General features: G+C 40.9%; 1 protein-coding gene across 1 annotated transcript; it reads left to right on the forward strand.

The window, feature by feature from the left end:
• The first annotated feature begins 49,882 nt into the window (after positions 1 to 49,882).
• gsg1l2b (gsg1-like 2b) lies at positions 49,883 to 237,108 on the forward strand. Its single transcript, XM_059948841.1, has 5 exons — positions 49,883 to 50,636; positions 51,907 to 51,954; positions 76,261 to 76,413; positions 207,013 to 207,124; positions 227,507 to 237,108. Exons 1-5 carry the CDS (start codon positions 50,336 to 50,338, stop codon positions 227,808 to 227,810), a joined length of 918 nt encoding a protein of 305 aa, XP_059804824.1. The 5' UTR covers positions 49,883 to 50,335; the 3' UTR covers positions 227,811 to 237,108.
• Positions 237,109 to 288,358: the final 51,250 nt, after the last annotated feature.

Genomic DNA, 288,358 nt, shown 5'->3' on the forward strand with positions numbered 1-288,358 from the left:
AATGCTTGTAATCTTCAACCAGAAAACAAAGAAAATTGGAAGTACTCAAGAAGTTATGCAGCATCTGTGGAGAAAGAAGAGTTAACTTTTTGGGGAACAAAGCTGACTTTTGGTCAGCTCTAGGAAAACAAGATAAAAGTTTTTTTTTTAAGTTACGGAAAGAGGGAAAAGTACAAAATGGATTGGTTGGGCTAAAGGTGACAATTACTTTTAAAACTCACAGTTGCAGACCGGAAAAGAAAAATAGGAAACAAAGTAAAATAGATACCAGTATGTCTGTGGAGAGAAAGAAAAAATGGCTGTCTAACTTGTTAAACTGAGGGTTGCAGCATACTGCAATGAGAGGTGAAGTGCTATTCCCCAAGCTTACTTTGGGCATTATTGGAACAATATAGGAGCCAATGTCAGACCAGGAGTAGGATAGAAAATTGGAGCGACAGGACAGTAGCAGCTCAGGGTCACCTTGCAATCTGATCATGCATATTCTAAACCACTTTCGACCAAACTGAATTTAGGTTCTCAGACATGGGGAGAATACAATGTGAACACCAAATGCAGTCCAGCAGGTTGGGAGATATTCAAGCGAATCATTGCTTCGCTCTGAAAGACTTTTTATTTGGTTCTCTTGCTGGGGGAAAGGGAAGAGAAATAGAGATATCAGTAACAAAAAGGGAAGAAACAGTTGGGACTTTATGGAAGAGGGAGCAGGACGGAAGTAGAAAGCAAGAGTAATGATATCTTTGGGTGTTGAAAAGGTGCCGTAAGCAGAGCCCATATAAGAGGGTTAGGTCTAAGTTGAACTGATTCAAGGACTGTTCCGTGCACCCAACAAGGAGTCTAACAGAGCTTGGGCCCATGAGAGTTCCTGTGGTAACCCTTGACTAGGAGAGAGTGGATGGGGTTGAAGAAGGAATTGCTCAATGTAAGACTGAATTCAGCAAGCCAAAAGAGCGTGGAGATAGAAGGGGATTGGTTGCAGATGTGTTCAAAGAAATAGTGAAGGTTCCTCAGATCACCTGGGTGAGGGGCAAAGGTGTAGGTGGACTGGATTGTAAAGATGGCATTTGGCATTTGGTGTTTGGAGATGATTAAAGTGATGAAGGGCAATACACATGTCATGGATGTAAGTGGGAAGGGATGGATAAGGGGAGAAAGAATAAATAGAAAGAGATAAGAACTTGAAAATATATAGATTGCAACAATGAGTCTGCTTGGACAGACCTTTTTGTTGTTCTTGGAGAGGAGGTAGAAGCATGCTATGTGGGGCTGGGAGACTTCAATCTGGAGGAAAGATCTCCTGAAGATAAGATCAGAGCCTGCCTGAAAGGCAATGGTTAGAGTGAACAAAAGAAGTTAGAAAATTGATATATATTGGTAACTTAGTTTATTATTGTCGCATGTTCCAAGGTACAGTGAAAAACCTTGTTTTGGTACACGATTAACTCATCATGATGCACAGATGTGATGACTGTGTTTCATCCTGTTGACCCAAACTGGAAAATCTAGCAGTCAAGTGTCATCCATTTTACCTGCTGAGGAAGTTTTCCATTAACATCCTGGTAGTAGAGTATGTTCCACCTCAGAAATATGGCAGGCAGGCATCAGAGGAGCTGAGCATTGTGATCTACAGTCACAAAACAACACACCCTGATGTCTTCCCAATCATTGCAAGGGACTTCAAACAGGCCAACATAAAGAAATCTCTGAACAACTACTACCAAGATATCACCTGTTGAACTAGAATCAACACACTTGACCTTTGCTACACCACCATCAAAAAAGCTTACAGTGCCATCCCACGCCCTCACTTTGGAAAGTCCGGTACGTGACTGTACTTCTACAATCAGCCTACATGCTGAGACTAGAGACCATAGCACCAGCAGTGAAGGCCAAAAAGCTATGGTCAAAGGAGGCAGACAAACACTTACAAGACTACTTTGAGTTGGTACTGGACAATATTCAGAGATTCATCCTTCCTTTTTGAATTAATACACTACATTTGTCATCAACTTCATCAAGACATGTGTGGATGAGTGCTTGGTTTTGAGAACAGACTGGACATACCCAAACCAGAAGTTGTGGATGAAGCTGGAGATTCATGGTTTTCTGAGGGGTTAGATTTATGGCATTGAAGACCGGTGATCTGGAACTATTCAAGAAGTCCAAGTACAACCTACGCAAGGCTACTTTAAGAGTGATAAAACAAATCTGATTGAATCGTATGCACATCAACTCTGGAAATTCTTTCAGGCCATTACTTCCGACAAGACGAAACCTAATATCATGAATGCCTATGATGCTTCACTCCCAAATGATTTTAATGCATGCTTTGAAAAGGAGAATACCTGTGAAAAGCCCTGCAGCATCTGGTAACACTGTGATCTCTGTCTCCGAAGCCAACGTCAGAACATCTTTTTGGAAGGTGAGCCCTTGCAAAGGATCAGGCCATGATGGTGTACCTGGTAGGGCACAGAAAACCTGTGTAAACCAGCTGTTCGGAGTGTTCAAGTACATCTTCAATCTTTCGCTGCAGTTGGAGGTTCCCACCTGCTTCAAAAATGCGACAGTCACACCAGTGCCCAAAAAGAGCAGGGTGAGCTGCCTCAATGACTATTGCTCAGTTGCACTCATATCTGTTGTGATGAAGTGCTTTGAGAGGTTGGTCATGGCTAGAACCAACTTTTGCCTAAATAAGGACTTCAAACCGCTGCAATTTGCCTAATACTACAATAGGTTTACGGGAGATGCAATCTCACTTATTCTCCACTTGGCCTTGGCCCATCTAGATGATAGCAATATCTCCATCAACTCAGTATTCAACAAGCTCCAAAACCTGGGCCTCTGTAATTCTCACTACACCTAGATCCTTGACTTCCCACCAGGAGACCACAGTCAGTGCAGATTGGAAATAACATCTCCTCCTTGCTGACAATCAATGCAGGGGCACCACGAGGATGTGTGCTTAGCCCACTGTTCCACTCACAATAAATCCATGACTGTGTGGGTAGGCTATTTATAAATTTGCCAATGACATAACTATTGTTGGCTGAATTTCAGATGGTGATGATTTGGTTTAGTGGTGTCGCAACAGCAACCTTGCACTCAATGTTGATAAGACCAAGGAATAATTCATTGTGAGCTCCAGGAAGATGAAGTTGAGGGAACACACACCAAATTCCTGGATGTTAACATCTCTGAAGATCTATCCTGAGCCCGACATATTGATGCAATTACAAAGCAGGCACTACAGTGGTTATATTTTATCAGGAGTTTGAGGATACTTGGTATAACAATAAAGACTCTCACAAATTTCTGCATTTGTGTTGTGGAGAGTTGCTTGCATCACTCTCTGGTATGGAGACGCCACTGCACAGGATCAGAAAAAGCTGCAGAAAGTTAAGAACTTAGCCAGCTTCATTATCGGCACTAACTTCCTGAGCATCGACGACACCTTCAAAAGTTGATGCCTCAGGAAGGTAGCATCCATCATTAGGAACACCACTACCTAGGACATGCTCTAGTCTCATTGCTACCATCGAGGAAGAGGTACTGGAGTCTGAAGCCACAGACTCAAAACTTTAAGAAAAGCCTTTTCCCCTCCACTATCAGATTTCTGACTGGACAATGAACACATGCATACTACCCCAATTTACTTCTCTATTGCTTTCTTATTTAATTTTTAATGCATTTCTTATTGGAATTTATAGTTTTGTTATTATTATGTATTGCCATGTACGGCTGCCACAAAACAATAAATGTCACAATATATGCCAGTGATTTTAAACCTGATTCTCATTCTGACATGATGTCTCCCATCTGTAACATTAAATCAGTTTTTCTTTCTCCTGATCTGCAAGTGATACTGTGGTGAACACGCCCCCTGCTGACTGCTCCTGTGGCCCTGCCCACTGACCGTGGCTCCTCCCACAGACCCCGGTATAATTACATAGAACATAGTACAGTACTGTGGAGAACTACATACACCTGTCTGGACACGCCCCCTGCTGACTGCCCCTGTGGCCCCGCCCACTGACAGTGGCTCCTCCCACAGACCCCGGAATAATTACATAGAACATAGTACAGTACTGTGGTGAACTACATATACCTGTCTGGACACACCCCCTGCTGACTGCTCCTGTGGCTCCTCCCACAGACCCCTGTATAAAGGTGATTGGAGGCACTGCTCCCCCCTCAATCTCCAGGATGTTGTGTGGTGGTCTCTTGCTGCTAATCGTGGTCTCTTGCAGCTAATAAAAGCCTATCATTCGCCTCCCATCTCCGAGAGTTATTGATGGTACATCAATTTTATTAGCTGCAATTTTAAAACATGGACAGCATTTTACGACAAGACAAATTGGACATTGATCCTCAAGCTCCCGAAGCAGCCATTGCCTTTGAACTCTGGCTTGCGTGCTTCCGATCGTACCTGGAAGAGATTCCCGTGACTGAGCCTGCTATCGTGCGCAGAGTTCTCCTCTCCAGAGTCAGTCTGTGGGTGTACTCCCTAATCAGGGACCTGCCGACCTACCAAGGGGCACTGGACACCCTCAAAAGACAGTACCTGTGGCCGGTGAACACCGTCTATGCAAGACATCTCTTAGCGACGCGGCGGCAGGGGACCGGAGAGTCGTGCGCTGAGTTTGTCTGGGCCCTACAGACACTCCTGCGGGCCTGTGACTGCGGGGGACTGACGGCGGAACAGCATGCGGAGCTCCTGGTATGAGACGTCTTTGTTACGGGGATCAGGTCAGTGTATGTGCGCCAGCTGGAAAATGCTGATCTTACCTTACAGTCGGCGATCGAGCCGACCAACACGCTGGAGGCTGCTTTGCAGAACGCTGACGCTGTCCAGCCGCACAATCTCCCGCCGGTTCCATGGACGCTGCAGACCCCATCACCTGCCAGCGAATCGACCACAGCTGCTAGCACTTGCGAGTCCGTGAACTCCCCACAACCCTCCGGGGAATCGACCACGGCTCCTGCCAGTCGCAAGTCTGCACAGTGTTACTTCTGCGGACTCAAAAAGCACCCCCGAAAATGCTGCCCGGCCCGAGAAGCGACCTACGCCAGCTGCGGAAAGAAGGGCCCTTCACCAAGGTCTGTAAGTCTAAACCACAAGCGGGGTCGAGCAGCGTTGTGTGCGAGGCATGGGGGCAGCCATCTTTGTCGGTGCCACCTAGCCCCGCCTCTGACCAATGGGTACTTACCGGGCACTAAGACGGCGATTCAACTCTGGCCTCCATAACCCTCGACCAAAGCGCTCCACACCAGCTTGCAAGGTCAATGATGGACATCCTGGTGGAGGGGCACAGGACTAGCTGCCTGTTTGACACGGGCAGCACTGAGAGTTTTATTCACCCAGACACGGTGCAACGCTGCGGACTCATGACACGGCTGGTAAGCCAGAGGGTCACCATGGCTTCTGGGTCACATTCAACAGACATCCGGGTGGGTTGTGTAGCGACATTGGTGGTGCAGGGCACAGAATATCTGGACTTTGCGTTACTGGTCATGCCTCAACTGTGTGCCCCTGTGCTATTGGGGCTCGACTTTCAGAACCACCTGAAAAGTGTGACAATGGAGTATGACATGCCTCTCCCACCAATCACTGGCAGAAATCCTCAGTTTTGTGGGACTTCGTCATATACCCCGCTGCTGACCACACACACACACACTCCGACCTACACATCCCACCCAGCACTATGCCAACAGCTGCGCTACTTGCAGCCTCTCCACCCTCAAGATCACTCCCCCACCGCTGTTTGCTAACCTGACCCCCGACTGTAAATCTGCGGCAACTAAAAGCAGGAGGTACAGCATGGGGGACAGGGCCTTCATTCAGTCAGAGGTGCAGTGGCTGCTCAGGGAGGGGATCATTGAGCCAAGCACAAGTCCTTGGAGGGCCCAGGTGGTTGTTGTTCGGACCAAGCAGAAAGATAGGATGATCGTGGACTATAGCCAGACCATCAATAGGTTCACGCAGCTTGACACGTACTCCCTACCCCGCATCGTGGATATGGTCAATCAGATAGCTCAGTACAAGGTGTACTCGACCATAGACCTGAAATCCACTTACCATCAGTTCCCCATTAGCCTGGAGGACCGCCCTTACACTACCTTCGAGGCGGGCGGAAGACTCTATCACTTCCTGCGCGTCCCCTTCGGTGTCACAAAGGGTGTCTCTGTCTTCCAGAGGGAAATGGACTGGATGGTGGACCAGTACCAACTGCAGGCCACATTTCCCTATCTGGATAACATCACCATCTGTGGTCACGACTGGCAGGATCATGACACTAACCTCCAACGATTTTTCCAAGCGGCCAAAGCTCTTAAACTTACCTATAATTGGGACAAGTGTGTGTTTGGAACCACACAACTTGCTATTCTTGGGTATGTTGTGGAGAACAGGGTCATTGGCCCTGACCCCGACCATATGTGCCCCCTGTTGGAACTCCCTCTTCCCACCATCCTCAGAGCCCTCAGACCGTGCCTGGGCTTCTTTTCCTATTATGCCCAGTGGGTCCCTCATTACGCAGACAAGACCAACCCCCTGGTCAAGTCCACCACATTTCCCTTCTCTGCTGAGGCCCGAGCGGCCTTCAGCCGCATTAAAGGGGACATTGCCAAAGCAACGATGCATGCGGTGGACGAGACAATTCCCTTCCAAGTAGAGAGTGGCGCCTCTGACTTAGCGCTGGCTGCTACCCTCAATCAGGCAGAAAGGCCGGTAGCATTCTTCTCTCGTACCCTTCAAGGCCCTGAAATTCGGCACTCTGCAATGCAGAAAGAATCCCAGGCCAAAGTGAAAGCTATTAGGCACTGGAGGCACTATCTCGCCGGCAAAAGGTTCACCTTGCTGACCGACCAGCGCTCGGTTGCATTCATGTTCAGCACCAACAGCAGGGCAAAATCAAAAATGATAAAATTTTGAGGTGGAGAATTGAACTCTCCACCTACAACTATGATATCCTGTACCGGCCTGGAAGGCTCAACAAGCCCCCTGCTGCCCTATCCCAGGGGAGCATGTGCCAGCGTGCAGCTCGACCGGTTATATACCCTCTATGCAGATCTTTGCCACCTGGGGGTCACCCGATTTTCCATTTCGTGAAAGCCCATAACCTGCCTTACTCCTTGAGGACATCAGGACGATGACCAGGGACTGCCAGATCTGCACTGAGTGAAAACCGCACTTCTACCGTCCTGAAAAGGTACAACTTATCAAGGCCACCCTCCCCTTTGAGTGACTGAGTGTCGACTTTAAGGGCCCCTTCCCTCCACCGACCACAATGTCTACTTCCTCAACATAATCGATGAGTACTCGCGGTTCCCCTTTGCCATTCCCTGCCCCGATACCACTGCCACATCTGTCATAAAAGCCCTGCGCCAGCTCTTCACTCTGTTCAGATATCCCTGCTATATCCACAGTGATAGAGGGTCCTCCTTTATGAGTGATGAGCTGCGCCAGTATCTGCTGGCTAGGGGTATTGCTGCTGGTAGGACCACAAGCTATAATCCCCAGGGAAATGGACAGGTGGAGAGGGAGAATGCCACAGTGTGGAAGGCCACACTTTTAGCCCTTAGGTCAAAGGGACTGTCGGTCTCTCGCTGGCAGGAGGTCCTCCCCGAGGCACTCCACTCCATCCACTCCCTGTTATGCACGTCCACCAATGCCACCCCTCATGAGCGACACTTTTCTTTTCCCAGGAAGTATGCCACCGGGACCACCCTACCGGCTTGGCTGAAGTCCCCGGGGCCAGTGCTGCTCTGGAAACATGTGAGGAGCAATAAATACTCCCCGATAGTTGAGAGGGTTCAGCTACTCCCAGTATGCCTACTTGGTCTTACCTGATGGGCAGGAGGACACAGTCTCCGTCTGCGACCTGGTGCCCGCAGGAGCACCAGACCTCTACCCCGAACACTCCACAGTGACTATGAACCCTATACCCACCGAAGTTTATACCCACCTGACACTGCGCACACCAAGCCCTACACAGACTCCTCACGACACTCCCATACTGGGCGCCTCGCACACACATGAGGGATCACTGATGCCTAATGGGCTGACACCTCAAGTCAGGCCGGAACCAGCACAACCACCGTCTCCGGTGCAATCACCACCAGCACCTGTGCAATCACCACTGGTGCTACGTAGATCACATTCGCTATGACAGATTCGACCACCAGATAGACTTAACCTGTGAATATACTTGTAAGAAACTTTGCCCCATGGGGACTCTCTTTTAAAACAGGGGGGGGGTGAATGTGGTGAACTACATACACCGGTCTGGACACGCCCCTCTGCTGACTGCTCCTGTGGCTTCTCCCACAGACCCCTGTATAAAGGCGATTGGAGGCACTGCTCCCCCCTCAGTCTCCAGGATGTTGTGTGGTAGTCTCTTGCTGCTAATCGTGGTCTCTTGCAGCTAATAAAAGCCTATCGTTCGCCTCCCATCTCCGAGAGTTATTGATGGTGCATCAGATACCCAGCGTCTCTTTTTTATTTCAGATTTCCAGGTGTTGTTGCATTCAGTGTTTGACATTTCCAGAACATTCTTTTGTTATTTTTTTCTTTTTAACCTCTGATGTTCAATTATTAACCAAACATCTCTGAAAGCACTGTGTAACCTGGACATTTTAGTCTCTATTCCAAAACAGGCATTACTTCTGTTATCTCACTTTTCCAGTTCCAGTGAAAAATCATTAACCTGAAACATCTGTTATTTTTGTTCTCTCCAAAGTCGTTGACTTTATACAGACAAACAGTGTAGGAGGGGGAAAGAGCAATGGAAAGATGAAGATACACTATATACAGGCAGACAGTAGATGACTTGTGTGCATGGGGCTGATGCCAACTGGGGACAATTGTCTGTGCAGTACTACTGTACAATTATTATTAAAGGCACAATGGAGTGCAAAGTAGTTTATTTATTCTTAGGGGCATGAAGACAACAATGTTGGACAGAGTTCTAGGAAACCTCTTTGTTCTTTGACAAACTTTGATAAAAGTTATTGCACGTCCATAGAAAACTCTGAGGTACAGAAGAGACTAGTCTAAACCTTGTTGGTAAGGCACCCTCAATCCCCTTCCCAAACCCCAATAAATTATTATGAAATGAATTCAAGTTCAAGCCTTTACTTGTTCGGAATCATAAGCTGGTGTCTGAATGGACAAATGCAATGGATGCTAAACATGTGCCTATTAATTGCTGGTCAAGAATGGTCTGGAGTCAGGCCACAAACAACAGGCGTTACTGGTACAAGATTCCTCGTAGGAGAAAGGAAGAGAGTGAGGAGCTGGATGAGGAAACCTTTAGATGACAGATATACACAAACAAATACTTGGTTTCCAGAAAGCCGGCATTCAATAACAAGATCCTGCTAGCGTTCGGCCTCATTTCTGCAGGGATCCTTACACATTGCAAACTTACCCAGCATGCTGGTAATGAGCAACTCAATACGAATGATCAAAGTGCTTGCTACTTCCTTTAAGTAGCACTAGCATTAGGGTCATCCCTCTCAGACATAACAGCATGAGGTGAAGGTAGCAACATTTGTGAAAATTGAAAAGAAACTACAAATACTCATAATGGAAGAAAATATCTAAAAGCTAAATACTGGAAATAGTCATCAGATCAGGCGGCCTCCATGGTCTTCACCCCGCAGGTGTGGTCTGACTGCTGAGAATCTCCTGCATTTTCTGTTGTTATTTCGAACTTGCATAGTTTTGGTAGCTGTGGTGTGGAAACAGAACATGATCATTCCCTGGCAAACTTTGGATGATGTATCAACATTCCTAACATTAAAGCAACCTGAATGAAGATTGCCACTAATGTGCACATATGCAGAGGTGCCAAACTGGAACCAGTAGCACCTAATTAACAGGTGGTGAGGATCAGATTTTTTGGATTGATTCATCCCATAATACATCACAAATTAAGCATGCAGAATAAAGGTCTATTTATATAGTATATCATCTGAAGGCAAAGACGAGAATAGGATAGATGCCAATTTGGTGCACAAAGTGTGTTTTAAAATAATATCCCAATGGAGAGGGGCAGAGCAGTTAAAGGATGAAATTCCAGAGCGTTGGAACTTGGCAGCCAAAAGCAATGATGTCAGTACAAAGTGATCATGCCCAAGAGGCTAGAAGTGGATGATTGGAGAAATTTCAGAGGATTAGTTGGCTGGCAGGGGTTGCAAAGGAGGGAAATAAACTGTTGCGCATCCTGCCTAGCTGAGGACAACATAATTTAGTCAGTTATCCACTGAGCCAACGAGAAACCCAAAATAAATCTCTAGAGGTTAGGGATAATCACATCACTTAATGGGAAATTCTAGTTACTGAGAACAAAACTCAAAGTGTTATTGCATAGAAATTGGATTTCTAGGTGCATGAAACCGAATAATTACCATCCCTTTCTGAATTAGTCTCCAGGCTTTTCAGTTGAGAGCCAAGCAATATAGTGGGACAGCTGTTAGAGCTGCTGCTTCACCACGCCAATGATATGAGTTCTGTCCTGGCCTTAGATATTGTTTGTGTGGAGCTTGCATGTTCTCCATTTGACTCCATGGGTTTCTTTTGGATACAACAGTTTCCTTCCATCTCTCGAAGATGAACCATTGCTTGGTTAATTAGATGCCTGGAGTGTGTAGGTAGGCTGTTGAATTTTGCAAGTGCTGATGGAAGTGTAGGTTGAATAAAACAGGATAAGGGCAGGATTAGTGCTCAATGTTCGAAGGAAATTGATTATCAAAGTACATATACGTCACCATACACAACCCCAAGATTCATTTTCTTGCAGTCACAGAATGCAAGAAACACAATAGAATCAATGAAATTATGTCCCTAACCCAATGTGAAAAAGAGAGAAAACTGTGCAAATACAAAAGAAAAGAAAATAAATAATAATAATAAATAAATAAACAATAAATATCAAGAACATGAGATGAAGTATCTGGGAACAGTTCAGCGATGGAATGAGTGAAGATAATTATAGCAATGAGACGAGAGCATGGCCTGGATGGTGGGTGTCCTTGATGTTTTCCTGCAACACCACTCTGTGTAGATGTGATCATTGGTGGGGAGGGCTTTACCTATGATGGACTGGGTTATACCTTTTTGTAGGCTCTTCCATTCAAAAGCATTGATTATTTCCAAACCAGGCCGTGATGCAACCAGTCAATATACTCTGCACTACACTGTGCTGGAGAGTTGATAGAAATGTAACTTGATAGTTAGCACAGGCTCAGTAGGCTGAAGGGCCAGTCTCACAGCTCTTTGACTCTTTATAAATATTGGCTTGTCACACAGTTCATGTTGTATTATATTGTGTTAAAGTCATCTCTCTCCCATTAGCCTCACAACTTAGTTGCTAGGACTTTATCATGGAATAAATCAGAAAATCTGCAGCACAAGAAGATAGCAATTAAACATACGTACCCCATGAGTGGAACCAGTTGCTGCTTCAATCTGCTTTCACAACATTTAAACTTTTGTCTAATAGGTCACTCACGCAGTGTGGAAAAATAATTAAACTGACATAAAGTATCTGGTGTTGATCTTGAAACATGTTGGGAAATCAGGAATCATTTACTTATTCTACAACACACTCTCCCAGTTTCTTGGAAAGAAGGTGAAAAACTCAAACTTTGCTCTAGGCAGCATAGGTAAGCAAAGATAGAAAAATTAATCTAGAAAACTGATGTGCGTTGCAGGAGAATGAATTTTTTAATGGAGAGTCTTTTACTGAAAAGATTTATAATTCATGAGACCCAGGATATCAGATGCAATAGATAGGTCATGACTCCTGCGAAGGTCAAAATGAGAGAAATGGCAAGTTTTAGCCATTATTTCAGAAGCTAGTGGAGTCATAACTTTCAGGATCTTGTCAGGTTGAGTACAGCTGACGTCACAATAATCTATTCGGAGAGGGTTGGTGTTATGATTGCTTGTGAGTATTGGGTTGGTGATCAGCTGCTGGGTGGAGTGAATATGTTAACTAAAGTCAATTTCAACCTTATCATCAGGTCTCCTTTAATCCAGGCTGAAGATTATTTCACTCTCTGAAGACTTTTACGTGAATTGTCCACACCATTTCTGTACTGCCTCTGTGTAAATGAAGAATGGGGCATCCAGACATGAGCTGTTCATCACTGGGTAACACTATACATAGCCACACATTGACAGTTCAAAGCCATGTGGTGGCCAGAAGGAAAGTAACAAATTTTGCAGAAAGGTTGGTAAGTATTCAATCATTCTTTGTCCTTGGATTTCCCAAGAATTTTTATTGTAAAGCACACATAAACATCACACTGCAAATAGAATTTATTAAACACATTCAATAAATGATTGATTGTCTATTGTATCCAATGATGACAGTTAGGGCCTGTGCAGGAGAGTTTTTAAAGTGAAAAGCTTTGCACTGGGGTAGTTCCACTCTCTTGACCTCAGAAGTCTGGTTTCAATGGTATAGGTAGTCTCGGGTCAGCCCACCCATGATAAGATACATAAAGTATAAAGGTCATTGGGAAAGAATGACTCCTGAAGTACTTTGATGGATGTGAGAACTGAGTTAAATTTTGCGTAAACCCTCAGAGACATTAACTACAACTTTCCACATCCATACATACCTGGTCCAGATATGCAGGCCTAGTCGCTTAGATCCATGAAATTCAACCAGTTATAAAATGTCAATTTGTCCTTTGGTTTCAGTGATGAAATGTTTCAGAGTTCTAAATGTCTTTCTATGGAGAAAGGGTTCCTGAAGGCAATGCTGAGCTGTTCAACTCTAATAAATCTCTTTTTTTCATATCTCAGTATATCATTCTTTGCCCTGTCAAATCCTCTAATCGCATTAAACACTACAGTAAAAGCCCCTTTTTAATCTTCTATGCTCAAAGGAATACATAACCTAATGTATGCAGTCTGTTCTTTTACACTGATGTAATTCTGGTGAATCTTAAAAGAGAGGGAGTAACCAAAGGAGAGCAACAAGGAGGTAGAAGGAACAAAGAAAGCAGAAGCTTCAGGTGATGGTAATGCTTCAGAAGCATCTGCCAGTAAGAGAAAACATGAAAATGCAAGGGAGATAAGCCTAACCAGAAGCTAGAACTCTCGAGTACAAAGGCAATCCAAGAATGAGGAGACCGCAAAAGCTAAAGACTTGGAAAATAATGCAAGCATTACATGATGGCACAAAAGCAGTAGCACCACAACTGCAGTACACACAGCTTGAAGACTAAAAGAAAACACATCTCCCATTGGAAGGCAGAAAGAAATAAATGAAGTAGAAAATTACAGTAAAGGCACAGTATTCTTGTTGTGGGATAATATCTATTGGCACATGTTAGAAATTCATGTCCCCTCTATTTTGGGAGAGATATGTTTTATGGTTCATTTCAACTCTTCAGCAATGCCATTTTGGAGTTCCATGAATTCAGTGAAAAACCAGGCAAGGGGAAAGAATTGTAGGAGAGCTGAATAAAAGGAAAGTGCGGTGGCACAGTGGTTAAGGGGCATTTATAATGTTAAAAAATACAAATCAATGCTAAGGAATTTCACTTCACAAACTCAATGGGTCCATCCCAACTGTGCTTATAATTCCTCAACAAGTCAAACAAGTTTATTTTCATGCTAGCATCATTCTTTCAAGCAGTGAGTTTAAGACCCACATTACTCTTTGGACGAAAAGAAAATCTTAACTCACCTCTAATTTTTCTGTCAGCTTTGACCAAGTTTTCAGACAATACAAATGCTGGTGAAGGGACAGGTAGTACTGAGGAAGCAGGGACTCTGGAGATTAACAGATGTAGGGAAGGACATAGTTATGCACATTGGTAGAATGAGTAAAGACAAACTATCTTCTAAATGTGTAGAAAAATCAGAGGTGCAAAGGGATTTGTGAATCCTCATGCAGGATCCCATAGCGGTTAATTTGCAGGGTGAATTGATGGTAAGGAAGGCAAATGTAATGTTAGTATTCATTTTGAGAGGACTAGAATATAAAAGCAAGGATTAAATGCTGAGGCTTATATAGCATTGACCAGATTGCACTTAGAGTATTTTGAGTAGCTTTCTGCCCCTTATCTAAGAATGGATGTGCTGGTATTGAAGAATGTAGAGGAGGTTCACAGAGAATGAAAGGTATGAGGAACATTTGATAGCTCTGGGCTGTGCACAGTGGAGTTCAGAAGGACAAGGGGTGATCTTATTGAAACTCATAAAATATTGAACGGCCAAAATAGTGCTGATGTGGAGTGGATATTTCATTTAGTTAGGGAGTCTAGGATCCAAGGGCACAGTGTCAGAATAGAGCAGAGATGAGGAAGAGTTCCTTTAGCCAGAGGATTGTGAATCTGTGGAACTTATTACTACAGGTGGCTGTGGAGGACAAATCATTGGGTATATTTAAAACAGAAGTTGATAGGCTCTTGCTTAATAAGGGTGTCAAAGGTTATGGAAAGAAGGCAGGATAATATATCAGCCATGATAGAATGGCAGAAAACACTCGATGGGCCAGATGTCTTAATTCTACTCTTATGCGTTATGATGTTATGGTCTTATTAAGTTAAGTTTCAAAGGTTCAAAGGTTCACTTTATTATCAAAGTATGTATGCAGAATACAAGTCTGAGATTTGTCTTCTCCAGATAGCAATGAAATATATGGAGGCTGTTAAAAGAAAAGACATCAACCTCCTCCCACCTCACATGAAAAAGAAAAAGAAACAAAAACTCACAAAGCACAAACTCCCCCCCACCACCCTTCTATTACACAAAAACTAACAGATAGTCCTGCAAAATGGCAGCTAGGACATCAAAACCCTAAACTTCCAACACTCTCTCTTGCAAAAAACTAACATAAAAGACAGCAACAATAACACCAAGCTCCCAACTCCCTCTCTCACACAAACAGATCTCATACGTGAAAAACCCCAAGAACATCAGACCCCAAATCCTCAAACACAGCCTCACACAAAAACTAACAAATCACCCTCAAGAATATCAAAAACCTAAATCCCAAACCCCAACTTGACAACAAGAAAACATAGAAAACTGAAGACCAATTTAAACTACAGTCCACACACCAATAATCACAAATCTCAGAATTTTGAAAACATCCTCCATTAGCATCAATGAGAGTGGCTGCTTGATCTCATTCCTTCCATAGAGAGCCTCTGCCACCCCATGGCCTCTGTGGAGAGTGACTGCTGACCTAGTCTCCTCCGCATTCAGCTCGATGTTTCATTCTTCCTTGATGCTTTGATTGGTGAGGAATGGAGTCGATTATGACCCTGCACCCCTTCTCTGGTTTTCTCCTCAAGGCATTTCTTGCTTGCAGTCCTCTCCTGGAATTTTCTTGTGGACAGCAGAGTGTTAGATCACTCGATCAAACATCAAATTGCAAGTCACAGTCTCCAACAGTTTCTGAAACACAATTAAGATAAAAAGAAAAAGTGAAATAATTGACTATCTGGAAGATGTTGCCCAATGAACTGTTGTTTGCTGGTGCCATCTTGACCAGGCTGATCGAAGTGCTTGTGTCATCTAGTTATCTGCCAAAGGAAACCTTTGCTCTAGAGCCTGGATAATCTCTTATCTGTCTTCCTCCAGAAGGCTAGGAGTCTGGTGTTCTCTGATAATTCCACAGAACTCAATAAGTAGGAGAGAGTAGACAGGAAATGCTATCTAGTCTTTAACAAAACCAGAATAGAAGATTTCCTCACCAAGAACAATTCTACCCTAGGGTAAAGTTCAACCAGGCACATTAAGCCTGTGCTTCCAGAATTAGGAACAGGTTGCATGTGGTTCACACTTTGACTCCTCCAAATAAACCTCCCCATAAGCTAGATAAATGTTTGATGTGTGATATATTTCTCAGCAGGTTTCCTGCAGCCTCAGCTACAAGAACGATCTGAAGCCTTAGCAAAGAGATCAATCAGTGATGGGCTGTTGCATTCAGAATGTGCACTCTTCAGTACTATTATATTTTCACTTGAGCCTACACCATTTACAAGGTATAATGAAACAATCATAAAGTTAATTTTACTGAATCAGCAGAATCAGGAACACTATTGATGCTATTTCACCAGTTTAGAATTAGGGTTACTTTCCTCCATATGGAAAAAGACAATTTGGCCTACTAAGTCTGTTTCGATTCTATTCCCATCAATATCATTCCGATTTTTTTCCACTGTAGCCTAGGTAGTGGGTAGTGTTAATCAGACTTATACAATCTGAGTGTCCAAGAGCTGGCATAATTTGTGGTCAAGCACAACAAAGTAAATTAGTCTAATTTATTATCATAATAGAAAGCACAAATAAAGCACACACAATGCTACGTACTAAGTAACAAAAATTTTAGGGCTCATGAGTCTTACTTACCACTTGATTGTTGTTGTTGTTGGGGCAACTCCAAAATCCAACTCATGAAATCGCCCCAGATCCTAGCACCAATCGTAATAGGGTCAAGGGCTGAAGTCCCAAAAACTGAGCGAAAGGTACCCAAAATGAAAGAGTTTTGGGGTACCTGAGCGAAAGAGTTCCACCAGTGTAGAGAGACATACAGAGACAGGCAACCCTTTGATCTTTTGTTCTAATGCCATTAACTCAGCAAGGTTTATTTCATTCAAACAACACGTCTGTTTGTTAACATAGTATTCAGCATAGCCTTTAACAGACAACCTCATGTTAATGGTACCCGAGACTAAGAAAGGGCCCATTTGTCTTCAGCAAACATTAGACATTAACAAACGTACGATGTTTAACTTGTACAGACACCCTACATGCTGCAAGTTCACAAAGAGTTAAATTGCCACATTGAACCATTCAGACTTCCATCGAGTATTCTATAAAATTTAATACAATGCAACCGGGTCTCACTTCCTCATCAATTCCACTCACATTCCAAGAATATATCTTATTCCAAGAAGGTTAAGTTACAGTGGCCAATTATCCAACTTTCCAACACATCTTTGATATGTGGGAGGAAACCAGAGCATCTGAAAATTTGCAGACAGAAGTGTGTGAACTTCACGAAGGCAGCCACAGAGGTCAGGATGGAACTTGAGCTGTTGGACCTGTGAGGGAACAGCATTACATGTCATGCCACTGTGACCACACACGCCCATGTACTCATCTCTCTGGTAGTACATCCAATTAATTTCAACAGAAGCATTTCCTTTTCTTTAGATCCTTGATCTTGGGGTTGCTTGAAACTGAAACAAAAAACCCTAAAAACACTCACCAGGCCGGACAGCATCTGAGGAACAAGAACAACAGAGTTAACATTTCAGGTCAACAGATCTTTCCAGGATAGCCCTGAGCAGCAAACTCCGTTCAGTCACTGCTCAGATTCAGTTGTTTTAATTATTTAATCGTTTAATTTTTGATTGTGTTTTAGGTTCATAAGGATGGATGGTTTGGGGGATGGAGAGGAGAGTTGGCAGTCAGGTTAGAATTTCAGAGCAGGTACATGGGAGATTTAGAATACAGGCTAAAGCTCCACTCCACATTCAAAGACCAGCAATGCAGTCATGGGACATCCGGGGTCGGATGTCAGGTGCTGAACGGCAAACAGGAGATGAGCGCACCACCACCACAATCCCCGCTGCCCCCTCAGCCAGGTTAGCAAGAAGGCCGTGTGTTCCATGCAGGCTGGGGGACAAATTCTGATGCACACCCCCCCCACACCCCCAGGTTTGCAAATCTGTGAGACCGGAAATCGAGACCTAGAGTTTGAGGCCTAGTGATCAGTGGTCATCATATCGATCGTGAGGAGTGTTGAATTGGAAGTATGGATTTTGAGGCCCATTGTGGCTGAGTCTATGAATCACTGTGACTCACTCAGGGAGGTCAAAGCCCACTTCCTGCAGACCCAAGACATGCCTGTTGTAGGCCTGTCGTGGGGTTAAAAGACTGTGTTATGTGCTTTGGTGGGAGGGAGGAACAGGGCTTGTTTTTGCGGTTGTTATCTCCTGCTTGTTGCATTCTGCCCTGGTATGCTGTGCGTTCTGGGTAAACTATGTTGACGTTGGAATGTGTGGCAACACCTGCAAGGCTATTCCCAGCACACCCTCGGCTGCATTCATTGTTAACACAAGTGATGCATTTCATTGTACATTTCCAAGTATATGTGATAAATAAACTTGAATCTGGAAAATGATGGAGTGAATATATTTAAGATGTAGAAGAGCAGCAAACAGTATGGAAGAATTATAAGAGAGTGAAGGTAGAGGAAGAGTGGAGTCTCAGCCTCAGGTGAGAGGAATGTCTCTTTAGAACTGAGATGAGGAGGAATTTCTTCAGCTAGAAAGCAATGAATCTGACAAATTTGTCACCACCAAGGACTGTGGAGGGAAAATCATTGGGCATATTTAAGGCAGAGATGGATAAGAGAGTTATGAGTTTGGAGGAGAATGCAGAAGAATGGGTTTGAAACAAAAAAATCAGCTATAATTCAATGAGAGGTTCAATAGAGTGAATGGTCTAATTCTGATTTAATAGTTTTATGGTAAATAGTAGGAAATATTAAATGGCAAAAAATTAATGACAGGGTGAGGACAGTGAGTGATAATGGGATAAGAATCTAAAGGATCAGTGCTTGGACTTCTGTCATTTGTGATATATACAAATGATCTGGATGAAATTGTAGGTGGTTTGATGGGTAAGTTTGTAGAAATTGCTAAAATTAGTGGAGCTCTGGATCATTAGGAACATTGTCAAAAGTCACAGCAGGATAGAAATCTGGGCAGAGAAATAGTGTTTAATCTTGACAAGAGTAAGGTGTTGCAATTTAGGAGGTCAAATGCAAGAAGAAAGTGGACAAAAATGACAGGAGCCTTCGAAGCATTAATGTACAAGGGGATCTTGGGGCTCAGGTCCATTAGGCCCTGTAGTGACTGCACAAGTAGGTAAGGTGATAAAGAAGGTGCTTAGCATATTTGTTTTTATTGGTTTGTATCCCTCCATTCCTTGCCCATTAATGTGTCTACCTAAATATACATATTTTATCTGTTTTCACCATTTCCCCAGACAACATGTTCAGGCAACTTCCATTTCCCCCATTAAGAAAAATAAATGCCTCATAACTCTGTGGTAAACCTTCCCTCTCTCACCTTAAACCCAGACAAGGAAAAGACCATTCAATGTTCATCAGTTGGCATAATTCCTGACAAATACTCTGAGCAAAATGTGTTCCTTGGTCAGAGTTGATAGAACATGACAATCATCATCCATGTAGGAATACAGTCTTTGATCAGAGCATTTGCTATTTGTGTGGCAGTGGTTTTCGTTGCTGGAATAACTTCCACACATGTGGAAAACTTGTCCACTATTACTAGTACGTCTGAGTACCCTTAATACTTTGGTAAAGAAATATAGTCCACTTGTAACATGTAAAGATGGATCAGGTGGGGAAGGACATTCAATTGTGGTAGCTTTTCCAATGCTCCCTGAATCATTTTCTGGCATGTCATGCATCTTTCATACATTTGCCAAGCTTGTGCCATGATCTCTGGATTTCACCAACACAGGGAGAATCTGTCAATCATCTTTTGCACTCCAAAGTGTGCTAGGGAGTGTATCCACTGAAGATATAGGGAAGAAACATAAATATAACTACTGTCTATGACTAGAGCCATAACTCCATACTCCAACACTGTCTGATCTCCCACCATTCTCTATTCAGAAACACTATCTGGTTTGAGGTTGCATCTCTTGAATATTTTGTATGTTCATCTGTGATGAAGAGTTCAACTCTGTTTCTATAATTCCAGTTGTCTGCATGTCTTCTTGGTACGTCTTTTATTTCGTTGACCTTTCATACTTCTTTTACCTGTTCCTCTGCCGCCCTTTTTGCAGTTTCATCCATAAGTGCATTTTCATGGCTTCCCTTTGTCATTTTAGAGCGGCTTTTACATTTTAGTACAACGACTGCTGACAGCAGTCAAATGATATCCACAAGCTCTTGTTGGGCATTCTTGATTGTGACTGCTATAGCTGTAATAAATCCCCTTTGTCTCCAGAAGTTTTCAAAATCATGAACAACTTCCAAAGCAGATCGAGATTCAGTAAAGATGTTAGTGATCTTCCTTCTGTGCACAGAGATGCCCAGAGCCTTGTTTCTTGATGCCAGCTCTTCAGGTTCAGAAACAAATACTCATCTAGCCATTCAAACTCTTCTCTTAATAGACGAGGAGCCTTCAGTGTACAGATTTAGATCTGGATTTGATAAAGGTGTTTCTTTGTAATAGTCTGCATCTTCATGGCATATTATTGTCCTTGCACAGTTGTGGGCATCATTGTCTTCCATGTCCAACGATAAGAGTGTAGCCGCATGCTCTGGACTTGCTTGTTGAATGCTGATATTAGGTATCTCAGGAACAGTAGATGATTTGAACCACCAAGTAGCTGTTACCTGAGGCTCTATTCATAGTCAATAAAGTGTGTCCTGAGAGTGAATATCAAACATTTACAATTTGATCAAGTATGATGCTATAAAAAGCCATGACTGCCAGATAGATTGCCTGCGCTGTTGACGGTTACAGACTCCATCTTATTGCTACATTATCCCTGTATTGGAGATTCCTAATGCAGCTGTAATACCTAAAATCAGCTTTAAACTTTGAAACACTTTCAGTGGTTCTTCATTAAGAGTTACAGGAATGTCTGATCACTTACTGCCTTTCTGCAGATTGCTAAGTGGTTGGGCAGCAGTTGATGGATCTGCCATTGGAAGGGTCAGGTTGCCAATACATTAATTAGCAATGGCTTCATCTTCAGTCCTGCTGTACGTCTTCACTTCCTTGGTCCTCACTTGGACTCTACAGCGACTCCTAGAGACACATGTCATGGCCATCCTGTAGTTCCACATACTTCAGATGTGTTACTGTGTTGGAGGACTGTCTGATGTTGGCTGTAGTTCTTCTGAGTTTGCATGGTGTCGTTGTGTCGGGGTACAGTCCAATGTAAGGAGTGTTTCCCAGGGTGAGGCTTCAGAAGCAGCGTCACTGGCATCATCACCAGAGGTGTCACTGGAAATACTGCCCGCAGGGCTGGCAGATCCTTCCACTTGAGGTCTCTGTTTGGCTCTTTGAAAGCGACTCAGCTGGCTCTGAAACTGCACATCGAGTTGATTATATTCATTGCATTCTTTTTTGCTTGTTCGGTTAATGCAGACATTTGGTTTAATTGTATGTACTTTTTTTTATTACTGTGACCGTGATCTTGAAATATTAACGGATTACAACCAAAACTTTAATAGGTTGTCCTGCAACCCAAAGTGTTCACACATACTCCACTGGCTTGTACATATTGTGCCTCCACTGTTTGTACATAGTTATATTTTTTTACCCCACGTTACACTAGCCTGCACCTTTTTAATGCTTTGTGTATTCCATTGGCTCAAATGTGGCTTCACCGCTTGCAAGCATTTAACTATTAACGCTCTACCAGCTTGTGTTTAAAATAACATTCTACTGGGTGCATTGGCTTGAGAATTTAACTTTTATATTCCTGTTTTATTAAAATAGCAATGTTGCAACTTCTCACTTCTAATTCCCATCCAATTATGTATTGAAGCCAAAATCAAGTTTTCTCAGACAATTTCATACCTCCTTTGTTCATGCACTAAAAACTTCCACTTCGTCTGCAATTCTTCCAAGTCCTTAAATCTACTCAACTAGACTTGCTACTACAGCAAATTGTTGGATTCTGAGGTTTTTAATCCAATGTTCTTTCGGAAGTCTGGAAAGAGGCACAAAACTTGATGCTTCGTGATCTTTTTAGAAAACAAAGTGTTAATAGAACAAAGAGTTGAAAAGCAGACAGTAACAGGAACAGAAGCAAGTGGCAAAGGCAGAACAAAGACCAAAAGGTAAAAATGATACTGCCCTGTAGTAAGCTTTTATACAGCAGGTAAGAAACATTCCATTCAGATTTGCAGGTAAGAGTCAGCCAATCAGAAAGCTACTGTTCAAATAATGCAGCACCTGGAGATTTTCCAGAGCTTTCCAGATTCGCAAGGGGAGACACTAAACAGCTGTGTGTATGTACACACACATACTTTTGGAATGTATATATTTATTTTTAATACACACACACACACACACACACACACACACAAATACGTACTGTGACCACTAAGAAACATACTAAATACAGAGAATTAATTGTTAAAATGCAAAGAAAATAACATTTAAACAATCAAATAGAAGAATAAAAGCATCTGATCGATCATAGGTGTGAAGAGAAGTGTCCGATCATTAGCCAAAATGACCAAAGAAAATAACATGCTTGTTGAGAATCAAAATGTAAACAGAAAATGCTGAGAGTACCTTTATCTGAAACTTTGGAACTTGGTTGGATGCAGAAAGCTATAAGGAGCAATGAACTGCTGTCATGATATCATCTCCAATTTACTGATGCCAAAACTAAGAGCTGCGAAACAATACCTTGAAAACCTGGTGGCAGAGCAAAGCCCCGATCATTTCACAGTTTTTGCCTCATTATAGGAAGCATGTGGAAGTATCAAACAGGGTGCAGAGGAGATTTACCAAAATAGAGAACATGTTGAGATGAAAGGTTGAGTTAGTTAAAGTTTTTCTCTTTGGAGCAAATGAGAATGAGAGGCAGCTTGACAGAGGTATACAAGATTACAAGAGGCATAAAAAGAGTGGATATCGACTGGCTTTTCTCCCATAGTGACAATAGCTATACCCGAGGTCATCCTATTGAGTGGAGGAAGGTTTAAGGGAGATGTCAGAGGTGTTTTTTTCTTATACAGAGAGTAAAATTTGGAATGCACTGCCAGGAATGGTGGCAGAGGCTGATATACTGGGATGTTTGAAAGACTCTTAGATGGGCATATGAATGTAAGAAAAATAGAGAATTATGGGCTATTCATGGTAGGTTAAAAGGTTGGCTGAAGTCAAGTCAAGGCAAGTTCATCGTCATTTAACTATATGCATACATATATATCCTCAAACAAGACAATGTTTCTCTGAACCAAGGTGTAAAGCACTGTAGTACACATAACACACATAACTGATGAAAGTAAGGATGATGTCCACAGATGAATTATGTATGAATAAACAAAGTAAAGTGCATAAATTAAATATTGTATGGTTTAGGTCGGGGGTCGGCAACCTGCGGCTCCCGAGCCATTTGTGGCTCTTTCACCTCTGTGCTGCGGCTCCCTGTGGCTTTGGGAAATAATTGGTCAGTATTTAATTAAAATGTATTTTATGTTAGTTTGTTAGCTTTTGAAATGTAATTCTAAATTTGAAGATTATGGTGATCTTGTACAATCTACACATTTCCTGCCACATCCGAAACGACTCACAATTAGCCAGCATTCCGGCTAAGGGAGATAGCCTACGGGGGTTTGTGAGTACGCGTCTTTTGCAGCATCTGCGTCCATGGGGGCTGGGTTGAGGGAGGCTTAAAAGCAAGGCTGTTTAGTTCGAATAAAGCTATCTTTGACTGCAGTTTACTGACACCGCTACAACGTGTTTTTATCGCTGGCTGTCCAGACGGAAGGTGCTGAAATGCTTTGTCGCGTGTCTGGAAGAAGTGAAAACTTTCCTGGGCAGTAAAGGGCTCACCTTTCCTGAGCTGGAACAGCCAGAGTGGCTGGAAAAGCTACACTTCATGGTAGACATGACAGCGCACCTGAACACGCTGAACACAGCTCTTCAGGGGTAAGGACGTACAGCCCTGCACATGTTGGAGGATGTTTTGGCATTCGAGCGCAAGTTGACAGTGCTTGCCAGAGATTTACAGAAAGGCACTTTGTCTCACTTCCCCAATTTGAGAGAGTTCAAACAAGGTCACGACATGATAATTTCGGAGTATTTACATTCTGCAATCATCGCATGCAAACATCGTTTGGGAAACGCTTCTGTGAGTTCAGAGAGGAAAAAAACACATTATCCTTCCCGGTCACTCCCTTAAGCATCGATCCTTCCCTACTGAATACGACTGCATTGGCAGGTGTGAGTCAACCTGATCTTGAGATGGAACTGGCCGACATAGCCGACAAAGACATATGGGTGTCCAAGTTTAGACGCTTGACAGCAGACCTTGAAGATGTTGCCCGTCAGAAGGCCGTTCTTGCTCAGAAACACAAATGGAGTGATATTGAAAACCTTCCAAAACCGGACAAACTTGTGTTCGAAACATGGAATGCTATGCCCGACATTTATGTAAACATTAAAACGTATGCGCTTTGAGTCCTGTCGATCTTTGGATCCACATATGTAAGTGAGCAGGTGTTCTCCAACATGAACTTTATTAAAAACAAACATCGCGCACGCCTCACAGATGACAGCTTGCGATCCTGTGTAAAGATGAAGGTGACGTCATACAGCCCTGATGTGCAGACGCTGTGCGCTGAGGTCCAGGAGCAGAAATCCCATTAACCAAGTATGATAAATATTTTAATTGCCTATTATTTTATGTATATTCATATTTTTTCATTGTTCAGTGAAATAGTCCTTTTATTTTTTGGGCTGACAGCTGGCTGATGTTATTTTTGGTTTGCTGCTGGCGGAAAATTTAAGTTCGGCGTTTTTCATAAATACAAGAAGGACTCAAATAGACATTGAGTATTTTACTTAAAAGTAACCTTCAACCCAACGTCTTTTTTTCGGAGTTCAAAATGTTTTTGTTGCATGCAGAAATGTAATTTCGTTTTCTCTGCAGGAGTTCATCAATTTCATAAATGCAACACATTATAGTTTGTTTATACATAGCATAAAGGCAAAAAAAACGTTGTATGCAGTGTTATTTCATTTTAAATGTCAAACGGGTTTTGCGGCTCCCAGTGTTTTCTTTTCTGTGGGAAACGGGTCCAAGTGGCTCTTTCAGTGGTAAAGGTTGCTGACCCCTGGTTTAGGTTAACCAGTGCCACTTTGAATGTGATGTGGCAAGGAGTTCAGAAGCCGAATGGCCTGGGGGAAGAAACTGTTTCTCATCCTGACCACTCTTGTTTTTATGCATCATAGTCACCTGCCAGTGGTAAACGGTCAAAGCGGATGCTGAATGGATGAGAGGGACCCTTAATAATACTAAGGGCCCTGCATATGCAGCACTCCTGATAAATGTCCCCAGTGGATGGTAGCGAGACCCCTATGATCCTCTCAGCCATTCTCACAGTCCTTTGTAGGGACTTCCCGTCCAATCCTCAGCTGGAGATGCAACTTGTCAGGTGCTCCTATAAAATTCAGGTAAGATGGGCAGAGAGGGAGCCCTACTTGTCTCGATCACCTTAGGAAGTGGAGGTGCTGCTGTGCCCACTTGTTCAGGGAGGTGATATTGAGGGACCAGGTGAGGTCACCTGTGATGTGAATTCCCAGGAACCTGTGCACTTAACTCTCTCTACAGAGGAGCCAATGCTCTGCCATGCAGTTCTATGTTCTAATGATGCAAAACATATTGTGTGATTCCAATAAGAGCCATTGAAATTAAATCTGAATAGATGATAGGACTTCAGCCTCAGTTAGAGAGCTGTGTCTGTTTTTGGATACAGCATTTTAGGATGGATGAAAAGACCTTGGAGAAGTCTCAAAGGAGACTTCACTAAAATGATGTGGTCTATTAGCCAAAGGGAGATGAAAAAAAACCTGAGCTTCTCCTTCTCAGGTAAAATAAGGCTGGTAGCAAAGTTCAGAAACAAAAGCAGTTTGTGGAATGTGTATGGAACTGAAAGGTCCCCACATTCACTGGCAGACTGAATTAATGAATGGAAGATGCAGGGATGAGACAAGGATAGCAATTTTATGACTGAGCTCTCATAACCTGAAGTTCACTGCATAAAATGGAAAATGCAGTCATGATTTTTGAAGAGAATTTCATAAGTGAGAAGAAAAAAATATTTATTTAATTTATTTATTGAGATAGAGCACAAAATAGTCTATTCCAGCTCTTCAAACCACACTGTCCAACAACCCTTGATTTAATCCCAGCCTAATCCCGGGACAATTAACTTACTAACTGATAGATACATTTTTGGACTGTGACTGTGGGAGGAAACTGAAGCACTCAGAAGAAACCCACGAGGTCATGGGGAGAACATACGAACCCCTTACAGACAGCGGCAGGAACTGAACTCAGTTAGCTGGTACTGTAAAGTGGTGTGATAACCTCCATGTTACCTTGCCACTGCAAATTTTCCTTGCGCTTGAGGAAAATGGGGATGCTATTTAGTTAACTCTTTCAGAGAGCCAGTGTGGGCTGAAGGGCCTCTCTTTCTCTAATGTGCTCGATAGGGTTTACAGCAGCTGCAATGCAACGCCATCGGACAGAAGACAAACAACTGGCCATCTAAGGGACATTTTTAACAAGAGTCGTTTGAGCTTTATGTTCTTACAGTAAATTTTTATCATCCTTTGTGTGCTAGCAGGATTCTGTTAATGTCTCAGTGGTAGGTCACAACAATGCAGAGACACTGGTAGAACTGACAGCACCCCTGTACCAGCAGCATAACAATATTCAAGTCGCTCAGAGGGAACCGATCAGGATGGGAAGGTTTATGATTTGATGGTGCAACTGCAGTTTTACTTTGCCACCATGACAATTGTTTTAATCGGTGATACAGCTTGTCAGAGGTGATCAGATGCATGAATATTAATTCATCATTAATCTGAATTTCACAATTATTGTTATTTTTAGAGGTATATTTTCACAAGAAGGCATTTTGATAAAGTAGGTGCTTATTAACATTTTACATGTCTAAAGGTAGCATCTGCCACAGGAGAAAACTCAAATTTCTTTCAGGCAGGTTTTAAATGGGATCACATTATCTGCCTTATATACTGTGAACATAATTGTTTTCACACAGACAAGGACACTATGTGTCTGATTCAATGTCACACTACAGTGTCTTTTGTAAGGTTGGGCTGTGGAAGATGTTATATTGAATTTTGCTGTTTTGCAATTTAATCCTGTTGCATCCCAGATTACTGAACTGATTTATGCTGAGTACATGGATTGATATTATATCTGCCCTGAATGCATCTCTGATCTATAAAGTATTTGAATAGATCGAGCACAGTCTAGTGCTGGAAACAAATCAGGCATCTTGTAAGCACAGTAAATTCCAACTACCAACAACCATATCACTTGACATTAGTGTGGTTGGTATGGTGCAAAATTCAGCATCAGGAGCTGTACTCCAAATAAATCAATGCAATTATAATTAACTAACCAAGAAACAAATAAAGTGGTATTTATAGCAGGATTATTTGAACCTTTTTCTCTAAGAACTACTTACAAAGATAAAGTATTGCTGGTGCTTCCTTCCATGTGATGTCTTTAAACACAGCCAATAAGATGTGGGAAAATTCCTGTCTAAGATAAAAACATAAGTTTATTCTAAAGACATGTTCAGTCAACTTCACCCATGCTAAGGAAGGTAGAGTGTGAATAATATTAAAATTAAAAGACAGGCATATAATGGACATAAACAAAACTTTACAGAGCAAGCAAGGCCTACAACAACATTGAGAGAATCCTTAACTAGATAATAAAGTCTAAAGCAAAAACAGTGTTCGAGGAACTCAGCACATCAGGCAACATCTGTGGAGACACAAGGGTAGTTGATGAAGACCCTGCATCAGTTCTGAAATGAAGACTAAGGCCTATCTGTCCATATTTTTGCAAAGAGGTGTTCTCTTTAATGCTTCATTACTATTTTCTTCCCAGTTTTATCTTCACTCATCTCACTGCTGACAATCCCCTAACACCCCACAAAGACTCAACATTTTTTCCTCCTTACACCCATCAAACTCATCACCCTCCCCAGAGATAGTGATCAAGGAATAGCTGTAGTTATTAAAATACCTCAAATGAGGATCTAATAACCAAAACCTTAAAATGTTGGACAGACTTCTCAACAACAGCACTGAAGGGACACTGCCTCTGTTGATACTATAGGTTAATGGGTGAACTCATCTCAAAGTAAATCTGGCATTGGGGCCTAAAATTATCATATACCTACATCAAGCATAAGTGCACCCAGGTTGAACTGTTTTCAATAATTCTTGCTTGTCACAATGTAACCAGATTGATCTAATTGAAGGCACACCTTAACTCATTGAATCAGTTGCCTAAACACCTACTAACACCTGAGAAAATAGTTTGCAGCTGCCGAGTCAGCACATTGTCCTGGCACAGAAATAACAAAGACACACAGCCCTATTTCCCCAGATGCACTGGGACTTGTAGATCCCATATGCTTGACCTCATCCCGACTGCATTCGGAGAAGCATTCTCACTAACTCAACATTCCAAAGTACAAAACAGAATAATGTGGGTCTGTCTCAGAGTCTTCCAAGGGTGTTGCCAGGACTTGAGAGACTGAGTTACAGGGAGAGGGTAGCAAGCTGTGACTTCAGTCCTTGGAACATAAGAGACTGAAGGGTGATCTTATAGGGCTGCATAAAATCACAAGGGCACGGGGAGAATGCACACATATTTTTCCCCCGAGGGCTGATATCAGGAAACTAAAGGGCATAGATTTAAAGTAAGAGGGGAAAGTTTTAATAGGAATCTAAGGTCTCAAACACTTTGAAAATAGCATTATTCGCAACAGTACAAGAATGATATCAATAACTGGGAAAATGCTTGAATCCATCATGAATGTAATGCTAACAGACCTCATGGAAATGAAGTAGAGTTCTGTGAAAAGATGACATGGATTTACAAAAGAGGAGGTGCAACAAAGGTTTTCCAGATAAATTCTTGTGATTTCTCACTTAAAGAGAGGCTAAGCAGACCAGGGCTGTCAAGTTCTGAAGAAAGAAAGGTGACCTGATTGGAATGTACAAATTTGTGATGGGGTTTGACAGGAAAAATTGGGTGCCTTTAGAATTTGAGTTGGGACCCATCCCTTGAGGGGCAGGCACTCTGTCTGGCTACAGATCCAAGGTCCAAGCAAGAAGAGTCAACATGTAAAGTTACGGGGCCTGATAACATGCCCGTTTGGGTGCTGAGGGACCGTGCAGCCTAGTTAACAGAATTTCGAACAGTCATCTGCAATGTCGCTCTGGAACAGTCCACTGTGATCTCAGGTTGCAACATGGCCACCATCATCTCAGTGCCTAAGAGAGTGACAGTAAACTGTCTAGTGGCACTGACATCAACAATGATGAATTATGTTCAGTGGCTGCTTATGGATCACATTAAATCCCACCTTCCTGCTCCATTGGACACTTTCCAGTTTGCTTGTCACTCAAATCAGTCATTGATGATGCTACAGCCTTTGCACTCCACTCCATCCTGTTCCACCTGGAAAATGGTGCCTCATACACCATGATATCAACCACCTTGGTGATTGATACAATCATCTTTCAGAAGTTGATGGATTACCTGTCCTCACCGAGTCACAAATCCTCTCTCTGTAACTGGATCTTGGATTTCAGGACAGAAAGGCTGTCATTAGACCACATTGTCAGAAACCACTCCAGCTCAACACCTCCTCTTTGGTCAAGAAAGCACAGTAATGTCTCTGCTTCCTGAGGAAATTGACATGAGTGAAGCTACAGCACCCCACTCTGACCAATCTAACCAACTTTTACAGGAGCACCATCCAGATTGTCCTGCATCACCATCTGCTATGAAAATTGCAAGACATCCAACCACTCGTCCATTCAACAGATTGCAAGGACTGTCGAGAGGATCATTGGGGTCTCTCTTCCACCTGTCAGAAATATTTATCAGGAGCACAGTGTATTCAAGGACCTTAGCGTTGTCAATGATTCCTCCTATCTGTCCAACAATCCCTTTGACTGCCTACCATCAAGCAGGAGGTGCCATGATATTCGAAGAAGAACTGTTTGGATGAGAAGCATCTTCCTTCAGGCCGTAAGACTACTGAGCTCTCTGATACCACCTGGCCTCATCGGGCTTAAGACGGCAGTAGCGTTATACTGCTTATTTTCTACCTTGTGCTCCTTAGTATTTGTAAATGTATGAGTGGTGATATTACTTTGTGTTATGTGTGAGTTGTATGGACTGTGTTGTGCACCTTGGTCCAAAGCAAAGTTGTTCCGTTCGGCAGTATACATGAACATGGTTGAATGACAAGAATCTGAACTCGAACTTGAATAAATACAGAGATGATGTTCCACCTGGCTGAAGAAATGAGAAACAGGGGTCGAAATTAATAAATAAGGGTATGGCCATTCAGAACAGAGATGGGAGAAATTCCTTTCACCCAGTAAGTTACTGTTAGATATGTGGGTTATGACCAAAGAAAAACAAAATAGATGGAGTCACTTAGCACTTTAGTGCAAGGGCATTTATTAGGTACATCAAAAATCAAACTTACAACTAAATCAAACTATTAACATAAATAGTGAAAAGAAAACAGTCCATAATTACAAAAAGATATCTATCAGAAAATACAATAATAGTTTCATTTTATTTTTTTCTGAATGAACACCTTGCAGACCCCATCTCTCTCACTGAGGGCAAGTTCCTTTTTATTCGGCGTTATGACATACCATCTTTAATCACTAACATAATTATCTTAAGACTACACATGAATTAGAATATGATGCACCACACAATGTGGTTACGATCATATTACAAAATAAACAGAAATATCTACCTAAATACAGGATAAAGACAACATACACGCATTTATACATCTCTATTACTAAAGAAATGGAATATTCCACCACGTACGGCAGGAAAGGCTCCATAAATCCAATTCGAGAGCATTGGCTTGATTTGGGATCCAGTTTGAGAATATACTGGGGAGTCATCGAAATGTGTGCTGTCAGCACAGTAACAGCAGAATGACGAGAGAGAGAGTGTGTGTGAGTCAGACAAGTGCTCTCCATCACAATTCTAAATGCTTGGAATTCTCTATCCAAAGAATTCATGGAAAATCATTCACTGGAACATGGGATTAGTGATGGCAGCAGCACTGAGGTAAAAATGTCAATAGTGGTCCATTGAATGTAGGAGCAGGAAGCTGGAGCTCAATAGCCCACTACTGCTCTTGTTTCTTATGTCCTTAACTCTTCTAATTCTGCACAGGAACGATTTAATCAGTCAATACTGGCTCCATGCCAATGCTGTTAAAGCTGGCTTATGAACAAGCTATCTCATTTGTCCTGTTGCTGGTGATTACAGAAACAGAGTTATGGCATATATACACTGCTTCATTACTCAATTTCAAAACGTGGGTCAAAGTAAGAAATTTAAAATAATAATTGGTTACCTCCAGCTCCTTATCATAACACCACTATTATAGGTGGAGGAAATATTAACACTGGAAGAACTCAGCAGGCCAGGCAGCATCCGTGAGAAAAGAGTAGCCAACGTTTTGGGCCGAGACCCTTCAACAGCAATGGGGGGGGGGGGGGGGGGAGAGAAGACAGGGCCGAAGCCCAGTAATAGAGATAGGACAGGGGGTAGGGCCTAGAGGCGCCAGGTGGAGAACCAATCAGAGGAAAGATAAGGGGGAGGAGGAGGGGATAAGCATGAAAGAACAGTAGAGATAAAGAAGCAGAAAGTTGAAAGAGGAGAGAGGCAGAGAGGGACCTGGAATAGGGGAAGGGGAAGGAGAAGGGTGAGGGAATTACCGGAAATTGGAGAATTCTATGTTCATACCACCAGGCTGGAGGCTCTTCAGATGGTAGACGAGGTGTTGCTCCTCCAACCTGAGTTTGGCCTCATTATGGCAGTAGAGGAAGCCATGTATGGACATATCTAGATGGGAATGAGAGGCAGAGTTGAAGTGGGTGGCGACTGGGAGGTCCTGTCTATTGTGACGGTGCTTGACGAAGCGGACCCCAATCTGCGTCGGGTCTCGCTCGGAACTCTCCTGCTCCGGACTCGGACCACAGATCTGGCACCACGGATATGTGCTCCAGCCCCCAGCGGGCCATGAACTCTCTCTCTCTCCGGACTTGATGCCCTGCGGGCTATAAGCTCCGGAGACCCTAGCTCCGGGTCCGGCTCAGATCGGAATCCTATGGCCGGGACCATCGGTGCTGCCTAGGGGTCCTGCTGCCCGTCCTATTCCCCTGCTACCTCCTGTTCTCATTGTGACACTCCTCTACGTCGGCGAGACCCGACGCAGATTGGGGGACCACTTCGTTGAGCACCTACGCTCCGTCCGTCACAATAGACAGGACCTCCCGGTTGCCACCCACTTCAACTCTGCCTCTCATTCCCATCTAGATATGTCCATACATGGCCTCCTCTACTGCCATGATGAGGCCAAACTCAGGTTGGAGAAGCAACACCTCGTCTACCATCTGAAGAGCCTCCAGCCTGGTGGTATGAACATCGAATTCTCCAATTTCCGGTAATTCCCTCACCCTTCTCCTTCCCCTTCCCCTATTCCAGGTCCCTCTCTGCCTCTCTCCCCTTTCAACATTCTGCTTCTTTATCTCTATAGTTCTTTCATGCTTATCCTCTCCCTCTCCCCCCTTTATCTTTCCTCTGATTAGTTTTCCACCTGGCACCTCTAGGCCCTACCCCCTCCCCTATCTCTATTACTGGGCTTCGGCCCTCTCTTCCCCCCCCATTCCTGATGAAGGGTCTTGGCCCGAGACTTTGGCTACTCTTTTCTCAGGGATGCTGCCTGGCCTGCTGAGTTCTTCCAGCGTTGTGTACATATTCCTTGATCCACAGCATTTGCAGTTGTATTTTTGTGTGTGAGGAAATATTAATGTAGATGCTTATAACTTATAGATCAAGGAGGAATGAAGTCTTTGGGTATGCTAATACATTTTCCCATTTTAATGTTGAAATATAATTCAAAATATCCCCACATATCAATTACTTGCAAGCCAATTGTTTCTAATGCATCTTGAGATATGGAAAAATGTTTATTTAACATATTTAAATTAAGCACCAGAGTAGGGGTCCCCAATCTTTTTTATGCAATGGGCCAAAAGGAGCTATGAAGCAAAAGGTCCATGGACCCCAGGTTGGGAACCCCTGCTCTGGAGTAATGCTGAACAATTATGAAAGGGATAGAGGGAGTTGAAGTGTATCTCCTTAGGGGAAGAAATCTACTTCCATTCTAAATCCTAGAAAGGCCTTATGTTGCAAGTCTGATGATAGCATCAGGTGGGAAAAAGTCCACTATTCCATCGGAAACATTGAATCATATTTATACTAATTTAAGACCAGGGTTATGCAAGCAAGAGAAGTACAGTAGTGTTTGCCTCCTGAAACCAGAAGTTGAGCATGTGTGCCCCACTTCCTAAGCCTGAGCTTATGTTTTCCACTGACCAGCCATGAAATACATTTGAGTAGCATTCTGCTTTTGAGTGTGAGTGATCAGACTGTGAGGTGAGAACACAGTCATTTGGTAGGATTTGTGAAATTCAGCCTTGCACTGTGGATGTGGTACAGGCAAGAAACCTGGGGAGGAGAACGCATGCAAGGTGCTCTCCTTTGCCATGCAGTTTGTACTTGGAGCACTTCCAGCTGAAATCAGTTGACATATTCCTTGCTTGGAAAAATTGTAGGACAGCCACTGGGAACCAACCTGACACAGAAGGACAGCACTTGGCTGGTCAAGTTCCTACCAGCATAATGTAAGAACAGTCCTGCTCACCCCATTGTTCCAGCTTCCTGACATTGTTCCTTTCCATTCAGTTACTACCCAGCTCTGACTTCAACACCACCATTGAACTTGCCTCTGTTAGCATCACAGTGGTGCCTCACCTGATTGTGGTGTCAAGGCTCCAGGAACTACAGTTCAAACCTACTTTCCAGTGTTATCAGTGAGAGCTTTGCAAGTTCATCTTGTGCTACGGTTTTTTCCCACATCCCAAAAATGCACTGGTTGGTCAATTAATTGGTCGCTGTAAATTACCCCTTGTGGAAGGGGGGGTGGTAGGAGAGTTCGCAGAAAGTTTATCAATATTGTATGAAAACAGGTCACAAGGGAACTAAATAGAGGAATTGCATAGGAGAGATTGATAATACAGTGACATAGATTAATGGGGTGGATGGGCTCTGTATCATTAAAAAATAAGAAAGGATCACTAATGGTGAATTCCAAACCTTAACCACATACCACGTAAAATACTTTTCCTCATGTTAGTTTTGGTTCTTTTGCAAATCAACTTCATTCCATGCCTCATAAATCTCGGTTTATCTGTTAATGGGAACTGTTTCTCTATCACCTCTGGCCATGACTTTCATGATTTAAACATCTCTAACTAATCCCTTCTCAACTCCCTCTGTTCCAAGGAGAACAACTCCAATTTATTCGCATAATAAAAATCCCTCAGATCCAAAATTATCTTCATAATTCTTTTATGCAACCTCTCTAAGATCTTACATCTGATGTTAAAATTTAACACTACAATTCGGTTGCACACGAACCAGGGATTTATAAAGGTATAGTATGACTTCCTGTGATCTCCTTTCTTTCTAAAGCCCATGATTCTGAAGGTTTTAACTATTTTCTCAACCTGCCCAGCCACTTTGAATTAATTGCTTTCCTATACCCAACATCTTGCTATTCATACAACACTTTTAGAATTGTACCCTTTAGTTTATCTTATGTTTTCTTAATTCTCTGCCAAAATATGACAATTATGATTTTTCAGCATTACATTTCATTTGTCATTTATCCACCCCTTCCACCAATCTATCTCTATTTCCATGAAGTCTATTGTTATCCTTGTCACCGATCACTATGCCTCCAAATTTTGTGTCTTAGGGTAATAGAGCTATACAGAAGGCCATTCGATCTAACTCAGCTATGCTGACCAAGTTGTCTACTTGATTCAGATCTATTTGCCTGCATTTGGTCAATACTCCTCAACACCAGAAGTTCCCAGCTGCGGTCCACTGACCCCTTGGTTAATGGTAGGGATTCATGGCATAAAAAAGTTATGAACCCATGCTCTTAGCCTTTCCTATCCATATACTTACCTCAATAGGTTTTAATAGGTACATTTAATGTTAGAGAAATGTATACAATATGCACCCTGAAATTCTTTTAAAAGTTTTCTAAATGCTTTAATTGTGTCCTGTTCTACCGTTTCCACTTCAGCTGTCCCCTCTACTTCTGAGTACATTCCCCTTTAGTTTATTTTTTTATTGGCCCACTTCTTCTCCTATCCTTTCACTAATCAAATGATTGCAGAACATTTTTGGTTCCCTATTTTAGTTGCCCGCTTGTCTTTTCTAACAATCTCTCTTTGCCTCGCTTATTTCCCTTCTTACTTCCTCGCTGAACAATTTTCAAGTTTATCATTCAACCATACATAACAGCGTTCCTCCAGTCTAGCTTGTGGTTCCACCAAGTGAACTCCAGGGGGCAGCACCAAGTGAATACTGGACAGCAGCACCATAGATGCTGTCTCACCTGCTGAGTTCTTCCAGCATTTTGTGTGTTCCACATTGTCATGTTTGCTTGAACAGTGCGTTACTTGAGTTAGAGTTATAATCCAGGCATTAGAAGCATGGAAGCCTTACTCTGAGATCTTGGAGGAGCAGGGAAAAGACTCATCTTTACAGTGTTATGGTATGCACCCGACCACGCCAGACTCTGGGGTTTAAATGCTCTGATTCTCCTGAGTATGATAGCTGGTGTGGCCCCTTTAAAGAGTCTGGCCTTCTCTGCTAATTGGCAAATATGTTTTCTCACCAAGATTTGGATATTTAAAGAGCATCTGAACCCTGGTTCAGTGCTCAATGGTCAGCTCATCTTTGGTTCTGTCTGCAATTGCATTTAGGATTTCTGTCTCATTTGGATCTTTGCTTGGTCTCATCAGGTTTTCGTCTAGTATCTAGTCAAGAACCCTGTTTTTGTCTCAGTCTCAAAGTTGTATCTCAATTCTAGCCTTGGATACTCCAGCAGTTGGGCCCTTATTATCTTCTTCTACGCCTCTCGTCATATGCAGACCCTATTCCCAGGAATTGATGACCTCACTGCCAGTTCTCCAAGGAATATTTCATTCAGAGGCTAAATTTTCCAAGACATGTGTGAGTTTAAGTTCCTGAATCCTTCTAGTCGATAGTTGTTTAGCTATTCCCAGATGGATGCACATCATGTTCTACACACAAGGCATATGATGGTTCCCCCTTTTCCTTCAGTGGATACCTTTATGCAGAAGAGAAACATTGATTTATGTCATTTTGGGTACATTAATGATTCAGAGCAATTAATGGTTGTGATTCCTTCAGATCCCTGGGTTCTCTAACTGGCATAGGCAATAACTCCATTTATGGCCAACAAGTGTCGTTGTCAGAATCTCGTCACTCAGCAGATCATGTGACTATTTTACCTGGACAAACCATCTTCTCCTGCTATTTTTTTTCAATGTCACTCTGTGCATGGCCCAGACTAAGAACTATTTCTTTCTCCCTGATTCTTGATTTCTGTCCATGCTGTGACTGAGACAGCAGAGTGTACGGAATGGGAAGCATGGGAGAGTGGAATGAAGTGTGTCACCAGTGTCCTCACAATGGGTGTTTTCATCAATCAGTAACTTCATTATTATAACACCCTAGTAACCTAGAAACTTCATTATTATAACACCCTGGTTAAGAATTACTGCTAATGCCGAAGCGTATTTCACGTAATAGTTTTCCGTGGAAGCAGTGTGTTCTGCTGATTGTTTGGGTTTCAGTTAGAGCCTAGGGTTTGTGAATGTTGTGTCAGCCAATCAGGATGGTGGAATTGGGAGAAGGTTCTAGAGAACGCTGAACGGAAGGGTTTTGTGACAGACAGGTCGAGATCCTTTTGGCGGGAGCAGGGAAAAGACAGGAAGTAGATGGCTGAGGATGTCATCTGGGTTGCACAGGGTGCCTTGTGCAGATGAATGGCTTCGAGGAGCATGTTCGGAAGATAATGTGTGCTTTCATGCAGACCGTGCGTTCAGCTTGCGAGTTAAAGACAAGTTCAACATGAGCTCCAACTTTATGTGCAGTTTTGGATGTGCCCTTTTATTTTTTAATTTTTCCTTTTTCCTACCAACTATTCAATAAAGCAAGAAATAACAGATTGTACACTGCATATGATTATAAAAACATGATATTTACAGACAGCTAATTTCATGGGGGCAGTATTTACGTTGTATTTTCACAGATTGGGGTTTCAGGTGGTTGAAGTATCCCATTTCCCATTTGGTGGGACCCGTCATACAGACCCTAGAGGTATAGAGTTTTCTCACCTCTGAGTCCAGAGGCTGTTAGCGAGGGGCTAACAAGCTGTGTCTCTATAGACGTCTAGTAAAAAGGAGCTTCATTATCATTTGATGAATACTTCATAACCTTGCCAAACATAGCAGCTTTCCTTATGATAATTTTTCAATATACTGTATCCAGAAGAATTATTAGGTGGAATCAATAGGTTTCTTAAGGACCCTTGGGGAGAAATGCTAGGATTAAGGTTTTTATTCTTTCACTGAATGATCATCCACACACTTGATTTCCTTGTTATGGGGCAGAGCAGGTGAGCACTAATCTGACTCTCTGAGCCTCGCCACAACGAGGCCACGACAGCATCTACATTAAACTATTAGTTGCCAGGTTAACGGCTGCAGCGTGAAACCAGAGTCACTTCTTGTCAGAGGCATCAGCGGCACATGAGACTTTGTTCCATTCCTTAACTTGTTGCAAATTAATCGGCTCTTATGAACACTCAAGCTTGAAGGACAATTCAAAGCCTATCAGATGCTCTGACCCTAGACTTTACACATGCAAGGAATGGAGATTATTAAGAATGCAAGCTACTGGTGTCCCATTTCCTAATACATTATGGCCTAGAATATTTGATGGAAGCTTAATTGGCACTTTCTAAAGGACCACCATGGTAGCCAAGAGGAACTATGCCCATTCCATGGTAATATTACCACTCAGCAGTAGCATCACTTCCTGTTATTCCGCATTCTTTGGCAAAGTTTCTTTGGCAAAACCTAGATTTTCAGAAGGCATTCGATAAGGTGCCACATAGGAGATTGGTGAGTAAAATCAGAGCTCATGGCATTGGGGGCAGGGTGTCAACATGGATAGAAAACTGGTTGGCAGATAGAAAGCAAAGGGTAGCAGTGAATGGGTGTTTCTCGGACTGGCTGGAGGTGACTAGTGGGATACCACAGGGCTCTGTATTGGGACCACAGCTCTTTACGATTTATGTCAATGATTTAGATGAGGGCAGTGAAAACTATATCAGCAAGTTTGCTGACGATACTAAACTGGGTGGCAGTGTGACATGCGAAGAGGACGTTAGGAGAATACAGGGAGACTTGGATAGGCTGGGTGAGTGGGCAGATACTTGGCAGATGTCATTCAATGTGAATAAATGTGAAATTATCCACTTTGGAAGCAGGAACAAGAGGGCAGAATATTGTCTGAACGGTGTAGAGTTAGGTAAGGGAGAAATGCAAAGAGACCTAGGAGTCCTAGTTCACCAGTCAATGAAGGTGAATGAGCAAGTGCAACAGGCAGTGAAGAGGGCAAATGGAATGTTGGCCTTTATTACAAGGGGAATTGAGTACAAGAGCAAGGATGTCCTTTTGCATTTGTACAGAGCCCTGGTGAGACCACACCTGGAATATTGTGTACAGTTTTGGTCTCCAGGTTTAAGGAAGGACATTCTGGCAACTGAGGAAGTGCAGCGTAGATTCACTAGGTTGATTCCTGGGATGGCAGGGCTGTCTTACGCAGAGAGATTGGAGAGATTGGGCTTGAACACGCTGGAATTGAGGAGATTGAGAGGGGATCTGATTGAAACATTTAAGATAATTAAAGGATTTGATAGGATTGAGGCAGGTAATATGTTCCAGATGTTGGGAGAGTCCAGTACCAGAGGGCATGGATTGAGAATAAGAGGTCAGTTATTTAAAACAGAGTTGAGGAAGAGCTTCTTCTCCCAGAGAGTTGTGGAGGTGTGGAATGCACTGCCTCGGAAGACGGTGGAGGCCAATTCTCTGGATGCTTTCAAGAAGGAGCTAGATAGATATCTGATGGATAAGGGAATCAAGGGATATGGGGACCAGGCAGGGACTCGGTATTGATAGTGAATGATCAGCCATGATCTCAGAATGGCGGTGCAGACTCTAGGGGCCGAATGGTCTACTTCTGCACCTATTGTCTATTGTCTATTGTCTATAAAGTGAGCATGTTGAGCTTTGAATGGGCAAATGATGCAAAGATAGTTTACCTTGCATAATGTGAATGAGTACTCTCTCCCATGCCTGATGACATCACCTGCATGGATATTGGTATTGGTTTATTATACCAAGATACAGTGAAAAGCATGTCTTGCATATTGTTTATACAAATGCCTATTACTGTTGTGTATTTAGTATTTCAGTTATATTTGAGGAATTGTGTAATTTAACTTGGCTGGTGACACAGTGACATCAGCACCGGACTCCAAAACGGAGCTTCCCGGGATTGAGTTGTCAGGCTGTTTCCAAGTACGCTTTCCATCCGTGCTGGGCTGAGAGTTGAGCTCACAACTCGACCTCATAAAATAAAGAAAAAAAAATACTGCAAAATATCTGTGTGAGGAGCGGCACACCACTCAATCTTTCGTTCCCCGTCTTGTAAGGCATGAAAATGCCCGACGCTGGCCTCTCAGGCCTCAGGGTCATCATCACCACCACATATATAGACCCGCATATTGGACTTCTGTGACTTCCTTTGATTAGTTTGATGTTTCAAAGTTAGAAAACATAACAATTATAACTTGCATTAAACTAAAACAAAGTAAGACAATAACAATGCAGAATAAAGTGTAAAAGTTACCGAAAAAGTTCAGTGCTGATAAACGATAAAGTGCAAGATCATAACAAGGTAGACAGTGAGCAACATGATTCTCCAACAATGTTGTCAGATGCTGCCAGTCTAGAGAAGGTCCGAATTTCCTCTTATCTGATCCCAGAGTAATCAATTACTTGGAGAAAAGCTGGAGAGCAAGTTAACGGCACAGTGCAAGTTTCTAGCACTTTCAAAGCCTCTGGTCCCAATTCACACACCTAATCTCCACCTCATATTTCACTGCTAACTGTCAACTCTGAGCACTTTTCAACACATTGATTTTGTTTTTTCTTTCATTCTGGGATGTTAACCGTGCTGACATTGCTGACATTTATAGACAGTCCCTAATTATCTTGACATTGAGCAGGTAGATAAGGTTCTGCAACATCAGTTGATCTGGATACATATGTTGGCCTGATCAAGTAAGGAAAGCAGCTTTCTTGACCTGCGGACTTTAGTGAACCAGTTCTTTTTATACCAGAGTTATCTAAAACCATTTTGTTTTTGTAAATTTCAAAAATGTTTAATTACCCAAATCTAAATTCCCCAGCTCTGCTGTGTGATTCAGATCTCATGCCACTGGATCAATGGACCAGAACGCTGACTGCCAGTCTGGTAGCTCAACCAATCTGGCACCGTCCCCATCTGCAGATGCTAAACAGAAATGTCATGGCCACAATGTGTCTGCTCTCACAAGCATACATTAACTAGATAAAGGTCACCCACACAAAGTGCTTGGCACCATGTAGTTCTGTTTTCTTTCAAAGCTTCACACCCACCACACATCTGCATGGTTCATTAAAGCATCTGGGCAGAAACAAATTGGTTAAAAGATTTAAATGAACTGATTTTAATTTTATCTATTAAAGTCAAATGTAACTAATTGGCTTAGTAATTATGTTAACTAAGTATTCCAATATTTCAGTTTGTGTTATCTTTCCAACTAAGCTTGTCAATATTTCTATTTCTGTGCGGTATACTCACTGCAGCAGCAACTACAGTGGAAGCCAGCTGATGGAAGACCATTCAATTTGAATTTCAGCACCCACAAGGATTCCATGGGTGGCTCAGTAATGTAGTGATTAGCACAACGCTTTCCCTTACCAGCGACCCAGGTTCCAGCCCTGCGCTGCCTGCAATGTGTTTGTATGTTCTTCCCCTGTGACTGTGTGGGTTTCCTCCCACAGTCCAGAGACGTACCGGTTGGTAGGTTAATTGGTCATTGTAAAATTTCTCATAATTAGGCTAGGATTAAAATCAGGGGGTTGTTGGTGGTGCGGCTCAAAGGGCTGGAAGGGCCTAATCCATGCTGTACGTCAGTGAAAAGTCAAATAAAATAAAAGATTAGCTTAACTTGTCACATGTATGTTGAAACATTGTTGCATACAGTTCCATATGCCATTTGCATCAAGGACCAACGTGATGTGCTGGGGGCAGCCTGTAAGCGTCACCGTGCTTCTGGTGTCAACATAGCACGCTCACAAGTCACTAACGCTGACCTGCAAGTCTTTGGAATGTATGAGGAAACTGGAACACACAAAGGAAATCTACACAGTCAAAGCAAGAGTGCACAAACTGCTAACAGACAGCAGTGGGAATTGAACCCAAATCGCTGGTTCTGTAAAGCATTATGCTAACCGCTACACTACCATGGCACTCCGTAGAAGGGGAAGACTACAATTAACTCTGAGCCTCAGCGATCCAGCTGCGAACTGTCCCATCTTGTGATCAGTGAGTGCAGTCTGGCCTCACATGCTTCACCATATCACTGGTCTGATTTAGAGTCCCTGGAAAACTAGGATAGCTCCTTTTTCCAAATAATCTCCTTAATTTTTCTTCTATTTAGCAGGAAGAACAGGGCAGGCTACATCATGCTCTGGTACGGCAATTCAATTCAGCAGGAACGGAGACTGCAGTGCACTCAACCCAATGCACTGGGGGAACATCTCTTCCCACTACTGGAGGCATCTACATGCTGTGCTGTCTCAAGAAGGTGACATTGATTATCAAAAATCCTCACCATATGGGCCATGTTATCTTCTGCAGCTACCTCCTACCAGGGGCAGGAGGTACAAGAAGACTGAAGTCCGCCAGTTTCAGAAACAACTACTTCCCTTCAGCCATTCAGTTATTGAACCAGCTGGCACAACTCTAATCACTTCATCTGTATCATAACACTATGACCACTTGGATCATTTTACACTACAATAAACTTTGTTTTCTTTGCTCTAATTACATCCCTTCTTGTAAACTTGTGTATAATTTATATTTAATTTACATTTTTTTCAACTGAGTGCTGCTTATCTGATGTTATATGCCTGCGATGTTGTTGCAAGTAATTTTTTCAATGCACCTGTCTATAGATGTATTTGTGTATATGGGAATAAACTTGACTTTGACTTTGACTTTGAGGATGATAAAATACATGTTTCTGGCTAAAATGGAACTGTCAGCTTGAAGCATTGATATCTGGGCAATGTCTAACGTGAGAGAGCTTAGAGATAAGCAGATGAACTGGAGAAAAATCCCAATGCCTCAGTTCACCAAAACAAAATCATATTAATGTTGCATCCTATTGTAACCTTGGACCATCCCACAGAGCTCATTTCCCTATTTGTATCTGTTATCTTGACAATAAACTGAAATGCTGATCCTGTTTCTCTTTCCACAGATGCTGCCTGATCTGAAAAGTATCCTAAGATTCTGTACTTTAATTACAGGTTTCCACTGTTTCACTTGTGCATCAGGTTGGTCAATTGATTTGGACCATTCTGGGCATATTTTAAAAGTTAGCTAAGACAGAATAAAAACAGCTTTCCTCAGTTCATTATCTCCAGCAATCTTTTAAACAAGTTTATATGTCTTGCTGCCTCAGTAAAGCAGCTGACATAATCAAAAACTCCTCATATCCTGCACTTACTCACTTCACACCACTCCCCACTGGACAGAAAATGCAAAAGCCTGAAACCACATGCTACTAGGCTCAAAACGGCTTCTCCCCTACTGTGATAAGACTATTGAATGGATCTCTTAAGTAAGAAATGGGAGCAGGAGTCGGCCACCTGGCCCGTTGAGCCGGCTCTGCCATTCAATAAGATCATGGTTTATCTGGCCACGGATTCAGCTCCACCTACCTACCTTTTCCCCATAACCCTTAATTCCCCTGCTATGCAAAAATCTATCCAACTTGCCTTAAATATATTTAATGAAGTTGCTTCTACTGTTTCCCTGGATAGAGAATTCCACCGATTCACAGCACTCTGGGAAAAGCTCATCATCCTAAATCTACTCCCAAGATTTTTAAGGCTATGTCCCCTGGTTCTAGTCTCACTTACCAGTGGAAACAACTTGCTGCTGCACTCTTATCTATCCCCTTCATAATTTTATGTTTCTGTAAGATCTACTCTCATGCTTCATAATTCCAGTGGATATAGCCGCAGGTGCCCCAATCTCTTCTCATAGGCCAATATCTTCATCTCCAGAATCATCCTGCTGAACCTCCTCTGCACTATCTTCAATGACAGTATAACTTTCTTCAAGTAAGGAGATTGAACCTCTAAGCAGTAATTCAGGTGTGGCCTCACCAGTACCCTGTACATTTGCAACATAACCTCACTACTCTTAAATTCAATTTGAGTGATGACGGCCTTCTTGATAACTTGTCACTCCTGTAAACTATGATTCATGCAAATGCACTCCCAACAACCTCTGCAAAACAGCATGCTACAATCTTCTGATATTAAAAAAAATCAGGTATTTTAACTTTCCTTGGAAAGTGAATAACCTTACATTCACAAACATTGTACTCTATCTGCCAGACCCTTGCCAACATAGTTACCTATCTAGATCTTTCTGCAGAATCTGCATCCTCTGCACAATTTGCTTTTCCACTCAATTTAGTATCTTGAGCAAACTTTGATATGATAAATTTGGTCCATTCTTTAAAATTGTTAATGTATATTGTGAACAGTTGTGGGCCAAGAATTGACACCCGACACTCTGCTCATCACTGTTTGCAACCAGAGAAACACCCATTTTTCCCAATTCTTGCCTCCCATTGATTAACCCATCCTCTATCCATGCTAATATATTAATTCCATGTCCATGCATCTTTATCTTATGGATAAGTGAATATAAGTCAATTTTCTAAATCAATATATAGAGGTACCAACTATAGAGAGGATGCAATATTAGATCTCTTATTAGGAAACGAGTTAGGACAGGTGACGGAAGTGTGTGTAGGGGAATACTTTCATTCCAGTGATCATAAACCATTAGTTTCAACTTGATCGTGGATAAAAATAGTTCAGGTCCTTGGGTTGAGGTTCTAAATTGGAAAAAGGCCAACTTCGGAGAAATGAGAAAGGATCTAAAAAATGTGGATTGGATCAGGTTGTTCTATGGCAAGAATGTGATTGGTAAGTGGGAGGCCTTCAAAGGAGAAATTTTGAGAGTGCAGAGTTTGTATGTTCCTATCAGGATTAAAGGCTAAGTGAGTAAGAATAAGGAACCTTGGTTCTTGAGAGACATTGGAACTCTGATAAAGAAGAAGAGAGAGGTGTATAATATGTATAGGCAGCAGGGAGCAAATAAGGTACTTGAGGAGTATACTAAGTGCAAAAAAAATACTTCAGAAAGAAATCCGGACGGCTAAAAGAAAGCATGAGGTTGCTTTGACAGTCAGGTTGGAGGATAATCCTAAGAGCTTCTACTGGTATATTAAGAGCAAGAGGATAGAAGCAAGTAGAGATAAAATTGGTCCTCTTAAAGATCAGAGTGGTCGGTTACATATGGAACCAAAAGAAATGGGGGAGATCTTAAATAGGTTTTTTTGCATCTGTATTTACTAAGGAAACTGGCATGGAGTCTATGGAAATAAGGCAAACAGGTAGTAAGGCCATGGAACCTATACAGATTGAAAAAGAGGAGGTGCTTGCTGTCTTGAGGCAAATCAGAATAGATAAATCCCCAGGACCTGATAGGGTATTCCCTCGGACCTTGAAAGAGACGAGGGTTGAAATTGCAGGGGCCCTGGCAGATATATTTTAAATGTCGGTATCTATGGATGAAAGGCCAGAGGATTGGAGGATAGCTCATGTTGTTCCATTGTTTAACAAAAGCTCTAAAAGTAATCCAGGAAATTATAGGCCGGTAAATTTGACGTCAGTAGTAGGTAACTTATTGGAAGGAGTACTAAGAGATATGATCTACAAGTATTTAGATAGACAGGGACTTATTTGGGAGAGTCAACATGGTTTTTTGTGTGGTAGGTCATGCTTAACCAATCTATTAGAATTTTTCGAGGAGTTTACATGCAAAGTGGATGAAGGGAAGGCAGTGGATATTGTTTGCATGGACATCAGTAAGGCCTTTGACAAGGTCTTGCATGGGAGGTTAATTGGGAAGATTCAGTCACTAGGTATACATGGTGAGGTAGTAAATTGGATTAGACATTGGCTTAATGGGAGAAGCCAGAGAGTGGTAGTGGAGGATTGCTTCTTTGAGTGGAGTACTGTGACTAGTGGTGTACTACAGGGATCAGTGCTGGGTCCATTGTTATTTGTCATCTATATCAATGATCTGGATGATAATGGGGTAAATTGGATCAGCAAATTTACTGATGATACAAAGATTGGAGGTGTAGTGGACAGTGAGGAAGGTTTTCAAAGCTTGCAGAGGGATTTGGATCAGCTGGAAAAATGGGCTGAAAAATGACAGATGGAGTTTAATGCAGACAAGTGTGAGGTATTGCACTTTGGAAGGAAAAACCAAGGTAGAACATACAAGGTAAATGGTGGGGCACTGAGGAGTGCAGTGGAACAAAGAGATCTGGGAATGTAGATACATAATTCCCTAAAAGTGGCGTCACAGGTAGATAGGGTTGTAAAGAGAGCTTTTGGTACATTGGCCTTTGTAAATCAAAGTATTGACTATAAGAGTTGGAATGTTATGGTGAGGTTGTATAAGAAATTGGTGAGGTTGAATTTGGAGTATGGTGTGCAGTTTTGGTCATCTAATTACAGGAAGGATATTAATAAGGTTGACAGAGTACAGAGAGGGTTTACAAGGATGTTGCCGAGACTTGAGAAACTGAGTTACAGAGAAAGGTTGAATAGGTTAGGACTTTATTCCCTGGAGCATAGAAGAATGAGGGGTGATTTGCTAGATGTGTAAAATTATGATGGGTATAGATAAAGTCTATAAAAGCAGGCTTTTTCCACTGAGGCCAGGGGAGCAAAAACCCAGAGGACATGGGTTAAGGGTGAAGGGGGAAAAGTTTAAAGGGAACGTTGGGGGGGGGGATGTTTCTTCACACAGAGAGTGGTGGGAGTGTGGAATGAGCTGCCAGATAAAGTAGTAAATGTGGGCTCACTTTTAACATTTACGAAAATCTTGGACAGGTACATGAATGAGAGGGGTATGGAAGGATATGGTCCAGGCGCAGGTCAGTGGGACTAGGCAGAAGAATGGTTCAGCTCAGCCATGAAGGGCTGAAGGGCCTGTTTCTGTCCTGTAATGTTCTATGGTTCTATGGTTCTAAATCTTTTATGCAGCACTTTATAGAATGCCTTCTGAAAATCCAAGTATACAATCGTCCACCTGTATGCCTCAATCTATTAAGCCCATTTTCAATCCCCAAAGAACTCCAGTAAATATGACAAACTGAACTGGCCCTTCATAAATAAATTCTCTGACTGTCTGATGCTATTCAGACTTGTATTCAAATACATTGCTATTTCTTAGCTAATAATAGTTTCAAGCATTTTCCTGACAACAAATGTTAAGCAAATTGGTCTATAGTTACCTGCCTTTTGCCTACATCCTTAGTTAAATAAGGGTGGGACATTTACTGTCTTCCAATCTGATTAGGATCCAGAGTATTTTGGTAAATAATCAGATATGCATCTGCTATAACCTCTGCCTTTACTTTCAGTGCTCTGAGATGATTCCCATTAAGACCAAGGGATTTTTCTACATTTTATGCACACTAGTTTGCACATCACTACCTCTTTAGTGACAGCTATTATATTGAGGCACTCACGTCCCATTACATCCATAATGTTTCTCTTCGGCATGTTAGATTCATCCTTCACCATGAATACCAATAGAAAATAATCATTCAAGGCCTCAGCCCAATTTTAATTCCCTCTTCCCATCTTCCAAGGGACATATGTTCACCTAGCCATCCTTTCTTGCTTTACATAATTATAAGATATTTTACTATTTTTTTAAATATTTTGTGTTGGTTTACTTTTATAATTTATCTTCCCTTTCTGTGTCTGTGTTACTTTTTAAAAGTTTTTCCACTCTTCCTATTTCCACTACCCTTGTCAATTTGAATGCATGGGGTTTTAATATGATGTCTTATTTTGTTTCCTTAGTTATCCAAAGCTGGCTTTTTCCACCCTTGCTGTTGATGCTTTTAATGATAAGAAGTCATGAATGACAACATGGACCCTCGACCTCACAATCTCCTTCATCGTGGACTTGCACCTTATTAACTGCTTGCTCTGCATTTTTTCCATAACTGCAACACTGTATTCTGAAGTTACTGCTTCTCCCTTTGAAATACCTCAATGTACCAATATAATGAAAAAATGTCTATGATAGCAAGCAAAAAAAGGTTTTTACTATACTTCAGTACATGTGACAATTTACCAGTAATTGCCAGACAACCACTTAGTCAATAATCTGAATTAGATATACAGAGAACAAAATAGATATACTCAGACAGTGGTGATAAAGTTCATTTAAAAAGAAACGATGTATCTGAAGGAGAAAGGAATTGAACAACATGTTAAGTTAGGCTGGGAGGAGGCTCATTTAGACCAGAAGCATTGTGATAAGCCCATTGGGCTAAATGACTTGTTTTGAACATACTAATTCTGCATAATTCTCTATAATACATTTTACAGATAATATGACTCATTTTTCTAGAGGCAGAAAACAAAACAGAAGTTTTACTTACCTCCCTCTTGACTCTGATATACTTGGAAGTATACTTACATGAACCATGAAGGTTGAATCATTCAAGCCTCACTTTACAACTCCAACAAAAACACATAGGCTATACTGAATCTTAGCTGTCCAAGGTGCTGACTGTTGGAAGATAAATTGAATGGAGAGCCTACATGTGTTTTCTGATTTGGTTGAAAGGTCTTTCCACGATGGAATGGATGATGCTGAGATACATTGGTGCACTAATTTAAATTGCCCCAAACCTCTGCACATGTCCTGTGAAGCTTGGGTATCTGGGACTTACCGGCAAAAAAGCTGAAGCTTGCTGAGTATTAGTAGCTGGTATTGTCTAGCATTGTGGAGATGAAGCTTGGATCACAGTTGGATATTACCCTCAGCCCATACTTCTTTGGAGTACATCATTGTATATCAGGTGACAACGGGACAGACCTTCCTCATCAAGCCCAGGCAAAAGCTTGTGTGGAAACTAAGGTACTCCAGCATCCCCTAATCCATCAATTTGAAGAGGCGATGGACTGTCTTCTGCGTGTTGCTCAAACACCATTAATCAATGGTATCTGATTATCATCCTCTTTTTTTTTAGGAGCTTTCTGTGTTAAAATAGGGATATTAAGATTTTTTCTGGAGTTTTTTGTGGGAAACAATTACAAGGTGTACAGAGGAAACGATGAATGGATGCACACGAAGCCTCCTGGAAGAATTGAAACTTCCCACGGACTCCCGTGAATCTCTGACACATGACAGCTCAGCGTACAAGAACACCAACAGTACTGAAAACCTCAAGGAGGTTATTAAGTCCTGAAGGAGTATTCTTTTATTTCAATAATAACAATAATGTACTTTATTCATAATAAAGAAACACATACAAATTTAAAAACACATATAGAACCAAGTTGTTAATTTCTTAGCGTCGGAATATGCATTCGGAATTTTTATCACATTCTTTTTTTTTGTACTTAGCACCTCTGCCTCTCATGTGGCTCCGTGCAGTGATACGCTTGTCTGGTGTTAGAGGGACTTCCCCACCAGACTCAACCCTCAATGTCCAGTAGCAGAAGGAGCCTAGTCTATGGTCCTTCCCTGCGGAACCCGTGCATTGGCAGCACCCTGCTTCAGGGCTTCTCTCAGCACGTACTCCTCTCGCCTAGAATATGCCATTTGGCTGCGTTCCCTTACGGACACCTCGCCGTGCTGGAAGAGCGGTAATCCCGAACAGGTTGAAGAGGGCCTTTCTCTAAATCGATGACCTTCCGACGGCACTTGATGCCTGTCGCTGTATCTGCCCCTGGGAACAGGTCATAGTTCATACTGACCTCGAAACATAAATGCTCAGGGTGAACCTCAACTTAAGTCCGTCTCACAAACTACCCACCAATTCTTCCGAACTTGCCCCTCCTACTTTACCCGGTGGTAGTGTCTGTGCTTTCGCCATTAGCCTCATCTGTCGTCCCTAACCCAGGGAAATGGAGCGGAAGGCAATATCCTCCAACACGAAAGACGGCCTAGGAAGACCAGTTGCAAAAACCAGGGACAACACTAAATGTGTATCGATCCACCGTGCTTGGTCTGCCGGAGGCTGTGAAATGCGCCTCATCGATGCAAACCTTACAGTCATAATGAAGCCAGAACGACAGGTGGTTAATCTTCCCACTTGGTGAACAGCACGACCCAGTGTTGAAACTTAAATTCGCCGTTTCCTCAGCGAGTCTGTAGTTACAGTCATTTCTTGAATAATCTATAATTCTAAATTAATATTTAAATATGATCAAAGCAAACTTTCCAGAATTATATATACAGACTTTATTAATCTGTTTTAATTTGAGTTGCAGACTATGTCTGTCTTTTTCTTGATGCTTTAACCGGACGCTTTGAGAGTCACGCTCAATGCAGATGCGCCAGTTGAGGTTGAAATGACAGACCACTTGGTAGATTGGCTGCGGAGAATCACTTCTCTGGTAAGGCAGGAGTCCATACACCCGAGTCTATGATTAAATCATCCAAGGGGTTCCGTGCGCTATACCGTGGGTCGGTAGTTGGGATAACTTGTTGCACTGAACTGAATTCCATTGGTTCGTGTGACCAGTACGCGCTTATTTCAGTATGGTCGAACGAACAGCACACGATTGGCTTGGATAACGAGAGGGGGAGAGAGAGAGAGGGAGCGGGAGAGAGAGGAGGAGAGAGAAAGAGTGAGAGAGAAGGGGGAGAGGAGGAGCGACGAGAAAGAGAGGAAGAGAGAGAGTGAGTGTGTGTGTGAGAGAGAGAGAGGGAGAGAGAGAGGGAGAGAGAGGGAGAGAGAGAGTGAGAGAGAGAGAGAGAGAGAGAGAGAGAGAGAGAGAGAGAGAGAGAGAGAGAGAGAGAGAGAGAGAGAGAGAGAGAGAGAGAGAGAGAGCGCTCTGCGGATTTCAGAGCGAGGAAATGCTGCCTCCTATCTGAGACAACAGCAACCCCAGTCACAGACACAACATCTATCGGATGGAACTGCGAACACCGGAGAGCTTCAACAAACTGGTGAACGATGGGCTCCGAAGAGGCGGCAAAGCAACACTGGACATTTAAGAACGACAGGACGGATGACTGTATCTGAAACCTCCCTGCGTTAAAATGGGAATCGACAGGAGACACCGGGCGTCCTTAGCTCTTACTCTCAACTTTATCGCCCTGGTCTTCTGTGTCACCGCCTTCAGTACCAGCTACTGGTGTGAAGGGACGAGGAAAGTAGTGAAACCTTTCTGTAAAACTAACTTAAAGGAAAAGCAGAATAACTGTATCGAATATAACAGTCGGGGCAATAACGACAGCAGCGTGGTCCAATATAGTTGGGAAACCGGCGATGATAAGTATGTGATCTGTTATTTCCACGCCGGCATCTGGTTCTCCTGCGAAGAAAATATCAGTGGTCAAGGTAAACAAGTCTAGCTACTCCTGATTGTTTCTCCTAGTGTGCACAAATACAAGCACACACACGTGCGTATAGCTGTAACATATGTATGTGGGTGAGAATGTCTGTGCATTTCTGTATACGTCCCGTGAATCTAAATAATACTTTATATTACCTTTATCTGTAAGCCCAGCTATTAAATCTGTTTTAGGTTTTCTATGCATCGAAATATGTTTAAAATTTAACTTTTTGTCAAAATCATTGTTTATTCCAATGTATTCATATAGCTTGAGTATCTACATCCATGTATGCCATACGCATAAAATTTAGATGTGTATGTCCACAACCATATTAAAATAAAACTAACACTTGGTGTAACTGGATTCAAATAGGAAACTCTCCCTGTGCGAAAGTTTGTCCAGATTATTTGCTGACCTCACTCTGCCAGCTGCAGGGTGTATTTGTTTACAGTGACGGCAGCCGAGGCTGGAGATGGTCGTCACGGCCTTCAGGAACGCCTGGACGCACGGACCGAGAACCGAGGCGCGCTGTGGAACTTGGAAGAGTTTTTTTTAAATCATTGTCACCTCCTCTCTATATTTTAAGTTTCATCCTTCTAATGTGACTGCGATTGATCTGCCCACACGGATAGGTGTTTGGGACAGGAGTGGGAGGGAAGGGATGCGAATTTCTAAATGCGTTGGCAGCATCTGGAAGTGTTCCGCCAGTGCGAAGAATGTATCAGGGAAACAGTGGAGACACATGCCGAGACAGTGGTGCTTGGTCTGTGACTGATTAGACCAGCGCTAGACGGATATGCTTCGGAGTATTTGTCATTCATACACAGTGCCCACATCTTAAACGGGACATAAGATTCACTTTGGAGGAGGGGTGTATTTTGTTAACATGAAAGCTACAGGTGGGAGTTTAACTAAGGTAAATGCAAAATCAAAATCAACACAATGATATTTTCAATATATAAAATAAATAGGGTTTAATTGCACCGCTGTTATTGTTACATCTCTGAATCTTAAAGGTTATTTCGATATTTCAGTTTGCGTTAGACTTTTGCCCTGTTTAATGTCTTGTATTTCTATCGTGAATCTTTGTTGATTTGTTTTCGACCTCTCTGAATAAAGCAGAGATTCTTAATGTGGTGCTGCACAATATCTAGAATCTCCCATTCCAACTCTTGTGTCATTGATAAATGCCTTGAATTGTATGAAGCTGATCTACATTTTGAAATGATTACTATGCAACATGCTTTAAGGACATTATTTGTTTTGTTTTGCAGGGGAAAAATGCAGAAGTTTCATTCATCTGACTCCTCCTACTGAACGAGGTTAGTTTTGGGCAAATATACAATGCCTACCCAGAAGTTACAGCTTGGGTATTTCCCCATTTGAAACTCCTATCATCTTTCTAGTTATTGTGGCCTTAACATATGTCTTAATACAGTACCATGCCAAACCTTTACCTTCTAACTGCAGAGCATATCCAATTACTTATGGAACCCTCTCACTATAAAGGCAGTAGGAGCCGTTGTCTTCATTTTCCAATGGCCCACAGTCCAGATGTTCCAACTTTGCTTCATTAAAATCTTGGAAATTTCCTGATAGTTCTGTAGAAGTACCTTCATCATTCTGACCATAGCTAGTCAGGCAAACTTTCAGGTTTAGCTGCTGATATTAGTCTCCTCACATGTGGTGCTGACTTGGAGCAATAATGCTTCAAATCTTTGTTACTCTACAGGGATGGTGCACCCACACTAGAGGAAATTATTGTTAATTAACAGTACAATAGGGAATAAGTAGTCATCAGTTCTAATTATTCTGGTTAAATAATTGTGATCAATAGCCTCCAGGATTAGGCGAGCTTGCCTTCATCAGTTAAGTATAGGAATTGGGACACCATATTGAAACTGTACAAATCATTGGTGAAACCAAACTGACCTCCCAGTTACAAGAAGGACAACATTAAGCTGAAAAGGTAAAGAAAAAGTGCATGAGGATTACACTGGAGCTGGAGGGCTTGAGTAATAATGAAAGGCAGGATAGTCTGTGAATGTTTTCCTTGAAGGGTAGAAGGCTGAATGGGTGAATCGATGGATATATGTATATAAAATGACAAAAGTCATAGATAGATGGATGGTAGAGGATGGAGATTTCAGGGGAGAGGGGAAAGATTTAAGTAGTACCTGAGGGAAAACTTTTTCACACAGAGGATGGTGGGAAGATGGAATGAGTTGCTGGACCATATATTTGGAAGTATGGGTAATTATGAAAGACATTTGGAGAGACACATGGGTAAGAAATGTTTAGAGGGATATGGGACCAATACAAGCAAATGGGATTAACTTGGATAGAGATGTAGACTGGCATGGATGAGTTAGGCTCCTTTCTCTGTGTTGTGTAACTCTGTGACTCTATAATCACAAAGCTGTAAGGAGGAGGCTTGCCACTCTTCACTCCAGATTAATCCAATATACTAGCCTTTTCATCAATATCCACATCCCAAAACTAATGCTTTGAAAAACAAATAATCTTGGTGTAATTTTACAATTTAGAGTGGTACCTATTAGAAGAAGAACTCAAGAATCCAGAGTATCATTACCATGTGAGATGCAAGTTGGCAATTAGGTTTGTTTTCCAAATTCCTTAGGTGTTAGCATGTGATTGGTTGATAAATTCCTAACATATTATTTTGCACTCTATCTTAACAGAGATATTGTTTGTGTAAACTTAAAATTATTGTCTCCATTTAAAAACACAAGGAAGAAATTCATTAAATGTCTTTGTGTAACTCTTTGCTTGGAATAAATTATCCCTCAAACCACCATTATCTATTGTTTTCCCAAATATGCCCTTCTGATAACCTTTGGAAACAGAGGATGTTCAATATTCTTCTGAATTACAAAACTTCCCAAATCTGCAGCCTATACTGGCTTAAGAGTAGTGTAACTCCACAACAAGTGTGCAAATTCTATAATGCCCTCCTTGTCCTTGAGGAATCAGTTTAGATGGAATCAGTTATGAAGTTTTTCAGTAGTACAGAAGATAGTTGAAATTCACTTGACCCTTGGAGCTGAGGTGAGTTGTACATCTGATGAAACTGCAAGAGAAATGAAGTGACTCACCATAATCGTTGGCTAGCTCCCTAGACAGTTGGAGGTGATTAGAAATCTATTTGTTGTTCCTCAGATACAGTGGTGTCCTTATTTGTCTGCTACCATTGTCCTTCAGGAGAAGCAAGCTGGAGTTTAGGAGATGTTATGATGGTGGAAAGTACTGAGGATTGAACATCCTTTGTTTCAAAAGCTATCAGGTTGGCATAATTGCCATACAAAAAACAAACAATTAGCAAGACACTTAATGCTGAGTAAAGAGTTGCGTGTGGATGTCAATGGCCTGGGCCAGTCACGGACACCTGGGCAGGTGCGGGGCACAACCCTTAGGAAGCAATAGGTGGAAGGGGCAGAACCCCCACCGGGCAGCAGCAGTCCAGCCAGATCCGCCCGATGGAGGCGACAAGTAGGAAGGGGCAGAGCCCCCGCCAGGCAGCGGCAGTCCAGCTGGCCCCGCCCGACGGAAGCAATGGGTAGAAAGGGGCAGAAACCCGCCGGGCAGCAGCAGTCCGGCCAGCCCCGCCTGACAGAGGCAACGGGTAGGAAGGGGCAGAAACCTGCTGGGCAGCGGCAGTCTGGCTGGATCCACCCGACAGAGGCAACGGGTAGGAAGGGGCAGAGCCCCCATCAGGCAGCGGCAGTCCTGCCGGACCCGCCCAACAGAGGCAACAGGTAGGAAGGGGCAGAACCCCTGCCGGTCAGCGGCAGTCCAGCCGGACCCACCCGACGGAGGCAACGGGTAGGAAGCTGGGTCCAGGGTAAGCAACAAAACTACAGTGATCCACCGGGTACGTTGGTAAATTGGGAAAGGCAACCAACAGCGTGGCAGCGCAAGCTAGGAGAATAAGGCGGAACAGTGGGATCAGCACACAGGAGAGAAGCAGGGGAACAAGACCAACCGGATAGAGCATACCCAGAACAGTCCAGCAACCAGGGCAGAGCAGGATTCCGAGCAAGGCAGCAACCAGGGTAGGACCGGATTCCAACCAGGGCAGAACAGGATACAGAACAAAACAACCACCTGCCCAGTCTCAGTCCTTTATAAACACCTGCTGCTGAATTGGCCACAGTTTTGCCTCCTTGATCCAGGCTGATCTTAACAGGCTCAAAAGGGCCAGGAGGGACAGCTGCAAGACCCGGAGTCCGGAGCACTTGGACCAGATCAAGACCCGGAATGTGGATTCCCGACCAGACCGGACCCTGACACACTCATCTTATCAATGGTTCTGAGATCTTGGCATGTGCAAATTGGTTGCTCATTTCCCCAATGCTACGAAAGTGATTGTGCACCGTGTGTGTTCTACTGATTGTGAAGCACTTTCTGGAGACATTAAGGGAATGAAAAATGGTATATAAATGCAAATCCTTTTGTTCTACAGGCAATTTACATTTAAGTCAAGCCAAAGATATTTCATGCTGTTTTGCTTTCTTAAGAACCGAAGCTACTTTCCCCACCAATCAATCAAAACAACATCAAGGCATCACTCAGAAAACGATCAACTGAAAAGATGTTGGTAATGGATGTTTCAGTCTGAAGTGGCTGGTTTGTTTTGTGAAGATAGTGACTAGGGGAATAAAGCAGCTGTTCTGGCTAAATGCTGAATAGTAAATAGACCTGCAATAAATTGGACTCATTTCAGATAGGGAGGGTTGGTTGACGGTAAAGGTTAACCACAGTATCCCTTTGACTAATTCATTAGTCATGTAGCTTACTGGCAGGTCCATTGAACAAATTGCATTCCAAAACCTTCAACACTGCTTAAGTAAGGAAATAAAATAGTTCACTAGTGAGTGGTGGGAACTTAGAACTCATAATTTGACAATATGGTGGAGGCAAAAAGTTTACCACATTTACAAAACAGCTGAAGTAGTTGGATGTAAGCTTGTAAATGACTTTGTCCTGAGAATATAGGAGAATAAAGGTCAATACCCTCCACCTGCACTGTAAATGTGCATGGTTCTGTGATTCTAATATATACTTGAGTAAAAGATAACAGATTCTCTCTGAAGGCGACACATTCCAAGAACAAAAACATTCTAGCCTTATATTGGTTTAAGATAGTGCTGGTGGAGCACAGCAGCGACTTGCTGGTAGCAAACAAAACAAACAGAACTGTAAATTATTGCATTAATCACATTTTTTCTTGGATGTGATGACTGCAGTCAGTTGCCTGTGGCTTTCCTTTCGGAACTGGGCTTTTGAATCGCGTGTGCAACCTAGCATTTTTGCAGTGTGACCAGAAGTCTTGAAGGTGCAGAGCATGCGCGGGCAGAGTTGAGGCAGCAGGACCCGGGCTCAGGAGCAGGGAGTAAGCCATTGCTGGAGTGCACGTGGCAAAACCAAGGCGAGGCAGAGTTGAGGTGGTGGGGGCCCGGGGCCCGGGCCCCGACCCAAGGTTGGTCCAATTTAAGCACCAGACTGAATTGGGAAGGTCAGCTACGGGCTGAATTGAGGCAACAGGGCCTGAGCCTGTGAGCACATCGAGAGTGAGGAAAAACCTGAGGCTTGGGCGAAATAAGCACAGGGCCAGATTGAAAAGATCAGGGCGTACTCGTCTCTGTGCTGAACTGAGGCTGCGGCCTGCAGCAAACAGGCTGCTGAACTGGCTGCAGTGATGACTGGCTTTGTTGCTGTGAACTCACTTCTGTGAACTTCAGTTCCGAATGTTTATTGTTTGCATGCTTTGTTTTTTTCTACACATTGGGTGTTTGGTGGTCTTTTTTTAATGGTGTCTGTTGGGTTTCTTTGTCTTGTGGCTGCCTTGATAGTAAATGTACTTTGAACTCTGAACTAACTAGTAAAAAACATTTAGAAGCACTTATCCTGGTTATTCTTAAAGACGGGTCATTCTAACAAAGGTCTTAATTTGCTCAACTGAAATCAAAACAGTTTTCAGTGAACAAACTGTGTACTATATAAAATGATTTTACAAAATTTATTGCAGTAAGAATTCAGTGTAGTTTTAGTTCTGTTGATTTAGTCAAGTACCCTGAGGCTACTTGAATGATTCCTACAGGATTAGAATTACCAATTGCCAGTAGTCATGTTGTTCGGCTACATTATTTCAAATGTTCCTAGTGTTCACGTATCTAATTATATCTCCAGCCCTTGATATTCCTAGACGGTTGTCCAAGCACAATTTCTGTTTAACTTAACATTCCTTTTGATTCTATGTCCTTTAGTCCTGGCCTAATTTCTTCTTTTATCCTTTTCAAGCTTATGGTTAGTTCATGTCTCATCCTGTCATCTCTTCCTTTTGCCCAGTCTATGTAGTGGCAGAGTTACACTGCTGTGTTGCCTTTGGATATGGCTGTGATCAGTGCTAATCTATATATCTCCTAGGGTGTACTGTGAGGTGATGCACCATGATTAGTGAGCTGCCTTTAATTCTTTAGTGAGACTAGGGTACAAATTGTCAACTTATCTCTTGTTCTAAGAGAGAATCGATCTATTGCTCTTGTGACACTTCCATTGAGCCTGAAAATAATCATTTTTTCTGAATTAACTCAATGTTTTCAGAACATATAGCTAATCTTTACAAATCTTATAATTAACACACAGAAAAATGCAAATTGTATCCTCTCCCTTATACACTCAGTGGCCACTTTATTTGGTCCTCCTGTTCACCTAATCTTTAATGCAAATATCTAATCTGTTAGTCAAGTGGCAGCAACTCAATGCATAAAAACATGCAAAAGTCAAGAGGTTCAGTTGTTGGTCAGACCAAACATCAGAAATGGGAAGAAATGCAATCTATGTGACTTTGACTGTGGAATGTTGCCAAATGGAGTCTTTGAGCATTTCAAAATCTACTGACCTCATGTGATTTTCATACAATCAGCCGCTGGAGCTTACAGAGAATGATGCAAAAACACCCCCAAAAAAGCGTCCTCATAACTCAAAACCTGCAGCCTCACTAATAACTCTATGAATACGTTTTGCACCATTTCCAGCTTAATAAAATCCTTCCTGTAGCCAGGTGACTACAACTGCACTCAATGCTCTAGGTGTGGTCTCACCAATCATTTGTGCATTTTTAACGTGATGTCCCAACACATTTCATAGAGTCAAAGAGTCATAGAACACCACAACATCTATCTAGTCTCATCGACCCACACCTGGACTATAACCCTCCATAGCATCTTCCATCCACATACTTATCCAAATCTCTTAAATTTTGAAATGAACCCATATCCATTATTTTCACTGACAGCTTGTTCCACAATTGCACCACCCCTTAGGTTCCTCTTAAATATTTCACCCTTCACGCTAAACCCATGACCTTTAGTTCAAGTCTCCGCCAACTTCAATGAAAAAAGCTTGCTTGTATTTTATCTTTACTTCTCATAATCGTGTATACCTCTATCAAATCTCTCCATTCTCCTGTGCTCCATGGAATAAAGTCCCAACCTATTCAACCCTTCCCTATAAATCCTGGCCGCATCCATCTGAATGTTCTCTTTACTCTTTCAATTTTACTGATATCTTTCCTGTAAGTAGGTGACTAAGCACACAATACACCAAATCTGGCCTCACCCATGTCTTACACAACATCAACATAACATCCCAACTCCAATACATTATTGTCTGAATTATGAAAGCCAGTGTGAATTAAGCTCTCTTTACAACCCATCTATGTGTGACACCACCTTCAAGGAATTATGAATCTGTATTCACAAATCCCTCTGTCTACTGCTCTTCTCAGTACCCTACCACTCCCTGTGCAAGTCTTAGCCTGGTTTGTCCTCTCAAACTGCAATACCTCACATTTGTCTGCATTGAATTCCATCTGTCACTTTTCAGCCCATGTTTTTCAGCTGGTCCAGATCCTACAGCAAGCTTTGGTAGTCTTCCTTGCTGTCCAGTACACCCCCAATCTTGATGTCCTCTCACAAATTTAATGATTCAGGTTAACAGATTATCATCCAGATTGTTGATATAGATAACAACCTACAAATATCCCAGCACTGACTCCTGCGGCACTCCACCAGTCCTCCAGTCAGAGGCAATCATCTACTACCACTCCTTGGCTTCTCCTACTAAGCCAATGTTGAATCCAATTTACTACCTCATCCTGAATGCCAAGTGGCTGAGCCTTCTTGATCAGCTTCTTATGAATGTTTTTGTCAGAGGCCTTGCCAAGTCCATGTAGACAATGTCCTTCTTCAACTCTCCTGGTAACCTCCTCAAAAAACTCTTAGCATTTATTAGACATGAACTATTACACACTAGGCCATGTTGACTATTCCTAAACAGGCTCTCTCTATCCAAATATTTTTTATATTCTGTCTCTTGGAATACTTTCCAATAATTTACCCGTTATTGATATCAGGCTCACAGCCCTGTAATTTCATAACATAATGTCAGAGTTTTTTTTGAACAACAAAACAATAGAACCACATTAGCTATCCTCCACTCTTCTGACACCTCATTCAAGGATAATGATGTTTTAAATACATCTGCCATGCCCTGCAATTTCTGCACTAGCCTTGCATAGGGTCTGAGGGGACACCTTGTCAGGCCTTGGGGAGTTATCCACCCTAATTACAGCAAGTCTGTAATCCATATATGATCCTTGATCTCCCTTCTATTTGCCTCAGTTCTATACTGTATCTATGTCCAGCTACAGAGTATATACAGATGCAAGTAATCAATTTAAGATCTCCTTTTCTCCTTTACTCCATGCATAGATGACCATGCTGATCTTGAAGTGGACCAATTTTGTCCCTTGCTATCCCTTTGCCCTTAATATATCTCTAGAAGCCTTAGGTATTCTCCTTCACCTTATCTACCAGAGCACCCTCGTGCCTTCTTGTAACCCTCCTAATCTTAAGTGTTCTGTTGCATTTCTTATACTCCTTAAGCACCTCATTGGTTCCTTGCTGCCTATATTCACTATGCACCTCTTCCTTCTAACTAGAGCCTCAAAATCCTCTGAAAACCAAGGAACCCAATACCTATTAGCCTTGCCTTTTATTCTAACAGCAATGTACAAACTCTGTATTCTCAATAATTCACTTTTGAATGCCTCCCACTTACCAAAAATTATTTTGCCAGACAATAAGCTATTCCAGTCCACACCAACCAGATCTTTTCTGATGCCATCAAAGTTGGCCTTTTTCCGATTTCAAATCGTAACCTGAGGACCATTCCTATACCTCTCCATAATTTGCCACAACCTTATTTTTCTTGCAACTATCCACTATCTCTCTGCAAATTTGCTCTTCCAAATCCCACTGACTATTGGAAGGTCTATAATATAATCCTACTAAAGTGGTCACTCCTTTCTTCTTCCTCATTCCCACCCATATGACTTCACAAGCTCTCATGCTCCATCTTCTGATCCCTGTCTTTGTATGCAGGCTTCTTTCCGCACAACCACTCTGCTAGCTCCACTGGTTCTCTGACTCCCATCACCTTACAACTCTAGTTTGTTGCCCTTGGAGCAATAATTGCAAAACTTCCCACAAGGAAATTGGTTCCTCTCCAATTCAGGAGAAAACTGCCCCATCTGTACAGGTCCCACCTACCCTCGGAGAGATGCCTGTGATACAAAATCTGAAACATTCCCTCCTGCATTATCTCCTTACCTACATGTGAAAATTTCTAGCCTCACTAGTATTGGCACCAGTATAATTCTTGGAGCTCATGTCCTTTAGCTTAGTACCTAACTCTCTGAGCTCACTCTGCAGGAACTCATCACCCCTTCTATCTATGGCACTGGTTCTGAAGTGAACCACTGCCTGGCTGGTGAGCTTTCCTCTGAAGAATGCTATGGACTTGATCTGAAGAGTCCCAAGACCCTGGCACCTGGGAGGTAACATGCACTCCAGGAATCTTGTTCTTGTCCACAGAATCTCCTTTCTGTTTCCCTAACCAAGGAATTCCCTATCACTATAGCTCACCTCTTCCCCCCTCCCTTTCTGAGTCACAGAGCCAGACTCAGTGCCAGAGACCTGACCGCTGTGGCTTTCCTCTGCTTTCTTATCCTCTCAACAGTATCTAAATCAATACACTTGTTCTTGAACAGGACAGTCATAGGGAAACTCTGGCTGTTTATTCCCTTTCCCTCTCCTGAAGGTCTCCCATTTAGTTGTGTCCTGCACCTTAGGTATAACAATCTCCCAGTATCTCCTGCTGTCAACCCCTCAGTCTCCTGAATGATCTTTCAGCTCCACCTACAGTTCATCAATGTGGTCTGAAAGCAGCTGCTTGGGCGGTTCACTTCTTGCAGCTGTAGTTGTCAAGGATACTGGTGGTCTCCTTGTCTTCTCACATCCCTCAAAAGGAGTATTCCTTTGTCCTGACTGTTATTACCATTGTTCTACCTGTGCAATAAGAAAGAAAAGGAAGGAAGGAAGGAAGGAAGGAAGGAAGGAAGGAAGAAAGAAACAGACCAGATGCTTGTGTTAGCCTTCTGATGCACTATCAATTACTCCAAAAGACTGGAAGTAGAGTAAATACTGAAAGGCTTTTATTAGCAGTGAAATAGATCCACGTCCATGCTGTATGTCTGCCCTGGACTATGGGAGGAACAATGACACAATCACCTTTATCCAGGGGGCTGTGGGAGGAGCCGCAGGAGCAGTCAGCAGAGGGCGTGTTCAGACATGTCCAGATAGATAATCCAGTTACAATCTATGTACATGGTTTACCACATTCACCCCTCCTTTTTAAAAAGAGAGTCCCAGAGGGGTGAAATGAAACATTTAAAACAAGTATATTTACAGCTTAAGTCTATCAGGCGGTCGAGTCCGTCGCTGCGATCTACGTAACACCCGTGGTGATTGCACCGGCAACGGAGGTTGTGCTGGCTCTGGCCTGACTTGAGGTGCCAACACATTAGGCGTCGATAATCCCTTGTGTGTGCGCGTCGCACCCGGTACAGGAGTGTTGTGTGGTGTCTGTAAAGGGATTGGAGTGCATGGTGTCTCGTGGGTATACACCTTGGTGGGTACGAGGTTCATAGTCACCATGGAGTGTTCAGGGTAGGGGCCTGGTACTCCTGCGGGTGCCAGGTCACAGATGGAGACCGTGTCCTCCCGCCCATCAGGTAAGACCACGTAGGCATACTGGAGGTTCGCATGAAGTAGGTGAACCCTCTTGACAATCGTGGAGTATTTATTGCTCCTCTCATGTTTCCGGAGCAGCACTGGCCCTGGGGATGTCAGCCAGGTCGGTAGGGTGGTCCTGGTGGTCGACTTCCTGGGAAAAGAAAAGAGTCGCTCATGAAGGGTGGCACTGGTGGACGTGCATAACAGGGAGCGGATGGAGTGGAGTGCCTTGGGGAGAAGCTTCTGCCAGCGAGAGACTGGTAGTCGCTTTGACCGAAGGGCTAAGAGTGTGGCCTTCCACACCATGGCATTCTCTTTCTCCACCTGTCCAATCCCCCAGGGATTATAGCTCATGGTCCTACTAGTAGCAATACCCCTAGCCAGCAGGTACTGGCGCAGCAAGTCACTCATAAATGAGGACCCTCTGTCACTGTGGATATAGCATGTGTATCTGAACAGAGTGAAGAGCTTGAGCAGGGCTTTTATGACAGACGTGGTAGTGGTATCGGGGCAGGGGATGGCTAAGGGGAACTGCGAGTACTCGTCGATTATGTTAAGAAAGTATACATTGCAGTCGGTGGAGGGAAGGGGGCCCTTAAATTCGGCACTCAGTCACTCAAAGGGGCAGGTGGCCTTGATTAGTTGTGCCTTTTCGGGTCGGTAGAAGTGCGGTTGTTGCCATGGTGTTGGGTGGGATGCGCAGGTCGGTGTGTGTGTGTGTGGTCAGTAGCGGGGTATGTGACATATTCCCACAGAACTGAGGATTTCAGACAGTGATTGGTGGGAGGGGCCCGTCATACTCCATTGTCACACTTTTCAGGTGGCTCTGGAAGTCGAGCCCCAATAGCACAGGGGCACACAGTTGAGGCATGACCAGTGATGTAAAGTCTCGATATTCTGTGCCCGGCACCACTAGTGTCGCTACACAACACCCCCGGATGTCTGTGGAATGCGACCCAGAAGCCATGGTGATCCTCTGACACCGGCTGTGTCAAGAGTCCACAACGCTGCACCGTGTCCGGGTGGATAAAATTCTCTGGGCTGCCCATGTCAAACAGGCAGCTTGTCCTGCGCCCCTCCACTAGGATGTTCATCATTGACCTTGCGAGCTGGTGGGGAGCGTTTTGTTCGAGGGTCACGGATGCCAAAGTTGAATCGCTGTCTTGGTCCGGCGCATTGGGGTGCCTGGTAAGCACCTGTGGCTTGTAAGTGGTGCGAGGTGGCACCGACCAAGATGGCCACCCCCATGTCTCGTACATGGTGGCCGCGTGCAGGCAAGATGGCAACCCCCATGCCTCGCACGTGGCGCTACTCGATCCTGCTAGCAGTTTGGACTTACAGGCCTTGGCGAAGTGGCCCTTCCTTCCACAGCTGGAGCAGGTAGCTTCTTGGGCCGGGCAGCTTTTTCGAGTAACACTTCGCAGACTCACGACTGGCAGCAGCTGTGGTCGATTTGCCGGAGGGTTGCAGGGTCTGCGGCGTCCACGAGGCTGTCTGGAGATCACGTGCCTGGAGAGCATCAGAGTTGTGCAGGGCGGCCTCCAGTGTGTCGGCCAGCTCATTCGCCAAATGTAAGGTAAGATCGGCGTGTGCCAGCAGCCGCTGGCACACATACACTGACCTGGTCCCCGTGATGAAGGCATCTCTTACTAGGAGCTCCGCATGCTGTTCGGCCATCAGCCCCCGGCAATCGCAAGCCCGCACAATTGTCTGAAGGGCCTGGACAACCTCAGCGCTTAACTCTCCGGGCCGCTGCTGCCGTGTTGCTAAGCGATGTCGTGCATAGACGGTATTTACAGTATTGTCTACTGAGGGCACTCATCGTGCCATCATAGCTCAGCTGGTCTTTAATCGTTGAGTAGACCTGTGGACTGACCCTGGAGAGAACTCTGTGCTTCGTGGCGACTCGGTCACTTCAATCTCCTCCAGGTATGATTCGAAGCAGGCTAGCCAGAGTTCGAAAACGTTTCCGGCCTCAGGTGTTTGCGGGTCGAGGTCTAACTTGTCGGGTCTCAGAACGTGTTCCATGCCTTAAAATTACTGTTAATAAAATTGATGCACTATCAATTACTCCAAAAGACTGGAAGTAGAGTAAATACTGAAAGGTTTTTATTAGCAGTGAAATGGATCCACGTCCATGCTGTATGTCTGTCCTGGACAGTGGAAGGAGCAGTGACACAATCACCTTTATCCAGGGATCTGTGAGAGGAGCCACAGGAGCAGTCAGCAGAGGGGTGTCCAGGCATGTCCAGACAGATAACCCAGTTACAACCTATATACATGGTTTACCACACCTTCTCACCAAAACTTCTTGAATCAAAGCCTCAAGATCCCTCCTCTAACCTTATCCCACTCTCATCAAGGTCACTTTTTATTGGCCCATTTCAATTGCCTAATAAACCAAATGATTTCAAGCCCACCACTTGTTTAAATCTTACATTCACTCACCAAAAGCAGCAGTCTGCATGATCTCCAGCCTGCCCAAAGTACCTTCAGGCCCTACCAGAGTATTTAAAATTTGATCTCACTAAATGTACTCATTGCTTTGATCAATGAAGGCAGGCATATCATATGCCTTCTTCAGCAGCCTGGTTATCTGCGTTGCTACTTTCAATGATCTATGTACCTGAATCTATAGGTCTCTTGGTTCTTTAATATTCTGCAGGGTCGCACCAGTTTGTGTGTATATCTTGCCCTGGTTTAACTCCATTAAGTTCTATCTGTCATTTTTGGCCCTCTTCCCCAGATGTCCTAGATCTCTTTTCCATCTTGAATGCATAAATGATTTTTTAATGATCTTTATAAATGATCAATCCTAGCTTTTTTTCTTGTGTATTTCATGGCCACGTACCATGAATCATCAAGGTTACATCCAATGTTTATATGAATGTGCTATTAATTTGGATATAACTGAAAATGCTGACCACTTATACTATTTATTTTATAATGGGATATAGATTTTTTATGTCTGCATTGTACTGCTACCACAAAACACCAAATCAATGTTGCTTGTGATCATGAATCTGATTCTGATTCAAATGGATTGACTTCTCTATATATTCAAGATGTAAGTAATCAGACAGGCCGAACAAAATAAAAAGAAATGTTGATTGTCAGGGCATTGATGATCAAGTTATCAGAACATGATGATTTGTGAATGCGTCAGCCATCTTGTCTTAATCTACCAGATAAATACAGATTACTTTAACTATTACTCTAACACACTCCTTAAATATCCTTTATATTTCAGTTCTGAATTTCCACTACTTTATATTAATGTTAAATTTGTCATTAAAATCTTGCCTGTTTTGAAGGATATAAAAGGCCTCTTGGAGGATGAACCAGAATGGAATTGCAACCTGGGAATGGTTTACAAGGTTGTGACTGGGAAGACATCAGTCCTCCTGAAACCTCACTTTCCTTTGCATTTATATCAAAGGGAGCTTAGCAGACTCAGGGCACAAACTGAGGAACAGAAATGTTTCTGAAACATTCTTTCTACTCTTATTGAATTGCTGCTTGGGCTTTCAGTTAAAGTATGGTTTGGCTTTCTATAGTGAGTCTGAATTTCACACACTTCTCACATTTTGATAGCAATAAAATAATTGAGATAGACCTTATATTTCTCACAATAATAGTTAATACTAAGTACATACATTAGACGCTTTTAGGAATCTTACATATATTTGTCAAACCATGACAAGTTGTTACAAATAATGAATTGATTCATGCTACTCTCTCTCTCTCTCTCTCTCTCTCTCTCTCTCTTCCTCATTCCCACATCAGATTTTCTATAAGCTACTCTTCCAGTATTTGCAATTCAGCACACTTATGACTGGTGCTGTAGCAGCACTGCCTCTTGCTGCTGAGGATGATTGAATGCTATCCTCTCCTCACTCACTTATGGTGAATAAGACGACAACGTTCGGCAGTGTATAATCACATTTAACAGTGCTTCCATCCAAAACTGTGGCTAGTTTCAGAAAATTCAGTTAGAGTTACTTTGAAAACTCATTGCATTTTAGTAGCCATCCCTTTTTGCTACATTAATTAAATATCTGATCATTTAATCGCTTAAGCATTCAGGATTTCTTTCTGTCACATTGACATTATTGAGGTACTAGGCTCTCTTAACACCCTTCTCTTTCAGCTGTGCTTCTGCTGTTTCATCAGGTTGTTATGTAAAGTCACAACAAATGCAATAATAGGAGTGTCTAGTTTGGCTAATTAACACAAAGACAAATATTTAATGAGCTGCCTTGGAACAAGGGAGACAAAAGAACCTGCAGATAAAGGAATCTGGATCAAAAATAAAATGCTGGAGAGACCCAATGGGTCAGGCATCTCTGGAGGGAAATGAGCAGTTGACCTCTCGGTCACCACCTTTGATCTTGGTCTTGATCTGAAATGTCAGCTGTCCAATTCCCTGCACAGACACTGCCTGGCATGCTCAGTCCCTCCAACGTTCTGTTGTCACTTTGGTACAGGGAAGCCCCCATTTCAACGTTAAGGATGAGTGGGTAGCCTGTGAGGTTTATGCTTGGGTTATGCATGATTGCTTCTTTTCCAATATAAGTGGGCACTTGCCAAGGATTCACAGGAATCGGAAAGGATGCTACACTTTTTCAAAGAGATGCTGAAGGATATTTTATTAGGATATTTTCCTCTGTTTGGTAATATCCTTCTGTGACAGAGCTCAGAATAGAGTATCCGTTAAGATGAATTAATGCAGTGTGTGTCCTTGTGAATGAGTAAATGACTGCATGAATTACAGCAAGCAATTCTTCACAGACTACTTAGGCAGTCAGTAATTAATTAGTACCCAAGAAAAGGTCAATGGTAGATGCACTAATTTGAATTTTAGTCATTGGCTAAAGAAACAAACAGCCCGAAAGCTCAAAGTGGACAGCAACAGTGAACAGCTGAAGGATTGTGCATAACCATCGAGGCAATTAGATCACCTCAAAGACTGTGTTAGTGACAGCAGTGCGTGATTCAGGATAATCATGCTAAAACAGGAGACCTCACCATCAATCAAACATCCCTTCCACACCAATTACTTCTGTATCCTTATTTCAGAAGAGCACCTGCTGGATCATTTATGACCACCTTGTTCTCCTCCAGCTCCCATAAATAATCTACCTCCACAATTGGGACTTGGGACGTGAAGGTAACATATTCTACCACATCTACTAATTTGCCTTGTTCCAAATCTGATTGTTTCAAATCTACTTAGGTATTCACACTGTGTAGACAGAGACACTTAATCTCTCATCTTGTAAGTTAGTCATGAAACTGTCACTGAAGCAGACACAAACTTTTTGAATGACAACTCTGTTTCTCCATAGGAGGCTGGGTTTTTGCCCTTTACTCTTAATCATAAGCACTTTTTCTTCTGTTATCCTTATCGCTGTGCTCACTTATCTAGTAGGTAACTGAGACTCTCCAAGTTTCATACTGCTCATAAGTTCTAATAACAGTTGAACAGCTATGGGATGCAGGAAATGTAGCCCCCTGCTTATTTGTTGGTCCTAATAATTCACTCAAGGGAGCACAATAAAATATTCAACTCATTCTGACTCTTCTGCAATTCATTAAGATCATGGTACATCATTAGCCTCAGCACCATTTTCCTGCACTAACCCTATATCCTCATATCTAAAAACACGCTGATCTTCATTTTGTGTATATTCAGCATAGATCTTTCATATCTCTGTTGGTTAATGAATTCTGAAGATTCACTCATCGCTCGATGAAGACATTTCTTCTCATCACTGCCCTGAATGGCTGATGAATTAGGAGTAATCTTATTGAAATATATAAGATCATAAGCCGCCACAACAGCGTAGGTGCTGAGACGTTTCCACTCATGGCAGAGGTTTTCAATGAGAGAAACCAAAACAAAGTCAGTTATTTAGAGGCATGGGAATTTTTTTTCCCAAAGGGTGGTATATTCCTCAAATTGTCTACCCCATAGTAATCTAGAGCCTAAATCATTGGGGTTAGATGATATTTTGGAGGTAAATATACTTGAGATAAAGCAGGGAACTGAAGGCTGTACTGGCACATAGAGGGAGGCAGGGACTGGGGCAGATTAGAGATAATCATATTGAATAGAAGGGCTCATGGTCTATCTAGACTTGGCTTCCAACTCCTTACACTTAAGATTCCTGTCTGCAGTCTGCTAACCTGAAATACTGCAAAAAAAAATTATCCCAGTAGACTCCTACCTGATCATCCTCACAAACTTGACCATTTTTCAAATCATCCTCTTCCCCACTGAGCTTGGACAATGATCTTGACAGGCTCGTGTCTCACCTTCTCTTACTCTCCCTTAGTCATCTTTGAAAGTACCCCCAGTCACCTCCCCGTGTCAACACACACTACTCACTGCCCCTCTCCATCCCTCATCTCACACCTTATTGCCACTTGTATGTTTTGCTTTACAGAAGAATGCCAAAATTGGACATTTTGTGTTTAAGTGGCTTTTGTTTGCCCTGCTAATGGGAAAAAGATAAAATGAATCATGAATGAGTAATACACAATTCTAATTTTTGGTTCCATATATTTAATTTCTATTTTTAATCAGAATTTGACCAAATTGAGTATTTTTGATTCTGAAGTAAACTTTGAAGAGGTTCATCCATTTTTGATCTCCATGAATTTCAATTAAAGCAGAAGCTCCAATAAAACAGAATTATATTAATATTCATTATGGGCAGATTCAAGCTTTAATTGTTGTTTTCTGCATATCTATCACTTTTACAGCCTATATCACTATCACGTCACCAACCAACCACCCTCCATAGAAAATCCATTGATCAGTAATCTATTTGACCACATATGCATCTTAAAGCAAAATAATCCCACGGGGTTGGCCTTCTAACATAGATTTATATCAGCAAAAGCAAACTTAATAGAGGTGAAGTTAATAAAGAAATTTTAATAGAGCTGTACAGGATAGTAAGAGGCATAGATCGAGTGGATAGCAAGAGATTTTTTTTCCCAGTGCAGAAATGCTAGTAAGAGTGGGCTTAATTTTAAGATGATTGGATGAAAGTATGGTGGGGAGGAGAATATCAGAGGTATTTTTTTTACAGAGAGACTGGTGAGTGCATGGAACACCCTGCTAGGGGTAGTTGTAGAAGCAGATATATTGCTGGCATTTAGATTGGCACGTGGATGATGGAAAGAACAGAGGGTTATATAGGAGGGAAGGGTTAGATTTATCTAAGAGTAGGTTAGAAGTTTGGCACAACATTGTGGGCTGAAGGGCCTGTACTGTGCTGTTATGTTCTATACTCTATGTTCTAATATTTCAAGTACTCTGTCAGGGGTGTTTCATTGTTTCTTGGTTGTTTAAGAATCAAAATATCAAATGCAATAGTTTCAATGATCAAAAAACTTAATTGTTCCATTTTCTGTTCCAAACAGAACATCCCATCTTTCCTGGTTTTCCTGCAAAAATGAATCCCTATCCCATAGCTCCATACTGCTAAATCCGCTAAAGCATTTTCTATGGAGCTTTCATGCCCTCCTTAAAAAGTACAGTTTAGTACAGTGCTCCCAACCAAAGCTTTGTGAAAATTTAATGTTACTTCCTTAGTTTTATACTTTGTCTCCATTAATTAAATCTGCTCTTTCACCTTGAAAATAATTTGCGTGTATGTACCCTAAGGCAACTTTGTTCTTATCTGTGACAGCTTCAACAGTCTTAGACCTGCTGAAGTCTTTTGCTCTTTGCAGTAAATGCAACAATTTCACATTCAGTTTTGGAGAGCCGAGATACTAATGAGTTCTCTTATCCCTGGAGCTTTACCTCATTGTAACTCATAAATTGCAGAAGAGGATGAGGGAAAATAGAAATAATTGTTGCCTGGTTTGGAGAACAAGTCATATGAAGCAAGGTTAGCAGAGCTGGGACTTTTCTCTTTGGAGTGTAGAAGAATGAGAGGGGACTTGATAGAGGTCTACAAGATTATGAGAGGCATAGATAGGGTGGATAGTCAGTACCTGTTTCCCAGGGCACCAATAGCAAACACCAGAGGGCAGGAGGGAAGATTAGGGGAGACATCAGGGGTAAGTTTTTTTACACAGAGGGTTGTGAGTGCCTGGAATGACTTGCCAGGGATGGTGGTGGAGGCTAAAGCATTAGGGGTATTTAAGAGCCTCTTGGACAGGCACAGGGATGAAAGAAAAATGGAGGGTTATAGGGTAGTGTGGGTTTAGTATTTTTTTAAGGATTATATGGGTCGGCACAACACGGAGGGCTGAAAGGCCTGTACTGTGCTGTAGTGTTCTATGGTTCTATAATTTCAAAGGATATCTTTAGGGTAACACGTACATACATTGATAAAGTAGTGATGCCCTTTACGCAGGGAAGATGGCCTAGCAGATTCACACAATCGCAGTTGACATTTCAATGCTGCATTGAGGATGCCAGATTGTCAGTGTCACTGTTCATTTGAAGGTTTAATTACTGAGGATCCACATGACTGTTCAGACGGATAAAAAAAAAGATTCTACTCAAGTAGGGCTGAAGAACAGGAAGTTGTCATGGTTTTCCACACCTCATTTATCCTCTGCTGAATATAATCAGTATAGGTTAATTGGCCACAACTCATTACTGTCTGTGGGATTCTGCTGTGTACAAATTAGCTGCTTCACTTCCCTACAGAACAGAAGTGACCTTACGCATCTTTTTGGAGGCCCTATTGATCTGACTGACCAGAACGCCTACACATCACACAATGTTAAATACAACTGCTTACACTGACACTAGATGCCTCCTTCCAAATCACTGTACAATGTTCATCTCCAGTGACATCACACAGCGTGTTTTACCATCACCTGAACCAAATTCCTTTCACTCTGATGGCATAAGCCTTAGGTATCTGGATGCTGAGATTGACTTTGATGTTTGTAGAAATACCACATCTATAACCAAGGAGCTCAGAGCTCTATTTTCCACCCACAAACCCACACTGCTAATATCCTCACTCCTCCCCCATCATCTCACCATCACCTTGTCTTAAAAGCCTCTCCTAGCCTGTCCCCATCCCCATAAATCATCCCAAAAGATACCCACCTAACTCTCCCCTAAATTCTTCTTTGACCATCTCTCAGATCACTTCCTCTTCATGAACTTATGTCATTTAACCTCACAGACCCATGCTTCAAATTCTCCTAACTCTTCTCCTTTATCTTTCAAATTATCTTAGTCACCTTCCCACTCCAACTCATTTCCCCCAGTGCCGATCTCCATCCCTCAAGCAACTTTCCCATTATCTTCCTTAATGACTTCTCCAAATCATCATGCAGTTGCCCAGCGTGTCATCCCCCAAACTCCACCTGTCCCCCCAAACTCTCAAATCACTCTATCATAATTGTCCTGGCTTATTTCCCAAGCTATTTCCATAGGCTATACGATCAGTCAGCTCTTCATCTCTTTGGCCTCACTGACTTCACATCAATCACTGGAGGAGCAATACCTCATATTCTACGTATTTGGTTAGTCTCAAACTATATGGCATGAACATCAATTTCTCTAACTTCTGGTAACCACTCTCCTCTGCCCTCCCACTCCCCCTTCTTCTTCATCTGATAGCCCTCTCAGCCCCTTCTCTTCTGTCTTCCAACCTCAGGATCTGTCCATCACCTCTCTGCAGTTCTCCACCTTCCCTTCATCCCTATGAGATTCTTCCTTCAGCCCTTTACCTCTTCCACCTCTCTCCTTTTAGCTTCTCACAACTTTCACCCCTCGCTCACTCACTCACCTTCCCCCTCAGCTGAACTTAACTGTCACCTGCTAGATTGAACTCTTCCTCTTCCCAAACCTTCTCATTCTGGCTTCTGCCTCCTTCCATTCCAGTCCTGATGAAGGATCATGGCCTGAAATGTCAACTGTTTATTTCTCTCCATAGATGCTGCCTGGCTTGCTGATTTCCACTAGCATTTTTTGTGTCGCTCCCAGTCATCTCTGTGCCCCCAACCCCAGCATCTCCCTGATCTCCCTTTTCAATGATCTCTCTGTGTTGTCTTGATCACCCTCTAACCTGCATTCACCCTCATTTTATTCTTGATGGATCCTTATTCTGCAGCCCACCCCATCATCCAATCATGAAGGGGCCTTGAGAATGACAGAGTGTCAAGGATTGGGAACCTTCAACAATAAAGGTGCGGGTTCCTTGTACATTGTCAATATAATATACATAGTAATGTCTATTTGCGGATTTTAAAAAATGAACTACATTCCTGGAGAACAACTCCATGCACAATGTCAATGATCACTCCCTGATAAAGATTAGTTCTTTCTCTGTGCCCTATAGTACTGCAGTGCAGAATGCCAACTTGTACTGTAGGTATTAGTCCATGACCAGTCTACTCCTGTACTCGGCCAAGAAGGAGAATGTAAAACAACAAGAAATTGATAGGGCAGAGTTTTTACGCTGAACTAAGTCAAGTTCAATATTGGTGTGAAGTGATTCATATTAACTGACTACATCTAGGAGGCAGTCTCAGACTTTTTTGTCTTCTCACCAATTTCTGAACATGTACACTCAATACAAATCAACCATGTCAGAATTCCTGGTTCTTCAATAACCTAAGTTGTTTTTCTTTACTTTTTAAAAGCTGGCGCCTATTTGTGTGACATCTCACAAGTCTGTGTAGATTTCTTCTCCCTTTGCTCATCTCTGCCATCCCCTCCCTCACCTGTTGTGTATCTAGTATTTCAGTAATATTTGAGTAATCTTGTGTATATATATATATATATATATATATATATATATATAGCTTGATTTATATATATATACAGCTTGATTAAGCACTCTTGTTTGTTTAAATAATTCATTATGGGTTACATGCATAAATACATGAATTGCATATATTATCACATTACCACGTGATATGAGTGAGCCTCACTGAAAGTGAACTCAAAGTTAACCCACATTTTCAGACTCTCATGTCTTCCTTTGAATGTGCTTAATGTTTTGAAGTTACAAAACATAACACCACCTGCCCTTCATTTCCACCCCATCTGGTTCTATCTATCACCTACAATCCTCTGCACCTATCCCTCCATTTCTTTCCTGATGTTATATACTGGCAATCTTACCTGTTTGCTCTCAGGACCCCATATACCTGATGCAGGCTCTGGCCTTCATTGATGCTGCTTGAACCATTGTGTTCTTCCAGCGTTCTGCTTTTTGTTCTAGATTTCAACATTTGCAGTCTAGTTTGTCTTTTTTGGATTCACTACTATGATGGATAATACTAGTCCATCTGTAGTTCTTACAGCAAAGTATTTGCATTTGGAATTGCGTTTGGTTTTTGTTAATTTATCCTAAACAGTTCCCAAACCTGTCAAATAAAAAGGCCAATCCTGAAAATATTTTACCTTTCCTTTGTCTTCCTCTTGTTGATGGTGTAAACCCTATCTACACACATTAAGTGTTGACTATTTAACCTTGCTGTAGCTATTCAGCTGTAAGTGTTGTGATAAAACAGCTCTATCCTCATTCATCCAGTGAGGATACACTTGTGTCTTGATGAGATGACTGGATACCTAACAAGGTTCAAGCACTTAAGCTCCTTTTCTGTTCACTAACTAAAAATATTGCCCCTAGCCCTGCCCTGATTGAGATCTGCCAGCTCAGTAGATGCCAAGTACTCTCCCTGTTTCAGTTAATACATGGGATTAGTTACTTTAATTACTCCAAAATTATCTGGAAGCTCCTAACCTGCTGCTATCAATACACAAACACCAAAAAGGAAGTTTGAAAAGAAAAGCGTAAAATTTTATTTGGAATAATTGTAATTCCCTTAAGTCTCAGTTTGTTGAATCATCAATTCTTTGGGCAGTAATCCTGCAGCTTATCTTCCAAGGTGCTCCTGTCCAAGCCTGCTCTGCTGAACTGGATAATCACAAGGAAGGAGCATGACAAAAAAAGGAATAGAAATTCATTTATTTTCTGTACAATAGAAGAATCATGCTTGCAATTGTTTGGTATGAAAACATAGGAATCTAAATAAAACAAGCCATTGTGTTTACAGGATTTTAAAGCTGCTCATACTGAAATCAACATTATGGGGGATTGTGTGTGTGCAAACTTTTCATGCAATGTTAGACATGTTCTTTTTTAAGAATGGTTAACATCAAGGCTGACCACATTTCCCCTAGGAACCAAAAATAAATGAAGTGTAACTGGTACTTGACAGCAATAGAAGCAAAACACTCTATGGTATAAAATATTATCTATGTGGCCTAAAAATAACAGGTCATAACAAATAATTCACATACAGATTGTTATTTTCCTAACCAACACATTTAGTGATAAAACCAAGAGAGGACCTGGTGCTGAAGGGACAGATTGATGCCATTAGTGTAAGGGAGCTGAATTAAAATAGGCAGCACCCTAGGTTGGTTAATGAAGGTTCACCTTCTCAGCACAACTGGCTCTGGGAAACTTGTCCAAACCCAAGTATAAAGCAGAAAATTCTGCAAGCACACAATTGATCAGGCAGCGTTTATGGACAGAGAAACAGAATTAGTATCCTGGGTCAAAAATCCTTTGCCAAAAATGGAAAGAGAATTTGTTGGCTTTAAACTTCAAGGAGGATGGGAGAGGACAGTGAAGCCCCACCATCTCTGAAATTTAAAATAAAACTCTTTTCTCTCCTCTTATTTCTGACAGTCTTTGACCAGAAACATAACCCCGATCTCTCTTCCACAGATACAACCTGGCTCACTTTTTAGCTCACTGCTAAAAACTGTTAGCAGTTTTTTGTTTGCTTCCGTTTCATCTTTCCAGGACCTGCACTTGTTTTGATTTTCACTTTCTGTCCAAAATCAAGTGTCCCAATAATCTCACACCAGCGGCTTCAGATAAATGGACTCTAAAGCTGATAAAAAGAAAGATAATCCAGAATAGACTTGTAAGAAATCTCTTTTGAAAGGGAGCATTCACACAATGGCACAGTTAATAGAGCCACTAGCTGACAGCTCTAGAGACCCAGGTTCAGTCTTGGCCTTGGGTGCTGTCTGTGCAGTTCACACATTCTCCCTGTAACTATCTGGGTTTGTTTTGGGGAACCTCATTTCTTTATAATCACAAAGATGTACAATTTGTTAGGTAAATTGCCCCTGGTGTATGGAGTGACAGAAGGAGGGGTAGATAATGGGGATGTGGTAAAATGAAAAGTGGGATTAATAGATGATTGATGGTCATTGTAGAAATGGTGGACCAGTTTTGTACTGCATGTCTCTGTGACTCTAGATCTGTTGCTGAATCTGAAATTTTAATTAGAAATTCAAGGCGGATGTGCACATCTTTGATTTGAACCATTTCACAAAAAAAGTCATGTTTCAGAAAGCAAGTGCATTTCCACTGAGCTAAACTGGATTCAAGCTAACATTCCAGTTCTCTTGGGCACTGGGAATGAATGAATTAGTTATGTGATAGCAAGTTCCAAGTTGCGGTAAGCTTAAAGACATGAGCTTAAAGTTAGAACTCTGCAATTATATCTTCAGCCTCTTGGGCTTTTGCTGCCTGGTTTGGTCCAAATTCCATCATGCAGGGCGTGATGGTCCCTGCTCAAATAAAAACAAAATGTGAGTTTGATCTCTTTCCCTGAATTGCTAAGCTCAGAGTCCTATATTGGGGAGGCTGTGATTGATCATCTTGTGTTTAGAAAACACTAAATGCATGCATCAAGCTGATAATTTAATACTTATGAACAGAGTGCGTCTGGATGCACATAAATCTTGGAACATCTCATTGTGTTCCTGGATTGTGACACTAAAATGCAGATTGCAAGACTGTATACTGACAGCTGTGACATCCTGCAGTAGATAATGCATGTGCTGAAAAGAACAATGTGCAAAGTGAGCAATGCTGCAGTCATACATTGCAAGTTAAGCTCATGATTTTTTGCTGTGAATTTTTTTAGAACAGTGCTATAGTCGCGTATAATCTCTGTGTTTTATAAAAGGCAAATGAATTTCTGAGCTTTCATGATATTTTAAGCAATTTTCCCCCAGTGATTTTCTTTCTATCTTTTCTCAAAGGTAATGAGCTTTGTTGGTGGATGATTTGACAGGCATTATCACCTCTGTAGAGTGATCATTATTTTGGATGTTAGCTGATCAATTCATGGTGGTGGTTTATAGGAGTAACTACAGCCAAGGTCAGCCCACATCTATTAGAAGCCACAGAAATAGTCATCAGATCAGACATTGCCTGGGAGGAGAGGGACATTTAGCATCTCATCAAGTTTCACCAGTAGCTTTCCCTGATTTTAACAACCTTGCTATTGGAAGAAGGATATATAATAATAAATAACAGATCAGAAAAAAATGGTTCACTTGATTAGTAGCTTAACGATGTCTAGTTAGCATCTGCTTTTAATCTGATGATTCCTTACACTGTAGGTACAATTATTTCTCTCATTCATCTGTTTTTTTTTTAGGTGTTCTCTGGTTGTCCATTGTGGCTGAAATCCTTTATATTCTCTTGCTGATCGTTGGCCTCAGTCTCATGTGTATAGAGATCTGCCACTACACAAATGTGATCGATGGGTTAAAACTGAATGCCTTTGCTGCTATCTTTACAGTTCTATCAGGTAATTGTTACTTAAACATTATGTATTTGTCCCTTGGGGAACATTGAGATCAATATATATTTTATTTATGTTCTGAGTTTGAAGTTTGGTATGGTTTTGGACAAATTACAGCAGCAATTACTCTGAATATGTAGCTTGTGCTGTAGGTATTCAGAAATTAACTAGTTACTGAGCGTGTGCATCAAAATAATTTGTAAAATTGAAAGAAAAGAGTATATACATAGTTTGGATATCAAGACATATATTTCAATGCTTAATAGGTAAAAAAGATATAGAGAGGTAGGATAATATATAAGGCATGTGGTTTTAATGAGATTGTCTGTGAAACATTGTAACAGAATCTGCTTGCAACCTGATAATTGAATGATAAGAATTGATGTATGAATAGGGACACATACAGATTTGAGCTACTAATGGAAATATATGACAAACTGATTTAAGAAATTATTCTTAAATTTGCAATCATCAACTATGTCAGATGATTTTTTGAATTAAATTTTCCCAATTTTAGTGCTGTAAATCTGAAATATAAAAAAAAATGATGCAGATACTCAGCAGGCCAAGCTGCATCTGTGAAGAGAGAAGCAAAGTTAACATTTATCAATCTTTCAGCAGAGCTATCCTAAAATTTTAACTCTGTTTCTCCCTCTACAGGTATTGCCTGATCTGTTGACTACCCTCAGTATTTTCTAATTTTCTTAACGCTTGTTGAACAATTGGGAAACTAAAACTTGCATGTTCCTTCTCAAGATTAGTCAAAATTTTGTATGTATCAACATTTTTACCCTTCACTCTATAAAATAAAGACAATTGTCAGTTGTAGCTAACAATGAGCATACATTATTACATACAGAAAAGCATTAACTTTCTGACTTCCTCCCAGCCTCCAAAGCCAGAGATCTTTGGGGTTAATATCCTCACAGAAATGAACAATCAATCACATACTTAAATTCTTAAAGTGGTGCAGTTTTGAATAGCAGTCTTTGTCAACAATGAGTATTACATATGACATATATGTTGTCGTTTTGTGTCTTTACTTTGTATACATATTAAATTGGTCTAAACATACAGATTTAAACATCAAATGAGTTTCCTCTTGATGAATATGATCCTTGTGCACATGGTCATGGGTATTAATTCGAGGAAGATAGTAAATTCCTTGTTGGCAGTAAATCAGTCATTGCACCACACACACAACAGGTACTGTTAAATGAATTTTGTAGTCAGATACTTGTAACTACAGGGGTCAACCTAATATTGTACAGGTCATAGTTGGAGTGTTAGATTAAGTATTGATTGTCATTACTATTTCAACAACAGATATTATGGAATGGAATATGAATAATTAAGTAAACAGAATTTACCCTCAGCTAGTTAGAAAGAACTTGGCCTTTGGTTTCTTTTGTCAAATGGCAATACACAGTATTGCTGCTGTTTGATCTCTGATAGGGAAATTCAATTCCAATTTTAGCCCGTGCTTGACATTGCAATCTTAAAGACACAAATGAGGTTGAATTGCTGAAATGTTTGAGCCTACCAAGGCAGTTGGATGAGAGTGGACATAAAAAGATTTTGAAAATATTGTTCTTTTTAACACAGCAAAGTGGCCAGTAGTTTGATAGGTAAGTAATGAATTCTTCAGTGTAGCATTTGGAGAAATAACAGTGCTGGTGATCTGGAAGACGGAGACCAAAAAAATAACACCACACTTACAATAGTGGGTGACTTATCGAGGTTAATGAAATGCTGATATGATACATCATGCAGAATATTTGATCAATTTGCTCAAGACTCAAGATTCAAGATTGTTTAATGTCATTTCCTGTACTCAAATGTAATAGAGATGAAATAATTGTTACTCCGGATCTGAGGCAGTACAAAAAAAAAGCCCAAAAGATAAAGAACAAATAATATTAATAATAATAAACTGAATAAATATTGTGCACAGAACGAATTGCTGGCAAGGAAAGCACCACTTCCCCCCACCCCCTCGGGAGCAGACGCTTCGCCTGGCTGAAACTGAAGCGAGGAAGACCCTTGCCAGGGTTAACCTACTCAAAGATGTGGGGCCCGATAATATACTAGGTCAGGTTCTGAAAGACTGCACAGCCAAGTAAATGGAGGTGCTGATGTATATCTCACTGGAACGAACCACTGCCCCCTTGATTTTCAAAGCGACAGTCATCATTCTAGTGCCAAAGGAGACAATAGCAGCCTGCCTAAATGACTACCATCTGGTGGCATTAACATCAACCGTAATGAAGTGCTTCAAATGGCTGATCATGGAGCACGTTAAAGCCTTTCTCCCGGCTACATCAGAACCTTTCCAGTTTGCTTATCGTTCAAATCTGTCCAGTGATAATGCAGTAGCCTCTGCCCTCCACTCCGTCCTGTCCCACCTGGAAAATGGGGTCTCATAGCCAGACTGCAGTTCGACATTCAACACCATCATACCCCAGAAACTAGTCGGGAAGCTGTCATTGCTGGGTCTCAACACCTCACTCTGCAATTAGATGCCAGGCTTCTTAACAGTAAGGCTACAGACAGTCTGTGTGGGCACCAATGTTTCTTATACCGTTATGCTGAGCACTGGCACTCCCCAAGGCTGTGTGCTCAGCCTGCTGCTGTTCACAGTTCTGACGCACGACTGTGTCGCTCGATCCAGCTCAGACCGTGTCATCAAGTTTGTGGATGATACAACAGTAGTTGGCTTTGTCAAGAATGATGATGAGACGGAGTGTAGAGAGGAAGTGGAGCAGCTGGTGGATTGGTGCGAGAAGAACAACCTAAGCCTGAACGTGGGGAAGTCAAAGGAAATCATTGTGGACTTCAGGAAGGTGCAAATGAACCATCCCCCTCCCTGAATAGGTGACTCCTCCTTAGAGAGAGTTAAGTGCTCACATCATGGATGACCTCACCTGGTCCCATAACATCACTTCCCTGAACATAAAGGCACACTAGTACCTCCATTTCCTAAGAAGATTGAGGCAAACCAGGGTTCCACCACTCCCCCCCCCCACCATATTAACTGTGTTTTACAGACAAACCATTGAGAGCATCCTGAGAAGTTGCATCTCCATCTGGTATGGAAGCAGTCGAGCATCGGACCAGAAGTCCCTACAGAAGACTCTGAGAACTGCTGAGAGGATTGTAGTAGTCTCCCTACTATCCATCGAGGATATTTCTCAGGAGTGCTGCATACACAGGGCCCTTGGCATTATTAAGGATCCCACCCGTCCATCCAGCATTCTCTTTGACTTCCTACCATCAGGCAGGAGACTACGACACATAAATACAAGAACAGTCAGGATGAGAAACAGTTTCTTCCCCCAGGCCATTTGGCTTCTGAACTCCCTCACACATTGTATTCGAAATGTGACTAGTTAATGGGTTCTGTACCTTTCAATAGTTAATATTAATGCACTTTAGTTTGTTATTTCTATGCGATTCATCTGTAGATTTTATCCATACCTTCATAAGTTATCATGTGCTATGTGTGTGTTTTACACCATGGTTGGGATAAACATTGTTTAGTTTCTATATACATTATATTGTTTTATACACTGTATACATGTATATAGTTAAATGACAATAAATTTGACTTGACTTGAAATATATACACGTAAGAGAGCATATATGCAAGATCGATTATATGTCCAGAAAGTGAAGCTAGGTAGAGGAGTGTCTGTACATAAGGTGATTGACAGGAGCTTGGATGGGTGGGTTAGTAGGTGGAGGAGTTGATCAGCCTTATTGCCCAAGGAAAGTAACTATTTTTGAGTCTGGAAGGACTGGCATAATGCTACATAGCCTCCTCCTTGATGCAAGTTGGAGAAGCAGTCCATGATCAGGATATTCTGGCTCTGTTCTGGCACCTTTCTGTATACACAGCCTTGATGGCAGGTGGGCTGTGCTGGTGTTGCATTAGGAAGCTTTGACTACCAGATGTAGAGACCCCCTGGCCACCACAGAGCCGTTTCCGTACCATGCTGTGATACGGCTCATTAGGTTGCTCCCTACTGCATATCCGTAGATTGACGTGAGTATGGACGTGCAAAGTCCAGCTCTCTTCAGCCTCCTCAGAAAGAGGAAGCATTGGTGAGCTTTCCTAACTGTAGGATGCGTTCCGGATCATGAGAGATTGTATGAGATGTTTCCGCTGCTGTGCTGCCAACGTAAAGGGGTGTGTGAGTGATGTGAATTTCCCTGAGGTCGATAACCATCTACTTTGTATTCTTAACATTAAGGAAGAGGTTATCTTCCTGGTACCAGCCCTGAAGCTCTTCCACTTCCTCTCTATACACCATCTCATCGTTGTTGGTGATGAGCCCCACCACTGTCATGTCATTGGCGATCTTGACAACGTGTTTGGCCACGCAGTCGTGTGTGAGTAGAATGTGCGGTAGTGAACTCTGCAAACAGCCCTGGGGGGTGGGGTGGGCACCTGTTTTGAGGATGATGGGGAGGAAGGAGTGGTTGTGCATCCTGACTATCTGAGGTCTCTACACTCGGAAGTCCAAAACCCAGTTGCACAGTGCTGTCTTTCGAACAAGGAGCAGGAGTTTGTTTGGCAAGGTCTGTGGGACAATTGTTTTGATGCCAAACTGAAATCCAGAAACAGCAGTCTGACAAAAGGGTCTTTGTTTTCTAGGTGTGTCAGAGCCAGGTGCATGACAGGAGCTATGGCACCTGCTGAAGTGTGGTTCTGTCAGTAAGACTGTCCAATGTGCAAGGAATGGAGTTTTTGATATGTGCCAGCATCAGCTGTTTATCCAGTAAAAAGGCTCCATTAATTTGAAGCCTAAACATCATGGATGTATCAGATTTACCCCCAGTCGATTTAATTTGGATCTGCTCTGCTTCTTACTGTAGGGAGCTTTTTGATTAATGTATTGCTCAGTAATGTCTCTCTTATATTATGTTTACTGAGGTCAATGGTTCAATAGCTTAATTTAATATCAGAGAATGTTTACAGTATGCAATGTGAAATTCTTACTCTTCACTGACATCCATGAAACAGAAGAAAAACCCCAAAGAATGACTAACAAGAAAACATTAGAAAACCCAAAGCCCTCCTCCTACCCCTCTCCCTAGAGACCTTGATCTAAAGTCCATCAAAACATCATTGTCCATTAGTGAGACATCTCACTAATGAGGCAGAGACTCCTGCCACAGTGAGAGGGGAGCCCAACAGCTCACTGTTTTGATGGTAGAGTAGTCTGCAGTGTCACTTATTTCGACAGCAGTGTACACTGCTGTCTTGAAGTTTCAATCTCCCGCAACATGCCCGTCAACAACACTGACGAGGAATTGGGCCATCCATGGGACTGCACACTGAAGCGCATGTTTTGCAGGTTGTTCCTGGAGATCAAAACGCTAGGCTGCTCAGCAAACTCCAAGAGCAAGAACCCATGGCCAAGAAGAACCACAGTCTGAGTGCAACTGTAGATCACAGACTCTGTCAGGTCTCTAGTCACCTTGTATATTAAAGAGTACATTAAAAGAACACCAAGATTAATTGTAGAGTACTCCAGCAAACTTATACTTATGTAGATTCCTATTCTTCCTCAATAAATCTGTGTATCTAGCAGATACTTTTATGCTTAGTAAGTTGAAAACAATAAACTAATTCAAAGGAAGACACATGAGTTTGAAAATGCAGGTCTAACTTCATGGCTATTTTAAGCAAGGCACACATGTGTCACATAGTAGCATGATGACTTATGCAATTCATGTATCTATACATATATCTTGTAATGAATTGCTTAAGCGAACTTCTTCGGTTGTCCATCGAGATCCGATGACGACGTCAACTCCTTTAACAGTGAGATCTTTGATGACTATACAGTCCTATCCTGGACCCACATGCTCTATTGCAATTCATGGATTTACACATATAACTTGTAATGAATTGCTTAAGCAAACACAAATGCTTAATCAACATATATATTAAAACTTACTCAAATATTACTTGAATATTAAATATACGACACTTACTGAACCCACATTCATCCCCACAGCATGTATATTCTACCTTACAAATGCATTGACTCAGTACATTAGTTTGTTAAAAGAATATATATACGGTGGATATATAATGGATTCCAGTTAATTGGAACAAACCAAGACCAGTGCATCGTGGCTCAATTAAGCTGCTGCCCCAATTAGCCGAAGTTTCATGGAAATAGTTAAAAATGTACAACAATGACAAACTGAGCAATAAATTATGTATTTAAATAAAATACAAATAAATTAGAAGACAACCAATACTTCTGCAGTATTACTAACTGTGTATTAGTTCCAAATAGTTTTCGATGGAGGAATTCATCCACATCACATTCTTTTGACTGCAAATGAACAAAATCACACAGACACAGTGCAGATAACTGACTGCCTTCATACACTACTGTCAATGAGTGCATTCTCCAAATCTTCAATGTCATTGTAACATTCAAGATGGTTGTCAATACCTTCATATTCTTTGTACATTTATAGTTTCTAACTTGTTGAAGTGGTGAAATTGTTCCATTTTCACTCCCAGCTGTTTTTGTTACCTCCAAGCCTGAATGCTTGAAACCATAGTGAGCACAGTTCTGTATTGTCTTACTGCTTATTTCCCAGCAAATATTAGTGACAAGAATCACTGCTTTTTGAACATAAATACAGCAACTTATGCTATTTAAAAACTGCTCATTCAAAGCATGGTGTAGTGTCTAACGGCACACAAGTACACACGACTGACACTATTTAGTAACATCCTCCTGCCCAAATGAAGCAGCCTGGTGTCCCAAATAAACAAAGGGAATTCCAGCTATCTTCTTGATTAGTTTTTGTTTTTTAAGAGTTGTACCAAATAAGCGGCTGCCCGACTAACCGATGCCTAATTAACCGGAATGCACTGTATATGTATTTGCAAGAATAGTTTATTTTTGCCTGAGCTTCACAACTATAAACTATTCTTTAGCTCTCTTTCTAGTTTCTGAGGCACAGTTTGAAACATTTACAGCTAAGTGTTTTACATATCCTAAACAATTTCCAAACATGCTTTATTTTAATATAGCATGAAATAACTTGATATCACTTGGATATCATGTGCCTCTACTCCAGCCAATTTCTAAAGGTCTAGCCAAACAATTAATCAGATTTGCTCTTGCCATGATTTCTTCAAAGACTGGAATATCCGTGCTCAAACCAGCACTGACCGAAAGTAAACTGCTGTTGGCACCATATTGAGGAGGAAGGCCAACAACTGTGATTGCATTCATAGCCATTGATCAATCATTCAGCATGGCTGTAATAGTCAACACATTTTCATCCACATCAATAAATTCAGAATGATTTTTGAAGTAGAAAAAGATGGATGAAAGAAAAACAATGCAGATTCTGTAATCTACTATCAAAACCATAAATGCTAGGAACATTCAGCAGGTCAGGCTGTAATCTGAGGAGAGTGAACACGAGTTGACATGTCTGATTGGAGTTCCTTCATCATCATAGTAAACGAGATAGAAGGGTAATGCATACAAAATGCAGGAGGAACTCACCAAGTTAGGCAACATCTATGGAGGGAAATAAACTGTTAGCCTTTTGGGCTGAGAACCTTCATGAGGACTGGAAAGGAATTGGGCAGAAGCCACAATTATTCAGTGGGAAGGAATACAAGCTGGCAGGTGATACGTGAGACCAGGTGAAGAAGAAAGAGGGAGGTGGGTAGCATAGTAATAGATGAAGTAAGAAGCTGGGAGTAGATAAGTGAATAAGATAAAGAGCTGGAGATGAAGGAATCTTCATCTAAGAGACAGTGGACCATGGAAGAAAGGGAAGGAGGAGGAAAACAGAGGGATGTGATGTGAAGAGAAGGGGTGAGAGGGTAACCAGAATGGGAAATAGAAAAAAAGAGGAGACCTGGCAGTAAAATGATTGGAAGTCAGAAAATTGATATTCGTGCCATTAGATTTGAGGCTACCAAGATAGAATATAAAGGGTTGTTCATCCAACCTTAGTTTGATCTTGTCATGGTAGCAGTGGATGTTTTATTTTATGTACTTCATTGAGATACAGTACAGAATAGGCCCTTCTGGCCCTTCAATCAATCAGCCCAGCAACCCTGATTTAACCCTAGCCTAATCACAGGACAATTTACTATGAACAATGTAGCCACCAGTTCATCTTTGGACTTTAGGAGGAAACTGAAGCACCCAGAAGAAACTTACACAATCATGGGGAGAAACTCTTTGCTGTTGGTGGTGGGAATTGAACCCAGTTCACTGGCACTATAAAGCACTGTGCTAATCACTATGCTACTGTGCTACCCAACGTGGTATGATGAATGTTTCGGAATGGGAATGGGAAGCTGAATTGAAATGGGTAGCAACTGGGAGTTCCTGCCTTTTTCAGCAGACAGAGTGAAGGTGCCCCAAAGGAAAGAGAAAACCAGTCCTCCAATCTGTGTCAGGTCTCAGAGGTGTAGATAGGATACCACAGACAGCATCAGAGAAGGATCTTCAATCTAAAACATTAAGACTGCTTTGCTTTCTGCAGATGTTTCCAAGCTTGTTGAGTGTTCCAAACTCTTTTTGCCTTATGTTAAAACACAATTTGAATTGTATTATTTTTATTCTGTTTATTAAGGCAGTAGGTGCCCCAGATAGGGAGGGAACTGTGGTTTCCCTTCTAGTGTCTATTAACATGGGTTCTATTAACACTTTGTTTTCTAAAAAGATCATGAAGCATCAAGTTTTGTGCCTCTTTCCAGACTTCCTAAAGAACATTGGATTAAAAACATCAGAATCCAACAATTTAGTGTAGTAGCAAGTCTAGTTGCGTAGATTTAAGGACTTGGAAGAATTGCAGACAAAGTGGAAATTTTTAGTGCACGAACAAAGGAAGTATGAAGTTGTCTGAGAAAACTTGATTTTGGCTTGAATACATCATTGGATGGGAATTAGAAGTGAGAAGCTGCAACACTGTTATTTTTAATAAAACAAGAATATAAATATTAAATACTCAAGAAAAACTTGGATGAGACATGGATGAGAGGGTTATGGAGGGATATGGGCCAGGTGCAGGTCAGTGGGACTAGGCAGAAAAATGATTTTGTACAGCCAAGGGCCAAAAGGCCTGTTTCTGTGCTGTAATGTTCTATGGTTCTATAGTTCTATGGTTCTAAACAGAAATGAATTAGACTGAGCGGAACTGTGAATATCTGGCAGAGCCAAACAGGCCTTTAATAGCTTGTATATGATAATTAACCATAGGTAACGTTTCCAGTAGAAGGTCTTTTTTGTTGCTAATTTTTTTAATTAAGAGTAAAGCTTTATGATCTCAATCCAACAAGGCAACCTTTAGTATTCAGGTCTTCTCAATGACAGTTCACCATCATCAGACCACAGAGGTCTTCATTTGGCTAATTATGCCTATTCCTATATTAGTGCCAATGCTAAGAAGATTTTAGATGGAGCTCCAGGTGTTTAATGCCAACACTACACAATAATTTTAGATCACAATCAAAGTTATCATTCCATTTCATTTATTTTCTGTGTGATGGAATAAAAGATTTTAATGGAATGGTTAGTTATCCTGACACTTCTCAGATATTACATTTTCTATAAATTGATGTTTATTGCCAGAATCACACAACCATTTCAGATTGCATCCAAGAAATTTTTGTTCAAAATCACCCGCCTTGAATACAGGTTACTTTATTAGGGAATGATCCGAATTGGTAGCATTCTTGATTTCGCGATGATAAGTTTTGGGTTTAAGTCCCATTGCAGACACATGAGCAAATGATCCATCATTTAACTTTAAGGGATAAGAGAAGCAGTTCTGCATGAAATGTTAAAGCAAGACAGAAAAAAATCCATATTAATATATCTATGGGTGGTCTGCGAGCTAACATTTGTTTTGTACACCAACCCAAAGGCCAAATGATCGAGTCATAATCATCTTGCTTTTTGAGGAACTTTGCTGTTGCAAAAAAGGTGACTGGATTCTGCATGAGCCTCCATACTTCATAAAACACAAAACTGCTGGAAAGCATTTCAAAATGTCCTGCAGTGAAAAGTGCTGCATATCTGTATACATTTATTTCCTTCTTTCCCGGTACCTCATGGCTGAGCAATCAGTGTCTCTATTTCTATTGCTACTTCCACTCTAGGGTCTGTGTGGTCTGCTCTAATACTTCATGGTTCAATGCCTTTCTTTTTGCTATCCCATTAGTGTTTGCAGCAAAGGCTCTTTATTCATTTGCATTCATTCCTGCACAGATTTCTCAGCAAATGTTGCACTCTTTAAATCTGAGCTCAGTATCATATTTGTCATTTTAGTTTCCTTCAATGGTATGAAGTGGTGGAAGAATTTATGCACAGAATTATGATCTGATAGCTGTGGCACACAGACTCCTGGCCTTTTCCATTTTTATACCAGCCTAAAGGGGACAGTGAACAGCTCCCATAACCCGTTGGATGAAAAGTGCCCTTCCATTGGTACATGCATTCCACTGGATGTCAACGTAAATTTCAAACCCAGACATTGGAGTTATAATCAAACCCTATATCTTTTTGGGCAACTGTGCGAATTATACCGTTATTGCAGCTATATAGGACCCTGGTCAGGCCCCACTTGGAGTACTGTACTCAGTTCTGGTCGCCTCACTACAAGAAGGATGTGGAAACCATAGAACGGGTGCAGAGGAGATTTACAAGGATGTTGCCTGGATTGGGGAGCATGCCTTATGAGAATAGGTTGAGTGAACTCGGCCTTTTCTCCTTGGAGCGACAGAGAATGAGAGGTGACCTGATAGAGCTGTTCAAGATGATGAGAGGCATTGATCGTGTGGATAGTCAGAGGCTTTTTCCCAGGACTGAAATGACTAGCACGAGAGGGCATAGTTTTAAGTTGCTGGGGAGCAGGTACAGAGGAGATGTCAGGGGTACTTTTTTACTCAGAGAGTGGTGAGTACATAGAATGGGCTGCCAGTGGTGGTGGTGGAGGCGGAAACAATAGGGTCTTTTAAGAGACTCTTGGATAGGTGCATGGAGCTTAGAAAAATAGAGGGCTATGGGTAAAGCCTAGGTAGTTCTAAGGTAAGGACTTGTTCGGCACAGCTTTGTGGGTTGAAGGGCCTGTACTGTGCTGTAGGTTTTCTATGTTTTTAAAGTCTGACTACCCCAACTGTACTGAATACAGTGTCTGGGTTTCCTCCCAATCTCTATTCCATTTTCTGCTAAGGCACCAATGCCTTATCCTTGGTGCTATTAATTTATTACTACCTCATATCAAGTCACACATTTTAAAGTAATTGAGATCCAGAACCCTTGTGAATACTGAATTAATAAAAATGTTAAGCATCTGATGGTGCATACCCTTTATTCCTCTAAATACAGGAGCAGCAAACTAATTATTTAATAATGAATCTATTCCAAACTGAGATTTCAACCATTATCCCAATGCACTCGTCTTTTATCTTGCCTATTTGGAAATATCTGCAGGCATATCAGAAACAGGTTAATGATCAATAAAGCACAAGTTCTTTCAGGCATAACATCAGGACCATATTTGTTCAGGATTTCTGATATCAATTTTACATTCCTGTATTCCTTGTTTAGTATTATTAACAAACAGCTTTTGAATTATTAAGTGTAAGGAATCCTTTGAGACTTCAATGAATCTACAACAAAGAAACTAAATATTTGTTTCCTCTGGATAAGTGGGAAGCACATTAAAACTATTAACTATATAGCTAGTCCTTTGAATTAATAAAATATTCTCAATCCTAAACCTCCATCTTTATTCCTCTGCTCTCCGCTCCCTCCGCACCAATCCCAACCTCACTATAAAACTCGCTGATAAGGGGGGAGCTGTTGTTGTCTGGCGTACTGACCTCTACCGTGCCGAGGCACAGCGACAACTCTCTGATACCTCCTCTTATTTACCCCTTGATCATGACCCCACTAAGGAGCACCAGGCCACAGTCTCCTAATCCATCACCAACCTTATCAGCTCTGGGGATCTCCCATCCACTGCCACCAACCTCATAGTTCCCACACCCTGCACTTCCCATTTCTATCTCCTACCCAAGATCCACAAACCTGCCTGTCCAGGTAGACCCATTGTCTCAGCTTGCTCCTGCCCCACTGAACTCATTTCTGCATACCTTGACACTGTTTTATCCCCCCTTGTTCAATCCCTTCCCACCTATGTTTGTGACACTTCTCACACTTTGAATTTTTTCAATGATTTTAAGTTCCCTGGCTCCCACCGCCTTATTTTCACCATGGATGTCCAGCCCCTATATACCTCCATCCCCCACCAAGAAGGTCTCAAAGTTCTTTGCTTCTTTTTGGATACCAGACCTAACCAATTCCCCCCTACCACCACTCTCCTCCATCTAGTGGAATTAGTTCTTACTCTCAATAATTTCTCCTTTGGCTCCTCCCACTTCCTCCAAACCAAGGGTGTAGCCATGGGCACCATGGGTCCCAGTTATGCCTGCCTTTTTGTTGGCTTTGTGGAACAGTCCATGTTCCAAGTCTATATGGGTATCCATCCCCCTCTTTTCCTTTGCTACATCGATGACTGCATTGGCACTGCCTCCTGCATGCATGCTGAGCTCGTTGACTTCATTAACTTTGCCTCCAACTTTCACCCTGCCCTCAAATTTACCTGGTCCATTTCCGACACCTCCCTCCCCTTTCTTGATCTTTCTGTCTCCATCTCTGGAGATGGCTTATCTACTGATATCTACTATAAGCCCACAGACTCTCACAGCTACCTAGACTATTCCTCTTCCCACCCTGTCTCTTGCAAAAATGCTATCCCCTTCTCACAATTCCTCCGTCTCCGCCACATCTGCTCTCAGGATGAGGATTTTCATTCCAGGACGAAGGAGATGTCTTCCTTTTTTAAATAAAGGGGCTTCCCTTCTTCCACCATCAACTCTGCTCTCAAACACATCTCTCCCATTTCCCGCACATCTGCCCTCACCCCATCCACCTGCCACCCCACTCAGGATAGAGTTCCCCTTGTCCTTACCTACCACCCCACCCCCCTTTCTGCTTTTCACAGGGATCACTCCCTACGCAACTCCCTTGTCCATTCGTCCCTCCCTCCCTTCCCACCGATCTCCCTCCTGGCACTTATCCCTGTAAGCAGAACAAGTGCTACACCTGCCCTTACACTTCCTCGCTCACCACCATTCAGGTCCCCAGACAGTCCTTCCAGGTGAGGCGACACTTCACCTGTGAGTCAGCTGGTGAGGTATACTGCATCCGGTGCTCCCGGTGTGGTCTTTTATATATTGGTGAGACCCGACGCAGACTGGGAGACCGTTTCGCTGAACACCTACGCTCTGTCTGCCAGAGAAAGCAGGATCTCCCAGTGGCCACTCATTTTAATTCCACGTCCCATTCCCATTCTAATATGTCTATCCACAGCCTCCTCTATTGTCAAGATGAAGCCACACTCAGGTTGGAGGAACAACACCTTATATACCGGCTGGGTAGCCTCCAACCTGATGGCATGAACATTGACTTCTCTAACTTCTGTTAATGCCCCTCCTCCCCTTCTTACCCCATCCCTGATATATTTAGTTTTTTTCCCCCTTTTTTTTCTCTCTTTCTGCCCATCACTCTGCCTGTTCTCCATCTCCCTCTGGTACTCCCCTCCCCTTTTCTTTCTCCCTAGGCCTCCCGTCCCATGATCCTTTCCCTTCTCCAGCTCTGTATTCCTTTTGCCAATCACCTTTCCGGCTCTCAGCTTCACCCCACCCCCTCTGGTCTTCTCCTATCATTTTGCACTTTCCCCTCCCCCTCCTACTTTCAAATCTCTTACTATCTTTCAGTTAGTCCTGATGAAGGGTTTCGGCCTGAAATGTCGACAGTGCTTCTCCCTATAGATGCTGCCTGGCCTGCCATGTTCTACCAGCATTTTGTGTGTGGTGCTGGAATATTCCTTGTTAAGTGTCACTGATACTTTTAGTGTTATTTTGTCACTGAGAAGATGATTGTTCTTTGCTCATTTAAAGTCACCTCTGAGAAGGGGCATATAGTTTATGGTTGGATAGTAATTATGGACTAATGATCTAAAGATATGAATTCAGGTTTCTATCCTGGCAGATGTGGAATTTGATTGATTATTTTGTTGAATAAATTGATGATAAGTTACCAGAAGTAACAATGACCACACCGATGTCTTGTTCCATAAAATAAAACATATTCTTTAACTTTTGCCTTCAGAGCAGGAATTATGTCAAATTGGCCTACATATGAGCCAAGTTCCCGGTAGCGTGGCTGATGCTAAATTCCCATCTGAAGCAACCCAGAAAACTTGTGGTTAATTGCACATAACTGCATATACTACATCTCATGGTCTACAGTAGTTCAAGGAGGCATTTCATTACCACCTCCTGAAGGGTGATTAGGGGCAGGTAATAAATATTGAACTTGGCAATAATGTCCACATCCCTCATAAAATATTCATCATACACTGCTTAAATAGTGTGTCATCAATCTACTTTCATAGTCCTGTCAAGTATGAAGTTCAAGGATGTTAACCCAACAATGATGAAGGAATTGCGATTATTCTGAGGAAAACTGAAAAAAGAGGAAGTACTAGGGACAGAAAGAGGTAGCACAGAAGCACTGCAAGCAAGGACATCAGAGATGGCAAAATGAAGACTGGAAAGAATGACCTCCCTCACACCGGGAGATGTCATTTGGAGATGCACTGTGATATATTCATAAATTGCAGATTAAGGTATCACCATAACACAGGAAATCAAATTGAATGTTTACAAAACAAAAACAAGGGGCTACACTAGAATGAAGCTGTGACATGGAAAATGTATAAAACTCCAGCTGCTGGAATCTGTAACAGAAGCAGAAGTGCAGAAAGAACTCATGCAGTCAGGCAGCATGTGTGGAAAGGGAAATCAGAGACCTTCCTCAGTGGAGGGGTGTCAGCTTGTAAAGTGCAGCTGGAGGGAGAAGTCAAGTGTAAGACAAAAGTCTAAGTAGAGATCAGTTAAAACAGATCAGGTGATGAGCAACGTGAGTTGCATTGAGGCATTTATGGAACTGGAGGGAGAAAGGGACTTGGCACTGAGAGGACAGTCTGACTAAAGCTGCAAAATTAAGTATTCATTCCAGAGGGTTGCGAAGCGCCTGGGTGTAAGATAAGGTGTGGTTCCTCACCTTAACTTTGGGCCTCACTATGGCAGTAAAGGGGAATGCTGAGAGACAGTTTGGAAGAGGAGTGGGACTAAGAATTAAAGGTTATGCAACAGAAAGCTAAGATTAGCTTGCGGCCCGAGTGTGTGTGCTTTGCATTTGTGTTTGGTTTCTCTAACATAGAATGGTTTAACCAATGCACCTCCTTTTATCATTCTTACTAATCTGAATAACTTCACACTTATCCACATCCTACTTATCCACTTTGCTGCTTTTTTTTGTCCTTTTTCTCAATCACCTTGAACTCTTTGTATCCTCCTCATAACTCACAATGCTGCCCATCACACAGTTTAGTGTTACAGGCAAACTTTTAAATTATTATATTGTGATCCTCATTCAGAGCTCCAATCCCTCTGGTACCCATGAATCATCAGAATTAGGCTTAATATCACTGGTATATGTTGTGTAATTTGCTGTTTTGCAGCAGCAGTGCATAATAATAAAAGCTACAAATTACAATAAGGAGTTTATATTAAAATAGTGAAATCAAATAAGTAGTACAAAAAGATATAGAAAGAAAAGAATTACTGAGGTAGTGTTTGCGGGTTCATTGTCCACTCAGAAATCTGATGATGGAGGGGGAAACTCAGTTCCTGAAACATTGGTGTGAGTGTGTGTGTGTCTTCAGGCTCTTGTGCCCCCCTCCTTGATGATAGCAATGAGAAAAGGGCGTATCCTGGGTAATGGGAGTCCTTAATGATGGATGCTGCCTTTCTGAGGCATTGCCCTTTGAAGCTGTCTTTGATGATGGGGATGCTAGTGCCCAGGATAGAACTTTCAGTGGTGTTTTCCGATCCTGTACAATGGCTCCTCCAGACCAAAGAGTGGTCCATAAGCTTTCTTAACTACCCTATCGACATGTGAGGCAACTTTCAGGGGTCTGTAGACATGTACCCCCAGATCCCTCTGCTCCTCCACACTACCAAGTATCCTGCCATTTACTTTGTACTCTGCCTTGGAGTTTGTCCTTCCAAAGTGTACGACCTTACACTTCTCCGGGTTGAACTCCATCTGCCACTGCTCAGCCCACTTCTGCATCCTATCAATGTCTCTCTGCAATCTTTGACAATCCTCCACACTATCTACAACACCACCAACCTTTGTGTCATCTGCAAACTTGCCAACCCACCCTTCTACCCCCACATCCAGGTCATTAATAAAACTCACGAAAAATAGAAATCCCAGAACAGATCCTTGTGGGACACCACTAGTCACAACCCTCCAATCTGAAGGTACTCCCTCCACCACAACCCTCTGCCTTCTGCAGGCAAGCCAATTCTGAATTCACCTGGCCAAACTTCCCTGGATCCCATGCCTTCTCACTTTCTGAATAAGCCTACCATGTGGTACCTTGTCAAATGCCTTACTAAAATCCATGTAGATCACATCCACTGCACTACCCTCATCTATACACCTGGTCACCTCCTCAAAGAACTCTATCAGGCTTGTTAGGCACGATCTGCCCTTCACAAAGCCATGCTGACTGTCCCTGATCAGACCATGATTCTCTAAATGCTCATAGATCCTATCTCCAAGAATCTTTTCCAACAGCTTTCCCACCACAGACATAAGGCTCACTGGTCTAAAATTACCCGGACTATCCCTACTACCTTTTTTGAACAAGGGGACAACATTCACCTCCCTCCAATCCTCCAGTACCATTCCTGTGGACAACGAGGACATAAAGATCCTAGCCTGAGCCTCAGCAATCTCTTCCCTCGCCTCGTGGAGCAGCCTGGGGAATATTCCATCAGACCCCAGGGACTTACCTGTCTTAATGTATTTTAACAACTCCAACATCTCTTCTCTCTTAATATCAACACGCTCCAGAACATCAACCTCACTTATATTGTCTTCACTGTCATCAAGTTCCCTCTCATTGGTGAATACTGAAGAGAAGTATTCATTGAGGTTCTCGCTCACTTCCACAGCCTCCAGGCACATCTTCCCACTTTTATCTCTAATCGGTCCTACCTTTACTCCTGTCATCCTTTAGTTCTTCACATAATTGAAGAATGCCTTGGGGTTTTCCTTTACCCTAATCGCCAAGGCCTTCTCATGACCCCTTTTTGCTCTTCTCAGCCCCTTCTTAAGCACTTTTCTTGCTACCCTATATTCCTCAATAGACCCATTTGAACTTTGCTTCCTAAACATTATGTATGCTGCCTTCTTTCACCTGACTAGATTTTCCACTTCACTTGTCACCCATGGTTCCTTCACCCTACCATTCTTTATCTTCCTCACCAGGACAAATTTATCCCTAACATCCTGGAAGATATCCCTAAACATCGACCACATGTCCATAGTACATTTCCCTGCAAAAGCACCATCACAATTCACACCCGCAAGTTCTAGCCTTATAGCCTCATAATTTGCCCTTCCCTAATTAAAAATTTTCATGTCTTCTCTGATTCTATCCTTTTCCATGATAATGCTAAAGGCCAGGGAGCGGTGATCACTGTCCCCCAGATGCTCACCCAGTGGCAGGTCTGTGGCCAGACCTGGTTCATTACCTAATACTAGATCTAGTATGGCATTCCCCCTAGTCAGCTTATCAACATACTGTGACAGGAATCCATCCTGGACACACTTAACAAACTTTGCCTCATCTAAACCCTTGGAACTAATCAAGTGCCAATCAATATTAGGGAAGTTAAAGTCACCCATGATATCAACCCTGTTATCTTTGCACTCCCAATCTGCTCCTTGGTATCTCTGCTGCTACCAGGGGGCCTATAGAATACCCCCAGTAGAGTAACTGCTCCCTTCCTGTTCCTGACTTCCACCCATACTGAGACAAAAGAGAATCCTGCTACATTACCCACCCTTTCTCCAGCTGTAATAGTATCCCTGATCAGTAATGCCATCCCTCCTCCCCTTCCCCCCCCCCCTCTCCCCCACTCTATCCCTCTTAAACCACTGAAATCCAGGAATATTGTGAATCCATTCCTGCCCTGGTGCCAGCCAAGTCTCCATAATGGCCACTACATCATAATTCCATGTATGTATCCAAGCTCTCAGTTCATCACCCTTGCTCCTGATGCTTCTTGCATTGAAGTACACACACTTTAGCCCTTCTACCTTACTACCTTTATACCCTTTATTCTGCTGCTCTTTCCTTAAAGCCTCTCTATATGTTAGATCTGGCTTTACTCCATGCACTTCTTTCACTGCTCTACCGCTCTGGGTCCCATCCCCCTTGCAAATTAGTTCAAACCCTCCCGAACCATGCTGGCAAACCTACCAGCAAGGATATTGCTCCCCCTTGAGTTCAGGTGCAACCCATCCAATCTGTACAGGTCCCACCTTCCCCAGAAGAGATCCCAATGACAAAGTAATGACAAAGCAGATCTTACGTAGGCTGTAACTGTATGACTGGCAATGCTATTCACAGCACACACACCGCTAAGGCAAGTTCATGGCCTTGCTGACAGGTATACTTTCCAAACCATTGAATTACTCTATCCCTGTCTGGGCTGCTTTTTAACAGGTCAGATTCACAGAAAATCAGAAAATTGCAGTCTTCATGAAATTCACAGGAAGTTCATGACTTTCCTTTATAAATGACTTTTCATTGAAGCTATACGACAGCACACAAAGCATGGCCCTGATCATCCCAGTATCTGGATTGCTTGTGTGATTGTGTGGACTTTGCATCGAGACACTTCACTTATCTCCAATCTAAATGAAGAGCTCCAAGCTGAAACATTAACTGTCCGTAGATGCTTCCTGACTCTTTGAGTTCCTCCATCACCTTGTTTGATCTGAGCCAAGCAATGCCACCTCACCCCGTAAACAGTGTTGGAATTGTGCCCGATAAAGAGCACATAACGTGGCAGAGTAACAGTGAGAGAGCAATTGATGATGATCCTGACAAAATTAAACAAATAATATTGGCTAAGATTCATTCAAAGGGATTACTGGATGAATCACTTAAAATGATATTCCAACATGACAGTCCATGGCCTCCTTTACTCCCACAATGAGTATTTTTCTGGTAATGTCCCTCTTCTCCTTCACTATTCCCCAGTCCCATGTTCCTCTCTCACCTTATCTCCTTACCTGCCATCCCCTTCCTCTGGTACTCCTCTCCCTTCCCTTTCTTCCATGACCTTCTTTCTCCTCCTGTCAGATTCACCCTTCCCAGTCCTGTATCTCTTCCACCATTCAATTTCCCAGCTCCGTACTTCACCTCCCCCCTCCTGGTATCACCTATCACCTTGTGGTTCTTCCTCCCCTACCCTACTTTCTTACTCAGACAGACAGACAGACATACTTTATTGATCTTGAGGGAAATTGGGTTTTGTTACAGTTGCACCAACCAATAATAGTGTAGAAATATAGCAAAATAAAACCAGAAATAATTAAATAATAATAGGTAAATTATGGCAAGTGGAAATAAGTCTGGGACCAACCTATTGGCTCAGGGTGTTTGACACTCCGAGGGAGGAGTTGTAAAGTTTGATGGCCACAGACAGGAATGACTTCCTATGACGCTCAGTGTTACATCTCGGTGGAATGAGTCTCTGGCTGAATGTACTCCTGTGCCTAACCAGTACATTATGGAGTGGATGGGAGACATTGTCCAAGATGGAATGCAAATTGGACAGCATCCTCTTTTCAGACACCACTGTCAGAGAGTCCAGTTCCATCCCCACAACTTCACTGGCTTTACGAATGAGTTTGTTGATTCTGTTGCTGTCTGCTACCCTCAACCTGCTGCCCCAGCACACAACAGCAAACGTGATACTCTGACCCTTTTTCTAATTCTAACTTCTGGTACATCGTTAATTTCCATCATCCACCATTGGGAGCCATACCTTTACCTGGCATGTATTTTGGAATTACTTTCTGAAATTCCTGTGCCTTTGTAATCCATTCTATGATACTCCTCACAGAAAGGAACAGTGATGGGTCATTTTGCACTTCAAGCCCCCTCCATCATTCAGTGTGAACAAAATCAGGGACGTGGTAATGAACTTTTATAAAATGTTAATTCCGTTCCACTGAATCCAGTTCAGAATGCCACATTTTTTTTGAAAAATGTGAATGTGTCAGGTCAGAAATGTTGTAGAAGTAGTTTACCAAAATGAATGCTCAGAGATAACGGACTTACCCCCAACCAGAAGCCTGGATGAACTATGAGATCCATAATCTGCCGAGGGCCAGATCAGAGGCATTCAAGCCTGGTGACCAAGAAGGTTACAAGAGGTCCAGCTACAAACACTGGAAGGTCATCTCAAGGACAATTAGTCAATTCCAGACTAAACCTGAATCAACGAAGGATGCTGTTAGCTGTGGTGTGGCTTGAATGCTACCATCTCTTACAAAGTGAGACCGTGACATAGGTGACAACAGTGCTTTGCTTCCAGGTGAGCTCAATGCTACTTTTTCTGTTAAAACGTGGAGGAATCACACAAACTCTCACAGTCCCGAAGATCCTATGATTTCAGTCTCAATGCCAATGTGAAAGCGTCCTTCAGGAGGGTGAACCCATGGCAAGCATCCAAGCAAGACGCCTGCCTGACTGAGTACCAAAGACCTGTGCTGATCAGCTGGCTGGAGCATTCTTTAAACTCTCAGTTTGGCGTTCTGAGGTACCCACTTGCTTCATTTATTCCGGTGCCCAAGAAGAACGTGGTAACCTTCCTCAATGACTATTGTGCAGTAGCAGTGTTGAAGTGTTTTGACTGTTTGGTGATGACACCAATCATTTCAGATTGGCAAAAACATCTCTTTCACAAACTCTATCAGCATCAAGACACAAAGACACCTCCATGTACCTATCACTAGACAGGTATATGGAGGTATTTAAGGTGGGGGGGGGGGTTATATGGAAGGCAGAGTTTGATGGTTGGCACAACATTGTGGGCCGAAGGACCTGTAATGTGCTGTACTATTCTATGTTCTATGTTCTAAGTGTGCCACAAGGTTGTTCCTCTCACTATACACTTAGGACTGTGTGGCTAAGCAGATCTCCAATGCCACATTTAAGTTTGCTGACAACACCACTGTCATAAGCCAAACCAAACGTGGTGAGTAATCAGCACATAGGAGGAAGATTGAAAATCTGACTGAGTGGTGCCACCGCCACAACCCCTTACTCAATGTCAGCAAGACAAAGGAGCTGATTATTGACATCAGGAAGAGGAAAATGGAGGTCCATGAGCCTGTTCTCATTGGGGGATCAGAGGTGGAGAGGGTTGACAATTTTAAATTCCTTGCTGTTATCATCTCAGAAGACCTCCAGCATTTATGGAGAAAGCTCAGCAGTGCCTCTATTTCCTTAGGAGTTTACAAAGATTTGGCATGGCATCTATAAATCTTAGTAACTTCTATGCATGTGAACTGGAGAATATATTGACAGGTTGCATCTCAACCTGGTATTGAAATGGAAAGTTCTACAACAGGTAGTGGATTCAGCCCAGTTCATCATGGGTAAAGCCCTTCACACCAATGAGCACTTCTGCATGGACCATTGTTGCTGGAATGGTCCCCTGAACTGATGACATCAAAGAATTTAGCTATGCTGAGTCTCTCCACCTCTGATACCCTGAGGAAGATTGGTTCATGGACCTCCAGTTTCCTCAATAGTCAACTCCTCAGACTTACTGACATTAAGTAAGATGTTGTTGTTGTGGCATCCATCATCAGAGACCCCCACCATCCAGGTCATACTTTCTTCTCACTGCCGCCATCAGGAAGAGCATACAGGAGCCTCAGAACTCACACCACCAGGTTCAGGAACAGTTATTGCCCCTCAACTATCAGGCACTTAAACCAGTGGGGTTAACTTCACTGATCTTCTGTTGCCCCATCGCTGAAATGTTCTCACAATCTAAGGACTTACTTTCATGATTCTTTATCTCATATTCTCAATATTGATTGCTTATTCATCCATTCATTCATTATTATTATTATTATTATTATTATTATTATTATTATTGTTGTTGTTGTTGTTATATATTTTTCTCAGTCCAAGCTGGTAAAACTTGAGGTTAGGGCATAACTAAGCACACTCATTTCTCAATTGCTAGGAACTTTTAGACTATTCTAGTGGTACTTAGTATTGTGGTTTTTTGGAGATTTACATAGATATTGCTAGTGTAGCCCTCATTGCTTAATGCTACTTTGTAGTGACTTTGGGATAAAACAAGTTGTTGATATTGCCAGTGGGACAATATTTACTCTATTCATGTTCCATGCTCTTACAATTTCCTCTTTTAATTCAGCATATTTCTGGTGTTTTCACTTATTTACTTATGTTATGTATGCTTGCAATGGTGACATCTATGTATTACGTGGTTCTTGTATATCCAGTGCTAACTTATCATGACAGTTATTATAACTGATCCATCAAAATATGATTTGTGGGACTCTGACTCTGAAACTGGATAAGACTTGTATTTATAGAAAGGTATGGTTGGTTTTATGAGCTTGTATTTTAAAGCAAGATTTTTGTGAACGTTTGCCACTTGATTGTGCTTGTGTAAGTAATCAGATTGAGTTAACCTGCTACAGGATCCTGTAATGTGTTGGATTACTTGTGGCTTTTCTTGCCATTTTCTCTAATCAGCGTCTTGAATTTGATGGTTCTTATTATGTGCTATTGATAAAGTTTTTGTGTTATTCACCTGGTCCTGCATTGCCACAAGGAACCCTGTTGTTTCTATGAGGGGGTCTCCAACTCTGAGCCAGGCGTTCGTTGCTTCCTTGATGACATCTACAGTAATTGGATCATGAGGATGTCTTCCAGGGAAGGTCATGCTCTTCCATTGGTTAACTTCTTCTTCTGCAGTGATAAATTCTTCATTTTTCTCTGTTGTGCTTCTTATCAGAATTGCATATGCTCACTTGGAGCATATGCAACATATACTGAATCTAATGTTCATTGATGAAAATATATCCTCAGAGGTTTTATTGGACTGCTGTGTAATGTTTTTATGTTTGTAATTCCCTTTACTCCTTCTGTCCTAGACAGTATTATTATTATTTCTTTTTGCATTTACATAGTTTGCTGTCTTCTGCGCACTGATTGTCTGTTGGTGTGGTTTTCACTGATTCTTTGATTTATTGAAATCCCGTGTGGAATAGGCCTTTCTGGCCCTCATCGCCACACCACCCAGCAACCCCTGATTTAACCTAGCCTAATCAATGACCAATTAACCTAACAACTGGTATGGCTTTGGTCTATGGGAGGAAACTGGAGCACCCAGAGGAGACACATGTGGTCACAAGGAGAACGTACAAACTCCTTACAGGCAGCAGTGGGATTCTATTAGAGTTGTTGGATTTATTGAGTATTTCCGCAAGAAGATTAATCCCAGAGTTATAAATGGTGCCATGTATGTACTTTAATAAAAACGTGGTGAGCACTTGGTCCATAATGTCAGTCGAGGAAGCTCGTTAACCGAACAACCGTTTTATTGTGATAAACACAAAACAGACTGGGCACCATGACCCAGAGAGTGAACACAACCAGTCTCACACAGACGTGGGAGGTGACCATCACACACCCCAGTTACAGTCAGGGTGACCCACAAACACACAAGCGAATAACTGTATAATCCAAGCTAAACTATAACAGTAAATTTATTGGAACTTTCCACCATAATCCTACAAAAGCATTTTAACATAAGAACAATAAACAGTACTGGTCATTAGAACTGCAGGGGCAGGCTGTTGATCACATCCCCCCTTCCCCAGAGCATCACACTGCCCCCACCCGAGAGGTCAGCCATCCCCAGCAACCCCAGAGTCCATAGCAAAGTCCAGAAGTTTTGGTGAGTGCCGACAATGCCGCCTGTTTGTGTGAGGCAAGAGTCAGGGCACCTGGAGTGTCACTTCCTTCCTTCAGCCTCTCTGGGTTAGTGGTGGCTGAGGGCTGACAGGGTGCCAGCTGGTCCCGGTGCAGCACGACTGCTTTCTAACTGCACCCAATACGCCACATCGGAGATGTGGTCAAACACCTCTCCTGGCCCCTTCCAGTGGATTCCAAGCCTGCGGGATAGTCCCTTCTTCCAGGAAGGGCAGTAGATCGATACTGGGGCCCCCACCTCCTACTGCATTAGCAACCTCGACTGGTGGGCCAGACCCTTCTGGGAAATGCAAGCATCGTGGCAGAGCAGGAACTGCCTGTACCCAGGCCAGCAGAAGCATTCGCACAGCCTGCTTACGTCTTTGCAACTCTGAATTGGCCAGCCCCGGCCAGCTCATGCACTGACCGCAGTACCGTGGCGCGGAGCCCTTGGGGGACCACCAGCTGCTAGAGATGCCTGTAACCATCAGACAATGGCCACCGCCAAAACACCAAAGTGTCGCACACCTCCAGCGTTCCGCATCGTGAGTATAGGGCTTTGGTCTCTGAGTTCAGGGCAGAGACCTCTGACCACTCTGGCTGTTGTCCCACACTCATTTATCCCCTCACCCGTACCAACACGGGATTGCTCACCAGCCGTCACTGTCGTTTGCTCCTGGTTCAGCTGGGTTGCGTTGGGCCGCTGCCGGGTGTGCTGCACTGCCACGGGCCGCTGTGAAACCAGTGGAGGTTGTGGCTCCCGTTGAGACCACTTCCTGGAGCTGCCCTGCTGGAGAGCTATGGTATCAGCACCAAGGTAGAGTGTTGCCCTCGATAAATCCACACGGGACTGCAAGTCGGGGCCAATGATACAGGACTCCTGGATGCCACACCTCATGCTCCACTGCGATGTGCAGCCTCCTCTTCCCTCCCATCGCTGCATGGTTGCAGGTGACCGTAGACAGCTGGACCGCTGTCGTTGTCAACCCAGGTGGGAATGGCTGGTCCGTGTTGGGGAGAACGCTGATGGTGATGATTGACTCCGTATCCACTAACGCCCGGCATCTGATGTCCTCCACCACGCAGTCCACGTCCAAGCCTTGCTCTTCACCCAAATGCCCCACCCAGAGGGGTGACAATGGAGGGGTTCTGCTGGAGGATTTGGGCGGCACTGCCCACTCGGCATCTGCTCTGAGTTGTGGCGTGGTGTCGGTGTGAGGCAGTCTCGGGCCAAATGCCCCACCCAGAGGGGTGTCAATGGAGGGGTTCTGCTGGAGGATTTGGGCGGCACTGCCCACTCGGCATCTGCTCTGAGTTGTGGCATGGTGTCAGTGTGAGGCAGTCTCGGGCCAAATGCCCCACCCAGAGGGGTGTCAATGGAGGGGTTCTGCTGGAGGATTTGGGCGGCACTGCCCACTCGGCATCTGCTCTGAGTTGTGGCGTGGTGTCGGTGTGAGGCAGTCTCGGGCCAAATGCCCCACCCAGAGGGGTGACAATGGAGGGGTTCTGCTGGAGGATTTGGGCGGCACTGCCCACTCGGCATCTGCTCTGAGTTGTGGCGTGGTGTCGGTGTGAGGCAGTCTTGGGCCAAATGGCCCACCCAGAGGGGTGACAATGGAGGGGTTCTGCTGGAGGATTTGGGCGGCACTGCCCACTCGGCATCTGCTCTGAGTTGTGGCGTGGTGTCGGTGTGAGGCAGTCTCGGGCCAAATGCCCCACCCAGAGGGGTGTCAATGGAGGGGTTCTGCTGGAGGATTTGGGCGGCACTGCCCACTCGGCATCTGCTCTGAGTTGTGGCATGGTGTCAGTGTGAGGCAGTCTCGGGCCAAATGCCTCACCCAGAGGGGTGTCAATGGAGGGGTTCTGCTGGAGGATTTGGGCGGCACTGCCCACTCGGCATCTGCTCTGAGTTGTGGCGTGGTGTCGGTGTGAGGCAGTCTCGGGCCAAACGCCCCACCCAGAGGGGTGACAATGGAAGGGTTCTGCTGGAGGATTTGGGCGGCACTGCCCACTCGGCATCTGCTCTGAGTTGTGGCATGGTGTCAGTGTGAGGCAGTCTCGGGCCAAATGGCCTGCTTCATCGCACCGGTAGCAGGGATCGTTTCGTGGCCGGCGGCGCTGGTCGGACCCGTCTCACCCTCGTCAGGTTCCTCCTCTGCCTCGGTAACACAGGCCCAGGTTAGCTGCATACGGGGCAATGCTGGAACACCTTGGGGGGCTAAAATTGCTTCTGCCCTCTCCACCTTGTCCAACAATGAAGGTGATATCAGCCGAACACGCTGCCGAAGATGTCGGCAGCTTTACAAAGGCATGGAGGGCAGGCTCTTCCTGGGCCACGGGAGGGAATTGGGGGTAGCCATGCCAAGCACAGTGGCAAAGATCAGCTGCCAATGCCCCCAGACTTCCTCCCATATTGCTGCACAGCTCTTCGCTCTGCTTCCACCAATGGCCTCTTCTTGAAGCACTGCTCCAGCGCCACTACCAGCATCCTGTAGTTATTCTGCTCCACTGGTGTTAGGTCAAGGAGGGCCTACAAGGCATCTCCTTCTAGTGCCAGGGCAAGGTGTACCGCTGTCTTGATGGCCCCACCTGCTGTGCCAAGCAGCAAGTTTGACTTGTGCCAGGTAAGGCTCCAGGCAGCTGGTACCGTTGTATCTGGGGATCTTCAGGGTAGGCCTTGAGGCGCAAATCGTCGAGGCCCTTTGATCTTTCTCTTGCTCTGGTGGCGTCTACCATGGGTCATCCCCCCGGTTGGGGAGCCTGGGTACACTTGCTCTGTCGGTGTTCCCTGGGAAGGCACAATGCTCAGTTCCCAGGTCCTCTCTCCAGGTCCCATCTTCATGAGCCCTACCCGTTGGTGTGGGGGAGGCGAACTGCTCGGTCCCTCGTCTTATTACCTGGGTCGTAAGACACGATATCCGATGTCGTAGCTTTTCAATCTCTTCGTCAATTTTGCATCCCACTCCTGACAACAATGTAACGAGCATTTGGACCATAATGATGGACAAGGAAGCTCATTAACTCAACACCCATTTTATTGTGATAGACACAAAACAGACCAGGTACTATGACCCGGAGAGTGAACCCAACCAGTCTCATACAGACCAGGGAGGTGACCATCACACACCCCAGTTACAGTCAGTACACAAGCAAATAACTGTATAATCCAGGGGTGGGCAAACTTTTTGACTTGTGGGCCACAAAAGGTTCTAAAATTTGACAGGGGGGCCGGACCAGGAGCAGATGGATGGAGTGTTTTGATAATACACCTCATAAGAGAAAATAAAATATCATGGGATATGTAGAAAACATGTGCTTTAATTTCAATTGAAAATGAACAAAGGCATTACAACAAAATATCTGTCTTTGAAGTCACATGGTATTTAGCTATTTATTGAAATGACTTTTAAAACACTGAAAATTAAATGAATAAAATACAGCTTTTTTTAATAGTAACAGTTATTATTTTAAAGCACTGAAAATTCTGTTATCCTGCAAGATATTATCATCATCACTCTCCTCCTGACTGTCTTTATTTCAAAAACGGTAGGAGATGCAGGTCTACTTGTGTTGCTCCTTCTTGTTCAATTGTCCCCTGTGCCAAAACTCAACAACGACCAGCACAAGGACAGAACAGTGACAGCGCGCCAGTATGCGGAGCGCGTTATTTGATCTGGAGCGCATTTTTTATTTTGAGAATGTACGTGCACCTGCGCTCTACTCATGTCCATCACTTAACAGAAATGACATGTAACATGTAAGGCTTATTGAAAAAAATATTTTCAAATGCATTTTTTACATAACACAACGAAGAAACTTATTTTTAATTTCAGTGGGAACAGTGTTGTTGGTCTCCCTTTTTAGCCAGCGCATCAAAGTCTGGATTTAGTTTTGTTGTGGCGATTCTCAGGATGGATCTGAGGTGTTGCTCAGTTAACTTGGATCTGTAGCTGGCTTTGTTGATGTTCATGACGCTGAAGGCCTGTTCACACAAATAGGTCGAGCCAAACAAAGAGTAAAGTGCAAATGTGGAGTAATACGCTGCACCTCAACAAAGGTCAATGTATATAGAGTGCGTCATCTATTGGGAAAACGCCAGAGTTGCGGGGAAAAAAATGTTAACAAGGTTTATTAGTATAATTTCATCAAGTTCTGCGGGACGGATTAAAAAGCTTAACAGGCCGCATATGGCCCCCGGGCCGTAGTTTGCCCATGCCTGGTATAATCCAAGCTAAACTGTAACAATAACTGAACTGGAACTTCCCATCATAATCCCACAAAAGCATTTTAACAGAAGAACAGTAAACAATACTGGTCATTAGAAATGCAGGGATGGGATGTTGACCACGCACCCCCCCCCCCACCCTCAGAGCGTCACAATAAATTTACTTCAATCTTTGAACTTCTGTCATGTAGATTGAGTGAAAAATCTGGGTCTTTTTCTCCTTAAATAAAGGATTTCCAAGGAGAGCTAACAAAGGATGTATATGGGGTGAATAGGGATGAACAGTTCCCATTGGAAGTGGGATTAAGATTGAGGGACAGTAGAATGACAATGATTGGCAAAAGAATCAAAAAATGAGGAGAAATGAAAAAGAATTGGGAGCCCAGGGAGGGTTGGTGCTAACTGAATCCTACCATCCGATCGCCATTCTGTGAATTGGCTTTTCTGAAATTCTTCTCCTATGAGACACCTTGAGTCATTTTATTATGTTAAAGGTACTCTGGCAATACAATTTGTTAATGTTGCCTTTGGCGTTGGAGGCAAGTGTCCTGGATTAAAGGACACCTCTCCTTGTTGACTACCACTAACTGATTAGCTTAACTTTTATATGTCAAATATAAATTGAAACCAACAGTGAAATGCATCATTTGCATCATAACCAGCGCAGTCCAAGGATGTGCTGGGGGAAGCCCACGAGTACTGCCATACCTCTGATGCCAGTGTAGCACGCCCACATGTTACTAACCCGTGCACCTTTGGAATGAGCGAGGAAACCAAAGCACTCAGACACATCCCGCCTGGTCATGGGGAGAATATACAAGCTCGTCACTGACAGTGGCAGGGTTGAACCCTGATCGATAGTGCTATAAAGCGTCATGCTAGCTGCTACATAATCGTGCAGCCCATGCTGCCAATTGGTTGGTGTTCCCGTTAGTGATCAAGAGGCTAATCAGAATTTCACATTACAAAGTGGTGATGAATTTCCATTAGTTCATTTCCATGAGAAAGCCGCTATGTAAAATAGTAGATGATCAGTTAACCAGGTTTTATAGGTTAAATAGTTGTTCTCACAGGGTTTCAATTTTTAAAAATTGGAATGATACTGAAATTATGCGTGATATTTAGTAGGATGTAACAGAATCGGATCAGGATGTGTGAGCAGCTGTGATTATTTAAATAGCAGTGAGGTCAGTGTCTTCATATTCTAGTGAGGTGCATTAACATTTCAATGAAGGATTCGTTCTGTTTCAGAGTACAAAAGGTCAACCGTCAAGAGAGACACTTGGCTACTATATTCTCTGAGGAATGTTATTTGATTTTAGGGCACAAGTTCTTATTGGAAAGAAAGTAGTAGCTATCACTCACCAAAGAAAAGGAGTGTGTTCTTTGTATGGTCAGCAGGAACCCTTCAATTTTGTTCATTCTTGCATGCAGGTCATTTCTGATGGTGTCTCACCCACAACATATATTGCCATTGACAACATCTGTAATGAGGATGAGAGGATGATCCACTTCTTTGTGGACTGTGAATTTGCAATGGCCTTCAAAAAGATAAAAGAATCCTTATCAAGGTTAATCCTGAGCAATGGCATAATAGGGTTCTGATCTATAGGCTATTCCTGGAGACATATGCCAAGACAGGCATCCAGCACTGCTGAAAGGACATCATCTTAAGAGTACTGTTCCATGGTTTGTCCAGAACTTGATGGTTTTCCAACTCCTTGAACTATCTGTAAAGGGCTGCTGCTGACTGGCAAATCCCAGGCTGCCAATGTATATGCTATGGAATGCACTGAATTTTGGTGCAACCACTGCAAGGCTTTGTCAGGAAGGACTGTAATTTAATGCCCTGCCACCAATAGACATTGAGGGGCCGAGTCCTGAACAAAGGCCACTCGAACTCTTGAGGCCACGCTGGTGGTAATGGAACCTTGTAACTAAAAATGTGCATATCCAGAATGTTACGACTGGCTGACACTATAGATGTAAAGAAAGCCAGGCATTGTTTCTTTATTGTGATTATTGTATACATCCTTATGAGTGAAGTTTCCATTTGAAAGAAAACTAGTGGTCTCCGAAGAATATCTGAAAGTTTGGATTCTTCTATGTTTCTCCCAACTTGCTGCTGGCATATGCAACACTTGATCATATTCTCTACCCTAACTTCTAGATTCTTCTGGTAACTTCCAGTAACTAGCAAGAGAATAGGGCCCGTCAAAGATCAAAGTGGAGTCACAAGCAATGAATATTTCTACTCTGTTTTTACAATGGAGAAAAACACAAATAATTCAGAGCTAGGAAAGATACATGGAGAGGCAAAAAAGAGGCTGGAAAGTGATGACAGCATTTTGAATAACAGGCAGGAGGAGTGCCACGAGTGGTGAAAGTCTGTTGGATTAAATTATATTTATTTCAGTGCAAGAGGTCTGAGAGATAAAGTAGTTGAACTTACGGCTTAGATAGCTACGTGGTACTGGAGCGTTACACCAACGGACATCCCTACTTCGGAGCATAGGCTGTTGACAGCGACTTGCTTCTGTCCTTGGCCAATCTTTCACCTTATCCCCAGGTGCAGCCCACCTTCTTAGTAAGATCCTGGGACTTGTTTTTTGCAGCTTCTGTTGGTGTTTTCTCTGCTCTGAGTTTTTATGGGATGGGTTACTAGCCCCACGCCCAATCACCCTCCAGGTGTACAACCATTCATGGTGCAGTTACTGGGATAAAATAGCCGTTACGGAAACATGGCTAAGGGAAGGACAGGACTGGCAGCTTAGGAGGGAAATTTCATTTTTCATTAAGAGGTCAGAGATGTAAATACTGAAAGGTCATCCAGTGAGAATGTAGGTTTTACTGTACTATAGGCCCCCGGATAATCAATGGGATTTAGAAAAACAAAGATGCAGAAAGATTGTGCAGAATTGTAATATTAATAAGGTTGTCACAGCAGGAGATTTTAACTTTCCCAAAACTATTAAGTGCTTAGATGGTGTGGAATTTGTTAAGTGCTTCAGGAATCTTTATCTGAGTACCCCACTAGGTAATGATTAAACTACCCTTGTGTAGTATCACAGGATAAGTGAGGTGAGCTGACAGGGAGAGAGCACTCTGGGGCCCAGGACCATAGATGTATATGTTTCAAGATAGTTATGGAAAGGAAGAGGTCCACAGATTCAAGTTCTAGGCTGGGCCAAGGTGAATTTTGATGGTATGTGTCAGGAGCTTGCAAAGGTTGATTGGTCCAGGCTATTTGTGGGCAAAGGGATCACAGGTAAGTGGGAAGCTCTTAAAAGTGAGAAATTGGGAGCTCAAGGTCACTGTCTGCATGTTCCTGTTAGTGTGAAGGGCACAGTTGATAGGAGTAGGAAATCCTGGATACCAAAGGATATTGAGGCTCTGGAGAGTGTTGTAGAACAGAGTAACCTTGGGTACAAGTAGATGGCTCATTTATAGTGGAGTCACAGGTAGAGAGGATGGTTAACAAGGCCTTTGGCATGCTGGTCTCCAGCAGTCAGGTCATTGAGTACAAAAGCTAAGAAATTATGTCACATTTGTACAAGACACTGTTGTGACTTCAATTGGAGTATTGTATTCAGTTTTGAACACCCTACTATAGGAAAGATGTTATTAAGCTAGAGGGTGCAGAAAAGATTTACAGGGATTCTGCCAGGACTTGGGTGACTGAGTTATAGGGAGAGGATGGACAAGCTAGGACTTCATGTCTTAGAGCAAAGCAGACTGAAGGATGAGCTCATAAAGATGTACAAAATCATAAATGATTAGATAGGCTTTTTCCCTGGAGTTGGGGGCATAGGATTAAGGTAGGCTGGGAAGGAACTTGAGTAGCATCATTCTTTAACAGAAATGATAATATCTATGTGTATTCAGCTGTCAGAAGTGTTTGAGGCAGGTAGAAGAGTAACTTTTATAAAGCAAGTTGACAGATAATGAATTGGGAGTGTGGGCCAAATATTGGCAAATGGGACTAGCTTGGGTGGGTCATCTTTGTTGGCATGAACCAGTTTGGCCAGGTGGCCTGTTTCTACACTGTATGACTCGATGATTCTGACATATGCTTCCAGCTCTGCAATAGTAAGCATTTATCAAGTCCAGCCCATGTACTCCATTGACATCTCCAAACCATTCTGTTCATAAGACACATTTTTCAAAAGCATCTAAAATGATTCACAAAGCCAAATATACAGTACCGATAAAAATATTTACCTCCCACCCTTAGAAGGTTTTATATTGTATTGTTTTACAACAGTGAACCAGTGGATTTAATTTGGCTTGACACCAATCAACAGGAAAAGACTCCTTCGTGACAAAGTGAAAACAGGTCTCTACAAAGTGATCTAAATTAATTACAAATATAAAACCCAAATTTATTGATTGCAAATATATTCACCCCTTTAATGTGACACACACAATCATCACTGCTGCAGCCAATTGGTTTTAGAAGTCATGTAATTAGGTAAATGTAGATCACCTGTGTGCAAACAAGTTGTTTCAATTGACAAGTGAAAAAACCCAGTATCTGAAAGGTCCAACTGCTGGTGAGTCAATATCCTGGCAAAAACTACACCATGGAGATGAAAGAACACTCCAAGCAAAACCATGAAAAGGTTATTGAAAAGCACAATTCAGGAGATGGATACAAGAAAATTTCCAAGTCACTAAATATACCTTAGAGTACAGTTAAGTTAATCATCAAGAAATTGAAAGAATACACTACAGCTGCAAATCGGCTTAAAGCAGGCCATCCCCAAAGTCTGAGTGATGGTGCAAGAAGAGGACCAGAGACAGAGGCCGCCAAGAGACCTTTGACAACTCTGGAGGAGTTGCAAGCTTCAGTGGCTGAGATGGGAGAGACTGCGCGTACAACTGCTTCCTGGTGCTTCACCAGTTGCAGCTTTATAAAACAGTGGCAAAGAGAAAGCTACTGTTGGAAAAAAATCTCATGAAATCTCAGCCAGAGTTTGCCTGAAGGCATGTCGAAGACTCTGAAGTCAGCTGGAAGAAGATTCTATGGTCTGGTTAAACCAAAATTAAGCTTTTTGGCCATCAGACTAAATGCTATGTTTGGCATAAGCCAAACACCACACACCATCAAAAACACACCACCCCTATCGTGAAGCATGGTGGTGGTTGCATCATACTGTGGGGATGCCTCACTGCAGCAGGCCCTGCAAGGCTTGTGAAGGTAGAGGGTAAAATGAATGCAGCAAAATATGAGGAAATCCTAGAGGAAAACCTGATAACCTGATGCAGTCTGCAAGAGAACTGCGACTTGGGAGAACATTGGTTTTCCAGCAAAACAATAGCCCCAAGTACAAAGCCAAAGCTACACAGGAGTGACACAAAAACAGCAAAGTTAACGCCCTGAAGTGGCTGTCAGATTTGAGACCTCAATCTAACTGAGAATTTGTGGCTGGACTTGAACAGGACTATTACAAAGGGACAGGTGTTTAAAAAGGGCCCAAGGGATCACTGGGAACCCGAGTCACCCCAACCAGAAACTGCTCCAGCTGCTACCATCTGGGAAATGGTACTGCGGCATAAAAGCCAGAACCAACAGACTCCGGGACAGCTTCTTCCACCAGGCCACTAGATTGATTAAATAATGCTGGTACAATTGTATTTCTATGTTATATTGACAGTCCTGTTGTACATACTACTTATTGTAAGTTACTATTAATTGCACATTTAGACGGAAACATAATGTAAAGATTTTTACTTCTCATGTATATGAAGGATGTAAGTAATAATGTCAATTCAATTCAAGTCACTCAAGATCTTCACACAATCTGACAGAGCTTGCAAAGAAGAATGGGGAAAAATTGCAGTGTCCAGATGTGCAAAACTGATAGAGACCTATCCATACAAACTCAAGGCTGTAATTGCTACCAAAGGTGCATCTACTAAATACTGACTCGAAGGGGGTGAAAACTCATGCAATAAATTATTTTGTGTTTTATATTTGTATTCATTTAGATGACATTGTTCTATTTTTACTTTGACAAGAAAGAGTCTTTTTCTGTTGATCAGTGTCAAAAAAAGCCAAATTAAGTCCACTGTGATTCAATGGTGTAAAACAAAACCTGAAGACTTCCGGGGAGGGGGGGGGGTGAATATTTTTTATAGGCACTGTCTGCTCTGACTTTAACAATACTGTATAACTTTTTGTTCACCTTTAAGCAAGTCCCATCTTTTAAGTCTACTGATTTTCAATTTCTTTAAATGCAGCAAGTCCTATGCCAAGTCATATGAAATGCTTTATTTTACACTATAATATGTATATTGCCAGAGCAACAATACCAACATACAATGACATTTAAACCTTGCAAATCAGTTGAGGACTGAGATTTCATATGATATCTGGTTTACAGGTGGTGGTTGAGTATGTTTCCTTTTTGTTTTGAAAGTTATTAATTGTGAAGATTTGTGTTTCACCATTCTCCAACACTTCCTAACGGCTTCATCAGTTCTTTACTTGCTGCAAGATATTCTGGTTCCTGCATCCATTTTAACTGCAATCCATGTACGGAAACCAGTGCTAGATCCACAGTGATCTTACCAAGCAGCAGTTTTTTATGTCATGGATTCCAACCATTAACCAAGGGGTTCATGGACTCCTGGTTGGGAACTCCAGGTGTAAAGGGAATTTGACAACTATATTTGAGTAGATGAGGGAGGTAGAAAGTAGAAAATACATACAGTATAAAGGCAGTGGGGTGCAATAGTGTACTGCTGCTGATTTTGGTATAGTAATACAGCAGAATAGACACTAATCTTGAACAGATATCCTTAAAATTGAATTTTATTACTGCTTATTTTCTGATTTGATGCCAATGAAAAGCTGTTAACAAAGGAAATGTCTATACAGTCAAATTTTCACTCATGTTTGTATCTTGTTACAACTGTGAATGAGGCTATTCAGGCCATCCAGAATATGCCAGATCTCAGAGCATCCTATTCAAAAACTGCAAAAATCACTCCGAGGAGCTTAAGCTCAAGTTCAACTTTAATATCCAACAGTATCTAGTGATCGTAAAAAAGACAGAGAATGAACAATGACATCTTTGTTTGGGCCTAGAGAGGATGCTGTGACTGAGCACACCGCCATATAGCCAGAAAATGAGCTGCAGGTCTACCCCACCCCCCCAGCTATTTGCTCGATAGTGGAGGAGTTCGATTTGTTGCCTGCCTGGTTGCAGTCTGTTTCAGCCAGCCATGGAAGAATGCATCAGAGATGATGCATGGTCCATCAGGTGGTTCGTATTTTGAGCGCAAGACCCTGCTGAAAGTTGATAATGCCTTGTGCCTTGGGGTCACCTATTGCAGCCACCAGATAAGGAGTTGGCGGAACTGGTTGCATGCCGTGGGCTTCCAGGCTGTGTTGGCCGCTGGTCCCTCGCATCAGTGCTGCCCTCTAGCATTGAGTTGGCTGAAGACAAGCTGGATTGTGTTTGTCTGTGATTGCATTTGTGCGAGATTAGGAATTGCTGCAGGCTTGTTCTTGCAGAAACATGGTTTCATGACAACATTCATGTACCATCAATCTGTAGACATGACACTCAGGGACTTGCAATATATTTTAAAATATTTTTTGTAATTGTGCTTTATATGTGCTGTATTCTATGTGTGACTGTTAGTACTGTGGTTTGCACCTTGGACCCAGGGGAATACTATGTATTTCACATGTCTGAATTCATTATGATGGTTGAATAACAATTAAATTTGAACTTGAACTTGATAGTGGGCCTACAGTGCCCAAGAGTAGAGATACATTGGAAGTGCACTGGGACACAGCATATTAACTTGAACTTGATAGTAGGCCTCCAATGTCCAAAAGTAGAGACACATTGGAAGTGCACTGGGACACAATGTATTAACAAACTGAAGAATACTTAACATTTCATCAAAGTGGGAAAAATAAAGACAATTCTCTGCAGAAAAGTGCAATTCACATGCAGAGATAGGGCTGGTAATCCTGTAAGCATAGAGGGCATTTTAACATTTTGACATCTACTGCAATGCAGCCTTTCACCCGCAGATGTTCTAAGTTTGAAAATTAGAGTGCTTGTATCGAATTCAGTTCCCCAGTACCTGTATAAGATACACTTCGGCCTAGTGGGATTAAACAGCCTCAGTTTATCTTGTTGATTTTTGAGCTGACATGTTTCATATCAGAATCTGGAACAAACCTAACGTCTTTCAATGCTTGAAAAACTCTACATTCTGGAATACTGTGGGTATCCCACTGCTCTCTGTTCCCGTTCCTGGCCTCTCTCTCTCTCTTCCATTCCCAGACAACCTCCCTTCCCATTATTGTCCTCTCGATATTCCCAATCCTGGCCTCCTCCTCACTCCTACTCTTGGCCTCTCTCCTACTCCTGCCTCCCTCTCACTCCTAATCAAGACCTCCTATCCAGCTCACTTCCACACTCCCCACCCTACTGTTCCTAACCTCCCTTTGTTCTTCCAGTCTTTCTTGCCTACCTCTCTTGGGCTCCCTGCCCTGTCACTGCCTAATTCCAAACCTTTCCTCTCTCAGATTCTCTCACCTTCTACCCCCATTCTCTCACTCCATCCTTCATGCAGTTGAGATGTGTACTCTGGGGTTCTCTGTTCTACCATTACCAATCTCTTTTTACTCTTATCCCCAGCCTTCCAGCTCCCAAAGTTCCTGCCTCTCACTTTCTGGTTCCCAATCTGCCAAGCCCAGACAATCATTCCACCTGTCAAACCTGTCCCTGGACCCACCCCCCCCCCCCAACTCCAAGACACCCCTTCCACTCCCAGAGTCCCACTCCGCTAATTCCAACATACCTCTCGGCTCTCTCACTTCCACCCTCCCTCTCTGTCTCCTCCACCTCTCCATTCTTGTCCTTACCTGTTCACTTCCACTCTCTCGCAACTTCAGCCATTGTTCCAAGACTACACTGGAGACCTTCCCGCACTTTTCCTCTGCTACATTGACAACGGCGTTGGTACTGCTTCCTACACCCATGCTGAACTCATCGACTTCGCCTCTAACTTCCACCCAGCCCTCAAGTTTTCCTGGTCTATTTCCAACACCTTGCTCCCCTTTCTTGATTTCACTGTCTCTGTCTCTGTAGACAGCTTATCCACTGATGTCTATTATAAACCCACAGACTCTCACAACTACTTGGACTATACCTCTTCCTGCCTTGTGACTTGTAAATATGCCATCCCCTTCTCTCAATTCCTCTGTCTCCATGCATCTGCTCTCAGAAGGAGGCTTTTCATTCTAGAATGAAGGAAATGTCCTCATTTTTCAAAGAAAGGGGCTTCCCTTCCTCCACAGTTAACGCTGCCCTCAACTGCATTTCTTCCATTTCACGCACGTCTGCTCTTACCCATCATCCCATCACCCTACCAGGGACAGGGTTCCTTTTCTCCTGATTAGCCACCATGTCCAGCACATAATTCTCCAAAACCACCTCCATCTCCAGCAGGATCCCACTACCAAGCACATCTTTACCTCCCTCTCACATTCTCCTTTCTGCTGGGACCACTCTCTACATGACTCCCTAGTCAGTTTAACCCTCCCCACTGCTCTCCCTCCTGGCACTATCCTTGCAAGCAGAACAAGTGCTACACCTGCCCCTACACCTCCTCACTCACTGCCATTTAGGGCCCTAAACAGTCCTTCCGGGTGAGGCGACTCTTCACCTGTGAGTCTGTTGGGGTAATTTACTGTGACTGGTGCTCCCAGTGTGGCCTCCTGCTCATCGGTGAGACCCAACGTAGACTGGGAGACTTCGCCAAGCTTCTACACTCCATCCGCCAGAACAAGTGGGTTCTCCCAAAAGCCACCCACTCTAATTCCACTTCTGATATATCCATCTCCACTGTCACGATGAGGCCTCAATTTGGGTGGGGGAACAACACCTTATATTCTGATTGGATACACCCCAGATTAAGTAAAAGACAGTTACAGAAATCTAAAAAAAATGGTGGTTTAGCTTTACCTAATTTTAGATTTTACTATTGGGCGAATAATATTTGAAATTTAATATATTGGAAACTAGATTTAGATTTACCATTGTGCCCACAGTGGGTAAATTTAGAATGTAATGATGCACAAGGATATATTCTGATTGGATAGCTTCCAGCCTGATGGCATGAACATCGATTCCTCAAACTTCTGACGTGTGGTGTATTGGCCTTCATCAATCATGGAATTTAATTTAGGATCCAAGAGGTAATGTTGCAGCTACATAGGACCCTGGTCGGACCCCACTTGGAGTACTGTACTCAGTTCTGGTCACCTCACTACAAGAAAGACGTGGAAACCATAGAAAGGGTGCAGAGGAGATTTACAAGAATGTTGCCTGGATTGGGAGGCATGCCTTATGAGAATAGGTTGATAGGTTGAGTGAACTCGGCCTTTTCTCCTTGGAGCGAAGGAGAATGAGAGGTGACCTGATACATGTGTATAAGATGATGAGAGGCTTTGATCGTGTGGATAGTCAGAGGCTTTTTTTCCCAGGGCTGAAATGGTTGCCACAAGAAGACACAGGTTTAAGGTGCTGGGGAGTAGGTGCAGAGGAGATGTCAAGTAAGTTTTTTACTCAGAGAGTGGTGAGTGTGTGGAATGGGCTGCCAGCAATGGTGGTGGAGGCAGGTACGATAGGGTCTTTTAAGAGGTTTTTAGATAGGTACATGGAGCTTAGTAAAATAGAGGGCTATAGGTAAGTCTAGTAATTTCTAAGGTAGGGATGTGTTCGGCACAACTTTGTGGGCCAAAGGGCCTGTATTGTGCTGTAGGTTTTCTATGTTTCTATCACCATACCCCCTCTCATTCACCATTTCCCCATCCCATTTTCCCTCTCTCGCTCATCACCTCCCTCTAGTGTTTCCACCTTTTCTTTCTTTCATGGTCTTCTGTCTCTTTCACCAATCAACTTCCCAGCTCTTTACTTCATCCCTCCCCCTTCAGGTTTCATCTATCACCTTGTGTTTCCCTTGCCCCTTCCCCCACCTTTTATGTCTACTCGTCAGCTTTTTTTCTCCAGCCCTGCCAAAGGGTTTCAACTGAAAACATCGACTGTACACTTTTCCATAGATACTGCCTGGCCTGCTGTGTTCCTCCAGCATCTTCTGTGTCTTGCCCAGATTTCCAGTATTGTTTGTCAATTGTTGTCCAGACAGTTCTGATCTTTATTCTCCCCCTGTACAGTGCACATTGTAAATGGCACAAAGACCCCCAGCCTCTGTCTCTCAACAACCTCCCTTGACTGAATTAAAGTAAATAACAACCATAAGACTTGAAATCCATTAAGATGCCACAATATCTCCACCTTCCGATCTATCTCATCTATGAGTTAGCAATATTCAGAAAGTTTGCTGCATTTTTAACTTGTTTTAGAATGCATAACAGCTTCGTGAGTAAAAAAGGCCATTCATTGAAATTAACATAATTATGCATTCACCTCAGAAGAATGAACTGATAGATGTTTACAGGTACAATAATCGTGCTCAAGAATTCCATATTTGCTTGTGGTTTCTACCGTTAGTAAAGTTGAAAACCAGAAAAAAATATCAAGGCATAAGCTGGGAGCAGAGAGAATGTACAGTTAGTTTTCAAGTCTCTTCACACAAACAAGATATGTACAGTGGCATGCAAAAGTTTGGGCACCCTTGGTCAAAAGTTCTGTTACTGTGAATAGTTAAGTGAATAGAAGATGAACTGATCTCCGAAAGTCATGAAGTTAAAGATGAAACATTCGTTTCAACATTTTAAGCAAGATTAGCATACTGTTTTTGTTCCGTACAATTTTAGAGTGAAAAAAAGGAGAACTATGCAAAAGTTTGGGCACCCCAAGAGATTTGAGCTCTCAGATAATTTTTACCAAGGTTTCAGACCTTAATTAGCTTGTTAGGGCTATGGCTTGTTCACAGTCATTGTTAGGAAAGGCCAGGTGATGCAAATTTCAAAGCTTTATAAATACCCTGACTCCTAAAACCTTATCCCACCAATCAGCAGCTATGGGCTCCTCTAAGTAGCTGCCTAGCACTCTGAAAATCAAAATAAATGATGCCCACAAAGCAGGAGAAGGCTATAAGAAGATAGCAAAGTGTTTTCAGGTAGCTGTTTCCTCAGCTTGCAATGTAATTAAGAAATGGCAGTTAACAGGAATGGTGGAGATCAAGTTGAGGTCTGGAAGACCAAGAAAACTCTCCCAGAGAACTGCTCATAGGATTGCTAGAAAGGTAAATTAAAACCCCCATTTGACTGCAAAAGACCTTCAGGAAGACTTAGCAGATTCTGGAGTGATGGTGCACTGTTCTACTGTGCAGCAACACCCACAAATATGACCTTCATGGAAGAATCATCAGAAGAAAACCTTTCCTACATCCTCACCACAAAATTTGGCGTTAGAAGTTGGCAAAGGAACATCTAAACAAGCCTGATGCATTTTGGAAACAAGTCCTATGGACTGATGAAGTTAAAATAGAACTTTTTGGCTGCAATGAGAAAGGTATGTTTGGGGGAAAAAAGGGTGCAGAAGTTCATGAAAACACCTCTCCAATTGTAAGTACGGGGGTGGATCGATCATACTTTGGGCTTGTGTTGCAGCCAGTGGCACAGGGACATTTCACTGGAAGAGGGAAGAATGAATTCAATTAAATGCCAGCAAATTAGAAACATAGAAAACCTACAGTACAATACAGGCCCTTCGTGTCAGATTTTAGATTTTCTCCCCATTTAAAAAATAGTCCATACATTTATTTCTACTTTCAAAGTATTTTCCAATGTTATATTTCATTTGCCACTTTCTTGCCCACTTTCCTAATCTGTCTAAATCCTTCTACATCCTGCCTGTTTCCTCAACACTACCTGCCCATCCACCAATCTTCATACCTCTGCTCTAGGCCAAAAGTGGAATTTCCTGATGGCCAACCATTTCAATTCCTAGCAATACACACATAATGCTGGAGGAACTCAGCAGGCCAGGCAGCATCTATGGAAAAGTGAAAACAGTCAATATTTTGGGCCAAGATCCTTAATCATTCCCATTCCAATATGTTGGTCCATGGCCTCCTTATTTGCCATGATGAGGCCACTCTCAGGGTGGTGGAACAACACTTCATAGTCTAAGTAACTGCCAACCTGATGACATTAACATTGATTTCTCCTTCCAGTAATCTGCTTTCCCTCCCCCTTTCCTCTTCTGGCCTCTTCTCTTTGCTTGCCAATCACCTCCCCCTGCTGCCCTCCTTCTTTTGTTCCTTCCATGATCTATTCTCCTCTCCTATCAGATTCATCTTCTTCAGCCCTTTACTTCTCCCATCTACCTGTCTTAACCTATCATCTTCTAGCTAGTTCTCCTTCCCTTCCACCCACCTTTTTATTCTGGCATCTTCCCCTTTCCTTTCTGGTCCCGAAGAAGGGTCTCAGCCTGAAACCTTGACTGTTTATCCATTTCCATAGATGCTGCCTGACCTGCTAAGTTCCTCCAGCATTTTGTGTGTTAGATGTATAACCAGTTTTCAGGAACTCTGGTGATCACTGAGATCATAGAAAATGCAATTAAAAATTTTTGAAATATGTTTAAAAGGCAGTAAAGGAACAGAAGTATATCAACTATTAAATTAACTCAAAATTAATTTTACTTTAAAGTTTGCAATAGGTCTGCTCTTTGCTTTTTCAGCCCACAATCCCAAAAAAACCATTAGATGAGACTTCCTCAGATTCAGCTGAAAATAAAACCTGGCATAAGACCGAGGAGCTGATTGCTGGGGACTGTGAGCAAATTGGAACGGGCCACGTTGTAGTGGAGTGAACAGGTAGTTTCCGAAATTGAAGGAACCTGCCAGTGCATTCGGGGATGCTGTGACTGGCAATGCTTTCACACCATCTTAGGACTTCTTTACATTTAAAAGGTCAATTGTCAGTCATTGCATTCAGTGTTAACCAGGCTGCGATCACAACACTGACCTTTTTCCTCCATCTTCTATTAAGTCTGGAATGAGTTAAATCATCCACCTTTCCCCTGGCAATACTAACGGATCTGCCTCCCCACTGTACCCATCCTTCAGGTGTTGCATCAAGGATGCTGGAGCAGATCTCGTATATATACAGATGATATCAGCATCAAAGCCAAACACTACCCCAACTTTCAATGGGCTAAGCACAGGAGTAATATGCAGGTGGATGAATCTTGTGGCAAATTGATTCAAAATCTCAAACTTTCTTAATCCAATACTAAAGGCAAATTCAACACACCTGTTCCTTGCCAGTTACAAGCAAAGCAATCCCTTCAGTCCTATTACCCCTCTCTTCAGTTCCCAGTAGACCCACAACATATTCTCTCTAGCATACACTCTTTAATTCTCCATTTGCCACTATCTACACTGGGGAAATTTACATCTATCAGTTAACTTAGTTTAACACTTTGAAACGTGGGAGGAAACCCAAGCACCAGGCAGAAACCCACAGGATCACAGGGAGAATGTGCAAACTCCACACAGACTGCCTCAGTCAAAATAAATAGAGAAGTATAACCTTAAATAAAAGACCATTCAGTGTTTTAAACCACTAAAAAGAAATTTTATTTGATAGTACTGTCAACATCAAATTGTATGAATATACCCTCAGTAGTCACTTCATTAGGTAACTCCTAAACCTAATAAAGTGGCCTCTGAGTCAATGTTCATGGTCTTCTGCTGTTCCAGGCCAACCACTTCAAGATACAACATGCTCTTCAGAGATGCTCTGCTGTACATCACAGTTGTAACGCATGGCTATAAGAGTTATTGTCACCTTCCTGACAACTTGGACCAATCTGGCCATTCTCCACAACCCTCTCTCATTTACAGAGCATTTTCACCCACAGAATGCTGTTCACTGGAAGTATTTTTCTCTCTGTTTGTTTTTACGTCATTCTCTGTGCACTCCAGAGACGGTTTTGTGAGAGAATCCCAGGAGATCAGTAGTTTCTGTGATACTCAAACCACCCCATCTGGCACCAACAATCATTCTATGGTTAAAGTCATTTAGATCACGTTGCTTCCACATTCTGATATTTAGACGGAACAGCAACTGATCTGTTGACCAAGGCTGCATACTTTTATACATTGAGTTACTGCCACATGATTGGCTAATTAGTTATTTACCTTAATGTAGAGGTGTACATAATAAAGTGGCTGCTGAGTGTAATCTGCAATCTATTTGGACAACTACAATCTTTATAAAAACTGTTGCTAATGATTAAATACAGTTTTTTCTGTTGCTTGGGAATCTCCTGAGTTTGATTACCTTGCTGTTCTGTCTTAGTGGCTGTCAGCTTGGACAGTAAGTACTGGCAGCAAGGGCATCAGTGCTGGACTCCGGAGCAAAGGTTCACGAGTTTGAATCCAAGTCGGGGCACCACCTGAGCACACTTTCCATCCATGCCGGGTTGCGTGTCTAGCGAGCCACTCGGCCTCATTAAAAAAAAGGTTGAGCCAGGGACATTCATATTGTGACCCAGTTAATCCAAAGGGAGACCAATCCTGACACCACGCGCCAGACAAGAATGGCTGACTGTCTAGTGTGACACGCTTAAAAAAAATAAGGACTATCAGGATATTGAATGAGAACAAGCTTCCAGTAATGGGAAAAGGTGCAAGATGTTGTTTTGGGTGAAGACACTGCTTCAAAATTGGAAGGGAACAGGAGAGTTTGACTATACACAGCAGTATATAGAGTGTTGCATACTGCTAAGTACTGACAATATTTCCTGTTCCACCTCAGTTCTAATACAAGGTCTCAACCAGAAATGACCACTTACACTTTTTCCAGTGTTCTGTTTTTTTTATTTAGATTCCAATATCTGCAGTCACTTCTGTCTTCAAGCTTCTAATGATGTTTTACTTAGGAGTGAATGTGTGTAGCCATTACTAAGGGTAGGAATGTGTTTTGCCATGAAACATTTCACAGTCAAATGCACTAACTATGCACTAACATTATCTCCACTTAAGTGTGAAGAATGGCTATTCATGCAAAGTGGTTTTATCACGTCTAGAGTTAGAGAACAGACAAGCAAAGGAACAAACAGGATTTTCTAAATAAATAGCTTTAAATGAGTATAAAATAGGGACAAACATTCAGATTGTTGCTACTAATAGCACTATTTATAAATACCATTAGGAAATAAATTCTAAAAAGATGGGTGGTGGCTGAGATCTACTTTTTGAATTATGAAATGTAAGTTTAACTTCAAAACCACTGTCTTGCTCTTTTCCGTACATTAAGACCATAAGACATAGGAGCAGAATTAGGCTGTCTGGTCCATCGAGTCTGCTCCGCCATTCATTCATGATTGATCATTTCATTTTCTCCTCCTCAACCCCATTTATCAGCCTTCTCCCCGTAACCTTTGATACTATGTCCAATCAAGAACCTATCAATCTCTGCCTTAAATACACCCAGCAACCTGGCCTCCACAGCTGCATGTGGCAACGATTTCCACAAATTCACCACTCTTAGGCTAAAGAAATTTCATCACATCTGTTTTGAAAGGGCACCCCTCTATCCTGAGGCTGTGCCCTCTTGTCCTAGACTCTCCCACCATGGAAAACATCCTCTCCCAATCTACTCTGTTTAGGCCTTTCAACATTCAAAAGGTTTCATTGAGATCCTCCCTCATCCTTCTGAATTCCAGTGAGTACAAACCCAGAGCCATCAAACATTCCTCATATGATAACCTTTTCATTCCTGGAAACATCCTTGTGAACCTGCTCTGGACCCTCTCCAATGATAGCACATATTTTCTAAGATGAAGGACACAAAACTGTTCATAATACTCAAGGTGAGCCCTCATCAGTGCCTTATCAAGCCTCAGTTAAATATAGATACCTGCTGCAACTTAAAATACCTTCAATCTTTTTAATAGCTAAGTTGAATAAAAATAATGAATAAAATTTGAATGCACAGAAGTATAATGATGTATTCAAGAATATCTTATTAGCTATTTTGTATCATTCTGAATTTTGGACAATGACCCCATAGTGCTCTACCTCAATTTTTTATTGTTCACTGTTTGCACTACTTATTTTATTTATTCTTCTAGACAGTATATTTCTTATTGTAATTTATATTTTATTATGTATTGCAATGCACTGCTGCTACAAAACAAAAAAATTCATGACAAATGAATTTAATGTGAAATGTGAATTTAAACCTGATTCTGATTCAGTAACAATTCCCAACATAAGATGACTTGTTATAAACTGACACCCCTTGAGATCAATGAACATTTTCGTGGAGATAGCTGCTCTTGAAATGTATCCAGTGCTAATGTGAAAGATCTGATATGTACAGTATTTTATTACTATATCATCTTAAAGCACAAAATCAAAATGAAGTTTGTAAGTTTGAGTACAGTGATGTTGGCTATGAGGGAATTTAAAATGTGGAGATATAAATTGGAGCCCAGTCTTGCTGTGAAAGTTTCACCACAATTAACCTCATAAATTTCTCATCATTAATTTTATGGAAATTAAATTTGTAAGAAAGGAAGCATTTCAGTTATAGATAATAAATATATTCAAAGTCTTAACAAAAATGAAACAAATATTTTAAAGCTAAATCTACATTTTAAAAATATTTTGCTACCATATTGATAGCATAATTTATTTTTCAACAATGATTATAAATGGTGCTACTAGTGCCATTGCTCATGAGATCGACAGTTCCACCTCGTGCCTAATTATTGCAGAGAAGAGGCATAACATCCAAACACTTGATGGATATTTGTACTATTTCTGTCTGTCTGCAGTATGTAGCTAAAAATAACTCTTACACTTGTGTAGATTCCAACCTAAAGTGCCACAATGGCAGATGTGAAATAAGTGCAACTCATTATAAGTGGGTGTATAGTCTTTGATTTTATGGCAAACAGTAATGAGTCAGCTCATCTATGTATCTTTATAAATAGGTATTTCATTGTAAAAAAACCCTTTTATAAAATTTTCACTCATCAATAGCATTTCACTCTCCCTTGTTATTATTTTGTCCCAACGTTTAAAGAAAATCAAAGATCTTGTCATTACATCATCACTATTTGTAGAATTTTACAGAATAATATTTTTAAAATGCACTTCAACAAATTTGCTGGCTGACGATTGCTTTCAGATGATGGTCAAGTAAGATGGTCTGTAAATGTTAACACTCCTTTCTTTTATTCCATCATAAATTAGTCCAAGAAAAACTCACCTTTAAGTACCTAGTCAGCCATCAGTATGTGAATATCCAGCACCACAACTTCCTGAGGTTAGGTGGCATAGCCCATTATATTTGATGCAGATAATCGGGAACCCATTTGCACGCTAACCTATTTTAATCTCCTCACAACTCCACAAATTACACAACTCACCTACCCACAAGATGCAATTTACAGTGGTCAATTGAACTACTAACCTGCATAATTTGGGATGTGTGAAGAAACAAGAGCACCCAGGGGAAACCCACAAGGTCACAAAATGAAAATGCAGACTCCACAGAGACAGCACCCAAGATGAGGATTGAACCCAGATCACTGGAGCTGTGAAGCTCTAGCCTAACTAGTTGCATCACAGAGCCCCCTCTTAGTCTGTTTAAAAATCGGAGGCAACTCCTTTGCATATTTGTGCTTTATTTCATCATTGTTATAGTCAATATGATTAATCACCCAAATGTGTGTCAAATAATTTCACATATTCATTTCATTTTTGGAGTCCAGTAAATACAAAACTGCACAGAAACCAAGCAGAATCCTGTTAAGACTTCTTTCTTTAATTCCATTGGAAAATAGTCCAAGGAAAACGCGCTATGAAGTAACTTCAGTAAAGTTCCTGAGTCTGAAATACTAGATGTGATAGATATTCACTTTCCAGGACCCGAGAAGCTTATTGCTAACGTCAGCTTTCTGGCACTGTAGCACAACCTTTCCAAAGGCTCAAAATTGTTTGCAACAAAGGTAAACTTCGAACTGACATTCCTTGCTCAGTGCCTTGTATGGTGAGGTTTTGCAGGCCCATGTTATATCAATGTTAGATAATGGGTTATGTTAATTGGCCTGCATCAAACCAGGCAACACTGGCAAATTTATTTGCACCATTGTGATTGAGTTCAAGGAAGCTTGCAGACCAGATTGATTTTGTCACTTAGCGCATCAAATATGGTCACAGGTATGGTTGATCAATCAACAGTCTGGATATTTGTGTACTCAGGGTGTCCAACTCTCACAGCAATAATCTTGAGTATCTGGGATCTTTATCCCCAGATGTTTATACACTATCTGCATAAACACTATCTGACATTACCATTTTCTTTGCCTTTTGGAAAGCTGCCAAACATTGTTTTGCCCATTGACATTTCTTCCTGATTTGTATTAATGAGTTCAAGGAGTGGAGCACAGTCACTAGGCTTGGCAGATAACAGTTATAGTAAGGACCACAAATGTTAAATGTCCTTTGGCCTAGGGTATCCACCAATGTTTGAATTTACTTAGCAAACTTGAGTAAATCTTGTACATCAATGGTGTGACCACAGGAAGTGATGCTTGGTTTAAAGAAATCAGACTTGTCACATAGTGCTCTGAATCCCTAACTGTCTAATCATTTTAACATTGTCTGGAGATTTTTGGAGATGTTCTTTGTCAACCTCAGTGGTAACAATAATGTCATCCATGTAACAATGATTTCCTGGACTGGCTTGCAGCACCTGGTATATAGATTTCTGCGAGAGTGCAGGTGCAGATGCTACTCCAAAAGTAAGCCTATTATAGTGATAAAAACCTTTGTGAGTGTTTTTGTTGAGAAACACTTTGGACTGTTCTTCCTTTTTCATCTGTAGTTGGGCATCAGCTAAGTCCACGTCACTGAAGTGTTTACCTCCAGAAAGGTTTGCAACAATATCTTCTATCCTGGGCAGAGGTATTGAACTACTTTCAGTACTGGATTGACAGTGACTTTAAACCACCACAGATCCTCACAAACAAAATGCTGGTGGAACACAACAGGCCAGGCAACATTTATAGGGAGAAGTACTGTTGACGTCTTGAGCTGAGACTCTACGTCGGGACTGTCCTGATGAAGGGTCTCGGCTCGAAACATCGACAGCGCTTCTCCCTATAGATGCTGCCTGGGCTGCTGTGTTCCACCAGCATTTTGTGTGTGTTGTTTGAATTTCCAGCATCTGCAGATTTCCTTATGTTTGCACAGATCCTCACAGACCCATTTTTCATGGTTATGGGGAGCAGTGGTGTTGCCCATGGGTTCCACTCAAACTTGGAAGGAGTTCCTTCAGTCTCCATGATAGCTAACTCACTGGTAACTTTATCACAGATGGTATCAGGAACCAGACTGGTTTTGTAAAACTTGGGTGTGGTGTTTTCACTTAACACCATTTTTTTATATATTTGAATTTTCCATCCTTGAACACTGCAGTGGCATTATCCAGTGCCTTTCTTAATTCACTTTTAGTTGACTTTCTTACAAGGGACGTGACATCAAATGGTAGATGGATCTGTAATCAGCCAGTCATGCCCCCACAATACTGGCCCTCTTGTTTTTACCACATACAAGCCCAATGTGGCTGGTTTGTTGTTGTATTTCACTGTTACAGATGTCATTCCCACAAGAGTTATATTTTCTTCAGTATAAGTTCTTAGTTGAATATCTGCAGGCTTCAGTTCATTATCTTTGAAATGCCATTCAAACTTATTTTGTGTTATGATTGAAACAGTTGAACAAGTTTCTAATTTCATTTTAATTAATTTTTCTGTTCACTTCTGGTATAAACTGTATTACTTATCTCTTGTTAGTGTTTGTTATAAATCCCAAGGCTACCCAGTCCCGTGTCACTCTCATTATCAGATTTTTCATCAAAGGCATGCAGATTAGTACTCTTTTTGAAACTGCAACTTGACTTTTTAATCTTACCTGTGCAATCCATTTATTTTTGTCTGACTGAAATGCTTGTTGTATATGTCCTGTTTTGTTGCATTTTCTGCAAGTTTTGCATTTAACTCTGCATTGTTTTGGGGCATGTGAGCCCATGCCACAACAGTAACACAATTTATTTGGCCAGGCAGGTTTTTGTTTAGACATTGCAATTTCATTCAGACTCTCTTTTATTCCTGACTGCAACTCAATTGCATCTCTGGCTGCTGTTTCTATTGACATAGCAATTTCAACTGCTCTTTTAAATGTGAGTTGTGCTTCAGTTAGGAGTTGTTTTTGATTTTTTTTTGTAAGATTCCACAAAGTGAATGATCTCTCAGTACAACATTAAGTCTATCATTGAACTGACAATGTTAAAACAATTTCTTCAATTTAGCCATGTAAGCTGAAATAAACTCTCCTTCCTTTTAATTCCACTTATGAAACCTAAAATATTCTACAATGAACAATAGTTTTCGTTCTGAAAGTTCCGACATTACTATCATGATATCAGCAAAGCTCGTTTCAACTGGTTTGATTGAAACGGTTAAACCTCTAAGCAAACTGTATGCTTTTACACTGAGCAACACTGGCATTCACTTTTCATTGGCTATTTCATTTGACCAAAAAACTGCTCAATATGTTCAGTATACTTCATCCGAATCAGAATCAAGTTTAATATCATTGGCATGTCATGAAATTTATTATTTTTTGCTGCAGCAGTACAATAAAATCGATGATAATATAGAAAAAAATAATCAGAGTAAGTACGTATGTATAGTAGATAGTTAAATTAAAATAAGTAGTGCAAAAATAGAAATAGCAACAATTCTGCTATACAATGAATATGTCTATCTTTCCAGTGTAGCCAGCCATTTCTTCTTATTTTGTTATCATCACCCAGTACTCACTCACTGTTTATGAAGCTGTGAATTTCATTCATTTTCTACCTTTTTTAAAACTTGACAAACTCTGTCCCCTTCTGAGGAAGCACATGCTGCACTTTTTTTTTTAAACTCAAATGTGTCTCTCTCCTTGCGAAGAAAAAACATGCTGCACTTTAGCAGGTAGGTAGTTACCTAGGGATAATTTTAAAACTTATCATTACTGTTATGTACTGTAACTCCAAGCATTAATCAAAAGAAATACATGGGACCCTGGGAAAATATATCTAATTTGTTTTTACTTTAATGAGGCACTCACATATGACATGCTATTGACATACTTCTTACATATAGCACATAATAAATTATGTAAGCAAACAAAGAATGCTTAATCAAACAATACAATTACAATAGTACTCAAATATTACTGAAATAATAAATACACCAGCAGTTATCTTGAAAATAAATAACCATTCTGTCAGGCAGGTATTTTTATTCTGGGAATGACTTGAACTGAAGTTTTCCTGCCTATCTGCTGCATATTCTGTGAAGGTCCAGAAAAGTTGTGGGAGTGAAATAGAATGTTTGAAATTATAGGGAAATCTCAAAAAGATATAAGCAATACATAATAGTGATAATGGGCAATTCTAGTCATTCTCTTGTGGACTGTGTTAATTTGGCAGTGGAAAGGACAATGAGAAAAAAATGCTGCAATATATACAGGGTAACATTTAGACCTAGTAGGAAGAAAACTGCAGAAGATCAAGTTCTTGATAAGAAGTGGGGTGAACAAAATTGTATTCAAAACTATGCATCCTAGTATCATTAGGTTTGGAATTGCATTGCCAAAAAAACCCTGGAAAAACCTGAATTGGAAAACTCCTTTCATTGACGTGAATCTGCATCTGGCCTACATGTAGCTGCCTAAAAACTGGCCATCAGAATAACAAGGACATACAAGCTGGAATTCCCTGGATGATACATGGTGCAGGGCTTAACATGCAAAATGCACATGAGATTCATAGTGCAAGAGTAAATTATTTTCAGAGAGGTAGTAAGGAAACTTGAGAAGGGTAATCAGAAAATCAAAGCTCAAAGTTCAAATTACTTTGTGTGGAAGGTAAAATGAAACATTAAAGTTATTCATAAATAAAAATTCAAAATGATAGCCTAATGAAGGGTGGAACAGAATAGGCATCAGAGAAGAAGTCCTCCTGTAGTGGTAAAATGAATGACTAAGTTGCTGAATGAGGATTCACTGCTTTCTTTTTGGCTGGTGGTGTAGTGGCACCTGCACTGGACTTCCAGGAGAGTGGTTGCAGGTTTGAATCTGACTGGCTTCTTGCACGCTCTTCATTTGTGCTGGGTAGAGCATCGACCTAGCAATTGGCCTTGTAAAAAGCAGACATATGCTAAAGAAGTGCAGCTGAATGTGCCAAAAGGTGCAGAAAGGAATAACAACAACTTTCCTTAAGCAGAAGAAATGAACTTCAAGAGTGAGTTTTTTTGAATGCCTACAAGATGGCTTTTTCTAGCAGTTTGTCTTTGAGCCTACTAGGGGATCAGCTATACTGGTTTAGATGTCATGTAATGAACTGGAGGTGATTAAGGAGCTCGAGAAAAAAGAACACTCAGGAAGCAGTGATCACAATGTGATTGAGTTCAAGTTGAAATTTGACAGGGAGAAAGTAAAGTCTAACATAGCAGTATTCCAGTGGAGTATGGCAAATTACAGTGGTATGAGAGAGGAGTTGGCCAAAGTAAATTAGAAGGAGATGCTGGCAGGAATGACAGCAGAGCAGCAATGGCGTGGGTTTCTGGGAAGAATGAGGAAGGTGCAGGATAAAAGTATTCCATAAACAAAAAAATACTCAAATGGCAAAATAGTACAACTGTGGCTGACAAGGGAAGTCAAAGTTTCTATAAGAGCAAAAATTAGCAGGAAGACAGAGGATTGGGAAGTATTTAAAAGCCTACAGAGAGCAACTAAAAGAATCACTAGGAGGGAGAAGATGAAATATGAAAGAAAGCTAGCAAGCAATATCAAAGTGGATAGTAAAAGCTTTTTCAAGTATATTAAAAATAAAAAGAGAGATGAGAGTGGATATAGGACTGCTAGAAAATGAAGCCAGGGAAATAAAACAGGGAGCAAGGAGATGGCCGATAAACTAAATGAGAATTTTGCATCAGTCTTCACTGTGGAAGACACAGCAGTCTGCCAGCTGTTGTAGTGTGTGAGGGAAGAGAAGTGAATGCAGTTGTTATTACAAGGGAGAAGGTGCTCAAAAAGCTGGAAGATCTAAGACCCAGACCAGATGAACTACACTCTAGAATTATGAAAGAGGTAGTGGTAGAGATTGTGGAGTTATTAGTAATGATACATCAAAAATTATTGGGCTCTGGCAGGGTGCCAGAGGTCTGAAAATTTGCAAATGTCACTCCACTCTTTAAAAAAGGAGGAAGGCAGCAGAAAGGAAATTAAAGACCAGTTAGCCTGACCTCAGTGGTTGGGAAGATGTTGGAGTCAATTGTTAAGGATGTGGTTATGGAGTACTTGGTGACACTGGACAAGATAGTACAATTCCTTCAGGGAGAATCTTGCCTAACAAACCTGTTGGGATTCTTTAAGGAGATTACATGTAGAATAGATAAAAGGAATGTAACGGATGTTTATATTTGGACTTTCAGAAGGCCTTCGACAAGGTGCCACATGTGGCTGCTTACCAAGTTAAGAGCCTGTGGTATTACAGGAAAGTTACTGGCATGATTAGAGCATTAATTGATGGGTAGGAAGCAGCGAGTGGGAATAAAAGGATCCTTTTCTGGTAGGCTGCTAGTGACTAATGGTATTCCACATGGGTAGGTGTAGGGAACAGCTTCATTTTATACCGAATATCAATGATTTAGATGATAGAATAGATGGCTCTGTTGACAAGTTTAGAGATGATACAAAGATTGCCATAGGGACAGGTAGTGCTGAGGAAACAGGTAGGATGTAGAAGGACTTAGACAGATTAGGAGAATGGGCATGTAAGTGGCAAATGAAATACAATGTTGGAAACTGTATGGCCATGCACTTTGGTAGCAGAAATAAATGTGCAGACTATTTTCTAAACAGGGAGAAAATCCAAAAATCTGAGATGCAACGGGACTTGGAAATACTTGGGCAGAACAACCAGAAGGTTAACTTGCAGGTTGATTTGGTGGTGAGGAAGGCAAATGCAATGTTAGCATTGATTTCAAGAGGTCTAGAGTATAAGAGCAGGGATGTGATGCTGAGGCTTTATAAGGCACTGGTGAGGCCTCACCTTGAGTATTCTGAACAGTTTTGGGCTCTTCATCTAAGAAAAGATGCACTGGAATTGTAGAGGTTTCAGAGGAGGTTCACAGGGATGATTTTGGGAATGAAAGGGTTATCATACAAGGAACATTTGATAGCTCTGGGACTGTACTTGCTGGAATTAAGAAGGATGAGGGGTGATCTCATTGAAACCTTTTGAATGTTGAAAGGCCTAGATAGAGTAGATGTGGAAAGGATGTTTCCCATGGTGGGGGAATGTAGGACAAGAGAGGACAGCCTCAAGATAGAAGTGGATCCATTTAAAACAAATATGTTCAGAAATTTCTTTAGCCAGAGGGTAGTGAGTTTGTAGAACTCATTACCACAGGCAGCTGTGGAGAACAGGTTGTTGGGTATATTTAAGGCAGAGCTTGATAGGTTCTTGATTAGACACAGCATCAAAGGTTATAGGGAGAAGGCCAGGGAGTGGGTCTGAGTAGGGGGAAATATGGATCAGCCATGATTGAATGGAAGAGCAGGCTCAATGAGCCAAATGGCTTAATTATGCTCTTATGGGATGATACCCGTGTTTCAGCAGGTTCTTGGACAGAATAAGAATAGATGTGCAAGAACTATTTTGAAGGTTGACAGCATCCAGAAGTAGAATAGCCAACCAGTTCAGATAGGATGTACCTTAGTTATCTAAACACAAGCCATCCTAGGCAATCTCCCTATCCTCTTGAAGTGTTGGAGGGGTATCAGAGGATTGCAGTTTTGCAAACGTAACAAAGATAATGATCCAAAACAAAATTAAGGGTTACATGCAAAATCATGGCTAATCAATGTCAGGATGTAGATTTGTTAAGGGCAAATTATGTTTGGCTTACTTCGTGCAGAAGAGAGTCTCTGAATGTCTTGTTCACAAGATGGTGAACTCTGAAGTGGATGAGCTACAGCAGCAAAAGACCACGAATATACACAAGGTACCTTAAATAGTGGCCAGTAAGAGTATATTAATGAATGGGAAAGCAAAGTATGCTCTTAAATTTCAGAGTGGTTCAGTTGTGCAGCTAGTAAAACTGCCTCACAGCTGCTGTGACTCAGAAGCACCCTAACTTGAGTGTCTTGTGCAGTTTTCATGTTGTCCCAGTGGATTTCCTTCAGGTGCCCTGGTTTCCCCCCACACCTCAACTATGTGCAGGTTGGTTGGCTAATTAGCTGCTCTAAACTGCTTCTGGTTTGCAGACAAATGAACAAATCTCAGGAGCTGATGGAGGAAGTAGAACAGGATTAGTGCAAAGGGATACTTGATGGTTGGCAAGAACTCAGTGAGTCAGTGACTTCCCAAAACATGAAATCTGGAACTGTGAGGAAGAGAGTCAGAAACATCAAGGAGCTGTAGATGAACAGAGATATGCCAGGTAAAGTTTAAAGCAGGGATGTGAGTATGGAGGTTAATTCTATCCAAACAAATTGCTGCTGCTGGCGACCCCCACAGATTTGTTACAATGTATGATGCGCCCTCAGCTTCAATATGATTGTTCCAAAGTCAAAGATGTACATTTGATCCTTTATTAGCAGTTAGCAACCATGCTATCTTGATGTATTGAAACGAAGCAAAATTAAATGTAATTGAGCAGTGAAGAGATATGGCATATGTCAGTCGCCAGCCACAAACTACATCAAACAAAGCAGGAATATGTAACTTATTCCCTTCGCTTTTGCCATGCCCTCACTTATGTGACTAGTTGCCATAAACATGGAACACGGAATACAATGCAGATAGAGAACAGATGTATGGTTCCTACAGTGAGTCATTTACTTCGATAGGAGAGTCTAAATCAGTGGTCCTCAACATGGTCCATGTGCTCCCCCCAACTGGGTGCCATGGTGGATATTTTAGTGACCACAATTAAACATAGCATTATAAAAATAACATTAGCAACTAACGAGTCTATGGAGGGTAGGGACCACAGAGGTAATTGCAAGTCACAAGTGGACCAGGTACAGAAAAAGGTTTAGAACCACTCACCTAAATTGTACAGTGTTAATGGGTTTCAAGAACTGAGTGTCCTGGTGTCTGCAGGTATCTTTTAAATTTGCATGGTGTTGATAAAGCAATCATATGAGATACTTCATTTCAAAAATTGAGGAATGGAGTGAAAATGAAATAAATTTTTCTGAATACTAATTCCGCTTGTTCAAGAAAAACAAAAAATACTGGAAACACTCATCACTGGAGACATTAACAAGATAATAGTTCAAGTTAATGGCCCTTTAACAGAAATACTAGAAGATGCAAATACTAGCCTCACATATCTAAAGTCCAGTGAAATGTCTAATATTAGAGTGGATGCATGTATCATAAGGTGAGAAGGGATACTTTTGGGAAATTTACCGGGCAAGGTTGTTTGTTTTTTTTACAAAAAATGTGACGGATGTGTGCAATGTGCTACCGTTGGCAAGAGTAGAGGCAAATACAATAGATGTATGTAAGATGACCTTAGATATGAATGTAAAGAGAATAGATGGATATCCTCTTCCCTACCCCCACCTTTCAGATCTACTCATCAGCTTTTTTTCTCCAGTCACACCAGAGGGACTCAGCCCGAAATGTCGACGGTGCTTTTTTCCATAGATGCTGCCTGGCCTGCTGTGTTCCTCCAGCATTTTGTGTGTGTTGCTCAGATTTCCAGCATCTGTAGATTTTCTTTTGGTGAGATGGATATGCATTTGTGTAGGCAAAATGGACTAGTGTAGTTAAGCATTTAATTATTAGTTTAATTAGTTTAGCACAAAATTGTGGGCCGAAGGGCCTAAATCTCAGCTGTACTTTTCTATGTTTCAATTCTAGGTGGCAGAAACAAGAAATTCACAGAAATGTTAGTTTTCAGTTACAGGGATTGGAAAACCTACAATTGTATTCTTAAGAGATGCTTGTTGACTTCAGGAGAGCACAGAGCAACCACTCCCTGCTGAACATCGACAGCTCTTCATTAGAGATCGTTTACAGCACCAAATTTCTTGGTGTTCACCTGGTGGAGAATCTTACCTGGTCCCTCAATACCTGCTCCATAGCAAAGAAAGCCCAGCTCTACTTTCTGCGAAGGCTGAGGGAAGTCCATCACCCACCTCCCATCCTCCACATTCTACAGAGGTTGTACCGAGAGCATCCTGAGCAGCTGCATCACTGCCTGATTCGGAAATTGCACCATGTCGGATCGCAAGACCCTGCAGTGGATAGTGAGGTCAGCTGAGAAGATCATTGGGGTCACTCTTCCCACCATCACGGACATTTACAGTACACGCTGCTTCCGCAAAGGAAACAGCATTATGAAGGACCCCATGCACCCCTCCTACAATCACTTCTCCCTCCTGCCATCTGGGGAAAAGGCTCCAAAGCATTCGGGCTCTCACGACCAGACTATGTAACAGTTTCTTCCCCCAAGCTATCAGACTCCTCAATACCCAGAGCCTGCACTGACACCTTGCCCTATTGTCCTGTTTATTATTTATTGTAATGCCTGCACTGTTTTTGTGCACCTTACGCAGTCCTGTGTAGGTCTGTAGTCTAGTGTAGCTTTATCTGTTTTTTTTTAACGTAGTTCAGTCTAGTTTTTGTACTGTGTTATGTAACACCATGGTCCTGAAAAATGCTGTCTCATTTTTACTATGCACTGTACCAGCAGTTATGGTCGAAATGACAACAAAAGTGACTTGACTTGACTTGAAGGGCAGAGAAGGTAAAGGTGCATTTAATAAAAGTGATCAAAATTGTGAGGACTTTTTGGAATAAAAGGAAAATAAAGTGTTTCCAGTGATTGAAGTATTAGTAATTTAGTTCAAAAAGAGTACTTTATAGAAATAAAAATGTTGCTGATAACTTTTGGCAGCAGCTGGCACTGAGTCAACAGAGAAAGGAGGATAAGGAAGGTGCTAAGTACTGTTCCTCTAGCCCAGGGGTCGGCAACCTTTACCACTGAAAGAGCCAATATGGACCCATTTCCCACAGAAAAGAAAACACTGGAAGCCACAAAACCCATTTGACATTTAAAATGAAAAGCACTGCGTACAACGTTTTTTTTTTGCCTTTATGCTATGTATAAACAAACTATAATGTGTTGCATTTATGAAATTGATGAACTCCTGCAGAGAAAACGAAATTACATTTCTGCATGCAACAAAAACATTTTGAACTCCGAACAAAAGGCGTTGGGTTGAAGGTTACTCCATAGGTAGCCTACCTTGGATCGAAGAATTAAAAGAAAGCGCGCACTGGCGGGTGTCAGGCATTGGCAGTGGTGATGCATATTAATAGCGATAAAAAACACGTTGTAGCGGTGTAGCGCTACATGCAGCGCTAAAATAAAGACACTGCAGTCAAAGGTAACTTTATTCGAACTAAACAGCCTTGCTTTAAAGCCTCCCTCAACCCGTCCCCGTGCGCGCGGATGCTCCAAAAGACACTTACTCACAAACCCCCGTAGGCTATCTCCCTTAGCCGGAATGGTGGCTAATTGAGAGCCGGTTCGGATGTGCCAGGAAATGGGGTCTCCACAACGTTTTTAGATTGTAGAAGATCACCATAATCTTCAAATTTCGAATTACATTTCAAAAACTAACAAACTACAGCGAGCCGCAGCACAGAGATCAAAGAGCCGTGGGTTGCCGACCTTTTCTCTAGCCCAAGCAACAGACATAGCTGTCTTTCTTTAACCATAATGGAATAAGGCTAATTGCTAAAAGAAAATCTCAAAATTGGACTTTTTCCAATTCTGATTGCTCTGCTTAGTGTGAAAAATGTCACAATTTCATAAACACTTCAGTAAAAGTGTCAGTTCTTTGTTTTTAAAATATCAGAGTTTCAAATAAAATATATGCTAACACCTAGTCCCAGTGTTACTTGCTGACATTTAGATTGGGAACCACATATCTCCCACTCTGAATATTTCACCTTCTGAGCTGTGTTTCTAATTGTGACTGTGGCTTCAGCTATCCAGATCCTCCTTTGTAGTTGGGAAACTAATGCTGTACAGACGACAGAGTGAATTTCAATAAGATGTACCAAGTCACGATGCAACAGGAATAAGATAGGGAAAAGACTCCAAGCTCCAATCCTGCTTAAAAGTTCATATTTTATGATTATATTTTAAGAAAGGGGCTTTCAGATGCTGATGGAGATGAAAGTCAATCAATGTAAAAGTCTTTCCAAGATTGTTTTGTGGGTCAAGGGTGGAAGATGATTGAGAGGTTACAAAAGACAATAAAACTTATATTGATTTAGAACCTTTATGATATCAGGGGATTCCTGTTATATCTTTCTCAACTGTGGTCCTGGAAAACAAATTCCACACCATAAGCGTCCATAAATAGCGGTGCGTTGATGATCAAATTGCCTGTTTTGCACAATGTTTCCAAGGGAATAACTACTGATCAGGGCATCAATAGGTAAACCTTGCTCTTCTTTCTCCAAGAAGGATGAGCCACAAAGCATTGATTTGATGCTCACCCCACCATTACCCTTCTAACAAAACAACATTGTCGTTATGAGTTACATGCTTCGGAGGAGACTCAGAGGAGTGAACTATAAGCTGAGGTAAAACTCAAAGATGGAAAAATATAATTTATATCCATAAGTAGCTATAAATTCAACTACAGATTTAATATAGATGAAAATAAAGGCAGTCCCTCTCTTGAGTTTATGGAAACTTGCAAGAAGGTGGCATTGGACAGAGGGGAGAGTTAAGTGTATGTGAATAAATAAGTAGATTGAGAACCCAGATAGAGGGTGGAAAGACTGCGTTGTCCTGGAGTGCTCTATTCTCCAAAAGGAGCATTGTATAAGGACTGATGTTAACTACAACACCGATGTGGAATTACATAAGAGCACGACAGTCATTCACACACAAAGTAGAATTTGCAGAATTATCTGGCAACAGAAACAGCTTTGTAAGGGGGAAATATACTTTTCTTAAAATCAAAACACAGAAAATACAGTGTTGTGCAATTGTATAACACTTCCTTGACAGGATTTACTTGTATATTATTTGATGGTAAATCATAACTGGAGCTGAACCAGTGGTAGAGGATCCAAGCACAGAATCCAGAGTATTAATGGATATCTTACAATGGACCACTACACTGTCGTCGACCCAATAGGCTACTTATCCCTCCGAGCTAGTTCTGCCAATCATTGACCAATCTATGACATAACTTACCCTAGGGAGAAGGTGTTATTATGGGCATGTTATTGAACCAACAAACCAAGAGCTGAAATCATTGATCTACAGTTTAAATCCCATCTTGGAATTTAGCTCTTTATATTTGTCTTATTAACCTTGGAAAAAATAGTATTGTAACGGTGTTGAAGAAACAAACTGATTATTGCAAACTGATTCCTTTTAATGAAGAGACTTGATTATGCTAGCCCTTTATATGTCCCTCTCTTTATGAAATGTTAGGGCTTTAAGATGGCCTGTGATGTTGGGCCGATTGCATTTGATGAAAGGGATCATGATCAAACCAGTTCATTGGTGGGCTTGGTTTGGGCACACTCAGAAATAGCAATTTTTCTGAGTGTTTTTTCCCTCCTTCCCTGAAATTTGCCTGTCAGCCAGTGAGCTGGAGCAAGTCTTCAGTGTGAATGGCATCAAAGTTGTTGATGCTGGAGGTGTGTGAACCACTCCTCTCGAGATTAGGCAGCAGGGAAGAAGACAGAAACTGCAGACAATCACAGGGCAGATACCGAATGCTACTCATTGCTACTGCCATTGACATACTGTACACATGGAAGCTGGATTATATTCTGGTTGGTTAGGACTGTCTTAAGTAAGCAGATACTCAATACTGCCTCCTGAGGGGTCTCAAACCAAATAATGGTATGGATTTTGCTGTGTTTATTTACCCATGGAAGTGCTGGAATAAATAGATTTCCACTAAAGCCGGGAAGTCCCACATGTGGCAGTGCATATCATCAGTAAGTTCCCAGTCACGCTGCACAATTGAACCCTGTGTGGAGTCCAACAGCAGGGGAGAGGACGGCTGAGACTTCCCAACATTACCCTACAACACCATCCACCAGGTGGGATCCACACACCCAGTCACTTGAATTGAGTGTTGGAAGTTTTAATTATATGCATTTTCTTTAATGTTGGTCTTTAAAAGGACTACCAAGTTTCTATGTTAATATATTTAATGTAGTATTTATTTTATTCTTAATGATTTTAAGTGTTACTGAATGATAGGGACATTGAACAATCATTAGCAGTCAAAGATGGGTTTGTGGCCTTTCTGCCTGGCAAAAAGGTGTTCAGTGAAATTGGGGGGAGGGGAAGTTAGGTGTTCTAGTAGTTCATGTATATCATCCAATCACTTCAACTGGGGCTCAGGTGACTCAAAGGGATGCCTCAATGGTTCCAGGAGAATGTTAGTCAACAGCAGAACTTGTATGTGAGGATCTGTAGGGAGAGGGGATGGGGGTTGCAGGAAACAGGGCTAATGGACAATATCGGTCAAGACTGTTCTATAGATTTTTTTAATACACTGGCTGCATAGTTACTCTGGAGAGACTTCTTAGTTCTGTTGCAGTCCTAGATTGTCTAACCTAATTCCTATATAATTTATTGGACTCTTAAATATCCTTTTTGTTACAAGTCCTCCTTCTCTTCACGCCATGGAACAATGTGTTCAATCATCCCAACTGTGGTCATCTCCTAGATCCTAATCTTCACATTACCACATTAAGATCTCAATCCACTGCCACTCTGAGGATCCCTATCCCTCTCCTACTGTGACTCCTGGGATTTTCTCTCTCAATGAAACTCATGGGATCCCTCTCCCACTGCAGTTCTTGGAATTCCTCTCTCACTCCTAGAATTCCCCTCTGTCTAGATGGGTAGCTCTATTCTGCACTGAAACACATCATGACACTATCTCAACACCACGTCTGCCACTCACTGCACCTTTTGCAGGTGGTGGTAGGACCTCACACTCCTCCAGTTGACCTAGGGAGGGAAGTGACTGTCAAGGTCTAAGGGTAGAAGAACACACAGAGCCTTATTGTACAGGCAGGTGTGTGAGAGGCATTATGCAAGGGCAACTAGGCACCAGCAATGAATGGTAGAGTTGCAAAGCAATCCCATAACTCAATAACAAATGTAAAACATTCCTTAGTTCCCCTAGTCAGCAGACGAGTGGTAGCTTCACAGGCCACTGAAGTGAGCTCAGAGTTCAGAGCTTGTGGATGAAGAACAAGAATGTTCCTACTGATTTTGTCCAACCACCTCCTGAAGGTGATAATGGCCTGAATTTTGTTGGGTTCATTTACCCAGGAAATGCTGGAGCTAATAGAATTAAACGTGCTTATCCTTTCAACCATGTTTGGGCAGTCCCGTTATATGCAACATTCCTACATACTGTGCTCCTTGTACACCAGGCTCCTTCCTTGTGGATTGTGGGCAATGAAATTTCAGAGATACGACAAACTGAAGATCTCTTCATTACTTGGGATATTGGCATTGTTGCATTACTTCCATAAAATGGCACTGCAGCTGAAAATTGATGAAAAAAAACAGCTGTTCAAAGGCTTCTATTGAAAACCAAATCTTTCCTCAAATTTCACTATGTAAGTGAAACATTGCAAGCCCAATTGTAATACTTGTTCCAGTTAAATATTCATAGACCTGCAGTTGTCTGGTATGTTCCTTAATTCCCTGTCTTCACTGGGCCATTGCTTGTGAGGTGAGCCAGTCATTCCTTCACTCATTTGATTCTGCATATGGGACTCTGAAGCTGGATTGTTTTTGAGAGCATGCTGTAAGCTATGATTTTATTTACCTCAATTTACAAATTTATTCAATCCCATTGTTGCTGAAGCATACTTATGATAATACTATAAGCCATTCAAACTGCAATCAAACTCCAAAGATTGACTCTTTTCTGGCATGTAGCATTTTCTTGATATTACTGTACCACAGAGAAAACAAACTGTACTTCCAGTTTTCATTAAGCAATATAATCCCTTTCAGTCATGAAATCAGGCTTTTTAAAATATTCTTTCTGATGGTTTCCCTGATTGATTTTATTTTAAAGTTTCAGTCAAATGTGTTGGTTTCTGATATCATCTTTGCATGAATAATTGCTATTCACCTCCTGCTCTTTAGCACATTACTATCAGTAATGAGCTGCTTAGATTATCTCCCATGGGTTCACAGCTGTCTGGCTCTTTCTCATTTGCTGTTCATGCTATACTTCAGTCTCCTACCTCATTGAGTTATAGAATCAAACAGCTTTGGCCTATCTTCAAGTATCCATCTACAATCATCCCGTTTAATTCTCCCTGCATTCTCATCAGCTTCCCACAGCTTCATATTGTTTTGGGATTGGGAAGAAACTCAGTGGAGTCATTGGGCAAGATGTACAAAGGCAGGTGTGAACTGGCCTCACTGAAGCCGTGAAGCAGCAGCTTTACTCACTGTACCATTGTGTTGTTATTTCTGTCCTGAGCTCTTTTCTTGTTATTCCTTGTACTCATTGCCATCATTTGCTTTCAATGTAATAGTGATGGACAGAGGCAAGTAATAAACAACATTTTTTAGCAGACAGCACAGCCTCCCATGCGTGAAGTGAGTTACAAAGACCATTCTCCTTACTAATTTAATCCATGACAATAAAGTAGGAAACCACGGCAACTTGAGAGGAAAATGGGGAAAGGGTTAGTGAGGGCCTTCAAAACAAAATTGGCACAGTGTAAGAGGAATTGTACACATGTAGACTATAATAGGATATTGCCATTTTTCTATTTATTATACAGTAATAATGTTGAGTGTATGTTTTTGCAATACAAGCATGAATGGCAATATCTCATTTTACATAAAAATAAAAGAAACACCAATTGGAAGTTCAAAATACTCAGCAAATCACAATGAAGTGTCTATGACAAAAAATAATAACTTTGCCTCTTTTTCTGTAGATACTACTTGACCTGGTGAGTGTTTCCAGCATCTCTGTTTACATTTTTTATATAAACCTCATTACTCTTAAGGCATCAGTTTTCAACCCGGAGTGCTGGATAGGCTACAGTCATAGCCAGGTGCATGTAATATATTTTGTTTCCTACGGAGCTTTATGACAATCTGCCGTCTTTCATTTTCTGGCTCCAAGCCCAGATTCATCAAATTAATTTCACAGCTTGTAGAGCTGAAATTTTAGCCTTTGAGTTGCCAGTCTAATTCCTTAATCCTGGACTATCAATCCCTTCACATAAGTATAACAATTTTCTAAAAAGCAAAACAACCCATTGAACATTTACTGGGCAAAAGTGAAAGGAACTATTATAAACACAATGCAAGAATCAATCAGAATATACACGAGCAGGAGAATTGAAAGCACTCCTGTCCAAGCCTCACGGCCAACATTTTGAAGGTTACGCTGAGATCTCATTTCCCTTTGAACTGCAAATAACATGTGTCCTGGGTTGGTGATAGAATTTTAGTCAATCCCAATTGCTCTGGTTACCTTTCAATATCTCACTTGCCTAATGTTATATTATATTGATATAATATTAGTATTACATTATTTTTATATATTTGCTGTTTATAGTTCACATAGTTTTTAAATATACTGGAATCTGTCAGTCTATGTCAGGTCAATATGTCTTGCTTCTTGACTGATTTTTTTTTTGGTCAATGTAACACACTGTTCTTCCTACCTTGTATTCTCAATAGATGCTAAACAGTTCCTTGTACTGTTGTTGAGCACAAGCAAAACAAAGCAATATGAGCAAGAGTCAGCCGCTCAAACCAGCCCCACCATTTAATTTGATTGTGGTTGATCTATGCTGACCACAACTCCTTATGTGCCATATCTCCACACCCCAGTATTCCACAATCTATGAAATACTTATCCACCTCTACTTGAATACTTCTAATCTTCCACCACCAAATGAGGCAGAGAACTCTACAAATATGAGTCTGACCCTTAATTGATATCACCAGACTCATTTTCTATTATTTCTTCTGAAACAATTTAGCCAAATCAAGAAGAAGCTATGAGGCGACGATGCAGACAGCAATGAAGAATTTTTAAAAATACAAAGAATTCTGTGCTGAAATAACAAGTAACTCTTGAAGTATTTAAAAGTGCAAAGGAAATGCTATTGTCAAAGTCACCATATGCAACCCTGAGATTCATTTTCTTGTGGGCATTCACAATAAATCTATCAAATAGTAACTATAACAGCATCAATGAACGATCAATCAGAGTGCAAACTATGCAAATGCAAATATCAATAAATAGCAACAAATAATGAAAACTTGAGAATGAGATAAAGAGTCCTTGAAAGTGGAATCATTAGTTGTGGGAACATTTCAATGATGGGGCAAGTGAAGTTGAGTAAAAGTTTAAAAGTTTAAAAGTAAAAGTTTACCTCCTTTTATTCAAGAGCCTGATGGTTTAGAGGTAGTAACTGTTATTGAACCTAATGGTGTGAGTCCTGAGGCTCTTGGTACTTCTACCTGATCACTGCAGAAGTGAAGAGAGTATGACCTGGGTGATGGGGAGCTCCGATGATGGGTGCTGTTTTCTGATAAGACAGCATTTCATGTGGATGTGCTCAATAGTTGGGAGAACTTTACCCAGTGGTAAATCCACTATTTTTGTAGTATTTTCCATTCAAAGGCATTGATGTTTACTGAGGTGCTTCAGAATTGATAGTGAAAAAATATCATTGTCCTTGACATATATTGGGGAGTTTGAGGTGTTTAGTGTTTGTAGGATCTGGGTCAAAAGTTATAAAGTATAAAGAAGTTGAAGCAACACTGAGTCTGATGTTGACAAATGATAAATTGTTACCCATTGCAGGATGTTCGCAGCTTAAAAGATCACTTTTATTTTTCTTATTTAAAATTATTTAAAAGACTCCCCGAAAATGTATTTCTGATTCTCCTCAATATTTCAAATTCTCTCTCAAACTTTCATTTTAATGCTTCTCGTAGATGTGGCTGTAGACATTTTAGTAAACGCCCAACCTAAGTTCCAAACCTCAAGTTGTGCCTTTTCTTAAGGGCTAACAATAGCAGTCATTCTTTAAGTCATCAGATTTTTAAGTGGCTTAGACAACTGTTAAATTGGCAAATGCTATTTAAATCTGATATGTCAGGTTTCACTAACCTGACAGCTGACTCACCATCAGTTTGGGTATTACCATCTTAAGATTTTGTTAAATTTCAAATCCTCCTCCATCAAATCTTTAGTGGAAGAAAAGAGTGCTTTTATAATTCTGATCTTTTGCTAAAGATCCAGAAATGTTCCATTATGAAATTCATGCATATAATTTGTGGCAATATTTTGGAAACAACATTTGAATGAAACAGATCAGAAAACTCCACAGGATTTTTATTTGCTTGGAGTTGTATTGATTTTACAATTAACCCTGCTGTAGCTGTACCTTAGTGATCTGGTAAAGGTTAAAAATTAATTTATGCCATGCTGATGTAAAGCTACTGATTTACTTCAGGACATCAATGAGTTACTGGGCACAGTGCTGGAATTTGAATTTCTCACAGGGAAACAATGATTGGTGGAATCACAGGGGACAGAGGCAAACAAAAGCAAAACTGCTTCAAACATCTCATTACGGATAAGGATGAAAAAATCTGAATTGCTCTGAAACAAAGTACTCCTATGTGATTAACAGAATAATCACAGAAGCAGAAGAATCATTGGTTTTATTATGATGCAGGAATATCTGAGGATCTTCATTCTTCACTAACATATCTACCTGTAACTCCACTTTCATTTCAAAAATCTCCCAATGTCCACCCACTTCAATTCAACGTCCCGTTCCCATACTGACATGTCTACTCAGGGCCTCCTCTACTACCACAATGAGGCCAAACTCAGGTAGGAGGGACAATACATCATTTTCTATCTGGGTAACTTCCAACCAAATGTCATTAACATCAACTTCTATAACCTGGTAATTTTTTCCACTTCCCTCGCCTTCTCTGTTCTGTTCTCCTTGACCTCACTCACCTGCCTATCACCTCCCACCAGTTCTCCTCCCCCTCTCCTTTATTGTTATTGGTATTGCTGTCAGTATTGGTTTGTTATTGTCACCTCTACCAAGATGCAGTGACAAGCTTATCCCACATACTACTAATGTTATTACACAGAGCATCAAGCTGGGATATGGCAAAACAATAACAACACAGACAGAGTAGATCAATAATAACAGAAGTAATCTGGCAGGGACGTTGCAAAGAATTGCCACAGTCTGGCCTACCACTTCCACCTATCATCTCCCAGTTTCTTACTTAAAAGCTTTCAAAGGTACATTTAATGTCAGAGAAATTAATAAAACGTACATCCTGAAATCTTTTTGTTCCGTGAAAACAGAGGAATGTCCCAAAGACTGACTGACAGTTAAATTTTAGATCCCTAAAGACCGCCCAGCTCCCCCATCTCACTCACACGTAAGCAGCAGCAAGGCAAACTATGTTAGATATAAGAAGCAGGAAGTAGGAGGGGCTTATGAGAAATATAGGGTAGCCAGGAAGGAGCTAAAGAAAGGGCTAAGGAGAGCTCGAAGGGGACATGAGAAGGCCTTGGCATGTAGGATTAAGGAGAACCCCAAGAAGGCATTCTAAGCGTATGTGAGGAATAGGAGGATGACGAGAACAAAGGTGGGACCGCTAAAGGATGAAGAGGGCAACATGTGCCAGGAACTGGAAGAGGTTGAGGAGGTCCTAAATGAATACTTTGCTTCAGTATTCACAAGTAAAAAGGATCTTTATCAGGATGAGGTCAAAGTAGAGTGGGCCTGTGTGCTAGACAATGTGGAGATTAAGGAAGAAGAAGTGTTGGATCTTCTTAAAAACATTAAGATTGATAAATCCCCAGGGCCAGATATGATACACTCCAGGTTGTTATGGAAATTGAGAGAAGAGATCACAGGAGCATTAGCTATGATCTTTGAACCCTCTTTGGCTGCAGGGGAAGTGCCGGAGGACTAGAGAATGGCAAATGTAGTTCCCTTGTTTAAAAAAGGAATAGGGAGAAACCTGGGAACTATAGACCGGTGAGTCTTACGTCAGTGGTATGCAAACTACTGGAAAGGATTCTTAAGGATAGGATCTACGAGCATTTGGAAAAGTACAGTCTACTCATGGATAGTCAACATGGCTTTGTGAAGGGAAAATCGTTCCTCATGAGCCTGATTGAGTTTTTTGAAGAGGTAACAAAAGAAATTGATGAGGGCAGGGCAGTGGATGTGGTCTACATAGACTTTAGCAAAGCATTTGATAATGTTCCTCATGAGAGACTCATCCAGAAAGTCATGAGGCATGGGATGAGTGGAACCTTGGCTGTTTGGATAAAAAATTGGCTTAAAGGAAGAAAGCAGAGGGTAGTTGTGGAAGGAAAGTATTCTGCCTGGAGGTCGGTGACTAGTGGAGTGCTGCAGGGATCTGTACTGGGACCCCTGCTATTTGTGATTTTTTAAATGACCTGGAAGTACGGGTGAATAAGTTTCGGATGACATGAAGATTGGAGGAGTTGTGGATGGAGCTGCAGGTTGTCAAAGGTTACAAGAGGATATAGACAGGCTGCAGAGTTGGGCAGAAAAGTCGCAGATGGAGTTCAATCTGGATAAGTGTGAGGTGATGCATTTTTGAAGGACAAACCAGAAGACTGAGCACAGGATTGATGGTCAGTTACTTAAGAGTGTGGATGAACAAAGGGACCTTGGGGTTCAAATCCGTACATCCCTTAAGGTCGCTGCACAGGTTGATAGGGTAGCTTAGAAGGCCTATGGGATGTTAGGCTTCATTAACGGGGGGATTGAGTTCAGGAGTAGAGAGGTCATGTTGCAACTCTACAAATCGTTGGTGAGACTGCACTTAGAGTATTGTGTTCAATTCTGGTCACCTCATTATAGGAAGGATGTGGAAGCTATGGAGAGGGTGCAGAGGAGATTTACCAGGATGTTGCCTGGTTTGGAGAACAAGTCATATGAAGCAAGGTTAGCAGAGCTGGGACTTTTCTCTTTGGAGCGTAGAAGAATGAGAGGGGACTTAATAGAGGTCTACAAGATTATGAGAGGCATAAATAGGTTGGATAGTCAGTACCTGTTTCCCAGGGCACCAATAGCAAACACCAGAGGGCATATGTACAAAGTTAAGGGAGGGAAGTTTAGGGGAGACATTAGGGGTAAGTTTTTTTTACACATAGGTTTGTGAGTGCCTGGAATGACTTGCCAGGGATGGTGGGGGAGGTTAAAACAATAGGTGTATTTAAGAGCCTCTTGGACAGGGACATGGATGAAAGAAAAATGGAGGGTTATGGGGTAGTGTGGGTGTAGTACTTTTTTTAAGGATTATATGGGTCAGCACAACATGGAGGGCTGAAAGGCCTGTACTATGCTGCAGTGTTCTATGGTTCTATGGATCCCTCTCCCCCACCAGCAAAAAATGCATCGGTAACCCCCACCGAGCACTCAAGCGTGCAATAAAGCATCAATAAAGACGCAGTACCCCAAAGGCTACTCATTCACCTGGTAGTTCAACATACAACAGGCTGGCTCTCTCTCTCTATCTCCATAATAAGGGAAAAAAGAGGTCTCCACGTTTCACAGCGAGAGGGGAGACATAACAAACAACTCGCTGATTATGATGTTAAAAGTCTGTTGCGTCGCTTTTCCCAAGCTCTGTGCCCAAAGAACTTGGGTCTCTGGGCACGCTGCCAGCTCGCTGCTTACGATCTCCCATGATATACCAGACGGTGGCACTGACCTTAAGTCCAGCTGCCTGCAGAGCCATGAAATCCAGAAACTCTGAAGGTGTGCTAGTCTTCTAGGCCGCATCCTTGGAATATCAAATAGTGGCCAATCGTGAGACCCCAAGAATGGTGCCCATTCCCGCAAAGAACCGAAGTCTGCGTGTAACTCCAGGTCAGCGTCTTCAAAAGAACCTTGAAAGAAAAAAATAGAGATATTAAAGATAGAAATGGAGCTGCTTCTGAAGATGAGAGCAAAGGAGTTGCCGCTAAGCGCCATCATCTCCTAAACTCCACCCCCACTTCGTGTGCCCTCTCCCCACCCATCATCCTCATCTGTTGTCATTTACCACCTGCCACCTTGCATTCCTTCTCTCCCCACCTCATTATTCTGGATTCCGCCCTTTCCTTTCTGATCTTGATGAAGGGCCTCAGTCCAAAATGCCAACTCTTCATTCCCCTCCATAGCTGCTGCCTGACCTGCTGAGTTTCTCCAGCATTTTGTGTGTGTTGCATACCAGATAGTGCCTCATAATTCATTATTCCTTCAACATTGCCTTGAGGGTCTGTGCTTTTGCATCAGGTACTTTAGCAGGAAGAGAGGGGAATGGCAGCTGCGATCGGCATGAGAGGTCATTCCCTGGTGAGGCAGTGTGAGGTATTAAAAGAGCAAGGGACCTTTTGGGACTTTCTGGCGGGCTGCAATCATCATGCGAGGATGTTCATTAGTGATACAGTGTGAAGTTTAAAAAGAGTGTGATGCCTTGGATAAGATTGTTACTGCTATACTGTATGTATTTCATTTTAGCAGTTCTGTAGGAGCAGTCTGTTCTGCTTTTAGCATGTTTAGGTTTGAGCTTAAGATAAGGGGCTATGTTGTTCAACTTGGGAATTTCTTGTCAGCCTATCAGGATGATGGAATTGGGAGAAGGTTCTAGAGAACACTGGATGGAGAGATTTTTGTGATGGACACTGGTGTGGGCCGCGGTCTTTTTGGTGGGAGCTGGGAGAAGGCAAGAGGGAAGGTGGCTGAGGATGCCATCCCTGGTGCACAAGGTACTTTGTGCAGCTGAGTGGCCTCAAGGAGGAAGGATGAATACTCAGGCGGAGGAGTCTGTTTGTTCGAGATGGATCTCCAGCAACATTTGGAAATGGTGTGTGTTTTCACGCAGACCATGGGTTCAGTTCATGAAATCAAGACAACTTCAAGATGAGCTCCAACTTATTTGCACATTTCGACTGGGCCTGGGCCCTTTTTAATTTTTCTATTTTCTTTTTTCTACTGTGCTCAATAATGCTGAGATTTGTAAATATACTTTCTTTATAATTGTATGCAGTGTAGGATCTGCTATTTCTTGCTGATTGCATGGAGGCTGTATTTACACAGTATTCACACAGCTCCGGTGGATGAGACATCCCAACTTCCCAGTTTTGGTTGGGCCCAAGTCATACCGACCCTGGACGTTTGGAGTTTGAGAAAGGTGAATTTCTCACCACTGAGTCCAGTGGCTTTTAGCAAGGGGCTAACGAGCCACATCTCTAAAGGCACCTGATAAAAAGGGGTTTCAAGAGATTTGGAGTTTTTGGAAATTTTCAGTAGGCTGTAATTGTAACAATCTATTTGGCACTCGGCAGAGAGGCTTGGGCAAACACAGGCAGAGGTTCTTAGTAAGTTTCTAGTGGTTTTTGTTCCCTGTAAGTACATAGCTAGTGTGCTGAGAATGGGTCCAGATTTAGTGGTATGCTCCTTGTGTGAAATGTGAGAACTTTGGGAGATCATCAGTCTCCCTGATAACTACATGAGCATGAAGGGCACCGAGCTGCAGCTTATTAGACACTGTTAAGGAACTGAAGCTGCATTTGGATGACCTTTGGCTCACACAGAAAAATGAGGAGGTGATAGACAGGGAATACTACCTCCCATAGCTCCTAAATTACAGGAAGGCAGGTTCCTGAGTGACTGTCAGGACAGAGAAACAGAATAGGCAGCCAGTGCAGATTACCCTGTGGTCACTCCCCTCAATAATAAGTATACCATTTTGGATGAAGTTGGGAGGGGTGGAATGGATGACTTATCGGGGGAGGCTGAATGACTCGATCTCTGGCACTGAGTCTGACTGTGACCTGATCTCTGGCACCGAGGCTGTGGCTCAGAGGGAAGGGGAGAGAAGAAGAGTGCAGTGTGATTGTGGATCCCATAATTAGAGAAGCGGACAGCAGATTCTGTGGACATGAAAGGGACAACCAGATGGTGCGTTGCCTCCCAGGTACCAGGGTCAGGGACAGCTTGGATTGGTTCCACAGCTAAAGGGGGAGGGTGAACAGCTGGAATTTGTGGTGCATATTGGTACCAATGACATAGCTAGGAAAAGTATGGGGGTCTTGGAGAGATTATAGGGAGTTAGGAAAAATGATGAAAAGCAGGATCTCCAAGATAATCATCTCTGGATTGTTGCTGTGCCATGTGTCACTGAGGGGTAAGAATAGGATGATTTGGCAGATGAATGTGTTGCTGAGGAATTGGTGCAGGGTCAGGATTTCAGCTTTCTGGATCATTAGGATCTCTTCTGGGAAGGGATGATTTGTGCAAAATGAACCTGTTACTCCTGAACCCGAGGGGGACCAATATCCCTGTAGGCAGGTTTGCAAGAGCTGCTAGGGAGAGTCTAAACTAATTTGGCAGGTTGTGGGAACCGGAGTGAAGCAGTTGCTATACAAGTAGATGCAGTGTGTAGTGAGACTGTGGAAGGACAGGCAGATGATAGGGTAAAATTACAGTCCGTGGGATCAGTTGAAGTGTAACGGGGGCCAAAATTGAAAAGGGTGATGAATACAGAACTAAAGGCTTTATATTTGTATTCACACAGTATACAGAATAAGTTAGCTGATCTTGAAGCACAGCTGGAGATTGGCAGGGATAATGTTGTGGGCATCACTGAGTCAGGGCTCTAAGAAGATCATAGTTGGGAGCTTAACATCCAATGCACATTGTATTGAAAGAATGGGCAGATAGGAAGAGGTTGGGGTGGCTCTTTTGGCAAAAATGTGAAATCAAATCATTGGAAAGTGATGACATAGGATCTGAAGATGTAGAATTCTGATGGATAGAGTTAAGAATCTGCCAAGGTAAGAAGACCAGAATGGGAGTTATATACAGACCTTTGAACAGTAGCCAGGATGTGGGCAACAAATTACAACAGGAGATAGAAAAGGCATGTAAAATGAGCAATGTTGTGATAGTCATGGGGGATTTTAACATGTGGGTAAGTTGGAAAAATTAGTTTGGTGCTGGATCCCAACAGAGGAAATCTGTAGAATGCTTATGAGATGGCTTTTTAGAGCAGTTTGTGGTTGAGTCTACTAGGACAATGGCAAATCTGGATTGGGTATTATGTAATGACCCAGATTTGATCATGGAGCTTAAGATAAAGGAACCCTTAGGAGATAGAATTCACCATGCAGTTTCAGAAGAAACTAAAGTCAGATGTATCAATCAGTGGAGTAAAGGGAATTATAAAGGAATGAGAGACTTGCTGGCCAAAGTTGATTGAAAAGTAACACTAGCTGGGATGATAGCAGAGCAGTGATGGCTGGAATTTCTGGGAAGGATTTGGAAGCTGCAGGATAGATAGATCTTAAAGAAGTATTCTAAAGGCAGGGTGACACACCCGTGGCAGACACGAAAAGTCAAAGCCAAAGAGAGGGCATATAATAGAGCAAAAATTTGTGGGAAGATGGAGGATTGGGAAGTTTTTAAAGACCAACAGAAGGCAACTAAAAAAGTCATTAAGATGGAAAAGATGGAATACAAAGGTAAGCTAGCCAATAATCTCAAATAGGATGCAAAAAATTTCTTCAGATATACTCTATAAAGCATAAAAGAGAGACAAGATTGGATATTGAGCCACTGGAAAATGATGTTGGAGAGGTGGTAGTGGAGGACAAAGAAATGGCAAGCAAACTTATTTTGTATCAGTCTTCACGGTGGAAGACACTAGCAGAATGCCAGAAATGCAAGAGTTATCAGGGAGAAGTGAGTATTACTAAGGTGTTTGGGAAGCTGAAAAGTTTGAAGGTAAATAAGTCACCTGGATCAGATGATTCTGAAAGAGGTAGCTGAATAGAATGTTGAAGCAGTAGTAATGATCTTTCAAGAATCAATAGATTCTGGAATAGTTCCAAAGGACTGGAAATTTGCAAATATCACTCCACTCTTCAAGAAGGAAGAGAGGCAGAAGAAATTAAGTTATAGTCCAGTTAGCCCAAATTCAGTGGTTGGAAAAATATTGGAATCCATTATTAAGGATGAGGTTTTGAGGTACTTGGAAGCATATGACAAAGTAAGCCCAAGTCAGCATGGTTCCCTTAAGGGGAAATCTTGCCTGGCAAATCTGTCTGAACTCTTTGAGGAAATAACAGGCAGGATAGACAAAGGTGTCAGTGGATACTAGCAGGATAGCAGATTGGTAGATTGGCAGGAAGCAAACAATGGAAATATAGGGAGCTTTTGCTGGTTGACTGTTGGTGGTGTTCCAACTGGGAACACTTCTTTCCTTGTTATATGTCAATGATTTGGATGAAGGACCTGATGGCATTGTGACCATGTTTGCAGATGATATGAAGATAAGCGGAGAGGCAGATAGTGTTGAGGAAACACGGGTATGCAGAAGGACTTAGACACATTGGGAAAATAGGGAAGGAATAAGTCATCCATTACGGAATGGCAGAACAGACTCAATGGGCTGGATGACCTAATTCTGCTCCATGTCTTATGGTCTTACTGTTTAAAGACATGAAGGGTGCACAACGGGTGGACTGGAGTAAAATCCATTCAGTGGGCCATACGTGGACTGTTATTGCTAATCTAACTGCTCATTAGATTTTCTTAAAGCCCCTGCTCCATGAGGTCCAGCCCTGGTCAGCAAGGTTGTACTTGTGGAGGTGAGGTGACGCATCTTCATCATCGTCCATCAGACTTCATTTGTCAAGGACCCATGGTTAAAGGTGATTCTTGTGATGCAACTCCATCTAGTAGACATTTACATCTAAATACTCCTGAAAACCCAAATACCTGATTGTGGTGAAAGGCCTGAGAAGATCACATTAGGCAACTTCGGATCAGGGAAATGACAATACTAAGCAATAATCATGAACAAAAAACTGGATAATTCCAAATCGTAATATCTTTCAAAAAATTCTCAGCTTCAAGTAATTAAATTATGTTGGAGGTTTGTAGAAAATGAAAACTTGTGTTATTCTAGTCTTTAACATAAAAAGGAATCATTAAATTTTTAATGTGGATTCTTTATAGATTTCAATCAACCAGATTCATGAAGTATCCTTATGTAGTAACTGAAGTGTGAATAGCAGTACCAGAGATGTAATTGCCAATCACAGAGACGAGAAAGACTGCAGATGCTGGAATCTGAAGTAACATTACACTACACTATTTTTACACTATTCTTGGTTGGTGTGACTGTAACAAAACTCAATTTCCCTCAGGATCAATAAAGTCTGTCAAATAAAAAGTATTGGTTAGACAGAATCCATCAACTGAGATATCAATTATCTACTTCCTTCCACAGATGCTTCCTGGCCCTTTGAGTTTCTGCAACATTTTTTTTTGCTAATTAACAATTACTTTACTCACTGGAGAATTCTGTGGTTGTTTCAGTTATAACCCACTCAGAACAGTCTGGACAACAGGCTCGCCATACTTTGTGGTCAGCTACTGAGGAGCTGACAATATTCCAGAAGAGAAAGTGAGCTGAGGGGTTTTGTGCCTTTGAATTACTTACAATTTAGAACAAAGCTAGTGCCAAGAAATATACCCAAAAGCAATGTCAAATCTTAAATATAATATGGACAACAAACACTAATCATCACAACAAACTCAAATTTCCTGTAGGTCTATGTTCCTTTATTGGGAGTGACCTCTGTCATGATAAGACAAATCTTTGAAAATGGAGCAAAAGGGATTAAAGCCTATTCCTGTGAAACACGGCCCAAGTGACCACTAACAGCCTTTCCACACATTGGCTGAAATGAATGGGCACTTGCCACATGCAGGAATTTTCAGTAACAGTGCATCATGATATCAGAGGAAGGATTGTTCACAGAACGTGTAACTACTTGGATTCCAGGAATGGATGATACACAATCCCTTCACTTTTTTTACAATTTTCAACTGAATCATTAGGAGTTTGGGAGTGTCAAGGAAGGGATATTGAAGTGATATAAAGAAACCCCCCTCCCCCCAGTACAATGAGGGGCAGCCTAATACTGCATATTTTGGCATACCTTCCACTTTTCTCATGAAATCTCTGCAATGTTTCCATGTCATTGATTAGGTGGAAATCACTCCACCATGGTATAGGCCAATCTATTTCCATGGCCACCCATATTGATCTTCTCCTGAATAAAGCCCGAGTAGACCCCTAGTCACTGGAACAAAGGACATCCCTTCCCCTTTCCATCTCTTTCTCTTTTCTCAACCCCTTTGTAATTGCAACATAGCATGGGTCTAGCAGAGCTGTGGCTAATTAGAGTGTATCTTTTAACATCTGCAGATGCTACCTGTTCTGCCATTTAGAAGTGTAAGAGGATGCAATGTTTAATCAACATATGGACAAAATGGGCATATAGACAGCACGGTAGCGCAGTGATTGGCACAACGCTTTAAAGTACAGGTGAGCCAGGTTCACTTCCTGCAGCTGCGTTTAAGGAGTTTATACATTCTCCCTGTAACCACGTGGCTTTGCTCCCACAGTTGAAAGATGTACCGGTTGGTAGGTTATTGGTCATTGTAAATTGTCCCGTGATTAGGCAAGGGGTAAATTGGGGGATTGTTGCATGGTATGGCTCAAAGCACTGGAAGTGCTGTGCTGTATCTCAACCAATAAAAAGTTTTATATGTGTAGAGCAGAACAAAAGCTACAATGATCACGATTAAAAAGTGTCTCCAACCCCCACTTCTGTGAATAGGTATGAGTTAATAGATCTTGATCCTATTTAGGAGCAGCTCAATAGTTCTTTTTGCATTGAGATAAATTTCACTCCATTTTCTGCAAAATAAATTTTAAACATCAGAGGCTAAATAATCAAATAGTCTTCTAACAAAACCTCATTTTAGTTGCTTCATTACATGATTCCAATTATCATTTTTCTCATGATTTCCTCCAATGCATTTGCAATTTGGGATTGTGTTATCTTCATGAGGAGAAATAGATTCAATTTTAATTTAATTTTGTTTCCAAAATTCTTTTACATAGAAGTTAAAAGCAATTCATGCTGAGTTTAATTGCACGAATCATGTGAGACATCTTCACTTTAACTTAGTAAATGCTGATGTATTTTTTTTCAGAGTATAGTCAGATCAATCATAAGCCATCATTTTGACTAAAATATTTAATATGATGAGTTTTTGATAGTTATGTTCTTGTCATAATAAGGGCTAGATCAATAAGACTGAAAGATTTCCAGACATTAAAACAATAAAGGGTTATGTTTTAAAGACTAGAAAATCTGCAGAAGCTGGAAATCTTTGGCCTGCTGAGTTCCTTCAGCATCTTCTGTGTGTTGCTGGGATATGTTTTGCTTGGGTTTAGCCTGATTATCAAGCTAATTCACAAGCTGTTTGCCTGTTGGTGAAGTCTGCAGCAGAGGGTGTAATGTGCAGTTTCCAGTAGATTATTCGGATTGATGTTCATTGAAGCGAGTTACAGGAAAAGAGCTACCATCAAAGCAAAAAGAACTCTGGGTAAAGCAGCATCTGTGGCAGCAAAGGGAAAGTCGATGTTTTGGTTCATGACCCAGCTTTAACAACCAAGAGCCCTGTGTGCAACACCGAGGCAGTCCAAAGGAAGAGCAGAGCTCAGTTATGATGGTTGACTTGGAGGCTCTGACACAGTCGACAACTTCTCCTTGTGGCGTATAGCATCTGTAGTTGCTCAGGTGTTTCACAAGGCAAACAACACAAGAGCTACAATAAGCATTCAATTATTGAAGGGTGTTAACTGTGTATGAATAGTGATGTCGAAATCCTACTGCATGGTATCCTCAGTTCTTAAAGGTATACTGATAGCTTCACCATAATCAACATCAAAATTATAAAAAGATTCAGTAGGATAGAAATCCAGAACTCATTTCTCAGATGGGGAAAGCAAAATATGGTATAATCATGAGCTACATCAGAGGATCTGTACAATAACCAGAAACACAGTTAGATTTCATTATGTAGAAGCATTCTTGTAGTGTTCCTGAAAACTAAAGAAAATATAAATGCTGTGGGTGTTTAGCTTTGTACAAAATTATAATCAGATTAAGTTCTTCTTTTTCACAAAATTGCAGAATTGTAAAAGACATCAATAGGAATTCAGATCTGTGTAATCTATCCGAGTGCTGAATTTCAATTAAATTATTCTACTAGTGCTTCATAACCGCCACAGCTATTTTAATGTTAATAAAGAAGACATTTGATTATCCTTGTATGTTGTTCTTGAACAAAGAAATTTGGAGATGTATTCACATCCTCAGCTGGAGTAGAATATTTCACAGGCTAGGTCTCAGCAGGAAGTTTATTTATTAAGGTCACAATTGTAAAAAGTTGCATTTATTGAAAAGGAACTGTAAGTGCTCTGCTCATTGGTATTCTCATACGATTCAATGCCCACATAATAAATCCCTCTAAATATTGCAGAAAAATATTCATTTCATGTCCTCTGATTGCTTCAGCCTTTTAGAATGAGGGATGTACTGTTGAATGGTAGTCACTATGTTAGGGAGAAAACCTGGCAACCAATTTGTGCAGAGAAATCTGTAGGACATAGCGATGGCAGGATCATCCTTTGTTGTATCGGCTGATTGGGCGGCAGATACTGAGAGCTGCCATGGGAGATTACCACTGCCGCTCGACAAAGCTTATCTGTAGCTCTTTTAGGCCATGTAAAAGCCTATTAGGAGAATAAGAATGCTGATGGAGAGGTTCAAAGTTCAATGTAAATTTATTATCAAAATATGCACATATATGTTACCATATGCTACCTTGAGATTCATTTTCTTGCAGGCATTTCAAAGGTTCAAATGTCCAATTTAATGTCAGAGAAATGTATACAAAAGACATCCTGAAATTCTCTTTCTTTGCAAATATCCATGAAAACAGAGAAGTGCCCCAAAGAATGAATGGCATTTAAACGTGGGAATCCCAAAGTCCCTCCCAGCCCCCCCCCCCCCCCGCTTGTAAGGTACAGCAAGCAACAATCTCACCGCCTCTCCTAGCAGGAAAACAAGTGCACCCGCTACAGAGCACAAACTTGAGCTAAGCAATAGCAAATACACAGACCTTGCAGTTACCCCAAAGACTATTGCATTTCATCTGTCATTCAGCAAACCACAGGTTCTCTCTCTCCCTAATAAGGGAGAGGGAGATGTCCTCCATTTTCACAGCGAGCGGGAGACATAACAACAACCCGCTGGTTTACAACATTAAAAGTCTATTTCGTTGCTTTTTACGAGCTCTGTGCCTGAAGATTGCAAAGATCTCGGGTCTTCGGGCCCACAGTGAAAGATTTCCTGGCCTCCCCAACTACACGAGTCTCCTGCTGTGACACCGACCCTCAATCCGCCCATCTCCAGAGCCCCGAGATCTTCAGCTTTCAAATTTGAGCCGGACTCTCAGACTGAACAACAACGGCTGGTCCTGAAACCCCGAGAACAGGTCCCATTCCCGCAAAGAACCGAAGTCCGCGTGTAACTCCAGGTTAGGGTCTTCAAAAGAAACATGAAAGGGAAAATTAAAAATATTAAAGTTGGGAATAGAGCTGTTTCCAAAGATAAAAACAAAGAAATCACCGTTTAGTGCCATCTTAACTCCTCCTCCAATTACCGTAGAGCAAAGAGAAACAAACTACACAGAGACTGACAAGCAAACAATGTGCAAAAAAAGGCAAACAGTGCAAATGCCGAAATAAACAAGCAACAGTGATAATAAATAAGTCAATAATACTGAGAGATTGAGTTGTAGTGTCCTTGAAATTGAGTACCTAGGTTGCAGAATCAGTTCAGTGTTAAGTTGAGTGAATTATCCACACTAGTCCAGGTGCCTGATGTTTGAAGAGTAATAACTGTTCCTGAACCTGGTGAAATGGAACTTAAGGCTCTGTTTCTCCTTTCTGATGGCAGCAGTGAGAAGAGAGCATGGCCTGTTTGGTGGGGTCCCTGATGATGGATGAATTTAAAGTTACTGACCGTCTCCTCCTCTGATTCCCTATTGAGGACTGGTTGTGGTTTTTATTATGGTTCCATAGATCCTGGCTGGCCCAAAGAGAACAGAAAGTGAGAGAAAGTGACAGGAAGGGAGAGAGTAAGTTGAGAAAACCGATTTAGACACGTGATGCATGAAGGGAAAGGAAGGAGAGGGTAAACATTGAGAAAGGAAATGACTGTAGTCAACACTGTGATTGAATAACCAGTTGACATCTTCTGAATTTTTGAATCCTATGTTGTCATCTATCCCTGGATAATTTAAAGGTAATGGAGATCAGATCATTTACCCTCCATCTTGTGGACTAACCAGGATGTGTGGAAACATAATAACAAAAAAAACAGAAGAAAGCTGGGCTAGTTTGGGTGGAAACAATATCATCCAGAGGGCAGAATCAACAGGTACTGATGAGAACCATGGATTAGGTGTGGCTTCTTTTAAGTTAAAGGAGAGATAGAGAGTTTATCATGAGACAAAATAAATGAAAAGTTCAGTTCAAAGTGGACTGGAAATGACTTTCTGATCAGCAGTGATTAAAGAATGCTCTTAGCACACAAGGTTGACTGTTTATTCATTTCCATAGATGCCGCTTGACCTGCTAAGTTCTTCCAGCATTTTGTGCATGTTGTTCTGGATTTCCAGCATCTACAGAATTTCTTGTGTTTATGTAGGGGGACAACAAGTACTACCGGAACCCTGTAAAACCCTGACAATATGTCAATATTCATCATACTGGACATTCAGCCCCATTTTGTGAGGTGCATGAGAAACTGCAAAAAGAAAATTGGTGCATACATGCTAAGCAAATTAGGTGAGTTTCTAACATCACTTATTGTCACATTCAGTGAAGTGATCTTACCAGTAACCAGGAGAAGAGATAGGTCATGGATTGGGTAGTGAGGTGAGTCTAGTGTAAGAGCAGAATTCTTAGTCCCTGACCTCCATTGCCCTCTATGCCCACAAGTTATTGGATAGTGGTTGTCAACTGTTAAGGCTCAGCCCTGTATGCAGAGATTGGGGAAAGTGAACCTGGGGTGAATTTCAAACAAGTCCTTCACTCTCTGAGTGCTGTCTTTACATAACATCAGAAATTTGTAAGCACAGCTCGCTTGCCACCTCTTCCTCCTGCTGTAGTGAGAAGCTTGGAATTTTGATTTATGGGGGCATGTAGCAGAAAGTGATGGACCAAATGGGAAGAGAGATCAATGGTTATGAAATGGGAAATGCATCTTCACTAAATCATCTGAACTCATTCACTTGCTGGAAGAACTGACTGATGGCTGACAACCCAGGCAAATGGAAAGGGAGAAAAGTAGACTTGGATCAAAGTGATAGATTCTTAGTGAAGTGCAAAGCTGCTGTACTGAGATATTAAAATGCTGATCTCTTTTTGTGTCTGTCCCTTGCCTGGGGCTGAAATTCCAATCACAATAAACATATTTTTATTCCATTAAACTAAAATGGAAGGATTAGAAGAGGACACGGTATTAGTTTTATAGTTATTGAGAGTTAATGGAAGTTGTATCTTTTAACTCATTCTCCATATGTGGGCATAAGTGACAATCCAGTATTAATCACGAGTTGGCTTAAGATGATGGTGCTAGGGAGGCTGCTCTGTGGGTAAGTGTTTGATGAAATTGAAAAGCTTCGCAGGACATTACAGAAGGCTTTAAGCACAAAATTATGTTGCTGTAGAGCAATGAATACACCAGAGAAGGCAAGCACAGCATTTTGGAGCTGGTTGATTTTGTACTTGTCCAAGTTCCTGGTCCTACATTTAAGGTGCAGAATGAGAGTTATAGGTGGGATCTGAGGAAGAATGTGTGTGAATTGTCTATAATCTGGAATACACTGCCAGAGAAGGTGGTGGAAGAAACAATTCGTCCAATTTTTGAGCTACCCCCAAACTGCTGCTCTTGCCCCTCATATTCATGAGTTTGAAGTTAATCTCATCAGGGGTGATTGATAAGTTCGTGGCCCCATGTATTAACTTCAAACTTTCCGCATAATCACTCAAAGAGCTGACCTGCATGTGCACATAACAAGAGCTGTATAACTCATCTCCTTCTATCCTAGGCCACGAACTTATCTATCACCCCTGCTGTGGACACTTTCTGGAGGTCCAAGATCCATATGCTCCACGACCCTGGACTAAGTGTGTAAATGTAGGAGGGGATTATGTTGAAAAATAAATATGCTAGGTTTAGTAAAATTGACTCCTCTACCTTAGGCCATGAACTTATCAATCACCTCTCATATGCACAAACAGCAAAATTTCCAGTACTGATCCTTGTGAGACCCCACTAGTCACAGGCCTCTATTTGTAAAACAACCCTCTATCCATCATAGCTAGGTGAATATTGCCAACTTGCCCTGAATCCCATGGTCCAGTCTCTGATGCAGAATTTTGACCATATAAATAACATCATCTTCCCTGCATTCATTGATAAATTTTGTTATGTCTTCAAAGAATTCAGCCACATTGGGCAGATAGATATGCTATGACAACCTCACATTGACTGCCTACAATGAGTACTTCCTTTTTGAATGATTATTATCTCTTCCTTCAGAAATGTTTCCAACATCTTCCCTACCATTGATGTTAGGTTCACAGGTCGTTAGTACCAGGCTGTCCTTGTTGAAAATGGGACTGTTTATTGCCTTTCAGCCACCTGCTACCTAACTTGTATCCAGCCAAGATTTAAAAATCTCAACAGAGCCCCAGCAAACTGTTTCCTTGCTTCCAGTAACTATCTGAGTTAAATCCAATTCAACTCTGGGAAATTATCCACCTTTATCTCTACCAAAGCATTGAGTGCCTCCTCTTTATTTATGGAGACCTGCACTGGACTTTGACCCTTCGATGAGTTCTCCAACTACAAATTCTGTTTCTTTTCAGAATACCAATTAAACTGTGGTACTTGTATTGCTGTGCACTAATTTTATAAAAACCCACAAATACGATACTTCCTCATCCACCTTTCAACAGACCCACTGATTTCTAAAGATGTACAAAAAAATAGAATATCCATGCATCTTGAGAATAGATTAGTTATGGAACAACCTTGAAATCTGAAATTTGCACAAGTTATGTTTAGCACAAAGATGTACACTGATACCCCCCCCCCCCCCCCCAGGAGCTCCTTCATAGCTCAAAGTGGCCTGATTTTAAATTTCCCCACTGAAAATTGACCAGACGTGTTTTCTTTTGACATAATCAACTACTAAATGTTTTGGTGGACCTGATCCAAGTAATTTTTGTCCATCCGAATGACAAAGGGAAGCTGAAAGTGTGTGCACCATGTTTCTGAAAGGACCAGCTGTGATTTCAATCAATTAATTGAATATGTCTTTGAGAAAGAATCAAGTTTAGCAAAATCCCAAAGAAGTGTTCTAAGTAATATTTTACAGAGGCTATTGCAAAAGAAATAATCTTATTTTCTGATGCTACTCATGGTATGGGCAAGACTTTCCCTATTAGATAACTTTTGGATAAAGTTCCTGGGCAGGACATCATCAGAATAGCTTTGACACTTTTGACAGAGGGGAAACTGCACATATGGCTTCTAAACTCCTTTTAAAATTGATAAATGTGAGGACATTTAATATTGCTCGGGGAACTGTAAACAAAATATTCTGAAAGATTTGTAAACTTACTTTCTGGGATTAATGACAATGGTTCAAAAAGTAGCCACTGAAGCATTAGGTTGATAGTTGCAAGATTTTAGCCACAATAATACTTTAGTAGGAAGTGTTACATTAGCTCTATCCAGAGAATGTTTCAAGTGCTTCTGGTATTACAATGAGGCACTAAACCTGATGAATTGAAAGTCTATTTTATGTATTATATATTGGAAGAAATCTTAAATGACTGCATTTGAAAATGAAAATGTGATCACATCTGATAGGTAATTGACCTGTGAAAGACTTCACTTAAAATTTGTTCAAGTTAGGAAATGGGGATTTTAGACAAAAACTCAACAAAAATATTTTTAATGAAAATATTGGGTTGAATTATTACATCGCTTCATGATCTAATGTAAAATGTTCTCCCAATATCACTCAACGCTATTTGAATGAAAGAACAATTTTAGCATCAAAAATGACACAGTTCAGATCACGATTAAAGACCTTAACAAGTATCCTGAGCAACCTGTGAATTATAAATCTATCAACTCTGTGACAAGACACTGATGAGGTTGTACAGCTTCCTGATAAATTTTTAAACTCTGTCGCTGCCTGATATGTTGTCACATACTTTAAAATTGAAAGAAATCATGCTACACAGGAATATGGATTCAACAGGACTCTGCTATGGTACAAGACAAACAGTTCAAAAATTATACCCACAAGTAATTGAGACTACAATAAAGACAATTATGCTGTTGGGGAAAATATTTTCATCCTTCAGATTCAAATTATTACAAATAATCTATCTTTTCAACTCAAGTCACTTCACTTCAAAGTTCAACACACACAAAATGCTGGTAGAACACAGCAGGCTAGGCAGCATCTATAGGAGAAGTATTGTCGATGTTTCGGGCCGAGACCCTTCATCAGGACTAACCGAAAGGACAGATAATTGGTTTTACTATAAGTATTCACAAGACACAAATGCAATCATTAAGATTTGTTAGTTTTAATCTTAAAATACTCTAATCTTTCCCATGTTGGTTGTTCCAGAGTTGGAGATAAAAATAATCTATAGTTTTTTACACCAAAGAAATACGGTTTCTGAAGCACAATGAAATCAAGTTTAAATGAAGATACACGACAAAACTAATGTCTCGGAGTAGAGCTTAAGATCTGAAACTGATTACTCTCCAGGTGGTTTGGCAGAAAACTGTAAAACATGGAAAGGACAAGGGGTAACGTTCAATTAGTCATTTCTTGCCTCCTGCTTGCTCACTGCCAATGATATTTGAGCAGCTCGTGCATTTCCTTGAAACCTACTATTGCAGTTACAACACTGTTATCTACTCAATAATGTGGAATATTACTCACATGTCCCATCCTCAAAATAAAGCAGGACATATCCAGCATGACTAATTACCATTCTATCATTCGCCTCTCAATAATTAAGAAAGTCATGGAAAATCCCTCTAACAATGCTATAAAGTCACACATACTCTTCAATAACATATTCACAGGAACCCAGTTCAGGTGTTACCAGGGCCATTTAACTCTAAATCTCACCCAGGGACAGACAAAGAGCTGAAATTGTCACAACAGATTCTGCTATGGGGTCTACATGCCGACACATGCAGGCTATGCAAAAGGATCTACAATTGTATGTGTGACAATGCATATTCCAGCTAATTATTGTTTCATTATGCTGGTATTTAACTCCCTTCTTTTCATTCTAGTCTTGTCACGACTTGACCAAAAGCATAGCAACATTCATGCTCTCTGCTTATCCTTGTCTGGGAAAGAGGACTACCATTTCTGCTGTCACTGTAAAGAGCAGTATTCATTTAGTATTTAGTTATTACTTCCAGAAGCAGTGTTGGCATTTAACTTTGTTTGGGAATTTTATTTAATGGCCCTGTTGGCCTAGCATTTATTGGTTTTCTTTTCCTTTAACTTCAGCAGCAACTCTCCAGTGACCCACTTCAGTGAGTGTGTTTCTCACTCTTTCTGCATGAGTCATATCTGAACATTTTGATATAAATGCAGAGGTGAGGTGAGAATGACAGCCCTTGATGTCAGAGCAATGAATGTGGTATCAAGGAGCTCTAAAGTCAATGGGCATCAAGAAGAAAGCACGTCAGTGGCTGCAATAACATTTGTGTGACTGGCCATAGAAATATTGTGGTTACAAGAACAGGTTGCTTGGATTTGCAGCATCTGCAGATTTTCTCAGATTGATAGAGTATGAGAAGGAGGCCCACCAAAATCCTTTTAAGGTTAATCAGGTTGGACAATAAATTCTGGCCATAAAAGTAATTAACAACTGGATCTTAAACTCAAAGCTCCTTTTGTCCAAATGTCTTCCACATTACATGGCATCTACTTCTGACGTTTAAATCATTATAAAGCTTGTCAATATTCACTAATGGTACCCTGCTTTAAAAAAACACTAACAGAGCATCATCCTTAGTTACTCTAGGAAGTTTATTTTGAGAGAGAAATGGATCTGTTGGCTGTGTAACCTTCCTCAGTAGTTGTTTAGGGCTGATACACCATCAACCAAACAGAGAAACAGCTAAGAATCCCAGATTAGAAGCGTTTACTCATTTCAATACCAGATTACATTGTCTCCCATAGAAAGTGTATCTGCCTTAATACTGCAAGTAGCAGCTCAGAATCATTTGAGTCTCACCAGATCTCTGGTAATCTGACTACTTCCCTTGCATCACTTGTTGGGAGTGTTCATTCCCTTGTTGTACTAAAAGACTGCCGATTGAGACTATACTTCAACATCCCATTGGCAACAATATTAAGAGCTGAGCATCTGTACCCTGCAGTTTTATATACTATTTGCATTATTAATAATTCATCATATTGTGTTGGCAATCACAAAAAGAAATTACACTGAACTGGTGAATAATGCACCTTCAGGGTTTGCACAAAGTTAATCTCCCGGATTTCCTGCCCAAGAATTAATTGGACCAAGGTAATTGAATTGCTTGACCAGTTCACTGCCTGCCATCCTTCATCATCTACTTATTTAAGTACAACTTGCCTTCTACATAGAAGAGGCACAAAGTCCCATTTTAAAAGAAGTATTTACAATTTTGTTGGTTCTTCTTTTGATTGCTCGGTCACAGCTTTGGTAGATGTAAACAAGTATTTGCAATGTACAACTTCGTTCTTGACATGATGATCGGTTAGTGTAATATTGCTTGAGAAAGAAACATTGGCATAAAAGAAAACAAGAAAACTTCACTGATACTCCTCAAAATGGTGCTATGCAATGTATAGTACCCATCTAATGGCAAATAGGTTTAGCATCATACACAAAAGCTCAGCAGCTTGAACAGCAAACATGACATTGTACTGAGTTACCAGCCGTGGTATTTACTATGGGAATTGAGGGAGTGGAATTCTAAAAAAAAGCTTGATCCATGAAGCATATGATTCCATGATTGTGATTCTTTCAAAGGTAGATGTAGGTATAATTATAACACTGAAAGGACATTTGAACAAGTGCTGGGAAGCTCAGCAGTTCCTTGCAGTTAATATTGGCAAAGGCTTGGAGCAGTCAGGAAAACACATGTTTAATGGTGGATACTGCTTCCTGCATTTCATATATACATCACTGCAAAATGATCCATCATCCATTGTTCCTCATTCTACAAATTCAAATCAAACCAAATTAAGTTTAATTATCATTCAAACCCTACATAGATACAGCTGAATGAGACAGTGTTCCTCTGGGGCCAAGGTGCAGAACATTCAAAATAGCAACCAAACATTCAAAAATAGCAAATAAAATTTAAAATATTGAGCAAAAAAGCATATTCACTCAAAAAAACATACAGTCTAAGACGCTGAGCAACAATGTCCAGCAATCGATGGTACAGTCTTCCGGCAGTGTGTAAGCACATACAATCCAGCCACATACATTCCACCATTCAAACACAGGTGGGCAGCACTAACGGCTGAGGCCAGGCCCCACCCGAGCTCAGCCACACTGTAGTGCTTCCACCTCACTCATCTGGCCTGCTGCAGCAGGAAAGGTCAAAGTCTCACTACAACTGAGGCTACTCAGCTCCCATATCAACTGTCCCTCCACCAGACAAGGGTAATAGGCCTCAGTTGTTCTTTGGCATATCATCTAACAGCATCTTGAGGGCTCCATGAATTTAGATTTGACACCTACAGTCACAAAGCACATGCCAAGCTCTCAATTGGTCACCCAATAATTCCGTTATATTCAACAAGTACATATCAACATTATTGCGTGCCTCAACAGTCCACTGGACAACAGGGATATTGATGCCACCAACACCGAGCAATGAAGCTCTGCTGAATCTGTTTGCTGAAAAATTCAGATACGGCACATCATGGCAGGATATTTGGGTGACACAATAGCATGACTGTTTGAGCTACTGCCTCACAATTTCAATGATCCACGTTCAATCACCTCTAATTCTGTCTGTTCCGCATTTGCATGTTCTCCTTCTCACTGTGTGGATTTCCTCCTGGTGCTTCAATTTTCTCCAGAATAAATAGTAGACGCAAGTGGGATAATAAAATCCTAAAATTCCCTGAGGTGCTTGCATTCACTTGGTGCTAATCTCTTGGGTGTTCAGCTGCCTTGTTCAGATCTTCATCCACAAAGTTGTTCTTAGTCAGGCAGTCTGTCTCCAAAAGGCATTACATGACTGGGCCTTAACAAGCCCTGCTAACACACAAAAAGCTTCTGACATTTGGCTAGACTAACTGTCAAAGCTGTCATGCTGTTTACAAATATCTCTGACTTTCACCTACATTCAAAATCATTTAAAGGTTAGCAATGCCATTCAAAAAGTTTTCAACTTTATTCAAGAAAAGAAAAAATAAAATAACATAAAACAAAAATAACACAAATTATCTATGCATTTGTTAATTCAATGTATTTGTTAACTGCCTGCAGTCAGTGATCAGCTCTTTTGATTTGCTGATGTTCAATGAGAGTTTTGCTGTGGATCTACTCAGCCACATTTTCAAGCTTCAATTTGGCCAAAACCTGATGTCATCAGCAAACTTAAATGTGGTGTTGGAGCGATACTTAGCCTGACAGTTATAAGCAGAGAGCAAGGGGCTAATCACAGAGCCCTGTGGTGCACCTGTGCTGATAGCTACTGTGGAGATATTGCCAACTCGTGCTGACTAGGTTCTGCAAGGGAGGAAATAGAGGATCCAGTTACAGGAGGATGTATTGACTACTAGGCCAATACTCAAGATGGAGGGCCTCGCTCTCTGGTTCACTGCTTCAGGCTATTGACCCACACTGCACCTCTTCTATTGCTAATTAACTGGGCAGAAAACATTTAATTTATGTGGTGTTGGAGAACATACACTTTAATATTTTTATATGATTAAGTACCTGACTGAAAATAATACTTCTACTAAACGCCAACACAATTAACTGCTCAGTTGAGAAACACTGAAGAGTGTGGGTGAGCAAAGCAATTTGGCTGTACAAGAGGATAGATAATTGAAAAATAAATACACAGATATAAGAAAAGCAATCAAAATATCAAATGGAAGCTTGCCTGTAAGTGCAAAGGATTTGGAAGATCAGAGGGTGGAGGTTGAGTATGAAATGCATAAAGCTTTAGTCATATTCCTTGTGGAGAATTTCAGAGCTGGGCACTGAACTCCTAGAAATATGTATAGGTTGCTGGTCTCTGATTTAGATTCATCAGTGTGATGCCAGAGTTGAATGTAGAAGATTAATGGGTGAAGGCATCAAAACACTTAAATTAATGGAATATTCCATAGGACAAGCAAAGCATTTGCACTGATGTAGAAATCCTTTATAATTTATGTATAACTTATCACCTGCATTTGTAACAAGAGAGCTATGGGTGGTAGTGAACCCGAGTTGACTGTCAGGACATTATTGGACAGTAAATGCAGCACCACTTCCTCCTTTTTCTCTCTTTCAGCTTGAGACAGCCTGGTCTGGTCTACTTACATTGGCTCCTCAGAGGCTAGGATCAGCAGCAGTCGAGGAATCCTAGCCCAAGGAATAGGACAGAGAATAGGAGGAAGACTGTCTTCAGAATAAGCCCTTGTTCCTATTAATTGGACATTGAGTTGAATAGCCAGGTCCATAATACTCTCCATGTCCTCCACCAGGTCTTTGGCCACAAGGGCTCATTGCTCATTCCCTTATAAGACAGCGCTTCCATTTTCCAAGTGCTCTCTGTGGCCAATTCTATAGAATAATCAGCACCAGACTGATTCCCCTGACACAAGCTGAGTTTTATCATTGACCAATGTCCTCTGACAGAACACACTCACGTCTTTGAGATCTGCACTGGCACAGATAAGTGAATCCTTTTCGTAGAATGCAGTAGCTCAGGCAAAGATTCTTCTGGTAAGAAGTGAGATAATGTAGACTACCTTACTGCGTTCTGATGGGAACTTGGATAGCGGGAACTCAAAAGTCAAGGAGCATTGTACAGGAATTCTTGGCATACTTTGAGGTTTCTGTCGTACTGCTCAGGAGCCGATAGGTGCAGCAATGCCTGATTCTCCAGTTTGAATATGACCAGAACTGGTAGCCACTCCAACCAAACTCAGACCCTGCCTAATGAAGAGTGGTAAGAATTGAGGATCCCTGAAGCATGCTGGCATGTCTACCTACAGTTGCTCCCTGGTAAGTCATTGCAGTCCACAGATATTCATACTCTGCTAGATTCATGATGGCTCAATTATGCTGTAATGAGCAAGCTATCGATGGTGTGAACCAAAGTACAGAGTCAGATCTAGAATAAGCTCAGATTCTGACTCAAAACAAATAAACTGACACCAATAAAAATCCAAATTACAATTGAACAGTGAACACTCAGCCTGAGGCCCTTAAGTACAGAGATTCCATGAAGGAATGTGTTAAGCAATAATTGGTAGTCTGAGTCTTAAAGGGACAACAGTAGTTACTCATACTGTGGGGAACTGGAGTGGGGAGCTTAGATGCCTGCCATAGTTTGGGCGGGACAATCACAGTGTGTTATCTGAATCAATGTACGCATGGTGTTTGCAGCAAACAAGTTTTTCTTTGACCCTGTACCTCACCATGCCTGTGGGCATGACAATAGATCCAAATGGACTTGACTTGAAATTTTCATCCAATCCCAAAAATCTAGGCAGCAATGCATTCCCATGCAATCTGTCTGCTTCTCCTTCATTAACTTCCTTCCTTGACCACCACTGAATCCCTATAGGTGACTGACAGCAATTGTAACCTCCTCCAACCTCTCTTCATCCATAATCTGTACATGTTCTTCATCATTTTACCTTCCTCACTAACCGAGGGGGTCCAGGCCCAGAGTGCATCGACACCCGGGTCTTTGAACGAGGTTTGAATGATTGAAATGCCAATGTCAATAGAATAAATTCGAATGAGTGTGAGTGTGAGAGAGGTTGATTTCTATTGGTTACCGCTTATGTAATCCGCGATTGGTTCATAAAAATCCGATTAGGTGATAATTGTTGTCTGGGCTGTGCTAGTGGACAGTTATGTAGGATTAACATAGTCCTTATTGTTTGTGTAATCAGGTGTGAATTAGATCCTGGCTTTATGTCCTGTGATTCCAACATTTTGCCTTTATGTCCTTGAGGACTTGACACTGAAGTGAGATGTAAACCTGGTTTATTTTGCTGTGCTTGTTGATAGAAATCTGTGTGGAGAATAAAGCCTCTAAAGATAATTTTGAAAAAGCCGGTTTCATGTAAAAACGATAGGCGTCCACACTACACGTTTTAAAAAGTATCTCGGTCTACATTGAAACGGAGATTTCAGTGAATCTCCTACTGCGCATGCGCAGGACACATCTACCAAAAACAAGCGACCTACTTGGTGTCGAATCTCGGTGTGAAAGTGCGCATTTGTGTAGTTACAGTCTAGAAAAACTTAAAACGACAGACAGCTGTTGGCCCTCGCGCAGGAGATCTTAAAAGTAAAAAAAAACAAATACTGGAGCGTACGGAGGCAACCGACAGGGAGTTCACGGACAGATTGACCCGGCTGACGACGAACATTGAAAAACTGACTAACTCTGTTGCATTAATAAAACCCCTTGTTAAATTGTATAAAACATGTCTGCATCAACGTTTTCTTGTATTTCCATACAATGTTACATTAGGCTGTTACACATCTATTGTCAGAGAAGAACTTGCATAAATAGGTATACTACCTTCATACGAGCAAGGACAGGAAACAGGGCAAAGTGAGTATACAGTCCGCCCTCCTTATCCGCAGATTCCATATGCGCGGATTCAACCAACCGCGGATCGGGAAAACCCAGAAGTTCTCTCTCCGGCACTCGTTGCTATGTACAGACTATTGTTTCTTGTCATTATTCCCTAAACAATACAGAATAACAACTATTTACATAGCATTGACATTGTATTAGGTATTATAAGTAATCTAGAAATGACTTAAAAGTACAGGTAGTCCCCCGGGTTATGAATGAGTTCCATTCCTGAGTCTGTCTTTAAGACGGATTTGAAGTCAGAACGGGTATATCTGGTATTATTTAGCGTCAGTTAGTCAAACATTTTTCTTAGTATATATTACATATTTTACCTTTCTTTGCATGTAAAACACTTAAACATACATATTTCAATAATTTAACCACTCTGTCACTTAGTAATAATTGTTGCTTTCATTGGGGCAGGGCCTTTCACATTCTCGATTAAAATTGTTCCGATCATTGAACGACTGTAGCTCAACGTTTTTCCACTGACCGATGGCGTTTCACCTCTTTCCGGTCACTTTATTACTTACACCTTATTTTCAATCGCGATCATGATTATTTTCATGAACAGAAACACTACGGATTCAGAGCTGCGCCGCCGGGTCCTAATGCCCACTTCACAGAGATACACTAAATAAAGTCCGGGGTTCCGCTGGGTCCTAGAGACCACCACACTGATACGTGTTAAATGAGGGACTTGAGCATCCACAAATTTTGGTATCCGCGGGAGGTCCCGGAACCAATCCCCCATGGATAAGGAGGGCCAACTGTACTTATTTATTCAGTAAGTTATGGGTCAAAATATTTGGTGAGTACATTTCTAACTCTTCTGGCATCAGCCTCGTTGCCATCTGTTCTGAAATTGTTAGGTTGCATTCAAGAAAACAATGAAATAGCACACTGCCGTCTGACAGCATTTTCAAAAGTCTCTGGTTACCCTGTCCACACTGATCTGCCCGAGCAGCATTTTTAAGAATACCCACTCTGGAAAGCGTTTCTGAAAAGCTCTGGTTTCGGGGGACGAAAAAGCCATTTTAGTGTGGACGGAGGGTAAAAATGAAGAGAAAAAGCTTTGGTTATGGATTTATCTGGTGTAGTGTGGATGTAGCCTAAGGATTCTTGGGCTTATCCTTGACTGGCTTGGCCTAGGATAGTGGCATTGGTCCAGTTGAATTAAAGTGTTTCACTATCACAACATCTTTACCGGAATCAAATTTACCAGAGAAGAGAAGAATAACAATTGACTTCCATTCTTGGATGTATTGGCTGAACGATGGCGAATTTCAAACAGGTGCCTACCGAAAGGCAACTCGTAGAGATCAGATACACAATTTCCAGCTACATGAGGACATTATTCGAACAGGCAGCACAGCATTGCTACGGAAAAGTGAAGAAGAGCATCTCTATGAAGTTTTCAGGAACAATGAATACTCAAGGAAATTTGTTCAGCACTGTATGTCCAGCCAACAAAGTCAAAGAAGCAGCATAACATCCAAACAATCTGGTAATCCTACCCTAATTCAAGAATCTATCAAAAATGACCAATAGATTTTTACAACCATTTGACATCACAGTTGCACACAAACCTACAGCCACACTAAGCCAATGTCCATCAAGAATAAAAGATGCCCTACCTACGACATACAGAACAAACACCATATACAAAATTCCATGCGCCTACTGCAACTAGCATTATATTGGACAAACTGGTAGGAAGCTATCAACAAGGGTACATGAACACCAACTGGCTGTAAACCATCATGATCAGCTTCCCCTTCTATCTACACATTGTGACAGTGAAGCACATCAATTTGACAGGTAGGCCAAGCCCATCAAGGATAAGCCTGAGAATTATCAAGGCTTTCTGAATTCACACAGAATTCTATCAACAAAATAAATCCTGTTTACATCCCACTTCAAAGTCAAGTCATCAGTCCAGAGCCAAGAGCCAATTCACACCTGATTACAAATGTCCAGCAATGAGGACAATGTTAATCTTACATAACTGTGGACAAACACAGCCTGGACAACAATGATCTCCTAACGAACCAATCGCGGATTATATCATCCGTAACCAATAGAAATGCCCACACACACACAAACAGACTAATCACAGGACATAAAAGAGGGACAATGTAGAAGTTGTACTGATGATATTGCCTAGTCGGGTAACAAAACCTCTGCAAGCTAACAAGCCAGCTCGGTGAGCCACTCAGCAACAGAGCTACAAATCTTTTCCAACATCTCAGATCAGGTCCCAGACGGGAATTCTCTGGCATAGATTCTGGATTCATCAGTCTGTTTATTTGTGCCTATTTTGCTGCTGATTTTTTAAAAACCGGTTATATGTTTGTATGCTTTTCTGAGCCAAGCCCAGAGTGAAAACATTCCTGCTACTACTGACATCCTCCCACACAGATATTTTCACCTTATTTACTTCACTCACTGCCTGGTTACAAGGAGGAAATGACAGAAAGAATCATGCATCCAAATGAAGGCACAGGAAACAGGACTGAGCAGCCCCGAGGGTGTAACAACGGTAAATCCTGTTCAATTGTCTGCTGACCTTGTGTTTATTCTCTGCTCAGCTGCTCCATTGTCTTGTGTCTGGATCACTTTCTAGCCTCAGTTATAGAGTTTCATATCATTTCATTCTTACTCTGTCATTCTGAATCTGTTCTGTTAATCCTTTTTGCAAAGCATAATTCCCCTTTCTATCCGTTCAGAAGCTTCATCTAAAACCAAACTCTTGAACTCTTTCCTCAAAGCTTCTTCTAATCCAATAATGAAGAGAAGTGTGTTAAATGCCATGTAATAACTGCGTAGGTTAATTGTGCATTTTGTTGAGTATAGATGACGAGATTTGTTGAAAACAATATCTTTAAAATAGTAATTGCTAGTACTGGAAAAGAACATTTTTGGTTTGTAGGTATCCTGGAGCCTTAATCCTATAATTAGAGCAAAGTTATTTATTTCTCTACAACAGAGCTGAGGGGAGTCTGGAATAGAGTTGCAAAACAGGAACAGGCCCTTTGACCCATCAGATCTGCACTGATCACCACTTATCCATTGGCATAAATCCCACAATAATCCTATTTTCTTTAATTCTCCCACATTCTCTTCAATACCCACCCCCACCCCCAGATTCTGCCACACACCAGAGACAACATATACAGTATAGGCCTCTTAGCCTATCATCCTGATAACACTCCATCACGGAAAGTTTAGTTAAACCAGAAACTAATGGACCAGTCAGCTCTACTGCCCCACCTCACCATCCCATGCTCCCCATCACATCATAACCCCACTTCTACCTGGATCTGGTCTGCCAGTCTTGCCCGCATTTCCGCATGGCATTTCCAGTGCCATGTACTAAGGGTAGTTAGCACCATCAAAGCCTTCAAAGTTGTCCTGCGTTACTGATGATTCTGATTCTGTTACTGATAAATAATCATAACATTAAAAATTAAAATAAATCAAACCATTTAAAGCAATTAGAAAAACAAATAATGAAAGAAAAGCAACACACCTTGCCCGTGCCTATGTTGAGGCCATGCTATCCCCATTTAGATGAATTGACTTGTGAGTAGTGTAGTTGGTTTAAGCTGGCACAGAATATGAGGCCTTTTGCTAAAAAATTCCAGCAAGCTTCAGCTCTATGGGCAGACTCCAGTGCTGACATGTATCTAATTGGTGGAATAAGTTCAGAATATTTTCCTCCGTGTGGCAGTGCAGACACTCACTGTCCATTAGATTTTTATTACATTTTTTTTGCAGTTTATGATTCCAAGGAAAATAAATGGAATCAAAATGCCAATTGATGATGATCAAATTGTGTGACAGAAGAGGAAAAGAGGGATGTCTCCTGTTCCTAGGTTCAAGTATTTATTTATCCCTCAATTGACAAACACAGTGGCACCTGCTTCAACTAACCTGTGCAGTAAATCACTCCATCTTTCAAGCCTTTCTCATCATTTTCTCAACGACATCTGAAAATTTTATCACCAGTTCTCTCAAAACAGAAGCAGATGTTCACTTTTCACACTATCAAACTGCATCATCTTCTCAAAGACATAAGAGACACAAGAGACCAGCTTTTTGTATTTTGAGTAATCATCCTCTTAACCTTCTTTCTGCTGGCGAAATCGGTCCCAGCTGATGTGGAAACTATAGAAAGGGTAAAGAGGAGATTTACAAGGATGTTGCCTGGATTAGGGTGCATGCCTAATGATAATAGGTTGAGTTAACTCGGCCTTTTCTCCTTGGAGCGAGGGAGGATGAGAGGTGACCTGATAGAGGTGTACAAGATAATGAGAGGCATCGATCGTGTGGATAGTCAGAGGCTTTTTCTCAGGGCTGAAATGGCTAGCACGAGAGGGCAAAGTTTTAAGGTGCTTGGAAGGGGGTACAGAGGAGTTTTTTACACAGAGAGTGGTGAATGCGTGGAATGGGCTGCTGGCGGCAGTGGAGGTGGAAACGATTAGGGTCTTTTAAGAGACTCCTGGATAGGTACATGGAGCTCAGAAAAATAGAGGGCTATGGGTAACCCTAGGTACCTTCTAAGGTAAGGACATGTTTGGCACAGCTTTGTGGGCCGAAGGGCCTGTATTGTGTTGTAGGCTTTCTATGTTTCTCTCTTCAATACATATGGTTTCTCATCAATATCAGCACCTTAGAAAGTCAATGTACAATGTAATGTTTCCTTCACAATAGAGTGTGCAAAACTGCACCCATTAATATAAGTTTATTTTAGTTCATCTCTATAAAGTCCCTGGAGTTATTGACCTTCTTATGGCTTCTTCCTTTCAGTGCTTGCACTTCAAGGAATGGAACTCACTTGTCTTTCATTCCCTGATACATGTTCCCTGTAAATTGCACTTCCCTCCAGCTTTCTGTTTATTCTTACCTCCTGTCTTCCTATTTACAGTTCTCTTTTTTTCTCGTTCACTGTGTGCCATGTCATTTGATGTGGGCGATCACGATCTTTCTGTGACCATGATTGTTCTTGGCAAATTTTCAACAGTAGTGGTTTGCCATTGCCTTCTTCAGGACAGTGTCTACAAAACTGGTGGCCTCAGCCACTATCGATACTCTTCAGAGAATGTCTGCCTGGCATCAGTGGTCACATAACCAGTACCTGTGATCTGCACCAGCTACTCAGGTGGCCATCCACCACCCGCTTCCATAACTTCACGTGACCCTGATCGGGGGGCTAAGCAGATGCTACACCTTGCTCAAGGGTGACCTGCGGGCTATCAGAGGGAGGGAGTGCCTTACACCTCCTTTGGTAGAGACATCTCCACCATGCCAACCAACAGTACTCATTATTTATTAAACTTGGTCATTATGTTTCATCAGCACATCTAGATATTTGCTCCTTTTGCCTGAAAGACCAAAGTGATGGGCAACGTCAAATGGGAAACCTTTTAGTAATTGGATTTAGTTTGATCAGTCCACAAGGCAAGTATCAAGCTTGTCTTGATTTAATGCAGCATCACCTGCTGTATGGTTTTACAGAGGATTTCTCCCATTATGTAAAGCTGGGAAAGTATATGAATGAGATCAGTAATAGAGTGAAAGTCAAACTGCATTTATTACCATGCGCATAATGAGAGCCAGAGTCATTGTATCAGTGGGTAGAAATCAAATCTTACTCAAGAGTTCATGCTAAGTGAGAAAGTCACATTCCCATGCAGTACCTTGTGACCAGCTCCTAATAATTTAACCTTTAGTTTGATCGATGCCCTATCATCAGATATTTTGTCTTTAGTGCAGTAAAGGAAGTGTCATGGATACCTTTGCTGCCAGTGACTGAAATGCCTGGTAAGTTTGTTGGCATTGCTTAAATGACTGAATCAATCAAATGACATCTACTGTCTGCTGTCACACACCGCCCTGTCTGATCCAAATGAGAGGAGAAAAATCCAGACTAAAAGCAAGAGACTTTCTCGGCTGTGCCCTTGACATTTTAGTGGAGATGACGTCTGTTCATCATTAAGATGTGAATACCTAGGAGGTGGTTTCATGCATGTACAAGCATACTAAAGCCTTGTGATTGATAATCAAACCTCCTGATGTTTGATTAAACTGGAAGTAAATGCTACTGTTTGTAGAGAGGCATTAATGTAGCAACTACCCACATTTTTATTTCATGCATAGCATCATACTCCTGAAGTATCTGAGATGGTGTATCAGAATAATTAGCTGCCATGCTGCACAGCAGAATCCAACACAAGTGAGAAAGTGAATAGTTCTTTTACTGAGAACTGATTGAGAAATGGATGTTGTCTAGGGCACTGAGAAAGGAGTGAGTTCACCTTCAGGTTAAGCTGTGATTTCCTGTAACACCCAGGTTAGATCGAGAAGAGTCAATTGTATCAGTGCTTTAGTTTAATGACAGCATCACCAACACTGTACCACTCCTGCAAAGCTGCATGGGCCTGACAATTAAATTCTGGTCAAAACTACACAATTTTGAATTGAATCAATAATTCAATCATGCTGCCACAATTAAGAAGCACAAAGATGCACATGCACATGCACGCATGCACACATTCGGAACACTCATATATACACATACAAAAATGCACGTACACACACTGATAAAAGAAAACACACAGACGCTAGAAAAGCTTCAAAATGCATGAAAGTTCAAGTAGCTTCTGTGGTGAAGGAAACACAGTTAATATTTCAGACGAACAGCGTTTTGTCAGAACTGTTGGAGACAAAACAAATTTTAAAACATAAAGAAATGCAAGAGGATGGGTACGTGATGGGTTGAGGACAGAGCATACAAGCTGGATGATAGTGTGGCGGATAGCAAAATCTGAATGAAAAGAGATGACATTTAAAGGTGGTATAAAGACAAGGGAAGGTTAGTCAAAAGGAATTAAATGAAGGTGTAAATACAGAATCATTATCTCGTTATTGTAGACAGATGAAATGATTGCTGGAATTCTCAGATTAAAATACCACAAATGCTGAACATCTGAAACTGTTCAGTCTGGATGATCGGTATGTGGGAGGGAGGAAGAGGAGCTGCTGTTCCTTCAGTTTATATTGATGTGCCAGTGACACCTTTCGACTCAATAGAGGAGAATGAAATATGTGGCTTCACAGATGCATTTCCTTGTCTATGAAATTAAATACATATATGTATTTTTGAGTGCTTCGCATGCTGGGATGAAGATCCTATTTTACAGATTCTTTATTTTGCATTTGTATGGTATTGTAATTTTGTTTCATTTTGACTTCTATCCCTTGTAATGTAAGTGTCCAGTGTTAATTTATGCCTTGCAGAACTGTCTCTCACCGAATCATTCTCATCCTTTCCAGCGCGGATGATCTGTGACTTTCACAGATTTCAGCATTAATTTTCTTTTGCTACAACAGTTCCACCTACAGTAAGAAGGTGCAACATACAGCATTACTTTGAGGTGAATTCCATTCAAAGACCATATAAAAACAGAAGAAAAAGATGCAGGAATAGTTTACTTAACCACTTGCAGCTGATCCACCATTCAATAATAACACTGACCTTTTAACTTACTGCATTTCCGGCACTAAATCCATCTTATCTAAATCACAAAAGATAATTTAACCACTGTCTTGAACATCCATAGCCCTCTTGGGTTATACGTTTGCAAGATCCATGTCCCTCGGTTGAAAACACTTTTGGTCAATTGTAAATTAGTAAATCAGTTTATTATTGTCACATGTACCGAGATACAGTGAAAAGTTTTGAGCTACATGCCATCCATACAGATCTTTTCGTCACATCAGAACAATGATATAGTACAAGAGAAGAACAATAACAGAATGCTAAAGTGCTAAAGTTGCAGAGAAAGTACAGTTCAGACAGACAATAAGGTGCAAGGCCATAAGAAGGTAGATTATGAGGTCAAGTGTCTATCTTATCGTACTAGGGGACTATTCAACCATCTTCCTTTCACCTCTGTCCTGAATAGCCATCTGATTTTGAAACTGTTTCTATACAACTAAGGCATAGAAACACTGGAGAAAATCAATGTGAACGATAATTTTTTCAACCAGAATGGTCTGTGGTGATATTGTTTCAGAAAGAACTGCTCGATACTGATTAGGTTTATTACATTTAATTAAAAATTTTCACAATTAGCACTGAGTCAAACTGGGAGAAATGAATGCTTATTTACTGAAAAGCTTGTTGTCCCATTTCTAATGGAGAAATAACTGAACAACAGCTAAGTGATAATTGAAGTTTCACCCAGCTGGTGCCCACTCGGCTCTTTATACCTCCGGCTTAATTTTAGTTTAGTTGGAAGCAGTTCAGAGAAGATATACTGCACCAATACCTGAAATGGCTGTGCTGTCTAATGAGAAAAGTTGGCTTGGCCAGATTTGTATCTGTTGGAGTTTAGATTAATGAGAGGGAACTTGACTGCAAAATATAAAATCCTGAGAAGTCTTCACAGGGTAGACATGGAGGGCATGTCTCCTCTTGTGGAAGGATCTAGAAACAGAGGTGAATGTAAGAATAAGAGGTCACCTACAGTACGTCAAGACTTTGAGGAAATAACAGGCAGGATAGACAAAGGACTGTCCATGGATGTTGTTTGCTTGGATTTTCAGAAGTCCTTTGACAAAGTGCTGCACATGAGGCTCCTAAACAAGATGAGACCCCGTGGAATTACAGAAAAGATAGCAGCATCAGTGGAAGATTAGCTGATTGGTGGAGGCAAAGTGTGGGAATAAGGAAGGATTTTCCAGGTTGGTTGTCAGTGACTAGTGATGTTCCTCAGGGAACAGTGTTGAAACCGCTTCTTTTCACATTATATGTATGTTAATAATCTGAATGACAAAACTGATGGCCTTCATTTTGAGAGGGCTAGAATATAAAAGCAAGGATGTAATGCTGAGGCTTTATAAGGTATTGGTCAGACTGCACTGGGAGTATTGTATGCAATGTTGGGTCCCTTATGTAAGAAAGGATGTGCTGGCATTAGAGAGACTTCAGAGTGGTTCACAAGAATGATCCAAGGAATTAAAGTGTTAATTTATAAGGAGCATTTGATGGCTCTGGGCCTGTATTTGCTAGAGTTTAGGAGAATGAGAGAGGGAATCTAATTGAAACCTATCAGATATTGAAAGGATTAGATAAAATGGACTTAGAGAGGATGTTTCCTATAGTTCAAGGGTTTAGCATCTCTTTAGCACCATGGAGCCCTTCCATTAACCAAAGGGTCTGTGGGTCCTAGGCTGGGAACTCCTGCTATAGTGTGAAAGTCGAGGACCAGAGGTAACAGCCTCAGAGTAAAAGGTTTTTAGAACAGAAATTAGGAGGAATTTCTTTAGCCAGAAAGTGGTGAGTCTATGGAATTCATGGCTGTCAAGGCCAGATCATTGGGTATACTTAAGGTGGGTTGAGAGGGATAATACATCAGCCATAATGGAATGACTGAGCAGACTCAATTTGCCAGTTGGCCTAATTCTGCTCTTAGTCTTATAGTCTTTGAATATTTTTAAGGTAAATGGAAATGCAATTTTGATTAGCAAGTAAATAAAGGAAATTGCAGATGAGAGTGCAGAATTAAGGTTGAAACTAAATCATTCAGATTGTATTAAATAGCGGAACAAGTATGAGGTACCATTACACCACACCAAAATGATGGAGGGACTCAGCAGGCCAGGCAGCATCTGTGCAGAAGTGTAAACATTCAATGTTTTGGGGCAGGACCCTTCATCGGTACTCAATTCCTCAAACACAATCATGGGTTTAGTTGATCAATCAATAGTTGGGATATTTGTATACTCGGAGAATCATCACTCACACCATTAATTTTGGGTATCTGGAACCTGTTTGCAAAAGCTTTTAGACCATCTGCATAAACTAGTTTGTCCCAGCAAAGGTCTTTGAAAAATGTAACATGCTGATAATGTCAACTGATAGCAAAATAACATTAATGTTAGAAAGCAATAGGGATTGTTAGGAATCGACAAGGAGAATGACAGAAAGAAGAACTAGAATTAATTACTCAACTTTTAGTTTCTGCAACAGGTGACTCACTTACCTGCAACTTGTTGGTTTGTCCTTTTAGTTTGTAAGAATTGTACCTGGTTTGGAAATCCTTTGTAGTTCAGAGATCTACTTAATTTGGAAATCATAATTAAATCAGAAATTCTGATGAATGTTAAATATGTTGTAAGAAATATTTGTCGAAATTTAAGCAAGCATTAAAAATAAATTGTTTACATGACTTTGTTAGCTGGAAGTATCTCCTCCTTGGTAGGGAGGGGGTTTCCACCACTCAAGTAATGGGTATTGGCAGGTAGACTTAACAGGGAAATAAGCTGGTCTCTATCAAGTAGGTTGATACATTATAACCTGCCTGCAGTGAGGGTACCCATAGATATCTATATCGGATGGGGCTGAAAATTCCGTTTTGGATTTTAGGGCTAAGCAGACAGTGAGCAAAATAGCATCACAATACAAGTTGCACAAGGTCATGGAATAGAATGCTACCTATTTCCATACTATATAAATCCAAGGCTTACTGTAGCAGTAATTCAAGTATGGAAAACTAAACTTTGTGATCAGTAACTAGGTGTAAGAGAATCTGTGTTAGACTTTCCATGTAAAAGGTATCAGTGCTCCAGGGAACAAAGAGTGCTAGCTTTAATAGCTATATAAGTGACTGTGCTTGGGAAAGATAAAGGACTAAAGGAGATATATATATATATATATATATAAAACAGCAAACAAATAAATTGGGACATTCTGAGGTTTTATTGCAAGCATTTTGTTTGTACTTTGCAGTTACATTCCAGCCACTGATGCTATTATCAAAGTTGATAGATAGGATACACTGCTTTTGAAGAACAAACATCTCATTTATCACTTTGAATTTTTAAATAAAATTGCAATCAGGATATTCGTACTTCCCTGAAGGGCAGTGGAGTATTGCTACCATGGCAACTCCAGCTTCTGTGACCTTGTTCAATCATGACCTCAAGTGCTGTCTATGTGGAGTTTACAGATATTTCCTATGTCTGTTTTGGGTTTGTCCAGTTGTTTTGGGGTCCTCCTAAAACCCAAAGGTGTGTGGATTATTAGGAAATTGACTACTGAAAATTATCTTTCAACGGTAGGGTTGTAGAAGGGGGAATCCTAGGAATATAGATGCATATGCCTTTGAAAATGGAAACACAGCTGGACAGGATGGTGCTGAAGGCTTTTGGTATACTCGACTTCATTAGATAAGACACTGAGTACAGAAGTTGGGATGTCATGTTACAGTTGTAGAAGACTTTGTTAATGCCACAGTTGGAGTACTGCATACAGGTTTGGTTACCCTAATATATGAAGGCTGTCAGAAAACAGGAAGGAATGCCAAAAAGATTTGCAAGGATGTTACCAGAACTGGAGGGTCTGAGTTATCAGGAGAGGCTGGATAGGCTAACAACTTTGCCATGGATGGTCCCAAGCCCGGCTGCAAAAATAGGAGGTCTGGGCATGGGGCTGGCAACTCCATCCTATTTTAAAACCGAGAGCTACAGAAACTCTAAAGCCCTCTTCCCCGGGAGATGAAAGATACACAAAAAATATGGGCTATACCTGGGGAAAACTTGAAAAACTAGCCAGAGACACTGTCGAGCTTCTGTCAACGGCCTACACCTCAGTATGGGTTATGGGCTTAAGTAAAGTATGAAGGATAGGCTAAGAAAGTTTTGTCCTAGAACATAGGAGGCTGCCGATGACCTTACAAGCTTTATAAACTCATGGGCATAGATAAGGTAAATAGTCACAGTCTTTTCCCAGGGTTAGGAAGCCTAGAGTTAGAGGGCATAGGTTTTAGTGGGAGCAGAAAAAACTGCAAAGGGCCTGAGGGGCAATCTTTTCACTCAAAGGGTGGTGCGTATATGAAAGAGCTGCTAGAAAAAGTGGTCGGGGCAGATGCAATTATGACATTTACAGATAGATGGATAGGAATTTTTTAGAGGAAGTAACCACAGGAAGTTATGTTGCAGCTTTATAAAAACTGCAGTTAAGTCGCATCTGGTGTATTGCATACAGTTCTGGTTGCGCAATAATAGGAACGATATTGGGGCTTCAAAAGGCACCAGAAGAGGTTTACCAGGTTACTGCCTGGATTAGAGGGCATGTGCTGTAACGAGAGGTTGGGCAAACTGGAGTTGTACTGTGGAAAGCATCATGGGTTGCATCACTGTCTGGTATTGCACAGGATCAGAAAAAGCTACAGAAAGCTGTTAACTCAGCCAGCTCTGTCATGGGCACTAGCCTCCCCAGTGTCCAGGACACCTTCAAAAGGCAATGCCACAAGAAGGTAGCATCCATTACTAAGGACCCCCATCACCCAGGACATGACGTTTTCTCATTGCTATCATTAATATGGGGTTACTGGAGCCTGAAGACACTACTCAGTTTTTCAGGAACAGCTACTTTCCCTCTGCCATCATATTTTTGAATGGACAATGAACTCATGAACACTACCAATGTACTTCTTTCCTCTCCTTTTGCACTACTTATTTAATTTTCCTCTTTTATATATACTTATTGTAATTTATGGATTTTTATTACTAGGTATTATAGCATACTGCTGCTGCATAATAACAGAATTCATGACATATGCCATTGATATTAAGCCTGATTCTGATTCTGATTTCTCTAGAGTGCCAGAGGCTGAGGGGTGATCTGATAGAGGTTTATAAGAGAATGAAAGGCACAGAAGGAGTATACAGACAATTTCTTTTTCCAAGGGTTAGACTGTCCAATACCAGAGGGCATGCATTGAAGATAAGAGGGGCTAAATTCAAAGTAGATGTTAGGAGCAAGATTTTATACACAGAGAGTGGTGGGTAGCTGGATTATTCTGCCTGTAATGGTGGTAAAGTCAGAAACATTAGGGACTCTTAAGAGGCATTTAGATCAGCACATGAATGTGAGGAAAATGGAAGGATATGGACCTTGCACAGGCAGAAGAGATTAAGTTTTTTGATAACTAATTTAATTGATTTTGCATGTCATTGCCAGCCGAAGGGCCTGTTCCTGTGTTGTACTGTTCTAAGTTCTATGTTCTATGAATATACATGTAGGTCAAATCCAGGCTAATGTGACTAGTCATTAGGCAATTTAGATGGCAAGGACAAATTGAGCCACGGTGCCCATTCCTGTGTTGCACAACTGCAACACTCCACGAGTAGGTGAGTTATAGAATCGGGGGAAAGTTGATGGGAATGTGGGAAAGATAGAATAGAATTAGTGTAAATTGGATTTTAATTGTTAGCACATCCTGCTCACTGATGTCAGAATAAGACCACTTGTGTTTTTCATGCTGCTTTCAAAGAAACCACATCAGATAAGAAGCTTGAATCTACTTGATTAAATGTTTTGCAGTCAGAAACTTCACCTGCATTAAATGTTACCTCTAGGTGCACAACATCTAAATAACGTGCTCATTTCCATGGAAACCATTCTACTCAGAAAAAGGGTGATTTTCTGCTAGGTGTAGGCTTTTACAGTCTATTCACACAATTAATTAATTATTCCAGTCTCATTTTTTAAAATCATCATGTTAACATTCCCAGCAGAGCATGAACCAGCTTAGGACCAGGCCTTGCATTAGAAACTGCAAGGAACACATGGGCAGACAATTCCTTCCTGCTTGGAGCACTAAGTGCTTCAAAGATTGTCTCGATCAAACAAAGCCTTGGACTTTTAATCAGCAAAATAGTATTTGAGCTAACTTCCAGCAAATAATAGCAGGGGCACTGTGAGCAGGAAGAGAAGAAGCAATCAGCAAATAAGTTGAAATTATTAGAAGGTGAATTGTTCTTTATATAGTAGTGACAGGAAAAGGGATAATTTGATCAAATGTAGGAAAGAGAGGTGAAAGAGGGAAAAGACTGCATGGCATGAACTTATTTTTAGAAAGTTAACATCTGTGTTATACAATGACTCAAAGTTATCCCAGCAAAGACTGACTTTGTTCCTGTATTTATTGATAATGTTCTGCATCAGGGTCACAGAGAATGGGCTGAAAATTCCTCAAATCTGTGCAGTTGTGAGAGAAGTCCATTCTCTGATCAGGAAAAGATATGGACTCACACACACCAATAAATCAGGAACAAATTGGAACTACTCAGCAAGTGAAGCATTGGGAGGAGAGAGAAACAGCCCAAACCATGCTGGTGGATAGCCAATGATTCCAACGCTGATATTTATAATATTCTGGGCTTCCATACTGCCCAATTAAAGACAGAATTCTGAGATGAACTAAAGACATTTCTAATTTCTTCTTGGCTACTGGACTAAACATAGAACCTAAAGCAGGGCAGTGGAATACAGAAGGGTCTTTAAAGACACTCAATCTATCATCTCAATTACAACAGGACAGATTGGTGTACAAGTGATACCCTCATTCATCATTCCTGGGGGAAAAGGTGAGCGTAGATAATTGTGTCACGTATTCACTTCAGATTAATGTTTCCCAAGTATTTATAGTACTTTAACATCTTTATTACATTATTTATTGATGTTTAAATGACTTTCAGTGACATTTGATGGTAATTAAAGAGCCTTGGATATTTAAGGCCTCTTAAGTATCCTCTCTGAGGAAAATCTGTGTAAGGAGACAGTGAGCTAGGACTAGGATGTTCAATCCAACCATCATCCAGGACTCCTGTATCACCATGCCGCTCTCTTCATTATACTGGTCATCTCCCCTCTCCATTATCAATACTGATATATGGTTTTCACCTGAAAATTTGACTTCCTTTCACCTACAGGTAATCCTGCACAGATTCTTCGTTTTCCTTGCTTCAGATCTGAAATAGAACAGGGGTCAGTGTATCCTTGGCCTTGACTTTCCAATCAACTAGGCTATTATATATTGGGAATGGAAGATTGCTGCAGGAAATTCTTCAATCCAATTTCTGTCAAGTGCAAAAGATCAGTTTACAACGTAAGAAGAAAGCATTAGCTTTAGTGTGAATACCGATAACCAGAATAAACTCTTCTCAGGCTTCCAGCTGAGTACAGCTATCGATTTTAACTGATGTTCCCATTACACTCTCTGCCATCTTCATCAGGGATGATGCCAAGTCCAGTGGTATATATACCCTGTCATCCATCTCTCGTGATTGGCCAGTCCTCATCCAATCAGGTTTCCGCTGTCCCAACTTGTTGACAATCAAATTCCAGTTCTTACTTAGAGCGAGACCTTCGTCTTTGTTAAAATTCTTTCCCTCTAGTTTTATTTCAATGGCTTCCCTCTCCAGGTGGTCCCAAAACCCATTGGTGTGGCAAAGTAGCTTTGTGCCATTCAAGTCAATCCTATGAGCATTATGAATGCAATGGTTTGCTACCACCAATTGCTCTGGGTAACCCAAATGGATACCCTTCTTGTGCTCCTTGATGCAGGTCTCCACTATGTGCCCCATCTGGCCAATAAACGCTGCTCCGCATTCACAGGGAATCCTGTAAATGCCAGCTGTCCTAAGTCCTGTGTCATCTTTGATCCACATAAGCTGTGATTTGAGCTTCCTTATGGGTTTGTGGATGGTATTAATCCAATACTTCTTCAGGATCCTGGCAACCCATCCAGAAACTGTGGAAATATAGAGAAGACAGGCAATACTGATGGGTTCCTCCTCATTGTTAAGTTTCCTGGTTTTTCCAGTGACCCTCTTAAGGGCTTGATTAATTTCCTTCACCTTATAGTCATATTATAGGAACAAGGTGCGTAATCATCTTATTTCTTCATGGGGACCACGTGAGAACTATTTTGGACCCAAAGAGTCTTCATGAAGAAATTAGACAATTATGCAAACAGATGAGACATACCCAAACCAAAAGCCATGGATGAACCAAGAGTTCATAGCATGCTGAGGGCTACATCTGTGGCATTCAAGACCAGTGATTGAAAACTGTACAATAAGTCCAGCTGTGATCTAGGGAAGGTTATTTTAAGGGTGAAAAAAACAATTCCGATTGAGGTTACAGATGGAATCAGATGCATGTCAACTCTGGCAGGGTTTGCAGGACATTAGTTCCTACAAAGCAAAACCTAACATCATGAATGGCTGTGATGATTCTCTCGCAGATAAACTTTTGCCCCCTAACTCTCAACTCATGTCCTCTTGTTTGAATCTCCCCTACTCTCAATGGAAAAAACCTAACCACGTCAACTCTATCGATCCTCCTCATAATTTTAAATACCTCTATCAAGTCCCCCCTCAACCCCCCTCAACCATCTATGCTCCAAAGAATAAAGACCTAACTTGTTCAATATTTCCCTGTAACTTAGGTGCTGAAACCCAGGTAACATTCTAGTAAATCTTCTCTGTACTCTCTCTATTTTGTTGACATCTTTCTAGATTTCATTTTTATAGATATTTACAGATTAGACATTTTTTAAGTTCTGTACTCTCTACATTTCCAAATTTTGTGCCTTCAGATACTTTGGAGAGTTTATTTGAATTAGACCCTTTTCAAAAAGGGCTTATTTCAAAACTTTATAATATAATTATGAAGATACGTTCAGAGCCTCTTTATAAGACTAAACAGGATTGGGAAAGAGAGCTTAGTTTTAGTATTTCTAGTGAGAATTGGGATAGAATTCTTCAATTAGTTAATACATCATCGTTATGTGCCAAACATTCACTAATACAATTTAAGGTCGTACATAGGGCCCATATGTCCAAGGATAAATTAGCTCATTTTTACTCTCATATAAGTCCTATTTGTGATAGATGTCATTCTGAAATTGCGTCTTTAACTCATATGTTTTGGTCTTGTTCATTTTTGGAGAAATATTGGAAAGATATTTTTGATATTATTTCTGCGGTTTTGAATATTGATTTACAACCTCATCCTATTACCGCAATTTTTGGTTTACCAATGTTAGATTCACTGCATTTATCTTCTTCAGCCCGTCGAATGATTGCATTTCTAACTCTGATGGCTAGAAGATCTATATTGTTGAATTGGAAAGAAATTGATCCTCCCACTGTATTTAATTGGTTCTCTCAAACTATGTTATGTTTAAATTTAGAAAAAATTAGAAGTGGTACTTTTGAGACTTCTATTAAATTTGAAAAGTTATGGAGACCATTTATTCAACATTTTCATATGATGTAATATGACCCTGTGCCAAGTTCATTTGATTTCCCAGTTTTCAGCTTATGTATTTTGAGAGGACCGGAAGTGACGGCATTGATGAATACTTATTTTTGTGAGATATTATAAACAGCCCGTTTTTTTCCCTTCTTTTTTGTTTTTTTTTCTTTTATATTACTTATTAGTTATAGTTATTAGATTAGATTAGCTAGTTCTGCATTATATATTTTTTTTGTTTGTTTTTTTTCTTTCTTTTTTCTGTTTTTTTTATATTATACATTATGAAATATTTAGATTTACTATGTCCATACATATATCTTATGGCTTATGTCTTGGTAAACTCATTTATATTGTAACTATTATGTATGTTTTTTTTTCATATGTAATGGAATGTCTATGTTGGTAATTTCTTTATCAATATATCATCTGTATTCTGTCCATATTACTAATATTAATAAAAAGATTTAGAAAGAAAGAAAGAAAGAAAGAAAGACATCTTTCTGATAATTCGGTGACCAGAACTGTACATAATACTTCAAATTCAGCCGTACCATTGCCTTGTACAATTTTAACATTACATCCCAACTCCTATACTCAACGCTCTGATTTATAAAGGCCAACATACCAAAACTTTCTTCACCACCCTATCCACATGAGATTCTACCTTCAGGGAACTATGCATCATTATTCCTGGATCACTCTGTTCTACTGCATTCTTCAATGCCCTACCATTTACCATGTATGTCCTATTTGAATTATTCCTACCAAAATGTAGCAACTCACACTTATCAGCATTAAACTCCATCAGCCATCGTTCAGCCCACTCTTCTAACAGGCCTAAATCTGTCTGCAAAATTTGAAAACCTACTTCATTATCCAAAACCTACCTTAGTATCATCTGCATACTTTCTAATGCAATTTACCACCCCATCATCCAGATCATTAATGTATATGACAAACAACATTGGACCCAGTATTGATCCCTGAGGCACACCACTAGTCACTGGCCTCCAACCTGACAAACAGTTATCCACCACTACTCTCTGGCATCTCCCATCCAGCCACTGTTGAATCCATTTTACTACTTCAATATTAATACCTAACAATTGAACCTTCCTAACTAACCTTCTGTGCGGAACCTTGTCAAAGGCCTTACTGAAGTCCATATAGACAACATCCACTGCTTTACCCTTGTCAACTTTCCTCGTAACCTCTTCAAAAAATTCAATAAGATTTGTCAAACATGACCTTCCATGCACAAATCCATGTTGACTGTTCCTAATCAGACCCTGTCTATTCAGATAATTATATATACCATCTCTAAGAATACTTTCCATTAACTTACCCACCACTAACGTCAAACTGACAGGCCTATAATTGCTAGGTTTACTCTTAGAACCCTTTTTAAACAATGGTACCACATGAGCAATATGCCAATCCTCCGGCACCATCCCCGTTTCTAATGACATTTGAAATATTTCTGTCAGAGCCCCTGCTATTTCTACACTAACCTCCCTCAAGGTCCTAGGGAATATCCTGTCAAGACCTGGAGATTTATCTACTTTTATATTCCTTAAAAGTACCAGTACTTCCTCCTCTTTAATTTTCATAGTTTCCATAACTTAACTACTCGTTTCCCTTACCTTACACAATTCAATATCTTTCTCCTTAGTGAATACCGAAGAAAAGAAATTGTTCAAAATCTCTCCCATCTCTTTCGGCTCCATACGTAGCTGTCCACTTTGATTCTCTAAGGGACCAATTTTATCCCTCACTATCCTTTTGCTATTAATACAACTGTAGAAACCCTTTGGTTTTATTTTCACCATACTTGCCAAAGCAACTTCGTATCTTCTTTTAGCTTTTCTAATTTCTTTCTTAAGATTCTTCTTACATTCTTTATATTCCTTGAGCACCTCATTTACTCCATGCTGCCTATATTTATTGTAGATATCTCTCTTTTTCCTAACCAAGTTTCCAATATCCCTTGAAAACCATGGTTCTCTCAAACTTTTAACCTTTCCTTTCAACCTAACAGGAACATAAAGATTCTGTACCCTCAAAATTTCACCTTTAAATGACCACCATTTCTCTATTACATCCTTCCCATAAAACAAATTGTCCCAATCCACTCCTTCTAAATCCTTTCACATCTCCTCAAAGTTAGCCTTTCTCCAATCAAAAATCTCAACCCTGGTCCAGTCCTATCCTTATCCATAATTATATTGAAACTAATGGCATTGTGATCACTGGACCGAAGTGCTCCCCAACACATACCTCCATCATACCCTCAGTTCTAATCACGAGCTCCAAAATCTGGCCCACTGCAACTCCTTCTGCAACTGGATCCTTGACTTCCTCACCTGGAGACCACAGTCTGTATGGATCTGAAATAGCATCTCCTCCTTACTGACAATAAACACTGGCACACTTCACTGCTCAAATGCCATTTATAAATTTGCTGCTGAGATGACTATTGGTGGCAGAACTTCAGATAGAGACATCAGTGAGATAGATCAGCTGGTTGAGTGGTGTCACAGCAACAACCTTGCACTCAGTGTCAATAAGACCAAGGAATTGATTGTGGGCTTCAGGAAGGGGAAGTCCAAGGGACGCACAACAGTCCTCATCGAGGGATCAGAAGTGAAATATGTGAGCAGTTTCAAATTCCTGGGTTTCAACATCTCTGAAGATCTATTGCAGGTGCAACATTTTGATGCAATGACAAGGAAGGCATGACACCTGTTATATTTCATCAGGAGTTTGAGGAGAATTGGTATGTCACCAAAGACATTTCAAATACCTACAGATCGGCAATGCAGAGCATTCTAACTGGTTGTATCACTCTCTGGTATGGAGGGGCCACTGCACAGGATCAAAAAAAAAGCTGCAGAAAGTTGTAAACACAGCTAGGTCCATCATGGGCTGTAGTCTCCCCAAAATGGAGAACACCTTCAAAAGGTGATGCCTCAAAAAGGTATCATCCATCATTTAAGACCCACATCACCCAGCACATGCCCTGTTATCATTGCTTCCATCAGGGAGGAGGTACAAGAACCTGAAGGCACGCCTTCAGTGTTTCAGGAACAGCTTTTTCCCCTTGGTCATTAGATTTCTGAATGGACAATGAACACTACCTATGGACAATGAGTAGTGAATACTACCTCACTACTTTTTCCTCTCTTTTTGAACTAAATATTCAATTTAATTTTCTTTTTTTATCTATGCCTAGCGTAGTTTATAGTTTTTATTATGTATTTCAATGTACTGCTGCTGCAAAACAACACATTTTAAGACCTATTTTAGTGATAATAAAACCTGACCCTGACACTGATTTTCTGACAGCTATTTGCATTGAATCATTAACACATATAGAGATATTTGTTCAGGCACTTTTTCACTTAACAATACTTGATTTTCCAACTATCTGGGCTGTCCAGTAGCATGGTGTAAAACCGCTGATGCAAATTCCCACTGGATTATTTTGGAAAAGGGCAATTTGTTGCAAGAAAGAGGCCAATCACTTAATATCAGCAAATTCAGGCTGTCAGTCTCATTACTAACATAACACAAGCATAAATCCACTCAGCTTTCCATGGTAACTCTAGGAGATCATCAGTAAACTCAGCTCCATAAGAGCATGAGATCATAAAATATAGGAGCAGAATTGGGCAATTTGGTCCATTGAGTCTGCTCCACTATTTCATCGTGGTTGATCCAATTTCCCTCTCAGCCCCAATCTCCTGCCTACCAACTGTATTCCTTCATGCCCTGACCAATCACGAATTATCAACCTCTGCCTTAAATATACATAGAGAGTTGGCCTGTGGCAAAGAATTCCACAGATTAACCTCTCTCTGGCCAAAGAAATCCCTCTTCATCTCCATTCTAAAAGGACATTTCTCTATTCTGAGTCTGTGTTCTCTGGTTTTAGACTCTCCAACCATCGGAAGCATCCTTTCTGCATCCTCTCTATCAAAGCCTTTCATTGTTCAATAGGTTTCAATAAGGTCACCTCTCAATCTTCTGAATTCTAGTGAATACAGGCCCAAAGCCATCAAAAACGCTTTTCATATGACAAGTCATTCAATCCTGCAACATTGATGCTAGGAGATCAATAATTGCTCAAATACTATCAGACAAATACAATACGTGATACTTAGAGCTAACACTTTCGGGGATCAAATAAAATTGGTAAGAAAGAACTGTACTTTTATTAAACTCTTTACCTCCTCCCAATGTCCCATAGCATCCCTCTGTTTTTTAGTGACATTAGTTAAGGATAAGAGTTGACATGAATGCTAGGAGGAGGTGCCCTGCTACTTGAGTCACAAATTTATAGAGTTGGTTACACAGCACAGAAATAAGCCCCTCAGAATCTGTCCATTTCAACTAAGATGCCCTCCTGAATTAATCCTATCTGACTGTATTAAGCCCATATCCCTCTAAACATTTCCTGTTCATGAATCTGTCTGAACGTCTTTTATATATTCTCATTCTTCTGACAGCTTGTTCCATATACCCGCCGCCCTCTACTCAGAAGGTCAGTTATTGTTAAGTGGAAGAGTGCCTGAACAAATACCTCTATACATGTTAATGATGCAATGTAAATGGCTGTCAGATAATGTGAATGTATTTGGAGTTTTCATCATGTAATTTGTCCCCTTGAAATCTTTTATCTCTTAATTTAAACCTATGCCATCTAGTTTTAGATGTTGGGTGGTGTTAAACACATAGTCATATTAGTGTTTGCTCTCTGCACCCAAAAGTGATTCCACAGATGATGTACAATGATGTGCCTTACTCATAATTTGCAAATGACTCATTCAGATCTGTCTGTCTCTATGTAATCTAGCATTTGCTTTGAGACAAGTAGTATGCTGATATAAATAGGTGATAGTATTTCTCATATTTATTTTAGTGTGATTAGAGTAATTTCATTTTTTCAGAGTATAAACATTATCCTAAAAGTTCTTAATTTGTTTTATGATCTTAATTCTAGTCCAGCAGTCCGTATGGCGATGAATCTGTGGAATTCATTGCCACAGATGGCTATGGAGGCCTAGTCCATAAGACATAGGAGAACAGTTAGCCTTTTCAGCCTATTGTGTCTGCTCCACCATTCCACCATGACTGATTTATTACCCTCTCAAAGCATTGTCCTTTCTTCTCCCAGTAACTTTTGATGCCCTTACTAATTTCGAACCTATCAAACTCTGCTTCAAATATACCCAATGACTTGGCCTCTCCAGCTGTTTATGACAATAAATTCCACACTTCACCACCATCTGGCTGAAGAAATTCTTCCTCAACTCTGTCTAAAGGGACAAACTTTTATTCTGAAGCTGTGTCCTCTGGTCTTAGACTCCCCCCAATGCAGGAAAAATCTTCTCCACATCCACTCTATCTAGACATTTCAATATTCGACTGGTTTCCATGAGAATCCTCCTCATTCTTCTAAACTCCAGTGAGTACAGGCCAGGAGGCACCAAACAATTTTATTCCAGGAATCGTTCTCTAGTCCTCTCAAAATGAATGTTAACATTACAACTAAACCTGCAAGTTAACCTTTAGGTAATCCCTCACAAGAACTCCCAAATCATTTTGCACCTCTGATTTTGAATTTTCTCACCGTTTAGAAAATACTTCACACCTTTATTCCTTCTACCAAGTAACATGAACATACATTTTCCTACACTATGCTACATCTTCCATTTTTTAGCCCATTCCCCAAATCTAAGTACTTCTTCAGAATCCCAACTTTCTCATCACTACCTGCTCCTCCAGCTATCTTCATGTCATACACAAACTTAGCCACAAAGCAATCGGTTCTATCATCCAATTCTTTGGCATGTAGCATAAAAAGGAGTGGTCCCAACACTGACCCTTGCTGAGTACCAGTACTTTCTGGCAGCCAACATTAAAAGGCTCCCTTTATTCTCACACTTTGCCTCCTGCCAATCAACCAGTCTCCTATAGTATCATTCCTGTAAAACCATGGACTATTATCTTGTTCAACATCTTCATGTGTGACACCTTGTCAAAAGTCTTCCAAAAATCCAAATAAGCAACATAACACTGACTCTCCTTTGTCTGTCCTGCCTGTTACTTCCTCAAAGAGTTCTAGCAGATTTTTCAGGTAAGATTTAGTTTGCTCTATCTTGTGTCTCCAAGTACCCTGAAACCTCATCCTTAATAATGGACTTTAGCATCTTTGCAACCGCTGAATTCAGGATAACTAGCCTTTCATTTCCTTTCTCCTGCTTTCCTCCCTCGTTAAAAGATGGAGTGGCATTTGGAATTTTCCAGTCCACCAAACCATTCTAGAATCTACTGATTCTTGAAAGATCATTACTGTTGTGATTTTAGTATCTCAGTATTATGTGAGATTATCAGAGTACTATTGTAAATATATTGTTTGAGTAAGCATTCTTGTTCATTTAAATAATTAATTACAGGTTGCATGTAAAGCAAAGTAAATTGCATACATCATGAAACTACCAGTCATGCATACACACCTTGCTAAAAGTAAAACTAAGAATGTACATGAGTTACTCTTGGCTCGGTGTTCTTCTTTCAATTAGTTTTTGTTTTGGGGTTATAAACATATCAGTAATGAAGAGAGAGGTTTAAGTGAACCCAAGGTGACTAGCTACTTGTTGGAGCATAACACGATGTTCACATTTTCAAAACAAATGTTTTTTTTTAATGGTTGAGTGAAAAAAGCAGAAATCACTGGCTACATTGGGAAGATAGATGTGTTCGATTTCATAACGGATAACTACATATTGTATACTGAGTGGACTGAGCAACATTTTAAAGCAAATGGAATAGCTAGTGAAAAGTGAGTACCAGGTTTACTTGAGTGCATCGGATTTAAAGGCATACAGTTTGCATAGAAGTTCGACTGCTCCAACCAAACCAACTGAAATGAGTCTTGCTGATGTCATGAAAATAATGCAAAATATTTAGAACCAAAATCTTTGTTGATTGCAGAACACTTTAGCATTCATAAGCAGAATCAAAAGGAAGGGGACTCCATTTCAATAGTTGAACTGAAGAGATTCTCTGAGCATTACCAGTTTGATATTGGGCTTAATGATACACCGAGAAATTGTTTCATTTGTAGAATCTAAAACAGCTCCTAACTGAAGTGTAACTTACATTTTAAGGAGCAGATGAAATAGCAGATAGAGATGCAATTGAGTTGCAGTCAGAAATGAAAGTGAGCGAGAACAAAATTGCAACATCTAAACAGAAGTCAGCTTGCAAGAGGAAATTGTGTTGTTGTTGTTGTGACAGAGGCTCACATGCGCCAAAACAATGCAGATTCAAAGGCAAAACTTGCAGAAGATGCAAAAAAAATGACACATGCAAACAGCATGTCAGGCAGACAGAAATAAATGGACTGCACAGGGAATGTAAATGTCAATTGAGTTTCACAAAGAGCACTAATCTGCATGCTGTTGATGAAAAATCTGATAATGATGAGAGTGAAACAGAACTAGGTAGACTTGAAATTTATAATGTGAACACTTACCAGAGACAAGCATTATGGCTTGTATCAAAACTAAATGGCAAATTAATTAAAATTCATTTGGACACTGACACAGCTGTTTCAGTCATTGCAGAAAATGAGTTTGAATGGTCTATCAATGATACTTAATTGAAGCCTGCAGATATCCAACTAAAAACTTATTCTGGAGAAAAGCTAACTCCTGTGGGAATGACATTTCTAACAGTGAAATACAACCAACAAGCTGGATTGGGATTGTATGTGGTAAAAAAAACAGGAGGCTAGCGTTGTAGGGACATGAGTGGCTGAGACAACCGCTACTTGATTGGAGATCCACATGCCATTTGTGTGCAACATGCCCTGCAATCAAGTCAGCTGAAAGTGAGTTAAGAAAGGTACTGTTGATGCCACAGCAATGCTCTAGGATGGCACTGGAAAGCTGAAACATGTCAACAGTAAAATACTGTTAAATACAATTGCCACACCCAAGTTTTACAAAGCCCATCTGTTTCCTTATACAGTCTGTAATAAATTTGCCAGTAAGTTCAATTGCATGGAGGCTGAAGGATTTTTTTCTAAGGTTAAGTGGAGCCCATGGGCAACACCAATGGTTGCAGTAGCCAAGAAGAATGGGTCTGTCAGGATCTGTGGTGATTTTAAGGTCAACCCAGTACTGTAAGTAGATCAGTACCCTCTACAAAAGATAGAGGATATTTTTGCAAACCTTTCTGGAGGGAAACACTTCAGTAAAGTGGATTTAGCTGAGGCCGACATACAGATGCAGATAGAGAAAGTATCTAAAGAATTTCTCACAGTAAGCACTTACAGATGGCTTTATCATGACAATAGGCTTATTTTTGGCATATATCTGCACCTGCACTCTGGCATAAAGTTATGGACCAGGTGATAAAAGGCTGCCCAGAAAACTCAGTGTTAACTGGATAACATCATTGTCACTAGTAAGGATGACAAATGATATCTCCAAAGTCTCAAGACAGTTTTAAAAAGATTGGAAAATCATGAGCTCAGAACATGACACAAGTGTGAATTATTTAAACCAAGCACCTCTTTCTGTTGTCACACCATTAATGCTCAAGCATTACACAAGTGTGCTGAGAAAATTCAAGCAGTGGTGAGTGTCCCAAGGTCAAAGGATGTGTTACAGTTGCAGTCCTTTTTAGGATCTGTCAATTACTCTAACATGTTCCTGCCAAACCTAGCTATTATGCTCTGTACCTTGAATTCATTACGATAGATTGGGGAAAAAATGGCAGTGGAAAAGCAGTGTGAGGTGGCCTTCAGAAAGGTAAAGAATATTGTGACATCAGACACTGTACTCACATGTTATGATCTACATCATCCAGTGAAGCTTGCCATGCTCTGTTGAGATGCCAACACATCCAGTTGTTCATAGCTGTCAGAACCACCTCCTACAGTCCTAGAGTCAACTCCTACAACCACCATGGTGGAGGTCCCAGAACCTGAGATTGTTTCACAGTTTCAGGTTTTTCCTGACAGGAAGAGTGTTCCTCCTTGTCAGGAAAGATATTATCCCACATGAGAAAGAAACCCTCTGCAGCAATTAAATCTTTATACCTGAATGGAACTGTTTGAAATGCACTATGCTGTGGATGTCTATGTAGTAGTGGGGCATGTTATAAGGATGCCCTCATGTCGGCTACCCCACAGAGTGTTATACGGCCAGTTACATCATGGTCAATGCACAGCTGGAGGGCCGAAGAAGCGTTATAAAGATCAGATGAAGAATGCTTTAAGGAAGTGCAAGATCAGACCTGAGGACCTGGAGGATGTTGCTGCTGACCGTAACATTTGGCAACAGCTGTGTAGGGGCGGGCTTCATATTCTGGAGATGGAAAGAACAGCCAGAAGGCAGCAGAAGAGAGCCAGGAGAAATGCAGCCATGGTTGCCATCACTACCACCACCACAACATATACACGTCCCACCTGCAATAGAACTTGTGGATCCCGGATAGGACTGTATAGTCATCAAAGATCTCACCGTTAAAGGAGTGGGCATCGTCACTGGATTCCGATGGATAACCGAAGAAGAAGAAGAATTGCATTTATATATATTTGAATTGAGTTGTATTCTACATTGAGTTAAGAGTCTATATCTAAGCATGGAGGAATGTTGCGTATTTGGTATTTCAGCAATTACTTTCGTTTTGGAGTTACAAAGCCTAACAACTACTAATGCCTCCATCCAAGTGTAATTGGGTTTTTTTTAAGGTGGCAATGACAGGGTTCTTGATTTGTAAAGATGTCAAATGTTATGGGGGGAAAGCAGGAGAATGGGATTAAAAGGAAATAAATCAACTATGAGTAAATGATGGAGCAGACTTGATGGACTGAATAGCCTAATTCTGCTCCTATGTCTTATGGTCTCATGGCACAGTAAAACTCACTGATGCCACTATTTAGCACAAAGCTTTCCAATCTTTTACCTGCACAATTTTATTTTAATACTTAATATTTCATATGTTCCTAAATCCAACCAAAACAAAGTAGAAGCCTGATGTAAAGTTGAAGGCTAACTACTGTGTGCATGTGGCTCTTCCTTCAGTGAGTCAGTGCTCTACTACTGTGACCAGACCAGGCGTACTGCAGAAAGACAGCTTCTGACCCTTGGGGCAGCCAGATTTGGCACAGTGTTAAATGAAAGTGGTGTAGGTTCATGAATCAGTGCAAATCAATCAAGGTAAGCACTGAGAATGGACGGGGCAGGAGACTGGATGCATTCTCCACTGCAGTCTCTTGTACTCAGCAGATGAGAAATATGAAAGGACGGACGACATTTCTGACAGTGGTCCAGTGACTTTGAAGAATCTGATTTCTGCACAGAAACATATAGTTTCTATTCTTACTAATTGCTCTGGTTCTAACAGATATTAGAAGTATATTTTGTAAAATGTACAACTTTAAGCAAAATATTACCTATATTATATGTGTATAAAATATTCAGCCTTGATTTTAGAATTAAAATCATAATCAGGTTTATTACCACTGTCTTCCATGACAGGAAAATTGTAGCTTCGTGGTAGCTGCACTGAAGGTCGTAAGTAACTGTGAATTACAAAACAAATAGAGTAGAATAAAAAGGCATAATGTGGTAGATCATTCCAGCATCTGCAAATTTTCTTGTCTTTATAATAATCAGCTAGTGTTCAAGGCTTCATGGATTGATCGGATGATGGAGGGGATGAAGATGTTCTGAATTGTTAAGAGTGGGTATTTACTCTCCTGTACCCCTCCCTCACAGGTCAAAAGAATAAGTCATGTCACAAATAGTAAGAGTCTTTAATGATGGATGCCACCTTCCTCAAGATGTCCTCAGTGGCGTGGAGAGTTGTGCCCAAGAGGGAACTAGCTAAGTCTACAACCCTCTTAATCTTTGCAATCCTTTGTACTGGAGCCTCCATATCAGCTGTGATGCAACCAGTCAGATGAACAATTTGAGATTTTACCAACAATAGTAGTGTCATCTGTGAGTATATATGGATTGAGAGCTTTAGAACATAGAACAATGGTACAGCACAGGAACAGGCCATTCTGCCCATAATGTTGTACTGAACCAATTAAATCAGTAATCAAATGGCCCACTAAACCAATCCCCTCTGTCTACACAACATCCGTAACCTTCCATTTTCCTCATATTCATGTGTCTATCAAAACTTCTCTTGAAAGTCCCCAGTCACTACCATCACCCTAGCCAATGTATTCTGGGCACCTACCACTCTGTCTAAAAGACTTACTTCTCACACCTCCTTTGAAATTACCTCCTCTCATCTTGAATGCATGCCATCTAGAATTAGATATTTCAATGCTAGGAAAAGATATTATCTGTGTACTCAATCTATGCCTTTTATTATCTTATAAAGCTCTTTCAGATTTCTCTTCAGTCTCTGCTGCAAGTCTAGCTTGTCCAACATCTTGTTATAGTACATGTCCTCTAATTCAGGAGCAGTTATAGGGTTGCTTCAGGGTGGACTGTGCTTTGTTCAAAGACTTATCAGAGGATCTGAGCGAACATACCAAAGTTGTCACGGACTTTATGAAAATTGTTGTAAATGAGTGTGTCCCCAGAAACCACTCAGTCTTCCCCAACCAGAATCCTTGGATGAACCATGAGATCTGCAATCTTCTGAGGGCCATAGCAATGACGTTTGGGTCTAGCAACCAAGTAAAATATAAGTGATCCAAACTCCCAAACCTGTACTGATCAACTGGCTGGAGGGTTCACTAAAATCTCTGTTCTCTCACTTCTGCAGAATGAGGTACCCATCTGCTTCAAGCAGATTTCAATTATTCCAGTATCCAAGAAGAACACAGTAACCTGCTTCAATGATTATCATCCAGGACCACTTATATCCACTGGGATGAAGTGCTTTGAGAGGTCGGTGGTAAAACATATCAACTCCTGCTTGAGCAGTGACCTGAGTCCGCTCCAATTTGCCTAGCATCACAACAGCAAATGTCATTTCATTGGCTCTTCACCCAACTCTGGAACATCTTACGGAGAAGGTGCATGCATCAGGATGCACTTCATTGACTACAGCTCAGCATTCAATACTATCATCCCCTTAAAACTAATCAATGTTTCAAGACCCTGGCCTCAATACCTCCTTGTACAACTGGATCCTTGATTTCCTCACTTGCAGACCTTAGTCAGTTCTGATTGGCAATGACATCTCCTCCACAATCGCCATCAGCACAGGTGCATCACAAGGCTATATGCTTATCCCTCTGCTCTGCCTTACACATGTGAATCTGAGGCTTGGCACAGCTCCACTGCAAAACATATTTAAGTTTGCTGATGACCAACGTTCCCTCTTTTTTTAACATGGATCAACCATTGCCTTGAGCATCTTTACACTGCCTGAAAACTGTGCAACATTTTAAATCTCTTTTTGTATTATGCATATTTTGAATATTTAGAATTAAAATTGAAAATTCACATACTTCTGATTTTATTTATTAATTGAAGGTGTAATGAAATACAGTACAACACAGAAAATCTTTCACACTTCCTAAAATGCTTCTAGCTGTCCCCAATTCCAGCAGTGTGGCAACAAAGGCTATGTGTGCAGGTGCATTTCAGTTACTGCACGGCTGTGCACTCGTGCAGTTTAGATGGAACAGTGCTGATGACGCCACTGTCATTGGCTGAATCAAAGATGGTGATGAATCAGTACAGAGATTGAAAACCTGGCTGAATGGTGCCACAACAACCTCTTGCTCAATGTCAACTTGTCCTTGACATATCATATCAATGTAATTGCGAAGAAAGCATGACAGTATCTCTACTTCCTCAAGAGTCTGCACTGATTTGGCATGTCATCAGAAACCTTGACAAGCGTCTATAGAGGCTAGGGGAGAAAAAAAAAGCAGTGGACATGAGTTAAGGGTGAAGGGGGAAAAGTTTAAAAGGAACATTGGGAGGGCTTCTTCACATAGAGAGTGTTGGGGGTGTGGAATGAGCTGCCAGATGAAGTGGTAAATGTGGGCTCACCTTTAACATGTCAGAAAAACTTGGACAGGTACATGGATGAGAGGTGTATGGAGGGATATGGTCCAGGTGCAGGTCAGTGGGACTAGACAGAAAAATTGTTCGGCACAGCCAAGAAGGGCCAAAAGGCGTGTTTCTGTGCTGTAATGTTCTATGGTTCTATGTGTGATGAAAAGTGTACTGATTGGCTGCATTACAGCCTGATGTGGGAACACCAAAGGCTTTGAGCAGAAAATCCAACAAAAAGTAGCGTATTGGCCCAGGACATCATGGGTAAAACCCTCCTGGACAATTAGCACACTTACGTGAAATGTTGCCACAGGAAAGCAGGATTCATCATCAAAGGTCCTAATCACCCAGGCCATGCTCTTTTCTCATTACTGCCATCAGGTAGAAAGTACAAGTTTGTCAGGATGTGCACCACCAAATTCAAGAATAGTTACTACCCCTCAGCTATCAGGCTCCTGAACAAAAGGGGATAACCACACTCAACCTTTTCCGTGTTCTCACAACCAACGGTCTCACTTTGAGGACTCTTCATGTTGTTATTTCATGCTTTCATTATTCATCACTATTTATTTATATTTACGTTTGTACAGTTTGTTGTTCATTGATTCTGTTTGCAGCTACTGTTCTATAGATTTGCCACGGATGCCCGCAGAAAAAAATCTCAGGGTTGATTGTGCTGACATGTATGCATCCTGATAATATATTTCACTTTGCACTGTTCTGCAACCTGTGGATTCACTCTCAAGGACTCTTCATCTCATGTTATTTATTATTATTAATAATGTAATTTTATTTTTTTCTCAGCTGAAGTTGATAAAACCTGAGTTAGGGACATAGCCAAGCACACTCATTTCTCAATTGCTGGGAAGTTTTGGACTATTCTACTGGTGTTTAATATCATTGCTTGCTGGTGGTTTATATACAAATATTGCTGTGTTGGCCTAATCTCTTAATGCTATCGTGTAGTGATCTTGGGATGATACCAGTTGTAGATATTACTACTGAGCCAAAGTATACCCTGTTCATGTTCCATACACTTTCAATTTCTTCTATTAATTCAACATATTTCCAATGTTCTTCACTTGTTGATTTCTCTATGTTATGTGTGTTTTAAATGGCTGTGTCTCTTAAGTAAGATGTTCTTGCTGCTTTATCCTGCAATATTACATCCAAATGGTTATTGTGGATTGGCCTATCTGTAATAATGGATTGCTTGTAATATAATTTGTGGGACACTGACGCTAAAACTGGTTCAGGATTTTATTGTGTCCTCTGAATTAGTATTTTAAAGCACAATTTTGATGATTGATGTTTGCCACTTGACTGTGGCTCTGTAAGTAATCAGCTTGAGCTGAACTGCTGCAGGGTCCTGTATTATGTTGGATTTTGGCACTACTTGTATCTATTGTCTTGAATTTGTTTCTCATTTGCTATGTATATTTGATAATATTTTGGGTTATCCACCTGCTCCTGTATTGCTGCAAGGAGCCCTTCTTTTTCTGGTAATAGGTCTCCAACTCTAAGCCAAGTGCCTGACACTTCCTTGTCGGCATCTAGTCTGTTCAGATCATGGAGTCTTCCATGCAGGGTCATGCTCTTCCATTGGTTAATTTTTTCTTGTATAGTGATAATTTCTTTATTTCTCTAGATTGTACTTTCATTTAATCCAGATGGTTTTCATTGATTGATCTATATATTTATTGAGATAAAACATGTAATAGGCCCTTCTGGCCATTCAAGTCATGATACCTTGCAATCCCCCAATTTAATCCTAGTGGAATCACAGGACAATTTACAATGACCAATTAACCTAACAACCTGTACATCTTTGGACTGTGGGAGGAAACCCATTCAGTCACAGGGAGAACGTACATACTCCTTACAGGCAGCGCTGTGCTAACCACTAAGCTATGATACCTCTGAATGCAGGTCTTGATGAAGATAGATAGGAAAATGGAAGAATCTGAGAATAGGTTGCCATGAAAATTAATGAGGAAATTGGGATTGCACTGTGAGATGGCATAGATCAAAAGGGCTGACTGGCCTCCCTGTATCAATAGGAAATGTGTTAAAATTACTTCTGGTAGAGAAAGTGTGATTGAGAGAAATAAATATCAAGTAAATTATATCTTTATGATTTAATGATGTTTAAATGTATTTAATCATATTCATGTTTCTGCTATGTTTTATGTTAGAATTGCTAAAATAGCATTTTTGATCGTTTTTAATGCTTACAAATGTCTGCTCACTGTTAGAGTCGGAAAGAGATGTTAAACTAGAAGAAAGTAGGGATGACAGGGGAAGAGGGTGTATGATTGTGCAGTGATTACATGATCAGACTTGTAGGTCATAGGCCAGGGCTAAAAATCCAGAGACATGAATTCAAATCCACCACAGCAGCTGTAAAATTTTAATTCAGTTATTAATTTGGAACAATAACTAGTCTAAGTAATGAAGTAAAATTCTAATGGACTTGTTCTTGACTTTTCAAGAGTCAAACCTGTCAGCCCCTCCCCCGTCCAGCCTCTGTGTGATAGCTGACCCACATCACGTTGCTTACTTGAAAAGGCCAAAGAAGCCTCAGTTGGACCACTACTGCTACGCCCAAGCAGAGCAAGAATAGTTCCCTACCCATCAGCACCGTAGAAGCTCTTTCACCCAAAAGATTGCAACAGCTCAGGATGCACATTGTCAAAGTTGAGTTTATTGGCATATGTCTGTATAGGTGCACAGAAATACATACTTGTGGTAACATCACAGACACACAGCATTAGCTGAGCAACAGTCACAAGAAAATCATAAATTATTTACAAATGTTACACAAAAGAACATTGGTCGGACATAAAAAATTCATTGTAGTGCAAAATGATCGAAACTTTGCTATACTGAGATAGTGATTAAGAATCAAAGTTCAAAGTAAATTTATTAGTCAGAGTATGTCATCATTAAGTTCATTTTTTTACTGGCATTCACAGTAGAGCCAAGAAATACAACAGAATCAAATAATAACTACACAGACAAAACCTGACAACCAACCAATGTGCAAAAGTAGGTAAATAGAACAAATAAAATATTAAGTAAATAAGTATATAGTTAATATGGTAAACATGAGTTATAGAGCCCTTGAAGCTGAATCTATCGGTTGTGCAGTCAGTTCATTGTTGAGGTGAGTGATGGTAACAATGAAGGTAGAAGGATAAAAACTGTTCCTGAACAGTGGAAGCCAAGGGTCCTGTACTTCATTCCCAATGACAGCAGTGAGAACAGAACCTGGATGGTAGAGTCCTTGATGATGGATGCTGCTTTCTTGTGTCAGGACTCCTTGTCGATGTACCCAATAATGGAGAGGACATTTCATGTGATAGGCTGGGCTTTATATTGGACTTTCAGAAGGACTTTGACGAGGTGCAGAACACGAGGCCGCTTAACAAGATAAGAGCCCATGGTTTTACAAGAAATGTACTAGCATGGATAAAAGATTGGCTGACTGGCAAGAGGCAAAATGAGAATAATTGGGCCTTTCTGTTTGGCTGCTTGTGACTGGTGATGTTCTGCTGGGGCTGGTGTTGGGACCTCTTCTTTTCACATTATATGTCAATATTTGGATGACTGACTGAATGGCCTTCTCTGGCCATGTTTGCAGACAATCCAAAGATATGTGGAGGACCAGGAAGTTTTGAGGAAGCAGGGAGTCTGCAGAAAGACTTAGACAGATTAGGAGAATGGGCAAAGAAATGATAAGTAGAATATATTGTAGTGATATTAGTGATAGTGATGTAGTGATAAAATATATTATATTCCCGCACTTTAATGGAAGGAATAAAAGTGTAGACTATTTTCTAAACAAGGAGAACTTTTTAAAAAAAATAGAGGTCCTAAGGGACTTGGGAGAACTCCTGCAGGAATCCCTAAAGGTTAACTTGCAGATTGGCTCAGTCATAAGGAAGGCAAATGCAATGTTAGTATTAATTTTGAGAGGACTAGAATATAAAAGCAAATATACAATGCTGAGGCAATGGACAATGGTCAAACAGCATGGAGTATTGTGAACAGTTTTGGGCCCCTAATCTGAAAAAGGACACATGAAAATGGAGAGGATCCAGAGGAGGTTCACGAGAATGATTCTGGTAATAAAGCAATTAACATATATGGTATGTTTGATGGCTCTAGGCCTGTGCTCGCTGGAGTTTAGAAGGCTGAGGGGGGATCTCATTGAAACCTATTGAATATTGAAAAGCCTAGATAGAGTGGATGTGAAGAGGATGCTTCCTGTAGCAGGGGAGTCTAGGACCAGGGCACAGCCTCAGAATAAAGAAATGTCCATTTAGAACAGAGATGAGCAGGAATTCCTTTAGCCAGGACATGGTGAATCTGTGAAATTCATTGCTACAGATGACTGTGGAGACCAAATCATTGGGTATATTTAAAGCAAAGGTTGATAGGTTCTTGATTAGTCACAGCATCAAAAGTTACAGAGAGAAGCCAGGAGAATGGATGAGCTAAGATAGAATGGTGGAGCAGACCCAATGGGCCAAATGGTCTAGTTCTGCTTCTATGTCTTATGATTTTATGGTCTTAAGGTATGTGGCTACTTTTTGTAGGCTTTTCTCTCCTTGTGCATCAGTGTTTCCATCCTGGGTCATGATGTAACCAGTGAGGATGCACTCCACTGAGCATCTATCGAAGTTTGTTAAAAGGCATATTAGTTCAAGAACTGCTTGCCAGAAGGAAAGTAGCTGTCTTGATCCTGATTGTTTGGGAGAAAGTGGCATGGCCTCAATGCTGGAGATCTTCCATGATAAACGTTACCTTCTTGAGTCAGCATCTCATGCAGTTGTAAATATTGCTCCCTTCAGTAATGACCAACTCCTTAAAAATGAGTAAATAAATGTTCACAAAAGTCTTAGGACTTAGCAAAGCTTAAATGGAAAAACTCTATGTTGTACTGAGCTTTACAATCAGGTTTTGATTCATTCAGGTAGCTTATATATATATATATATAAGAAATGGAGACATAAGTAGACCACTTGGCTTCTCATATCCGGTCTGTCATTTGATTATTTGTGGCTGGTCTTTTACCTCTTTCCTGCACTGTTGGTGGAAGGAGTTGATGCAAGTGAAATAAAAACATGATATGCCAGAAAAACTCAGCAAGTAAGAGAAACTGTGGACCTTTCAGAGTTCCAGAGCTTTCTTTCCCCCAGCATGTTGAGTTTTATTTCTAAATTCCAGCATCTGTGATTTTTGTTTTGTTTTTCACTGCAGATATGTAGCAATTTTCACCTGTGAAATAACAGGGAAATTAATGTTCAGGGTGACCCGTTGTTCCAATCTGAAATATGAAAGAGGAACATGCATGTTAATGAAACACAGCAAAGAAGCCAGAGTGGACTGGCTAATCAACAAAATGGGAAACTGACGGATGATTGAAGTCATCCTTATTTCACACATGGGAAAGGAAAGAAATGAAAGTGTCTAAAGGGGAGAATGGAATGCAAACTCCCACTGACTGTCTTTTGAATCTCAACAGGAGATACTGTATCATAAACAGGGGCTTGTCCACAGGTAGGTGAGACAAACCAAGGAACAGACATTAACTGCTGGAAATTTAAAATAATGAAAAAACAGACAAGGTAAGAATACAATCTGTAAAACCAGTTAAAGTTCCCTGTAGAGAGAATCGCTGAAACCAAACCAGAATGTTTGCAGCCTTGGTGAGATATTTCACCCCTAGATGAGCTGTCAATCATATATCTGCATTAAAACAGCTTATTTGCATCTTGGTGACATTATCCCTATCTTGATTTATCTGCTGTTGGAAATCACATGCACACATTATTACCTCTGCACCTGATTACTCCACTGCACTCCCAAACAGACTTCCTCTTTCTACCCATCACATACATGATGCTGCTCATCTTCTCCTGATTGTTTCTTCATTTGCACTGACCCCATTTCTTCCCATCAACCTTCTGTTTGCTGATCTATATTGATGCCAGGTTAAGCATGACCTTGATTTTAAAGTTCTCACCATTTTCATATTTTGCAAGTTCAGTAATAGATCATTCAGCCCATTGCATCTGTTCTGCCATTCAATAAGATAATGCTTGGTCTTTTACCTTTTCCTACACCACTTCCTTGTTGTAATACTATACCTCTTATGCCACTGCAGTTATTGCACCATTCATCTCTTTTGTGTTTATTGGTGTGTTTATTATTGTATCTATCATTACTATGTATACGGTTTACTCTGGGAGCTTCATCCAGGCAAGGAATTTCATTGCACATTGGTGAATATGCCAATGAATTAAACTGAATCTGAATTCCCTTAATATTCATCTATCTCTGTAATAAATCTGCTCATTGTTTGAGCCTACAATCACTGACCATAAAGCCTTAAACTGAAAAAGAGATTTTAAGCCCCATCTGATGTAGGTATCTTCAGGTACCCTCACTAAAGGGAGGTTATACTGTATCCACCTACTCTTCAAAGACTAGCTTGCTTCCCTGAGGAGAGTCTGCAGTATGGTCTGGCTGCCTATACATACAACTTGAGGTGTAGTTCCTCCCTCCATACCAAGAAGAAGATCCTTTCAGCTAACAATGAAGTTTAAAAACAATCCATTTTATTTTTGATGATACATGGTTAAACTTAGACAAATGTTCTTAACACACATTTAAAACTCTCGGAAGATTGTAGATTTATCAAAGATTTTCAAATTACAGAACATTTATAAATCACAAAAGATTTACAAATGCTGGTACAATTCTTATGAACTATAAGAGGCTAGCAACAAGTTACATACAAATGAGTCATCTGTTGCAGAAAGCAAAGGTTGACAAATGAATTCTAGTTTTCCTTTCAGTCACCCCATCTTTCTGTCATTCCCATCCATCCCCAATGCTTCCTAACATTTATACTATTTTGCTACTAGTTAACCTTTACCATTGTGCTATGTTTTTTGCAGTCACAATGCTGCAAATAACTTAGTCAGTGTTGGCTGGATTCATGCAGGCCAATTAACATAACCCCATTGTCTTACACTGATTCAACAAGGGCCTGCAAGACCCTACCGCTTACTTGTTTACAAAATTAAGCTGAGCATGGAATATTGGTTAGAAGTTTAACTTGCCACAAACAACTCTGACCCTTTAGAAAGGTCATGCTGCTGCACTAGAAAGCTGAGGTTAACAATAAGCCTCTTCAACCTCGGAAAATGAATATCCATCACACAGCCCACTTAGGTAGAGTTTCCTTGTCTTTGCTGCATCTGTTCCCAGGATACAACTAAGAAAGACATCAGAGATGTTCTTCTTCTTCAAAGAGCAGGGTTTCCCTTCCTCCACTGTTGATCTTGCCCTCACCCACATCTCCTCCATTTTCCAAACATCCATTCTCACCCCATCTTCCCACAACATTAACGGCCATAGAGTTCCTCATGCCCTTACCTACCACCCCAGGAGTCTCCACATCCAACATATCATTCTCTGCAACTTTTGCCATCTTCAAAAGGATCCTAACACCAATCCTTCTTTTAACACCTAATGTCTGTTTACTTTCCCAGGGATCTCTCACTCCATGATTGATTCTGTTGTCCATTCACCCTTCCCTACTAATCTCCCTCCTGGCACTTATCCTTGTAAGTGGCCAAACTGCCACACCCGCCCATTCACCTCCCCCTGCATCTCCATTCAGGGCCCCAAACAGTCCTTCCGGGTGAGGCAACACTTCACCTGCAAATCTGCTGGAGTCGACTGTAATGAATGGTGCACCTGATGAGGCCTCCTCTATTTTGGTGAGACCTGTCGTAAGTTGTGCGACTGCTTCATAGAGCACCTCCACTCCATCTGCTGAAACCAAAACTTCCCAGTGGTCAAACATTTTAATTCTCATTCCCATTCTCATTCTGACATGTCAGTCCATGGCCTACTTTTGTGCCACAATGAGGCCACCCTTGGAGTGGAGAAGAACGCTTTATATTCCACCTGGGCAGCCTCCAACTTGATGGCATCAATATTGATTTCTCCTGGTTACAAAAAATCCCTCCAACTACCCTCTTCATCTATTTTGGCCTCTTACCTCCTCTCATCTGCTTATCATCTCCCACCAGATCCCCTCCTCCTTCCTTTTCTCCTGTTGTCCATTCCCTCTTCTATCAGAATCCTTCCTCTCCAGCTCTTTACCTTTCACACCTACTTGGCTTCACCTTCTAGCTATTCTCCTTCCATTCCCCCCCCCCCCCACTTCTTTATCTGGCATCTTCTTTCTTCCTTTCCAATCCTGAAGAAGGGTCTCAGCCCAAAATGTCGATTGTTCATTCATTTCCATAGATACTGAATGACCTGTTAAGTTTCTCCAGCATTTTGTTTTTTTGTTTTGGATCTCCAGCCTCTGCAGAACTTCTCATGTAGAGAATTCTAATGACTGATTGCCCTTGTTCAGAGCTGGGATAATGACAGATAATCTACTCTAAGAATGTTCTGGACATGCCTTCACCATGCCTTTTATCTTTGCTGTATAATTTTCTTTCCCCTCTTTACACCCTATCTATTTCCTTTTGCCCACAGCTCCCAATGATAAATCTCAGTACATGTCTTAAAATTGCTACCTTGAAGATTAGGCTGGTACAGAGTTCCGGCATTGGTCAAAATTGGTATTGGATTCAGACACCATCTCCTCCTTACTAATTCAGTCCCAGCATGTGGCAATGTTACAAGTGGTCGGTTGCGTGTAGGTCAGTCTAAGTAGCTCCAGCACATAAGTCAGATCCAAATGAAGTGGCTTGAATCCTAGCATCTGTCAGTGTCAACCTGTGGAGGTCACACTGAATTGCTTCCAGTTAGTTCTCTGTATTAACCTAGCAAGGTTAAGGATGGACTGAATCCAAGAATCTGTCAGTATTAACAGTGGGTGATCTCACACGCACAGACTGAACTCGCAGTGCCATCTAATGCTGTGAGACTACAAGTGATTTGAATATAGACAGGACTAACGAGGAGGCACTACATTTTTGGAAAGGGCTGGATGCTTCAGAATATTACGATTAGAACATCTGATAGAAGATTCACTTGTTCCTTCCCAGTTTTCAGCTTTGCTTATTTCCCAATATCCTTGTGACTTGGTGTTGCAGGTCTCCTGGGAATGGTAGCCCACATGATGTATACGACTGTGTTTCAGATGACTGTCAACCTTGGTCCAGAAGACTGGAGGCCACAGACCTGGGATTATGGGTGGTCATACTGGTAAGTGTACAGCATGTAGAAACCAGAAATAGATGTATATTGACTGGGTAGATAGAATACAACTGAATATCAATTATTCTGTAGAATGTGTCCATGATCCATGTCACTATTTTTATGCTCTGCAAGAGTCTCTGCCAACCCTCTTCATTGGAATTAGCAGCTTTTCTTCTGTTTTTTTTTTCTTTGATGTGTGTGGACCCACCTGCTTGTATGATGCTGTTCCTCTTTTTAACTATTCACTTGTGAGCAGTGTATCAATCCTGTTTAATTCCAATGTTATAGTGGGGGAAGAGGAAATGGCAATGTTTCATGTTGAAGCCCTTCATTGGGGCAATTACAGGTGCTGGTTGACCTTTTGAGTCTTTATTGCTCTAGGTTCCATCACCTGCTGTCTCTTGTGTCTCCTCTGATTCTACTTACAAACTATAAAGTATATTCTTCCTTCGCACATGTCAGATGTTCAAAAATAATAAATATTATTCAGTGATTGTGGATACTTTAAGCTCATGAATTCACCACCAGCACAACCACCTCTCTCCAAATCCTTCCCAGATCTTCATCTAGGATACAGCCATGTCACTCCTGTATTACTGAGAGAAATACAATAATTCCTGGTGTTTATTATTTCAGCAATTAATAAGCTGGAAATGGTGGAGATTTTGTTCTAATTCCTATTCACAACTTCCTGCTGACTCACTCTGCTATCCACTCTACAGGGAACACACATACACAGCTCAACCTCTGATCTAGATGTTAAACTGTCTGGGCATTCACTGAAAATAATTACACCAGCTCTATCTGATTCCCCTGCTTGACATTGCCCCAGTTATATCCCCTGAAGCCTGCTTCCATTGATCTCTGCATGAGTTGTTTTCATTGATCAGTTTTATTTCCTTTAAATTAAAGCATGAACCGGGGGAGATTGCCAAATGAGATTCAACTGATGCCAGCTTTGTAAATGTGAGGGGCTGCTGTGTTATCCCAACAGATGAAAGACTGTTGGAGAGAAGCAGGCCCATTGAGCTGTATCTCCAAATAAATAAAAATAAGTAAAATAAAGCAATAATGTGTTAATGGCCATCCATTCAGACCTATGTTTGGAAGAGGGATAGGGATGGAAGTTTAGATTTGAGATGGAGTTGACATTGGAGTCCTGGAGGTGCTTTGCAAAGGATGCAAAAGGTTGGCACTAGGGAATGGGAGAATGGAGACTGTGTTTCATGGATGGAATCAAGGAAGCGTATCAACACCAGCATTTCAGCGATAATCTGAGTATGAACAACATTAAGATTATGCTTGAGATACTGAGTTCCAAATGTCAACCAATGAATGCTCGACAGAAACAATTGCACAACTTGAAATGTTATTCAGCAAGCTTCTGGAAGCATGAAAATGTGTTTTAGGTGTTGAGACGGCTCTGGAGTCGCACTATCAAGGTGTCAGGAATGAACTGCCAGAATGAAATGGAGTGATTGCGCAAGGCGGGCTCATGCCTCAGGTGCTGGGAGCAGCAATTTCAATGTGCAAAACTGCTTTCAAAACATTCTTCTCAAAATCAACCAAGAGCTCTGCTTTTATCTTTGACATGAAAAGAAATTCTAAACATTACGCAGGAGCATCAGCAGAACCAAAACTGTATTCAAACAGGAAAGCATTAAGGTTCCGTTTAATCCTTTCCCTAGATAACAAGAGAATGTCTTGGATGATGATGTGATTAAATGGCGGGTTATGAAACCATGATGTAATTTTTTCACCATACTTTTTTGATTATACTTCTTGCCTCCTGTTGCATAGAAAATAAAACTGAGAACACAGAACGATACAACAAAGGAACAGGCCCTGCAGTCTGCAATGTTGTGCTGAACCAATTAAAATGTAAATCAAAAACACCCAAACACTAATCCCTCCTACCTGCATCATATCCCTCCATCGGATACATAACATCAAGATTTTTACTCCTCATGTATGCGAAGGAGTTAAGAAATAAAGTCAGCTCAATTCCTTATGTCCATGTGCCTTTCTAAACGTCCCTTAAAAGTCTCTAATGTATTTGCCCCTATCACCATCCCAGATCCTCAAAATGCACAGGAAAAACCCTCTCCCTCTCCTTCTGCTTCTCCTTCTCCTTCTCTCTCCCACTCCACTCTCTCTGTCCCATCTATTCCGCAGCCCACCTTTCCTTTCCATCAAAGTCAATGGAAATAAATCAACAGGTCATTGTTGAAAACAGCTATTTCCATCCATACATTAGTTCACGGTGATAATAGTGCCGTTCAGTCGAGGCAGTAGTGAACGTGGATCAAGAGGAATATGACTAAGGAGTTCCCATACATTTGGCATCTACTTTGGAGTGCATGCTTTACACTATCAAGAAAAGCATTAATTATGACTGTTGTGGGAGTCTGACCCAAAATTGTGCAAGGATAATTTCATTTCTGGAATCCTGAATCATTGTGACTTCCATCCCAGCAGACTTCACAAATATTTTATTTTAGATCAATATTTCTGAACTATCACCTCTTATAAAGTAAAATCAGGCAACATAGGTGACAGCAGGGCTTCGTTTCCATATGAGCTCAATGCCTTCATTGCTTGCCTTGACCGTAAAAATATGGAGGAGCCATCATGAACTCCCACTGGATCATCTGAGGCCAACATGTGAGCAGCTTACAGGAGGGTGTAGCACAAAAAGCATCGGGCCCAGATCAGCTGGCTAGGATGTGCTTTAATCTCTTGCTTCAGCATTCGGAGGTACCCACCTGCTTCAAGCAGGGTTCTATTATACCTGTGCTTAAGCAGAACATGGTGACCTGCCTCAGGACTATCATCCAGTAGCAATTGCATCCACAGTGATTAAGAGGCTGGTTATAAAACCTGCCTGAGAAGCTATTTGGATCCACTCCAATTTGCCTACCGGAGCAACATCTCCACAGCAGATGTCATCTCATGGGCTCTTCACACTACCCTGCAACATCTGCACAGCAAAGGTGCTGAGATCATGATGCTCTTTATCAACTACAGTACAGTATTCAATACTCTCGTCCCCTCCGAACTAATCATAAAGCTCCAAGCTTTAATCATAAAGCTCCATAAAGATATTGAAGATATTGGCTTCAATATCTACTTGTACAATTGGATCTAGATGATTTCCTTAAATGCAGACCCCAGTCAGTTCAGTTTGACAACAATGCCTCCTCCACAATCGCCATCAGCACAGTTGCACAACAGGGCAATGTGCTTAGCTCTACTCGGTTTACACTTAAGGCTGTGTGTCTAAGCACAGCTCCAAAGTCACAATCAAATTTGCTGATGACACCTCTGCTGTAGGCTGAATCAAATGTGGTGATGAATCAGCATAAAGAGAGGAGATTAAAAATCTGGCTGTATAGAGCCGTAACAGCAACCTCTTAGTCAATGTCAACAAGACCAAGCACCTGATTATTGATTTCAAGAGTAGGAAAGCAGAGGTCCATGAGTCAGTCCACATCGGAAGATCAGAGATGGAGAGAGTCATCAGCTTTAAATTCATCAGTGTTATTATTTTGTAGGATCGGTCCTGGGCCCAGCAGGTAAGTGCAATTACAAAGAATGCATAGCAACAGCCCTAGTTCCTTAGGAGTTTGAGATTTGTCATGACATCTAAAACTTTGACAAACTTCTAAAGATGTGTAGTGGGGAATATATTGACTGGCTGCATCACAGCCTGGTTTCGAAATCTGGGATCCACACCACCCAGGACATACTCTCTTCTCACTACTGCCATCAGGTAGAATATACAGGACTCTCCAAATTCACACCACCAAGTTCAGGAACAGTTATTCCCCCTCAACCATCAGGCTCTTGAACCAAAGCTGATAACTTCACTCAGCTTTACTTGCCCCATCATTAAAATGTTCCCACAACCTATGGACTCACATTCAAGGACTCTTCATCTCATGTTCTCAATATTTATTGCTTACTTATTATTATTATTATTTCTATCTTTGTATTTGCATAAATCATTGTCTTTTGCTCACTTGTTGAATACCGAAGTTGGAGTGGTCTTTCTTTGATTAAATAATGTTTATTATTCCATAGATTTATTCAGTATGCCCACAAGACAATGAATCTTTATATATGGTGACATATATGTTCTTTGATTATGCATTTACTTTGAACTTAACCCCAATACTTCAGTTTGCTATATCAACAATAAATCTTTTGAGCCTTTTTTAACCATTATGCACTTGACAAGGTCCCGCATGGTTGGCTGTTCAAGGAGCATGACGCTGTATATGGGATCCCAGAATCTCTTAGGATTTGGTTAATAAGGCCTGAAATTGGTTTGGTGACACAAAGCAGGGTGTGGTGATGAATGTTAATTTTCTGACAGTAAGTCTGTGACCAGTGGTGTACCATAGGTGTCAATCAATGATGTGACCTTTGATATTTGTGATGATTTTGATGCAAGTTAGCTATGATTAGGACATTTGCACATGACATAAAAATTGGTGGTGCTGCAGATAGTGAGGAAGCTTGTCTATGGCCACAGCAGGATATAGATCAGACAAATAGCTGAGCAGAGCATTGGAAGATGAACTTAAAAGTATAAGGTGATGCAATTTGGGAAATTAAATCGAAGTAGGACAGATAATGCAAGTGGTAGGGTGTTATTGATGAACTGAGAGACCTAGGAATCCAAGTCCATAAGTTCCTGAAAGTACATGATATAGTCACAAAGAAGGCATGTGGTATAATTACCTTCACAGCTACGACTCTAGGGTATAAGAGTTTTGGCTTATGACAGCCTCTACCTCAATGCCAGACAAGCCCTGAATACTAAAAGTCATGGAGAAATAAAGCTCAGAAGTAGGCCCTTTGGCCCACCTAGTCCATGCCAAAAACCATTTGAACTGCCTATTCCCAGTGACCTGCACAGGGACCATAGTCCTCCATACCTCTACCATCGACGTACCTATCCAAAGTTCTACTAAACGTTAAAATCAAGCTTACATGCACAATTTGTGCTGGCAGCTCATTTCACATTTTGACAAAGCACTGAGTGAAAATGTTTCCCCTCATATTCCCCTTAAACTTTTCACCTTTCACCCTTAACCCATGACTTCTGGTTGTCATCCCACCCAACCTCTTGGAAAAAGCCTGCTTGCATGAACTATATCAATAACCCTCATAATTTTATGTACCTCTATCAAATCTCCTCTCAATCTTCCAGGTTTGAAGGAATACAGTCCCAACCTATTTGATCTTCCCTTATAATTCAAGTTCTCCAGACCTGGCAACATCCTTGTAAATTTTCTCTATTATCTTTCAATCTTTTTACATTGTTTCTGTTAGTAGGTGACCATAACTGCATACAATACTCCAAATTAGGTTTCACTAACATCTTATATAACTTTGATATAACATCCCATCTCCTGTACTCAATACATTGATTCATGAAGGCCAATGTGCCAAAAGCTTTCTTTACGACCATATCTATGGGAAACACGATCTTCACCTGGATTCCCAGATCCCTTTGTTCTACCATACTTCTCAGTGCCCTACCATTTGCCTTGTTGGCCCTACCAAAGTGAAAAACCTTGCACTTGTCTGCATTAAATTCCATCTGCCATTTTTCAGTCTATTTTTCCAGCTGTTGCAGATACCTTTATAAGCCATCTTAACCTTTCTCACTGTCCTCTACACTCCCAATCTTGGTGATAGCTACAAATTTGCTGATCCAGTTGACTACATTATCATCCAGATCATTGACATAGATGTCAAACAACAAGGGACACAGCATCAATCCAAGCAGCACTCCACTAGTCAGAGATGCAACCATCTACTACCAGCCTCTGGCCTCTCCCACAAAGCCAATGTCTAATCCAATTTACTACCTCATCTTGAATGCCAAGGAACAGAAGTTGTTTGACCTTGTCAAATGCCTTGGAGACAATGTCCACTTCCTTGCCTTCATCCACTTTCCTGGTAACTTCCCTGAAAAACATCTATGAGATTGGTTAGACATGACCTACCATGAACAAAGACGTGCTAACTATCCTTAATCTGTGCATGTCTATTCAAATATTTATATATCCAGTCCCTTAGAATACCTTCTAATAACTTTCCCACAGCTGATGTCAGATTCACCAGCCTATAATTTCCTGGTTTATGTTTAGAGCCTTTTTTAAACAACGGAATAACATTGGCTATCTTCCAATTCTTTCGTACCTCCTCTGTTGCTAAGGGTGATTTAAATATCTTTGTTACGGCTCTGGCATTTCTGCACTTGCCTCCCATAGGGTTTGAAGGAACACCTTATCAGGCCTTGGGGATTTATCCTCCCTGATTTGTTTTAGGATAGCAAACACCTCCTCCTCTGTAATCTGTACAGTGTCCTCCGTGAAGTTGATACTGATTTGCTTTACTTCTGTAGGCTCTGTATCCATCTCTTGAGTAAATATAGATACAAAAAACTTATTTAAGATCTCCCCCACCCGTTTTGGCTCCACACGTTGATTAGGATTCTGGTTTCCCAGAAGACAAATTTTGTCCTTTGCAATCCCTTTGCATTCCCTTTGCTCTTAACATATCTGTAGAATCCCTTGAGATTCTCCTTCATGTCATCTGCTATAGCAATTTCATGCCTTCTTTTAGTCCTCCTGATTTCTTTCTTAAGAGTTCTCTTGCATATCTTATACTCCATTATCACCTCATTTGTTCCTGTCTACCTATATCTGCTATGTAGCTCTTGTTTTCTCTTAATCAGGGCCTCAATATCTCTTGAAAACCAAGGTTCCCTACACTTGGAATCTTTACCTTTTGATATGACAGGCACATACAAGGTTTGTGCTCTCAAAATTTCACTTGCGAAGTTGTCCCACTTACCAAGTACTCCTTTGCCAGAAAACAGTCTGTCCAAATCCACACTTGCCAGATAATATCTGATACAATCAATCTCAACCCATGGACCAGACCTATCTTTTTGCATATTTACTTTGAAACTAATGGCATTGTGGTTATTAGATACAAAGTGTTCCCCTGCACAAACTTCCGTCACTTGCTGCCTCATACCAGATCCAGTTTTGCACTCTCTCATTGGGTCTTCTACACACTGATGAAGAAAACATTCCTGAACACATATGACAAACCCTATTCCATCTAGTTCTTTTACAATATGGAATTCCCAGCCTACTATAGCAGCCTGATGTTACTTGCAGCAGTAGCATCACAAATTTGTACCTCTAAATCCCCTGCACTTTTGGGTGGTCTGTAATATAGCCCTATTAACATGTTCAGTCTTTTCTTATTTCTCAGTTCCACCCATAAAGCCCGACTAAATGAGTTTTTCAGTCTGTCCTGAGGGATTACTGCCATGACATTTTCCCTGACTAGTAAAAACACCCCTCATCCTTTAATCCCCCTTGTGTTGTCTTTTCTTTCTTTTTCAATCTTTTTATTGAATTTCATATATAAAGAAAACATAACATAATAGTGAATATGTTATAAGTGCAATAGACTTGAGATTACATTAATAATAAGATAATAATATCCTATTAAATATCAACAACAACAAAAAAATAGTATATTAATCAATCAAGTCTATAATAATTATATATGAAAAAAATAAAAATAATCATCAAAAGAAGAAAAAAAATTTAAAAATACAAGAAAAAATATATATTGAAAAAAAACACTAAACTAAACTAACATGGGCAATAATAACAGTTTATATGTATATGATAGTGTCAAAAACTCTGGAACTCCATACCTGAACAAGAATAAGCAGAGAGAAGGTCTGGAAGAGGTCAAATTAATTCATATGAAAATGTCGAATGAACGGTCCCCAAGTTTCTTCAAATTTAATTGATGAGTCAAAAATAGTGCTTCTAATTTTTTCCAAGCTCAGATAAGAAATAGTTTGAGAGAACCACTGAAACATGGTAGGAGGATTTACTTCTTTCCAATTTTGTAATATAGACCTTCTGGCCATTAATGTTACAAAGGCAATCATTCGTCTAATTGAAGGGGAAAACTGATTACCATCCTCATTTGGTATACCAAAAATTGCAGTAATAAAATGGGGTTGTAAATCGATATTCCAAATTGAGGAAATGGTAGCAAATATGTCCTTCCAATAGTTATGTAAAGTAGGACATGACCAAAACATATGGGTCAATGAAGCCACATCTGAATGACATCTGTCACATTGAGGGTTAATATGAGAATAGAATCGAGCAAGCTTATCTTTAGACATATGAGCTCTATGTACAATTTTAAATTGTATTAAAGCATGTTTAGCACATATAGAAGAAGAATTAACCATTTGTAAATTTTTTCCCATTTTTCTGTTGATATATTATATTGAAGTTCTTTTTCCCATTCTTGTTTAATTCTACCTGATATTTCTGGTTGTATCTTCATAATCATATTATAAATAAAAGCCACTAATCCCTTATGACAAGGATTTAAGGTAAAAAAAAATCTGAGAAATCCATTGAAGTTGAATTGGGGAAAGATGGTAGAACTTTATGTAAAAAAAAATTCTGATTTGTAAATATCTAAAAAAATTAGATTTAGGTAACTTAAATTTGTTGGAAAGTTGGTCGAAAGACATCAAACTACCTTCAAAAAAAAGATCACGAAAACATTTTATACCTTTCCTTTTCCATATGCTAAAAGCTTGATCTGTCAAAGAAGGTTTGAAAAAAACAATTAAGTAAGATAGGGCTATCAAGAACAATGTTTTTCAGAGTAAAAAACTTACGAAATTGAAACCAAATTCGTAATGTATGTTTGACAACAGGGTTGGATATCTGTTTATTGAATTTAACTAAATCAGCAGGAAGAGAAGAACCAAGAACGGAGAATAGAGAATATCCCTGTACCTCATTGCATTCTAAATTTACCCACTGTGGGCACAATGGTGAATCCAAATCTAATTTCCAATATATTAAGTTTTGAATATTATTCGCCCAATAGTAAAATCTAAAGTTAGGTAAAGCTAAACCACCATCTTTTTTAGATTTTTGTAATTGCCTTTTACTTAACCTGGGGTTTTTATTTTGCAACACAAATGAGGAAATTTTTAGGCAATGTTAGGAATAAAAATTGGTAAAGCTTGAAATAAATATAAAAATTTTGGTAAAATCATCATTTTAATAGCATTAATCCGACCAACTAATGATAAGGATAGGGGAGACCATCTTGTAGTAAGTTGTTGAATTTGATGGAGCATAGGTAAAAAGTTCAGTCTAAATAAATCTTTATATTTCTTGGTAATTTTTATACCTAAATAGATAAAGTTATCGTCAACAACTTTAAATGGTATCCTATCATTCAATAAAGTTTGCGCGTTTAAAGGGAATAAATCACTCTTATTCAGGTTTAGTTTATAACCAGAAAAACTACCAAATTGAGCCAACAAGGATAAAATAGCGGGAATAGACCTGTCAGGATCAGAAATATATAACAACAAGTCATCAGCATAAAGTGATAACTTGTATAACTTCTCATTACTGGTAATACCAAAAATATTAGGAGATTCACGAATAGCAATGGCTAAAGGTTCTAATGCAATTTTAAATAATTAAGGACTTAAGGGACAACCTTGTCTCATACCACGAGATAATTGAAAAAAAGAGGATCTGTAATTATTTGTAAGAACAGAAGCAACAGGTTTATAATATATTAGTTTGATCCATGATATAAAATTAGGACTAAAATTAAAATATCTCAAAGCGTTAAATAAGTATGTCCATTCAACTCTATCAAAAGCTTTTTCAGCATCTAATGAAATAACACATTCTGGGATTATGGGTGATGAAGCATAAATTATATTAATCAATTTTCTAACATTAAAAAAGGAATACCGATTCCTAATAAAACCAGTTTGGTCTTCTGAAATAATCTGTGATAGTACCTTTTCTAACCTAATGGCTAAAATTTTTGTAAGAATCTTAGAGTCTACATTTAATAGTGATATAGGGCGATAAGATGCACATAAAGTAGGATCCTTATCTTTTTTAAGAATTAGAGAGATAGTAGCTTCATAAAAAGATTGAGGTAATCTCTTCTTAGCAAATGCATCATTAAAGATTTCACATAACCAAGGGGAAAGTGAAGAAGAAAAAGGTTTAAAAAATTCTATAATATATCCATCAGGACCAGGAGCTTTCCCTGAATTCATTAATGAGATAGCCTCTCCTAGTTCGGCCATAGAGATAGGAGCATTGAACAAGCTACGATCTTCATCTGTCAGTTTGGGAATATTCAAATTGTTAAAAAAATTATCCATCATGGACAGATCGCCATCAAATTCTGATTGATATAAAGATTTATAAAAATCTTGAAAAGTGTTATTGATTTCTTTATGATCAGTAGTTAGATTACCGTCTTGTTTACGAATTTTAATAATTTGTCGCTTAGTCGAAATAGCTTTTAATTGATTAGCTAACAGTTTACCAGTTCGATCACTATGGATATAAAATTGAGCCCTGGTCCTAATTAATTGATTTTCAATTGAAGAAGATAATAATAAGCTATGCTCTATTTGAAGCTCAACTCTCTTCTTATAAAGTTCTTTGGTAGGAGTCACGGAATAAATCTTATCAATTTCTTTAATTTTATCCACTAATAAAGCAATATCTAAATATCTTTGTTCTCTTTTACCAATGGAATATGAGATAATTTGTCCACGGATAAAAGCCTTAAAAGAGTCCCAAAGTATTCCTCTGTCAATCTCTTCAGTATAGTTTGTTGAGAAAAACAAGTCAATTTGCTGTTTTATGTAGGTGATAAATTCTGGGTCTTGAAGCAAAGTAGCGTTAAGTCTCCAAGATATAGTATTATTGGAAAAGTCCGAAATCTTGGTAGATAACTTCAAAGGTGCATGATCCGAAATAGTAATAGAATCATATTTACAATCAGTAACATCCGTTAATAAACGATGATCAATAAGGAAATAATCAATTCTAGAATAACTGTGATATACATGTGAAAAAAATGAAAATTATTTATCTTTAGGGTTCAAAATCCGCCATATTTCAGTAATTCCCGAATCAACCATAAAATAATTAATAAGCAAGGTTGATCTATTCGGAAGAATTCGGATAGGTTTAGATCTATCCATCAAAGGATTCAGACAACAATTGAAATCTCCACCCATTATCAACATATATTCATTTAGATTAGGAAGGGAAGTAAATAAATGTTTAAAAAATTCAGGGCAGTCAAAATTTGGAGCATAAATATTAACTAGAACCACTTTTCGATTAAAAAGTGAACCAGTTATCAACAAAAATCTGCCCTGTGGATCAGAAATAATTTCATGATGTGTAAACGAAATTGAGGGGTCTATAAAAATAGACACACCCCTAATTTTGGTGGTACAATTCGAGTGAAATTGTTGACCCTCTCAGAACCTAAAAAAACGTTGATTATCCTCCCTCCTAATATGGGTCTCCTGTGCAAAAATAATATTAGCGTTTAGTCCATGGAATACTTTAAATATTTTTTTACATTTAATTGGATGATTTAAACCATTAGTATCCCAAGAGATAAAGTTAATAGACGTATCCAACATGCCAATATTAGTTGTGTATATTATAAAAGGTTAAAAAGACACATAACCCATGATTCAGGAAGAAGGAAAAATGATTCAGGAGCAACCAGAGAACATGACACCTCAACGATATTAATAATTTAAAGTCGGCCCATAAACTAAAAGCAAAAGTATGAAAAAAGATCCCTACTCCTCCCCCAACCCCTCGAAAAAAAGCCAAGCGGCAGGCGCACAAATACTAATATTACCCCCATTTTCAAGATGGCAACTTCATGAAAAGAAAGAAAAGAGAAACTATATAACGCCCAGATATAAATACAGGGTTGTAAAAAGAAAGAATATCAATCAAAATGAAAAAAATAATATAATAAAGCAAAAAATCATTAAAAAAAAGGATAACCATTGAAATTTAAAGTAGTGTAATATGCCTTTAAAAAAGATTCCATATTCAAATATAAGAAAATGACGTTTCAAAAACAGAGACTTATGGGAAGAAGAAACAACATTTTGAAAGGACCATATTACAGAATATAAATGTAAATTCGCCAATCTTTTTTTTTAAAAAAAGGTCATCAAAATAAGATTTAAAAAGGATTCAATAACCACTACAATATATATAAAAAAAGGTCCAAAAATTCAAGACATTCGTCCCATTCTCAAATACAGGCAAATAAACGCTTACGGAAAGCAAAGTCTTATGGGAAAAAGAAACGACATCTTAAAAAATAAATCATTATTACAAAGTCTTAACATGTATATCTAATCCAGAGGGAAAAAAACTTAATTAAAAAAAAACATTACAGTAAAATTAAAAGAGCATCTGTAAATCATGATAATAAAAAAAACCAGGTCTACAGACCAAAGTAAAAAGCTATACCGCAGCTTCATAAGTTAAAGCCTAAAATTCTCTCCAAAAATTCTTCAACATAACGCATAGTTCAACTTGTACTAGAAGACCGATATTCTTCAACGAATTTCTTTGCTTCTTCCGGAGTATTAAAGAAGCGCTGACTGTCATCACTCAACGTAATTCTGAGATTCGCTGGGTATCTTAAAGCTTGTTTAATTCCAATCGAATGAATCTCTGCCATCACCAGTTTAAAAGCGATTCTCGTCCTCATCACCTCGAATGAATAATCCTCCACAATACGAAACTTGTTGTTTTTGTGAGAAATCATACCTTTCTGACAAGTTAATCGAATTAAAAGCTCTTTCTCCCAAGGATAATGGAGATGGACAATCGCAGCTCGTGGCTTGTCTCTCGCAGCCGAAAATCTCGGAACTCTGTGGGCACGATCAATAGTAGGTTTAACCCGCAAAGCGTCCTCGCCAAAAATTTCCCACAATAAGTTAGAGAAATATTCAGTTAAGTCACCAGACTCAACATTTTCGGGAAATCCAATAATACGCAAGTTCTGTCTGCGAGATCGGTTTTCAAGATCGGTGATTTTAAACTTATTCTGCTCCATTATTTTAGCGGTCGATCGTACCTTCTCCTCCAAAGTTTCGATTGTACGTATTTTTTCACAAATTATCTTGTCAAGAGCCGCAAACTTTTCTTCATGCCGTTCAATATCTGCTGCCAGTGATTGAAGCTTGGTATCAAATGATCTAACGACATCTTCAAGCTCAGACATTTTCGCAGTAAGTTTATTTTCCAGACTTGCAAGTTTAGTATCCAGTTTAGTATCCAGAAGACTGGAGATTGCATCGAGAGATATAGGGTCTTTAGACGATTTCTTAGGTACAGACATTTTAAGTTTGAAAAAATTAAATCAAGTATTATTTTAAAAAAGAAATAAATCGTAAATATCAACCCATGTAGTTAGGTACGAAAAGATTTGATTAAAGGGTGATTATAGCTTAAAAAATGAAGAGCGCCTAAAAGGCAGATGTCTATGTCGCCATCTTGAAACTCCACCCCTTGTGTTGTGACATCCAAAACAACGAAACACCTTAATACTGAGCTGCCAGTCCTACATCCAAGTCTCACTAATGGCTACAATATCATAATTCCATGTGTTGATCCATACCCTGAGCTCATCTACCTTCCCTACGATATATCTTGCATGGAAATATACACAGCTCAGGATACTAGTCTCACCATGCTCAACCTTTTGACTCCTGGCTTTGTCTGAGGACTTACCAACATCTGCCTCCATTTACCTCTCCACTAACTGTTCTAGCGCTCTGGTTCCCACCCCCCTGCAATTCTAGTTTAAACCTCACAGGTAGCATTAACAAATCTTCCCGCTGGGATATTAGTCCCTTTCCAGTTCAGGTGCAAACTATCTCTTCTGTACAGGTTCCACTTTCCCTGGAAGAGAGCCAAATCATCCAAGAATATTATGCCCTCTATCCTGCACCAACTCCTTAGCCATGTGTTAAACTATATAATCTTTCAAGTTTTGGCACAGGTAGCAGTTCTGAGATCACAACCCTGGAGGTCCTGCCCTTTAACTTTGCACCTAATTCCATGAACTTCTGCAGAACCTTGTCACTTGTCCTACTCATGTCATTGATACCTGCATGGACCATGACCTCTCGCTGTTCTCCTACTTGAGAGTGCTGAGGACTCAATCCAAGATCTGCCAGACCTCGGCATTTGGGAGGTAACACATCATCCGGGAATCTTATTTTCACCTACAGTTCAAAGTAAAATTTATTATCAGAGTACATACATGTCACCACATACAATTCTGAGATTCTTTATCTGCAGGCATATTTAGCAAATCTATAGAACAGTAACTGTAAACAGGATCAAATGACAACAAACTGTGCAAATGCAAATATAAACACAAAATGAGCATGAAATAACAAGATAAAAGAGTCCTTAAATGCATGTGGTTGCCCTCTTTTGTTAAAGAGTCTGATTATTGAGGGGTAATAACTGTTTTTACACATGGCGGTGCAAGTCCTGTGACACTTGTACCTTCCACCTGATTTCAGTGTGAAAAGATCATGGCCTAGGTGGTGAGGATCTTTGATAAGGGATGCTGCTGTCCTCCGGCAACGCTTCATGTCGATGTGCTCAATGGTTGGGAGGGCTTTACCTGTGATGTATTGGGCTGTTTTCGGCTCATAGGCATGGATGTTCCCGTACCAGGCTGTAATGCAGCCAGTCAGCTCTCCTTCCACCACACTTCAATAGAATTTTGCCAAAGTTTTTAATATCATGCTGAAACTCTGCAGAAACCTGAGGAAGTAAACATGCAGCCTGGCTTTCTTCACAATTATGTTTATATTATGGGTCCAGCACAGGACTTCTGAGATAGTGACACCCAGGGATTTAAAGTTCTGATCCTCTGATCCTCCATTGAGTACTGGCTCATGGGCCTCTGGTTTCCTTCTCCTGAAATCAGTTTCTGCATCGTATTGACATTGACTGAGAGGTTGTTGTTATTGCATCACTTGGGCAAATTTTCATTCTCACTCCTGGGTGCTGATTCCACCTTTGATACTGCCCATCAACAAACTTGTATATAGTGTTAGAACTGTTCTTAGCCACACAGTCATAGGGGTAAAGCGAGTAGAGCACGGAGTTAAATATACAACTCATCCCTGTGGTGCACCTGTACTGATGGAGATTTGGAGGAGATGTCTTTGCCAATCTGAACTGACTGGGGCCCACAAGTGAGGAAATCCAGGATCCAATTGAGCAAGGGGGTATTGAGGCCCAGGTTTTGAAGTTCACTGATTAGTGTTAAGGTGATGATGGTGTTAATGCTGAGCTGTAAATGATAAAGAACTTTCTGATGTGTGTATCTTTACTGTCCAGATGTTCCAGGTTTGTGTAAAAAGCCAATGAGATACCATCTGCTGTAAACCTGTTGCTTTGGTAGGTCAACTGGAGTGGATCCAACTCACCACTCAGACAGCAACAATATACTTCAACACCAGCCTCTCAAAACACTCCATCGCTGTGGATGGAAGTGCCACTGGACGATAATCATCTTGAAGCATGTGGGTAGGACACATGGACCAGAGCAAGAGGTTGAAGATATCCATGAATACACCTGTCAGTTGGTCAGCACAGATCTTCAGTACTCAGCCAGATACTCCATCCAGACCTTGGATTCTTGAAAGCAGCCCACAGGTCATCTTCAGATTCTGAGAATAAAGGATCTTCGCTAGACATAGGCTTGTGCGATGGTTCCTCCTGTTCTAGTGATCAAAATGAGCATTGAACTCATCTGGAAATGAAACTCAGCTGTCCCCTATGTCACAAGATTTAACTTAGTAGAAATTCCTTTCTGTTCCCCTAACAAATAAACCCCCGTATCATCACAGTGTGCTTCTTCCAAATTCCTTTCTGAGTCACAGAGCCAAACTCAGTGCCAGAGTCCTGACCACCGTGACTTTTCTCTGTAGGTCACTCCCCCCCAACAGTATCCAAAGTGATATGCTTGTTATTGAGGGGGCTGGCTGTTGGGCTACTCTGCACAGGCCTCTTGTCATCCAGTTCCTGTGTCCTGGACCTTGTGTGTAGCTACCTCTCTCTATGTCCTATCTACCACCCCCTCAGATTCCCAAATGATCTGGTGTTCATCCAGTTCCAGCTCCAGCTCCCTAATATGGATTATTAAAAGCTGCAGCTGGATGCACTTCTTGGAGTTGTAATCATCAGGGACACTGGACGTTTCCCTGCCTTCCCACATCCCATAAGAGAGCAATTCAATTGTCCGGCCTGGCATCAATACAGTTCTAACTGAGCAAATGTAAGGGGGGTGGGGTGTGAACTCAACCTGCAGCTTTTCCATTTTGCTTTCACAAACTGAAGCTTCCTTTCCTTTGAACCACGCTAATTCTGTCCACTCCTATTATGGCTGCTGAGCTTTCCCCTGCCTTCGTTTAACATGCTCCTGCTAATCAATCCCAAACTCTGATTGGTCGCTGGTCAGAGTGCCAAAAAAAACCTGCAGCGAGTTGTTGCCTTTTTCTACTCAGTTAGCGGACCTGAGTAAAATTCTACCCTCTCACGCTTCTGATTTCCTGATCAGTTGGTTGTCAAAGCTCTAAGAAAAATCTGCTGCCAGATACTTCTTGGTCAGCGGACCTGAGTGAAATTCCCTCCTCTCAAGCTCCTGATCTCCTGATCTGGTGTTTGTCAAAGCTCCAAGTACTTGTCATTGACTTCAGCAAACAGGTAGGTGCACGTGCTCCTATCAACATTAATGCGGAGGTTGAGAGCTTCAGCTTCCTAGGAGTGAACATAACCAATAAACTGTCCTGATGTAACCACATAAATGCTACAACTAAGAAAGGTCACCACTGCCTTTAATTTATCAGGAGGCTAAAAAAAATATTCACATGTCCCATCAACCTTATCAACTTTTATCGATGCACCATAGAAAGTATCCTGTCTGGGTGCATCACAGCTTGGTGTGGCACCAGTCAGCACGTGACCACAAGAAGCTTATGATCATGTACTTTATTATTTACCTGCACTACACCTTTTCTGCAGGTGTTACATTTTATTCTGCATTTTATTGGCTTATCTTGTTCTACCTTAATGCACTGTGTAATGATGTGATCTGTATGAAGAGTATGCAAGACAAGCCATTCTGTGTACCTCACTACATGTGACAATAATAAACCAATTCCAATTCGAATAATGTTACACTGCAACTTTACAAAATATTGGTTGGGCCACACTTTGGGTATTGAGTGCAGATTGGGTTTCCACACTTTTGAAAGGATGTGAATGCACTGGAGAGGTCACTGAAGTCACTGGAATATTGCCTGGATTGTTATTGTGAAGGAATGGATACAGAGTGTCTGTCTTCTTGAAGCAAAAGAAGCTGAGAGGGTAATCTGATAGAAATTTTTAAGATTATGAGAAGCATGCACAGGAGAGATAGACAATTTTTTTTTTCACATGGGAGGGAAAACAAAAACAATGGGATGAAGTTTTAAGGTGAGAGGAGGGAGATTTAAAGGATAAATATTTCACAGATAAAATAGTTACTATCCATGACATGCTGCCTGAGGAGATGGTGGAAACAGATGTTTAAGAGGCACTTAGATGGCTACTTAAAGGGCAAGACATGAAAGGTTACAGTTTTAATGCACACAAATAGGTTTAATGCAGATCAGCAAAAAGGTTGGCATGGATGTGATGGGTCAAAAGCCAGTTCTTGCTGTATAAATCTATGATTGGAAATATCATTAAATTTAGAGATTAATGCTGATGCTCATACAGGAATAGAACTGCTCATTTTACATCTAATATAAAGAAATATTTAGTCATTCAGATTAACAAGCCTGATGGAGTTCTTTGAGGAGGTGACCAGGCATATAGATAAGGGTAGTGCATTGGATGTGATCTACATGGATTTTAGTAAGGCATTTGACAAGGTTCCACACAGTAAGCTTATTCAGAAAGTCAGAAGGCATGGGATCCAGGGAAGTTTGGACAGGTGGATTCAGAATTGGCTTGCCTGAAGAAGATAGAGGGTCGTGGTGGAGGGAGTACATTCAGATTGGAGAGTTGTGACTAGTGGTGTGCCACAAGGATCTGTTCTGGGACCTCTATTTTTCGTGATTTTTATTAATGACCTGGATGTGGGGGTAGAAGGGTGGGTTGGCAAGTTTGCAAACAACACAAAGGTTGGTGGTGTTGTAGATAGTGTAGAGGATTGTCGAAGATTGCAGAGAGACATTGATAGAAAGCAGATGTGGGCTGAGAAGTAGCAGATGGAGTTCAACCTGGAGAAGTGTGAGGTGGTACACTTTGGAAGGACAAACTCCAAGGTAGAGTACAAAGTAAATGGCAGGATACCTGGTAGTGTGGAGGAGCAGAGGGATCTGGAGGTACATGTTCACAGATCCCTGAAAGTTGCCTCCCAGGTAGATAGGGTAGTTAAGAAAGCTTATGGGGTGTTAGTTTTCATAAATCGAGGGGTAGAGTTTAAGAGACACAATGTAATGATGCAGCTCTCTAAAACTCTAGTTAGGCCACACTTGGAGTACTGTGTCCAGTTCTGGTTGCCTTACAAATTTATTTTGATGTGGAAGCATTGGAAAGAGTACAGAGGAGATTTACCAGGATGCTGCCTGGTTTAGAGAGTATGGATTATGATCAGAGATTAAGGGAGCTAGGGCTTTACTCTTTGGAGAGAAGTAGGATGAGAGGAGACATGATAGAGGTATACAAGATATTAAGAGGAATAGACAGAATGGACAGCCAGCGCCTCTTCCCCAGTACAAGAGGACATGACTTTAAGATAAGGGGAGGGAAGTTCAAGGGGGATATTAGAGGAAGGTTTCTCACTCAGAGAGTGGTTGGTGTGTGGAATGCACTGCCTGAGTCAGTGGTGGAGGCAGATACACTAGTGAAGTTTAAGAGACTACTAGACAGGTATATGGAGGAATTTAAGGTGGGGGGGGGGGTTATATGGGAGGCAGGGTTTGAGAGTCGGCACAACATTGTGGGCCGAAGGGCCTGTAATGTGCTGTACTATTCTATGTTCTATGTAACATCAATAGTACAGAGAATCTTATGAGGAAATAAATTTGTATTGTATTTTATGCAAATCTGATTGATGTAAAAACATGAAGGAAAATGTGGGGAGGAATTTATAAACATGAGAAAGTCTGCAGATGCTGGAAATCCAAAGCAACACACTTCTCCAGACCTTGAGTTTTCCCACCCACCTGGTTTCACCTATCACCTTCCAGCTAGCCCCCTTCCCCTCCCCCATCATGTTATTTTGGCATATTGCCCCTTCTTTCTCAGTCTCGAAGAAGGGTCTTGTCCCGAAACGTTGACTATCTATTAATTTCCATAAATGAAACTTGACCTGCTGACTTCCTCCAGAATTTTGTGTGTGTTGCTGAGGAATTTAAAAAACCCAGTTTCAAAAACAATGTTTTAGAAATATGGTTACATTCACAACATGTAGCCCAAGAAATTGTTCAACATGGCAAAGGGTTCAAATGCCAATGGATGAAAGTTAGGAGTAGATCAGGTGGATTTTATTGTGGCGAATAAAAGGCTAAAGATTCAAGAAATTGATCCCCGTGGGACCAGGCAGTCTATAAACTGGTAATGAACTCCAGAATCTGCTCCATGCTGAGCTGTACTCTATGTGCCAGCAGATATCATTATTTTGAACATTTACCTTATTCAGACCAGAAGATCATGAATTAGTAATTAACAGGACTTTGACTTTGACAGTAGGATTTGTCCTTTGTTTTGACTTGTATGCCTACTTGGAACAAGACAAGGGAACACTGTTAGATGATGAAGCTGTTAGAGTTTCATCTCGTGTTCCTCTGTGCCATCATTTATTGTACTTTCCTAAACTATAAGAAATATTTTATAGACAGTTTTATAAAATTCTTTACTTAACTTGATGCAAATGATGCAAATGATGCAATTTTCTATCATCTCTTAAATCAAGTTTGGCTTAAAAATGTCTGGAACATGTGCATTATGGGCGTAGTGATACAAGATGAAAGGGAGAAGAAAGGCTGAATATGATGCCTGTGGATCTTGGCATCATTGCCATCCCGTAATCATGGCTAACTGTTCTGCTCGTTCTAGGTCTTGAGGGAGTCTGTTTCAGAGCTCTGCCATCTGTGGTAAGAACACCTGTTGCCAAGTTGCAATGAAAGTTGGCACTACTAGCAGATGCCAAGGTCACCACTGCTTTTAAGCTTAATCTTCATGACACATTTTTTGCTGCCACTATATAACTCTGCTTGCACGTGTAGCTGAAAGTGTCCTGTTAAAGCATTCTGCAATTAAACATTGGGACTTTCATTATTTTAAATGTGAAATTTAAATGCATGTGAAATTTCTATTTTAATTTGTTAATTTTTGTGTTTTCCTGCAGTCTGGCTTGGGGATCGTTTACCTGCTGCATGGCTGCATCAGTGACAACAATAAACACTTACACAAAAACCATCCTCGAGTTCAAGCACAAAAGGAAGAACTTGGAGAGAAGCTTAAAATCAAAGCCCAAACTGATCGAGCATGAAGTGCCAGCAGAACGAGTTTGGGACAGATATATTAGCTCAGTACCCAGCTCCACAGAGGAGTTCCTTGACCTCTCCAGTAACGGCCGAAAAATGTCTAGCGGCTCTGTCTTTGCAGATTTGAATGACATCCTGGAGGCACAGGGTGAAGAATACTGTTGAGATTCCTGGGACATCATGGCAGATTGGTCAGAGAAATTACTTGCACATTCTGGAAGGTTTCCTCTCTACTGTTTTCTTTACCCCACAAATCTGATGATGTCACATATCAGGCAGAATCACTATGGAATCCTTGATCAACTATAGTATCGTGCTTTGGTTGGTAAAAAGCTCTGTCTAAGAGGCAGATGGTCATAGCTGACCTGGTCATAGATGGTCATTTACACACGTTGCCTGTTTACATGCAATATGAAGGTGGTCCTCATGCCTTCAGTTTCAAAACATATCTCATTTTCCATCGCCCACAAAAACTGATAAAGAATGAGGCCTAATTTGCCCTGTGGGGTAAACACTTATTGTTGTAGAGACAGCCAACAAGCACTTAATGGAAAAGTGTATGAATTAAATAGATACAGGAGGTTAGGCATCAATCTTCCACAATGGGTGCTGGAATCTAAACAAAGGAATCAACTTTGCTGTCAGTGAGTGTCCTTGGATTAAATGAATTTGACCGTAATCCAGAAGCGCAAATTAGCCTAATTTGGTATTTGATATCAAGTTCTTCAGCTATCCATAATCAAGAGCTAGATGAAATTATCCCTTGATACCATCTTTAGGTGGCGAGTACACATAATGGAGCCAGCAATGGAAGGGTGGCTTTTTCTAAAGTGGTTATTGAGGTGTTGTACTGAGGCAGAATGAAGAGGTACTGTACACAACCTAAGAACACATAATACTGGCCCTAACAATCTGAAAGTGAAACAGTCCCCTGCCCCAGTATTAATGCTCTTCATCTTTATTAAAGATGCATCATTAGAAGGCTCCCAATGACGATGTGATCAGTTTGCAGAATATTGTTCCAAACACTGAATTGCCTTCAAAACATTTTTTCATCCAGACACTACACTTAGTTCCTTTAGAGGTTTTCTGCTCTGGAGTTCTTCTTAGTAGACAGTACCATAAATGAAAAGAAACAGTACAGATTGCCATTAGGTTAGAATGAAGTGGATAGGCTGTACACATGGCAAGACTACCACCACCACCACCACCAACATTATCACCATTATCATCATCATCATCACCACCAGCATCATCATCATCATCAACATCACCATCATCATTATCTCGAGAAAGAGCAAGAGAGCCAATAGCATCTGGGAGCCTAATTAGAGTCTTAGCTGTGGGGTTTATAGAGAGAGCATTCATACCTGTTGGAACTTTCACTGTGTTTTTGGTTCTCAAGCATTGTATCTTCATGGGATTTAGATTTCAGTTGCTGCTCACTGTGGATTTTGCATGGTCTCCTACAGGAAAATCTGTACCTTCTTTTCTAAAACAATAATATCACATAAAATGAAGACTTGGAAGAGTAATCCAACTCCACCATTACTCTGAAAGAAGTAAATTTGTGTTAAGCTTGCCCAAACTCAATGTCTGTACCAGAAATATTCAATCCCTCCCTTTAATCCAGTATAAAGTCATAATCTACATTTTCACTTCATGAAAAATGGGGAATTGTTCATTCATTATTTCACAGGTGTTGAATAGATAGTCACTTATTTTGTAGCATTGTCTGATTGTATTTAAAATTTCCAGCAATGCCCACTTTTTTCTAGTTTATTCCTTAGTCTCTTAAATTATTTCTCATTCGGTCCCATTGTCTGTCAAAAACTGGAAGTGAAAAAATACCAGTCACGGATTCAACGAGTTCCACAATCTACAGTCTTATGACCATCCCTTTACTGTTTATTGCAGCACAGTCAATACATGTTGATACTTCTCCAGTGTGAAGGATATAGATCAACGGTTTTTCTTTGTCTTAATAATTTGTATTTTTCCATTCAAATTGTTCAAGAGGTACTGTGATTTAAAACAGAATGACAATCTGACTGGGATAATAACAAAACACTGAAGTGCCTGTGCAGTTGATATATAAGTTTCAAGATAATACTTGGTTTTAGATCATTGAATCATTGGGTGTTGCAGATGGGGAATTGCTCATCCATAATCTCATTAGATTTGTCTACTGAAATATGATGAAAAGTGATTTTTTAAATATGAGATTTCAGAACTGAGATTCCTTAGCTAAAATGGGAACCAAACATATTGAATGTATCTTCAGATAATACTGAGAATCCCGATACAGAATTTATACATTGTGGAGAACATGTTAAGGATGGAAACTCGTTCGATCCTAAACTGGAGCATTTTATCGAAGAATCAGATATGTTATTGTCGAATAGATTGCCATAATCTCCATTCACAAGGTGTTTAGATCTTTGTGTGATTGTTTTAATGTGTTTTACAAGATTTTAATACCTGATTCAATATATCTAAAGATTGCGAAGAAGAGAAAAAAGTATTAGATATCAGTGTCCTCCAACTATAGTACCCATTTTATCAATTAAAATATGTTTATTTCACACTTTGACCAATTTACCAAGGCCCTTCACAGAATTATTATAATACTGATCTTGATATTGAGTCATGAAAGAGGAACAGAAGCTTATAGATGATTAAGAATGAAGGGTGAAGAGTTAACTGGAGCCGGCGGATGTCAGAAAGTGCAGAGCAGAGTTCTGAATCCCTTCAAACTTCTGGAAACTGGAGCTTGTGATGTTTGTCATCAATACTTTAGAATAGTATCATCTAAAGCTACCTTTTAACCTTTGAACAAAGAAATAGGTTTCAGTAGCAGACAGGCTGATTAATGTGAGGTCTTTTAGAAGCGGTGTAGAAATACTGTCCAAAGCTTATTTGGGGTTTAAAATGGCACCAAAATTGCAAAAAGCCTGGTTTAGTTTCACACATAGGAGGAGAGGTGGTGTTGATGACTGAAGAATGGAGTATGTGATGGGAAGCAGATGGGAAAGGTGGAAATTTCACCCTTTGTCATTGGTTGTCCAAATGCCACCTTAAATGCAGATGAAAGGTCAAGAGAGGAACACATAGGAAAACTGTACACAATAGAAATCTAGAGTAACACACACAAAATGCTGGATGAACTCAGCAGGTCAGGCAGCATCTCTGGAGGAAAATATACAGTTGACGCTTTGGGCCAAGACCTTCCATCAGGACTAGAAGAGTCCGCATTAAGAGAGATAGTAGTGATGTAGATGTAGGTGACACCAGTATACAAAAGGAAACTGAGGATGTTTCCAGATGACAAACTGAAATTGTAGCTAAGAAAAGGGAAGTGGTAAGGAATAGTTTGCAGAAAAGCTCTGCAATTGATTCTTTATCTGCAAGTAGATATGGGAGAATGGAACACAGTGATTATATTCTACCCAGCCTGGCGATGGTTAAGAGAATAAACACTTGAACCTCATGAGGCAATTCTGTTAAATATCCCAAAAAATTGTTAACCTCAGGAAGGAGAATCCAGAGGTCCATGAACCAGACCTCCTTAGGGAAAAAGAGATGGAAAAGGTGAGTAACTTTAAATTTGTTGTCATTACCATATCAGCGGATCTGCCCTGGGACCAGCATGTAAGTGATATCACAAAGAAGACATGCCTCTGCCTTTAATTTCTTAGAACTTTGGGTAGATTTGGCAACCTTGATAAACTTTTATAGATACACAGTGGGGAATATCCTGACTGGTTGCATCACAACCTGATATGAAACAATAATGCCCAGAACAGAAAAGTCTACAGGAAAGCATCCGTCATCAAAGCCCCCATCATCTAGACGATGCTTTTTTCTCACTACAACCATCAAACAGGAAGTACAGAAGCTTTACAACTGTACCATTAGGTTCAGGGACAATTATTATCCTACAACCATCAGGCCCCCGAACCAGCATGAATAAGTTCACTCACCTCATCACTGAACTGACTCCACAACCTATATACTCAATTTCAAGGACTCCACAACTCATGTTCTCAATATTTTTTTCTATTTATTATTTACACAGTTTATCATCTTTTTCACATTGGCTGTTTGTCCAGTCTTTATTAAGAGTAGGTTTTAATAAATTCTATTGCATTTCCGTATTTTCCTGTAAATGCCTGAAAGAAAATGAATCTCAAGTTAGTATATGGTGGCATAAACATACTTTGCTAATAAACTTGCTTTGAACTTTGACTCCCTGTCCTTGGACACCATTGTCTCTTCACCAGTTTCCATTTCCATGCCAAACTTCTTGAATATTTTTAAACACTCTTCTACAACAGTCCTGGCTCCACCAAATTAATCCTCACTTTCCTGATTTTAATCCCTCCAATCAGAATTCTGCTGGACTCACAACAACTCTTCAACTTCAATTCAACTAATTTGCCACCATCAACTGTGGCAAACTCTTAATCAATCCATGAGCAGTGTAATTTCTGTTAGTAGTGTACTTTGCTGCTTCTGCAAAGAGCTAATTTTCATGTCATTTATACCCTAGGTATAGATGACTTTATGAATGTTCAATAAGCTCAAATTTCACAATAAACGACATTGAATAAATAAGGTTGGATAATCTCATATTGGAAAGATAGTAACATTGTTCCAAAGTCTTGACAAGATCCAAACTTAATTTTCATATCCTCTTACTTATTAGCTTTAACCTTGACTCTATTCCCCAAAGCTACAATACACTGCATTTCCCTAATGTTAACCATTAACTGAGATAAATTGAATTTTAAGAGATGTTGTGAGATTTCAGCAGAATTCTGATTGGAAGGCTTCATACCAGGATAAATGAAACGTTAAGAGGCCTAGGGAGTGTGAACAGGCAGGACTGCTTTCCATTAGCAGAAAGGAATAAAGCAAAACACTTCACACTTTATTTCCTTTTGCATGCCGGTGTCAAATGCTTCATCATTGCTACTACAGGTCTTCACCTTTCCTCTGCCTCTAAGTGGACAGAAGGTTTGTCTGCTGAATTACTGGCTTTGTTCCCCATTGCATCTTTTCAGCCACCAGATCCATCCCTTTTCCTGATAGTTATACGAAACTGAACATGACGATTGCAAACTTGGTGCCAAGCTTAACCCAAACTGAGCTTTGAATTTAAAGTCATTGGTAAAAGATTGGAGAGATGATGAAACTGCCTGTGCGGGAAATAGAGGCAGAAATCCTCATCATATTTAAAAAGAAATCTAATTTACCATCGGCTACAAGGTTGTGCACCAGTTGCAGAGAAGAAGTTGATGCCTAAATAGCTCTGTTTTGGAAGTCATGGATAAGATGGGCTGAATTGTTCACTTCCATGCAATTAATTTCTTTGAGCCTACAACTCTTTCTCCTCAATATCCCTTCTGTGGCTGAAGAGCAGGCTAGTATAAGATTGTTATTCTTGAATCATAAAAGACTTCCAAAATAATTGACCAAAAACAGTGTAAAATTAATTCAAGCATTTTTATGGAAGTTCATTTTACTGAGTATGGAATCGTTAATAACCTGTATATACTATATTGAAGTTTGACTTATGCAGGGTAAACTGAAGGTGGGATGAAACAGTGTGGATGGGTGATTGTTCTTGTACCTACAGTGAGACGGTGCAATCTGTGGCTGCTTATTTAAGATATAAAATGAGTTGTAGCACAGACCTTTTTGTTTTCAAAGTTCAGCTTTCATATATTGCACCATGACTTTACCACTTTCTGAGCTGCTTATGCATATGATTTTTCTAAGATGCTATAAATTATGCCAGTTGTGTCCAATGTTTATCATGTATCATTTGACTTGAAGTTCCCAGGAAAAGTAAGATGAAATACCTACACCTATATCTAACTTATAGTTTCAAAGAAATGTCAGCACTGAAATGACAATACATTACCGAATGAGGAAACCAAACCTATCATTTATGCTGTTGTGAAGTCTCATAATATGATCCTCCTTGGTAGATATTCAGATCAGTTAACCTAACTGGACAATGATTAACATGTTTACAATTAATATCTGTGTTCCTGCCTATCAGAAAGTGATTTAATTTTGGATTATCTGGTATAGTCTGCCAGTGCTTTAGAGTCAAACTTCAACTTATTGTGAAAGGGAAAGATTATGCTCAATGGCCTAAAAATGATGCTGTTCAGCCAGTACACCAAGGATGTACAGAGCATCATCTGCTCTTCCGTCTGGATAGATGTCTCCCAACACAAACTGGGTCCATTTTTTATTGGGTCCCATCGTACTGAGGTAATGTGACTTACTATGCAACACATCAACTCAGTCACACTCATTCAAACTCTGTTTCACAATATTTTTGTAATTTTAGTGGTGTAAACATTTCTGAGCAAGAATGGAACAAAGAATTGCTTTTTTAAATACCTGCGAACGAATGGTTAATACTAAGTATGCACTGGTACAATTGCACCATCTGCTGCTGCTTATGGCAATTCTCTATTCCTTTTTTCTGCAGAAGCTCACCACTTGTTAAACTTGGTCCAGTCAGTTTCCATCGGAGTCAGAAGTTACTGATAACCCTTTCCTGGTGCACTTAAGTTCTGTTGTCACTGGATCACTGAATAAATCAATTGCTGTCTGTTGCAATATGGAAAGGGAAGGTTTCTGTTTAATTCAACCATTTACAAGGGAACCTCTCCCAGCTTGTGCAGGTCCCAGCTTCTTTTCCCTCCTGGGCTTCATTGACGAGGATGATTACGTTTGTCACTTTCCTTCCTTTGCTGAAGCTCTGGAAGCTGGTGGAATACTCATGCCTTACATTCAATACATTTATATCTAAACCTGGCAAAAAAATGTTCTTGCTGTGCACAAAGTTTGCTTTTGAATTTGGATTAGTCCTATTGAAAATGTCTATTTGGTATGTAATCTAATGCGTATCTCACAGGGAATGTTTATGTGCCACCAAGATTTTGCAGTTAATTAACTTCTAGCAATCCCGGAGAGTGTGTGTTATGTACAAGCTGACGTAAATACATGATGATTTCATTAGGTTTTGTATAATATTTCTAAGAGAGGTGAAAACAGCTGTAATGTTTCTCGCAAACAAGTATTAGACCAAAAGAATCCAGCTTGTACCTTTAACTTAAATCATCAGAAATACATAAGATCATTATACTGTGTGAAAGTTTATGTTAGGTGTGCAACATCAGATGACAGGAACGTTTCTTTTAGTGTGCAATCCTTTGATTTTGCTATACCCTTGAAATACATTCATAATTACGTACCTGGTATTACTTCATAGTCCAAATTTATATACGTAGTAAAAGTCGCTTTAAAATGCATTTAGAGTACAATAGTTTCGTGCAGTCCCCATGTGTTAGGCAGTTCCCATTATCTTAGAATGTGAGTGTCAATCTTGCACTATACTATTCTGGAAAGACTCAACATTACTTATTGCAGGAATTCAAGCACACAGAGTTCTAACCTGAGTGTGAAGTTGGGAAGATAGTCTCTTTCATAGCATTACTATTCTTTTGGAGATCCTGAGCAGAGTGAGGGAATGTGCCTCCAACCATAAGCACATGCTAAATATTGAATTAAAATTCTATTTCAGTGTCAGGAGAGAACAAATCTGTCTCTGGTCACTGTGTGTTAGTGAGGTTAAAAGGCAATGTTCTCGTGTTAGCCATAGCCTATTGAGAACACACTCTCCTTCCAATTAGAACATAGGTGTCAAACTCAAGGCCCGCGGGCCATATCCGGCCCGGTGTACAATTATATCCGACCCGCGAGATCATTTTAGATAGATCTATTATTTTAATTATTAATGGCCCGGCGATATTAAGCCTATGATTGTAATTTAATACCAATCATAAAAATAATGCTTGCTCAGCAGTCTTCTTCATAAGAAACGGAATTTGTGAAGTGAAACACTTTGTAGTTATAGCAGAGACTGAGACACATGAGAACAGGCTGAAAAAACGGAGGCAATGAAAGCTGCGTTCGCACGCGCCCGACTGATCCGGCCCGTATGAAGCTGCATTTTGCCTAATCCGGCCCGTGACCTAAAATGAGTTTGACACCCCTGAATTAGAAGATTCTGAGCTTATGCCACATTCCAAATAATTCAACACAAAAGTCTAAAATGACAATTGAGGAGATTTGTGCACTATGGGAGGAACCAGATTTCTTATGACTTTTTTAAAAATTTAAGGCCTGCCTAGCCCTTACTAGTATGTACAAATAATCCCTTACCATTACGCTAAGAAGAGCAGGAAGTTCCCTAGGTGATCGGATCATTATTTATCTCTTAACTGATATCTCTAAAACTTTGCTGGGAATTTTCACAATGACATCTGTGCACTTTCACCCTCTCTGAATGCTACATTGGAGTACAATAGAACAGAACACATTTTGGGCTTCCTGTGATTGTGTTTGGCGCTGTGTAAGTGCAATTACTTTATTCGTTATGTACCATTCAGCGAAATTGTGGTGAAATTATTGAAAGCATTTCAGTGTAATCTTAAATAAAACTACAGAAGCTGGAAGTATGAAATAAAATCAGAAAATTTTGGAAAATATCAGCAAGACTGGAAAGAGAGCAGAATTAACATTTCAGGATGAAACACCTAAGATACAAAATAAGTTAATTATAACATACAAAAAGGTTGAGTTGGGTTGGATAGGAAAAAATGGGAATTTCACTGATAAGGTGAGGCTAGAGTTGCAGATGTGACAAAGCTATTAATGAATTAATCTGTTTGAAGCCACAACTTCATCAGTAGATTGCTCCCTACAGTAAACATAGTCTCACCCTATCAGAGATATTCCCTTTTACCCTATCCATCTCCAACCCCATTCACTCTGCATCTTGGTTCACCTCTTTACCAGTTCTAACAAACTGAAATATTAACTTTGCCTCTCTTTCCACAGACGCTGCCTGACCTGCTGTGGGTTCTCTGCTTTTGTTTCCATGATAAATGTCTCTCATAACAATGTCATTAACACAGAGAGGGCATAGGAAGTATTCTCTCCCACCATCCAAAAAACATTTCCCTCCTTAGGTCAGCTTTGGTAAATGTCACCCAACTAATGATCAAATCCTCTTCCCCCTTTCAATCAGGAGAGAGCAACACAGGCAAGTGCTTTATATAAATCATATGAACTATGGTCAGTCTTGTGTTAAAATTCCACTCTGTAATTTAAAACAGAATAATTATTTGATCACAAAATTTTCACTGCCATTTTTTCTGGAATTTAAATAGCAATGTGTATACTTATGGGCTTAAATTATTGTATGTAATTTCTAAATATTATTGTTTATAATATATAAATGATTACTTTTCAGTAGTACATGTCACTGTAACTACATATTGATCAAACATTCATGTGAAAAAGTTTCAATGTTTTTATGTACAACTGTATATTTTTCAGCAGTGATCAGTAAATAAAGCATTTTCTAACGTAACATTTTGGTGACAGACTTTTTTCTTGCTTGTTGCTCTTTCATTGAAGAAATTGGTGTCTAATTTTAAAAAGTGATGTTCTCCTCCCCTTTGGCCTCTTTCATGTCCACATTATCCTTGCAAGCCTCAGTCATGTGGCTATGCATGATTTCAAAAATTGTTTTGTTACAAGTGGCTGATAAAGAGTAGAATTCATGACATGTTTATCCAACTTTCTTGGCCCGGAAATTGTACAATCCCCACATGCCCCATCATTCTGGAGAGCAGGAAGGGATTCTGTAAGGTAATCCAGACACAAATTACCTATGTGGAAAGATTCAAATAAAAGAGGGATACCAGTGATAAATTGAGGCAAGAGAGGATCTCAGGCAGAACAATTTGCTACTGTTGAAACAGATGGCAAAATGCATCTTAGAATAACTAGATTAATGTTTGAATCAAATGAACTATAGTAAGATTCTGGTAGGTTGTGAATGAGCAATGGCAAAAGAGATAACATTATCAGTCACCTATGTAAAACAGAAAATCTAATTCCATGTTTCCAAGAGCATGTGGAAGAAGTAAGAACCTATTACCATTGAGAAAAACTGATCTACTGGTTCTAACGAAGTTCATTAAAAGATTCTAAAAGGATAGAAGAATCTTTCAGATGCTGGAAACCTGAAATAAAATGGGAGTAAATCAGAAAAAAATCAGCAAGTCAGGCAATGTCTGTGGAGAGAGAAACAGGTTTAAAATTTTAAGGAGAGAAACTTCTATCAGCATCTTCCTGCATAATTTACTTTATCTCCAGTTCATAGCAACTTTGGTATTTTATTTTTGGTTGTGTAGTTACTCCATTCAAAGAGATGTTCCGGAAAGTCTAAAATACATCCATTGGTTCGCTCTTCACTAGTTGCATCCTCCAAAAATGCCTGCAGTTTTGTGAAGCACAATTTCCCTTTCATAAACCTAAACTGACTCTCTCCAAGTCGATTAATGTTTTCCATATATTCTGTTACTATTGTTTCTAATTATTTCTTTTTCACTTGTACAATGCATATTCTAGGATAAACTGTTCTCTTTTTCGCTCCTCAAAGCAATCATTTAAAAAAAAACATCATATTCACGACAACACACACAAAATGCTGGTGAAACACAGCAGGCCCAGCAGCATTTGTGTGTGTGTTGCTTGAATTTACAGCATCTGCAGATTTCCTCGTGATCATATTCACTAGAAGAATACCTCCCACAGTCTGTTGTTGCTAATTTGGTTTGAAAATTAGGTCACTTATAACTAAGATTGTACCTATATTGTAAGAGTTGGATCTGTTCCCTAGGCTACCACATCTGTTTGGGGATCTTTAGACTATCCTCATCAATATTATCTATCTAAATGTATTGCTCAGCTCAATCTGTTCAGTTCCCCATCATGGTATTCTGAGCAAAGGTCCATCACATTAATTTTCTATATTTCTAAAAAACATAACTGATCTCCTTTCCTTCATTGCTTGTCCTTCCAAAATATTGGATACTCCTAGATGTTCTGTCTGTAGCTATGCCTCTGTAATACCACCAATATCATCACTGTTAAGTGGTGGTGTGGAGATATGGCTCTACCAATGGAAGTGCAAAGAACTCTTTCCCTCCACTAGCCTACCACCTGCTTAGCTCCCCTGATCAGGGTCACATGAAGTGATGGGTCCAGGTAGTGGGAGGTTGTATGAGCAGTTGGTGTATATCTCAAGCCCTGGTTATGCGACCACTGATGCCAGGCAGACAATCTCTGAGGAGTATTGATAAAGGCTGAGGTCGTCATTCTTATAAAGACACTGTCCAGAAGAAGGCGATGGCAAACCACTAATGTAGAAAAAATTGCCAAGAACAATTATGGTCATGGAAAGACCATGATTCTCGCGTCATAAGACATGGCACATGATGAACAAATGAATAAACATCTCTGTCCTCTCATATTAACTGCATCTATTGCAAATTTCTCATCAATTAACGCACAAACTTCTTACATTTGTCATTTTCATATTATTAACCCTCTTTGCCTTATTGTGCACGTTGATCTTAATTGCTTTCACCTTTCTTTTCTTTCTTTCTTTCTAAATCTTTTTATTATTATTAGTAATATGGACAGAATACAAATGATATATTGATAAAGAAATTACCAACATACAAATTCCATTACGTAGAAAAAAAACATACATAATAGTTACAATATAAATGAGTTTACCAAGACATAAGCCATAAAATATATGTATGAACATGGCAAATCTAAATATTTCATAATATATGATATAAAGAAAACAGAAAAAAAGAAAGAAAAAAAAATTTTTTAAAAAAATATATATTGCAAAACTAGCTAATCTACTAATCTAATAACTAATAACTAATATAGAAGAAAAAAGAAACAAAAAAAAGAAGGGAGAGAAAAAAAAGGGAGCTGTTTATAATATCTCACAAAAATAAGTATTCATCAATGCCGTCACTTCCGGTCCTCTCAACATACATAAGCTAAAAGCTGGGAAATCAAATGAACTTGGCACAAGGTCATATTACATCATATGAAAATGTTGAATAAATGGTCTCCATAACTTTTCAAATTTAATAGAAGTCTCAAAAGTATCTTGTCTATTTTTTTCTAAATTTAAACATAACATAGTTTGAGAGAACCAATTAAATACAGTGGGAGGATTAATTTCCTTCCAATTCAACAATATAGATCTTCTAGCCATCAGAGTTAGAAGTGCAATCATTCGACGGGCAGAAGAAGATGAATGCAGTGAGTCTAACATTGGTAAACCAAAAATTGCGGTAATAGGATGAGGTTGTAAATCAATATTCAAAACCGTAGAAATAATATCAAAAATATCTTTCCAATATTTCTCCAAAAATGAACAAGACCAAAACATAAGAGTTAAAGACGCAATTTCAGATTGACATCTATCACAAATAGTACTAATATGAGAGTAAAAATGAGCTAATTTATCCTTGGACATATGGGCCCTATGTACGACCTTAAATTGTATTAATGAATGTTTGGCACATAACGATGATGTATTAACTAATTGAAGAATTCTATCCCAATTCTCACTAGAAATAATAAGACTAAGCTCTCTTTCCCAATCCTTTTTAGTCTTATAAAGAGGCTCTGAACGTATCTTCATAATTATATTATAAAGTTTTGAAATAAGCCCTTTTTGAAAAGGGTCTAATTCAAACAAACTCTCCAAAATATCTGAAGGCACAAAATTTGGAAACGTAGGGAGTACAGAACTTAGAAAATGTCTAATCTGTAAGTATCTAAAAAAATGAAATCTAGGCAAGTTATATTTGTTGGATAATTGCTCAAAAGACATGAAACAATTGTCTAAAAATAAATCAGAAAATCTTAGTAATCCCTTAGTTTTCCAAGCCGAATAAGCTTGATCTATAATGGAAGGGTGGAAAAAACAATTAGATACAATAGGACTATTTAAAACGAATTGAGTCAACCCAAAAAATCTCCGAAATTGAAACCATATACGCAAAGTATATTTAACTATCGGGTTGTCAATTTGTTTCGGCAATTTAGAAAGAGCAAAAGGGGGAGAAGTCCCTAAAATAGAACCCAGAGCATAAGCTGATACAGATTTAGTTTCTAAACTCACCCAACAAGGGCCAAAAGATCCACCCCCATCTTTCAACCAACATAACAAATATCTAATATTAACTGCCCAATAGTAAAATCTGAAATTAGGTAATGCTAACCAGCCTTCCTTTTTTGTCTTCTGTAAATATATTTTACCTAACCTGGGATTTTTATTCTGCCATATATATGAAGAAATTTTAGAGTCAACATTAGTAAAAAAAGATTTCGGGATAAAAATTGGTATCGCTTGAAAAATATATAAAAACTTAGGTAAAATAACCATCTTAATAGCATTAATCCTACCTATTAGGGATAAAGATAAAGGTGACCACTTAGTAAACTTTAATCTGATCAAGTAAGGGTAAAAAATTAAATCTAAATAAATCTTTATGGTTTTTAGTGATTTTGATCCCTAAATAAGTAAAAGAATCATTAACTAATTTAAAAGGTAAATTTCCATAAATTGGGACCTGTTTATTCAAAGGAAACAATTCACTTTTATTAAGATTTAACTTATACCCAGAAAACTCACTAAATTGAGCCAATAATGATAAAACTGCTGGGATGGATTTCTGTGGGTTAGAAATGAATAGTAATAAATCATCTGCATACAAAGATAACTTATGAATATCTGTCCCACGATTAATACCCAAAATATCCTGTGATTGTCTGATGGCAATTGCCAAAGGTTCTAAGGCAATGTTAAATAGTAATGGACTAAGAGGACAGCTCTCACCTTTGATATCTGTGCATTTCACCCACTGCTTCTTCTTTTTCATTCTTTCATTGCTCTCATGGTCCTCTCCTCCTCCATCACCACCTTTGTTTCTATGCCCCTGCTGTTCTAGTTGAACCTACCCAGGCAGTACTAACCTCACACTCCCCTTTAATCTTTCCTCTCATGCATTAAAACTATGCCCTCTACTATTTGACATTTCTCAGAAGAAAACTGGATAATAACTAATTTCCCCTTGTTTGATGAGTAGAGATAAACCAGAAAATTACTGACCCATGAACATTATTTGCATCAGTGATAGGAAGTTGTTGAATATTTTGAGGGACAGGATTTGCATTCAATTGTAAAGGCAAGGACTGATTTGGGGAGATCAGTATCGGTTCGTGGAGGGGAGATCATGCCTTAAGGTGTGACTAAGAAATTTGTCGAAGGCAGAGTGATAGTTGTGGCTTACATGGAGGCTTTTGACAAGATCCTTTAAGGTAGACAGGTTCAGAAGGTTAGGGCATGAGGGATCTGAGACATTTTTGTAAACTGGTTCCAAAATTGGCTTGGTGGTAGGAAGAAGAGGGTGGTGCTGGAACAAGTGATGTACTCCAGGGACTGGTGCTGGGACCTTTGCTGTTAATTGACTTAGGTGATAATGTAGGTGTCTGTTTAATGAGTTTGCTGATGACACAAAAAATTGAGTCAGAACTGCATCAAAAGTTTCTCTAAGGATACAATGGAGCATAGATCAGTTGGAAAATTGGACAGAGAAATAGCAGATGGAGTTTGTTCCAAGCCAATGTAAGACAACGTAATGAATATCAGGGTTATATATAATGATGTATATGCAGTTCAAAATTAAGTTTACTTAGAACATTAACTCACTTTGTGCAGTTGAATTCTTGATGAACAATGAAGTTAATTCTTCCCACCATCCAAGAACTTCAACTCTTCTTCCAGACGAAGCAGCCATTGCTTTTCATATCCACACTAGTTCCCTGTATTTGATTTTAGAAACGTGGTATCCTCGATAATAGGAGAAACTAAACATAAATTGGGTGATCTCTTTTGCAGCATGTCTACATTTAGTTTGCCACAGCAACTGTGAGCTCCCTACAGCTGGCCACATTAGCATAGGTTTTCCTTCGCCATCAATGTGGTCTGCACTGCCTAGTATTGCCTACATTCAAAGTTCAGAGTAAATTCATTATCAAAGTACATGTTATGTCAGCATATACTACTTTCAGATTCATTTTCTTGCAGGCTTTTACAGTAGAACAGAAAAATACAATAGAATCAGTGAAAAACTTCACAAAACAAATATTGACAAACAAATGATGTGCAAAAGATGACCACATTTGCAAACAACAACAAAAAATCAGTAAATAAATAATACCGAGATCATGAGTTATGGAGTCCTTGAAAGTGAATCCATAGGCTATGAAATCAGTTCCGAGTTGAGATGAGTAAAATTAATCACATTGGTTCAGAAGCCTAATGGTTGAAGAGTAATATCTGCTCATGATGTGGGACCTCCGGGTCCTCTACCTTCTTCCCAAATGCAGCAGCAAGAAGAGATCTTGACCTGGATAGTGGGGAAGTGCCCTTGAGAATGTCTGTTGTTTCTTGCGACAATGCTCCTTGTTGATGTGGCAAATGGTGGGCAGGGCTTTTCCTGTGATGGTCTGGATTGTAGACTTTTGAGTCCACGAATATTTGCAGCAAAATACAGCTTGACTTCTGCTGAATGAACACTGGGGGTCAGCACAGACTCCAGCGTGGACGCGCCGCCACACCACCTCCTGGACTCCGGTGCAATGTCCGACTCTGATGACTCACCTTGGGTGGCTACAGACAGGCAACGTTGCAGTTTGATGCCCGGCCCTGACTGCAACCGAGGCTATGCACCTACCCACGCGGCCTCTGATATTTGCCAATAAACCAATGAACTGGACTTGCAGCACCCCACACCGCCAATGTCCAACAGGGCTTTGTGATCGCAGGACAAGCGACAGATGATCACACACTGTCAGAATGCACACTGCCTTCACACACTGATGCCTCACTGATACAGGCAATATAGCACGATCTGCACCACCCTTCAGTTTCTCTGCCAATGAGCAACTGGGTGATTGTGTAGACCTGCAGTACTTTAAGTTTTTAAGGTCCAGCAAGGTCTTGAGATCTCAAAAAGTGTGTTTAAAAAGGGTAATAACAGCTTTGGTTGACACGGAGAAGTCTCTGCGTCTGATTGCACCACCATCTTCCCAGTTTCATAGAAACATAGAAAATCTACAGAACAACACAGGCCCTTCAGCCCACAAAGTTGTGGCAAACATGTCCCTACCTTAGAAATTACTAGTCTTACCCCTAGCCCTCTATTTTACTAAGCTCCATGTACCTATCTAAAAGCCTCTTAAAAGACCCTATCATATCCACCTCCACCACCTTTGCCGACAGCCCTTTCCATGCACTCACCACTCTGCGTAAAAAACTTACCCCTGACATCTCCTCTGTACCTACTCCCCAGCACCTCAAACCTGTGTCCTCTTGTGGCAACCATTTCAGCCCTGGGAAAAAGCCTCTGACGATCCACACGATCAATGCCTCTCATCATCTTTTGCATCTCTATCAGGTCACCTCTCATCCTCTGTCGCTCCAAGGAGAAAAGGCCAAGTTCACTCAACCTATTCTCATAAGGCATGCTCCCAAATCCAGGAAACATCCTTGTAAATCTCCTCTGCACCCTTTCTATGGCTTCCACATCCTTTCTGTAGTGAGATGACTAGAACTGAGCACAGTACTCCAAGTGGGGTCTGACCAGGGTCCTATATAGCTGTAACATTACCTCTGGGCTCCTAAATTCAAATCCATGATTGATGAAGGCCAATACACCATACACCTTCTTAACCACAGAGTCAACCTGCAGAGTTGCTTTGAGTGTCCTATGGACTTGGACCCCAAGATCTCTTTGATTCTCCACACTGCCAGGAGTCTTACCATTAATACTATATTCTGCCATCACATTTAACCTACCAAAATGAACCAGTTCACACTTATCTGGGTTGAACACCATCTGCCACTCAGGCCAGTTTTGCAACCTATGTCCCGCTGTAACCTCTGACAGCCCTCCACACTACCCACAACACCTCCAACCTTTGTGTCATCAGCAAACTAACTAACCCACCCCTCCACTTCCTCATCCAGGTCACCTACAAGCCCCACTTCCAGAAAAGCTGGGCTATTTTCCAAAATGCAATAAAAACAAAAATCTGTGATATGTTAATTCACGTGAACCTTTATTTAACTGACAAAAGTACAAAGAAAAGATTTTCAATAGTTTTACTGACCAACTTAATTGTATTTTGTAAATATACACAAATTTAGAATTTGATGGCTGCAACACACTCAACAAAAGTTGGGACAGAGTTAAAATAAGATTGAAAAGTGCACAGAATATTCAAGATACACCAGTTTGGAAGACTCCACATTAAGCAGGCTAATTGGGAGCAGGTGAGGTATCATGACTGGGTATAAAAGTAGCGTCCATCAAAGCTCAGTCTTTGCAAGCAAGGATAGGTCGTGGCTCACCCCTTTGTGCCAAAATTCATGAGAGAATTGTTAGTTAGTCCAAAAGGAACATTTCCCAATGCAAGATTGCAGAGAATTTAGGTCTTTCAACATCTACAGTACATAATATTGTGAAAAGATTCAGAGATTTCAGAGACATCTCAGTGCGTAAAGGGCAAGGTTGGAAACCACTGTTGAATGTGCGTGATCTTCGAGACCTCAGGCGGCACTGCCTAAAAAACCGTCATGCTATTGTGACAATTATAGCCACCTGGGCTCCGGAGTACTTCGGAAAACCGTTGTCACTTAACACAGTCCGTCGCTGCATCCAGAAATGCAACTTGAAATTGTATTACGCAAGGAGGAAGCCATACATCAACTCTATGCAGAAACGCCGGCGAGTTCTCTGTGCCCGAGCTCATCTCAGATGAACCGAAAGACTGTGAAACCATGTGCTATGGTCAGATGAGTCCACATTTCAGCTAGTTTTCGGAAAAAACAGGCGTTGAATTCTCCGTGCCAAAGATGAAAACGACCATCCTGATTGTTATCAGCAAAAGGTGCAAAAGTCAGCATCTGTGATGGTGCATCAGTGCCCATGGCATGGGTGAGTTGCATGTATGTGAAGGTATCATTGACTCTGAGGCGTATATTAGGATTTTAGAGAGAATATGTTGCCATCAAGGCGACGTCTCTTCCCAGGACATCCATGCTTATTTCAGCAGGACAATGCCAGACCACATTCTGCATGGGCTACAACAGCGTGGCTTTGTAGACACAGAGTGTGTGAGCTTGACTGGCCAGCTGCCAGGCCAGATCTATCTCCTATTGAAAATGTATGGCGCGTCATGAAAAGGAGAATCAGAAAACGGAGACCACGGACTGTTGAGCAGCTGAAGTCTTATATCAAGCAAGAATGGACAAAATTTCCAATTGCAAATATACTACAATTAATATCCTCAGTTCCAAAACAATTAAAAAGTGTTATTAAAAGGAAAGGTGATGTAACACAATGGTTAACGTGCCTCTGTCCCAGTTTTTGTTGAGTGTGTTGCAGCCATCAAATTCTAAATTTGTGTATATTTACAAAATACAATTAAGTTGGTCAGTAAAACTATTGAAAATCTTTTCTTTGTACTTTGTACTCAGTTAAATAAAGGTTCACGTGAATTAACATATCACAGATTTTTGTTTTTATTGCATTTTGGAAAATATCCCAACTTTTCTGGAAATGGGGTTTGTATAAAAATTACAAAGAGTAAGGGTTCCAGAACAGATCCCTGAGGCACAACCGCTGGTGACTGACCTCCATGCAGAATATGACCTGTCTACAGTCACTCTGCCTTCTGCGGGCAAGCTAGTTCTGGATCCACAAAGCAATGCCCCTTGGATCCCATGCCTCCTTACTTTCTCAATAAGCCTTGCATGGGGTACCTTATCAAATGCCTTTTTTGTTGATGTTCAGTGCCAGGTTGTTGCTGCGGCACCACTCCACTACTTGGCACATCTCACTCCTGTACACCCTTGCGTCACCGCCTGAGATTCTATCAACAATAGTTGTATCATTATCAAGTTTATAGATGGTATTTGAACTATGCCTAGCCCAGGGGTCAGCAACCTTTACCACTGAAAGAGCCATTTGGACCCGTTTCCCACAGAAAAGAAAACACTAGGAGCCACAAAACCCGTTTGACATTTAAAATGAAATAACACTGCATACAGCATTTTTTTTTGCCTTTATGCTATGTATAAACAAAGTATAATGTGTTGCATTTATGAAATCGATGAACTCCTGCAGAGAAAACAAAATTACATTTCTGCATGCAACAAAAACATTTTGAACTCCGAAAAAAAGACGTTGGGTTGAAGGTTACTTTTAAGTAAAATACTCAATGTCTATTTGAGTCCTTCTTGTATTTTTGAAAAACACCGAACTTAAATTTTCCTCCAGCAGCAAACCAAAAATAACATCAGCCAGCTGTCAACCTGAAAAATAAAAGGACTATTTCACTGAACAATGAGAAAATATGAATATATAATTTCACTCTTGTTTTTAAAGTCTGTGAATAGATGTTCTGAAATCTTAATGAAAGATTCTTTTATATATTCACCATCTGTAAACTGCTTCCCGTGCCTGACTATTTCCTGAGCGGCAACAAAACTAGCATATGTCGTTGATTTTCCAGACATCATCCACTTCTTGAAATGATTTTTGCTCCGATCAAACTTCCACATCAGTTCCGAAATGGCTTTTTTTCTCTCATCTCCATCCAGATATTTTTGAGCAAAGGCTGCATGTTTATTCTGGAAATGTCTTGCGACATTTGACTTTTTGTTGTTTGCTAGTTTCTCATTGCATACTACTCATACCGGTAAACCAGTCTCGTCAACAGTGAAAGCAAATGAATCTGTCCACGTATCATTAAACGTTCTGTTTTCTTCAGTCACTTTTCTTTTTTCAGAATTCTCCATAGTTAGCCTACCTTGGATTGAAAAATTAAAGAAATCATGCTCTGGTGGGTGTCAGGCATTGGCAGTGGTGACGTATATTAATAGCGATAAAAACACGTTGTAACGGTGTGCTACACGCAGTGCTAAAATAACGAAATGGAGTCGGTAAATTGCAGTCAAAGATAACTTTATTCGAACTAAACAGCCTTGCTTTTAAGCCTCCCACAACCCACCCCCCATGGGCGCGGATGCTCCAAAAGACACGTCCTCACAAACCCCCATAGGCTATCTCCCCTAGCCTGAATGCTGGCTAATTGTGAGCCGGTTCGGATGTGCCAGGAAAGGGGTCGCCACAACGTTTTATTTAGATTGTACAAGATCACCATAATCTTCAAATTTAGAATTACATTTCAAAAACTAACAAACTAACATAAAATACATTTTAATTAAATACTCATCATTTATTTTCCAAAGCCACAGGGAGCCGCAGCACAGAGATGAAAGAGTCGCACGCGGCTCCGGAGCCGCGGGTTGCCGACCCCCAGCCTAGCCACACAGTCATAGGTATATAGAGAGTAGAGCAGTGGGCTATGCACACACCCCTGAGGTGTGCCAGTGTTGATAATCAGCAAGGAGGATATGTTATCACCAATCCACACAGATTGTGGTCTTCCGGTTATGAAGTTGGGGATCCAATTGCAGAGGGAGATACAGAGACCCAGGTTCTGAAACTTACTTGTATCTTCTCTATTGCTGATTTTGCCTGTAACATTGTGGTAGCTTGTCCTCCCATTACTTTTAATGTTTCCAATGATGCTTTCTAACCCCTGTGGATGTGACTCCACTACGAATCTCCAATAATGCAGCACTGGGAAATGACTAAACCTTTTCTTCCCAGTGCTGAACACTTCCTAGGTTGCCATAGTTTGAGATACCTTGCTATCAAGCGGAGTGTAATAAGTAGTTAAAAGACTAAATTGCAGATTGGCCTTTATTGTGAAGAAATTGGAATTGAGAAATAAGGGCCTTTTGCTGTAGGTTGTTTTTGAGAGTATACGTGCGTACAATACATAATGCTGGCCTTGTAACCTAAAGAAGGATATAGTAGCATTGGAGACAGTCGAACGAGTCTTATCAGGCTAATCCCTAGCAACAGGAGGATTATCTTACCAACAGAGGCTGAAGAAGCTGCATCTGTATTCTTTAAACACTTCTCAATGGTCTTATTGAAATATATAAGATCCTAAGGGGGCATGACAAGAAAGAGGTGAAATGATTTCACTAGTGAGAGAGTTTTGAAAGAATGGACATATTTTAAGACAAGAGGCCAGTCATTTAAAATTGAGGTGGCTAAAACTTTGCTCTTGCAGACTGTAGTGAATTCCTGGAATTTTCTACCCGAGAAACTTGCTGAAGACAGCTCATTTGAAGAATTTAAAGTGGGTAATTTTTTAAAGATCAGGGGAATGAAGGCTTTGGGAATCTAGCAGCTGAGGCCTGGAGTAGATCACTCATAGTCATGTTGAATGGTGGGGCTTGCTTGATGAGCTGAGTAGCCTACACCTACTACTAGTACGTCTTGCACTCACAATGCATCTTCCCATTTAAGAGACTGACTTTAAAGCCATGCACACAGAAAAACTGTACACATAAAAATGTTCCAAATTTCAGATTGATACTGTCTTGTCGTGGAGGCATAGAGTCATAAAAAGCACAGAAATAAGTCAACCAACAATCAAATATTCATTTTTATTTACCCCATTTACTATCACTTAGCCCGTAGACTTCTATGTGTTGATATTTCAAACTTTCATCTGGATAACACACACAAAATGCTGGAGGAACTCAGCAGGCCAGGCAGCATCTATGGAAAAAAATACAGTCAACTATTTGGGCCAAAACATTACTGTACTTTTCTCCATAGATGCTGCCTGGCCTGCTGAGTTCCTCCAGTATTTTGTGTGTGTTGCTCTGGATTTCCAGCATCTGCAGATTTTCTCTTGTTTGTGATTTCATCTAGATACTTCAATACTTGTTTCCACCATTCAGTCCGGCTGTGGGCTCCAGAGTCCAGCCACCCACTACGTGAAAATTGTTATTCCTCAGATTCCCTCTAAACTTTTTACCATTTACCTCATTCTCTCTAATGTTTGCTATTCAGCAAGCCTACACATAATTAAATCTTATGTCCTAACTTGATGGAACATTGCAGAGCAGCTCAGAGGTGCCACATCAAACATTGACATGAAACCAGAGAAAAAAATATTAGAATGGGTGTCAAGTTGTAAAACTGAGCCGTTAGGAAGCCATGGAGTTGAGCGTGATGTGCATTAGAAGGGACAACTGAGCATAGGTCCATGAAAGAGAGAGGAGCCTTTCTGCTGTAATTATAGAGCCAAGTGATGTCCAGTGTAATGTAAAGGATATACTGTTGGAAGTGGATCTCAGGGTCTAACTGGGAAGTCAGTACTAAGAATCAGAATTGGAAAATTATGAAGATTTTGTTTTAATTTGTGGAGTGACATGATCAATCATTTTGGTGTTAATCAAAATTTAATGTCCCAACATGCAGTTGTTCATCTCCCAGTGTTGTTGGATATTTAAAGTTGTAATAGCAAAGTATTTTCAATCTTAGTTTTGAATTGATAATTGTGGTATTGAATGAGGTCAATTGTATTACCTCATGATGTAATAATGTACTAAAAGTACTAATAATTGAGAAAAATACTGATTTATTAATAGTGTGCCGAAAGAGACAAGACATTTTAGCTAGTCTAAGTTGATATGCAGTCGGGGTTGCTAAGTGGTGACAATTGCATAATGTAGATCAATATCCTTTTTATCTCTGTCAGGTTGTGGATGACATTCTCTCTGTAATCCACGGCAACCAAGTGCACAGCAGTGATCTTGTCCAAGGTGGATGTGGGAAATGTGTGTCAGTTCAGGTTTGTCATCTAGGGAATAAAAAATGTCTGGTGCCTCTGTGTGAAAAAACTCATTGTGTAAACACATGGTTGATGTGTGCAGACAATAAATCAAACACTGAACTTTGCATCTCCCCATGGGTTGTATCAAGTTGATATGAGTATGCAACTTTTCTGTCAGGTTCTGAGATTATATATAACATCTCAGAATGAGAGGTTGGAGAACTTTGCACAGATGCATGCCTCTGTAGAATATCTTTCCTTCATTAAGTAAAGTTAAAAGACATTGGCTGTCTTAACTGTTATTTAAGCCAACAACTGCCCTATAAAATAAATACTCAGAAGCAAAATATCCCAGTTATCAGTTTGCTGAGTTAAAAACAGAAAATTCTAGAAATACTCGATATGTCGGGCAGATTTTGAGGAGACAGAACCTGTAAATGTGTTAGTCTGACAACCTAGTGGGCACCTACAACCTTCTACTCAAGAAGTGTGCATTTCTGAGTTTATTCAAGCCACAGATAACCTTGTCAAGCAGCTTTACGATACTCCCGTATGGGGATCGGCAGTCATCAGCTTTACTCCTTCTGCTCCATACTATGGTTCTTGTATCTCTTGATATTAAGAAGCAAATTGACTTAGTTGAAGACTGGAGAAGCTGAACCACGTGAAAATATTTGTAGGTTCTTCAGTGAAGCTAGACTGAGGATGTAGTCGTCTTTAGAGCTTTCTCCTCTCATTCTTGAATGAAGGCACTACGCCTGTAGACTTCTGCTTGGGCCATGGGCTTGGGGTTTGCATAGGTCTGTCTGTGGAAAGCTGCCATTGCTCAGCATGCATGTAGCTTCATTAAGTCAACTTGACTTCTGTTTTAAATCCCAATACATTCTCCTGTACTTGTTAAAGCAGAGTTTCGTTATCTGAATTGATGGTGATGGCAGATTGAGGGATAGACTGTGTGCAACTTAAGATCATTTAACATAATTTCCAGTACACAAGTAGAAAGGACCTACTCTGGATCTAATACAGGACAGAATTAACACAATAAGAGAGAGATAACAATAATACAAAATAATAATAAATTTTGCTGTATACCCCTAGGGTTCATATTTTCTGTGGACTATCACTTTAAAATGTCAGGAGAATGGGACTGGATTTTGGACTCTGTTTGAGCTGTTACAGAGAGAGAGAGAGAGAGAGAGGACGAAGCCTGCCTTGAGATGGTGTTTAAACGAACTCTAAAGCTTGTTTGGAATAGACAAGGATACTGCCTGCTTGTGAGTTGTTACAGAGAGAGAGCAATGAGCAGCTCGTGGGTCGCCATGGTGACTGAGGGCGGCATTATTTGATGGACGGCTGGTGTTCAGCATGCCGAGATAAATACAAGGTCAGCTGGTTGTTAGACACACACATGGTTTTGGACATGGATGAGCTTTGTTGTGCCCACAGAAGGGTGGATTTTGGAGGATCGACCAGGAGAATCTATCAGTGGCTCTCGCAGTGTGAAAAAGGGGTGACTGGTGGGAAGTTATTAGAGCGTCCAACCCTCACCTGAGTCGATAACTTCACCACAGAAGACGGTTCCCTTGTTGTGGCCACATTTGGTGACTTCTGAAGGATTTCGGAGGACAACAGAGAATTGATGGCATCTGCTTACCTGAAGAACTAAACAGCCCTCTCTCTCCAACACTACTCAATTAAATACTACAAATTGAACTGATTCCCTTTACCCATCATCGTAAGACTCTATCCATTTACCTCCTAAGCTTGAAGAAGCTTGGCTTTTATGTACTTCCACAGTTACATATGCATGAACTTTGCTAACCTGTATGTTACTGTATTGCGTAGTTATAAACAAGCTTTATTAAATAGCAATACCGGACTCCAAAGAGTTTTCCATTTCTGCTGGTTCTTTAATCCGTTACGGGGTACGTAACAATATAAATACATAAGTTAGATAGATGGTATGTCCATAAAGAGACACTGGGCACAGGTGTGTCTGTACGTAAAGTACTCTGGCAGGAAACAATAAATTAGTGGTGTTAGATTAGTAGGTGGAGGTGCTAATCAGCCCTCCTGCTTGGGAAAAGAAACCTGTTATTGAGTGATGGTCCTGGTGTGAATGCTACGTAGCCTCCTCCCTGACGGGAGTGGGTCAGACAGTGATGAGCAGAGTGGGTGGGAACCTTCATGATATTACCGGATTCTTTCTGGCTCTATTCTGTATATATGTCCTTGATGGCAGGTGGGCTGGTGCCAGTGATGAATTGGGCAGTTCTGACTACTTGCTGTAGAATCTTCCTGTCTGCCACAATGAGACTTCCATTCCATTCAGTGATGCAACGTGCTGAGCAGTGTACAGCAGTGGGCCCAGCACGAAGACTTGGAGGGTATCCATATTGAAGATGATGGGGAGGGAGGAGCAGTTGTGGATCCTGAAGCTGATAACAATTCCCTTTGTCTTGTTGACATTGAGGAAGAGATTATTTGACTGGCATCAGGCCTTGAGCACTTACGCCTCCTCTCTATAGGCTGTCTTATCATCATTGGTGATGAGCCCCAACACCATTGTGACATTGGCAATCTAAACAATGTGATTACTCAGGTGTTTGGCCGGGCAGTTGTGCATCCTGACTATCTGAGGTCAGTTGATTAGGAAGTCTAATACCCAGTTGCATAAGTAGAAAGGAGAACAAAATAATTATTACTCTGGACATGATGCAGGACGGAATTAACACAGCAAGATAGAGAACACAATAATAAAAAAAATCCAAATAATTATGAATACAAAAGATAGATTGACTGTATAAACATAAAGTGATGCAAGTCACAGGTATGTCTTTACATAAGTGACCAGTTGTACAGAGGTGCATTTCAACAAAGGAGTAGGAATTTGTTCACCAAGGTCTGTGGGACAATAGTTTTGATACTGAGCTGAAATCCAGAAACTGTATTCTGGTCAAGTGTCATAGTTTTCTGGGTGTGAGAGGGCCAGGTGCATAACAGATGCTATGGCATCTGTCATAGAGCGGTTGTGTCGGTAAGCATATTGGTCAGTGTCCAGTGTGGCAGGAATAGAGTTTTTGATGTGTGCCATTACCAGCCATTCAAAGCGCTTCACAACCATTGGTATCAGTGCCTCCCAATGGTAGTTATTTAGATCTGAAGGTGTAGAGTTCTGGATGATGATGGATGATTTGAAGCATGGTAGGACAGCAGCTATGTTGAAGATTGTAATGGTTTATGGGAGGTTGCATGAAATTTAAAATTCTGCAAGCTGTTGAGCTTAAAGTGACTGCTGTGCTCATGCTAATTGGCCTATGAGCAACTGTAATTTTGGCACTTACCCAGAAGTCAGAAAGTCTTTCAAGGACAATTGTGCTGAGGGGAACTTCCTTAAATCTTTTGTTTAAGTGGTTTTAAACATCGCTTGTTAATTTTAGAGCCATGTTTGTGTATTTCTTTGAGAGCTTGTAATCTAATGCAGAACTGAGAAAATGTTTTCCCTAATTGAGTGTGACCTTGATATTTTTTGAAACCTGACTCTCATGCCAGTAGATTATTCCAAGGAGTCAGAGGATATTCTGCAGATGGTAGAAATCTTAAACAACATACATAAAATGCTGGAGGGTCTCAGCAGGTCAGGGAGAATTTATGGAGGAAAATTAACTGTGGACAGTTTGGACCAAGACCCTTCATCATGACTAGGAAGGTAGATGATGAAAGCCAGAGTAACACACTCAATCTGGCTTCATTCTGGCCACTGTCTCTTCCTCTCCAGTCCTGATGAAGAGTCTCAGTCTGAAATATTCACAGCTCATTTCCCTTCACAGATTGTTCCAATGGTTAGTTTATCTCTGGTTTCCATTCGACTTCAACACCCTTTGAACTGAATCTCTCTGGGAGATGTAATTCTTTCAGCATTTTATCCTCCTGCCATTTTGTTTTCTCTCTTTTCCTTTACTAGAACGATAGAGGGTTCGAAATGCAGCACTCACACCAGCTTTTTCTTTCAATGGCCCATTAATCATTATTGTTAGATGCACCTGTGCTTAACAGAGTTGTTAGGCATATCCGCCATATAATCCTTGCAGAGAAGAAATTCTGCCAACACACCAAGGACTTGCATTATGCCGTGTATCACAACCGCTATGTAAAATGAGTTAGATTCAGAAGTTTGCTCGGCTTCATTTTCATTGCCTCTATCACATCATTGTCTCAAACTCCCTGCTGCAGTGATTATCAAATGTTAATCACCAGCTAAGTGAAAAATACTTCTGTGTTCCCAAATGCATTTACTAATGGCTAACATATTCTCAACTGCTCTGACCTATATGTTGACAGAGCCCCAGCTCAAACCGCTATTAGGTCACATCTGTCTTCTTTTTCTGGAAGTTCCAAACTGTTGAATCTTTCCCGAAATGGTATTCTATTATACTTTTACTTGTGCCATTTTTAGTGTACCTAAGTTCTTTTTTAATAACTGATTGATAAAGATTACTATACTGGTAGTGCTTAATGGGCAAGGCTCCATTGTGGTGTAATGCACCTACTGTTCCTTTCATTTCACTCTCTTTGCAACTGGCTTCTTTTTAGGGCTATTACAAAATTGTGTCATTACTCTTTGTTCCTCAACTCCATCCAGTCATTTATTTTCAAAGAACCATCATCATTTATTATTCTTCTTATCAAATTTGGGCCCTTTTTCCTTCCCATAATGACGACAATTTCAAAATTATAGGTTTATTTCTGTCATAGAATCAGTGCGAGATACAACATGGAAAATAGCCCTTTAGTGCACCAACTTCTACACTGACAGTCACTAACTGTCAATCCTACATTCATCCAATTTTACCCCCTTATTCACTTCAACTCTACCCAGATTCTACCCACTCACATATTCATTTGGAGCAATCCAGTGTGTTTTTGGAAATGAGAGCACCTGGCAGACAACACATGCATTTTTCTCCAACTTTGTTCTGAATCAACAATGTTCGAAGTTCAAAGTTTGAAATGCATTTATTACCAAAGAATGTATACATTATACAACCTTGAGATTCGTCTGCTTACAGGCAGCCACAAAATAAGAAACCTGAAAGAACACACACAAAATGCTGGTGGAACACAGCAGGCCAGGCAGCATCTATAGGGAGAAGCGCTGTCGACGTTTCGGGCTGAGACCTTTCGTCAGGACTAACTGAAAGGAAATATAACAAGGGATTTGAAAGTAGTTGGGGGAGGGGGAAATGCGAAATGATAGGAGAAGACCGGAGGGGGTGGGATGAAGCTAAGAGCTGGAAAGGTGATTGGCGAAAGTGATACAGAGTTGGAGAAGGGAAAGGATCATGGGACGGGAGGTCTCAGGTGAAAGAAAGGAGGGGGGGGAGCACCAGAGGGAGATGGAGAACAGGCAAACAACTAAATACGTCAGGGATGGGGTAAGAAGGGGAGGAGGGGCATTAACGGAAGTTAGAGAAGTCAATGTTCATGCCATCAGGTTGGAGGCTACCCAGCCAGTATATAAGGTGTTGTTCCTCCAACCTGGGTTTGGATTCATTTTGACAATAGAGGAGGCCATGGATAGACATATCAGAATGGGAATGGGACGTGGAATTAAAATGTGTGGCCACTGGTAGATCCTGCTTTTCCTGGCGGACAGAGTGTAGGTGTTCAGCGAAATGGTCTCCTAGTCTGTGTTGGGTCTCACCAATATATAAAAAGCCACACCGGGAGCACCGGACGCCGTACACCACACCAGCTGACTCATAGGTGAAGTGTCGCCTCACCTGGAAGGACTGTCTGAGGCCCTGAATAGTGGTGAGGGAGGAAGTGTAAGGGTTGGTGCAGCACTTGTTTCGTTTACAAGGATAAGTGCCAGGAGGTAGATTGCTGGGAAGGAATGGGGGGGGGGGAACGAGTGGACAAGGGAGTCACGTAGGGAGCGATCCCTGTGAAAATCAGAAAGGGGGGGAGGGAAAAATGTGTTTGGTAGTGGGATCCCGTTGGAGGTGGCAGAAGTTACGGAGAATTATACATTGGACCTGGAGGCTGGTGGGGTGGTAGGTAAGGACAAAGGGAACCCTATCCCGAGTGGGGTGGCGGGTGGATGGGGTGAGGGCAGATGTGCGGGAAATGGAAGAGATGCGTTTGAGAGCAGAGTTGATGGTGGACGAAGGGAAGCCTCTTTGTTTAAAAAAGGATGACATCTCCTTCGTCCTGGAATGAAAATCCTCATCCTGAGAGCAGATGTGGTGGAGATGGAGGAATTGTGAGAAGGGGATAGCCTTTTTGCAAGAGACAGGGTGGGAAGAGGAATAGTCCAGGTAGCTGTGAGCGTCTGTAGGCTTATAGTAGATATCAGTAGATAGGCCGTCTCCAGAGATGGAGACAGAAAGATCAAGAAAGGGGAGGGAGGTGTCAGAAGTGGACCAGGTAAATTTGAGGGCAGGGTGAAAGTTGGAGGCAAAGTTAATGAAGTCGACGAGCTCAGCATGCATGCAAGAGGCAGCGCCAATGCAGTCGTCTATGTAGCGAAGGAAAAGAGGGGGATGGATACCCATATAGACTTGGAACATGGACTGTTCCACAAAGCCAACAAAAAGGCAGGCATAACTGGGACCCATGGTGCCCATGGCTACACCCTTGGTTTGGAGGAAGTGGGAGGAGCCAAAGGAGAAATCTGAAAGAACCTACTTTTTAAAAAAAAACCAACATCCAATACAGAGAGAGAGAAAATAAACACAAATCATGCAAACAATAAAAGCAAGCAATGACATTCAGAATAATAATGAGCCAATTGACCCAAAGCCCAGAGCAGCCAGAGCAGGCCCATAGCCTCAGGGTCAGCTCATCACACAGTGGGGCAAATCATCGCGAAGCTCGCAGACACTGTCTAACGCCCCTAAACTGTCCAAGTTGTTTGTGCAAATTGTAAACAACAATACTACCTGCATAACCTTGTGAAAAATTACTTCCAAACCTCTGCCAGGCAGGGCAATTATTTGTAATCTCAGCCATCTGCCATGGTTTTGCAATTCAGTCTACTTTTAACGTCATGAAGTAGTTGAGAGTCATGACCTTACTACCTGGCATCTTCATGAAGTCTTCTGAAAATTCAAATATATTACATCATATTCTTTGTACTTCTTCAAAGTGTTCATTCTTGCTATTCAAGTCTGTATTTAGCATTCTTCAATGAGTTTTACATTTTCAATCTCTATTGCATTTTTCAGTAAGTATTCCACATTCTTTCTTCTCATCAGCTTAACATGTTAATCCATCGTTCCATGGTCTTGAATTATCTACATTTTAAAATATCGGAATTACATTACCTGGCTGTCAGAATTCTGACATTATTTTCCTTTCTAATGAGATTCATATATATTTAATACTACCTCTGCGGTCTCTTTCCTTGCCTCTTTAGATATGCATGGTGCAGTCAACACAGATCAAAGGTTTTATTCATTTTGGTTGGCTAATTTTTCAGTTCTATGACTGCTTTTTTATCAAAGATACCCTAATGTTCTTTTCAATCACTTCTATAATGTCCAAGTTCTCTTAGTAAATACTCATTCAATTTATTATTTTTGCCATTTCAGTGGCAATTTGTGAGAATTCAATCTATCTCCCTTTGTACTTTTATTATAATCCTCATTTGCCTCTGAAGTTTCTTGGTTGGTAATATACAGAATGTAATTCATTATTAATATTTAAATCCTTGCAGTTTTCACTTTTGTATTTTGTGTGTAGCTTCCTCATTAGCATTTCTTTCTTTAGCATTCCTTTGTCGTCTTTTCTAACTATCTTCCTCATGTTACCTTCAATTCTTTATAACCAACCTTGTTCTGTTTAACTTTTCACAGAGTTTCACTTCTCTTGAAGTCTGACAATTATATCAGCCTTTAATTATACACATCCTTCCAAATGCCTGACCTGGAAGTTACCCCTGACTCCATCTACATACCTGACCTGCAATCGGTATCCCAGCCCTGACCATTGACCAGACCCCCAACTCTGGCAGAACACTTCACTTAAACTCTGGGTCCCTGGCTCTCATTCCAGACTAAGGAGAGGGCTGAATGTTAGATTATCAGTTGGCTGCCAGATATTGAGTTTTACTGCACACTTTTAATAGTTCAATACTTCTATTTAATATCAGAGAACTAAAGGGCCCTTGATCCCTTATCTTCAACAACAACCCAAACAGGTTGAAAGCAGAACAGACTGCTCCTAAAGAACTGTTAAAATGAAATACCTCTAGCATAGCAGTAAAAATGTGAACCAGGGTGTTACAAATACAATGTACAACCTGAAATTCAACTCTCCACAGATAACCTTGAAACGGAAGAAAAACCCCAAAGTATGAAAGACAGATAAAAATGTAAGAATGCCAAAGCCACCTGCCCCTCCATGCACAAGTAACAGTGAGCAACATCAACCCTCCCTCTCCCCATACCCCACTTATTCTAGCATAAAGCATCTGCACTCCCACCACCCACCAACATCAAAGTCCCTTAGGGGAGATAATGATTTACAGTACATCAAAAACTAATTGTTCACTCCAATATTTTTGACATCCCACAGGCACAGTTTCTCACTAACAAGGAGAGACAGGCATCACTCCTTCTTCAGTGACAGGGAAGACAGCAGTCGCTGTTTTGATGTTCCGGTCAGTCTCAAATGTTGCTTTTTAATTTGAGTTTCCCATCCCGAGAATCAGAAGCATACTCCCTCACGAGAGAGAAAGAGAGATCAATCGATCAATCAATTACCGAGCGCAGAGCCCTTCGACAGCCACTCTTGCTCTCTTTTAGCTCCTGCTACACTTCAGTTTGTGACACCGGTGAGAAGTCTTGTCCATGGGCCTGTGCAAGGCCCCGGAGTCGCTCAATTTCAAGCAAGAGCTGGACATACTGAAACACAGCTGACTGGCAAGCTCCAAGAACCAGAACATGCTGTCTGCAGAACCCCACTTCTGAGTGCTGCTTCGGATCCAAGATCCTGATAGGACCCCAGGCACCCTGAAATGGAAAATGGAGACATTAGAATACAAAGATTGAACTGTTTCACTGATGAGCTGGGAGAAATCTCTCTCTGGTGCCATCCTTAGTTCTGCCCTGTATTTCTCCTTAAGCAAACTTCCTTAAATCATCAACGTTCTCACACCACAAGCTCAGTGAGAGTTGGAACAGGTTGATGGGATAAAGATCAACCCTTGATCTTACAAAGGTACTCCCTAGCTTACATATGCTAGTATGACATCAGTAGGATGGATTTTTCAGCTCCTGACAGCTGTAGCATAATTTCGCCATTCACAGGTTCAGTTTGTGGCCACATTTCTGACTTGCAAACTTTTCAGGTTATTAACAGTTTACGGGAATGGAACCCTATCATAATGTAAGTGCAACCTGTAGCCCTAAATTTAACTTCTGGCCCCAAAGTTTTTCCCATCAACTTTGCTTCACCACGTTTAGAAAGTTTCTACTGAATCCAGCTTTAATGCCTGTGTTTGCAATTCAAAGAATGATAAGCTGAAACCAATCAAGTTAAATTGTGAATTCTGTGTGTTTTATTGGTGTAGAGGATTGTAAAGGATGTTTCACTTTATAATCAATAAACTTGTTGAATGGTAGTGCAGGAAAAGAGATCCTCCATTTACTTGTGAAGTACAAAATACAGGGATTTAAAACAATCAAATGAAACTTTCCATATCTTGAGGTGCTAGGCAGTCTGAGCATTAATCAGAATTGTATCCAATGATCACAGAAAGGGCTATTGGATCACTAGAGGGTAATGGATGAGTTAAAGAGGAGGGTCCAATTTTCATCATGTCACCTCTGATGAATGGTCGTCAGAGTTAACACATTTGTTGGGTCTGCATCATCTCATTCAGAATGAGGTTTATAAAATAAATTTAGTAAAATAAAGTTCTTAAATAAATCAAGATACTGTATGTACAGTAAATTGCTCAGTTCCATTACAGCTAAACAAGAAAAAACAGCAAGGGTCTGGGAAGATATGGTCTTAACTTTCAGTCCATGTGATAATATGAATTCACTAATTTCCATGTTTGTATCTTTTACTTCCATCTACAAGGTTAAACAATCTCAAAAGTGCAATTCACATCTCATTGACCAATGGTTATAAACTCAGCTGAAATGCAAGCATTTTCTGCTGATCTATTCTGAATGAACATACTGCAATCTATTGGACTTCATTTGTCTATTGTCTCAAGGTATTACATATTCTGATTCTTTCCTTACAACAGATCTGCTAGATTCCCCATTCTGACAAAGGATCATTGACCTGAAACATTAACTCTGGTATTGCCGTCTGCCCTGCAGAAGATTTTTTTCCATTTTCTATGTTTACTTCTAGTAGTAGTAGCTGTGGGTGAAGTGGATGTTGACAACAATGCCTTTTCATGCATAACTTTCTTTGTATCTCATTTACAGCCCTGGAAGTGTACTCAGGGGTAATGACAGCCATCTGTTTGACAGCTTGAACTTCAAAGATGAACTGCTATAAAGAGATCAAAGGTGGGAACTCTTTAGCATGGATGTCACAAAGAATACTTGCAATATTTTAATTGCAAATACAGAAATCATGAAGTAGAATTGAAGGGAAAGAATCTTGCTTCTACCCTGAGTTATTGTCTACCCATCTCATGCACTAATACAGTGATGAGATCTTTCAAGCCCCTCCTGATTATTCAGAGTATGCACCAATGCTCTGATTTCATATATGAGCATAGGAGGTGAATGAAGCATTCAGATGCTTTGTTAGTCCATCCCACTGCCATTCCATTTGGCAGAAAATACAAATACTTAAAAACATGCATCACCAGGCTCAAGGACAACTTCTATGCTGCTGTTGTAAGAATCTTGACCAAGCCTTTTGTGTGTTAAAGATGATCTCTTATTTTTTTTTATAGCCCTTGCTCTCATTTTGAATCCCCATAATTATAACACTATATTGAGCATTCAGTTATTGTTTTTCCATCTGTATTGTGTCATTTCATTTGGAATGATCTGGCTGGATGGTATGCACACAAAACTTTTCACTGTACACGTGACAATAATAAACCAGCTACTAATTACTATCAGGCAGCTCAAGCCAAGGAGAAAGCTCCTTTTCCAAAAATAACACCTTCAGTGATTGGAAAAGTCAATAGGATGTTGGAGACATGTTAGGAAAATTTTGTCATTATACACATATTTCCCATTGAACGTACGACCTTATCCAAGGTTGGTTCCAACAGAATTGAAAGAGCTGAAAAGTCAAGGTCCAGCATTTAATTGAGATGTTCTGGGGCCTATGAATTTTAGGGAATCTAACCTTACAGGTCCTGATTCTGTTGAAATATTAACTCGAATTGTCTCTCAACAAACTAACTTCATTTCTTTTCTTTCCTGTTGTTGATAAAGAGCCCTTGTCTGAACCATTAACTTTGTTTTTCTCTCTCAACTTTACAGCTTGACTTGCAAAATTTCCAGCATTTTCTGTTTTATTTCAGATTTTCAGCATCTGCAAGTTCTTTCTCTGCAACCTCAAAGAGATCAATTGGACAACATTCTGAAGTTAACATAGAGTTTCTAAATCAAAGTTCTGAAACAAAAGATTTAAAGCTCTAATATAAAACAATTCTTCATCCAGAATGGCAGAGAGATGTTTGAAACAAGTTCCACAAAATGAGTGAGTTGAACTATAATCCAGCATAAATTATAATACAATAAGCTTGTGTTTGGAAGGGAATATTCCTTGAGGGAAGGAAAATCAAGCCTTTCCTTTTATATGAGTATTGTGTAGAAAGCTATGCTAATAACAGGTTGAATAGTCTCCTTACTTGAATCCACGTGGATTAGGTAATAGTAAAATTCCCTGACTTCGTCGCATCATCATCCCTGAGACCTAACATGGTCATTCTGTCAGAAACCTCGAAGCAGATCATATGGTAGAACTGCGAGTTCTTGGGGAAGACCGGATAAGGAGGCATTTGAGTGTAAGGAAGCCAAATACCAGTAGCTGATAGACCTGTGCCAGAGTCAGGGGTGGAATACACAATGTGAGCCTACAGAGGTGGGATGTAGAGGCTTTGCTGGCTGCTCAATGTGTAGAACCTACTCTCTCCTTGGCATTATGGGAGCAGGCAGGAGAAGAGCCATCAGGACCATCACAGAGGCTGCTGAGCGAGCCTCCAGATGGCTATGGATCAACTGGTGTGACCTGTGGACCGGTACGGCTGGGACACAAGCCAGGGCAATCAACCCTGGCTTGGTTGCTTGTTTAAGAGTGTCTGATGTTGAAAGACCTGAAACACCTGATGATCTCAGGTAGCGTCACTGATGATGAGTCCGAGAGCATCTTAGGATGTATCTCAGCAACATTCATTCAAGGAGCAGGTACAGCAGTCTTGTGATCAGACACATATGTTTTAAATAAAAGTTGTGAATAAAGTTGGCTTTACCTGGGAGAGATTGCAGTAGTGATCACTTCTGGTTGAAAATGCTTCACCTGCAAAATTGCATTGCCATGTGCAATTCACCTTGAAAGGCTGACATTTGCTGAGCATTAGTTAGTCATAGTCATAGAGTAAAACAGGGCCTTTCAACCCAATTCTTCCATGCCTTTTCAGGCCTTTCCATGCCTATCATGTGGCCCATCACTCTAGTCACATTTGCTTGCACTTACCTTATATAAGGAGTAACCAGAAAGCAGAAGCACATCATAACATGAACTGCAGAGTCCAATCCACTAACTCTGTTGATTAAATCTTGCCCAAAAACCAAGACTCTGGCACCATCCTCCAACGGTATTGAGCGAGAGGGGAAGAGAGAGACAGGTCACCTGCGGGCCAATGGCACTGAGCCCACACCCGGCCACTGCTCTTGCCCTTGTTGATTTCAGTCCTGCTTGATGTTTTAATTGGTGAGAACATCAAGAGATGGAGCTGATCATAGGCTTGCACTGCACCTCCAGGCATCTAGAGCTCCGCTGGAAACCACACGAAATTCCGTTGAAGACAGCAAAGCACCAGATTGCTTAAACAGCCCATAACACACCATCAAAATGTAAATCACAGATTCCAATCTTAGTAGTAGAATCATATTTGAAAGAGGAGGAAGAAGGAAAAAAAGGCAGCTTTATGAACTGCACAATACCACAATTGCACCAATCTGAGTGAAAAGTTTATCACTCAGATTCCCTTTAATGCTAGAGTGGTTTATTGGCTGCTCTAAGTTACTCCTAGTACAGGTGAATAATAGAATCTGGAGAGAGTAGTTGGGAATGTGGAGAGAATAAAATGACATCAGTGTGAGATTAGTACAAATGGGTGCTTGATCGTCAACACAGACTCAGTGATATCAGTGATATCAGGAGCCTGTTTCCACACTGTGTGTCAAGAAACGACTTCAAATCCCATGCCAACTTTGGATAGAATCATTCTTCAGAATCAGTCCAAAATGCCTGTCAGTCTCCTGCTGACACCTTACATACCCATTATACTCACTGCTTAATTATATTACCAAATCTTTGCAAACTTGTGACTTACTGAATCCTGCTTTGTGATAAATGACTAATTATTAAGTTATCAGAAACCTACCTCAATCACAAGCTAACATGAGGAAATCTGCAGATGCTGGAAATTCAAGCAACACACACAAAGTGCTGGTGGAACACAGCAGGCCAGGCAGCATCTATAAGGAGAAGCAGTGTCGACCTTTTTTTGGGCTGAGACCCTTCGTCAGGACTAACCTAAAGGAAAGATAGTAATCACAAGCTACATCATTCAGGGATGGAGGAAAGAAAGAGTCATAATGAGAATGAAATATTTCAGGAGCTTTAATGTATTTTAATTTGTCAATGTTTTTTTTGTATTGTTCTTATAGAATCTTAGTGTCATAGAAAATTACAGCATAGAAATGGGCCCTTTGGCCCATCTAGTTCATGCCAAACCATTTAAACTGCCTAGTCCCACTGACCTCTACCTGGACCATAGCCCTCATTCCTCTCCCATCCATGTACCTATCCAAACTTAGTGTATGTGTTGAAATCGAGCCGCGTGTGCTAGCAGGTCATTCCACACTCACAGTCAATGAAGAAGTTTCCCCTCATGTTTCCCTTAAACTTTTCACCTTTCCCCCTTAACCCATGAGCTCTGGTTGTACCCGCGCACAATCTCAGTGGAGAATACAGTTTGCATTTACCCTATTTAAATATCTCTGCTAGGGCCCCTACAGCTTTTGCACTTGCTTCCCACAGGATTAGATGGAACACCTTGTCAGGCCCCAGTCTTCTTAAAGTCTATCATCAGTTATGTTCAGTAATAATGAAAAATGAAAATGCAGGAACACTCAGATGTCAAGCAGTCTCTATGAAAAGAGAAACAAAATTTATGTTTCAGGCCAAAGATCCTTCATATCATACAAGTGTGTTTGTAAGCATACAGCCATCCAATAAAGGCTTAAATTTCTGAGTGACAGCAGATTAACTGAAACAATTAAATGAATGGTTTACAATAAACTTTTGATAATCCTTACATTGTGTTCATACTGTCCAAAACCTCTATAATAAAATTGTCTGAAAATAGGGTCATGTGTTGGAGCAAGGACAGTGCCTGCAAAAGAAATAAGAACAAAGTTCCTATGTAAATTTTTAAAACAGCTGTGCTCACCTAACCTTGTTTTGTGATGGAAGCCTTAAATTAATCCAAAGGGATAATTGGGAGTAAGTAAAAATTGTAATGCAGAATGTAATCGCATTTAACACACTATCATTGAAACTGTAGATAGCAAGGGACAAGAGACTCTTTTCCATTCAAGTGGCAATCAGTACCCAGTAACTAACTCTGAGTGTCACAGAATGGCAACAACCCTTAATTTACACAATGGAAAGTGATGTATTAAATGTAATGATAGACAAAAATACATCCCAAGGCCATGACTGAACAGAGTTTGATTGAGTCTAAGCTATAAATCTCAACTTGTATGGGTATTTTCAGATCTTGCAATAATTACAGTGAATTATGCTTTGGATTTTTATCTCTGGTTTGAAATCCGTTACCTACATCTGGTGGAATAAAGTGGAATTGCTTCCGAGAGAGATATGTTTTCCTGCATTTTAGGCTTATTGAGTTATACAACATGGAAATAAATTCTTCAGTGCAACTTGTCCATCTGACCAAGGTGGTTTCCTGAGCAGCGTTTGGCTCATTTTTTCTCTAAGTAACGTCAACAAATTGAGACAAGTAATAAATACATTGATCACTTATTCAGATCATTTTCAAAATAGAATCCAGACTATAAATAAATCTTTTTGATACCTTTGCATAAAATCTAATCCTTGTCTTGTCCAAATCTAAGCAGACAATTCATCTTTTTTTAACTTTTTCACCACTGTTTTCACCATGTATGATTTTCAAGGAAACTTGGCCAGTGACGTGTTAAATAAAAGAATTATGCAAATATTTTACCATGGTACGATAATCATTGCATGATAAAAATTGGGGTCAACGTTTATCAGGAAACATAGGTCCCCACCATTTGCTTTCTCAGAATCAGCAATTCAATTTATCCTATTTAACAAGAATCCTTCAGGTCTTACTGATGCATCCAGCATATCTGGAGTGAGCCATGTCTCTGTGAAGCATAGAAGACAGCAATTCCTTATTTTCCTCTGATATAGCAATCTTGCCCTTAGGTCCTCAATCATGTTTTCCAGTGACTGTACACTTGCTAACAAGATGCTGGATAGAGGAACTTTCATTGCTTAGGATTTCAGTCTGGCTTGAAATCCTCACCTCCTCCCTCTCTTCCATTCAAGACAGTGTACCTTTATCTGATTAAAGGTGCCATACCTGCATACATGAGAGTTAAGTACACCAAGTCCTGCAGAAGATTAGTTCATTAAGCCAGTTCAAAAGTGCATTGCCTGAAGAGAGGTTACAGGCTGCAGATTGCAGTGAGAGTAATTCAGAGGAGGTATATTTAGAAGCTTTATAATCAGCTTACAACACACTTCTGTGGTCCACTGGCATAAGTTTCTTCAATGAAATGCTGATAAGTCATGCTCTCACTCTGGCCATCCTCCTTTTCTTCACATACATGTTTGCAACTTTTCTTAATCCTATTTGCCAAGACATTCTCTTTCTCTCTTCTAGCTCTTCTAAGCCCTTTCTTCAGCTCCTTCCTGGCTACCCTTTAACTCTTTAGAGTCCTGCCTGCCTAAATTTAAGCTTCTTTCTTCCTCTTGACTGGGTGTTTCACATTTCTTGTCTATCATTTTTTCTTCACTTTACCATCCTTTTCCAGCCTCAAAGGGACAAATCGATACAGAACTGCAAGAAGGTGCTCCCTAAACAGCCTTCACATTACTGTTGTGCAATTCCCTGAGTACATGATTTCAATTTATGCCCCCCAGTTCAATGCCCAATAGCATTATAATTCGCTATCCTCTATTTAAATACGTTCTCAATACATCTGCTCCTATCCCTCTCCAAAGTTAGAGTAAAGGCCAGGAACTCTGTCCACTGTCTCAAAAATGCTCTCCCACTGAGAAATCTGACACCTGACCTGGTTCATTGCCTAGCATTCAATATGGCTTTTCCAATAGTCAGTCTGTCTGCATATTGAATCAGGAATCTTTCCTTGACAGACCTGCCCCATCCAAATGTCTTGCACTAAGGAGATGCCAATCAATATGAAGGAAGTTGAAGTCCCACATGATAAAAATACTGTTATTCTTGCACTTTTACAAAACCTGCTTCCTGATCTGTTCCTCAGTGTCTCTATTGCTAATGAGTATGTCTACAGTATAGAATTCTCCCAATAGCGTGATTGCTCCCGTCCTGTTTCTGACATCAACCCAGTCTTCCATCTTCTATTTAAGATGGTGCTGGTGACTACTTTCTGGTGGTAAACAAAAGAAAGAAAATCAATTATTAACTACCTTATTAATCACATATTTTCTGGTAAATGATCACTGCAATCAATAGCCTGCAATGTCCTTTTCAGAGCTGAGCTTTTGAACCACCTAAGCAACCTGGTATTATTGAGGTGTGAACTGAAGTCCAAAGGTACAGGAGGGTTGCGGCATGGTGTGTATCGGCTGAATCAAGATGTGGCCTCTTGTATATCGATGAGACCCAACATAGATTGGGAGACTGCTTCGTCAAGCATCTAAGCTCCCTCTGCCAGAACAAACGGGATCTCCCAGTGACCACCCATTTTAATTTTACTTCCCAGTTCCATTCTGATTTGTCCATCCTTGGCCTCCACCACTGTCGAGATTAGGTTGGAGGAACATCACCTATATTCCGTTTGGGTGGCCTCCAACCTGATGGCATGAACATGGATTTCTCAGACTTTCAGTAATGCCTCCAAACCCACCCTCACCGTTTCCCATCCCCTCTGTCCCCCTCTCATGTTATCTCCTTGCCTGCCCATCTCCTCCCTCTGGTCCTTCTCCCCTCCCCCTTCTTTCTTCCATGGCCTTCTGTCTCTTTCACCAATCAACTTCCGAGATCTTTGCTTCCTCCCTCCAAGTTTCACCTTTTGACTGGTGTTTCTCTCTCCCCACCCCCACCTTTCAAATCTACTCCTCAGCTTTTTTCCTTCAGTCCTGCCGAAGCGTTGGGACCGAAACACCAGCTGTACTTTTTTCCATAGACGCTGCCTAGCCTGCTGAGTTCCTCTGCCATTTTGTGTGTGTGGCCTGGCCCCTGAATGACAGTGGGGAATGAGCCAATGTCTGACCATTGCTAGAGTGGACGAAGGCAATTCGATGTGGTATAACCAAGGCGAGACAGAGTCCAGGCAGAGCTCGGGGCTGAGAGTGAGGAAAGACCCAGGGTTTGATTAATTTAAGCACAGGGTTAAATTGGGAAGGTTGAGTGCAGGCTAAATCAAGGTGGCACAAAAGCAAGGAATGACCCGTCGTTTAGATGATTTAAGTGCTGGGCCAGATTGAAAAGGTCAGGGTCTTGGGGCCAAAGTCGAGGGAGGGATGGGCTGATTCTGCTCTCTGCTTGGCGAGGTTTACTTATCTCTGTGTTGAACTGATGTTGTGGCTTGAACCTAATGGGCTGCTAGGATCAGTTGGTTTGCGTAATTGGACGCACTTTCATGAACTTCAGCTCAGAATGCTGTTTGCTTACTTGTATAGTTCGCACGATATTTTTTCTGCACATTGGGTGCTTGATGGTCATCTTTTTTTATTGATTCTATTAGGTTTCCTTGTTTTCTGGTTGCTTGTAAGGAGACAAATCTCAAGATTGTAAATGGCATGCATATTTTGATGATAAATGTACTTTGATCTCTCGAACTGACTCTGCAGCATCTTCCCTTTCTGCAGCTGTGATAATATCCCTGATTAGCAATGCCACTCACCATCTCTTTTATTTCCCTTCTTGCTCTTTTTCAAATATCTAAACCCTGAAACATGCAGCAGCCATTCCTATTCTTGAGACAGCACTCTGCAATGGCTGCGACATCATAGTTCCATATACTGACCCATGCTCTAAGTTCATCATCTTTGTTCCTAATACTTGGTGCATTAAAATAGGCACACCAACGCAACACACTGACTGCACTTTTGCCCTATCAACTGCCTGTTCTTCTTCCCAGACTCTCTCCATGCTGCAACTCCCTTTAACTGATGTTCATCTACTCCAAAGTATAGGACTCCTTCAATCCCATCTACTTACTTACAGACATTTAAAGATTCCAAACATCTCTCTTTCCTTCCCCTACCTCCCTCTCACATACATACACAAGTAAACTTAATATTTCACAGATTTGCTTCCATTCTCTGAAAAACATTCCAACCTTATATTATTCTCTATTTACTTTCTGAATTTTAATTTTAATTTCCTCCAGAAGTACTGAATTCAGTAACCAATTTAAGCTTCTCTCTTTGGCATTATCCAACCCACAACAATCACTGAATCATCTACAGACTTCTTAATCATGACTTGTATTCTTCTGTGCCACAATGAAATTTGTAAAACATTTGTTGAGTGTCTGGAGGATCAAAATAACAATTTAGCTCTTTCAGATCTTGTGGCATGTGGAGTCTGTAAGCGAGTAATGTTTGTGAAAAACTAATCATTAAGCTTCAAGATCTTGGCCTCAATGCCTCTCTGTGCAATTGGATCCTCAATTCCCTTACCCTAGTCAGTTGGATTGACAACAACATCTCCTCCTTGATCTCCATCAGCACAGGTGCACTGTAAGGCTGTGTGCTTAGCCCCTGCTCTACTCATTTTACACTTATGACTGTGTGGCAAAACACTGTTCCAATGCATATTCAAGCTTGTTAATGATATCATGGTTGTATGCCAAGGTGGTGATGAATCAGCATAGAGGTGGATGATTGAAAATCTGGCTGAGCGGTGCCATAACAACAACCTCTCGCTCAATGTCAGCAAGACCAAGGAGCTGATTATTGACTTCAGGAGGGGGAAACCAGAGGTCCATTAGCCAGAGCATCACAGCTGGAGAGGGCCAGCAACTTTAAATTCTTTGGTGTTATTATTTCGGAGGATCTGAACTAGACCCAGCACATACATGCAATTAGGAAGAAAGCAGGGCAGCACTTCTACTTCCTTAGCAATTTGCAAAGGTTCAGCATGACATCTAAAACTTTGACAAGCTCTAAAGCTGTGTGGTGGAGAGAATATTGACTGGCCACATCACGCCCTGCTATGGAAGCACTAAAGCCATTGAATGGAAAATCCAACAAAAAGTAGTGGGTGTGCCCTAGTCCGTCACTGGTAAAGCCCTCCTCACCATTTGAGAACATCTCCAAGAAGCAACATCCATCATCAGGAACCCCCACCATGCAGGTCATGCTGTCTTCTCATTCATATCATCAGGAAGAAGGTACAGGAGCCTCAGGACTCACACTACCAGGTTCAGGAACAGTTATTACCCCTTAAACATCAGGCTCCTGAAGCAAAGGAGTCATTCAACTCCACATGCCCATCAGTGAAATATTCTCAAATCCTATGGACTCATTTTCAAGGACTGTTCATCTTATGATATTTATTGCTGATTTATTATTATTATTATTATTATTATTATTATTATTACATCTTTCTTTTTGTATCTGTGCAGTTTGTTGTCTTTTGTACACTGGTTGAATGTCCAAGTTGGTGCAGTCTTTTATTGATTCTATTATGCTTATTATTCTATTATAGGTTTCTTGAATATGCCCATAAGAAAATGAATCTCAGGGTTGTATATGGTGATATATATGCACCTCGATAATACATTGACATTGAACTTTGAAGTGTCTGTACAAAGAAAACACTAGGTTTTTTAATGTCTGTTAGTGACTAAGTGTCTGTTGGTCACTTTGAGAGCTGGGTTGTTGGATTCTATCTTAGTGTCTGATTTCAAGCTTATCCTTTATGTGCATAAACATTAATATTCTTTTAAAAGCCTTGAAGAATGTTGTGTCCAACACATTGGGGTACTAATGGATGTAGAGTGACAATTAAAATGTCTGATTGATTTCTGAGGACTGGGTTGTTTGGTGAACAGGCATAGCTAATATAGGATCAAGGAGTTTGTCTCTGTGGGTCTCTATGGGTCTCTTCACTTAAGAAACTTGCATTTATTGGGGTAGCTTTCCCAGTTTCACCAGACTTCAACTGGGACTGGAGATCGCAATCAGTGCCTAGGACCCCGGGGTGGTTTCACAAGTCAGAGTTTGGAGTTTCCCAAACAGCAACAATCAAGTGGTGACTCAGAATCGTGAACCTCAAAATCTTTGTACCTTGCGGAAATCTTAATGACTTGTTACGTAGTATTTTGTGTGCTATGTACTTTATTAGAACATTAGAAAATTTTTGACACCAACAGGCTGTTCAGCCCAACAAACTTGCCAAGTTCCTGTTCACATAGTGTGTTGAAATAATTATCGAGTTTAGATTAGAAAGTCTCTAAGGTACTACTCTGAACTACACAACTAGGTAGTTCATTCCATGTATCCACAACTTACTGTGTAAAGAAATGCTTCCTCATGTTAGTCTGAAATCTCCCCTTAACCAGTCTCTACCTAGAGTCCTGTGTCCTCGTTGATGGATTAACTTTGAAGCAGCAGCTGGCATCCACTTTACTTATACCCTTAATGATTTTGAACATTTCTATCATTTGTCCTCTCATTCTATGTCATTTAGGCTAAAGAGATTTAATTATTTCAATCTTTCTTCATAGCTCATACCCTGCAGACCTGGAATTAGTTTCATTGCCATTCTCTGAGCTCTCTCCGGTGCCTTCACATCCCTCACAAAATATGGAGACCAAAATTGTACACAGTATTCAAGCTGTGGCCTCACAAACATATTATACATGAACAAAAGGAATGTCCCTAGACTTGGACTCCACTGAGCGCATTATATAGCCCAACATTAGCCTTCCTGATCGTTTCTCTGCATTCTCGATGTTAATAGTGATGAGTCTACCAGGATGCCCAAATCCTTCGCATACTGTGTACTTTCTAACTCAACCCCCCATTGTATATTTATATCTGATTATTTCTACTTCCTACATATAATATTTTACATTTACTTACATTAAATTTCATCTGCCTTTTATCTGCCCACATCTGGAGTTTGTTTAGATCCAACTGTATTGATTCTGCATTCCATTGGGATATGTCCATTCATGGCCTCCTCTACTGCCATGTTGAGGCCAAACTCTGGTTGGAGAAGCAACACCTCATATACTGTCTGGGTAGTCTCCAGCCCCTTGGTATGAACATCGAATTCTCCAACTTCCAGTAATTCCCTCCCTCTCCCTTCCACCATCCCACTTTCACTCTTCCTCCTCTTCCAGCTGCCTATCAACCGTCTCATGACTCTGCCTTCTTCTACCACCCATAGTGCTTTCCCCTTACATTCCTTCTTCACTTTTCCTGCCTATCCCCTCCCTGCTTCCCCTCCCCCACCCCTTGATCTTTCTTCTGACTGGTTTTTCACCTGGCACATTCCACCCTCCCCCCACCTTCCTTATAGGGCCCCTGTCCCCTCCTTTTTCCTGACGAAGGGTCTCGGCCTCCTTTTTCCTGACGAAGGGTCTCGGCCTGAAACGTTGACTGCTTGTTTCCATGGATGCTGCCCGACCTGCTGAGTTCCTCCAGTTTGTTGTATGTGTTGATTTGATCACAGCATCTGCAGTGTACTTTGTGTTTAGTATTAATTCTGCTGCCTGAATGTTATCAGTCTGTCCTCCGAATTTTGTGTAATCTGCAAACATTGCTAGTTTATTTGTTAAATGCTTAACAAATCTTTACTGTAAATTAAAAACACCAGTGGTCCCAAAACTGATCCATATGGAACTCCGCTTTTAACATTTCTAGGTGTGAAAATGATTCCCCATAATGTTCTGTGTTTGAGCCAAATCTGCACCCATGTGCACACCTTACCCTGTATCCCTACCTGCTGTAACTTGATTATTAACCTTTGGTGGGGTATCTTGTCAAAAGCCTTCTGAACATCCAGGTAAATTATACCAGCCATTTTACTGTTATCATAAAGTTATTTGACTCTTCATAGAACCTCAGCATATTAGTAAATTCAGCATATTTTGGGGCTCACTTCATTTTCTCTTTCTGAACCCATGCTGGCTTTCTGCTAACATCCCTGTTCTTATCATCTGCTTTTCCATCCCATTCTTTATTAATGTTTCCATTATCTTACCTACAATACACGTTAAGCTTACCGGTCTATAGTTACTAGGGTCAGTGCAGGTAACTGACATTATATAAGGGAGAGGGAGGGAATTACTGGAAGTTGGAGAATTCAATGTTCATACCAAGCGTCTGGAGACTACCCAAATGGTATATGAGATGTTGTTACTCCAACCGAAGTTTGGCCTCATCATGGCAGTAGAGGCCTCTCCCTCTCCCTTCCCCGTCCCACCTCTACTCTGTTTCTTCTTCCAGCTGCCTATCACCTCTCATGACACTGCCTTCTTCTACTACCCATAATGCTTTCCCCTTAGATTCCTTCTTCACCTCTCCTGCCTATCCCTTCCCTGCTTCCCCTCCCCCACCCCTTGATCTTTCTTCTGACTGGTTTTTCACCTGGCACATTCCACCCTCTCCCCACCTTCTTTATAAGGTCCCTGCCCCCTCCTTCTTTAGTCCTGACAAAGGGTCTCGACCCGAAACGTTGACTGCTTCTTTCAATGGATGCTGCCCGACCTTTTGAGTTCATCCAGCTTTTTTTGTACGTGTTGACCCTTCTTATATACCAGGACAATTTTAGCCCATTTCCAGTCCTAAGGGATTTCACCAGTCTTAACAGGCATTTGAAAAATACATGATAGGGGTTTGTACATATAATTACAGAACTCTTTAAGTACCTTTAAATATATATTGCCTGTGTCTGGAGATTTATTAACTTTCAGCCTTTTCAGCTGAAGGAGGACCTCATTACTGGCATATTGCTAACAGGTGAATACTTTAGCAAAATATGAGTTAAGAGTATATGTAATGTCCTCCTCTGCATAATTTATCAACCCACTATTATTTCTAATACACCTAACTTCCTCCTTGACTTTTCTTTTACTACCAAAGTATTAAACTCATCTTTTAGGGTCAGCACCAACATTATCAGCAAAATCCTTCTCAAACTGCCTTTTAGCAATCCAAATTCCCCTTTTGACTGGAGCTCTCAGATTTTCATATGCCCTACACTTAATATCATTACTATTTTTTCTGTAGTGCTTATATACAGTAACTGTCTTTTCAATATATTATGTATATCTTTATTCATCCATGTACTTGATCTATTGTTTTTATTGCTTCTCCCGATCTTGGGTATGAACAATTTCTGCACTGCACGATATTCTTTAAATCGACTCCATTGTTCATCAACTGACTCAACGTCAAGCATTTCCTCCCAGTTTAACTTTTGGTGTCTTTGTTGAATCTGCACAGACTTGGCCTTTCTGAAATACAATTTAATGCCTTTACTTTTTACTGATATACTCTCCCAATAAACTTCGAGACTAACGATGTTATTATTACTTGTTTCTAAAGACCCACAATTTCTGTACTCTAACTTCTATCCTGATTGTTACAGAATATCAAATCTAGACAACCTCTTGTTGGTGCATTTACATACTGGGTCAAAAATAATCTCTCAATAACTCAATGACTTCACTTTCCTGTAATCATTTAGTCATTGGGTTCTCCCACTCAATATTTGCGAAATTAAAGTCTTCCATTATGATAACATCACCCTCAGAACTTGCTTTTCTAATATTCCGATAGAGTTGCATATTAAAATCACTATCATCATTAGGGGATCTATAACATTTATTCAATGTTATTCCTTTATCCTTATAGCTTTCAATTTTCACCCAGATATCTTCACTGCCTCAATTCATCTGCTATCATAAGCAGTCTCATACTTAAATTCTCTCTTATGTATATGGCCACTCCTCTACCTTTACAATTTTGCCTATCTCTCCTAAGTAAAGTATATCCTTTAATACTATTCATCACCATCTATTGAGGTCAGCCAGATTTCAGTTATGGCTATTGTATCATACTTACATGCACTTGCAAATAATTCCAGCTCATTTATTTTATTTACTTCTTGCAATTATATTAAATTAAGCTTAAGTTACTCTGTTGTGTTTGCATGCTTATTATCACATCTCCTGGATACTTGAATAGATTCGGTCTGATCATCTCAGCCCATTACATCTCCAAATGATTGAACTTCATCACACAAAAATATATTATTGGTAAACACTTAGGTTTGTCTATTTTTTTTGAGGAGCTAAGGAATGAGCTTCTCTCTGAAACAACCTGAGTAATAACATTTCTGGAGATTTCCGTTAATGCAGATTTGTTGGAGCAAGGATTTCAGAGTCTTGTGGGCAGGTGAAGACAAAGGTTCTGAGAAGGAAAGATGGTACAACTTCAGCCTCTTTATATCTCCTTCCTGTCATAATGTGTTCTTTGACAATCATTGTAACAGGGGACTGAAATTTTAATAAACAAGGGAAAACTAGAACATGAGAGAAAACTAGACAGAAATATCAGAATGGTTAAAAAAGCATTCATGAGGATATTTAAAAAAGGGTGGGCGAAATGTTGCAGAAGTTATAACTGGTGAATTAATAATGCAAAGAAAGGAGACGGCTGATGAATTACATGAGTACATGGTATCACTCTTCATTATAGAGGACACAAACAACATTCCCAAAAAATTGCTGTAACTGTGGAAATGGAAGGGAATTAGGAATTTAGGAAATTACTATCATCAGGGAAGTGGTACTGAACAAAATTGTTGAAGTAGGTACTAACCAACAAGCTTAATGCTTGTACTCCACTCTGCAATTGGACCCTTGACTTCTTCATCAGGAGACAACAATTTGTGCTGATTGGCAATAACAACTCCTCCTCACTGACAATTAACATTGGCATGCCTGAAAGATGTGCTTAGCTGGCTGCTCTATTCTTTCTACGCTCATGACTGTGTGACGAGGCACTGTGCAAACACCATTTATAAATTCACTGATGACAAAACTGTTGTCACCAGAATCTCAGATGGTGACAAGGAGGAGTACAGGAGTGAGATAGATTGGCTGGTTGAGTGGTGCTGCAGCAACAACTTTGCACTTAATGTCAGTAAGTCCAACAAATTGATAGAGAATTTCAGAAAGGGAACACGCACCAGTCAGAACCAAAATCAGGTTTGATATCACCGGTGTATGTTATGAAATTCATTTTTTGCTGCAGTACATTATAATACATAATAATAAAAATTCTATAAAATACAGTAAGAAATACGTATAAATTAAACTAAATAAATAGTACAATAAGAGAACAAAAATAACGAAAAAATATATGAAGTAGTGTACATAGGTTCATTGTTCATTCAGAAATCTGATGATAATGGGGAAGAAGTTGTTCTTAAAATGTGCCTTCAGGCTCCTGTACCTGCTCCTTGATGGTAGCAATAAGAACAGGGCATGTGCTGGATGATGGAAGTCCTTAATGATGAATGCCACCTTTTTGAGGTATCACCTTTGAAGGAGTCCTCCATTCTGGGGAGGCTAGTGCCCATGATGGAGCTGGCTGAGTTTACAACTTACTGTAGCTTTTTCCGAACCTGTGCAGTGGCCCCTCCATACCAGATGGTGATGCAACAAATCAGAATGCTCTCCACGGTACATCTGCAGAAATTTGCTGGAGTCTTTGTTGACATACCAAAAACTCATTGAGGGCTGAGCAGTTTCAAGTGCCTAGGTGTCAACATCTCTGAAGATCTATCCTGGGCCCAACATATTCATGTCATTATGTAGGATGTCTTCAAAAGGTGATGTTTCAAAAAGGTGGCATTCTTCATCAAGGACCCCCATCACTCAAGACATGCTTTTACTCATTACTACCATCAAAGGGGATGTACAGGAGTCTCAAGACACACAGTCAGTGATTTAGGAACAGCTTCTTCTCCTCTATCAACAGATATCTCAACAGACAAAGAACCTATGAACACTACCTGACTTTTGCTCTTATTTTACACTACTTATTTAATTTATTGCAATTTATAGCAGTTTTATGTGTTACACTGTACTGCTGCCTCAAAACAATAAATTTCACAGCATATGTCAATGATAATAAATCTGATTCCGATTCTAGTTCTGAGGTCCCGATGGCCTTCATTAGCAGGACCCCATTATAGAATCAGCATTCAGGAGGGATATTGAAATTTTGGCTGAGTGGTGTAGTAACAACAACCTTCACTCAATGTCAATAAGACCAAGGAACTGATTGTAGATTTCAGGAGAGGAAAACCATAGGTCTATTAGCCAGTAATCATTGGAGGATCAGAGATGGAGTGGGTCAGTAGCTTTAAATTCCTGAGTGTCACTATTTCAGAGAATCTGTCCTGGACCCATCATGTAGGTATTGTTGTGAAGAAAGCACAACTGTGCTTCTACCTCCTCAAGAGTCTACAGAGGTTCTGCATGTCATTGAAAACCTTGGTAAGCTTCTATAGATGTATGGTGGAAAATGTGCTGACTGGCTCCATTATGGCCTGGTATGGGAACACCAAAGCCTCTGAGTGGAAAGTCCTAGAAAAGATAGTGGATTCAATCCAGTACATCATGAGTAAAGCCCTCTAAACAACTGAGTACATCTACATGAAACACTGCCATAGAGAAGCAGCATCTATCATCAAAGGCCTAGGCCATACTCTTTTCTCATTGCTGCCATCAGGTAGAGGGTACAGGTGCCTCAGGACTCGCATGACCAAGTTCAAGAACTGTTACTACCCCTCAACCATCAGCAACCTCAACAACATGTGGTGACATGTTGTACTCTGATAATAAATTTTACTTTGAACTTTGAATTTAATAGTTGTTTAATACTTTTGTTGCAATTTTCCCAAATTCTTCCTAATCCATTTTCTTATTCTAAAAGAAAGACACAAAAAAGGAAACTGCAGGAAAGTTAGTTTAATATTTGAAACTATTTTAAATCAAGTAATTTAGAAAATAATGAAAGTAACCAGGAAAATCAGTATTATTTTAAAGGAGTAATTATGTTTGGCCAACTTCAAGTTAATTGAAGATCTAATAAATAAAACAAATAAGGGGGTACTGATAGATGTACCATATTTAAATTTCAATAAGACATTTGATAAGATATTGCATTAAAAGTTATTCTGGAAAATATATACTTATGAGCCAACATTATGGCATGAAAAGAAGATTGGCTTGCTAATGAGAAGCAGTGAATGGGTTCTTATATTGGTTACTAAGATGTAAAATGTAGTGTTGTCAGGGATTAATGGTGATGTTTCAACATTTTACAATGTATGTTCAAGGTATATTAACTAATGACTCAGAAAGAGGTGTGAAAGGAAGTTGTGAAGATATAAAGAGACCTACAGTTAGTTTAATTGAGATATTATAGCTCAACTAATGGGGTATAATGTGAAGTGAATGAGAAATTGCCCATTTTCTAAAGAAAACACAAAAAATGAAGCATATTATCTAAATATTGAGAAAATACCAAACTGTGTGAGGCAGAAGGTTTTGACTTCCCTAGTGTCTGATATATGAAAACCAGTATACAGTCACAGGAAGTAATTTGGAAAGCCAATAGAAAGTTATTATTTATTGCAAACTGAATACAAAAGAAGGGAGATTATGCTTCAGTTATATAGGGTGCTCTCAAGAAGTATTGTGAATAGCATTGATCTCCTATTTTAAGGAATTATATAAATGCATTGGAAGCCTTATTGAGGTGGTTTACTCTTGATAGTTGGATAACTGGTTGGTCTGCCCATATCAGAGATAATCATAGACAGATGCTTGATTCACACGATACAACTTGTTATTTATCATGCCAAGAGTAAACTTTTGCAAGGTCTTGTTACGTGTGCTGGAACCATGTTGGCCATTACTCAATAGGTGGGGATCCTCAGCTGAACTGTGAACAATCTATCCACTGAAGGCCTCATATTATCAGTGGCTTGCTTGTGCTAGCACCTCTTTCATCTTCTGATATGGCATCCTTTGACAGTAAACACATGGACCTATGATTATTCATTTCATTTACCTTCCATTCACCTTCCATTTACTGTTGTGGACACAGTAAAGAACATTGCTGTAGGCAAGCAAGATGATGGAGAAAAGTAAGGGAAACAAAAAGAACAGGGAAGTCCAAATTATACTGCAAGCAGATGCCGCAATGTTCTCAATCGCTCCCTCAACCTGATTATGGGACATTCTTCAACATTTACTGGTTAGAGTTAGATGTTGTGGATTTAAGGATTATGTAATTTTTGGCTTCAGGAAACTAGTCTCCTTCCTCAAGGTTCATTTATTCATGATGCAGTGGCTGGAAGAGGCTGAACTCAGCTGACTACCTCAGAATGAAAGAGATATTCCCAACATATTATCTATTAAAATCTCACATTCATAGAGAGCTAGGTTCTTACATTTCAGATTGGGATAGGATTGTGGATGGTGGCAGAATAGACATATTCCTTGATTCTTTGGGAATGTGTACATTCCATATGCTGATATGCCCACTGCTCCCTACACAAGGAAGAAGAGACAGACTCTCTTTCCCTCAAGTGGAGACTCGAGGGGCTTTCAAAGACAGGTGGAATGACATGAGGCTTGGCAGATCTGCACATGGGAAGGAAAAGACAGAATTCTATCCCTTTGTTGGTGCAAGCCATCCCTCTCCCTTGAGTGGATTGAAATGGGAATCAGATACTGTTCTGAGCCCTAAGCCATTGTGCAATGTGCTGCTATGTACCAGTAAGCATCCTCCATACCTTCATAGGGTGAGTGAGTGACCCCGTCCCTACTGCTCTGCAAGGCTACCTTTCACAAACTGACAAATGCCAAAATGACAAGTGTCTGGCTGGCACTGGCTAAAGTTCAAATGATGCAATACAACGTCAAAATTTTGAGATGAAACCAGACTTCCAAACATTGCATTCATTTTCAGTTCATTTTCTCCTTTTTAGCAAAGAAGCCATTTTAATATCTGGCTTCAACATCTGGTGAACTATCATTATATACCAATTATTAATTCAAGACATCAAAAACTAATTGAAGATCTGATTGTATAGTAATCAACAGGCCTTCAGTGTGTAGTGGTCTGGATGTCAGCATGCAAGGTTAAAAGAGTTATTTACCAAACTGGTGGAAATGTATGGTGTCTGTTAAAATGATGCATGATACCTGCTATTCTATGGTTTACGAAGGATGTGTATTGGATTAGGCACTTTCAATAATTGCATGTTAAAATCAGCAGAGACAGCTTCATCTCTTGTACATGTTTGGCAACAACTAATTAGGGCAGACAATGAAGAGAGAGGCTTATTACTATCTGCACTATTAATCTATGGATCAGAGCAATAAAATTACAAACAAAATTCCATTCTATTGAAAATAAATATCTTTAACTTTTGTTTGAAATCAATATCCCAAACAATAATTTTAAAGCTGAAGACAGTGCAATATCTCTACGCTCCAATTTGTGAAAGGGTTTGGATTTTTATCAGCTAGTGTCACTTCATTAATAAACCACTCACTATATTTTCTAAATTCATCTCCATACATCAACCAGATCAGACCAATAACACCCCATTTGTTCCCAAAGCAGGTTTTAAATAACTTAATTGTACAGACTAGCAATTCAATTGTCACTTTCTCCTTGCTTTGTGGTGCATATCAAATAGTTGTAGACAGTCTACAAAAACAACATTACTTTCAGACATCTTTCAGAGGAGACATTAAACTGTCTGCCTGGATAAAGTGATGCCATAATACTTCTTTGAAGAGGTGAAGGGAATACTCAATATGCATTGATCAGCATTCATCCATTAGATGGAATTATCTGTTTATTTTATTTTGCTTGACTCATCCAAATTATCTGCTACAGTTGAGCACATCAGAACTTCAAAGCAACATATTGACTTTGAGGATTTTGTGAAGTGTTTCCTTAGTTAACCAGTGATGTTTCCTGCTGTTAATAGAGTCATAAAGCTTGGAAACGTGTCTCTATGCTGACTGTGATGCTTACCAAGCAAGCTCAATTGCCCTATGTCCAGTTCATATCTCGCTAACCAGGAGCTCCCAACCTTTTTTTATGAACTGAGGGGTTCATGAACCCCAGGCTGGGATCCCAGCTCTAAAACTATCTTATTGATGTATTTATCTAAATATATTTTTAATGGTGTTACCGACCCTGCCTTACCTACTTCCTCTGACAACCTATTCCATTTACTTACCTCCCTCAATGTGCAAAAGTTGCCCCTCCAGTCACTTTTAAATCCTTTACCTTTTACCTTAAGCACATGCCCTCTCGTTTTTAGTTCCCCTTCCTTAGGAAAAAGACTATGTTTGCTCATCTTGTACCTCTCATGGTTTTCTACTTCCCTATATGGTCATCCGTCAGTCCCTTCATTCCAAGAAATGAAACCTTAGCCTGTCCTGCCTACCCCTATTACTCAAGTCCTTGAGAACTGGCAGCATCCTATAGCGGGACAACCAAGATTGTACACAAGTGTGATCTGACCAAAGTAATGTGCAATTGCAGCAGCAACATAGATGGAAAGAGAAAAGGTGACAAAACTCATATCCACATCCACTGCCAATATATATGCACCTCTTGGTACTCTACCAAATCAAACAAATCCTGGTACTCTGGATTTTCTGCCATCTTGCTTTGCTTATGTCATTTAATACCTGCTTAAGGAGGACTGGTCATTCTCAACAACGGACGTGGGGTTGACATGTGGTCAGAGATCCTTTCACCAGCAGAGTTTACCTGATTCAATGAGAAGCTGAAGATCATTGACCTAAAACATTACTCGTACTTCTGTCTCCATGAGAGCTGCTTCATCTGCAGAGTATTCCCAGCATTTTCTGTCTCAGTTCAGATTACCAATATCTGCAAACTTTTATTTTCATATTAGCAGTCACAAAGAAGAGAAGATTTGGTTAGGACTGTGATATTGAAAGGGTTTAGAGGGATAAGGACTAAATACAGGCAAATGGAAATAATTCAGGCACCTTGGTTGGCATGGATGAGTTGAGTTGTGCTGCATAATTCTATGACACTAAAATTAATCTTCTTTCTGTTCTAGATGAACCAGAGTTTAAATTCACTCACTCTGTTGACACTCTTAATCAGCCAGGTAATAGCTGGGCTCCACAGTAATGAAAATGTTTTGTTTCAGATTCAGACATGTGTTATTTCTCTTTTAAACATCACAATAAAAGACAACATAAATCAACTCTACAGAGCAGCCAATAGCCCAGCTTATAGATAGAAGCATAATTCAATGGGAATACTCTTACATCAATCCTGTTTCAAGACTATTTAGTTTTTACTCTCCAGTGTTACATCTACAAGAAACAGAGCCCTTGGTCAATAGACAATAGACAATAGACAATAGGTGCAGAAGTAGACCATTCGGCCCCTCGAGTCTGCACCGCCATTCTGAGATCATGGCTGATCATTCACTATCAATACCCAGTCCCTGCCTTGTCCCCATATCCCTTGATTCCCCTGTCCATCAGATATCTATCCAGCTCCTTCTTGAAAGCATCCAGAGAATTGGCCTCCACCGTCTTCCGAGGCAGTGCATTCCACACCTCCACAACTCTCTGGGAGAAGAAGCTCTTCCTCAACTCTGTTTTAAATAACTGACCTCTTATTCTCAATCCATGCCCTCTGGTACTGGACTCTCCCAACATCTGGAACATATTTCCTGCCTCAATCCTATCAAATCCTTTAATTATCTTAAATGTTTCAATCAGATCCCCTCTCAATCTCCTCAATTCCAGTGTGTACAAGCCCAATCTCTCCAATCTCTCTGCGTAAGACAGCCCTGCCATCCCAGGAATCAAGCTAGTGAATCTACGCTGCACTTCCTCAATGGCCAGAACTGGAGACCAAAACTGTACACAATATTCCAGGTGTGGTCTCACCAGGGCCCTGTACAAATGCAAAAGAACATCCTTGCTCTTGTATTCAATTCCCCTTGTAACAAAGGCCAACATTCCATTTACCCTCTTCACTGCAATCAAAAATGCAGTTGAAAAGCAGAGTTTTCTTCCTTAAACTACAGAAAGTCATGATTCAAGTTCCTATTTAGTATGTCCCTTTGTGATAAAAGAGCTTTTGTAGATAGTCATAGAGTCGCACAACATGGAAACAGGTCCATGATTCCATCTCAGCTGGTCTCATTTGCCTGCAGCTGGTCCAGATCCCCTATCCTTTCCTATCCATGTACTTGTCCAATACTTCTTAAATGTTGTAACTGTACCTGCCTCTACCGCTTCCTCTGGCAGCTCATTCTCTGGGGAAGTAAAGTTTCCCCTCAGATTCAGATTAAATCTTTTTGCTCTCAGAGGTTCAGAGAATTCAGCAGTCCAGAGGTTTTGTGAGGAGGAGGCAGTTTAACAACAAAGAAGCACACACAAAATGCTGGATGACCTCAGCAGGTCAGGCAGCATCTAGGAAATAAATAGACAGCCGATGGTTTGGGCCAAGACCCTTCTTCAGGACTGGGAAAGAGGAGGGAAGATGCCAGAATAAAAAGTTGGGGGCAGGGGAAAGAGGCTAGCTGAAAGGTGATAGGTGAAGCCAGGCGGGTGGGAAAGGTAAAGGACTGGAGAGGAAGGAACCTGATCAAAGTAGAGAGTGGACCGTAGGAGAAAAGGAAGGACAGGACCCAGTAACGGGCAGGTGAGAACAGGTAAGAAAGTCAGAGTGGGAAATATTGGAAGAGGAGATGGAAATTTGTTTACCAGAAGAAGAAATCGATATTCATGCCATTAGGTTGGCAGCTACCCAGATGGAATATAAAGTGTTGCTCCTTCACCCTGAGGGTGGCCTCATCAAAGGCCCTACTTTCAAACTGCATTGAGCAACATTGCAGGGAAAGCAAGTGTGAAGCGGCAAACTGTAAATGTATTCAATTAGTAAACTGAGATGAGACAGGAGATTAGTAGGAAGAATGGAGAAAGTGGTGGCAATGTGTGTAGAACTGAAAAGAAAATGAATCGCAACTCATGATGAATGTGTTTTGGTGTTCAGAAAACTCAATATGCACAACACTGTTTCCAAACATCTTTATCTGAAAAACATTCCTTGTAGTCATCAGAAGTGGTCACTCCTGTGTATTGGTAACACAATTCTTTCAGTCTCCGTGGTCATTAAAAAGACAACATGGTTATATTTACTATAATGCTCTAGAATGGACACTTGCTCGACCTTTGACAAAATTGCCTTTTCACTTTAACAAGTCTACAGGCTTCTAGTAATTTAAATCAAGTGTATTACTTTAGACCCCTGAATTATATTCAATGAACAGTCAATTTCCTCCACAACCAACTGGTCCCTGTTCCTGACCTTCACCCGTTGATGATGTATCATATTAAAGGTGAAATTATTAGGATAACCTTCTGAATAACAAGAAAGAATTGTCGATCACGTGCGACAGCATTGATCCTCTTCTGGTGGTCCTCTCACTTCGCAACGTAGCAGAGTGGTTAACTGAACCTACAATGGTCCTTCCAGCTGAGGCAATATTTCACCTGCAGATCTGCTAGGATCATCTGGTGCTCCTCATGCTGCCTCCTTTACATTAGCAAAACCTGTTGGGGGAACCACTTCAATAAGAACTTCTGCTCTATCTGCCACAAGCAGAACTTCCCAGTAGCCAAATATTTTAATTCAGATTCCCATTTCAGTTACAACATATTGGTCTATGGCCTCCTCTTGTGTCAAGATGAGGCCAAAATCAGGGTGAAGGAACAACACCTTATATTCCTTATATTCCGTCTGGGTAGCCTCCAACTTGATGTCATGAACATGGCAAGAATGTAGTCTTTATTCCATATATTCTATTAGCTTTTGGAAATATTAACTACAGCGTTTGTCTGAATCATGATAGCATAAAGATTAGCATGATGCTGTTCCAGCTCAGGATGTTGGGGTTCAGAGTTTGATTCTGTAAGGAGTTTGTACGTCCTCCCTGTAGAATGCGTGGGCTCTCCTCACGTGCTCTGGTTTTCTCCTACAGTCCAAAGATGTACCAGTTGGTAGGTTGATTGGTCATTGTAAATTGTTCCATGGTTAGGCTAGGGGATAGCTGAACAGTGCGGCTTGAAGAGATATAGGGCCTACTCACGCAGTATTGCAATGAGTAAGTAAATAAATAAATATACAAATAAACATATAAATATAATTAAAGGTGGCATTTCTTGCTTCAATCAGAAGAATAAGACCATAAGACATAGGAGCAGAATTAGGCCATCTTGCCCCTTGAGTCTGCTCCGCCATTCAATCATGGCTGATCCTTTCTCCTATCTCCTCCTCAACCCCATTTCCCAGCCTTCTCCCCGTAACTTTGATGCCATGTCCAATCAAGAACCTATCAATCTCTGTCTTAAATACACCCAATGGCCTGGCCTCCACAGCTGCATGTGGCAACAAATTCCACAAATTCACCACCCTTTGGTTAAGGAAATTTCTCTGCATCTCTGTTTTGAAAGGGCGCCCCTCTATCCTGAGGCTGTGCCCTCTTGCCCTAGGCTCTCCCACCATGGGAATCATCTTTTCCATATCTACTCCGTCTAGGCCTTTCAACATTTGAAAGGTTTCAATGAGGTTCCGTCTCATCCTTCTGAATTCCAGTGAGTACAGACCCAGAGACATCAAACATTCCTCATATGATAACCTTTTCATTCCTGGAATCATCCTTGTGAACACCCTCTCTAATGCCAGCACATTTTTTCAAAGATGAGGGGCCCAAAACTATTCACAATACTCAAGATGAGACTTCACCAGTGCCTTACAAAGCCTCAGTATCACATCCCTGCTCTTGTATTTTAGACCTCTTGAAATGAATATTAACATAGCATTTGCCTTCCTCACCACCGACTCAAATGTTGGTCCCCTTTGGGTTCAGGTGCAATCCGTCACTTTTGAACAGGTCATACCTCTCCTAGAAGAGGCCCCAATTTCCCAAGAACCTGAAGCTCTGCCCCCTGCACCAGCCTCTCAGCCACGCATTTATCTGCCAAATCATCCTATTTCTACCCTCACTGGCACGTGGCAGAGGCAACAATCCAGGAATCACTACCTGGGAGGTTCTGCTTCTCAACTTTCTACCTAGCTCTCTAAATTCTCTTTTCAGGGCCCCTTTGCTTTTCCTTCTATGTTATTGATACCAATATGTACATCTGGCTGCTCCCCCTCCCTCTCCAAAATGTTGTGGATGCGATAAGAGACATCCCTGACCCTGGCACCTGGGAGGCAACATACCATCCAAGTGTCCCGTTCATGTCCACAGAATCTCCTGTCTGTTCCCCTCACTATTGAGTCCCCTATCACTAATGCTCCCTTCTTCTCTCTCTCTTTCCCTTCTGCACCACAGATCCATGCTCAGTGTCTGTAACCCGGTCGCCATCGCCTTCTCCCGGGAGCACATCCCCCACAAAAGTATACAAAGCGGTATACTTGTTTTTGAGGGGAATGGCCACAGGCGTGCTCTGCTCAAACTGCTTATTCCCATTTCTCCTAACGGTCACCCAGCTACTCGCCTCCTGCAACCTTGGGTGAATATCATCCTGTAATTTTGATCAGTTATATCCTCACTTTCCTGTACAAGCCGAAGATCATCTAGTTGCTGTTCCAAGGTCTTCAAGGAGCTGCAGCCGGATGCACTTCACACAGATGTAATTCCCTGGGAGACTCTGGGTCTCCCAGCTCTCCAACTTCCATCACAAAGAGCACCACACCCATTTAAATGATAGAGTTGGAGGGAAAAAGAACTATAAGGAAACCTTAACAGACGCTTTGCCCACAGCCGATGCCTCCACTGAGCCATAGCCTGTCACTTTTACTCTCACCACTGACAATGGCTTCTCTGCTTATTGCTTCTGTACTTTTATTTAGATTGTAGATCTCTGTTGATGCCGCTGATAGGCCACGTACAATGGACAAACACTCTCGAAGCTCCCTTCTTAAATACTTGCCGCCAACTTGCAAGAAATCCTTCTTGGTAGAGCTCTGTTGAAACTGCTGATAGGCCATGTACAAATCCTGTAGACTAGATGCTGAGAAAGATTTGTTTTACATTTCTCCACTAAAATGTTTTTTTTTGCTGTCATTCACTACAGATCCCTATTCTGATCTTCAACACAGCACCTGCCCATAGGAAATATGAATTGGCCAGGGAGAAACACAGCCCTGCTTGAGACTAGAGGGTTTGGGTTGAACATTTCATACAGAAAGGAGAGTACAAACCATGACAATGCAATAACAAGTGAGTGTTCTGGTGTCACTGTGCCAGAGATCCTGTCTTTCTGATAAGGGTATGAATGATCCAACAGAAATATTTTGGATGATGGTGCCATAATTTTCTTAGTCTAACTTTATCCCCAGTTAAATATTAAACAAGGATAAGGATTAAATCTGGTCATTATTACTGTTTGTGGGAGATTGGTGTAAATAAATGGTTGCTTTTTTCTCCAATACATAAGCCAGCAACTTTCAAAGTCATTTAAATAGCTCTAAAATGCTTTGGATGCTGTCTAAGATTAAGAAAGGTACACTTGAAATTAAAAGGCAACAAGAGTGAATCTGCAGATGCTGGAAATAAATAAATAAACAAAATGCTGGCAGAACTTAGCAGGCGAGACAGCATCTATGGGAGGAGGTAGTGACGACATTTCAGGCCGAAACCCTCTTGAGACCCTCCCTCCACCCCCAAGTGCCTGGAATCATCATGCAGGGCCTGGAGCACAGTCCTCTGATATTTCTCAGGCATGACCAGTTGCCAACACCTGGGTTGGTCGGGGGGGGCATCTTGATCAGGTAAAAGACTTGGTTCTTCAACTTTAACCAAGACCATTCCTTCAATAACAGCGGCACTAAAGTGTGTTTTGTCCTCTCTACCCATGCCACATCCCCCTTCTCCACTGCGCTCCAAACAGTGCCAATGCCCGGGTCATCTCGCTGAGCAGCTGTCGCTTCCCCCAGACTCAGTTCTAGCAACTGTGTAGTCTTCAGTGCAGTCAGGTCACAGTAAACTGGGGACAGGGCATCATCAGAAGCCCCCAAGGGGTCCACTGCTTGCTCCGGCCTCGGCCTTATCCTCGGCCTTCACGGTGATAGCAAACTGACACATGGTTTTCACTCCAGGGGCAGGAATGCTCTCCCACTCCCATTTGTCTCCTGTTCCCCTGCTCCCACTGTGACAAAGCATCCGCATCGACATTCCTGCTTCCCTGCTGGTACTTTGGGCTGAAATCATATACGGACGAAGCTGCCAACCACCGATGGCCTGTGGCATCCAGTTTTGCCGAAGTCAGGATATAAGTGAAAGGATTGTTATCCGTTCTCACCTCAAACTTGGCCCCGTATAGATAGTTGCTCAACTTGTCCACCACTGC

Source organism: Hypanus sabinus, chromosome 23 (genome assembly GCF_030144855.1).
Source record: "Hypanus sabinus isolate sHypSab1 chromosome 23, sHypSab1.hap1, whole genome shotgun sequence".
Classification (NCBI taxonomy): domain Eukaryota; kingdom Metazoa; phylum Chordata; class Chondrichthyes; order Myliobatiformes; family Dasyatidae; genus Hypanus; species Hypanus sabinus.

Excerpts from the sequence above, each read along its gene's own strand:
- gsg1l2b (XM_059948841.1), top strand. The coding sequence starts at position 50,336 with ATGGGAATCGACAGGAGACACCGGGCGTCCTTAGCTCTTACTCTCAAC. Across the intron at positions 51,955-76,260 it reads GACTCCTCCTACTGAACGAG|GTGTTCTCTGGTTGTCCATT; the intron begins GTTAGTTTTGGG and ends TTTTTTTTTTAG. Across the intron at positions 76,414-207,012 it reads TATCTTTACAGTTCTATCAG|GTCTCCTGGGAATGGTAGCC; the intron begins GTAATTGTTACT and ends TTGGTGTTGCAG.